The 288,358-nt window shown below is 42.1% G+C and overlaps 3 protein-coding genes across 7 annotated transcripts; 2 read left to right on the top strand and 1 right to left on the bottom strand.

Moving 5' to 3' along the window:
* The first annotated feature begins 7,269 nt into the window (after positions 1-7,269).
* get4 (guided entry of tail-anchored proteins factor 4) lies at positions 7,270-60,304 on the top strand. Of its 2 annotated transcripts, XM_043711334.2 has the most exons (9): positions 7,271-7,423; positions 33,009-33,087; positions 34,281-34,362; positions 45,113-45,262; positions 46,921-47,059; positions 50,047-50,187; positions 50,280-50,355; positions 53,802-53,874; positions 59,589-60,304. In XM_043711334.2, the coding sequence occupies exons 1-9, from the start codon at positions 7,290-7,292 to the stop codon at positions 59,678-59,680; spliced, it is 966 nt and encodes a 321-aa protein (XP_043567269.2). In that variant the 5' UTR covers positions 7,271-7,289; the 3' UTR covers positions 59,681-60,304. The 2 variants fall into 2 exon arrangements, with proteins under 2 accessions (XP_087854042.1, XP_043567269.2); XM_087997916.1 differs by lacking the exons at positions 53,802-53,874; positions 59,589-60,304 and adding an exon at positions 52,397-53,784 and having other exon boundaries at positions 7,270-7,423.
* On the bottom strand, positions 47,457-198,460 carry LOC122560572 (arf-GAP with dual PH domain-containing protein 1-like). 4 transcript variants are annotated; one of them, XM_087997912.1, is made up of 12 exons: positions 198,112-198,460; positions 152,512-152,642; positions 149,236-149,327; positions 141,756-141,838; positions 90,192-90,304; positions 86,452-86,598; positions 84,902-84,985; positions 82,109-82,171; positions 75,376-75,447; positions 72,453-72,681; positions 49,200-49,360; positions 47,457-47,714 (listed from the first exon to the last, which is right to left on the bottom strand). In XM_087997912.1, exons 1-11 carry the CDS (start codon positions 198,194-198,196, stop codon positions 49,203-49,205), a joined length of 1,257 nt encoding a protein of 418 aa, XP_087854038.1. In that variant the 5' UTR covers positions 198,197-198,460; the 3' UTR covers positions 47,457-47,714; positions 49,200-49,202. The 4 variants fall into 4 exon arrangements, with proteins under 4 accessions (XP_087854038.1, XP_043567268.1, XP_087854039.1 ...); XM_043711333.2 differs by lacking the exons at positions 47,457-47,714; positions 49,200-49,360 and adding an exon at positions 68,361-70,708 and having other exon boundaries at positions 198,112-198,456; XM_087997913.1 differs by lacking the exons at positions 47,457-47,714; positions 49,200-49,360 and adding an exon at positions 70,771-71,402 and having other exon boundaries at positions 198,112-198,458.
* A 54,625-nt stretch (positions 198,461-253,085) lies between these two features.
* On the top strand, positions 253,086-259,306 carry cox19 (cytochrome c oxidase assembly factor COX19). The gene is made up of 3 exons (XM_043711024.2): positions 253,086-253,205; positions 257,913-258,024; positions 259,085-259,306. Exons 1-3 carry the CDS (start codon positions 253,124-253,126, stop codon positions 259,176-259,178), a joined length of 288 nt encoding a protein of 95 aa, XP_043566959.2. The 5' UTR covers positions 253,086-253,123; the 3' UTR covers positions 259,179-259,306.
* The last annotated feature ends 29,052 nt before the right edge of the window (positions 259,307-288,358 follow it).

Here is a 288,358-nt window from a genome sequence, read left to right on the forward strand (position 1 = left end):
CTGGAGTGTAATATATACTGCCATCTACTGGAGTGGGAGCATATCTCCCTCAGTGATGAGCAACTTAAAATACCTTGTAAATTTCAACTTGCTCCTTTACAAACTGTGCAGGAGGTGAAGAATTGCAGAAAAATAGCTACTATTCATGGATTAGCCTTTGGTCAAGCTAAATTGCAGTGCATTATGTTGATATATAACCATCAAACTGCAAAATCAAACCTATAAGCTACAATCTACTTTGCATCACCAGTTATGTTTCTGTTATGTGATGTTTTCTATTTTCTAAAGAAAATAAAGAGCAGCTTTAACAGCAAATATTCCTATTTTTTTCGATCATAGTCATTTTTTGAAGGTTTCTCTGATCAGTCTGTTATGTCTGCAAGTGGGATCTTTGAAGAAGCTGGTTTTGTTAAATCTAACAGCTTGAGCCAGCTAGTTTTTATGCAGTTCAGATTACACTAATTAAAAAATTAATTTTGGTTTACCTTGGTTCAGAGTTGAGACGTAACCTGGTGTTTGTGGTCAGCAACGAAACAATGGCATTTTCCATAACTGACCATGAAGTCAACATCCCAGACTTGGCAATCTCTTTAACGGTAATCTGGTCTTTATTACCATCCAATGGTAATATGACAACAGTCTTTTCTTTGGGGCGGGGGGGGGGCTCCTCAATAGGCAGCTGGCTTGATCTTTTCAGTCTATTAGGGGTTTCTCTTGCAGTTTAACAAGAACCAAAGTAAAATAATTTTAACATTTATTTTAGAAGGTACTTGAGTAAGAGTGAAGGTAGGATATAAAGATGGACTTTTTCTCCTGAAATGAATTTAAATCTAAATTTAACAGTACTTCACAATCGCTTTCCATGGCTAGTTTTATTCCTCAAACTTCAGTTGTTTAAAACCCATTTACATCTGGTTGATTGAACAAAGGGTAAGAGCAGGCAAGCTGTGGTTCTTGAAGAGTCTCTGACCTTAATATTTTCCTCCTCTCAGATGCTGCCAGATCTGCTGAGTTTCTCCCGCACTACTGTTTGTTGAAGCTGTAATTCTTGCTGATTTTATTAGTTTGGAATGCAGGGCTTACAGACTTGCATATGTTACAACCTTATGTGACCGGGTGAGAGATAATGATTGCTTTTCCTTCAGTCCAACAAAATCTGGGCCCATGTGCAGAAAGCAGTCTTGTTGCTTGAATTTGCACACTCATCTGAAAGCAATTTTCCAGAGAAATGCTGGTACAGTTCTCATGTCACTGGACTCACTGCACAGGGGATCAAGCCGTAGCTAGTGAAATTTAAAATCAGTTAAAATCTGAAATTGAAAGCTAGTCTTAGTTTCACAGATGATAGGGGTAGTCATGGGCACATGTATGGGTCCCATCTTTGCCTGTCTCTTTGTCGGCTAAGTAGAAAGCAGATATGGGCGGCACGGTGGCACAGTGGTTAGCACTGCTGCCTCACAGCGTCAGAGACCCGGGTTCAATTCCCGCCTCAGGCGACTGACTGTGTGGAGTTTGCACATTCTCCCCGTGTCTGCGTGGGTTTCCTCCGGGTGCTCTGGTTTCCTCCCACAATCCAAAAGATGTGCAGGTCAGGTGAATTGGCCATGCTAAATTGCCCATAATGTTAGGTAAGGGGTAAATGTAGGGGTAGGGGTATGGGTGGGTTGCGCTTCGGTGGGGCGGTGTGGACTTGTTGGGCCGAAAGGCCTGTTTCCACACTGTAAGTAATCTAAACAGTCCATCTTCCGCAGCTACACCGGCACCACTCTTTTTCCCCCCCCCGCCTTTTCCTCCGCTACATTGACTGCATCAGCGCCACCTTGTGCTCCCACAAGGAGGTTGAGCAGTTCATCAATTTCACCAACACTTTCCACCTCGACTTTAAATTCACATAGACCATCTCAGACACCCCTCTCCCCTTCCTGGACCTCTCCATCTCCATCAATGACGACTGACTCAACACTGACATTTTTTACAAACTCACCTACTCCCACAGCTACCTGGATTACATCACCTCCCATAAAAATGCTATTCCAAATTTCTCTGTCTCCACCGCATCTGCTCCCAGGAGGACCAGTTCCACCACAGAACACATCAGATGGCCTCTTTCTTTAAAGTCTGTAATTTCCCCTCCCATGTGGTTGAAGATGCCATCTGATGCATCTCATCCGCATCCTGCCCTCAACCCCCACCTCTCTAAATGCAACAAGGGCAGAACCCCCCCCCCCGGTCCTCACTTTCCATCCTACCAACCTCCACATCATCCGACATTTCTGTCACCTACTAACGGGCCCCACCACCAGGGATGTATTTCCTTCTCCACCCCTATCTGCTTTCTGCAAAGACCGTTCCCTCTGTGACTACCTGGTCAGGCCCCCCCCCCCCAAAAACCTACCCTCTCCTGGCACCTTCCCCTGCCACCCCAGGAGTTGTAGAACTTGTGCCCACATCTCCCCCTTTACCTCCATCCAAGGCCCCAAAGGAGCCTTCCACATCCATCAAAGTTTCACCTGCACTTCCACAAATGCCATTTATTGCATCCGTTGCTCCCAGTGCAGTCTCTTTTACATTTGGGAGACTGGACGCCTTCTCAGTGCTTCAGGGAACATCTTCGGGACACCAACACGAATCAACCCATAGCCAAACATTTCGACTCCCCCTCCCACTCAGCCGAAGACATGCAGGTCCTGGGCCGCCATCACCACCACTCCCTCACCACCGATGTCTGGAGGAAGAAAGCCTCCTCTTCCGCCTTGGAACCCTTCAACTCCAGGGCATCAATGTGGACTTCACTCGTTTCCTCATTTCCCCTCCCCCGACCTTTTAATCCAGTTCCAAACTTTCAGCTCAGGACAGGTCATAAGGATGGTGCTAACTATCTTCCTTTCTTCCTATCCGCTCCACCCTCCCCTCGCTGGCCTATCACCTTTACCCGTTCCTCCATCCACCTATTGCACACTCAGCTACCTTCTCCCCTCCCCTCCCTCCCTCCCTCCCATTCATCTCTCCACCCCCAAGGCTTCCAGCCTCATTCCTGATGAAGGGCTCTTGACTGAAATGTCAATTTTCCTGTTCCTTGGATGCTGCCTGACCTGCTGTGCTTTTTTAGCAACACTAATCTTGCCTTTGATGATCATGAACCTGTTATCAATTGTCTCAATTTCCTCTTTTGTTAGGGATCTGGAGATACATGGAAGCTAATGTGATTGAATCCTAACTTTCCCTGAGAGCCCAGCAAACCATTCTATTCAAGGACAACTGGAGAAGGGAAACAAATGCTGGCCTCATCAGCAATAATATCGTCCCACAGAAGAATAAAACGAAAGGCAGTCAGGGAGGAAAGTAAAATTTATGGCAATATCAGACATTGTTGAAATGCTAACTCCTATTTCTTATTGTAGTATAACCTGGTACTACTTCGACAGGAACCTAAACAAGAATAGTAATTAGTTGAATTTTGGTCATGGAAAGGACATGACCCAGTCTTTCACTGTTTAGAATCTATCTTGCAACTTCAATGAATTTTTAAAATTTCGTCAGGGGATGTTGACATTATTGGCTGGGCCAGCTTTTATTGACCATTTCTAGTCTCTGGAGGACAAACCTGTATATGGTAATATATCTGCTGCTCCTGACTTTCTGGAAAGCAGCGGTCATGGATTTGGAAGGTATTGTGTAAAGTTCTCAGGTGAATTTCTACGTTGCAACTTGTAGATAGTATTGAAGATCAGTGATGAAGGAACTAAATATTTGTGATTGTGGTGGTTAACAGGCTTCTTAGCCCTAGATGGTGTCCTTCATTGTTGTTGTAGCTGCAGTTATCCAGGCAAGTCAAGAACATTCCATCACGTTCCTGTCTTGTAGCTGGATGGGCTTTGGGGAGTTGGGTGGTGAATTACTTATTACAGGATTCCTAGCCTCTGTCCTGCTATTATTGCTACTACATTTATGATTTCCAGTTCAGTTTCTGACCCATGGTAGTGCCATGAATGTTGATAGTGGGCAATTCAGTGATTGTAACATAATTATTTAATGTCAAAAGATGATTGGCCATCTCCAAACAGAATCTAATGTACGTCATTTGTTGGATGCAATTTTTTTTGTGCCACAAATGTCCTGGTCTTGTTGCATTTGGATATGGAATGTTTCATTATTCAGCACTATTTGCAACTCCAAATAATGTACAATCATCAGTGAATGTCCCTGCTTCTGAACTTATGATGGAGGGTATGTCACTGAAGCAGCTGAAGACCATTGGGTCTCCACTGTTACCTTGAGGCACTCTGGGCTCTTACGTGCAGCAATGCTGCCCTTACCTCTGGAGCATGTAGGACTTAAACCTGGCCCTCCTGCCTCAGAAGTGTGTAATCATGGAATTATAGAATTCCTACAGTGTGGAAACAGGCCATTTGGCCCAAGGAATCCACACTGACTCTGCAGAGTAAACCATCCAGACACATTCCCCAACAACTTTACATTTTCCCTGAATAATACCTCTAACCCACACATCCCTGAACACTATGGGCAATTTTGTAAGACTAATTCATTTAACCTGCACATCTTAGGACTGTGCGAGGAAACACCCACAGACATGAGGAGAATGTGCAAACTCCACACAGACAGTCACCAGAGGCTGGAATCAAACCTGGGTCTGTGAGGCAGCAGTGCTAACCACTGAACCATCATGTTGACCTTTGATTAGAGATAATATTCAATGACTTAGGTAGACTTAATGAATTCCTGAAGCATAATAGCAACTGCTTCAATATTACTGAGAACACTTGTTCTAATTAATGTCTAGAATGCTCTGTCAGCTACATACAGATCACTATAAACAATTCTAAAAGAGCAAAATATTGAAGATCCCTACTGCCTTTTCTATATAAGAACACTAATTGAGGAAGATAACTGGCAGGGATATCCTTGAGCTGAGGCAATTGTCCTCCAACAGCCACAACCACAGTGATAGGATTTCTTCTTTTGGAGAGTCTTCATTTCTTAAACCACCAAATGCAATTTTCTGCTGTGGACAAAGTTTGATTTTTCATTATTCACTACAACTCAACTTCCCTTATCTTTACACGATTTCATTATTCCAGTATTTCAAGTCTAATCTCTTATCTGTATGTAGACAATTTTAGCGATAGCATAAATTGTCCTGGAGATAAACCAAATAGATATTGGATTAAATTTTCACTTTTCTTCCCACATAAACTTGGGTTATTCCCCTTTCAAGATAGTACAATTCCCTGCAGCTGCAATATCACCCTACTCAATTGAACCTTGGCAGTGAATGTTAGACTGCATGGGTGGCAAATCTGCATTGGAGCTGAATCGAACTACCTCATCTGCTGTCCATACATATTTGTATATTGTGAGCTTTGCTGGCTTGGCATCTGTGTGTACTAACCTTATCAAGGCAAAACATAACTAACTATGGTGCAGACCTTATTTAAGTGGGTGCCTATACTGCTAGAGTCACCTCATGCTACAATCAACCCCTCTATTCTGACACTCAAATCTCTTGACCTGCACTCTGTTTGAAAGCTACGATCTGGTTGGCTTGCATCAAAGACCGTTCTAGCTTCAAGAATTAAGATGGATTCCTAAAACTTTTACTTGTCAGCTTGGTATAGATTCCCTCGTGCCACCCACTCCCAAAAAAAGAAAACCGTGAGGTTAAGAAAGGGACTGATCAGTAAGCGATTAGAAACCTTCCTCGAGTAGTGTTCTTTTGATGCTGAGAAGGTAGCACGGCTCTGCAATATCTTGCTGTTTTTGATTGTTTGTAGAGATCACTATGCAGCTAATAGAGCATTGTTTTCATTAATTGGAACCACAGTGTTTTCAGTAATACTGAAGCAGTCCATTTCATGCTACAAGAATTAAGTCTGTTAAGCCATTGAGTAATATTCTTCCCCCCCCAACCAACCAACCAACCAACCAGCTTCTTCTCCAACCTTCTCAGCATCAGGACTTGGAAATTATCACCATTGGTTCACCTGCTGGGTCAATATCCTGAAATTCCTTCTCTAATGGCATTGTGGGTGAACCCACAGCAGGTGAACAATAATGGTTCAAGAAGGCATCTGGGGATGGACAATAAATGCTGGCCAACCCGTGATACCCACATTCCACAATAAGTAAACATTTTAAAGGAGAATAAATGGGTCACGTTTCAGATAAACTCTTAAATCCTAGCTTTTCATCAATTTGTGTTTCCATTTTATTATTGAGAACATAATGTGAAATGAAACCAGATCTTTCAAACTTTATCTCAAAGAGCCTGCTCCTATTCTGCCTCCTCCATTGGTCTTGCTGTTTGTTTCTCAAAAGAATCTTGCTGGCAATCTTTTCAGCAGGTTAGGTGAAAAGGAAATAGTGTGTTATGGTTGTAAGTCAACCTACTCCTGCTCATTGTAGACAAAGATTTTGAGAAACACTTTTTCCTGGCTATAGAATCTCCTCTTCTGGTAGAAGAGGGGAAAACCTGAACTGGACAAATAAAAAATTAGAGTTGTTCAGCCCCTTAAATCGAGTTTGGAAAATGTGCCTTTGTAAAAACTAGACTTAGCTTAACCCACTACTGTTAAGAACACAGGTGCTGACAAGACCAGGTACCTCCACAGTACTAGAGAAGGAAGAAATCCAGGTTAAAGTGAATTTGGAGTTTTATGTAACCCCTGCTCCTCAAACTTGTTTCTGTCTTGCTCTGCTTGCTGGATCACCATTAATAGTTCCACAAGGCAACTTCAAGAAGGCAGCTCACTGCCACCAATTTGGGGAATTTGCTGAGGGAGGGGGTAATCATGAAGCTTTGGGCCTCTCTTCCCCGAAAGGTATCATCCTTTTTTTTTGACAAAGAGGTGGATCGATTCCTGACAGGATTAATTTTCGTAGAATCCCTGCAGCGTAGAAACAGGCCCTTCGGCCCAGCAAGTCCACACTGACCCTCCGCAGACCCACTCCCCTTCCCTATTACTCTACATTTACCCTGAAGACTGTAGGCAATTGAACATGGGTAAGCCAGAAATGTGGAGTTGAGGTCAGGTATAATCTTATTGAATGGCAGAGCTGGGCTCCAGGTGGCGGAGTGAGAAGGGGGAAAGCTTCCCTCCGTTACTCCCTGATTCTACATGTGCCAGATATCCAGCAGCTGCAGCACCTCGGTGTGATTTTGAAAATGGCTGGGCCCCGGGCTTTTTTGGGGCGGCCAGGGACGCCGTAGCTGTGACGTCGGCGCGCCGCGCATAAGGCGCTGGCCCTTTGACCTTTGGCTGCGAGCAGCAATGGCGGACGGCGAGGTGCCCAAGTGCTGCAGAAACCGGGGCGGAGTCCAGCGGGTCGAGAGCAAGCTCCGGGCAAGCGTCGAGAAGGGCGATTACTATGAGGCGCACCAGATGTACCGGACGCTTTTCTTCCGGTGAGTTTGACTGTGTAGAGAGTGGGAGGAACGTGTCCGGGTTAGGGAGAGACAGGCGGGGAGCGCGGCTCTGCCGGGTGAATCCGCCGTTCTCCTCCTCCTGCCGGATCCGTCTCCTCGAGCCTCGGCACCTTCCAGATCCTTCTCTCTCCGCGGACCCCGCACAACCGAACCTGTCGACCCACCCATTCCCCGGCCTCTGCCCCCGTTGATTGGTCGTTGCCGCAGATCGGCCATTGTGATGTGAGCTGCCTGATTGGTCAGCTCTCCTGTCAATCAAGGGATTGACAGCATGCTGAGTTGATGCGCAGACTTGGGAGGAATTTGTGGATTTGGGATGGGGTAGGTAACACTACAATCAGAAGAGGTTAACTAGCAATATAGTGCAATGCAAAAACAGCTCATAATAGGACGAATAACGGAACAAAAGATTAGTCGAGAAGATGTATTAGTGGAAAAACCAATCATCACACACAACTAGAATATGCTGTGAATTCTGGAAATAAAAAGAGAAAATGCTGCAAATACTCCTATCAGGTCCATCCAAGGAGATAAAAAGTAAACTTTGACAACCTTGCATTAGAACAGTAAAAGTTTAGAAATATTATGTGTTTTAGCTAAGCACAGCAAGAGTGATAAAGTAATAAAAGGATGCAGATGGAATGACTAAAGGCAGAAAATCTAGTTCAGTGGAGGTGTAAATTGGCATGGCAACTTAATCACCAGTAACTATACAAAAGCAAAGTAATATCGATTCTGAAAACTCAAAATGAGAACAGGAAATTTTGCAAATACTGAACTGGTCATGCAGCACTCATAGAAAAGAGAAGGATGTTAGTATACTTGTTGACCTTTTACCAGAACATTGTTCATTCGGAATAGTTCACAGGCCTGTATTGTTAATTCCATTCCTCTCTCCACTCATATTGTCTGACCTGTTGAATATTTCCAGCATTTGTTTTACTGATGTCACCATCACCATTATCCAAAATCAAAATGGAGTCTGAGTTTGTGATGTGAAATTATTAAACTTGGTGTTGACTCCAAAGAGTTACAAATAAAGTGTCAAATTGGAAGGTGAGCTGTCATTCTCAAGCTTGAGTTGACTTCTATTGGAAAAATATCAGAGGCCAAGGACACATCTGTCAGAGTGTAAGTGGCTGAAGAACTAACAACATGACTGGAAGCTTGGTGATCACATTTGTGAACTGAATGATGATGTTCTGCAAAGTGGTCCCACCCAATGTAGAGGGAACTACATTATGTGCAGCTAATATATATTAAATTGAAGGAAATAAGAAAATTGCTATTTTAACAGGTGTTGGAATCTAGACAATGAGAAGGTAAAAGGAAAGTTTTTGTTTTTCCTTTCCTCATATGAGTATGTGCTGTTGGAAGGAGAGGGTGTGATTCAAAAGTGGACCGGGTTGTGGTGTAGGAAGCATGCAGAAAGGTGGGTGGGCACAATGTGTGTTTGATGGTGATATCATGCTTGAGCTAGTGAAATGGAGGATGATACATTTTAATTTGAAAACTTGTGAGAAAAATTAGGTTGAGAATTCTCATGTGGTTCTGGGAGATCAAATGAGAACAGAAGTTTGAGAAACTTAAAGAGTTACAGTTGAGAAACCTGCCAAACTAATTGGAGAGGAATCCTCTGGTAAAGGGCCATAAATTATCAATGGCAATACTGAGCGAATTTAATGAAGAATTCGAGAGAATGGAATAAAGACTTCGATGGGAAGAGACTGGACAATGGATGGAAAAATAAAGTTGCATTCGGAAGAGATCAGTTCCACAAAGCAAAGAGAGGTGGGAAGAATGGATCTACCAAAACAGTTGTGTTTGTGAATGAGGAATGAAGGTAGATATGGCAATTTGGTTTGGAGATTCAAGATGGCAGCAGTCTGAACAGTCTGCTGTGTTGGGCTCTGTGCCAGGTAAGGTGGGCTTCTACTCCCCACCCAATTAGTCAGCCCTGAGAAAAGTTTGCAGCATAAAGCAGGTAGAGCACCTAGAGCCCCTTTAGATTAGGACTTGGAAGATCTGGAGCTGATACGAAGACATCTAAGGAAAAGGCAGCAGAAAGGACACTCCCCATCTATGTCAGGCATACCTGCAGCTGTTACCTCAACTCCCATGGCGGCGCCCTTGAGTTCAGTGGAGCAATAGAATTTACTAATGGAGTTTGCAAAACTCCGTGAAAAAAATCAAGGGAGCACTGGAACCAATTACTGTCATGCTGACAAAGCACGAGCAGGAGATCCGGGCCTTGGATCAACGTGTGGAGGCGGTGGAACAAAGGACGGCAGCCTCTGAGGCTGTAACGAAGAGTTCTGAAGGGTGGGTTCGAACCTTGGAAGGTCATGTTCCTAGAGGGCCCAAACAAGTAGACGACCTCAAAAATAGAGGTCGGAGAAAAAGAACTACAGATCTTGGGCTTACATGAGCATGAAGGCCTCCCTGATTTCCTTGAGAGGTGGCTTCCAGAGTTGCTGGGCCTGGAGATTGAGGTGGGTCGGGTGAGTATGGAGCGGGCCGGCTCAGTGCCCCTGCCTGGTTCTAGTACAACTCCAGCATTACAAGGAAAAGCATTTAATAATAGAAACAGCCAGAAGACTGGGGAAGAGATCCACAGGCTTTGGCTTATAAAGGTTTGAAAATAAGTGATGTTTTTTCATGACTTTTCTGTGGTCATAGTTAAGACACCTTTGATGATGTAAAGAAAGAAAATTGAGATTTAAACATTCAATACTCTCTGAGGTACCCGCCAGTGCTACCTTTCAATTATGAGGTTACTGTCTACAACTTCAACTCGGCAGAAAAAGTAAAAGAATTTTTGAACTCGCTGAAATGGTAAACTTCAGTCAAGGAGGAAAAGAGGCGTACAGACAATGGTGTAATATAACTTTCTTTGTATCTTCTCTCTTTGTTGTTCCCCCTTTTGAGGCTCGGGCTTTATAGGCTTAGTATTGCTTTGCGGTAAAATCCAGTATGTTTTATATTATATCTGTTTGGAGGTTATTAGTTATGCTATTGTTCTGTTTTAGAGTCATAAAGATGTACGGTATGGAAACAGACTTTTTGGTCCAATCTGTCCATGCCGACCACATATCCCAACCCAATCTAGTCCCCCATGCCAGCACCCGGTCCGTATCCCTCCAAACCTTTCCTATTCATATATACCCATCCAAATGCCTCTTAAATGTTGCAATTGTACCTGCCTCCACCACTTCCTCTGGCAGCTCATTCCATACACGTACCACCCTCTGCATGAAAAAGTTACCCCGTAAGTCTCTTTTATATCTTTCTCCTCTCACCGTAAACCTATGCCCTCTAGTTCTGGACTCCCCGACCCCAGGGAAATGACTTTGCCTATTTACCCGATCCATGCCTCTCATAATTTTGTAAATCTCTGTAAGGTCACCCCTCAGCCACCGACGCTCCAGGGAAAACAGTCCCAACCTGTTCAGCCTCTCCCTATAGCTCAAATCCTCCGACCCTGGCAACTTCCTTGTAAATCTTTTCTGAACCCTTTCAAGTTTCACAACATCTTTCCGATAGGAAGGAGACCAGAAATGCATGCGATATTCCAACAGTGGCCTAACCAATGTCCTGTACAGCCGCAATGTGATCTCCCAACTCCTGTACTCCATATTCTGGCCAATAAAGGAAAACATACCAAACGCCGCCTTCACTATCCTATCTAACTGCGACTCCACTTTGAAGGAGCTATGAACCTGCACTCCAAGGTCTCTTTGTTCAGCAACACTCCCTCGGACCTTACCATTAAGTGTATAAGTCCTGCTAAGATTTGCTTTCCCAAAATGCAGCACCTCGCGTTTATCTGAATTAAATTCCATCTGCCACTTCTCAGCCATTTGGCCCATCTGGTCAAGATCCTGTTGTAATCTGAGGTATCCCTCTTTGCTGTCCACTACACCTCCAATTTTGGTGTCATCTGCAAACTTACAAACTGTACCTCTTATGCTCGCATCCAAATCATTTATGTAAATGACAAGAAAATAGAGGACCCAGCACCAATCCTTGTGGCACTCCACTGGTCACAGGCCTCCAGTCTGAAAAACAGACTCCACCACCACCACCACCACCCTCTGCCAGTTCTGTATCCAAATGGTTAGCTCTCCCTGTATTCCATGAGATCTAACTTTGTTGGGTGAGGGGTGGTTACTTCTTTGATGTAAAGATGTGTGGGACTGAGATTGGGAAGTGGACATCCATTGATAATTTGTAGGAGTGTAAATACAGAGGAACAAGATGGGTGGGCACAAATTCGTTTGGATAATTGATTATTTGGTTAATTGATTTCCTCTGGGGCGCGGTGTTTTCTGTGAAGTCTGCTCCACGTTCAGGAGACTACGCAGCAGCACGCCGCGCATTGGCCCCTGTCCAACCCCCAACTGCCCCCAACCCTGTCTGCTCCCATCCCGTTTGCCCCCACCCTGACCAAACTCCCCCCCCCCCCCCCACCAAAGCCGCCAGGGCAGCCAGACTGTTCACCAACAGTAAGCCTGCATCTGCCTTTTTGGGGTAAGTCTCCAAATAGCACACACACATGCTCACAAGTTTTTACTGCAACTTTTTGACAGGTTCCACCTCTGCCCTGTGCAGGACAATGTTGGAGAGATTATCTGGGGAAGGAGGGGTGAACCCTAAACCTCATGTAGAACTCCATGGAAAGTGTAGGGCGAGAGAGAGAGAGAGGGCAGGGGATCAGTGTATTGGAGATGATGACTGGACTGTCCAGGACTCATTTCAGTGAGTTGAGTTAGTATTTAATCATAGTACGTGTAAACAAAACACCAGCTTTTTGACGTACTGTTTCTATCGGGACTTTGAGATCCCATTCGGATAATTGATATTCGAGGTTCCTCTGAAATATGTTTTTTTTTCCCTTGGGTTTGGGGCGTGGCCTTAACTGGAAGGTGTTAGGATGGTTGTGAGGTTAGGAGTGAATGGGCAAGGACCGGGGAATCTCTGGGAATTTGTAGTTTTTGTGTTTATTTGTTTAAGTTAGGAGTAGAGTTTTTTTTTAGTTTTAGTAGTTTTGGTAGTGTTGGTAGGAATAGTCTTTAGATTTGATAAAGTCTGTTTTTTTCTCCACTCGTTGCACACTGAATGGCTTCTTCCTCTCGGGACCGTGGGCTGTCATGTGCAGTCATGGCTAGCGATCTGTTCGGGTGGTGCGCCTAGAATATGAAGAGGAGTCATTCCCCCCATTAAAAGGAAAAAGGTGCTCTCAAATCTTAGGAAAGAAAAGGTTGACATAGCTCTGTTGCAAAAGACACATTTGACAGATGGGGAACATCTGAAGTTACAGCAGAGGGGATACGATAGCATATTCTTTTTCTCCTTTAACTCCAAAAGCAGAGGAGTGGCCATGCTGGTACGACAGAACCTCCCAGTTCAGGTGTCAGATCAAATCGGAGAATGGATGGTTCATCATTCTCAAGGCGCCGATACACGGAGAAGAATACGGCATCCTGAATGTTTACTTTCCCCGGCGCACTGTGTCAAGTTTTTAGTTGAAGCAGTCTCTAAATTAATGGCTCTTGGGGTGTGCCGTACGATTATAAGAGGGGACCTTTAATTCTCTCATGGACCCTGGGCTTGACAGGATGCCGAGAGGACTGTTGGGTACATCTCGGCAGTATAGACAGTTAGTGGACTTGTGTGAGGTGTCAGGGCTCGTGGATGTGTGGTGATGCCTGCACCCAAATGGGAGAGACTTTACCTTATACCCCAACCCGCACAAGTGCCACACAAGATTTGATATGTTCATTGCTCCGTCAGTTTGTTTGGACTTGTTGTTACCTCCAGAATTGGAAGCATAACTATTTCAGACCATGTGGCAGTATATTTGATGATTAAGACCAAAGGTAGTGGAGTAGGCACCTGGCACTGGCGCATGGATCTGTTTCTGTTGAAGGATGACAACTTTGTACAGTATGTTATAAGGGAGTTTAGGGCTTTTTGGGACATCAATCGGGGTATGGCCAGTAATGCATCAGTGCTCTGCGAGACCACCAAAGCATTCTTAAGGGGTATGATTATTTCATACTCGGCAATGAGGAGGAGATGGTGGGGGGAGCAGCAGCGGATGCTTGAGGCCTGGCTGATGGCAGCTGAATCGGCATGTTACACCAGACCATCTGTGGTCAAATTGCAACAGGTCACACCTCTCCAGGCTGCTCTGGATTCAGTGCTCATGCAAGAGGAATGGGGAGGGCCTCCTTTGCAAAGCAAAGTCTGTTTGAATGTGGGGATAAGCTGAGTAGCCTCGGCTTACCTGGCTAGGAAGAAAAGTGCTCTACAGTCAGGGAGAGAACCAGCTGAGTCACTCGTGAACTGAGGAAGATCAGTGCCAGATTCTGAGAGTTCTATGCAGAGGGTTGTGTGGATGGAGATGTGAAAATGGAATCCTTCTTTAAAAACTTGGAGCTCCCCGGTTTAAATGCAGATCAGGCCTCCCTTTTAAATGCACCTCTGATAGTACAGGAGGTGGTAAAGCAGCTCCAAGGTGGTAAGGCACTGAGTGAATTTTACAAGGAGTCCATGCACATGTTAATTGAACCGCTGCTGGAGATGTTTCATCATTCATATAGCCAGAACTTCTTCCGTCCTCTCTCAAGCAGGCTAATATCTCCCTTATCTTTGGGAAAGACCAGAGGACTGCACATCGTATAGACCCATCTCATTGTTGAATGTGGATTTAAAAATTCTATCAAAGATGCTTCCTCTGGGATTGGAGAAGGTGCTGCCTGTTGTTATAAAAGAGGACCAGACAGGTTTTGTCAAGGACCGCAGCTCCTCCAATAATATCAAGTGGTTGTTGAATATAGTACAAATATGTCAGCAGAGAACGATTTCTGGTTTGGTGGTCTCTCTGGAGAAAAGGCTTTTGATCGGATGGAATGGTCATATCTCTTTGCTGTTCCAGATTGTTTTGACCTGGGAGGGACCTTGGCCAGATGGGTGGCAAGAAGACCCCAAGGCAGCGGTTATCACCAATGGGATTAAATTGAGCAATTTTAGTGTGGGGAGGGCAGCCGACAAGGATGTCCCCTGTCGCTGCTTCTGTTTACCTTAGTACTTGAACCACTGGTGGAGGCTATCTGAAAAGACCCTGAAATAATGGCGCTGAAGGTGAGAGTTGGGGAACACAAAATCACGCTTTATGTGGACAATGTCCTTTCGTTTTTGGTTAACCTCAAAAAGCCCATACCCTGGCTAATACAAAATATTAAATTATTTAATACAAAATATTAAATAAATTATTTTGGGATACAAGATAAATTTCACAATTTGAAGTTATGCCTGTGAAGTGGGGGGGGTGTTTGGTCGGGGTACTGAAACTGGAGGATAGAATAGATTTTCCTTTTTAGATGGTCATAGAAAGGTATTCTCTATCTGGGAATTTTTATTACCCCTCACTTCTGGCATCTGTACGGAGCTCCCAGATTTGAGGAGATATCAAATAGGCACCCTGTTGTCATGTGCAAGGGAATGGGTGCGTATGACTCAAAGTTGATATGGCTAAATGTGGAGGCCTCGCAGGTGAAGTGTCCTCACATAAACTTGCTGTTCATGGATAAGATGAGGTTGATAGCTGAGTATTGTGAAAGTCCGATTATCATAAATATGGTAAAAGCATGGAGGATAATGTAACAGGGTGAGGGCAATTTGCTTAAGACTTCGCCATTCACCCCATTAGTGTGAGCCCCAGGTTTTAGACCAGAGTTAATAGATGTCAGCTTTAGAGGTCAGAGGGTAAAGGAATCTCCTGTCTGGGAGATCTGTTTGAGGGAGAGGTCTTGATGTCTTTTAGCCAATTAGGACAGAAATACAGAATCCCTAATAGGGATCTTTTCCGATATTTCTAGGTTAGGGATTACATACAGAAGACCACACTCTTGACCCAGCCCGACAAGTCGGATACAGAACATAGAGTGCTCCAATGCGGGGGCGCTCTCTCAATTAGTACCATATATCATCTGCAGAGAAGGAATGCCCTGGGGAATATGGAGAGACTCCATGAAATTTGAAATCAGGAGTTAGGGGAAGAAATCTCACTGGAAACATGGGAGGATAAAGGAGGGAATGTAAAGAAGATTTCAATATGCAATAAGGCACAAGTGATGCAATTGAAGATCTTCCACAGGGCCCATATGGTGCCAGAGCAAAATTTAAGAAAGGATCTTCCCCGGAATGCCCCAAATTTAAAAACAGTATTGGCACCTTACACATTGCTTTTGGTCCTGTTACAAGATTCGTGGATATTGGGGGGGCCATAGTAAATGAGCTGGAGAGGACCCTGGGCATGGAAGTTAGGGAGGATCTGGTGTCCCTCCTTGTGGGGCTACCGAATCTTCCCTCTCTGGGTGAGCACGGAAAGAGGTTAGTCAACATTCTAACGCACTGAGAGGAAGAACATTCTACTGAATTGGATAGCAGAAAAGCCTCCAGGTCTTGCAGGGTGGCACAGACTTGTGATGGAGCACGTCCCTCCGGATTACCTGACAAGTGTGGTGCACCACAGGACAGAGCAATTTTATACGACCTGACAGCCCTTTCTAAATTATATAGACATTAATCTATCGGTGGTATTTATTAGGGCCTTTATATAGTCACAAGGGCCGTATATGGTGGAATGGGGTGGAGGTGAGGCTGGCTAAATACGGGTATGAGCACTGTTGCTCCCGTGGACAGGAGCCTTGATGGAGGTGCAACAAATGGAGTAATGTAATATAGTACAATGTGTTGTAATTTGATTTAATGTTGTTTTATTTAATTTGAGTTCATGCTAATTTGGTTTAAATAAATATGAATCAACTGTATCTTAATAGTGGATAATTTATTGTTAATGTTACTGTAATAGAACATTTTAGTATGATATTCTATTTTTCTGTACTTTTGTACTTTTATAACTTTTATTTGGTTTCTGTTTTTGTAAAAAAGTGAATTTTTTATACATTAAAAAGAAGAAATGGCTATATGGGTTTGGGGAGCTATGAGATTGGAAATTTTCCTCCGCTGCTTCTATAAGAGATGGGGTCAGTAATTGTTTGATAATGGGATGATGCCCAGCACAGCAGGATTAAATATCAGAGAGCTGACATTAACCCATTGTGAGCTAGTGTCCAGGTCACAAGATGACAACTTACTAGTTGGACCAAGCCTTCTCCTGTGTTGTTTAATTCTAGGAACAACAGGCCACTCCACTGGCTACTTCTTTAATGACAACACAAAAGGAATTTAATCTCTTAAAAAGTTTAGTATTAGTTTAAGACAGAAAAGTAATTGACAATATTTCAGTCTAATGTTTGACTTATCTGTTTCAAGCTGATATTTCAAAGAAAAAAGCTGAAGTTAAGTATCCTCTGTGCTTTGAATTGAAGCTGTGGTACAATAGCAAGGGAGTTTGGTGAACCTTTGCAAAACACTGGTCTGGCTTAGACTGGAGAATTTTGTCCAGTTCGAAGTGTCATGTTTTTAAGAAACATTTGAAGACATTAGAGGGGGTACAGAAAAGATTTTCAAGACTGCTTCCAGGGCTTCAGTTACTTGCGTAGACTAGAGAAGGTCAGACAAGGTTGAGAGTTATGATCAGTTCAAGGCCATGAGGAGTCTTGGACAGATTAGATAGAAACTGTACCTGTTAGCTGAAGTGTCAATATCCAGAAGCAATCAGTAGGATTGCTTCCCCAGTGACAAAAGAAGCAAAGCAACATGAGGATTAGCTGTTTTATGCAGATCTGGAATGCACTGTCTGAGAACACGATATCAACAGATTCTATTCCGGCTTTTAAAGGAGACTTAGAATCATATCATTTTCTTTTCTGTTTAGAACATTTGTCTGTATTATAATTATGCTTTGATGTGCCTCCCACCCCGGATCTTCGGACCTCATCAATGCATCCTTTTATAGAAGTGACCTAAATTGGAGGGAACTAATATACTGGCAGGGAAATTTGCTGGAACTGCTTGGGAGGATTTAAACTAGTATGGTGAGGGGGTGGGACCCAGGGAGATAGTGAGGAAAGAGATCAATCTGAGACTGGTACAGTTGAGAACAGAAGCGAGTCAAACAGTCAGGGCAGGCAGGGACAAGGTAGGACTAATAAATTAAACTGCATTTATTTCAATGCAAGGGGCCTAATGGGGAAGGCAGATGAACTCAGGGCATGGTTAGGAACATGAGACTGGGATACCATAGCAATTATGGAAACATGGCTCATGGATGGGCAGGACTGGCAGCTTAATGTTCCAGGATACAAATGCTACAGGAAGGATAGAAAGGGCGGCAAGAGTGGGGGGGGGGGGGGGGGAAGGGGTGCAAAACTTGACCTACTCTTGGGAAATAAGGCAGGGCAGGTGACTGGGGTGTCAGTGGGGAGCACTTTGGGGTCAGCGACCTTAATTCCATTAGATTTAAAATAGAGTCATAGCGATGTACAGCATGGAAACAGACCCTTCGGTCCATCCTGTCCATGCTGACCAGATATCCCAACCCAATCTAGTCCCACATGCCAACACCCGGCCCATACCCCTCCAAACCCTTTCTATTCATATACCCATTCAAATGCCTCTTAAATGTTGCAATTGTACCAGTCTCCACCACATCCTCTGCCAGCTCATTCCACACACGTACCACCCTCTGTGTGAAAACGTTGCCCCTTAGGTCTCTTTTATATCTTTCCCCTCTCAACCTAAACCTATGCCCTCCAGTTCTGGACTCCCCGACCCCAGGGAAAAGACTTTGTCTATTTACCCTATCTATGCCCCTCATAATTTTGTAAACCTCTATAAGGTCACCCCTCAGCCTCTGACGCTCCAGGGAAAACAGCCCCAGCCTGTTCAGCCTCTCCCTATAGCTCCAATTCTACAACCCTGGCAACATCCTTGTAAATCTTTTCTGAACCCTTTCAAGTTTCACAACATCTTTCCAATAGGAAGGAGACCAGAATTGCACACAATATTCCAACAGTGGCCTAACCAATGTCCTATACAGCTGCAACATGACCTCCCAACTCCTGTACTCAATACTCTGACCAATAAAGGAAAGCAAACCAAACACCACCTTCACTATCCTATCTACCTGCGACTTCACTTTGAAGGAGCTATGAACCTGCATTCCAAAGTTTCTTTGTTCAGCAACACTCCCGAGGACCTTACCATTAAGTGTATAAGTCCTGCTAAGATTTGCTTTCCCAAAATGCAGCACCTCGCATTTATCTGAATTAAATTCCATCTGCCACCTCTCAGCCCATTCACCCATCTGGTTCAGATCCTGTTGTAATCTGAGGTAACCCTCTTCGCTGTCCACTACACCTTCAATTTTGGTGTCATCTGCAAACTTATTAACTGTACCTCTTATGCTCGCATCCAAATCATTTATGTAAATGACAAAAGGTAGAGGACCCAGCACTGATCCTTGTGGCACTCCACTAGTCACAGACCTCCAGTCTGAAAAACAACCCTCCACCACCACCACCCTCTGCCAGTTCTGTATCCAAATGGCTAGTTCTCCCTGTATTCCGTGAGATCTAACCTTGCTAATCAGTCTCCCATGGGGAACCTTGTCGAACGTCTTTCTGAAGTCCATATAGATCACATCTACCGCTCTGCCCTCATCAATCTTCTTTGTTAGTTCCTCAAAAAACTCAATCAAGTTTGTGAGACATGATTTCCCACGCACAAAACCATGTTGACTGTCCCTAATCAGTCCTTGCCTTTCCAAATACATGTACATCCTATCACTCAGATTTCCTCCCAACAACTTGCCCACCACCGACGTCAGGCTCACTGGTCTATAGTTCCCTGGCTTGTCCTTACCACCCTTCTTAAACAGTGGCACCACGTTAGCCAACCTCCAGTCTTCCGGCACCTTCCCTGTTACTATCGATGATACAAACATCTCAGCAAGAGGCCCAGCAATCACTTCTCGAGCTCTAGGGTACACCTGATCAGGCCTTGGGGATTTATCCACCTTTGCGTGCTTCAAGACATCCAGCACTTCCTCCTCTGTAATACGGACATTTTGCAAGATGTCACCATTTATTTCCTTACATTCTTTCCCTACATTCCCTATCTTCCATATCCTTTTCCACAGTACACACTGATGCAAAATACTCGTTTAGTATCTCCCCCATCTCCTGCGGCTCCACACAAAGGCCGCCTTGCTGATCTTTGAGGGGCCCTATTCTCTCTCTAGTTACCCTTTTGTCCTTAATGTATTTGTAAAATCCCTTTGGATTCTTCTTAATTCTATTTGCCAAAGCTATCTCATGTCCCCTTTTTTCTCTCCTGATTTCCCTCTTAAGTATACTCCTACTTTCTTTATACTCTAAGGATTCACTCGATCTATCCTGTCTGTACCTTACATATGCTTCCTTCTTTTTCTTAACCAAACCCTCAATTTCTTTAGTCATCCAGCATTCCCTATACCTACCAGCCTTTCCTTTCCCCCTAACAGGAATATACTTTCTCTGGATTCTCGTTATCCCATTTCTGAAGGTTTCCCATTTTCCAGCCGTCCCTTTTCCTGCGAACATCTGCCCCCGATCAGCTTTTGAAAGTTCTTGCCTAATATCGTCAAAATTGGCCTTTTTCCAGTTTAGAACTTCAACTTTTAGATTTGATCTAAAGATTTTTAAGGATGTTGCCAGGTATGGAGGATTTGAGCTATAGGGAGAGGCTGAACAGGCTGGGGCTGTTTTCCCTGGAGCGTCAGAGGCTGAGGGGTGACCTTATAGAGGTTTACAAAATTGAGGGGCATGGATAGGGTAAATAGGCAAAATCTTTCCCCTGGGGTCAGGGAGTCCAGAACTAGAGGGCATAGGCTTAGGGTGAGAGGGGAAAGATATAAAAGACACCTAAGGGACAACTTTCTCACACAGAGGGTGGTACGTGTGTGGAATGAGCTGGCAGAGGAAGTGGTGGAGGCTGGTACAATTGCAACATTTAAAAGGCATTTGGATGGGTATATGAATAGGAAGGGTTTGGAGGGATATGGGCCGGGTGCTGGCAGGTGGGGCTAGATTGGGTTGGGATATCTGGTCGGCATGGATGGATTGGACCGAAGGGTCTGTTTCCATGCTGTACATCTCTATGACTGTATTCCTTTCCCCTTCCCCATTTCATCTATACTATTCAGATGACCTACTGTATATGGTAGTGAATGCCATAATATTGTTCTTTAATAAATTTATTTTTGAGTTTTGTATTACATTTATTATTATTCCTATTTACGGAGCTCAGTTTTGGCCTTTACTCAGAAATGGAAGCATTATTCTCTCCGTGTACCCTATAAAATAATCTCCAAATGATAAAAATCTCAATTAGGATAAACATAACACACACTCCTATCTCTCACTTCCTCCCCACACCCACCCACACTTTGAGGGAAATAATGTAGAGAATGTACAGCTAAGCACTGCAGTTCCATTAAAATTTCACCTGTCTGAGGAAAGCTTGACATATAATGTGAAGGAATAGGAACAAATGCACCAACACAATCATGGTTCAGCTTAAGTATTTAACATGTAGCAAGTAGGTAAGTAGGTGAATGGATTTAATTGATTGATTAATTAATTGACAGGGCAACTGTAAAGACAGAATAGATAGCCCAGTGGACAGCTCTCTATGTGGGAGTCCTCCCCCTTTCTCTCGGGGATCTGGGGTGGATGGTGCTGCACGCAGCAGTCCCCTGCAGCCGCAGATTGCGGTGGTTCACGGACTCCCAGCCCAACTGCTTGTTCTGTGGTGCTGTGGAGTCCGTGGACCACGTATATATTGGGTGTGGGCGTTTGCGCTCCCTTTTTGATTTTCTTAAAAACCTTCTCTGTTTTTGGCTGCACTTCAGTCCCACGCTCCTGACCTTTGGGCACCCGGTACGAAGGAAGGAGGGCAGGTCTGAAGACCTCCTCGTGGGTCTGCTCCTGGGCCTGGCCAAACTGGCCATCAACAGGTCCAGGCAGCGGGCCGTGGAGGGGGTCGTTAGGGCCGACTGCCTGCCCCTCTTCCGCGGTTACCTTAGAGCCCGGGTGTCCTTGGAGAAGGAGCACGTGGTGTCGACCAACACCCTGGAGTTGTTCAGGGAGAGGTGGGCGCCGCAGGGAGTGGAGTGCATCATTTCTCCCTCCAACTCTATTTTGATTTAGACCCTACCCTCCCCTTCACTGTTTTTGATCACACAGCACTGCCCTTTGATGTGAAGGGCAGTGTTTGTCACTGGCCACTCGGGTGTTTTCCTATCTTCCTGGTGGTGGAATTTGAATAAAGATTCGTGCACTTTGTGTCTTTCACTGTGTCTCACACGTATACACACACCATGGGTGCTGGGGAAAACATAAGCACTACCGCACTTAGGTGGTAGTGTGGGGGTTAAATTATTTTTAAAAAAATTAAAAAAATAAACAGGAGTATCCCCTCCCCTTCACTGTTTTGATCACACAGCATTGCCCTTTGATGTGAAGGGCAGTGTTTTTCACTGGCCACCCGGGTGTTTCCTTATCTTGAGTGTGAGTGTACATGCAAGGACTCTCCTTGAAGGGTCCTGGACTTGCTGCCCTACAGAAAGAAGGAAGGAAGAAGAGACCAAAAAAAAAATAGATAGCAGTTGTACTGGAAGGAACTGAAAAACTCTTAAGTTGTTGGGGCTCGTGTGGCTCAGTGGTAGAGTCTCTACAGTGTTATGTAAGACTGTAACAGAGGCAGGTATAATTGCAACAGTTAAGAGGCATTTGGATGGGTATATGAATAGGAAGGGTTTGGAGGGATATGGGCCGGGTGCTGGCAGGTGGGACATCTGGTCGGCATGGACGGGTTGGACTGCAGTGTCTGTTTCCATGCTGTACATCTCTATGACTCGAAGTAACATTTTGGAGGGCAGATTGAATTTCCACTTGTAATGATTTCCAAACACCACTTAAGTAACTGAATTGCACTACTATTTGACATTGAGCCGTTTATTGCTTACCACAAAAATATTTGTGTTCCTTCAATTTTGAGACCCAACACAATTTCGAGCCCTGCTCATATACTGCATGAACTGTTTACAAAGTCATTAAACACAATTACTGCATAATTTAATGACACAAGTCTTTCAAGTCAAATATGCGATCATACATGGACAAATCATCTAGATTAAAAAGTCAACAAGTGACATTCAAATTGAGATCTACTTAACTTATGCAAATGGGCACAACTGCAACCATAAAAACATAAGAAGCTAAGAACTAGGAGCAGGAGTAAGCCACCTGGCCCTTCCAGCCTGCTCCACCGTTCAATAAGATTATGGATGATCATTTTGTGGCCTCAGTTCCACTTAGGCACCCTCTCATCATAACCCTTAATTCCTTTACTGTTAAAAAAAAACTATCTTACCTTTGAAAACATTTAGTGAAGTAGCATCAACTACTTCACTGGGAAGGGAGTTCCACAGATTCACAACCCTTTGGGTAAAGAAGTACCTCCTCAATTCAGTCCTAAATCTGCTCCCCCTAATTTTGACGCTATACCCTCTTGTCAGAGTTTCACCTGCCAGTAGAAACATTCTCTGTACATCTATCTTATCTATTCCCTTCATAATTTTATATGCTTCTATAAGATCCCCCCCACATTCTTTTAAATTACAATGAATATAATCCCAGTCTACTCAGTAGCTCCTCAACTCCGGAATCAATCTAGTGAACCTCCTCTGTACTCCCTTTATGCCAGTACATCCTTTTCCAAGTAAGGAGACCAAAACTACACACAATACTCCAAGTGTGACCTCACCAGTACCCCATACAACTGCAACATAACCTCCCTGCTTTTAAACTCAGTACCTTTAGCAATGAAGGACAAAATTCCATTTGCCTTCTAAATTACCTGATGTACTGCAGACTGACCATTTATGATTCATGCACAAAGACACCCAGGTACCTCCGCATAGCAGCATGCTGCAATTTTTTTCCATTCAAGTAATAGTCCTTTTTATTGTTACTCCTACCAAAATGAATTACTTCACATTTATTTACAGTATATTCCATCTGCCAGACCTTTGTCCTCTCACTTAAAGTATCGATGTTCCTCTGCAAAGTTACCAGATATGATAATTTGCATTTCTCCCCTCATTATAAAAGGTGAAGTTGTCATTGTCTTACTGGACCACTCTCTTTCATTTGAGAGACGACTGGTTGTGGTTTAACCAGAGAGTCAGCAAGCCTCGGGCAAAGGGAAAGGTTGAGATGGCAAGTCTTTCACAGTAACCTCAGCTGATGCAGCATTACCCTGCAGTTCACACTAGCATCTCACATTCTATCACATGCTCCACTCCACAAAACGGAGTATCCTCCTGTGCAGCTATACCACAACAGATTCTGAAGTTTCATCACTATGGTAACAACTATCATTATTTGGACAGAATATTATACTTTTAAAATCCCACCACTAGTCACACTGAAACAGTAATACACATCCAAAACAATACTAACCACGAGGCTAAATTTCTGATAAACACCAAATTAATTAATACAGCCAAGATTTCCACTTGTCAAATAAATCTGATGATTTTTTAAGGATTCACATATTTCAGTGATCCTTTTCTTATCTGAATTACATGCATTTGGGTTTGTACTGCTCTAAACCAAAGGATGTTGCAGAAATATTGATAAAGGGATCCCCAATTTATGAATGTCCAACTTACAGGGGATCCCCAATTTATGAATGTCCAACTTACAAATGCTCATACTTATGGATGAGAATTCATATTAGGGTGCAATTTTAATAATCCAAGGTATGAACATTTCCTGTATTTAGAAACAGCTACTTTTATACTGTCCTGCATTGTGTTCCAACTTGTATACTAATTGACTTTCGAGTGGACTCCAGAAAGAAACCTGTTCACAACCCCTGGACTGCTGTACTCAAAGTGATGAACAAAGTCACATTCAGTCCCTTAAGCAATTACCTTTAAAGCAGGAAACACATATAATTAATATGCAACAATGAGGCAATTCTGATCAATCTGTACATTTTTATCAATTATTGATTGTTGAATTTTAACTGATTTGATAGGCAATAGCTGGTTTGGTTATTCACATAATTTAGAACTATCACAGAGTACCTTTTAAAACAGATGTAATGATTTGCTGTTGAGTAAGGAGTTTATTTCCCCAGGGAGGTGGTTTTTAAATAATAAAAAAAACTTTCTTCACAGCATTGTCACTTCAGATCCCATAATTTAATCATTACAGCAATGTAGTTCAGCAGAACTATTTTACACAGGAAACAATTAGTGAAATACTTCTAAGGCAAAGTTTATGTTTAAGTAATGGAAAAGAAAATGTTTACATAAAGACATAGTGCAACGCTTGAGATCAAGCTAGTTGCTTGTTATTTTTAGTTCCGAAATTCTGCCATTTAACATCAACCCAATGGTCATAATTTGTATACTTTAAGATTATTTTAAATAATGTTAACAAATAAAATGTGTATAGGCTTTTAATTCAAGATCAGTCTTCATTGAATAACACACATTGCAATGCTCCTTATTGAGTTGTTGTCTTCTGGGGTAAACAGCCTTGGTTTGCATCTCTGTGTCATTTTTGTCATACTCAGTCAGCCCTTAATCTGCTACAATCTGGTCCTCACAAGTGTCTGACATGTGTGTTAAATGCAGAGCGCCTCACCACTTTCTTCAGATTCTGTAATTGTTTGTCATCACTGCCTGCTAACCTTGAGGAATGCAACCAATAGTTCCGATGTCGTGCTGAAAAGTTAGTTTTTCCATCACTACCTACAACCCACCTAGACCTTTCCACTCTTTCTGCACTTTTCTGTAATACATTCAACTTGTGGGTAAGAATTTATTTCTGATGGACTACGATGCCCAAACACTTGCCAAATTGTCCCTGACAGCTCAACCTTCATGAATTCCCTTTTCCTTGCAACTCAGCTTATTCAAGTTTTCCGTAAAAGTGGAGGTAGTAGTTGTCCCTCTCTGCCTAGCAGATGATAGCTTATGACGAAAGGCGTTTTTGGATTTTTTCCAAACAAATTGTTGAGAGTTGCAGTGAATTCTTCACATGGACTGCCCTTGCAGGGCAGCTGTTAATGTAGAACTTGATTGTATTACTGCATGATTAATTTCTCAAATTCCTGTCCTTATCCATTTCTCTATTATTTGACCACTATTATGGTCAGCTCAGCTGCCTAGACAACTGATTTGCAACGCAGAGGCACACCAACAGATCTTACTGCTGTACCAGTTAAGGTTACCATGAAGGTCCCACTTTCTCAACCTCGCCTCACAACTGAGATGTGGTGAACCTCAGGTTAAGTCACCACCGGACATGTCTCTGTAAACAGAGGGCAATCTATGATCCATTAGGACTATGGTGACTTTACCTTATTACGATTGTCTCTTTATTATATATGATTGTAGACTGATTAAATCTATTTATCATGCCTATCAAGTAGAAAATGAATCTTATTTTCCCTTATTACATACCTTTAAATGCTTTTCTCAGCTTTGTTAAAGTGCCTTGTTAATGGGAGACTCATGATAAGGACATCCTCGTCGCACTGTTTTTACATAGATCATTTTGTTAATTTCTTCTATTGGATTAATGCATTTATCTTCCCTTCTGTATCATTTAGGAACACCACCACCACCATCTGTATGTTAACCTCGAAGGCACTCACCATGGTGTCTTAGAAATATATAATAATCAGCAGTTCATGAGTCAGTCAATTACCAATCTCTCAAGGGCAACATGGAGCAGGCAATAAATGCTGTTCCAGCCAGCGACGCCCACATGCCGTGAATAATTTTTTTTAGTTACCTGGAACGGCAAATTGCCAATGTAGTTAAGATAATTAATCATTTTCTCCCCCATTAAACTTCTATCTCAATGCCAGTAATACCTGCTTAATTTTTTTATTAGAGACGCTAAGCTTTATTAAAGCAATACAATAATACCCAGTTTGTGTAAATTGTAAATCTACTGACTTCACATAAATAACTGCCATGCTATGTTCCATTTCCAGTTTCATTTGAACCTTTTTTAATGGCTTCCTTGACATTAAGTGTATTTCATTTGATACTACATCTATGCTGATAAAGTGGTTTACCTCAACTATATTACAGGGAATCATTACTCTCTTTTCAGCACATTGTCATCCCCAAAGGTGAAGCAAACAGAGCTTTCAAATGCCTTAATTATACTTCAGTCTTTATTATTTAACTGATCTGCTTCACATACTCTGGACATACACCGCTAACACAGAGCAATTGAATGAGTTTGCAGCTAAAAGCTTCATTACTCAGGTGAAACCTCATATCTCGTAAAATTTACTCTGCCTGATCAATATCATTCTCTTTCTCCAAATCTTCTGTCATGTAGTTTTGAAAACTATCCATTCAGGATAATGCACTGCAGAATGGCTTCTCAAGTTTTATGTAAAACAGCTATCAATCATATCCCAGGTATTCCTCGGGTTCACTGTTTGGTGACAGTTCCCTAACTTGTGTTCTTAACCATTGCCAGAGATAGCACTACCTTGAATTCTTTTAATTGTAATTCTCCTTTCGTATGGACGTTTCAGCCTGTATTTGGGCAGTCTGGCTTCACCACTAATAGGAAGAATCTCCATTCTTCCTGTTGCTGCTAAATGTCCTATATTTGAACTAATGAAGAGCGCTGAGAACAAATACTTTTCAGAACTTTTGTTTTTAAGGCCTCTGAGATCTATTCATGACGCATGCATCCTTCTGAAACTCTAACTCCAGTAAACTGTTTGACACCTTAGCATTGCCAAACAATTTAAAGGCAACTACCGAATTAGGAATGTCAAAGTAGGATTTTTGCAGGCTTGCATAAGCTGTTAAATTCATTTCCATATTCTTCTAAAGAATATAACATCCTGCTTTCTAAATTTATTAAAGTTCAATCATGCCTCATGCATTTTATAGGTCTTAACATATTATTCATAAATTTTAATAGAATTTCTGAATCTTTCTCAGTGCCCATCTATTGAGCTCTGAGAATTAGTACCTATTCTTGCCACGGTGCAGAGGCCATTCTTGCCTCTTTTCGGGTAAAGACATAAACCATGTCCATATAAAAACCAAAAGAACTGCAGATGTAAATCATAAACAAAATATTTTGAGAAAGAGTCACCGGACCTGAAATGTTAACTTTGATTTCTCTTCACACCTGCTGCTAGACCTGCTGAGCTTTTCCAGCAACATCTGTATTTGTTACCCATGCCCATATTTTCAGTTTTCATTGATTATGAGGTTCAGCTCCTCAACATTTGTGGGCAGTAACATCCTGACACTTTGCAACTGACAGCAGCCATCCATCTCCAAGATAATTCCATTTAAAATAATCTATCTGGAAAGAACTCTTAGTTTCCAATCTTCACCTTAACACAATTAGGTGGGACTTGAAAAATGGTGCCTCCTGGCTCAGAGGTAGGGTCAATACTACAACAGTCACCTTAACTTAGTCATTTTTTAATTATTTTCTAATAACTGTGCTCTGAGAGATTATCATGCACTTCAAGAGAAGTTGGAATTTGAACCCATGCTTCCAGGCTCAGAGATAGGGACTTAATATTACATATTTTCCTATAAACGTATTCAGGAATGTTATAACACACATGTGGAGCAGGTGGGACATGGTTTATAAGAAAATGTACATTTTCTAGAGTCCCTTATAGTCTTACATAACACTGTCCAACTGAGCCACACGAGCCCCAACAACTTAAGAGTTTTTCAGTTCCTTCCAGCACAACTGCTATCTATTCTGTCTTTACAGTTGCCCTGTCAATTAATTAATCAATCAATTAAATCCATTCACCTGCTTACCTACTTGCTACATGTTAAATACTTAAGCTGAACCATGATTGTGTTGGTGCATTTGTTTCTATTCCTTCACATTATATGTCAAGCTTTCCTCAGACAGGTGAAATTTTAATGGAACTGCAGTGCTTAGCTGTACATTCTCTACATTATTTCCCTCAAAGTGTGGGTGGGTGTGGGGAGGAAGTGAGAGATAGGAGTGTGTGTTATGTTTATCCTAATTGAGATTTTTATCATTTGGAGATTATTTTATAGGGTACACGGAGAGAATAATGCTTCCATTTCTGAGTAAAGGCCAAAACTGAGCTCCGTAAATAGGAATAATAATAAATGTAATACAAAACTCAAAAATAAATTTATTAAAGAACAATATTATGGCATTCACTACCATATACAGTAGGTCATCTGAATAGTATAGATGAAATGGGGAAGGGGAAAGGAATACAGTCATAGAGATGTACAGCATGGAAACAGACCCTTCGGTCCAATCCATCCATGCCGACCAGATATCCCAACCCAATCTAGCCCCACCTGCCAGCACCCGGCCCATATCCCTCCAAACCCTTCCTATTCATATACCCATCCAAATGCCTTTTAAATGTTGCAATTGTACCAGCCTCCACCACTTCCTCTGCCAGCTCATTCCACACACGTACCACCCTCTGTGTGAGAAAGTTGTCCCTTAGGTGTCTTTTATATCTTTCCCCTCTCACCCTAAGCCTATGCCCTCTAGTTCTGGACTCCCTGACCCCAGGGGAAAGACTTTGCCTATTTACCCTATCCATGCCCCTCATAATTTTGTAAACTTCTATAAGGTCACCCCTCAGCCTCCGACGCTCCAGGGAAAGTAGCCCCAGCCTGTTCAGCCTCTCTCTGTAGTTCAAATCCTCCAACCCTGGCAACATCCTTGTAAATCTTTTCTGAACCCTTTCAAGTTTCACAACATCTTTCCGATAGGAAGGAGACCAGAATTGCACGCAATATTCCAACAGTGGCCTAACCAATGTCCTGTACAGCCGCAATATGACCTCCCAACTCCTGTACTCAATACTCTGACCAATAAAGGAAAGCATACCATACTTGATTAGGAGCAGCATTGTATTTTCTTCATTGCAGCAAGGCTGGGTTGCTCTGGCCGCTGATTTATTATGTTCTAAGTGCCGTAAACTTTAAAGAATCTTATTGAATAATGTGCGTAATTGCTGAGTAGCATTCAGAGTTTTCTGTTTTGCCACATTGTGGTCTGCAGTGCTTGCCTTGCTTTGCAGTTGATAATAGCTGTAAAAAACCTTACAGAATTATGTGACTGGGTCCAGGAGTATTTGTGACCGCTAACAGGAAAATCATTTTACTAAAATGTTTGAAGTTGGGTTACAAATACATCAACAATAATGCTTTTATGATTTCAGTTCTTATAATTACAAATAATTGTATATTCTTAATCTATAGAAAACTTAGTTAAAATCTGTGATTCAAATAGTACAAATGTAATTTAAACTTATTTTAGTGACCTTTTTAGGGGATCAGTTATTTCCTTAATTTTAATTCTTTCCAGATCTTAAGTCCCCTGTTTTGATCTATTTTGAACCGATGCATTTAACCATTTTTATCAATTTCCACTGAGTTAAGAGAAATAATATCTAATTTTGTTTATTTTAACTTTTTTTGAGTTTGATTTTAACATGACTATATCGCATCTGAGCTTGGATTTCTTCAAATAAATTTGAAAAAAAAGATTTTAACAAAATAAAATATAATAGGATTAAGGAGTTTATTCAAAGCTTTAGCAGTCTTGGATTTCTGTTATACTCCACTTTGCTCAAATAGATGATTCTATCTATGGACAGAATCCCTACAGTGTGGAAACAGGCCCTTCGGCCCAACAAGTCCACACTGACCCTTCAAACAGTATCCCATCCAGACCAATGCCCCTATTACTCTACATTTACACCTGATTAATGCACCAAATCCACATATTCTTGAACACTATGGACAATTTAGCATAGCCAGTTGAGCTAACCTGCACATCTTTGGACTGTGGGAGGAAACTGGCGTACCCGGAGGAAACCCATGCAGACACAGGGAGAATGTGCAAACTCTACACAGACAGTTGTCCGAGGCTGGGTCTCTCTCTGCCTGTCTCTCTCTCCCTGTCTCTCTCTCTGTCTCTCTCTCTGTCTCTCTCTCTCTCTCTGTCTCTCTCTCTCTGTGTGTCTCTCTCTCTGTGTGTCTCTCTCTCTGTGTGTCTCTCTCTCTGTGTGTCTCTCTCTCTCTCTCTGTGTCTCTCTCTCTCTCTCTGTCTCTCTCTCTCTCTCTCTGTCTCTCTCTCTCTCTCTCTGTCTCTCTCTCTGTGTCTCTCTGTCTCTGTGTCTCTCTGTCTCTGTGTCTCTCCTTCCTCTCTGTCTGTCTCTCCTTCCTCTCTCTCTCTCCTTCCTCTCTCTCTCTCCTTCCTCTCTCCCTCTCCCTCCCTCCCTCTGGCAGACATGATTATTCATAGTCACTGTGTCTATCCTAAAAATGATCCTGCTCTCTTTCTTGTGAGTTTTTGCGTTAGTTATCTGCAGCTCTATCTCAATCTTCCATTGGTTATCCGTATGAAAGATATCAATTAAACTCAAATTTTCAGGTGCAGCTTCTGTGGAGAAAAGCCACTTTATTATTTAAGGCATTATCTTCTTCAGAATAAGGAAGTCATGCAGATGAGCAGCTTTTAAGAAAGTTACTCAATGAAAAAAATGTTATGAAGTAGTGCATGGACAACAGAAGATGGTGAACTTGCCCACCTGAATTGTGTGAGATGAAAGGAGGCATGAAGAGACAAATTGGCAAAATAAAAGATGTAAATGTGATCTGGTGGAAGAAAATGACAAATCATTCCCAGGAGCCGAGGCCACCTGCTATCAATTTATCAATTGGCAGTCCTCCTTTTGGTTCACGTTACAGATGCTGTGCCTGGCATTTTAAGTGTTTCCAGCATTTTTCTGTTACAGATGTTTTGCACCTTTAACAGCTGTCAGTGTCAGGGAAGAATCAATACATGTATTTTTTGCATCCACCTATAAACTTTACACATATAATCATGCAGGTTAGAGCTCCCTTTTCAATACCATACTCTTGGTTCTTATCTTCACTTTGCAGTACCAGCTGTATAACTTTCCCATTCCAGGCATCAAAATCTTAAATTTTGCACATGAAGGAATGATATTTTCATCCATAGTTTCAACTAACTCCTCTAATGTGCAATTTATAATTTCTATACATGTAAAATAATATGGCCCCTTCTTGTGAAATAAAAAAAACATGTAAGTTCAAACTTTCTGATTTTTATTTTAGATCTCTCCTGTGTAACAAAATTGTAGAACACTTAAAGTCAGCAAAGAATGCGATCATATTCTCCTGATTTGTATTGTTCAAGATAAGCCAAATTAAATATGAACAGTGTTATAGTTTGGTTTCAGTCTAGGGACCCGGGGCTCAATGTAATAGGCCATTATAATTCAGTAATTATGAATTGTGCTATCACACAACAGAGACCATCAGTAAAACTATTCATATTTACTTTTATCAACTTGAAGAATTCACATTAATACAGTCAACCACGCAGCCCATCAATATTGTTGTTAAGGCGAATCATGAAGAATAATATGTATAAACGAGCGTGTGTGTGTATTGTGCTAGTATGAAGTGAGTATTACTTTGAATAATTGGTGTAGGATAGCACAATGCGGACACCTAGTGACCACAAGTGAAAAAGTGCTGTGGACCTTACTGTTGATTTGAGATGTTCGCCCAATGTAATATGTCAAATGTGATGCACCTACTTTAACAAATGGATGTGTGATTCAAGTTACAGTGCCTTTAAGAATGCATTAAAAAGCTCAGAAATTTATTATTTTTGACAACAGTGCTGCATATCTGGATGTAGGTTTGCTCGCTGAGCTGGAAGGTTCATTTCCACACATTTCGTTACCCAATAGGTAGCATCTTTAGTGGACCTCAGGCGAAGCACTGTACATGATTCCTGCTTTCATATTGCTGCATATCATATGTAATTGGAAGACAAATTTGAGCAGCTATTTAATATTAATTCCCTGCTTGGATAAAAATTTTCAGTGACATTCACATTGAAAAGAAATACTGCATGAAAGATAGTTTCACATTGTGATCTCTGAAGGATATTTCCTTCTAATGTATTACATTTCCAGATATCAGTAATAAGTTCCCATCCCATTTTGTTTGTGAGAAGATTTAGGAGGATCCTTGCTTTAAAATTCCTTATTGTGGAGGTTAGATTTCCAAAAGATCTTTACTTACTTTTATCTTGTAAACTCACTGCAGTCTTGTGAAGCATTTTTGATGAGGTTTTTCGCAGAACGTTTACTCAAACTCAGTGACTTGCTTCATTGTGCTACATAATGAACATTGATCTTTGATCTTTAAAATACATGTTTCTGCAGTGATTACATTTCAGATAATCCAGTAAGTTTTGCAATCTGATTTAGAGAATAAGGACTGTAATATTAAACATATTTTACATTGTTAAATGTTTGCAAAAACTCTGTAAATAGTTAGTATGCCAGTATTGTTGGTGGTGATCTAAGAAAATGTAAGTGGGGTCTTATAACTGTCTCTGCTCTTGCTTCTAGAATTTAAGTAGCATGGTAATTTTTAGAAGACACAGAGTAGACATTATGCTTATATTTCTTCCAGGTATATGTCACAAAGTAAACATGCCGAAGCTAGAGAACTTGTGTATTCTGGGGCGTTGCTGTTCTTCAGTTACAGTCAGGTAATATCTTATATAATTTGCAATCTCGCTTGTTTCGACAGCTTATAAAATATTATGCTGATAATTATCTGTGCTTTTGGTTGAAAATTATTAGTTCTATCTGAGATGCTTTATAAATGTAAGTACTTTATTTGTTCTTCATTTTGTCCCATGCTTTGTTTTAAACTTTGCAAAAGACCAAAAGTATTGAATTATACTGAGTCACTTTAATGAATCGAATATTTAGTAAGTTGCCCAGGAGATTGCTTTACCTGTAATTTATAATCTTTTATTCATTCTTGAACTTGGATGTTATTGGCAATGTCTGCATTTGTTACCCATTTCTAATTATTCTTGAACAGTTTTTGTGAGTATTGCCTTGAATGGCTGCTGTTCATGAGCTTTTAGGTAGGGAGTTCCCGGATGTTGATTTGTCGATGGTGAAAGAATGGCAACACATTTTCAAGTCAGTGATAAGTAATTTGACAGAATCTATGCTGATAGTGGTACTCTCATCTGTCTACTGCCTTTGACCTTCAAGTTGATGGAACCTGTTGGTTTAGAAGGTACTGTTAGAGAAATCTTGGTGGGTTGCTGCACCTTGTAGATGGTATTACACTGTTGCCGCTGTGTTCTGGTGGTAGAGTTGGTGGATGGTGTGTCAATCAAGAAGGCTTGTCTTGGGTGGTGTTGAACTTCTTGATTGTTACTGCAGATGAATGCAACCGGGCAAGTGGAGAATATTCCATCACAACCCTGACATGTCTTGTAGCTGATGAACTGGCTTGGGAGAGTCAGGAGGTGGGATGCTTGCTGCAGAATTCTCAATCTCTGACCTGCTTTTGTGGCCACAGTTTTTGTGTGCCTGCTCCAGTTAAATTTCTGGTCAATGGTAACTCGCCAGGATGTGGAATATCAAGGGAAGATGATTAGATTCTCTTTTGTTGGTAATGGTCATTGCCTGACAGTTGTGTACCCTGAATATCTCTTGCCGTTTAGCAGCTAAATTTGGATGTTGTCCATGTTTTGCTGCATGTAGTTTCAACTACATGCCTTGGTATCTGACAGTTAAAAATGACACTGAACACTATGAACATTGTCAGTGAACGTTCCTGTAGATACGAGATGCTTGTTCTGTTGTCCATTGGTGTTTACTTTCTGATTATGAAAGTTTTCTCTCCAGCTATTAATTTGCTCTTGTTTTCTTGAAACAGCTAAACAGTGCTGCTGATTTATCTATGCTAGTTTTAGAGTCCTTGGAAAAGTCCGAAGCAAAGGTTGCAGATGAACTCTTAGGTATGTAAATTGTTGACATTCTCCCTTTTCTGCACTTCCAACATTTGTGCAAATATTCTGATTAAAATAAGATTATTATTAGATCCATAGCAGAAATTGAAGAAAATAAATGTGGTATGAAATCTTTACAGTGAATTATTTATTTTCGGTTTTCAACTTTGGGACAGTTGCTTAGCAGTTTAGGTGAGGAAATGAGCATTATTCTAGGAGGAGAGACTGATATATCACAAGAAATAATTGAGATGCAGATAGATATTATTATATAATGTAAATATCTTGCTAGTTGCTCATGATGTGTGTTGTTGAAGTATATAGATCAAGAAGGTTCAAGGTTGTTATTGACCTAAACTAAACTTGTTTACAGGCACGATTTTAGTCAGAGACTAAATCAGTCTGAGACTTGCTGGTGGATAGTTGGTTTCAGTTGGAGCAAGATTGGGAAGAGCTGATTCGATTTCACCTCCGGTTATACAAATTTTCTGTGAAAAATTGGAGACCAAGATTTTGACATTTTTTGTTTGTTGTTCAGAAAGTACCAGGAAAACCTCTAAAGCAGATAGTAGGAAAGTTCAGATTCAGATAAATGGCTGAAAAAAAGAGTGGTGGGGAAGGGTTGCTTTTCAGTCTGGAAGCCTATCACTAGCAGTGTGCAACAAGGGTCGGTTCTGGATCCTCTTTTGTTTGTCATATGTAAATGATTTGGATAGAATATAGAAAGCATGGTTACTAAGTTTGTGGACGACACCAAAATTGGTGGCATAGTCGACAGTGAAGCCAGATTTCTAAGATTACAAAGGGATCTTGGTCAAATGGGTCAGTGGGCTGAAAAATGACCGATGGAGTTCAATTTGGATAAATGCAAGGTATTGCATTTTGGTACAACAAACAGGGACAGAGCTTGTACAATTAAAGGTAGAGCCTTGGATAGTACAGTGGGACCTTGAGGTTCAAATACATAAGTCTTTAAAGCTTGTGTCACATATAGACAAGGTGGTTAAAAAGCATTTAGCATGCTTGCTTTCATTGCTCAGTCCTTTTAGTTTAGGAATTGGGAAGTCATGTTGAAGTTGTACAGGACTTTAGTTGGGCCTCTTCTGGAGTTCTGCTTCCAGTTTTGGTCACCCAGTTATAGGAAGGATATTATTAAGCTTGAGAGGATTCAGAAAGATTTACTAAGATGTTGCCTGGTGTGGGAGGTTTGAGTTATAAAGAAAGGCTGGATAGATTGGGACTGTTTTCACTGGAGTGCAGGAAGTGAGAGGTGACCTTTGTTGAGGTTTGTAAAATCATGAGGGGTATAAATAGGGTTAATGCTGCTGTCTTTTCCCTTGAATGGGGGATTTCAAATGGGCATGTTTTTATGGTGAGAGGAGAAAGATTTTTAAAAATGATATGGGGCAATTTTGGGCAATTCTTTTATACAGAAGGAAGTTCACGTGTGGAATGCACTTCCTGAGGAAGTGGTGGATGTGGGCACAGTTACAATGTTTAAAAGACACTAGATAGCTACATGAATAGGGAAGGTTTGGTGAGATATGGGCCAGGAGCAGGCAGGTGGGACTAGTTTAGTTTGGGGTTATGTTCAGCATGGACTAGTTGGACTGAAGAGTCTGTTTCTATTCTGTCTGGTTCAATGATTCTGTGACTTACTGGGTGTTGATTAGGTATAATTATTTTATGTTTCTTTATATTTTTACCACAAGCTTATTTATTTTAAGAGAAATCTGAATGTATATGATAAACATGAAAATGTTGCTGTTATGGATTGTAGCTGTGTGTCATGTTTCTGCCCTTGTACTGGGTATTTATGCTGTGCTCCAGTTTTGGTGTCTGCAGCTGTTCATGATTTTTACAGGAGACTGACCATTTCTGATTGCACTTTAACTAATTGTCTTTGTCTTTGTTCTGTTTCAAAATAAGGTGCATTGTTTTAATAGAAAATCAAACTGTGCAATACCTGTTGTATTTTTGTGCCTGATTGTGTTTACAAAATACATAAATCAGTTTGCAGTTTATTGGTATCTGGAAAGAATCATGCCTGTAGTGTGTTGATTCTGGTGGATTTGTTTTCACAGTTACCTAATATAGACGGTTTGATGACTTGTAGCAATTTTTCTTATAGTTTATTGGGTTTGTTAAGTTTCAAAGTGATATATCAGCTAATGAGGCAAAGAAAGTATACCTTCCTATGGCTTCCATAGATTTGCGATGTAAACTTAACTTGTGTTTGAAAACATTTTGGTGCTTATAATTCATCTTTGAGGCAAGTGTTCTTGGACAAAAGTAGCTGGTATGTTCAGACTCCATTATTCAAACAATACTTTGATGTACTAACAAGTGACAACAACCCGTTGATTCTTCATACACTTCAGCTTTTAATACTGTTGCCTTTAATAAGGCTCTATTCTGCTACTTAAATTTTTTTAATTAAATTACTCTGTACAGAGGAACATCGATTATCCAAACTAGGTGGACAGGCACTATTTTGTTTGGATAATTGATTATTCGGTTAACTAATTCCCTCTGGGGCTTAGTGTTTTCTGAGAAGTCTGCTCCCTGTTCAGGAGACTAGGCAAAAACACACTGCATGCAGGGGGACGAACCTGTGTAAAACACCATTGAAAGTGTAGGGTGAGAGAGAGAGGGCAGGAGGTCAGTCATTTAGAGACGGTGCCTGGACTGTTCTTGGCAGCATTTCAGTGAGTAGAGTTAGTTTTTAATCATTGTACCTGTAAACAAAAGACGCGATCAGGGTTGAAACAGCTCTTTGACATAATGTTTCTATCCGCATGTTGAGATCCCCTTCGGATAATCCGATATTCGGATAATTGATGTTTCTCTGTATAGTGAACAGTTTCAGAACTCTTTTTTTATTTCAGAACTTTGTGGTAGGATTTCATGAAATAGTAATGATATTCTGAAGGAACTGTTTACCAGTCCTACGGTGGCTAATTACTACTAAAATACTAGTGACCCCCTACTATTTTAAACCAATCTCAAGTTAAGCATTTAAAACAATCCTTCAGATAGACCATTCCATATCTTTTATTACATCCCAAACAACATTTGTTACTAATTCTACTCCAATGATTGACATACAAAGGACTGCTTTTGACTCACAGATTCACATTGACATTCACAGCGCAGAAGGAGCCTGTTTGGCCTTTCCTAGGAACTCAGAGTGGAAGTACACCATTCAGGCTCTCGGGCCTGACCATACTTCAATATGATTACTGCTGATCCTCCATCTCCATTCAGTATTCCTACTCTCAGTCCATATCCCTTGAACACTTTAATGTCTAAGAGTTTATCAGTCTATTTCTTGAATAAACTCAATGACTGTACTTCCACAACCTTCTATGGTAGCAAATTCCACAGGTTGACCACCCTCATTGAAGAAACAATTCCACAACTCAATCAATCAAAATTGCCTACTCTGTGAGCTAAGATTGTGACTCTTGTTTGTAGACTCCTCAATATGGGAAACCTCCTTCTTGAATCCTTGTCTAGGCCTGTTAGAATTTTGTATTTCGATCAAATCCTCTCTCGTTCTGCTAAATTCTAGAGAATACAGGCCCAATTGAATCAATTTCTCCTCATACAACTGTTTTGCCATCCCCAGTGTCAGCCAAGTGAACCTCTGCGGGATTCTCTCCCAGACCATCCAGAACCTCATCACCTCAGGGGATCTCCCATCCACCGCCTCCAACCTCATAGTCCCACAACCCCGCACCACCCGTTTCTACCTCCTGCCCAAAATCCACAAACCTGACTGCCCTGGCCGACCCATTGTGTCAGTCTGGTCCTGCCCCACCGAACTCATCTCTGCATACCTCGACACGGTCCTGTCCCCCTTAGTCCAAGAACTCCCCACCTACGTTCGGGACACCACCCACGCCCTCCACCTCCTCCATGATTTTCGCTTCCCCGGTCCCCAACGCCTTATCTTCACCATGGACATCCAGTCCCTGTACACCTCCATCCCCCATCACGAAGATCTTAAAGCCCTCCGCTTCTTCCTTTCCCGCCGTACCAACCAGTACCCTTCTACTGACACCCTCCTTCGACTGACTGAACTGGTCCTCACCCTGAACAACTTCTCTTTCCAATCCTCCCACTTCCTCCAAACCAAAGAAGTAGCCGTGGGCACCCGCATGGGCCCCAGCTATGCCTGCCTCTTCGTAGGATATGTGGAACAATCCATCTTCCGCAGCTACACTGGCACCACCCCCTACCTTTTCCTCTGCTACATCGATGACTGTATCGGTGTTGCCTTGTGCTCCCACGAGGAGGTTGAACAGTTCATCCACTTTACTAACACCTTCCACCCCGACCTCAAATTCACCTGGACCGTCTCAGACTCCTCCCTCCCCTTCCTAGACCTTTCCATTTCTATCTCGGGTGACCGAATCGACACGGACATTACTATAAACCGACCGACTCCCACAGCTACCTAGACTACACCTTCTCCCACCCTGCCCCCTGTAAAAACGCCATCCCATATTCTCAATTCCTTCGTCTCCGCTGCATCTGCTCCCAGGGGGACCACTTCCAAAACCGTACAACCCAGATGGCCTCTTTCTTCAAGGACCGCAATTTCCCGCCAGACGTAGTCGACGATGCCTCCACCGCATCTCTTCCACTTCCCGCTCCTCCGCCCTTGAGCCCCGCCCCTCCAACCGCCACCAGGACAGAACCCCACTGGTCCTCACCTACCACCCCCCATGTACAACGTATCATCCGCCGTCATTTCCGCCACCTCCAAACGGATCCCACCACCAGGGATATATTTCCCTCCCCTCCGCTATCAATGTTCCGAAAAGACCACTCCCTCCGTGACTCCCTCGTCAGGTCCACACCCCCCACCAACCCAACCTCCACTCCCGGCACCTTCCCCTGCAACCGCAAGAAATGCAAAACTTGTGCCCACACCTTCCCCCCTTACTTCCCTCCAAGGCCCCAAGGGACACTTCCATATCTGCCACAAATTCACCTGCACCTCCACACACATCATCTATTGCATCCGCTGCACCCGATGTGGCCTCCTCTATATTGGGGAGACAGGCCGCCTACTTGCGGAACGTTTCAGAGAACACCTCTAGGACACCCGGACCAACCAACCCAACCACCCCGTAGTCCAACACTTTAACTCCCCCTCCCACTGCACCAAGGACATGCAGGTCCTTGGACTCCTCCATCGCCAGACCATGGCAACACGACGGTTGGAGGAAGAGCGCCTCATCTTCTGCCTGGGAACCCTCCAACCACAAGGGATGAACTCAGATTTCTCCAGTTTCCTCATTTCCCCTCCCCCCACCTTGTCTCAGTCAAATCCCTCGAACTCAGCACTGCCTTCCTAACCTGCAATCGTCTTCCTGACCTCTCCGCCCCCACCCCACTCCGGCCTATCACCCTCACCTTGACCTCCCTCCACCTATCGCATTTCCAATGCCCCTCCCCCAAGTCCCTCCTCCCTACCTTTTTATCTTAGCCTGCTGGACACACTTTCCTCATTCCTAAGAAGGGCTATGCCTGAAACATCGATTCTCCTGTTCCTTGGATGCTGCCTGACCTGCTGCGCTTTTCCAGCAACACATTTTCAGCTCTGATCTCCAGCATCTGCAGCCCTCACTTTCTCCTCGGGGATTCTCTTTATGAAAAGTATGTCCTGCCTGAGGGAGACCAAAACTGCTCACGATACTTAAGGTCTGAACTCACCAAGACCCTGCATAACTGCAACAGGAACATCCCTACTTCTGTACTGTCATCCTCTTGCAATGAAGGCCAATATACTATTTGCCTTCCTAGTTGATAGCTGTGTCTGCTAGTTTATTTTCATTAACTGGTGTACAAGGACACCCAGATCCCTTTGTACATTTCTTTGTCTGTCACTATTTAAATGTTACTCTGCTTTCTGTTTTGACACTAAAGTATATAACCTCATTTATCCACATTATACTACATCTGCCATGTGGTTTATCCAAACACTGAACTTATCTAGGTCACCATGAAGACTGCCTGAATTCTCCTCACAACTCAATCCCACCATCAGCAAACTTGAAGACATTGTTTCTGGTTCCCTTGTCAATGTCATGAATAGCTGGGGTCCAAATTCTGATTCCTGCAGTATGTCACCGGTCACCCATTGTCACCCAGAAAAGGACTTCCTTGTTCCCACTCAGTTTCAAGTCTGTCAACCAGTTCTTGATCTATGCCAGTATATAATTCTCAGTCAAGTGTGTTTTAACTTTGTCCATTGGCTTCTTCTATCGAAACTTCAAGAGCCTTGATATCAAAATGCACCATGTCCTCTGGTTCTCCTTTGTCTGTTGTACCGGGAACACCTTTGAAAAAGCTCCAATTGATTTGTTAGGCCTTCTTTGTTATTAATCACTCTTGGGCCATGAACATTGCTGGCTGGCCAACATTTATTGTTCGTCCCTTTTTGTAAACCCATGCTGATTTTGTCTAATCTTGTTATGCTTCCAAATGTTGTGTTATTGCATCTTTTATAATAGACTCCAGCATTTTCCCCACTATTAGTGTTAGGCTAACTGATCTGTATTTCTGATATTTCTCTCTCCTATTTTAAATAATGGGGTTACATTTTCTATCCTCCAATCTGTAGGAATTGCCCTAATATCTTCAGAATTTATCAAGATGACACAAATGCCTCTAATAATTCCAAACCACTTCCTTTTAGTTTTCTGGGTGTCAGAAATTTTGTCAGTCTTTAAATCCATTAATTTCTCTTGCATTTTTTTTTGCTAATACAGATTATCTTCAATTCCAATCACTAAACTGTTGAATCCCAAACATTTCTGGCAAATTATTTATCCTGCTTTGTGAAGACAGAACCACAATATGAGTTCAATTCTACTGCCACTTCTTTGTTCTCCTTTAAAATTTCCCCCATTTCTGACTGAAAACCCTACATTTGTTTTTACTCCTTTTTTTTCTCTTCACATGTTTATAGAAGTTTTTGTTAATTGCAAGTTTACTGTCCTAGTCTATTTTCTCTTTGATCATTTTTGTCCTTTTTTGCTGAGTTGTAAACTGTCACAGCCCTCATGTTTGTCGCTGTTTCTGGCAATCTTCAGATCTAATACTATCCCTAATTTCTTTTGTAAGCCATGGCTTAGCCACCTTTGTTTTATTTGTACATCAAATCGGAATGAATAATTGCTATAATTTATGCATATTGTGTCAACAAAGGTCTGACCACACTAAATCCATTTTGCCACTTTTGACCCATTGTACTGGAGGCTGTGGCAATGCAGTGAATATCTAACTACTACTAAATATTATGAAAGTTTCGGACTCAACCATTCTTTCAGGCAGTGACTTTTAGTCTCCCACCATTTGTTAGTGAAATAATGTCTTCTCAACTCTCTTCATAGCCTTATATCTCTTACCTTAAATCTACTAACACCCTTGCTTATTGACTCTTGTACTAATAGAAAAAGTACCATCTCACCTACGCTATCTGTGCCCCTCCTCTTTCGCTGCTCCAAAGAAGAAAAACAATATCTAAGTTTTCCTCATAGCTCAATATCCTAGTACATCTCCTCTACATCTCTCTTGTACAATCACATCCTTCCTGTAATATGAAGACCAGAGTTTTTGATTGGATTAGATTAGACTCCCTACAGTGTGGAAACAGGCCTTTCGGCCCAACAAGTCCACACCGACCCTCCGAAGAGTAACCCACCCTCCTCTGACTAATGCACCTAACAACTTTAAACAATTTAGCATGGCCAATTCACCTAACCTGCACATCTTTGGAATGTGGGAGGAAACCAGAGTACCCAGAGGAAACCCATGCAGACACTGGGAGAATGTGCAAACTCCACACAGACAGTCGCCCAAGGCTGGAATCGAACCTGGGATCCTGGCGCTGTGAGGCAGTAGTGCTAACCACTGAGCCACCGGGGTATTCTAGTTTTATACAGTTCCAGAAAAATCTCCTTTGTCTTGACTAATAAAGATAACTATCCCATATGCCTTCTTAAACATTTTAGCTTGGACCTTTTTTACTGTAGCATAGGTTGAGGGATGACCTTACAGAGATTTATAAAATCATGAGGGTTATAGATGGGGCAAATGGCAGGTGTTTTTTCCCTATGGTGGAAGATTTTAAGACGGGGCATATTTTTAAGGTGAGAGGAGAACGATTTAGAAAAGACGTGAGGGGCAATTATGGGCCAAAGCAGAGGCAGGTAGGACTAGTTGAGTTTGGGATTTTGGTCAGCATGGACTGGTTGGACTGAAGGGTCTGTTTCTGTGCCATCTGTCCTGCTATCTTCAGAGCTCTATGTATATGCACACCTAGTACCTCTGATCTTTCCAGTGTCTTACTACAGGTCGCTCTGCTGTGACGCGTGTTTCATCAGCACAAATTGGCTATAATACAATCGACGAATTGAGAACGTTGTTTAGATAACGCAAGCTTTCTACTGAATGGGTATAGCGATTCTCTATTAGTGATCTCCTACAGTGCAGCTTTCTATTGTGGTTTTCCATGGTGTGATTTTCTATAGCGCGTGGTTGCAGAAAAATAAATCTGTCGCGTTATAGCAGAACAACCTATACTCATTGTACAATCCCTTGCTTTGTCAGCTTCCCAAGTGAATTACCTCACTTTTTTCGGTTGAATTCCATTTGCCGCTGCTGTGCCCAGTTGGCTATTCATTGATATCTTTCTGCATTTTATGCCTATCTTCACTACATGCCATCTTACTAATTTTCACATCATCGGCAAACTTCTTGATCATACATCCTACTTTTAAGTCCAGATCATTAATATACATGACAAACAAGAAGAACCCAGCACTGAGCTCTCTGGAATCCCAGTGAAAACAGACATTCAGTCATAGAAATATCCCTCTGCCATTATCCTCTGCTTCCTGCCTTTCAGCTAATTTTGGATCTAATGTGCTACTTTGCCTTGGATGCCATGCATTTTTACTTTCTTAACCAATCAACCATGAGGAACCTTATAAAAACCTTGCTGAAGTTCAGGTATAACCTATCAAATAGATTACTCTCACCTGTTTACTTCCTCAAATAATTTAATCAAATTTGTCAAACACCTCGATGATTTAATCCCTGTCTCTAAGTGCAAAGATATTCTGTCCTTCACAATTCTTTCTAATAACTTCATTACTACCAAGGTTGGATTGACTGGCCTGTAATTTCTTAGTTGTCCCTTCCTCTATTTTCTAATAATGGGGCAATCTCCCAGTCCTCTGGTGCCACTCTTGAGGACACAGAAACTATTTGAAAATTACTGCCAGAGCCCCGATATCTTTTTCCTTCCTCCCTCAACAGCCTGGGATACATCTGATCCAAGCCTGCAAATGTATCAACTTTTAAGGCTGATATGTCCTCTTGTACCTACACACACACACACACACATACAATTTCTTTGAATATTTCACAGTCCTCCAACCTGATGTTTATATCTGCATCAGTCCATTTTACTGTTGAGATTCTGATGCAAAGTATTAATTGAGAATTGTGCATGTTTCAGGGCCCTACTCTCTCTTCATTTATTCTCATGCTCTTTATATATTTCTAAAGGCCCTTTGGATTTTCCTTCATTCTACCCTCCAATGCTTTCTCATGAACTCTGTTTTCTTTTCTGCTTTCTTTTTAAGTAACCCTTTGCACTTTTTATACTTCTCCACAGCCTGCGACCTATTGAGCCTTTGATATCTGCTGTAAGATTCTCTTTAAATCCTAATCTTTATATTTCGTGATACCCAGGTTTCTGGTTTTAGTCCCACCGTTTGTCTTTATGGGAGCATATTTGCCCTGTAATCTCATATAGTCTTGCTTGAATCCTTTCCACTGCTTTGACACAGTTTTATCTGGAGGTATCTACTCCCAGTCTACTTGCAACAAATTATACCTTATTTTAGTAAAATTGGTATTTCTCCAGTTTAGAATTTTTATTCTCAGTCCACCCTTATTCTTTTCTATCACTATCCTATATCTAACTGATTTATGGTCACTATCTCCAAAATATTTCCTGATAGATGCGCTTTCTAACTGCTCAGGCTGATTTCCAAATGTTAGCTCCAAAACTGCTGTGTCTCATTTTTGGCTTTCCAGGCACATGTTCTCCTGAATGCACTTTTAAGTATTATGTTTCCTCTTTACCTAGCACACTAAAACTATGCCCATTAATGTTTAGGTAGTTAAAGTCCCCTCCTGTTATTGCTTGTGCTCTTCAGATTCTAGCAGAGCCAATGCCCTAGAGTGCCCACTCCATTTACATGTTAAAAATCTCTAGATAGTTATCCTATTTTTATATCAGTTATAATATAAACAATGTTTTTTAAAAAATCATAGCTTTTGTTACTTTCTCCAAATGAATAGCTGGATTGGTATAATACAAATTAATTTGGCTGTAGAAGCACTTCACCGTGCCATTTTCCAAAGTCTTTGAAGTTGTTTATTCCCATATTTTACATGGATAATAAATGTGTTGCCAAGCCTCTGTTGAAGTTGGAAATATATCTTTTTTCTTCATTTCCACAAAGCAACCTAATTAGTTTTTGAATGGCTTTAAATTCTCCCATTTTCAATCACATGCATAACCACCTTTCCTCCTTTGAAGGTTGATGATTTATTTGTTCAGGTGTTATTTATCTTAAGCACTAATTTTGACATGCTGCAATTCCAGATACCCTGCAGAATTTTGTAAAATGGTTACAAAATGGGGTCAACATTTCATGTTTTTCAGAAAGTCTTGGTAAACTTTTCAGTCTAATGGATCCAAACTCACCTGAAAGAGCAGCATTTGTATCCAGAGCACTGAAGTGGTCTAGTGGAGGTTCAGCAAAACTCGGACACCCAAAGTTACATCAACTGTTGGCAGTCACGCTATGGAAAGGTAAGGACCATGATAGCCAAAGCCACTATACAAGTTGCAGTTATGCCACCTTTACAATGATCTGCAGTTGTTTAAGGTGACTGTGTGACTTGAGCCACGTTATCATCTGATGTCCAAACACTGACAGCTTGAACACATCTGTCACATACTGCTTACATTTCGTAGCAAAGGCAAACACCTCCAAACCAATGGGAAGCTAGCTTTGAAAATTATAACCTGATTGGCCTGAAGCACTCTGATAAATTCAATCTTTAGTCATTTTACTGTTTTAAGAAGGTGCATGCTGCATGCACCACCCTTCACAAAAAGTAATAGTAGTATTGTTAGAACCCTTGTTGATATTTTATTATTTTTATTTTATGAATTTTAGTTTGAAGCTGTGAACTGGGAACAGTGAGCTAAATATAACTTTTGGACTGTGGGTAACACTTTATATTAAATCGAAAGCAGAGCACTTTTTTATTTATTTGAGTCCAGGTGTGGAAGTTAATTGAAGGTAGATTCCTGGTCAAAGTATTCTTGTAACACTTCATCACTGAGCAAGAGCATTATGTTTAACCAGATTGTAAAAGTTGGCTGTTAATGAGGTCAGTACCAGGGAATTAGTTCTAGAAACTCTGGAAAAGAACTTATACTCAAGCAGATAGCAAATGTTAAATGGTAACTGGGACCTTGTGGAGGAAATGGAGATAGACAGTCTGTCAGAAAGTGGTCAGGGTTTGACTTGGTTTCGGACTATGTTTTCTAGAAAAAAGGAATCTGGTTGTTGTTGCTACAGCGTGAAGATTTGAAAGCTCCCTCCCCTAAACTCTCTTATCAGCTCTTGGAAGCTCAGAGAATAAAACACTTGAGTTATAAGTATTACTGGCTTTATCTCTGTGAACTGTAAAAGTGACCATGATCAGCAAGTTCAGAAAATCAACCAAGAAACCCATAATATATGCCCTGGAACAGTGCATAATGAAAACCACATAAGTAAACTGGCCAGTTTTTCTTTTAGTAATCCCTTAACGCTTTTTGTTTGTCTGTCTATGTGAAAGGGACTGAGAGCAAAGACCAATTAGATTACTTTGTTGTTGAATTTACTGTGCTAAAGTTGTTATATTGTTAATAAATTTCTAAGTTTTTTGATTTAAGGTACAAACCAATGTCTGGAATTGAGTATTCGTAGTCAGTAGGATTGGTTATTCGAAAATCTGGTTAGGAAACATTGGGGTTAATTTTAAGGGACTCTGCAGGTTGTAATTTTACTGTTATGAATACAAGTCTGATTTGGTTTGGCTGTCTCCTTTTTGTAACAATATATATTTCAGTTTTGCTTCCAGACCTGGTCATTGTACATTGAAAAGAGAAACAATAGTTAAGAATTTTGAAGTTCCTAGAACTTTTTCTATTAAATTCAATTTAAGAGTATATGTTTGCTACCAAAGTAAAGTTAAAATTGTCTGCCATCCCTTTTATTGGCAAAATATAGTTCTGGTTGAGTTGATGTGTTTAATGATTTGACCAGATTCCTAATTCATAATGTGCTTAGAGAGTCAGTCAAACATCTTTCAGATAGATACATAGAAAATTGATGACACAGAAGGAGGTCATTCAGTTCATCTTATCAGTACTGGTAAATTGCTTACATACAATGATTTTGCATCTCTTTCCAGAACAAAACTATAGTGAATCTCGGTATCACTTCCTTCATTCAGCAGATGGGGAGGGTTGTGCAAATATGTTAGTAGAATATTCTGCATCAAAAGGTTACCGGAATGAAGTGGACATGTTTGTGGCTCAGGCAGTCTTACAGTAAGTATTTTGTAAACAAGATACAAATGTGTTCAGTCGATAGGCTGTTCTCCTTGTACTATCATAATACTTCCAGATAGTTAGATTTAAATTATTAAATAATATAAGCTTAATCTGATGTATCTAGGTTTCTGTTGAGAGTTGACTATTTTCAAGGCCTTTTGTAGTTGTATGCCAAGCTAAAAATACTAGCCAATTGCCAGCTTTAAGTTTGAACCAGATGCACAAGAGAGATTGAAACAACAAGTAGTTACTGTACTCCATAATTGGACTAACTTCTTTAGTTTTTTACTTGGCATTTGGAAGCAGGGAAGCAGCAAAACAAAATACATTATGTAATCAATGACCTTCGTACACTTTAGAAATTGAGTGTTTTGGAGTTTTAAAAAGGCATTCACCAAATATATTAATTCAATAAAACGCTTTTAGACTCAGAAGTTCAGAAAAGAATTTAAGCAAAAGCATGGATGATAGTTGTTCTGTGGTGACGTCTCCAAAGTAGCACCTTGACCAATCAGTCCACTTGTCAACCAAACAGAGCCCTTTTTCTCATACGATATAAATTATTTCTTTTGAAGATTGATGTCTTAGTGCAAGATGAAAAGTTTCATGTGCATGTTGTCTTCAGCAAAACTAAAGACTTTTAATGATTTTTCTAGAAATATAGCAAGAAACAAATATATAATTCATTTGAAATTCTTTGCTCAAGTGGCCTGGTTTTAATTAAAACTTACAGTTTGGAAAGAAATATGTGGAAAAGTAAACATGCTGCAACTGTTTGTACTTTTACTTGGGCTTTTGCCTGTACAGTTTATAAAACAGCAAAACAATAAAGAGTTCTTCTACAAAAATTTAATAAAAAAAGTAATAAAAAAAGATTCCATTTTAGTTGGTGTCATTGAGCAATACCCATGTGATAATTGACATATTCCAGAGAGGACCAGGGAAAATGGGGACAAGCTTTTCAATGTTGTTTTCAAGTGCATGTAGTTAATAATGCTCTATTATTTATTTCGAGTGTCACATTGAAAAAAAATCAATAATAATATAATAGAACTATGAATGCACATCTCCTTCCTACAGACTCGCTGCCACAGCCACATCTCCTTCCTACAGACTCGCTGCCACAGCCACATCTCCTTCCTACACACTCGCTACCACAGCCACATCTCCTTCCTCAGCACCTGCCTACGCATCTGCTCCCAGGAGGACCAGTTCCAAATCCGTACAACCCAGATGGCCTCCTTCTTCAAGGACCGCAATTTCCTCCCAGACGTGGTCGACGATGCTCTCCACCGCATCTCTTCCATTTCCCGCCCCTCTGCCCTTGAGCCCCGCCCCTCCAACTGCCACCAGGACAGAACCTCACTGGTCCTCACCTACCACCCCACCAACCTCCATGTACAGCGTATCATCCGCCGTCATTTCCGCCACCTCCAAACGGACCCCACCACCAGGGATATATTTCCCTCCCCTCCCCTATCAGCGTTCCGAAAAGACCACTCCCTCCGTGACTCCCTCGTCAGGTCCACACCCCCCACCAACCCAACCTCCACTCCCGGCATCTTCCCCTGCAACCGCAAGAAATGCAAAACTTGCGCCCACACCTCCCCCCTTACTTCCCTCCAAGGCCCCAAGGGATACTTCCAAGGGATTCGCCACAAATTCACCTGCACCTCCACACACATCATCTACTGCATCCGCTGCACCCGATGTGGCCTCCTCTATATTGGGGAGACAGGCCGCCTACTTGCGGAACGTTTCAGAGAGCACCTCTGGGACACCCAGACCAACCAACCCAACCACCCCTTGGCTCAACACTTCAACTCCCCCTCCCACTCCACCAAGGACTCCTCCATCGCCAGACCATAGCAACATGATGGTTGGAGGAAGAGCGCCTCATTTTCCGCCTAGAAACCCTCCAACCACAAGGGGTGAACTCCGATTTCTCCAGTTTCCTCATTTCCCCTCCCCCCCACCTTGTCTCAGTCAAATCCCTCGAACTCAGCACCGCCTTCCTAACCTGCAATCTTCTTCCGGACCTCTCCATCCCAACCCCACTCCAGCCTATCACCCTCACCTTGACCTCCTTCCACCTATCGCATTTCCAATGCCCCTGCCCCAAGTCCCTCCTCCCTACCTTTTATCTTAGCCTGCTGGACACACTTTCCTCATTCCTGAAGAAGGGCTTATGCCCGAAACGTCGATTCTCCTGTTCCTTGGATGCTGCCTGACCTGCTGCGCTTTTCCAGCAACACATTTTCAGCTCTGATCTCCAGCATCTGCAGTCCTCACTTTCTCCTATGAATGCAGAGAGACTATTTAACCTCATTGTCTGAAATTTTGAAGAGAAAGTTATTCCATTGATCTTTTCTCACAAAGTTAGGTCACAAAATTGTATTCTAAACAGTTTTGACAAATGTGTGCTTTGTGATTTATGCATTCCCAATGTATTTTCATTTGTTCTGAGATAGAGATGCCCTCCATGCTGCACATTAAATCATGGCTGCTGAAAGTAGCTGGTTGCCTTTTCTTTTGCCCTGTTTGCCTGTAAACAGGATATCTCAGAAAGCAAGTGAATGAGTTTGAATGAAATTTGTTTCATGTTTAGGGTATGGCATTAGGAATAGGCCATGTTTTTGAGAGGTATTGACCTGAATGCTGGGGGTTAACCACCTGCTTTTCTTAATAATGGCATGGGATTTTTGAGTCCACCTGAGGAGTTGTAAGGGGCTATGTTTTAGCATCTTATTTGAAAGATGGTACTTTCAACATTGAAGCTTTCCTTCAGTATGTCTCTGGAGTATCTGTCTTGATGTTTGTGCTTGGTTACTGACCACCAACTGAATACTGACACTGCATGAAATGATATGCTGTCTGAGTCTATGTGTTAGTTTCCAGTTCTTTTTCAGTTTTCTTTACGTTTGTTATAAAGTTATTACAGATGTGTAAAAATGTCATTTGAGTATTCTTAATTTTTTTTTCAGATTTCTTTGCTTAAAAAATAAAAACACTGCATCACTGGTCTTCACAACTTACACAGAAAAGCATCCCTCTATAGAAAAGGGGCCTCCATTTTTACAGCCCTTGTTAAACTTTATTTGGTTCTTATTACTTGCTGTTGAAGGGTAAGTTTTGTTTTACTATAAAAATGATTGTTTTCTTAAAATGCTAAAACTTATCCAATGCCTGAATTGTTGTGTGTTTTTTTTTGCTGAAGGGGGAAACTAACTGTTTTTACAGTGTTATGTGAACAGTATCAGCCATCTTTGAAAAGAGATCCAATGTACATTGAGGTGAGTTACTGTTCAGCTGCATTTGTTTCTGTGGGTTGGATCCAAGATTCACATTCAAAATTGTTCTCTATGAAGTATCTGAATGTAAATATAGAGGAAAATGTGCAACCAATCCGAGCTTTCCACAACTTTAAGAACACTTGCATTTCCAATCTTCTAAGCCATACTACAAAGAGTCACTTCAGAAAGTGCTTTGAGAGAAGAACAGTGAAAGAATACTTCTGTACATCATCATATAAATGATCAGTTTCAGGGATTTAAAAAAAAATCACATTCTCGCTGTGTCTGCGTGGGTTTCCTCTGGGTGCTCCGGTTTCTTCCTACAATCCAAAGATGTGCAGGTCAGGTGAATTGACCATACTAAATTGCCCATCGTGTTAGGTGCATTAGTTGGGGTAAATATCGGGTCAGGGAATATGTCTGGGTGGGTTACTCTTCAGAGGTTCGGTGTGGACTTGTTGGGCCAAAGGGCCTGTTTCTATACTGTAGGAATCTAATCTACTTCTCTCCACAACCCACCACTGTCAATTTAATGTCATTTGTGACACCAAAGTGGAAGAATTCACCAATTTGTTCGCCATCATGAAGACTATGGTGTGATTGCTGAGTTCAGCAACAAATCCAAAGGCAGTTTTTGGACAGTTTGTTTGCTTGCTTGCTTGCATGTGTACTTTCGGGATGATGTTCTTATCTCCTACTCAGGACTTATCCCCTCACAAATGGAAGTTTGCCTCCTATGGTATGCCTGAAGAGAAAAGAGAAAATCAGGCATCCCTGATCCTCCTTATACTGTTAGTTTTTCCATGCTTTAGTGAAATTATTACTTGCGTAATGTAATTTTCTTTGAGCCATGCAGCATTTTATTTTGTTACACAAGTTTGCTTCAAAGAAGAACCCAAGAATTTATAATGATAAGCTTGACCTCTTTATCAGAAAAACTGTACCTTACTCAACTACAATATCTAAGGATACCACTCCATCCTTTGTGTCCAGAAATGCACCATTGTTTTAGAATTTCCAAACTAAGACAGTGCAGTACGGAGCAAGGGGGTCTTTCTAAAACACTGCGTAATGGACATCATGACATTAAATTTCTATTTTTAAAATCTCAAGGTCAGTTACATTTACAAATCCTTTTTATTTCTCATCGCTTGCACTAAATTTTCATTAAATTAATGCCATTCTCAAAATGTATTAGTCATAACATGCAAGCAATTAATTGAGGGATACATGGGTCCACCTTTCCTAAGTTTATGGCTATTTATGGCCATAATGCAAAGGTCAAAATTGAAGGGATGCGATGGACACCCTTTTGCATTACTCTAGTATTTCCAAATGAGGTGGCAAAGATGTGTGGGCAGAACAAAATTGAACTGTACTGTAGCAGGAATAGATATAAGCTTTAAAGGACAGCTGTACTTTTGAGCTATAGGGCAAGAAAATGATCCCATTTAAATCTATCAGCTACTGAATTTCATAAAGCAAAGGAGAAGATCAAGGAACAGATTGCTTTTGTGATTTGGTTTTTTTTAATTACAGGCCAGTACTTATCCACATGCAGGAGCTTATTTGTTTCTGGTTTTACCTCATTTCACCATCCTGTTTTGTGGAGGATCTACTTTCAGTATGAATTTATGTATTTATGTTTGGTGAGCAGAGAAACGATTGAAGAAAATTGTTAGCTTACCCCGTGATATATAGGTCTTGCAAACGTTTTTACACAGCAAATCATGATCTGGAATGTGCTGTCTGAAAGGATAGTGGCAGTAGATTCATCAGTAACTTTCAAATGGAATTGGACACACACCTGATAAGGAAACGTTTGTAGCACTGAGGATATAGCAGGCGAGTGGAAATGGATAGCATTGTTGAAGAGCTGGCATAGGTATGACAGGCTGAAATCCACCTGCCATTGCAAGTTACCTGAAGTCCCAGAACTGATAAAATTGAAAGTTGGACCACAATATCAATGTGGTGAAAGGCACAATGAAGAGGATTAGGAAGGCCTTATTTCCTCTTTCTCCCATTTCACACATTTCAGGCAGCAAAGGGAAGCAAATACCCATTTGCGTATGGAGGAGTCACTCTATTTGAATGAGGACTGTAAGGTGGTAAGTAAGTTTTAATACAACTAGTGATAATTGATACATGGGAATTTTCAGAAAATATCTCATAGAAGCTCCTTCTAGACTGAAATTATTGTCCAAGCGTTGTTATTTTGCTAATTCAGTATTGTGGCCAAGACTAACTTTAAGAACGCCATTGGGAAGATTTCTGTACGTTGTGTTTAAATTTTTCTCATGCAGTGGTCAAGGAGGAATCTTTCCTTCTAATTGAGCAATTGTTTGATAAAAGTCAGTAATGAGTTAACTATACTAAATTTATTTTATTGATTTGCTACAACTTGAGATTACGCTAATAAAACATTTTCCTGAAGTGATTCATTTCTCTATTATTTGTCTTAATGGTTTAAACATCTGTACATATAAGTTGATAAACTGACAGTGTAATTTTTTCATAATGTTATTTGAGTAAATAAATCATTTTGGATTGTACAAGACAAATTTACATCACTTCACCTTTATTTTATTACAGGTAAAAAAGGTAACTTTAGAATGATTTTGCCATACTCAACGATTCAGTTATGTGGAATTGTAGACATAATTTATTCTCGTGGCTTCATTTATGTTGAGTTTTCCAGTGAGTTATGGAAACTACGTTGGGGAGCACACAGAGAGAGAGAGAGAGAGAGAGACAGTGGTGAATTAACTCAAGTTTAAAAACAACTCAGCAGAAATTAAAAATGTCATTAAGACTGAGTGGATGTGAAAAGCTTTAAATGTAGTTGCGCATTAAGTTTGACATAATTATAGATGAGAGGTATGACATTCAGGGAGTCCTACGGATGGATTAATTTCATGATAATAAAAAAGATTTTACTACCCCAAAAAAACCTGAAGTATGGCTTTCATTGTATTGTTGCAGCAATACATTATGCAACTTTCTTTAGATTCATGCAACATATAAATTACGAATAGCTGCAAGTGAACATGGTCTAAATGATAATGTTGTAAGTTTAGGTTATCAAAAACATTTTGTGTTAAACATTATTTCCAGAAGACCAATGCATAGCACTTTTAAAATGCATTGTCCTTGTTTTCCTAATCTAATTCAATTATTTTTATTGTCCAAAGTTCCATACAGTGATGTTTGGGAAATCCTTGACACCGAATCAAAATGCGTATGTGAAAATTATGTTTATGTTAATAAGAATGTTACTTTAACCATTAAGAGAGCATTACCATAATAGACTTGAGAGTGGGTTCATTTCAGAGAAACCCATCTGTCTGAAAAGTTCTTGATTGCTTCATGGTTTTTGTTTTCTTTCCTTGTTGTCCATCAGATTATGGCTTAAATTTTTAATTTTGTAATGTTTTTCATCTTAGTATCTCGATCGAATAGGTCAGATCTTCTTTGGAGTTGCACCAAGGCAGACATCTTCATATGGGGGATTATTAGGTAAGCTAAGCATGGAACCATTTATAAACTATGTGATTCATTCCTTAAGTGGTGTTTACCCCAATTATTTCTAATATTTGTATGGACAGCTACTACTTTAGTAACTAAAATGTAGACCGAGAAGTTTAGGAAACAAAGCTTATCTGCAGGTCTGTCAATAGGAATACTCTGCTCAAAAATTAACCAGTTCAGAAGATATAATTTCTGATTTTCGTGCTCATTAAGGACTTAGGCGATTATTATCTATTTGCATTTCAGGGATACGTTTAGCATTGAACACCAACAGGTTAGATGCAATTGAACATTCATCTGTTCCCAGCAGTTTAATCTCAGTACTGCATCAGTGTGATTTATTTTTCTTTTTGTGTCAGTCATTGTGTAGCACTGTTTCCTGAGGATTATAAAGGGTTTGAGTTATCAATTCTGTCCAATTAGGTTTTATTCCTTTGAATTTAAAAGTTCAAAGCATGATCTACTCACTATTTTTAAAATGATTAAAAGAATTTGATAGAGTAGACATAATGAATTTTTTTCTGGTTGGCCAGTCCAAGCAACAAAATACAATGCTAAAGTTAGAACTGGATCATTTATACTTTAAATTAGGAAGCATTTTCATTCCATACATGTTTGAAAATCTCTGTTTTAGCTGTGGATGTTGAGTTAGTTGAAATTTTTTAGACTAACATAAATAGATTTTTGTTAACAAAGGTAAATGACAGGCAAATGAGGTTCAGGGTAAAGATCAGCCAAGATCTCATTGAATACTGGAACAGGTTTAAAGGGCTGAAAGGACACCAGTTGTTCTTGTTGTTGAGATTGAAGAGCCTACAAATCCCCCAATCTAGAGTAGACTTAAACAATTTTGATCCGCTGTAACTTCTTGTAGTCTCAATAATTTTTAAAATGATCTCTTTGTTCTTAGAAATGATGAAGCAGAATGTTTTCAGCTAGAGGGTAGTGAATCTGTGGAATTCATTGCCATAGAGGGTTGTGGAGACCAAGTTATTGAGTATTTAAGACAGAGATAAATAGGTTCTTGATTAGTACAGGAATCAAGAATTAGGGGGAGAAGGCAGGATACTGGGGTTGAGAAACATATATCAGCCATTATCGAATGGTGAAGCAGACTTGATGGGCTGGATGGCCTAATACTGCTCCTACATCTTATGGTCTTGTGATTCTTCAGATGTAAGTGATACTGTAAAGTCCATATTTATTCCCCATCCTAGTTACACTGAGCAACTGATAATAGGCTGTTTCTTGAACTGCTGCAGCCTTGTGATGATAGTGTTTCTACAAACATGTTAGCTCAGGAATATTAATGCAGCAAAGGTGAAGGAACAGTGCTAGTTCAAATTCAAATCAAGATTGTGAATAGTTTTGGGAGAAACATGGAGTAGGTGACCGTGTATCGAAAAATATTTCTGAATAGTCGAGATCTCTACAAAGAGAAATACTCTTGATGTAAGATTGGTGACATGCAACATTGCAACCTACACATAGTATACGCTGCTGGCACTGTGATAGAGGAATTGAACCATTGAATCCATGGCAATAGCACTAATGAAGAAAATGCCTGACTTACCTTCTCCCATCTAAAATGTTTATCTCGAATTGATCAGGTTTAACTAACTATAACTTAAAAACATTAAATGACGGAGTTGTATTTTCATTGAACTGTCATTTGTCAAGAATAAATAATTTTATCAACTTATCCACAGTGCAATAAGTCAGGCTTTTGTTTTTATGTTTTGTTGTCCGCATTATTCCTATGCTAGAATTTCGTTGATGTAGTACAGAGATCGGAGAGTGAATACCAGAACTAGATAGCTGAAGACATGGCACCAAAAGAAAATCGCATTAATTTTTGGGATGCGTAAGAGGCCAGAAATGGAGATTTTAAGAGAATTATAAGGCTGGAGCCAATTTAACAGAAGCACAGAGGTGTATGTTGAGTGCAAGGTAGGATAGGGATGTCAGAGCTTTGGATGAGCTCAAGTTTACGAAGGGTGGAGCTTGAGAGACCAGCCAGCCAAGCATTGGAATTGTAAAGTATGGAGGTGACAAATGCTTGGAAAATAATTTTATTAATAGTTTGAAACACAATTTGTGATTAGTGATTTCACTATGGTGGAAGTCAGCAACCTTGTCATGGGAGTGAAGTTGCAAAGCACATGATTCAGCCAGAGATAGAATTGGTAGTGAGGTGAAAAGTTAACCAAAAACTTGAATTAAAAGCTTACCTAATAGTGACCTCTATCCATTGTCAATTGTGAAAATCCATCTGGTTCACTAATATCTTTTAAGGAAAGATATCTGCTCTCTTTATCTGATTTGGCCTAAATCCCCGATCCCTCCAGACCCACAGCAGTGTGACTTTTGACTGCCCTCAGAAATGGCCGATCAAACTACACAGTTCCAGGGCAGTTAGGGATGGATACTAAAGGCCGGGCAGCCAGCTGTGCTCACATCCCATATACAAATTTTTAAAAAGCATCTATGGGTTTTACCACTATGATATATCAGGCCTCTTTGGCTGTCAAGTGTAACTCAGCATCTGTCATGTGTTTGTGCTTCAAAAAAATATACTAGTTTATACTTCGTTCTTTACGTTCTGCTGGTATCCTTATAGCTGTCTCACACTGCACAGAGTTGACTGTTGTTTTGGTGGGAGGATGATGAGAGAAGTGGATAAGGAATGGGTCTGGTCAGGGCATTATGACAATACTTGAACGACTATTAGACGTAAGAATTATGCATGTTTTATCGTTCAACTATAATGAACCGGCTGTGGAAAAAATTACACTCAGTCGAAATGTTCAGAAACATGGAGAGGAGAATCTCTGCTAAATTTAGGTTAGTTGGACTGAAAGAGATCTTGGAGGACCAGCTAACTGTGGATCATTTGGTAAATCAGCTTTGAGCTGAAAATGTGTTGCTGGAAAAGCGCAGCAGGTCAGGCAGCATCCAAGGAACAGGAGAATTGACGTTTCGGGCAAAAGCCCTTCATCAGGAATAAAGGCAGAGCCTGAAAAGTGGAGAGACAAGCTAGAGGAGGGTGGGGGTGGGGGGAAAGTAGCATGGAGTACAATAGGTGAGTGGGGGTCAGGGAGGAGGGTGGAGTGGATAGGTGGAAAAGAAGTTGGGCAGATAGGACAAGTCATGGGGACAGTGCTGAGCTGAAAGTTTGGAACTAGGGTGAGGTGGGGGAAGGGGAAATGAAGAAACTGTTGAAGTCCACATTGATGCCCTGGGGTTGAAGTGTTCCGAGGCGGAAGATGAGGCGTTCTTCCTCCAGGCGTCTGGTGGTGAGAGAGCGGCAGTGAAGGAGGCCCAGGACCTCCATGTCCTCGGCAGAATGGGAGGGGGAGTTTAAATGTTGGGCCACGGGGCGGTGTGGTTGATTGGTGCGGGTGTCCCGGAGATGTTCCCTAAAACGATCTGCTAGGAGGCGTCCAGTCTCCCCAATGTAGAGGAGACCGCATCGGGAGCAACGGATGCAATCAGCTTTGACACAGCTTTCAGTTTATACATGGTACAGCATTAAACAAGACTGAGGTACGACCAGCTCTATCAAAAAAGCTTTGCTCTTCCTTCAAGAGTTGGTTGGCAAATGAATGTCATTGCACAGCTCAAGTTTCTTCCCATCAATACTGAATTGGAAATGTATACACACACTTTGGAGAGTTTGAAGAACTAATTACCAACAATAGTTAAAGCATTCCAAAGCTGAAAAATGGTAATATTTGTTTAATATAAATTAAATACATCAGAATTTTTGATATCATTTTGTCCCTATAGAGTGGAAAGAGGCCATGCTGCCCATTGAATCTGCACTGACCATCAGAACAGCATTCCACTCAAACCCAACCCTGCATTTACCATGGTTAATTCACCTAGCCTGCACATCTTTAGGGCTGTGTGAGGGAACTGGAGCATCTGGCAGAAACCCACACAGACACTGGAAGGATGTGCAGATAGTCATCCAAGGCTGGAATCGAACCCGGGTCCCTAACACTGTGAGGCATCACTGGTAACCACTGTGTCACCATGCCATCAGAAACCTAGATCATATTTAATTAGATGGCCAGTAATTGCATTATGACCCTTTAAATAGCATTCGATGGAACAATAAAAGCCTTACATTTCAAAAAGCTTTAAAGTATCAGGTACCAGTAGCCAGTTAAAATTCTGCTGAAGGGGGGTGAGGACTTATTCTGGCATTCTTAAGTATTATTAATCAACCTATTTAATAACATTGTTAAGCACATCTGCAGTAGGTGTGACTTGAGAGGTGGGAAACATTGCCCTGCACCACAATAGTCCTCCATCGTGTTTTTTTTTAAATCAGTCTTGTTCTGATATGTTATGACAGATCTCTGGGAGATGTGGGACTTGAATCTGGATTTTCTGGCTCAAGGATAAGAATGCTACCACTGCAGTCTCTTACAAAGTCTCTGAGAGTCCAGCACTCCCTCAGAGGCCTTTTGTCAACAGGTCCTTGTATTAGACTAGAACACACAACTTTGGATTCATTGGCAAGGGTGTCTCCATGATTTTAAAAATATTTTCTAATTAACTCTGTTCAAGAGTTGTTATGACACACCTATGGAACAGGTGGGACTTGAATCTCTGTCTCCTGGCCCAGAGGTGGGAACACTGACTATACTACAAAAGCCTCGGTTGAATAATCAGTGATTTTTATATATATGCATTTACCCAGAGCCTCAGAGATGTATTAAAGCTTTAATTAGAAAGCAAAACTTTCACAATAATCCTGGAAGTTAAAGTGGAGGGTGTGGTCATCACTGATATAGATAGTATTGCCATTATAGATTGTACATGTTCTCCAAGATGAATTTAAGCATGTTGACTAGGCTTCCAACTATTCTATTGACCCAGGAAAGGTGATGATAGTGCAACCTCTATTGAACTGATTAAATATGGTTTGTGTTTCTACCAGAAAGTGTATTTTTAACACTCTAGAAAAGGAATCCCCTCCCATCACAAAGCTTCTGCATCCCTTCTCAATCAGTCTGACTGAGATTGCAAAAGCTTTCTCTTTGAGAACACACAGGTATGGGCTGGATTTTGTCGAGGCAGCAGTGGCTCTATTGAAGAACTGTAAAACTGGGGGCAATCTTACCTTGGTCATTTGGGGTAACCCTGACCACAGTGTGTGTCAGTCAGGCAGCTGATAAGCTGTTGTTGGGGTTCTTAACCTTTTCAAGGGACAAAGCCAACCTACAAGAAGTAGGAACATCATTACTACAGTCTCACCCAGCTCAAAGAAGCAGCACGGATTGTGGCCTTTGGAAGATTATATTGTCAAGATACCTTGGCCCTATAATATTCAGTCTTTCAGTCTTTGGCATCCAGAAGAGTTGTGACTGCAAGGCAAATTGTTACAATGCCATGATTGGTGGGGTGGGCATGATTACTACATGACAAATTCCTATAGGCAGTTCCTATAATAATTTTGGAGACCAACATTTATAGTGAAAAATATTGAAACCGGAAATGCAGATGTATGATTTGAGACAAATTTAATAATATAAGCATCTGAATTTTATGCAGTTTTATACAGTTTTGACCTTTATCCAAAGGGAAATGATTGTTCGCAAAGTTGAGATGAAAGCATTAAAAACAAGATGAAGTACATTTTGTCTGCAAAGTACTGAATTTTTTTTATAGTCTTCAAATTCCCTTGGCAGGTAACCTTTTGAACAGTCTGATGGGTACAGGAGACGAAGATGAATTGGATGGAGAAGGACCGGAAGATATCAATCCCATTGATCTCGACTAAGAAGAAAATTAACCTTCTGATCTAAAGGTCTAGAGACAATATTCCACTGAGGTGTCTAATGATTGATCTGCTTACACAAGAAGTATAAACAGCTATACCATGGGACGTTTTATATGACAGTTTCATAGCTGAATGTCTGCAAAAGGGCTCTCTTTCCCTTTCTACTGAAGGAGGTGCAACAAGTAATTTCCTATTACTGTCTATTGGAAATGCTGTATTATTTATGTTCAGTAGATATTTCATGATTTAAAGAACTGGTTCCAATTGGCTGTGTGTTGACTGATGTAAAGTTTTGTCTTTCTAGATTATTTTACATAAGATTTAAATACTTTACAGCTTTGTACTAGGATACTGTACATTGGCACTACACGTGGGTAGTCTCAGCTATGATGTAAAACCACTAAGGAAATTCTGCCAAGAAGAGGTGAGACATCTCCAATTGCTAAAATTAGCTCTTGTATAACACATCACAGTGGTTGTCAATAGGAACAAAAGAAAAGCTGTAGGGATCAGCAGCACTTGATTTAACCTACACAATTGGTGTAGCTTTTGCGCACAGATTACAAAGGATCATGCACAAAAATGGGCTTAATTATTTCTGAACCAATAAACTTCATTAAAGGAGATTGTTGTCACCTTGACTTTATTTGAGGTGGTAAATTATATTCTAAGTAATACAGCTGCTACAAAATATTGTAAATACGTCTGGGCAGGTTCTGCATGTTTCAAGTTTGCATGCAAGAAACTTTAAGCATTGACAGTTCAAGTGCCACAATGTGTTTAAGAAATTTTGCACGATGTACACCTAAATCAGGAACTAGATTATTTGTCTTGTGAAATGCAGAGACCTAATTAGATTGGAACCAGTAACATACAAAATTTTAAAATAATTATACATTATGCTTTATAGATCTGATAACCATATCCAGCTATTTTTCACCAAGCACTATCTGTAATTCATGTATGTGAAATGTTCGGAAAGGTTAAATCCTAAAGGGATTAACTGGCAGCAATTTAAACAGCAGAATTGAATTTGATTCTTTAGTGATATTTTTGTGCAGAAGGATTGCACTGTTGCTCTTTTAATACTTGTATTTATCATTAAAGAAAAGTAATTAGTTTCTTTGTTTGATACAAAGTTGGAACTGCCTCATGGAATGTTTACTTTTGTTTAAACTTGAGAAAACTCAACTGCAGTTAAGTATTCACATAGGATATTAGTGTTCAAATCATAGGGCACTCCGTAGTAGTCTTGTACATAAAATGAGAATGTATAATATTTTCAAGATTGTTGCACTTTGTTTTTATTTAAATTAGCCATCTCACAAATCATATTTTTCAAAATGCCTAAAGAAAAGGGCTTTGTTAAATGTATGATCAGCGTAGAATTAACATGTTAGAGGCGTACAGGTTCAGTCTAGCTAGCTTCCACAGAAGCAGTTTCTGTCTGATGCTTCTATTGTGTTCTTATTAAAAGGCTGTTCTTTGCTAGCACAGTTGTCACACCTAGATTTGTTCTGCAAAGATTAATTGGGGAAATTAGCATTTGTTTTTAATGTACCATATATACTCATGTAAAAGTCAAATTTTTGAGACCACATTTTTAGGCCAAAAGTCATGGGGCTGACAGATTACGTATTTGAGGCATTGAAGCAAAATCCAAAATAGACCGCAGCAATGGAATAAAGCAAAAGCCAACAACACTAAAGAATTTATATTAATTGCCTAATAATCTGATCACTTTAATTTAAATAAATAAAAACCTTACTTAAACTATAAATGTTTTAAGCATTTATTTGACAGTACATTTTCATTATATTTGAATGTTTGCAATTAAGTAGGATCGTTAACATTACTTTACTTTGATTCTGAAATGTTTGGGCTTTGGTCACCGAAAAGCCAGGATCAATATATTTTTGTTCGCACAAAGTGTGTGAAAAATGACTTTTTTTAAGGCCATACATTATGGGGTCAACTTTTACAAGATTGACTTTTATAGGGCTATATGTGGATGATACACCTTTGCACACACCTTCAAAATACAGAAATTATTTTAACATGATTTTTCAACTGAACCTGCATGATTTTGCAATTGTATAGATTTGTTTTTTGCATATAATTTGAATACAGAACTGGCTCAAAAGTAGAAGACAGATGGTGGTGGAGGGTTGTGACCAGTGGTATGCCATAAGGATCAGTGCTGGGTCCATTGCTTTTTGTCATTTATGTAAATGATTTGAACACAGCAGGTATGGTTAGTAAGTTTGCAGATGACACCAAAATTGGTGATTTAATAGACAGCAAAGAAAGTTACCTCAGAGTACAGTGGGGCCTTGATCAGATGGGCCAAGGAGTAACAGATGGAGTTTAATTTAGATAAATTGGAAGTGTTGCATTTTGGCAAGGCAAATTGGGGCAGGACGTTAATGGTAATGCCCTGGGGAGTGTTGCTGAACAAAGAGACCTTAGTGCAGGTTCAGAGTTCCTTCAAAGTGGAGTCGCAAATAGATAGGATAGTGAAGAAGGCGTTTGGTATGCTTTCCTTTATTGGTCAGCGCATTGAGTATAGGAGTTGGGAGGTCATGTTGTGTCTGTACAGGGTATTGGTTAGGCTACGTTTGGAATATTGCATTCAGTTTTGTTCTTACTATAAGAAGGGTGTTGTGAAACTTTTAAAGGCTTCAGAAAAAATTTGTAAGGTGGTTGCCAAGATTGGAGGATTTGAGCTATAGGGAGAACCTGATAAGACTGGGGCTGTTTTACCTAGACCATCGGAAGCTGAGGAGTGACCTTGTACAGCCATGAGGGGCATGGATAGGGCGATTAGACAAGGTCTTTTCCCCAGGGTTGGGGATTTCAGATCTAGTGGCATAGGTTTAAGGTCAAAGGGTAAAGATTTAAAAGGGACCTAGGGGGCAACCTTTTCACACTGAGGGTGTTGTGTGCATAGAATGAGCTGCCAGAGGATGTGGTGGAGGCTGGTACAGTTACATGATTTAAAAGGCATCTGGATGGTATATGAATAGGAAGGGTTTAGAGGGATATGGGCCAAATGCTGGCAAATGGGACTAGATTAATTTAGAATATCTAGTTGGCATGGATGAGTTAGACTGAATAGTCTGTTTCTGTCTGTATAGCTTTATGACTCTTATCTGTTTAATAAATCACAGACAGGCCTTGATATTGCTATCAAACCCAGATCAGTTTTAAACTGGAAGATGCAGGAGTCTTTGGGCTACAGACTGACCACCTGCTGTACCATCTCGATACACCTCCAATCACAAGCAGCTGCACCAACAAATATCACCAGCAACATCCTCTCAGGTTAAGTCGAGGGCTTGTAGTTCAACTAGTCCCTAACTTCATTATTTCTGTGCGGTTTTGAATATGTTCTTTCTTGAAGTTAACTGCTGGCTAGATAGATACTGGGTCCACCCCTTAGAATTTGCAACTTGGGAACTGCTGTTTGGTGCTAACAAATCACGCTTTTCATTGTGCTGAGCCCTCAAATTTTTACAATTGGTATCAAAGATTTAGATGAGGTGAACAAGGAATGGTGGTTCAAGTTGAATCAGACAAATATAGGGAGGAAAGTATGTCTTAAGAGGGCATCATCTTCGTATGCGTCCTTATTAAGTGAATGGGCAAAAATCTGACGGATGGAGTATGCGAAAATGTGAAGTTTGTCAATTTGGTAGAAAGAATTAATTTAATGGTGAACGACTGAAGAATTCCGAGATGTAGAAGGATCTAGGTGTTTCCATGCATGAGTTACTTAAGGTTAGTACACATTCAAGTTGGTTAGCATTAAAAAGACTAAAGGGGTACTGAATAAAAAAGTAGGGAGGTTATGCTTCAATTATACAGGACATTGTGAGACCACGTTTTGAATACTGTGCCCTGTTTTGATCTCCTTAATTAGGGATGGATGTAAATGCTTTGAAGCTGTTTCAGTGGAAGAATTGATATTTGGAATGAGTGAGTTAACTCATGAGGAACGGTTGGACAGGCTGGGCTTGTTTTATTTGGAGTTTAAATGTGTGAGGAGTGATTTGATTGAAGTTTATTGGTGGATGCTGAAATTATGTTTCATCTTGTTGGTAAGTTCAGAGTGGGGGTCACTCTTTTAGAAGAGAAATGAGGAATTATTTTTCTCTCCGAGGTTGTGTGACTTCAGAACTGTCTGCCTCGGAGGCAGAGTCATTGAATACTTTTAAAGCAGAGGTAGAAAGATTCCTGTTGGACAGGGGAAATCAGAGATTAGCAGGAGTGGAATTCAGAATCCAAATAGATCAGTCATGCTCTTATTGGCAGGGAAAGCTCAAAAGACTAAATGGTTTACTTCTCCTAATTCATATGTTTTACTGTTTCTTCATTCCACTCAAACCAATTCCATATCGTCAACTTTAGAACAAAGGTCCTCTCTTCCTATTGTACCAATGCTTTCTTTAATTAACAGCTACACCACACTTTTCTCCCACCTTCTGTCCATCTTGAACGCAGGGTACCTTTAGAGATTCAAATCCCCAGATTTGGTTTTCTTGTAGCCACATTTCTGTAATGGATATAAGGTCTCAAATTTGAACATATTTGAGCTGATAATTGATCTGTTTTATTATGAATGTTTCTGACATTCATATACAGAGTCCTTAATTCTCCCTTTTTTTAAAAACAGGCCACAGTTTACAAAAACTATCTGCTGGCCCACTCTTACATTTACACGATTTCCTCCAGCAATAGTCTGAGTATCATTACCATTATTGCTATCTTGATCTATTACCCTGCCATTTCCCTCAAGGGATAAGATAAAGATGCATGGTGTTATGGGCAATGTATTCGCATGGATGGAGCATTGGTTAACTGACAGGAAGCAAAAAGTGGGGATAAATGAGTGCTTTTCTGGTTGGCAATCAGTGACTAGTGGTGTGCCTCAGGGATCAGTGTTGGGACTACAATTATTCACAATTTGCGTAGATGATTTGGAGTTGGGGACTACGTGTAGTGTGTCAAAGTTTGCAGATGACACTAGGTTGAGTGGTAGAGCAAAGTGTGCAGAGGACTGCGAAACTTTGCCCATTCACTTAAACTATCTATGTCCCTTTGCAATGACCTGGCAGATGGAGTACAATGTTAATAAATGTGAAGTCATCCATTTTGGTCAGAATAATGGATGACTTCCATTATTCCAAAGGACTATTACTTGAATGGTAAGTAATTGCAGCATGCTGCTGTACAGAGGGATCTGGGTATCCTTGTGCATGAATCACAGAAGGCTGGTCTGCATGTGCAACAGGTCATTAAGAAGGCAAATGGAATTTTGTCCTTCATTGCTCAAGGGATTGAGTTTAAAAGCAGGGAGGTTATGTTGCAGCTGTATAGGGTGCTGGTAAGGCCATGCCTGGAGTACTGCATGCAGTTTTGGTCTCCTTATTGGAGAAAGGATGTACTGGCACTGAAGGGAGTGCAGAGGAGGTTCACTAGGTTGATTCTGGAGGTGGGGAAGTTGGCTTATGAAGAGAGACTGAGTAGACTAGGATTATATTCATTAGAGTTCAGAAGAAAAGGGAATAGATACGATAAAAATAGAGAGGGTGTTTCCACTGGCAAATGTAACTAGGACAAGAGGGCATAGCCTCAAAATTAGGGGGAGCAGATTTAGGACTGAATTGAGAAGGAACTTCTTCACCCAGAGGATTCTGAATCGATGAAATTCCCTGTCCAGTGGAGTAGTTGAGGCTTCCTCCGCAAATGTTTTCAAAGCTATGATAACTTTTTCAACAGTAAAGGAATTAAGGGTTACAGTGAGAGGGTGGGTAAGTGGAGCTGAGGCCACGAAAAGATCAGCCATGATCTTATTGAATGGTGGAGCAGGCTCAAAGGGCCAGATGGCCTACTCCTGCTCCCAAGTTCTTATGTTCTTAATCATCGTAACACAACCTTACCCCATGGCCTTAATTAAAACAATCCCCCATTTCCACTTAGATTTTCACAGCTTTCCACATGGGAGTGTGGTTCTTGACTTGGTGTGGGAAATAGGGAGTGGATTAGAAATCACATCCATGAAAGGGAGGAGATGTTGTGGATGGAGCTGCTTGAGGAATGCAGACAGGGGTTTAATTTACAATACAATTTACACAAATGTATTCACATATGTGACAGCAAATTGCACTAAATAGCATTACAAAAAATGCATTTAATTTTCAGATGTAACTTACAAACTGTGAATAAGTTCAATTATTGAGAAAATTGCATGCAGCTCATTTAATGAAAATGTTTGCCAGTTTATGACAGGATTCTGACTGCATGGTATGCAAATTGTTAAATATTTGCCTGAACAGGAAACAGTTGACACAATGAAGGGCAAAACTTCAGAAGACTTCATTACTTTTTATTGAGAGGTGCCTTAGTTTCTAATTAATTTCATGCTGACAATTTGCACTTCAACATTACTTTCCCTTTTATTATTTCATGATTTGTGTGTTGCTGGTAAAGCTAGTAATTGTTACCCATCCCTAATTGCCCTCATGAACAGTTAATAATCAATTACATTGTTTTGGCCTGGAATCTAATGTAGACCAAATTAGATTTGGTCGTAGCTTTGCTTCCCTAAAGTACGTCAGTGGACCAGGTGAGTTTGTCCAATAATTGATTGAACTAAGAATCAGAAAGGGTTCGTGCATGGGAGGGAGGAGTTCTGGAATCCTGGCTGGAGATAACAATGGCGATCTTAAAAAGAGAAGCAGTTTATAGTTCACTGTCTTGCTCATTGCTTTGTTACTTGAATACTGTGGCTTGATTTGTCTATGCAGTTGGAACACGTTCTCGTCCAGTTATTTGGGGCCCCAAGTTAACTGGTTAACCTTTGTACATCATTTTAGAAATAATATTTTTGTAAGGGCACATGTTCTATACCTGCTAAAGATGAATGAATAACCAAACAGTAGTATCTTGTTCCCCACTAATACCCCTGCAGACTACCACCAATGTTGCCTCAAGGAGCAAAGTGAAAACACTACTCTCAAAGTCCCATTATTTCAATTTAAATGGAGTCATGTAGCCATTAAGTATTTATAGAATCAATGAAGATTTGTATTTTATCCTAGCTGGTCAATTCAAACACACTGGATTACATTTCAGTAAATGACAAGTGGGCAAGTTCAGCAGTCAGGTGCAGAGCATAACTCTAGATGAACAATGATGTGTTTTTTTCATACTTCATTTGATGTGGGTATCATAAGGCCATAAAACAACAATTTCTTACTTGGAAGAAACTGAAATAGTGACAGGATTGGACACATCGTGTTTTTCACCACTCAGTACCTGCATTTGAAACCACATCATTTCAGACTACACAGGAATTACTGGATGAAAGAAGACCAATGACCCCCCCGCCACCCCCATCTTAGTTTACTTTCTTTCATCATGCTCATCATATGATATATGATAACAAAGTTGCTGACCAATTGACTAGCCTTCAAATTCAGAATTAGACTACAGCAGACTGCTCCAAAACAAAACATGGAAGATTCTAGAAAGGTGAAAATCATTTGTCCATCCAAATGTGCTGAACTTGCCAATGGTCATGTCCCAAATTACTCAGATATATGAGGCGTTTGGACAATCTTTAAATAGCTTTTAGGGAGTGTTAGCCCTTAGTTTGTAATAGTTTCATTTAGAAAGCTAGTGAGACAACTGGATCCTGAAAACTGCTGGTAATTATTTCATTTGTAGTTGCATATTTTGAGACAGACAAAAAGATTTTGGTCAGATTTTTTAGTTTGTGCTGACTGGTTGCTTGATGCGTACTCAGTGATTGAAAAGACATAGATTATTTTACATCCCCATTTCAACAAGGACAAAGACAATCACTGATAATCTGCAAAAAAACTTCATTAGTATAAGTAAGGATGAAATAATGCCCCTGTATTAAATGGTTTAAAAAATGTAAATAATCAGGATTTTAAAAACAAAAATCACTTTAGATTACTTACAGATTAGATTAGATTAGATTACTTAGTGTGGAAGCAGGCTCTTCGGCTCAACAAGTCCACACTGACCCTCCTAAGAGCAACCCACCCAGACCCATTCCCCTACATTTACCCCTTCACCTAACACTGTGGGCAATTTAGCATGGTCAATTCACTTAACCTGCACATTTTTGGACTGTGGGAGGAAAGCGGAGCACCCAAAGGACACGGGGAGAATGTGCAAACTCCACACAGACAGTTGCCTGAGGCAGGAATTGAACCTGGGTCTCTGGCACTGTGCCACCGTGCTGCCCACTTGTGTGATTTCAGAGTGGCTGCCAAAGCCAGCATTTATTTTTCATTTATTGTTGTTGCCCTGAGAAGGTAGTGGTCACCTGTATCTTTGAATTTCTGTAGTCTGTTTGGTTAATGTGCTCTCACTAGTTAGACAATTCCAAGATTTTAATCCAGTGATCTGAAATGAAGGAATGACCGTCATATAACTCACCAAGATGGTGCATGACTTGCAGGTGATGGTGTTCCACTTGATTAACCAATACACTACTCAAAAGAAATATTTTGGTGACTGTGAAAACAGAATAAATGTCTTTGGAATCCACACTTCTGTTTTTACTACAGCGTCCTTACACTTAAAGACTCTGCACCAAAAGGAGATGATAAAACGTTCTGAAAGAACAGCAGACAATTACCACAAATCAACTTGTCTCATTTGTGCAACACAATCAAGACCTTTTAATTGAAAGTAATCAAAATACAAAGTCTGATCTGGGACACCATGATAACTTTAAGTATTTCATTTCAGCACCATATTCTCCACTGTACATAATGCATAATTTCCATAATCAAATGCACACCATATTAAAATAACAAATGGAATGGACATGAGAACATGTATGCTTTAATTAATCCTATGCTTCATTTTACTCTTCCTTGTAACCATTGGTATCTTAATTTTTGGTTATCCACTTTTTTTTTGATACCTTAAAACTTACTAAGTAAATTAATTCTATTATTCTTTAGCTACCAGTGCGTACTTCATTTTAATTGTTAGCAGCATAACACTTTACATTTCCCAAAACCATATGTAAGTGACCATCTGGACCAATTACAAAAATCCCAATAACTACGAGAGAAGGAAGGAACGAAATGCAGGTGTTGTGTTACTTCCAATGCATGATTCTTCAGCTACAATCTCTTGATATTACTGGCTGTGAATTCATTGAACTATACAGGGAGGTACAAGTGACCAAAAATGAGGAGGCTGAAACAGTGCAAATTGCACATAGCAATATATTAGATTCTGAAAACTTCATTCTGTATTTGGAATAAAGAATATAATGTAGATTACTATTTTTCCTTCACCTAATTTACTTCTTGCCTTAACACATCTGCTGAGGTTCATCTCAAATCTGCTCTCCTGATGTGCTGGTTTCCTGAAGTATATAGTTACCTAGTGTGCTTTCAGTGACACCCAGGGATACAGTTTCATTCTATGTCAGTTGACATAATCCACTTTTCCACATTATCAAATTGTTATAGTGGAATTTTCATATCAATACTCTTTCCCTTTGAAGATTGGAACAACCATATCATAAGAGCATATTTCCACTGACATTTTGTAAAAAAAGTCCATCACACAACTATGTTTACTTAATAAATTCTGTAACAAGCTTGCTGTACATTATTAGAAATGCTATATTTTGGATGTTATTATTTGAGGTACCTTAGGGATGCTTAATGGTTGGGTTGAGATTAGATCTCAGAAAAGATTATTGGTCCCATTTTTGAGGTACACCTTTAAAGAATGCATTTAGTGTAATATATTAATGTTACTGTAATCAAGTTACTGCACACTGGTAAAAGAAAATTGATTGATATGGTTGGTAGTTTAATTGGAAGAATTAATTCACAACTTTGCAAAATAAATTTCAGATCTTTTTATGTCAGTTTAAAAAATATGCATATTAAAAAGCTGCAGATTAAATTTAGGAAGAATTGTTGCAAAGTGAAGGCTTTTTACATTGTTTACCATGGTAATTATATATTACACTATTATCTGGCACAAACATCACGGAACACAACATATCACAAAAATTTAACTTTAAGCTGAGCAGTACAGAAAAAGCTAATTATTATTTCCTTTAAATGGAGAACAAATCTCTGAGAACACACTCCTCGATAACACCTAGATACACAATTTAATTCAAGCTGTACATTTTGTACAGAAGAAAGCAGTACACTGAGAGACTAGGTACTGGCTGTATTTTCAGCTTCACTGACACCTGTATTTGCATTTTTTGTTTGACAATCCACAGAAAATATACACACAAGAAATAAAAAAAATTTCAAGTTTTCTAGGTGAGTCAGTTGTCACAATTGCAACTAAAACAAAAAGTCTTTACGGACATTTGAGAAAGTTTATCATGTAGAATCACTGCTCATTAAAGTCTGTACAGCTAAATTTAATTTTTACTTTTTATACTTAAGTACAGTTGCTTGAAGACTGCAAGAACAAAGTGGATGAACAGAGAATTGGCATATGACCAGCAATGGACAATTACACGTGGGTACATGAGATTGAATTTTTAAAAATCTTAAGCTTTTCATGTCACTGTATTTATAGTGTCCTACTGCAGTGGAAACAATGTGGTTAAATATTAACAAATAGAAATACTCATGCAGTGTTGTACTGTGAACTGAACCATGTTTTGACAGTCATCCCAAATGCTGAAGTGAAATTCATGCTCCTGATTTTACAATTTAGCGACATGCACATCACTTTCAACTTCACTTTCTTGCTACAGTTTAATTTTCTTCAAGTGCTTATACCCCACTTTCCCATCCCTACCAATGGTAGTTGTTGAGAGGAGGGAGTGAGTTTTGGGGGGCACAGGGATGGAGGAGAGGGAAACAGACTGCTGCACAAACACTGAACAATCCATATTTGAAAAAGAACAGTGACGAGCAGATGAAGTCCTAATGTGCCCACAGCCTCAGAAAGCAAGGATCTTCTACGGCTTGTGTTTAAAATGTGCTTCCACTGGAAAATAAGACAAAAGGAAGGATGTCATTGTTGTTGAAAATACATTTTTGACAACAAAGAAACTTAGTATTTCAAAGAATATTATATATAATGTCCTGTCCTAAAAGCAGAAAATGGTGGTGTCTATGGAGAGGGATTCAGTTGATGCTTCAGTTGCGTAACTTTTCGTCAGTACTGTATGATGTTAGATTGAACAGGTAAAAAACAGGTAAAAAACAACAAGGACATCAAGAAAGGGGAAAGAGTGATGGATTGGGGGGTGGGGGGGACAGGTGATTAATTGACAAAATGATGAAGGCACAATTAAGCTGTCATGGGTGATTTTTGCAACAGGCTGATGATGAATTAATTGGACTGTTCTCTTTGCCTCAATCTGTCTGTTTAAGTTCATTGCTCAATAGAGATTATGTATGCAGTTTAATTAGTCAACAGTTAAGTTTCATTCCTTGCAAATTGATTGAGCCATATTGTTGTTTGAAATCATATATTAAAGATTTATTAAGGGGTAATTAGTGTTTTGATGAATGAGATGTCTCATTTCTTCCCCTATATATATCAGCTTGAAGTTTTAGAGAAAATATTTCAAACAATTGCAGGAAATGTGAAAAGGGAGATGAGCCAAGATATTCCACTTAGGGGTTTAATGATCGCAATCTCCAACAGGAACTTATCAAATTTTGCTGACCTGTTACTGGAGAACACACACATTAAAAGAGATTAAATTCCAGAACAGCAAAATGTTTCAGATTCTTAAAAAAAAGAAACAAAATAAACATATTAATGGCTTCAAGATAGATGCAAGCAGGAGGCTGGAAGAACACAGCAGGCCATGCAGCATCAGGAGGTGGAGAAGTTTCAGGTGTAACCCTTCTTCAAGACAGATGCAGTCATGGTTTGCATGAGTTTTAACCATTCTTCAAAGAAATAGATTTTATGGCAAATTTTCATTTCAATGCATGAAGCATCTTTATCAAAGAATAGGACACTGACTGATGCTCAAGTAATTGAATGAATTATTCCAAAGCAGATTTTCTACACATAGAAAAATGCATCATGACTGATAATCAGCATTGTCTTATTATTTGTCTTTATGATGGCCCTTTTTAAATGATATTGAGGTTCCAGAGCTACACAGAGGGATGGCAGACAGATTGATCCTAATTACACAAAATCATGTGCATTGAAAGATAGTCTTAGTGTTGGTACCAAGCATTGACAGCATTCAGAATTTTGAGCATATTTCACCCTTTACCTTTTGTGTTTGCTGGCTCCTGATCAAGCAATGCCTCCAATTTTAAAAATTCTCAGCTTTATTTTCAAATCTCTCCATGGCTTTTCCCCTCTCTATCGCTGTGACCGTCTTCCATCTGACAAGCCTCTGAGATGTCTGCTGTGCTCAGATTTTGAAAACATATGCATCCCCAACTTTAATTGATTTGCCACTAGTGATTGTATCTTCAGCTGCCTGGGGCCTACACTCTGGAGTTCATTCCCTAAACCTCGACAACTTTCCTTTGACAGTCTACTTAAAACCTACATCTTTGACCAGATTTCAGATCCTCCTAACATCTCCTCATATAACTCCATGCCAAATATTATTTGGTAACATCCCTGTGAAGTGCATTGAGACTTTATATTATGATAAATTTGCTATATAGACACAGGTTGTTATTGATTACACTATAGACTCTCTTTGTCTACATGAGGAAGATGACTTTGCGCAAAGACATTTGTTCCTTACCTGCGTACTCTTGGGGCAACATTGCCCTGTCAATAACCTTCTGAAAGGCTTCCATCCAAATGCGACGTTCACTCTCCGTTTCACATGCAAACAAGAACTTCCTGTCAGGGGTTACTATGGTAATTCCATATTGCCAATGATTCCCTTGGGTTGATGGAGGAAGACCGTCTAAAACACTATAGCTATTTTCCTTACTCCCGATGAATACTTCACCCCGAGCAAAGGCATCCTGCAATGAGAGAATGGGGATGGTTTATCTTCTCTCATTAACATTGTTCTGCGTCACTGTCTAAAAGGAAAGAGGCCAGAGAAGGTGATCTATTTTGAAAGAGTGGGCCATTCTTGCTAGGGTACAATCCTACAGTTATGGTCAGTTATACCCGAGGTGTAGTGGATAGCGCACACACCTCTAAGTATAGGTGCCCCTCCAGGACCTTAAACACAAAGATCTGAGTTGTTGTGTGCAGGGGGTTACTAAATGAGAACTACACTCTTAGAGGTTCTATCTATCAAATAAGACATTAAATCAAAGAGTTATCCCCAGCGTTATGACTGATTTGTATCCCTCAAGAAACATCATTGGAAAAGATTATCTGGTACTGTCATGGTTGTGGGATCCTTCTATACACAAATTAACCATTGCATTTCATCTATTCTTTGTGTCACTGGTTGTGATGTGCTTTGGGACATCCTTCAGGATGCAAAAGCTGTATTAAAAATGCAAATTTTTCTTTCTCATCATAGTCAGTGAGAATTTTATCTAGGGCCAGAAGGTGGGGAGCATTAACAACGTAGCTGACCCTGATCCTTTCCAAAGCTGTTCCCAGAATCAATTGGGAATCCTTCCTCCCTCCATTCAAAATTAGAGCCAGGCTATTCATCAGTGAAATCAGGGAGTTCTGTATCATTTCTAGTAAAAAGCTGTGAATGCTGCAGTTCAAGAGAAATGTCAGAGACCAATTTAGATTAGATTACAGTGTGGAAACAGGCCCTTCGGCCCAATAAGTCCACACCGACCCGCCGAAGCGAAACCCACCCATACCCCTACATTTACCCCTTACCTAACACTACAGGCAATTTAGTATGGCCAATTCACCTGACCCTGCACATCTTTGGATGGTGGGAGGAAACCGGAGCACCCGGAGGAAACCCACACAGACACGGGGAGAACGTGCAATATTGATAGATTTTTATTTTGATAAGAACATGAAGAGACATGGATCATAAACTCTAATCATGAATCATCTAACGCTTAAGTCTGTCTCCCTCCCCCAACACCACCTCCAGTCCTCTGCCTTTCTTTCACAATTTCATCTCCTAGTCTCCATTATTAACAATGGTGTCGTCAGCCTCATGTGTGGCAAGCTCCTGAATTTGCTTCTCTCTCACATCTTGTCATTCTGAGTACCACAACCACACCATCCATTTCCTCCCACCCCCACCCCTGCCATATTTACACAATTACCAACAGATTCAAAACAGCTTCTTACCCTCTGTTATAAAATTTCTGAATGGACCTCTCAACTTTTAAATTTAATGTTGATCTTGCTCTATATGCACCTTTACTACAGATGACATTGTATTTTCAAATCTGCCTATTAACCTAATGTACTTTGTAAAGTCTGCCTGTACCGGATGCAAACAAAACTTTTCACTGTATTTAGGTACATGTGACAATAATAAATCAAAACAAAAATGTCCCCCAATCCCCAAACATCTGTCCTCCTCTGGCTTGATACCCTGATATTTTTGTCCACAATCACCTGATGAAGAAGCGGCACTCCAAAAACTAGTGCTTCCAATTAAACCTGTTGCACTATAACCTGGTGTGATTTTTAACTTTGTGCACCCCAGTCCAACACTGGCATCTCCAAATCATGACTGATATTTTTAGTTACGGTAAATGCTTTGCGATGTTTCTCTACATTGAAGATGCTGACTAGGTGCCAGTTGTTGTAGTTCTATGGAAAGGGACAGCAAAGGGAAAGAGGAATCCTTCACTATTGCACATTAAAACAAATTAACTTTTCCCTGAATTTTAAAGTAGATGGTCAGTTTTTTTTTACCATGGTGGTACACTGCAACAATTTAACTATTTAATTACTAAAAGGTTCCTTCAATGGCATTTGTTACCTTTAACAAACAGTTCTACAGTTACACGTTCAGACCATGGAAGTAATGTCATACAATCGAATACCAATCATTTTGTTATCTGCAAGTGGCCGCAATCAAAATGCAACAACATAGACTCTTTCACATTTAGAGACCATCCTCTGTGTTTAATCTCATATCTGAAAGGATATTCTGAGGCCATTTTCCCTGATGCTGCCTTTTTGAGTTTAACTACAAAAATACACATTGACCAAACTGCTACTTATAGATATGGCAATGAAATTCATTCAGCTGGATTTGTTAGCAAGCTGGGTCAGAATAAACAACGGGTTGGGGGAGAAGTGGATCTCATGGTGTACTGGCAGCATATTGTACATTGTATCTACTTTCCCAGACAGAAAAAGAATGTTCAGTGCCAAGGAATCATTACTGCTGGTGAAGACCAATTTCTTCCCATGGATTTCCCATTATGTACTTAACAATCGACTGGAGGTTATTGGCCCTCAAAGACTAAGTGTGCTAGGTACTTGTGTACATATAAATTGTTTTGATTTTAAATGTAATTTACTTAGACTTATCCCCCTTTTCAGTCAGTTTGCACTTGAAATGGATAAAATTGTCACTTTTTTTAACAACATGGTAGAACATTCATATTTGTTTCATGAATTAAAAAATGACATTTGCTAGCAATGGAATTGGAGGAATCCAGTTCCAGGGTTGGCCAATAAGAGATTATGCTTTGAGCTTTTAAGAAAAAGAAACATGTCAATTTCCCGAAAGTAAGAAACGAATACATGTGTTCTGTGCCTACCAGTGGGTCTTTGAAATACATCAGCCTCCTGTCATCTAACGTGAACCATCGTTTCTTAAACCCCTCAGTTTGCTGAGGAAACACAGAACAAGATTAGGAGCACAGATGCAAAAAAAAGGATGAAAGCTAGTTCTGTAAGATAAATGTATAGTCATTTTTCAATCACAACAAGTCATTTAACACTTAACAGCACGTCCGCAGGAAGTTTTGAAGCAGAAAAAGGAATGACTGAAAAGCTTTCAAGCAGAACAAACTGGCATGAAAAATAATCAGGGCAATTTACTTTACAAATATGCAAATTCAAACTGATCATTACCTGTGATCTTGTTTATGTCAAGGATCCATACACTGTTTAATGAGATTCTTCTTGCATTTGATTTCAAAGTTCATTCTTGACATTCATTGCCAATCCCTAACTGCTTTAAGAAAGTCGTGGTGGTTAGTCACTTTCTTGAATGGCTGCAGTCCATGTGGTGCATGGACATCACAGCACTGATAGAAAGGGAGTTCCAGTATTTTGACCCAGCAACAGAGAAAGAAGGAACAAGAGATATAAAATATATAACTTGGAGAGGAAAGAGACAGCTGCAAGTGTTATCTGCTGATTTTGTCCATCTAGGTGGCTTTGGACATACTGCTGAAGCACTGTAAGCAATTTTCTGCAATGCATCTTTAAGGAAATCTGCCGTTTTTACCTGGTGTGGCCTACATGCGATTCCAGACCCACAGCAATGTGGTTGACTCTTAACTGCCCTCTGAAATAGCTCTAGCAAATCACTCCATTCAAGGGAAATGAGGAGTGGGCAACAAATTGCCAGCCATGCCCACATCCCATGAAAGAATAAAGAAAAAATAATTTGGTACACTCTGCAGCCACTGTACCGGTGGAGGGAATCAGTAATTAAGGTGGTGAATAATACTGTGCATAGGTCCTTAGGGTAAAAACCTCCTGACTGCTCCATCCCAAAATTTGCAGACTCCTTCTACTCATTTTTATCTAGTGGGCATTCTTCTCTCTCTATATTCACTTACCCTCCTTTTGGGGGCAAGTACTAATTTGCCTGAGACAAGGAAAATGTGGTTCTAGGAAATCATAGAATTTCAGGTTAATGTTCAAAATTATTAAATTTTATTCAGGACTTTCAAATCAGTAGATTGAGACAACCCAAACAATCTTAATAAAACCAATGCACCTCAAATCAGATTGCTGAGCAAAAGAGACTCCACTAAAATAACGCTGAAAATATTGTGCTATGTCTATCAGCAGCCTTGTTTAAGAGCTACTGCCATCCATTGAACAATAATGATTTTTTTTTGTAGCACATGTTTTGATCACTAAATGAAGATTGTGTCCAGCTAAGAAAGTTTTGTGGAAGATTTTTCCCTGATAAGGAGTGGCTTATAGAAACCGGTCAGGTGATATGCCTATCCTGGTCTCTCCTATTTTGCTTCTATCCGTACTGTTTGGAGATGTTAGCAGGAGAGTTGGAGAATATTCACCATTGGAAGGACTACCAACAGAACAGTAAGAACCTGACAGTGAAGGAAGCAGACAGACAATATTAATGAATGTTTAACCACAATGCAGCAACAGTGTTGCTATGGTGGGAAGCTGTCTACAGATATGTCACTCAACAAAGACTGTGGTTTCAGAATGCAAAGTGAAAATAACCGGGACTTGCTGAATAGCATTGGGTTAAAAGTTGGGAGTCCAAAATTTTGGGATTATCCGATAAACGTGGAATTGGCTTTCAGAAACTGGGTTCAGGTCTGACTGCAATCATGAAACTGCTGTTGAATTTGGGTGCTTCAACCACACCTGCCAGCAGGGGGAGATAGCAGACTGGAAGAGATGTTGGCTGAGCTTGATGATTTGTTGATTCAGTTACAGAGGCTGAGAGTTCAACTTCTCATCAAGTGGTTGTCTGAAGGGTTGCCAAATCATTCTGAGTAACCTTGTAAAGATATGATTTGGAGATGCCGGTGTTGGACTGGGGTGTACAAAGTTAAATATCACACAATAGACAATCAAGGTATTTTTCAATGTATAATTTCAGTTACATCACACTGTAAACTTTTGCTAGTGGTTAGCACTGCTACCTCACAGCGCCAGAGACCCGGGTTCAATTCCCACCTCAGGCGACTGACTGTGTGGAGTTTGCACATTCTCCCCGTGTCTGCGTGGGTTTCCTCCGGGTGCTCCGGTTTCCTCCCACAGTCCAAAGATGTGCAGGTCAGGTGAATTGGCCATGTTAAATTGCCCATAGTGTTAGGTAAAGGGGTAAATGTAGGGGAATGGGTGGGTTGCGCTTCGGCGGGTCGGTGTGGACTTGTTGGGCCGAAGGGCCTGTTTCCACACTGTAAGTAATCTAATCTAATAAATTCTGTGCTTTACAATTGCGTCCTCCACAACCACCTGATGAAGGAGCGGCACTCTGAAAGCTAGTGCTTCCAATTAAACCTGTTGGACTATAACCTGGTGTTGTGTGATTTTTAACCTCGTAAAGATAATTAGTGAAAAAAAGAAATGAGGAATTCTTTTGAAACAAAAATACTGATTCCATGCCTGTGAAGAAATGCTTTCCTTCCTCACAAAATAATGACTTTGTCATAGGATATCACAACTGTGAGCCTTGTACATATACAATGGGTGGTGTAGTAATGATGGACCTAATACCTCTATGTGGCTCAGTATAAAGTTCAGTCTGATAATGGTCTCAGAAATCAGCTTGTGACATTTCACAACATTTTTAAAAATTCAGTCATGAGATATGGGCATCACTAGATTTTTGTCTACTCCTAGCTGCCCGACAGAAGGTGGTGGTGAGCTGCCTTCCTGCACTGCTGCAGTTCTTGGGTGTAGGTCGGCCCACAATGTCCTTAGGAAAGGAGTTCCAGTGTTTTGACCCAGCGATACTGAAGAAACCAGCAATATATTTCCAAGGAAGGTAGGGCTTGGAGGAGAACTTTCTTCCCTGCATCTGCCGCCCTTGTCCTTCTGGCTGGTAGAGGTCACAGGTTTGAGGATGCTTTCAAAGGAAGTTTGGTGAGTTTTCACAGCACATCTTGTAGATGATACACACTGCGTCAGTGGTAAAAGGAGTAAATGTTGATGGTGGTGCCAGTCAAATGAACTGCTTTGTCCTGAATGGTGTCATGTTTCTTGAGCATTGGTAGAGCTGCACCCATCTGGAGTATTCCATCACATTCCTGACCTGTGCCTTGGACAGACTTTGGGGAGTCAAGGGGTGAGTTACTTGCCACAGTATTCCTAGCCTCTGACCTGCTCTTGTAAGCACTGTATTTATGTGGAAAGTCCAGTTGAGTTTCTGGTCAATGTAACCACAGGGAGGTTTATAATGGCAGATTGAGCGTGATGCTAAATAACTGCAAGTTGTCCTTGTGAAGTAGAAAGGATTTTTGCCATGTTTTAATTGATTTAGCATTTCACCAAAATCACTGAGACAACACCAACTTTTACTCATGTAGCATCTTTAAAGGGAAATAGATTGCTTCATGATACAAGGCTCTGGTCAGACTACAACCAGAAAACTATGTTTATGATACAAAGCAGTGAACACTCATAACATGAAGCTGGTCTCGAGGTCAAAGCAATCATTAAAACCTAAATAGAGACGCTGGAGTTTTTTTAGTAGGAAGGAAGGCAGCTGAGGGACAAGATTTCCAATGAAAGCTGGGTGTGTTCATGAAAGTTTTATCATTTAACCAACTCCTCTAACCACCTGTATCCCGGGCACTCCAATCAAATAAGACCCTGTAATTAATTAATCCAGAAAACACCAGGTGAGCGGATCAGGACTAAGGACAAGGGAGGTACACTTCATGCTAAACATCAGGACCCTTCCTCAGCCCACAACTCTGGGGCTCCTCCAATCCATCTGTTGTGCTCCTCCAATCAGAAAGCCCATGTCTCTGCTGTTCCTCCAATCACAAGCTGGTTCTCACTTGCATTTGCTGTTACTGGGCTCAGTTCTGAGGAAGAGTCAGATCTAACCAAAACATTAACTCTGATTTCTCCCCACAGATGTTACCGGACTTGCTGAGCTTTTCCAGCAACTTCTATTTTTATCTCTGGGCTCACTTGTGATTGGAGGAGCAGGTGGAAAGGTAAATGGCTGCATTGACTAAGTTGCCATTGGTGGAGTCAGCCCCTGGGATGGGGGGTGGCGCAATAATGACCTTGGAAACAGGAGAATCAACAAGGTTCATGCTTTCTCTCCCTGGCCCGCAAGAGGTAATCTTGTACAAATATACCATTTGACTGTGTCACACTTTGAGCATTTTCAATTCAAACTGAGGATTCAAACACTGAGTGGCCTGGGAAGAGGTTAACCTTAAACAGGACTTCACATCTGTAGACTGCCTGGAAGAAGTGCGAGAATTTAAAGCCGGTAAAAGAAATATTTGGAAAAGATGGAAGGGAGACATCCTCATAAAGAGCTGTCGACCCTCAGCACTGTCTTTCTAGGAAATCAATGGAGGAGAACCTTAGATGAGATCAGATGTGATTTTCCGGATGGATGAAGTCAGATTGACTAACTTGGGATCTACACAAGAGATCCATATTTAAAAGGGTAACTAGGGAGCGGATAGGGCCCTTTAAAGACCAGCAAGGCAGCCTTTGTGTGGAGCTGCAGGAGAGGGGAGATACTAAATAAGTATTTTGCATCAGTGTTTACTGTGGAGAAGGACATGGAAGATATAGAATGTGGGGAAATAGATGGTGACATCTTGAAAAACGTCCATATTACAGAGGAGGAAGTGCTGGATATCTTGAAACGCATAAAGATGGATAAATCCCCAGGACCTAATGAGGTGCGCCCTAGAACTCTGGGAAGCGAGGGAAGTGATTGCTGGGCCCTTGCTGAGATATTTGTATCATCGATAGTCACAGGTGAGGTGCCAGTAGACTTAAGGCTGGTTAAATTGGTACCAATATGGAGATGGTAATGGGTAGCTCAGTGGACAGGAAAGGTACAGAAGAGGAAGAGCATTATCAAGAATCGCGGATAGATAGGATAGTGAAGAAGGTGCTTGGTATGCTTTCCTTTATTGGTCAGAGTATTGAGTACAGGAGTTGGGAGGTCATGTTGTGGCTGTACAGGACATTGGTTAGGACACTTTTGGAATATTGCATGCAATTCTGGTCTCCTTCCTATTGGAAGGATATTGTGAAACTTGAAAGGGTTCAGAAAAGATTTACAAGGATGTTGCCAGAGTTGGAGGATTTGAGCTATAGGGAGAGGTTGAATAGGCTGGGGTTGTTTTCCCTAGAGCATCGAAGGCTGAGAGGTGACCTCATAGCGGTTTATGAAATCATGAAGGGCATGGATAGGATAAATCAACAATGTCTTTTCCCTGGGGTGGGGGAGTCCAGAACTAGAGTGCATAGGTCTAGGGTGAGAGGGGAAAGATATAAAAGGGACCTAAGGGGCAACTTTTTCACGCAAGGATGGTGTGTGTATGGAAAGAGCTGCCAGAGGAAGTGATGGAGGCTGGTACAAATGCAACATTTAAAAGACATCTGGATGTGTATGAATACCAAGGGTTTGGAGGGATATGGGCTAAGTGCTGGCAAATGGGACTAGATTAGGTTAGGATATCTGATCGGCATGAACAGGTTGGACTGAAAGATCCGTTTCTGTGTTGTACATCTCTATGCCTGTGGTTCTATGACTTCATGAAGTGATGAAGGTTCATTCTATATTGATATTAACTGGAAACAGTTCAAATATAGAGAGAATCATGTATTGCTATAAGTTTGATAGGTATTTCTATATTGTATGCATTAAGAAAGACAACGTTTAGTTTTATTTTTGAGTTCCAGATGGCAAAGGGTTATCCAGAAATGTGTTTAACTGAGACCCTCTAAACAGAAAACCTCAAGGTGAACAGTGCTTTAGAAAAAAGCATAAAAGACAATTTAAAAATATTGGGCTGTTGTAGAGACAAAAACTAATTTCCTTTTTCTCAAGGGAGAACCATCCAGAAGGATAGAGAGAGCAGGTCTGTGGCAGCAAAAGGTGCTGTTACCTTAGCCACCTCCAAAAGCAGTTTAGCGAAAACTTGTGGTTTAAAAGTCATTAGGAGAAAAACTCTAGAAAGTGAAGGCTTTGGAAGAGTAGATTAATGAAACCATGTTAAGAAATATGAATTGTGCTAGAATCCTGTTTAAGGATTTCAGGAAGTGACACTAACTAAATAAGTAGCAGCTAATGAATTGCTACAGTTCCTGAGAAGGAGTGGATGGAGCTGTGCAAACTGAACAAGGAACTTTAAAAGTTGAAATTAGGTACCTTTCACTGAGGTCCAGGTGTTAGTGAAGTTATTATTGAGGGTGAAAGTGTTTAATCTTTATTTCTGGAATTTGACTAATTGTTGTAATTGTAATACAATTCTTTTTCTTTTTTTGTGTAATGAACTTTTACAATCTTGTGTTCAAAGTACATTGCCAGTCTCTTTGTGAATATGTACAGTGACTGACCAGCACAGTAACAAGCTGCAAAATAAAACTTACAATCTATCAAGCCAGGTCTTAATTTGGGATCTGACTAGTCCACTACTGGCATCAGCTGGGATCATAACAATGGAGAGATGATAACTGAAGCATTTAATATGTAAATATTATGAAGCTTGTTTACAAACAGTAAAGATTTCTTAGATAAATAAATTATTGAAAAAATATTGAAAAATATGCAAAAGTCTTACTGACCTTTGGACCAGTCTTCTCCATATATCCCTCTTTACCGTAATTTCTCGTTAGTTTTGGTACCAGCTGAGATACAAAGGAAAAAGTGTTGCTGTTAATATTTTCTCAGGACACACGGCAGAATTACATCCCCAGTTCAAACCAAGGGCTGGAATTAAAGCTGGGTGACATAGCTAGATCCAATTGAGAAGCTGTTGACCCCTATCCGATAGTGTTAGTAACTGGAGACAGGAAAGGTACAGAAGAGGAAGAGCATTATCAAGATTTTGTGTTGTGGAGCAAAGTTCCAATCAAATAACAGCTCTGGGAATACTGATAATCTGCCTTCAGCAGATGATGTCAAGGCTATCAATCAACTCAACTGAAAAATGGCAGATAACATATGTGCCGTACAGTGCCAGGTAATAACAAGAGAGAATCTAATCACCATCCATCAGCATCAGTGGTATTACTATCACCGAATCGTCCCACTACCAAAATTCTCAGGTTACCAGTGACCAGAAACTGAGCTGGACTCACCATATAAATACTATGGCTACAAGAACAGGTCACAGGCTGTATTCTTTAACTCACCTCCTGACTTTCCAAAACCTGTCAACCACCTTCAAGTCACATGTCAGGAGCGTGAAGGAGTGCTCCCCATTTGTCTGAATAGATACAGCTCCAACAACATTCAAGCTTGACACCATTCAGAACGAAGCAGCGCACTTGATTGGCATCACTTCCAAAAACATTCACTCCCTCAATGCTCATCTATCTACAAGATACACTGCAGAAACACACCTGAGACCCTTCGACAGAATATTCCAAACCCATAACCACTCCATCGAGGACAAGGTCAAGGACAGCAAATATATGGGGCACACCACGTGTCGCTGCCCTTCCAAGCCACTCAGCATCCTGACTTGGGAATATATCGCTATTTCTTCTGTGTCATTGGGTCAAAATACTGGAACTCCCTCTCCAACAGTACTGTGAGTCTATCTAGGAATTGTGGGATTCAAGAAGGCAGCTCAGTAACACCTACACAAAAGCAATGAGGGACAGGCAATAAATGCTGGCACAGCCAGCAACACCCACATTTCATGAGTAAATAAGAGAAAACTGATCCCTGTACCATTCTGTGAGGTAGATGCTAGGAGACTATTTCCCCTGTCTGTAGTGTTTTGAATTGGTGATCAATATTTCAGCCTAAGCAGGTCAGGCACTTAAAGCTAAGGTGAAAAGAAATGCCTTCACTCACAGGTTTGTGAATCTTTAAAATTCTGTATTGCAGGGGACAATGAATACTCGATCGCCGGATTCATTCACTACTGAGATTGTGGTGAGATACAGCAGAAAGTGAAGCTGAGATTGAAGATCTTACTGAATAGCAATGCAGGGGCAAGAGACTGGCTCTTATTACTCACATTCTTATTCAATTTATCATAAGGTTATTTACATGGGTCAAGTTGCCCAAGCTGCACAATACTTCCAGCTGTCTCCAAGTCTCCCTGTTCGTTGTCAAGAAAAAGCAGCAAGGAATTCAGCAACTTGGTGGATCCATGTAACCTTTCAGTGTTGCATCTCAGTCTCAACTGCCTGCAGCTAAACCTAACGAACTCCCTCATCAGCCAAAACTCTGGCTAACTGTAGCCTGATTGGGCAGTTAAATGGCTCAGAATATATGACCTCTTACTCCCATCAATAATTTACACCACTGCACTGAAGCCTTCATATTGAAGCAGCAGAAAACCTGTTTTTAATTCATTCCAAGTTGTTGGTATCTATTGCCCAACCCTACTTACCTTTAACAAGGTGATGATCTGCAATCTTGAACCCTGTGCTGTTGGTACCCCGATACCGATTGTTGGATAGGGCGTTCCAGGACTTTGACCCAGTGGCAATGAAGGAATGGATGATATATTTCAAAGTCAGGATGGTATGGGACTAGGAGGAGAGCTTGCAGGTTAACTGACTTCTGTGAAACCTGGATCACCCTTGATTTTCAGTGAGCATAGTGACATCATCAAGTAACTCTCAAAGTTGCTGATGTCTCTGGAGATTGAGACAAATTGCTGTACAAAATCACTGCACCTGCACTATCAGTTTATTCCATTTTAGACCCTGTAAGTAAATTGGTGATGAAGGAAATGGCTTTAACAGCAAACTGTAAAGCAGGAAAATAATCCAACTTTTGCAAGTTAAATTAATTGAAAATGACATCGGATTTACAGCATAGAAATAGGTCATTCAGCCCAAGTTGATGCTTTTTGAATAGGAAATATTTTTGACAAATCTGTTAAAGTTGATGGAGGTTATAATAGCCAGTGTAGATAAAAAGGAACCAGTAGATACATTGCATTTAATTTCCAAACACTGTACATTCATTAAGAGGCCTGATTAAAGTTACTGATATGGCCATAGGGATCACGTGTATTGTAGTTAAACGTACGGTCAATGTAAAAGAGAGATGGAAAAACATGTAGCCAGGAAGACACAGAGTATATTAGTAGGTTGAATGAATGGATAAAATCTGGCAGTTGGAGTACAATGTGTGGAAAATGCAAGGTTATCCATTTGATAGGAAAAATAGAAAAGCAATACATTATTTCAATGGGGAGAGAGAGAGGGAGAAACTACAGATGCCTCCTCTCACACCATTTAATCAAACCCCATCTTCCAACTTCTTTCTCTTTCATGTGTTTATTCCACTTCCCCTTAAAGGAATCTAAGCTATTCATCTCAATCTCTGGCAACAATTTCCACATACTAACCATTCTCTGGGTAAGAATTTAAATATATAATTGGACTCACATCAGCATCACTAGCTCCAGGGAATGCCACTTGTAAGTAATGGAAACGTGCTGCTCGGATTGCATTGAACCAGTCAACTATTTCCTGTTTATAAATGAGAAAGAATTAGTAAAAATCCTTTTAAAAATAACCACTGATGGTCAGGCAAATGACCAACACTAAATTTGTTTAAGCAAATAACCAATTCCACATATCTGCTGGCCAACAAATTGACTGATGCTATACATTTGATAGCTTATGTTTAAACTATTACTGTAGTTTTAAATAAATACAGGCATTGTGTTTTGAATTTGATGCATTTTGCATTTGTTACTGAATTAGAAGTAGGTTAATGTCTTGAAGGTGTTGGGTGCATTGTCATTTTATCAGGTGCATGTATGAGGGAGACATGGAACAAAGAGTTCTGAACATTTAGCCCATAACAAAATGTAATGTGGACTTTGAATTGTGTAAAACCTACACAGTTCAGCAATTTGTAGCTCATTAGGTATGAGCCATGGCTCAGTAACTCACAACCAAGGTCATTTTCGAAAGGTCCCATGCCAGGGCTTGAGAAAAAGTCTATGCTGACACTCCCAGTGCAGAACTGAGGGATTGCACTGCCAGAAATTCCAATCTGTGCAGTAAGATCATAGAATCCCAACATAGAATCCCTATAGTGTGGAAACAGGCCCTTCAGCCCAATGCGTCTGACCCTCCAATGAGTAACCTACCCAGACCTATTCCCATACCTATCACTCTATACTTACCCCTGACTAATGCACCTAATCTACACATCCCTGAACACGATGGGCAATTTAGCATGGCCAATTCACCTAACCTGGACTGTGGGAGGAAACCAGAGTACCCAGAGGAAACCCACGCAGACATGGGAAGAATGTGCAAACTCCACTCAGACAGTCGCCCGAGGCTGGAATCAAACCTGGGTCCCTGGTGCTGTGAGGCTGCAGTGCTAACCATTGAGCCACCAAGTATGATATTAAAAAGAGATATTAAACCTCTGTGGATGTGAAAGATCCCATAATATTTTAAAGAAAAGCAGGGATGGTTAGGTTGCACGTAGCACAGATCCTACACTGATATTTCAACGGAGTACAGAGGCAGTACTGCATATTTAAAATGGCAGCACCGGTATTACAACTTGGTGAAGTGATCAATGCCATTTTCAAAATGGCTATGACGCCATCAATATTAATCCATTAAAAGTCAGCCTGCTTTAAATGTCCTGGCTGCCAACGATGGAAAATCGCACGTATGTTTTGCCATGTCTTGAAACCAGCAATTAAAACAGCAGCAACTCCATGAAAAAAAGAAGCAGTTCAAGAACACCAACTCGTGCGTCACTGAACTGAGACATAAAACATAATTAAAGACCACAGACCACCAACGGCCAGACTGAGTGCTGTCTGTATCTATTTGTTTTAAAAATAAGGACCACAGTTTAAATAAAATGCACACTATCTTGTTTCCCCTTGCTTTGAAAATAAAACAACCCTCAGTAACACGCTACATCCATTTTGAAATAGTTACTTCAGTTTGCATAATCTCACCTTTCCATCTTCGTGATAGACGAATATATTCCTGGTACTGTTGTCTTTTAAGTAAGTAATTTGTAATCCATTTGGATTCCCAATTTTTGTCGGTTGAAAAGTGGCATTGATTTGTTCCAGCCTCAGAACAGCTTTTGGATCTTTCGCCTGGGAAATAGAGAAAGCAAAAGGTGAGCCAAATTGAAGGGTGGAGAGTTGCCAACTCCTGGTTGCATCTACACCTGGCAATATCATCAAAACATCCTCCTTCCACTTCAGCACAGACAAACAGCTCTTCTCTTCAGATCACCAATATCTTTACTACTAATAAACAAACGTGTTCAAAAGAAAATGATCAATGTACATCCATATCCCGGACTCTGAAGGCCAGTCAGGGAGGGTTGCTAGCCACATAACGAGAACTTTTTGATTTTTGTTTCAAACTGTTTACTATCCCAATTTTTCCTACAGTGTTGCAACTTGACATTAATCTCCAGGAGTATTTCTGTTCTCTATTGACAGCATATCGGACTGTAGTTTCTGCTTTTCCTGGTCAAGCAATATCTGGATTTTAAAATCCTCCTCCTTGATCTCACCCCAGCCCACCTCTGGAATATCTCCCCACCTTGACATTTTGAAGAGGAGCAGGTGAGTTCTCCTCTGTGCCCAGATCTAAAACGTATCCCTTAATCAACATCATAAAGTCATGATCACATTGTAACATCTTGCTGTGTGCAGGCTGATGATGATGTGAATTTCTACATTACAACAATGACAATTCTTCAAAGGCACCTCATCACCTGAAAAGCACTTTAGGATGTCATGAGGTTAGGAAAGGATCTTTGTTTTGTTTTCGGAAATGCTGTCTTACTTGATCCTCTGCCTTGCCAGGTTGGGTGAAACACTATGTGTTGGGGGCAGGGAGAGCAGAGAGGCAAAACCAACCAAATCATATTGAGGGTCCATGCCCATCATACATCAATGCTTTCAGTGATTTTTCACTGTTGACAACTGGAGGGTGGCAATGGATGGTAGTGAGTGGCTATAACTCATCAAATGTTGTTTTCTTTCACTGGTCCTGGGTGCTTCAGATTCTGATGGCTTCCAAAGTCTCAAAGGGTTATTTTAGGGTTGCTTTCCAAATAAGTTGCTACAACAGGTTGTGAGGGACAGTACAAAACAGACTATTTATTGTCATAGCTTGTGGTTTTCATCTCTCTTAGCTTAAAACAATCAACTATTTTAAGAATGGCACCTGCAACTGTCTTCTTGCAAATTGCCCCTGTATGAAATTATCAGAAGAAAGTCACTACTCTATGTCAAGATCTGTTGATAAATCAGTGCATTTATGTGCTAAAACCAAATCATCTCTCTAATAAGGTTATCCCAACATTGACAATGGCTAATCTTTTGCTCTTGATTAGTTAGATTCAGTTACAGAATCATTTTGCCAATCAATGGAAAGAGTAGATTCTCCTTGGCTTTTGAACCTTGATGAATCTCATGAGGATGCTGAGCTTAGTATTCTAGTTGTAAAATAATGTCAAACCCTCAGTTTCTAAGACCATGCCAATGACAATATTTTGAAATGACATGTGGATTTCCTGGTCTAGTCTGTACAGTTTGAGTTAAATAAAATATTGTCTGATGAATTTTCTCATGTACAGAAACCAGGATGATGAAGATAACCTTCAGATATCACATTACGGCATTGAGGGGTGAGCAGAAAGAATTGCTAGTTGTGACTTTATGTGGGCTGTAGGTGTGGCTGCAAAAGTGCAAGTTGATATGCCCAAGGCTACACTATTGTCATCCTCGATCAATGTTGGGAATGATTTGGACTCGAGAAAATGAGTTATTTTAGATTACTCTTGCAGGTCTCTTACCAGCTAGTCGTACAATAGGATCCGCATGAACCTTTTAGCAATGAAATTGTGCATCTCATGTTAGGGAGCATGGCAGCAGGGACTAAAACAACACGACATAAGGAGAAAACAGACTGCAACCTCTTACCTCCTCCAGTACTTGCCCCAGTTCCTGCTGTACCCTTCCCAGCACAAATCCAATTGCTCCTTTCTGACAGTATTGTCATTACCGAGAGCAGCATAGTAATTATTTCAGTGGCATAGCAATCCAGAGGTCATAGAGTCATAGAGACGTACGCATGGAAACAGACCCTTCGGTCCATGCCAACCAGATATCTCAACCCAATCTAGTCCCACCTGCCAGCCCCCTTTCCTCTCGGAAGGATGTTGTGAAACTTGAAAGGGTTCAGAAAAGATTTACAAGGATGTTGCCAGGGTTGGAGGATTTAAGCTATAGGGAGAGGTTGAATAGGCTTGGGCTGTTTTCCCTGGAGCGTCGGAGGCTGAGGGGTGACGTTATAGAGCCTTTTAAAAATAATGAAGGGCATGGATAGGATAAATAGACAAAGTCTTTTCCCTGGGGTGGGGGAGTCCAGAACTAGAGGGCATAGGTTTAGGGTGAGAGGGGAAAGTCATAAAAGAAACCTAAGGGGCAACGTTTCATGCAGAGGATAGTACGTGTATGGAATGAACTGCCAGAGGAAGTGGTGGAGGCTGGTACAACTGCAATATTTAAAAGGCATTTGGATGGGTATATGAATAGGAAGGGTTTGGAGGGATAGGTATGGACTAATAATCTGGAAGTATGAGTTGAAATCCCAGTATAACAGCTAGGGGATTTTGTTTTGGAAAATTAAGTCAATCTGGAATTAAATTGCTTGCAATGGTGATGGTGATATGTAACTAATGGATTGATGCAAAGAACCATTGGGTTTACCAACGTTCTGCAGCAAAGGAAATCAAGCAACTTTGCTCAATATGTGACTCCAGATACACAGCAATGCAGTCGACTCTTTATGGCCCATTGAAATGTCCTAGCAAGTCCATCAGTTTCATTGAAACTGTGACTGAAAATGATAATACAGTTGGACCACAGTTACTGAAAAAGCTGTACACCCCACGGCCTTCTCATGTTGTATGTATGTAAGGTGCTAGCTATGAAGAAAGGTTGAGTAGGTTAGGTTTGTTTTCATTAGAAAAAAGGAGATGAGGGGGAACCTGATTGAGGTTTACAAAATCATGAAGGGTATAGACAAGGTGGATAGAGACAAGCTTTTTCCCAGGGTGAAGGATTCAATAACGAGAATCAAGGTGAGAGGTGAAACGTTTAAGGGGATACACGTGGCAAGTACGCCACACAGAGGGTGTTGGGTGTCTGGAACACGTCGCCAGCAGAGGTGGTAGAGGCAGGCATGGTAGATTCATTTAAGATGCATCTGGACAGATGCATGAGTAGGTGGGGAGCAGAGGGATACAGATGCTTAGGAATTGGGCGTCAGGTTTAGACAGTAGATTTGGATCGGCTCAGGCTTGGAAGGCCGAAGGGCCTGTTCCTGGGCTGTAAATTTACTTTGTTCTTTTGTTCTAAGAGCAAGTGGAGACTTTCGCTTACCATGAATGTATAAAAAGATACTTGGGTCTACTTGAGAGAATGAGTCTGTGCTCAGAGCAGATGTGAGCCTGAAATAGATGCATGGCATGGTAATAATGTTCGTCGATTCTGAAAGTTACTGGAGGGATTCCTGCTGCCAATTGCGCACTGAACCTTTTCAGAGCTGCTATTTTTAAACTTACAAACTGTGATTTAAATCAGACTGTTTTATGCATGTTTCAGGTTTTGCCATATCCGTGAGCAGACAAGGAACTTTAGTACAGGTGAGGGGCTTGTGTACTTACATCATGTTTGTTGAAATATTTCAGCACGCCTTCTCGTTCTGATAATATGAACTTCCTGCTCAAGAACTGACCATTGTCACGCCCCCGTTTCCAAAGAAAGCCTTCTCTGTAACCTGGAAGAAAATGCAACAGAAGGCTGAAGCACCAATTAATCATCTCCACTGGGAAAACAGCTCCCACCAGGGTTAGCAATTAAATTACTCCAGAGAAAACATTTGTTCGTCCCTTGTGAAACTTGTTCCTGCACAGACTAGTGGAAGTGGGTGGCACAGATGTATTTAAGGAGAATCTAGTTAGTGCGAAGGAGAAAGGAATAAAAGGATCTGTTGATAGGAAAAGATCTAGTAAGGCAACAGTAGACTCTTATGAAACATTAAACACCAACGTGGGCTGTTGCTGCGATCTAAAATTTTAACTGTATTGGAGACACGTTGTTTTTCAAATTATATTAAATGATATTATTTTTCCCGACGCTTAATAATTGGGAAGTGAGTATTGTTGACTTATAGAGGTAGCAACATTGGAAGACATGCTAATACACCCTCAATCCCATACCACTTTCAGGCACCATTATTTCAGTGTCACAAATACTATTGAACACAACCACTTACGAGTTAAACATCAGGAAATGGATTGGGATAAAGAAGATCTGTAGCCCATTTGATGCTGTTAATCTGGAAGAGTCATCTCCTCCCCTGCAGCTGTTGATGCCCCATCTAGCCATGCACACAGTTTAACATCTCATTTGAATTTTCCTGCGCCTTCTTTCTAATTCATTTTGTCCAGTTGGAATCTGCCAGGAACCCCTGGATGTATGTTCCCATGGTACGGCTCCCTTGGTGCAACCAGTTTAAAAGGTATTTGAGCAAAGTCCTGTTTACAGAAGAACCTCGATTATCCGAACAAGATGGGCGGACAGCATTTATTTGGAATATTGATTATTCAGTTAATTTATGCACTGCCTCTTCTCTAGGGCTCAGAGTTTTCCGAAGTTTCCTTTTTCCTCGCTCTGCCTGCCTTGCTCCCTCTCTCTGTCTCAGGGTTTATTTCTGAGCAGACACACTTGTGTGTAAGGGACCTGCAGCATTGCTGAAGTCTCCCGCCTCCACCTCACCACAATCAGTTCAATGGATTGTCACAGCGAACACTTGCTAAGTCCACTCCCCGTTCAGGAGACTAGGCAGCAGCATACTGCGCACAGGACAACCACCTGATGAAGGAGCAGCGCTCCGAAAGCTAGTGCTTCCAATTAAACCTGTTGGACTATAACCTGGTGTTGTGGAATTCACAGTGGTTTGGTAAATTAGATCTAAAATTGGCTTGGTCATTAAAGACAGTGGGTAGTTGTGGAGGGGTGTCTTTCTGACTGGAGGTCTGTGACTAATGGTATTCCACAAGGATTAGGAATGGGATTTCTGTTGTGGGTTTTATGTAGGTAAATGATTTGTATGGTTTGATTAGTAAATTTGCAGATGACATGAAAATTGGAGGAGTTGTGGATAGTGAGAAAGTTTGTCAAATGATACAGCAGGATATAAATCAGTTGGGAAGTTGGGTGGAGAAATAAGAGATGACATTTAATCCAGATAAGTGTGAGGTGATGTATTTTTGGAGGTCAAATGCAAAAGCAAAGTATACAGTAAATAGCACCTTAAGAAGCATTGCTATACAGAGAGATCTTGGGGTCCATATCCATAGCTCCCCGAAAATGGTAACACAAGTGGATAAAGTGGTTAAGAAGGCATACGGCATGTTTGCCTTCATTAGTCAGAGCACTGAGTATAAAAGTTGACAAGTCATGTTACAACTGTATAAGACTTTAGTTTAGGTTACATTTAGAAAAGTGTGTGCAATTCTGGTCACCACAATATAGGAAGGATGTGGAAACTTTGAAAAGGGTGAAAAAGGATGTTGCCTGGATTGGAGTGTATCAGAAATTGGACAAACTTGGATTGTTTTCACTCGAGTGTTAGAAGCTCAGGGGCAACCTGATGGAAGTATGTATATTGATAGGAGACATGGATAAGGTGGATGGTTGGATCTCTTTTCCCAGGATGGAAATGTTAAATACCAGGATCGTAGGCTTCATGTGAGAAGGGCAAAGTTTAAAGGAGATGCGCAAAGCAAGTTTTTTTTTTAGAACACAGAGGGTGTATGTGCCTAGAATACTGCTGGCGAAAGTGGTGAAAACAGATGTGATAAAAACAGACGTGATACAATATTTAAGAGGCATTTAGATAAATGAACAGGAAGAGATTAGAGAGATATGGACCATGTAGGCAAATGGGATTAGCTTAGAATGGCATCATGGTCAAAATGGGCTGAAGGGCCTATTCCTGGGCAATAAATGTCCAGTGTTGCTCCATTGTATCTGGGACTATGTTTCAAAACTATTTATTTCATTGCAAAGCATTTTGGGATGTCCCAGAGTTATGGAATATATTTTATAAATGTAAGTCCTTCCTTTAGCTTAGTTGTACATGTAGTTGGGTCAGCAAGTGCACAAAATTTCATCCAATGAATAATTTATATCAGATAGAGAACACCCCTCCTAATATTACTAACCAAACAGTAACATGTCCACTTTAAACTTTCCTTCAAATCAATCCACGGTCTCACTCTTCCTTCTGTAGTCTCTCCAAGCCTACAACTCCCTGAAATATGTACTCTCTTCCATTTCCACCATTTTGAGTTTCCACTTTTCTTTGGCTTCAGCTGACACTCCCTTCTTTAAACATCTCCTCCTCTCTATTGCTGTTTTCTCCTTTAAATACACCCCTTAAAATATCAGCCATGAGACCTTAGGTTTACATTATTTAGTGTTAAACAAAGAATCTTTTGTGCAGCATCTTGAAATATCTGACTGTTAAATGTAAGTGGTTGTTGAGATGTCCTTGCTACAGTCAAATAGCCTGTCAATGATTGTCTAGACTTGAGGGTTAGTCCCTCAGATGAAGTTGTAGAAGACAGAGTGTGGAAATGCACTGCAGCATGAATCACATCTGCTGGAGATAGGAGGGGAAACAGGTAGCAGGAACAGTGACATAGTCCTTTTGCCTCTTTCATAGTGATAGACTCGCATGTGTAGAACTCATGAAGATTTCCAATTATCTTTTGATGCTGTCAAGGCAAGTTTTAAATAAAAGACTGCTGCAACACAGGCCTTGAACCATGTTATCTGAGTTAGTTCTTGGCTATGGAGTAACCCTTTCTTTGTACACTGAAAACATATCCATCACAAAGGCAATGTATTTACCTTCCATTCCAGCAGTTCAGGAAAACTCAAAGTCATATCCTTTTATCTGAGTTTATCAATTCTGAATTGCTTCCCAATCTGGTGATCTTTACCACACTTTCGGTCATCTATTTCAATATCTCCTTATGTGGCCAATGTCCAATATTGTTTGATGATATCTCCTGTGATCTACATTCTTGTGATTATTTCCTTACAAGTGCTACGTAAATAAGTGTGTGTTGTTGTTACCACATGATATAATCTCTAGCAAACCACTGCTTGCATTACCAGTTTTATTACACACATTGGACTCGAGCTGATCATTATTTCCAATTATTACTCCTGACTGACAGAAGCCACTACATACAAATGAGCTCTGAACTAAGAGGAAACACAGTAATATTGAGCTGCAAAACCCATACTACAACATTAATGCTCTAGCCTTTGAGTCAAAATTGTGGGAATACGTCCCACTTCATGAGTTTGTAATCTATGCTTGTAATCTAGGTCGACACAGCCTAAAGTGCAGCATTGTTGGAAGTGCCGTCCTTCAAATGAAATGTTAAATGGAAATCCTTTCTGCCCTCTTCGATGGTACTATTCTGAAGAGCAGGGATTTTCCCCTCTAACATGCAATATTTATCTCTCAAACAACATGGTCGAAATAATTAATGTGGTCATTATCATATTGCTATTTGTGGGAGCTTACTCTAGATAAATTGTTATGGTACCTTCATTGCAACACTTCAAACATACTTAATTAACTGTTCAGTGCTTTGAGACATCTTGAAGCATAAAGGTGCTATAGAAATGAAGTTATTTTCTTCTTCCTAAACCCACAGGTCACTATTATAACAATGTGCTCAATGTTTGCAAAAATTGCTGCTCCCTTTACATTTATAATCTATTAATAAATCAGTCATTTCATACAATTTAAAAAACTTTTCAGTTATTAGAATGGAACAAAATAAATAAAAAGAACAAATGTATAGCTTTTTAAAAAAAATCATCTGATAATTTGAAATGAGTGGCTTTGAGAAAAAAATGTACTGTCTTCAAAACAAAAGATGTTTAAAATTAACCAAATGCATTCAACTGCAATCTATTTTCAGTACGTCAAACCAACTTTTCTTCCACTTAACCCTCGATCATGTCGGCTGCACACACTAACTGGTTAATATTTTAGTCAGTCACAGTTTACAGTTATTTAATTGGAGATATTCATTCAATGTGTTCCTGATCCTGCTGGAATGGAGGTTTTAGGAAAAACTGACGGTACTTGATGTAACGTGATGATTTCCCGTCCAAGCTCAAGTTCTGTTGTCAGATAATTCTGGGATATTTCAATCTCCGATCATGCCTCAAATTCCTGTGGCCAGCAGAGTTCTCCCTGGGGATTTCCCCCAGGCTTCTCAAAGTTCAAACTTGTCCTATGTGACAACTGAGTTCGTTCTTAAATGATAGTCAAAGGAGCTGCTTGAACAGCCAACATCAAAGTTCTTTCATTTTTCGATTTGATAGCAGATTGTTGGAAGATGCCAGTTTGTGTAGCTTTATTCACTAGCAGTTAAGTGGCTGACTGACTGCATAACATATTTAAATAGAGATTAAGGAGATGCATGGCTTGGGGTTACACCATTCTAAAAAGGCTAGGAAGTCTAATCTTTATCAACCGGAAATGCACAATAACTGATTTGGCTGATGCCAAAATATGTATTAAATATACATGCTTCACAAGAGAGATGACCCACTCCAAAGAAAAATGGATCATAATCGGACCACAGTCTTGTATCTTGACACAACTGTTGCATCACTCTTCCCTCCAATGCTAACAAACAATGAAAGCATTTATAAAGCTTTTAACATAGTAGGCTTTAAGAAATGTCTGAAAGGATGAAAGCAAGGTCCACTGGCAGAAACCTTCAGGGAAGGAAATCCAGAACTTCAGGTCTAGTCACCTGATTAAACAGTCACCAAGTGGTGGCGCTATTACAACACTCCAAACAAGTGGGATGCTCTACTGTTGAATGGATTGTTATCCAGAATGTGATACTACACAGAATTTAATTGAACTGTAAGAGGTCGCTATTGGTTATGATTAATATGGCAACAATCCAAATTATTACAGTTAATAAGCAGATTCATTGAAATCTTAATTGGAAGAGGATTTCCTGAAAATATACTGTAATTTCATCCTCTAAATGATTAAAAGAACCATTTGGGAACACAGGCTTCTCTGTAAAGTTGCTGATGGACCTACTCAGCATTTTTAGTTATTTTCCTCGTAGGTCTCCTTTTTTTTAAAGGCATCTTTCTTTCCCATTTTCAATACATTTTGGTCCCACTTCTTCCTTTTTGCCACCATCTGAACATGGGTGCTTACATTGCAACTGTATCTAAGCTTAAAAGTTTGCCCTATCAGGTGAAAAAAAGTTCTGAGCATTGTACTGAGATCATGAAAAACACAACAGAAACACAAGTCTTTCTTCCTCTTGTGAGAATTGACGTTGTCAACATCAGCAATCAATAGGTGAATGGAAGGCAATAAATTCTTTGAATTGATCCTTTTCCTGGACAGCTCCCAGTGAAAATGAGCTGGGCACTTTTTTCAATAGTAATGAAACGTGTGTTGATGATGTTGTTACACTTTAACTAATCTTGTAACTGAAGAATTGTTTTTAAGAATTAGCACCCCTACAGTGTGGAAACAGGCCCTTCAGCTCAACAGGTCCACACCAATCCTCTGAAGAGCAACTCACCAAGACCCATTCCCCTACCATATATTTATTCCTAACTAATGCACCTAACCTGTCTATCTTTAGATCGTGGGAGGAAACCGGAGCACCCAGAGGAGGACCACAAAGACACAGGGAGAATGTGCAAACTCCACTCAGATAGTTGCCCGAGGCTGGAATGGAACCTTGGTCCCTGGTGCTGTGAGGCAGCAGTGCTAGCCACTGAGCCACCGTGCCGCCCCTATCTATATTTAGGTATCTTTGCACTTAAGGTGGCACTGTAAGTAGCAACTTATAAACTTTTCACTGTATTCATTTGAGTACATGTGACAATAAAGCTAATGCAATTCAAGCAAACACATATATTCGTAACACTTGAAGTGGTCACAAACAGATAGCTGACCTAGTGTAGTGAGTAAAGCCTGGTTTTTAGCAGGTTATCTGTAATGATTTACCATTACTGAGGAGACAACATAAAATGCACTAACAACATTTGCATTCATGCAGTGCTGTTAACAAAATAAAATATCTCAAGGAGCTTTAACAAATATGACTTGACAGAAACCACATAAAGAGATATTGTATTGGTGACTAAAACTTTCTGAAAGAGACAGGGTGGTAGAAAGGTGGAGATGTTTTGGGGAGAGAAGTTCAGAGGCTAGGGCCCAGGCAACAAAGGTCAAGCCACCAATAATGGAGTGACAAAACCTGGGACTGCTCCACAGACAAGAATTGGAGGTGTGCAGATATCTTAGGGAATTGTGTGACTGGAGGAGCTTACAAAGAGAGAAAGGGACAGAGCCATGGAGAGATTTGAAAACTCAGAAAAGAGTTTTAAATGAGGACCAGGAGCCACCATAGATCAATGAGAACAGCAGTGGTGGGTATATAGGACTTGGGGAAAGTTAAGATATGGGCAGAATTTTAGATAAGCTCAAGTTCACTTGAAGGTGCAAGATGAGGGGCTGTGCAGGACAACGTTAGAGTACCAAAAGTATTTTGCAAAGGGGCAGCTACCTGTATATAGAAAGGAACTCTTTGCATAGATTGGCAATTGGAAAATACCAATGTCCTAATTAAATGGCAGACTAATTGAATGAGCTCACTGAAAGAACTGTGGATGCTGGAAATATGAAACAGAAACAGAAATTCTGAGAAAATCTCAGCAGATCTGGCAGCATTTGTGGAGAGCAATCAGAGATAACGTTTTGAGTCCAGTGAACATTTCACATATGCGTTCAGAGAAAACGTCACTGGACCTAAATGTTAATTCTGATTTCTCTCCACAGATGCCGCCAGACCTGCTGAGCTTTCCCAGCAATTTGTGTTTTTGGTTGGAATTGAATTAGCTGCTAATTCTTTAGCAGCACACAATAGCTCTTGCCTTTTTGTCCAGATGCAGTGTTCAAATGGTGTCTCAGTTTAATCAATGCCTGTGAACTGATGTCTGATAGAATATTTAATACTGTTTAAGACTAGTGAGCATTATCCAGTTGACTATCAGTGCCTGTATGTTAAGTCTCTTGTAGTGCAGTGGTAGTGTCCCTACCTCCCAGCCAGAAGGTTCAAGTCTTACCTGCTCCAGAGGTGTCCAAAAACATCTCTGGGTTGGTTGGTTGGAAATGATCTCAGTCCCTGTTAGCGCAAGATAGGGCTTCTTGATGCAGCCTACACTAAAGGTTAGAAATGCTGACACTATGACAGGCAGCAAGGCAACAGGTTCAAGAAATATTTCCAAATTTGGGCCAACAGTTAAACTAGGATCTCTCAAAAAGTGTAACTCGCTCCCATTGCCACCTACTTCAACCTGTTCAGCTGGTATTAGTTGCTTAAATCGCGTTGCTCTTGGAGTGAATTCTGCTGCAATATTAAACCCATTCTTTTCTTCACTGGATGTTGCCAGAGTTGTTATTTCTAGCATTTCCTCTTTTTATTTGCTCCAAAGGCAAGAGCTCGTGTTTAACTGGCATTTTTCATGAGGTAGAAGTAACCCAAGCATTCGGAGTATTTTCAGATAAAGTTGGCAACAACTCTACATACGGAGATATAAGGCCCAGGTGAAATCCTTTTTATGAAGCAGCATCTTAAATGAGGCAAGAGGTCTGAGGAGGAAATTCTCGAGTTGCAACACAAAATGCTTTCCTAGGACACTTCAGAAGAGAATTAAGAGTCAATTGAGTTCTTGCTACTCCTTCATTCAGACAGACAATACTCAGGCAAAACCAAATACACTGCACTTCCATTGTGCACTCCTGAGGGCAACTTTCCAATATTAGCAGAGCTGCCGTCCACTTGAGGATAAGTTCATAAAGTGTATTTAGGCCAGTTTCTTTGAACATGACATTGTGGAACCAAACCAGGGACATGGTAGTGTGTAAGCATTCAGGATTAATTGATGATCTCCTAGTAAACAAGCCTCTCGGCAAGACAGCTAATAATATGATGGAGTTTCACATTCAACTTGAGAGTGAGAAAAGTGGGTCTGAAACCAAAATGTCTTAAAACTTTAAATAAAGATCATTACAAAGGTGTGAAAACACTGCTGATTGCAGTGGACTAAGAAAAGAGATTAAAAGGTAAAACAATAGATATAAATATGATTAAGTGTCTGTAGCAGAATAATTCTCAAAAGATAGACTTTCTGGATGGATGGATGGAACATATGAAAAGAATGCAGCATGGCCATCTCAGGAAATTAACCATGGCATCAAATTCAAATAAAAAGGCATACAGTGTTTTAAGATTAGTGATAGGCTGAATATACAAAAAAAAAAGCAAAAAGTGCAAAACAAATAAAGGGGAGAAATTTAAATAAGAATGATCTAGAAAGAAATAAAACATACAGTAAGAGCTTCAACAGGGTATACACAAAGCTTTACCCAGGATAGATGAGACTGGATAACTAAATAATGGGCAACAGGGAAATGGCAGAGACTTGAATAACTATTTAGTGTTTTTCTTCATGGTACAACATGATCAAAGAACATTTTAAGAATAGTAGAAAAGAAAGGGACATCCGGAAGGAGGAACCTAAAATTATCACTACCACAAAAGAGAAAAACATACTAGGAAATCCAATTTGACATATTTGTTGGATTAGATTAGATTCCCTACAATATGGAAACAGGCCCTTTGGCCCAACCAGTCCACACCAACTCTCTGAAGAGTAATTCACCCAGACCCATTTCCCTCTAACTAATGCACCTAACTCTACGGGCAATTTAGCATGGCCAATTCGCCTAACCTGCACATCTTTGGACTGTGGAAGGAAATCCATGCAGACACGTGAAGAATGTGCAAACTCCACATGGACAGTCGCCCAAGGCTGGAATCGAACCTGGGACCCTGGTGATGCGACGCAGCAGTGCTAACCACTGAGCCGTCATGCCGCCCTGGACCTATGAACTGTACCAAAGGATCTTAAAAGAAATGGCTCAAGATAGTAGTAGATCTACAATTTTTCAACTCTGGACAAGTGCTGATGGAGTGAAAAACTGCAGATGTCGCACCTGTATTCAAGAAATAGGGCAGTAAAAAGCAAGAAACTATAGGCCACCAAATCCACAACTACAATTGAGGAAGTGCTGGGATCCATTATTAAGGAAGGAGTAGCAGGGCAGTTGGGAAATTGTAATACAACCAGACAGAGTCACCATGGTTTTATGAAAGGGAAATAGTTTTTAACAAATTTATTGGAACCCTTTGAGGATATACCAAGCAAGGGAGTTGGAGTGTGAAAGTAGGAAAGTCTTGCTACAACCATACAAAGCATTAATGAGATCATAGGCAAAATACTGTATGGAGGGATGCGGTTTTATGGGAAAAGGTTCAGCAGGTTGGGCCTTTACTCATTTGAATTTAGAAGAATGGGAAGTGACCTTATTGAAACATATAACATTGAGAAGGAGGTGGTAGGTGCTCAGAGGATATTTCCCCTTATGGGATCTTTAGAACTAGGGGGCACAGTTTCACAATGAGGAGTTTTCCATTTAAGCTAGAGCCGATGGGAAATTTCTTCCCTGAGCAATGTGTCAATCCTTGGAATTCTCTTCCCCAAACAGCTGTGAGCAGTAGAGACAGAGTCATTCAACACATTAAAAGCGGGTTATTCAAATTTTTGATCTTCAAATAAGTGAGGTTATTAGAGTTGGAGGGGAGGTTACACTGTGGGGTGGAATTAACATGATCAGATTGAATCTTGACCTCATTAAAAGGCAGAGCAGCATTGAGGGGCAAAATAGCCTACTCTGGTTCTTGTTTCTTATGTTCTTATATTCACTTGCAGTTCAAGTCTGAATGTCATTGGAGGGCAGGATTTACACATTCAAAAGGCCTGCACTTCACCCGATATCAAGAGACTTGCCTTATAATCTTATTTAATTAAAACAGTCTGGCTGTCATCCAGGATACTTTTTTTTAATAAAAGCTAGTTAATTAAAATATTCCCCCACATTCATAAAATTTATTCATTAAGATGAATTAAAAGCACTTTGCAAAATCCAACCACTGGTTTAGTATTAAACAGAAATTATAATGGAGCTGTTGTAATCTACTACATGCAGATCTCCAATACTGGTGCAAGGTAAAGTATCACAAAGGATCATTTATATCAATCAGAAAGGGCAGATGGGGTTTCACTTTAATATCTCATTTAAAAGACACAACCTCTGATAAACTGAAGGACTCTGAGTCCGGGCTCTGGAGTGTAGCCTGAATTATGGGCTCAAGCTTTAATGAGAGTTCTGACCTATAAACCTCAGACTCATAGAATCACAGGGCCATAACGATGTACAGCAGAGAAACAGACCCTTCAGTCCAACTCATCCTAAATAAATCTAGTTCCATTTGCCAGCACCCGGCCCATATCCCTCCAAACCATTCCTATTCATATACCCATTCAGATGCCTTTTATATATTGTAATTTACCAGTTTCCATCACTTCCTCTGGCAGCTGCGTGAAGAAATTGCCCTTTAGCTCCCTTTTAAGTATTTCCCTTCTCTTCTTAAACCTATGCCCTCTAGTTCGGGACTCCCTCACCCCACAGAGAAGACCTTTTCTATTTACCCTATCCACATCCCTCATGATTTTATAAACTTCTATGAGGTCATCTCTCAGCCTCCGACACTCCAGGGAAAATAGCGCCTCTCCCTACAACTCAAACCCGCCAACCCTAGCAACATCCTTGTAAATCTTTACTGAACCCTTTCAAGTTTCACAAAATCCTTCTTATAGCAGGGAGACCAGAAATGCGCGTAGTATTCCAATGCTGGTCGAATCAATGTCCTGTACAAGTCCTTACACTGAACCACGTCTGAGACTGTGCTAGCTGTACAGATAAACAAGGTGCACTGAAGTGTGAATCCAACTCGATGACATAAACAGGGAGGAATAAGAATCTCCACATACAATAATTAGACCTGCGAGACAAATTAAATTGTAAATTTTGGATAAAAATGGGTGCTGAGATTGTGACATCATTAATCTTCAAGTGTTGAATAGACACCAAACAAACTTTGCGCTCACTTGAAGGATGGTGAAGCACAGTCTAGTGCGGAATAAGTTGCTCAGTGGCAGCTGTGAGTTCGTCAATTTTCCTGCTCCTTGGATGCTACCTGACCTGCTGCGCTTTTCCGGCACCACTCTAATCTTGACTAATCTCCAGCCTCTGCAGTACCCACTTCTGCCATGTGAGACCAGCCCCATTCACAGGCTGCCTGCACCTCTTAAAGGGCATACTGACGTAGAAGCTGGAATTTAGAGTGTAAAGATGGTGCAGCAATGAGACAGAGTGCCTTTTGAAGTGGTGCTATCATCAAACCTGCAGGGAAACAAGGTCAATGTATAATCCAATGTAGCCACAAGATCATCATTTAAATCTACAATGGCTCTGTCAGCAAAAACAACAACAATTTGTATTTATAATATCTATTTAACATATTAAAACATTCCAAATTCATGGAATTTCAGCACTTACTGCTAAAGGAATACAGTACAAGAGTAGGGAAGTGTTGCTGCATCTGTTTGATACATTAATGAGACTGCACCTAGATAACTGTGTACGATCTTGATCCCCCTACTTGAGGGGGGATATGGTTGTATTGAAAGCAGTTCAGAGGAGTTTCACTAAATTGATTCCAGAGATGACAGATTTGTCTGCTGAAGAAAGATTGAGCAGTTTAGGCTGTACATACCGGAGTTTAGAAGAATGAGAGAGCAACAAAGCTGCTCCTTTAACAAGGTTATGCTGTTCCTGGCTTTTTTTTTCCCAGAAGTTGTAAATGACACAGACTCCGAAAAGTCTGGACTGTAGGGTTTTAGGGCCAATTTGATAATAGCTAACGGATACTGCCTCAGACAGAGGCTTTCAAGTTTTAAAAAAGAACACTTGTACAATGAAAGGGGAGTGGGCAGTTCTCCCAGCTCAGCTTTTCTCTGGTTTGGTTTGGTTTTTAGCAGTAGTGGGGAAAAAGCTGATGGTCCCAAAGAAGCAGATCCAGGCTAGTACTCTCTCTCTGACCTCTCTCCTGTCAGACCCTGTGTTTGATTTTACCTTTTGTACAAAGGGGTGTTTGTGGGGATTGTTGCAAGTATTTGGAACAGCATCATTAAGTTGGGATGATCTGTTGGGTTTTCAGATTGGATAAGTTATTCAGTATTCTGTTTTCTGTTGTTTGTGTTTCATTCAGTAATCTTGTAAATTAACTCAGTTTTGTTTAAAACTAAGTGGTTTGACCAGCTGATTCTCTCCTACAATATCCAGCTTACAGCTGCTTAAAACAACTAGCAGAGTTAGGGTCTGGGCTACCTTCTTGAAATGTTTTGAGGGATCTGACCTCGTCCATAACAGAGAGGAAATCTAATTCTGGTGTAAAAGATGCTGAAGAGGATGGACAAAATAGATGTAGAGAGGATGTTTCCTCACGTAGGACAATCGTGAACAGATTTAAAGCAGAAGTGAGGAGAAATTACTTCTCTCAAAGGATTGAAAGTCTGTGGAATTCACTACCCCAGATGCTGGGACATAAAAATAAAATGAAGGAGGAGACAGACAAATTTTTAATTAGTGTTGGTTTGAAGGGTTATGGGAATCAGGCAGGAGTTGGTGCCAAGATGAGATCAGGTATGATTGCAATAAATGGTAGTGCAGGGTCAAGGGGCTGAATGGCCTACTCCTCCTCCTAGTCCTTATGTTCTTTAAAGAGTTTCACTGATTGCTGTGAAGCCAGGTAATCATTTAGACCCAGCTGGGACACAATGGGTTACAAACTCTGTTCGACTCGGCTTTCCCTGTATCAATTACAAAACCAGGGCTTGTGCCATCCCAGCCAGAATCGGTCCAACATTGTTCTTTGTGTGATAGGGTTAACATTTTCCACACGGGGGTTAATCTGTTGTCATTCCGCCAGCAGCTCGGTTAAATCGAAGGTAGACGTGGGCCATGTTCTCCCTGATTTTGTTTTCCAGCGCGTGGGCCTCTAATGTCCTTGAGCAGCACAGCTTCTGGAAGCAGATGTCAATCATCGATTGGTGTGCATGGAAACACTACAGCTGCACAGCCTGCTGGGAATGCTGGAGACAGGCAGGGCAGGGTGTTCTTTCACACGGCAGGGCAAGCAGCAGAATGGGACCATCATGAAGATGGCAGAGTGCAGGGGGGAGAATGGTGTTCAGGGCAGTACACCAGACTCCCTTCACGTTCCACAGAAACACGTTTGAAAAAACCTTTCTACATTTTGGTGGTTGTTGGATACTTGATTTGAGACAACTGCTTGGGAATCCCAAGACAAGCAGCCGCAATGCCTGCACAATTTGATCTGATAGGGTCAATCGGTAAGGAAAAAAGGGGAAGGGAGCCCCATTTCTCCAAAGGCCCGATATGTGCTGTAGTCAGCGAGCCTAACATCCGCAAAGGTAACTTCAACAACATGGCAGACACTAGGCTATCACCGAAATTGAGTCGGTCTTGTCGCCCTGGAAAACTGGTGGGAGGGCCAATTACAACAGCTAGTTCAGTATGGCAGCTACCTCCTGCCATATTTATATATGACGTGAAGCTGCCGGGGTTGGAGTGGGGTGGACAAGTCAGAGGTCACACGACAACGGTCTTTCCGCCGATAAATTCAGTGTCTGTGCACTTTCTTCCACTTCACCTGAGGAAAGAACAGTGCTCTGAAAGCTTGTGATTTCAAATTAACCCTTTGGACTATAACCTGGTGTCAGGTGACTCATATTTATATAGTTCCTGTTCACCAATATAAGCAACTTTGGTTAAATGTTTGTTTATATATTTGGTGGCAGACTGGTAAGTACCTGATCTTAACAGAGAACGTAAAAGGTATCAAACCACATCACACTTACTCTCTCAATCCCCATCCAAACATTGTCGATCCAACTCTTCTTTCATGGTGTAACAAAAAAAAAATCAAAATACAATGCTGTGTCATATCGCTCACATTGCTCAGAGAGCAATTATAGAGTCATACAACACAAAAACAGGCCCTTCGGTCCAACTAGTCCATGCTGACCACATTCCCAAACTAATCTAGTCCCACCTATCTGCATTTAGCCCATGTCCCTTCAAATGTCTTCTATTCATATACTTATTTGAACTTCTTTTAAACGTTGTAACTGTACCCGCATCCACTACTTCCTCTGGCAGTTCATCCTGGAAAAGAACCACTTAAAAAAAAAATTGCCCTTCATATTCTTTTTTAAATCTTTCTCCTCTCACCTTAAAATTATACCCTGGTTTTGAAGTGAAACAGTTCTGACTGAACAGTCACTTCATTTTAGAAACCAGAAAAGACAGTAGAAAGTAGCCATTCTGTCTCAGAAAAATAACTTTTGCTCTCCCAGAGATATCTATACTAAACGGAGCAATAGAGGAAATTAGACTTCATGTCAGAATCAAATGAAGGTATTGTAGAAGTACAATGGCATTGTTTAAATGTTTAAGAATAGGTGGAGGATCAAACAAACATTGGCAGTTAAAACCACAGAGCTTTACAACACACAAACAGGCCATTCATGAATTTATTTTTGATCAACTTCTTTGTAGAAGTCCATGCCTATTCTCCACAGCCCTGCACTACTCTCTTCTGAATCTTCCCATTGGTCCCTGCCATGGCATAGCATTACCTGGTTGAACAAGTCACTGCACAAAGAAAGATTTCCTTGTTCCTACGTTGTCACAGAATTAATGCATAAGACAGCACAGAATGTCGCCATTTAGTCCCCTGTGTTTGTGCCAAGCCTTTGGTATGGGCTAGCCAATTAATCCCATTCTCGTTTAAATGTTACCATTGAATGTGTTTGAGATCTCAACAACTGGGTCTACAAAACAAGGTTTCTTTACAACACCCATTAATTCTATGATCTCTGATCACTGACTCTTTTGGCACTGGAAACAGTTTGTCCAACTCACGAATGGCTACTCAGGAATCTTCTCACAGGAGTGAACATCAAAAACATTTCCCTTACTGCAAATTTTCCTCCTGCCTGATTTGTAGATTTTGTCACCTTGCAAGTTCTTCTTTACTTTTGTTTCTCTATCTTTGCACTAATCAATTAAGTTTATGTGGCAAAGATCGTAACCGAAGGGAAATACCAGTAGTGATGGACCAGTGAAAAACTATGGGAATTGAAACCAGTAGATAAAACTGGTCCTGAAACCAGTAGCACTGGTCATAGAATCAGCAAAACAGGTCCTGCCATCTGCAACAATGGTCTTCACAAACCAGTAATATTGTTCTTGGTGTCAGACAATACTGGTCAATGTGCCTGTAGCAGTGCAGTGCACTGGAAATGCACATTAAAAGCCAGTCTATATGCAGTAAATGTTCTTGTTTGTGGTGATATATGTAGATCCTGCCCAGACAGGCAGGAAGCAGGTAGTTTGACCAGAAAGTAAAACCTTGCCAACCAGGAAATGCATGTACAGGGTTGTTAATACATCACATGGACTTTCTACAAAGCACTTAATTGGGTTATTTTTGTCGTGTAATTCATTCCCAGCCCTGACTTCCACTTTCATAAAAGTTGGAGGTTAGACAGAAAGAAGTAATGACCAACAAGAATGAACCAAATTAATGCTTCTAAGATTCAGATTAATTTATATGTTTCTACACTGTACATACAGTTACAAAACAACACAAAAACAAAGGTTTCATATAAAAGCAAAATACTGGAGAGGCTGGAAATCTGAAGCAAAGACAGAGAATGCTGCAGAACTCAGCAGGTCTTGGAGCATCTGTACAGCGAGAAAGAATTAATACTTTGAGTCAAGTATGACTTTGCTTTGGAACTGTTCAAAAAAGTTCTCTTTTTCTCTCTTTCCAAGAACGTAGGGTAAAGATTTAATGAAGGTAATGGCCTTATCTCCTGGGTGAAAGGTCAGGGAATGCTTGCTTCTACTTGGGGTAGGGGCATTCAGAGTTAGATTTCTGACCCCAACGGGAAGAAAGTCCCACCTCCAACTAATGGACAGAAATTTTAAGTTCAATTCATAAATCTGGACTATGAAGCTAGCCTCAGTAACGGTGACTTGGTGCAACGTGTCGATACTAAATATATAAATAGTCAGAGTGCATCAATAATGTAAAAGATTACATGGCAGACTCAGGCAAGTGATGGCTGTGTGTCAAGCATTGTTTTAAATCTCATCCTGCATCTAAGTAGAAGAATGCTTAACAAAAAAAATGTAATATTGACCCATACCAAAAGTTTGGCATCTAACAGTCTCTGTTGATCTTAATAAGGGCATAGAATCTCCCTGTAAGACCCACTAAGACCCAGAGTGACCATGGCAACAATCATCAAAATCTACCTGGTTCAATAATGTCCTTCAGGGAATGAAATCTGCAATCCTTATCTAGTCTGGACCACGTGAGATTCCAGATCCATAGCAATGTAGCTGATTTATCTGCTCTCTGAAATAGCCTAGAAAGCCACTCAGTTTCAGGGTAATTAAGGATGAGCACCAAATGTTGGCCTCGTCTGTGATGTCACATTGATGTTTTTTTTAAAAAGCTAGCAAGATGGTGCATGCAGCGAGTGAAAAGGAAGAGTTCTAATTTCTGGGTAGCAGCTGTCACCATATCCATATCCAGAGCCACCCCCTGATTTGTCTTAAGCTGAGCAGATAAAGATAAAGATGCAACAGCCATATGGTACCTGGCTACAACTGAAACTGCTGAGTGCTAGATTGGTGCACTTTAAACCCATCCTTAAAAAGAATTGCTCCCAGGCAGAGTTCTAGTGAGACTGGCTGTGGAGGCTCAGATGTAGTGCTACAGCTAGAATAAAGAGGGAATTTTATTACAAAACATGCTTTACAACTTCTTTTAGATCAACAACCCCACTTAATGTAAGGTATTTGAACCAGAGCTGTATGGTCATCACTCTTGGTAGAAACGAGATAACAAAGTCTGACTTATACAAACATCCTGCAGTACAATACATGAGCAGGTGTATCCCAGAGCTCTGCTTGATAACAGCTTTACACTCAGAGCATTACCAGTACTGGCCTGTAAAGATAACTAAGACCTGCACTGCCTATGGGGCAATGCTTAAGTTTAATGAAGATAAATTGCACTTATGAAATTAAAAACTCAAAAAGTTCATTCACTACTCACTGTAAGTAAGGAATTTTGGAGTTGAAACAAGCTTTAATTGTAGAATCTTGTACAGTCTTACTTAAAATATTGTGGCAAGTAGAAAAATCCATAACTATTCTTTTCTAAAATGAATGAAATCCTGTATTAATATTTCCAGAAATTATAAATTAGAATTTTGGGAAGCAATGGAACTATAAGCAAATGATTGTGTTTACCCAATTATTATTTTCTATTTAAGATACTGTATTATCTTAGTTCTCAAGAAGAAAGCCTCACTTGCTCCAGTTAACAATTATGGTGCATTCCTGCCAAGTCTGTACAAATCTTCATGTTTGCTCCAACCCAGTTAGAAGCTGGAGAAATTACTGTGAAGCTATGACTTATCTTTGCAGTACATTGCAATGAAGCTAAAAATGAGATAACGTAGAGATCCCTCCTGAGCTCATCCACTGACTGCGACTCATCAATAATACATGATCAGTCAGACACAATCTGACTGCAGAGTGGGTAATATGCGTAAAACTAGAACTACATTTAATTCATCACTGCGCAGTGAAGGGTAAGCGTCATATTTCATCTTCAGTGGAACTATTAAGCAGACAGCTTACACTGAACAGGGTGAACTGACTGCCACATGGACTGGTTGATACAGGAAGCATTGATGCATTTAAGGAGAGGTTTGATGCTCACAGCAGGAAGCAGGGAACAGAGGGATATGGTGTTTGGGAGGGGCAGTGTAAAGTAGCAACTCCTCCAGCTTATAATCACCACACATACCAGTGAAGCTCCAATTCATAGATGACAACTAATTATGAAAATTGTTTTTTTCTTTAAATCATGTTAATTGCTCAGCTAAATAATGAGGCAAGAGTTTGTTTCAAGTGATGCGTTTTAATGGTTCCAACTCGTTGCACACAAAAAGCACTTCCAGTGGAGGTAAAGGTCATATGATTATGAAAGCCAGCTAGTACAGATGTACAATTTCATTTCTCCAAACATCCCCTCTCCATTAAAAACTAAAATAAAATTATATGCATTATCTTTTGCAGTGGAAGAAAGTGAGGACTGCAGACTGCAGTCGAAAAGTGTGGTGCTGGTAAAGCACAGCCGGTCAGGCAGCGTCTGAGGAGCAGGACAGTTGACGTTTTGGGTATAAGCTCTTCCTGATGAAGCGCTCGTCCTCGATTCGTCAACTCTCCTGCTCCTTGGATACTGCCTGAACAGCTGTGCTTTTCCAGCATCATACTTTGACTATCTTTTGCAGTGACAAGTTAAGTTACTCAATTATAATAAGTTACACAATATGCATGGTCTCAAAGAAAATGAATCAATCATTCATTAGCACAACAGCACACCAAGTATCACTGTATATTCATCTTTTTCATGGGAGTTGTGCGACCAACAGCATGTGAGCAATCTACATCTGTTTCCCCTGTTTGTATGCCATGGCCAGTTGTGATCTCATGGACAATGTAATATTTAGTGCAGCACAGTGGCTCAGCAGTTAACACTACTGCCTCAGTGCCAGGGACCCAAGTTCAATTCCAACATCCGGCAACTGTCTGTGTGGAGTTTGTACATTCTCCATTTGTCTGTGTGGGTTTCCTCCTACGATCGCAAAGATGTACAGGTTAGGTGGACTGGCCGTGCTAAATTACTCAGTGTACAGGCTAGATGGATTGACCATGGGAAATGGGAAATCAGCATGGATGCAATGGACTGAATGGCCTGATTCTATGATTCTTTGGAAATGCTTTGTAGCAGTTTGAGGAAGATGCCTTGAAATGGCTTGTGGTCAAACTCCACTGTCACTTTGTTTCCCCCAAACAGATACTGAGGAAAATACTCACAAGCAAAGACAAAGGCTAGGAATGCTCTAAATCAGTCATATTCTTCAGTTTGTATTTGCAACTCAGATGCAATGCAATTGGTTGTTCTCCTTCTGCTACAAGTCCTGTCTGGCTGGCTTCACACTGCAGGGCAACTTTATTATTTACAGCAGAGGTATTCTGGCACTAGCACGGTCATCACTGGCCTTCACGGTTCCAGTGAAAGCTGCTTCTTATCCTGTGCCCCACTATCGGAGCACGTCCTTAGCAGTGAGCTTGTATGGTGACTCACACTCTGTATTACAGTAGGCAAGAAGCTTGCTTATTAGTTCACAAATCCAATAAATCAATGCAATGCTTTCACATCTGTTGGTCATCTCATCAGAATTCAGTCTTTTTGCACTCAATACATCACCTATGAAATTGTTGAGAGTCTCCAATTGAATCATTTTATCATCTTCTGGCAACCTCTGTCTACTAGTCACACCAAATTCGGAACAGATGTGTAATGGGTTTTTTTTTCCATTGTGTCTCCACATCTATGGTCTAGCAGATCATCCAGAAGAGCTTTCTGAAGATTATGGACTATCCTGTGGTCTGAGCTGATACTCTTCTGGGAGTAATGTAAGTTCTAGCTGGCATTCTCAACCATCTATACCTCCTGAATGGGGTCCAGTTTGTAGTTAGAAAACTCTTGCTTTTATTGAATTGCTTTGCAAAGGCTTTGGCAAGTTGTGGCAAAAATTCAACAGTGGGCAGGGGGATAGTGAAATCTCAAAGCTTTGAGATCCTTTGGATTTATGCATACTCTTAGTTTTACAGCTTTTTCTTTCCTCCATTTTTAACTTGCTGCTAATCCAGCTTGTAGGAAGTGTCACTGTCTTGATTATCTTTTCTTTTCTAGCTCTTGTCTTGCAGGCTGGGTTTGAAGGCGACTGGAATTCTGAGACAGCAGTCAAATCGGGCTCATACTTTCACCTAACTAAAGACGATATTCAGCAGGGAGATATTTTGACCTAGAAAGGCACCTTTGTAATCTTTTAGGATCTATTCAGCTGTAAATGGCTGAGTGATCTAGAAAATGCTGAAAATCTCTTCTGGCACATTAAGGGTCCAAGCTTCAGTTGACCAAAGTGGATTTCTTTTTAAATGTTTACTATCTAGAACTCCACATCTTCATTCTTCCCATTGCAATGGGCTCTAATTTAACGTGTCCTCTTGGTAGGAGTATAATTTTGTCATGTAGGCGGATTCTTAATTTGCAAGAACTTTGCTTTTGGGTTACCACCTCAAAACATTTTGCACAGATCTGCACCTATGTCTGTCTGACACCTATTGAAGGAGGTTTGGTGATTTGGCAGAATGGATGGCTGACACCATTTCAGAAACCATCTGTATGGACTTGAACTGCTTCTTTCCAGCTAAGCACCAACAGACAGAGAGATGCAGCATCTTGCAGTTCAAGTACTGCTATCCCAAGTTGCATTTGCTTCCTTGACTTTTATACGCTGCCTTCCCACAATATTTACATCCTGCCTTCATCTTCTTGATAGCTTTTTTAGCATTGAGTAGAGGAGGTGCAGCTGTACAGGACATTGGTTAGGCCACCTTTGGAGTATTGTGTGCAATTCTGAGCAAGACTGGAAAGGGTTCAGAAAAGATTTACAAGGATGTTACCAGCATTGGAGGGATTGAGCAATAGGGAGATGCTAAATAGGCTGGGGCTGTTTTCCCTGGAGTATTGAAGCTGGGGGATGACCTTACATAGGTTTATAAAACCTTGAGGGGCATGGATAGGGTGACTAAACAAGGTCTTTTCCTCGGGGCGGGGGGGGGGGGTTGGTTGGGTGGGGAGGAGTCCAAACTAAAGGCCATAGGTTTAAGGAAAGATTTGAAAGGGACCTAAGGGGCAACTTTTTCATTCATAGGGTGGTGTGTGTATGGAATGAACTGACAGAGGAAATGGGGGAGGCTGGTACAATTTCAACACTTAAAATACATTTGGAAGGGTAAATGAATAGGAAGGGTTTAGAGGGATGCTGGCAAATGGGACTAGAATTATTTAGGATATCAGGTTGGCATCAAAGGTGTTGGATCGAAGGTTCAGTTCCCACGCTGTAAATCTCTAGGACATTAATATTGCTTCCCTTTTCCTAGATTGTTGTTCTCCTTTGGTCTGGAATGTCTTCAGTATTATGCAAAGCCCTGTCTATTCTCCCATTAATACACACTAGCTAATGATCAGCAATCTGAGCTTCTAAATATCGATAGTTTTCTTGAGAGCATGTCCCTCCTCCTTCAGTAGGCATGCTTTCATAGCAGGATCTCCCATGCCCAATACAATCCTATCTCTATCTCTGAGATCATCATTCAAACTCTCAGGATTCAAATAACTATAATCACTGAGGGTACATACAGAATAATAGCATCCCTCTCCTTGGGTTGAGTAAATATCATCCATAAGTAACTTTAAAAATACAATCAAAGTCAGTCTTCAGAGCTTGCAAAATCTGTCCCATTGGACAGATCTAAATGTAATATAGTTCATAATATTCTTTCTCCAGCAGTTGATACCAGAGCTCCTACTCTTATTTGCTCAGGTTTATAAAAGTTATTTCATAGTTTTGCCACCACCAACTGTGGTAAAAAAGTCAATTTCTATCCCATGTTTCCTTTCATTTCCATAAAAATAGAGACTGGAAAATTTGTAGTCATTTAGTAGCCGGCTCTCTTAAGCTCTAAAAAACCCACACATTTTTCACCTCATCATTTCTGACAGTATGCCTTTTGTTGGCTGTCACAGACACATAATTGCGGCAATCCAGCCAGCACATCAAGTAGAGCTACACATCGCCAAATGGGTTGGTACACGTCAAAGCACAAGTCAGAACTGTCTTTTACATGCTCTCTGTGCATCCCTTTCACTTCTTACATCACTTCAAAGCTTCTTGTGCTTTACGCAGTTGCACTGCCCGTAAATTGGTTTAACAGAGCTTCCGAAATAACGAGTCTGTTGGCTGACCTATCGCTGTTCTGGATCTTCCAACACTGTGGATAATAATTTATTGTCACTTGTACTCTCCAATGAATAGCACCGTGAAATAGCGAAAAGCTTCAACTGTCACCACAATCCAGCGTCTTTTGGAATAGTTCAAAAGATATAGCTTACGTTCAGGCCACCACCCACGCCCTCCACCTCCTCCAAGACTTCCGTTTCCCCTGCCCCCAATGCCTCATCTTCACCATGGACATCCAGTCCCTCTACACCTCCTTCTGCCATGAGCAGGGCCTCCAAGCCCTCCATTTCTTCCTCTATCAACATCCCCACCAGTACCCTTCCACTGACACTCTTATTCGTTTGGCTGAACTGGTCTTCACCCTCAAAATATTTCTCCTTCAAATACTCTCACTTCCTCCAGAGAAAAGGGGTAGCTATGGGCACCCGCATGGGCCCCAGCTATGCTTGTCTCTTTGTCGGCTACGTAGAACAGTCCATCTTCCGTAATTACACCGGCACCACTCCCCACCTCTTCCTCCGCTACATCGATGACTGCATCGGCAGCACCTTGTCCTCCCACGAGGAAGTTGAACAGTTCATAGACTTCACCAATACATTCCACCGACCTTAAGTTCACCTGGACAATCTCTGACACCTCCCTCCCCTTCCTAGGCCTCTCCATCTCCATCAACAACAACCGACTCAACATTGACTTTTTTTTTAAAAACAAACCCACTAACTCCCACAGCTACCTGGATTACACCTCTTCTCACCCTACCTCCTGCAAAAATGCCATTCTGTAATCCCAATTCCTCCGCCTCCGCTCCCAGAAGGACCAGTTCTACCACAGAACACACCAGGTGGCCTCCTCCTTTAAATACTGCAATTTCCCCTCCCACGTGGTTGATGATGCCCTCCAGCACATCTCATCCACTTCCCGCAACTCCGCCTTGAACCCCACCCCTCTAACCACAACAAGGACAGAACACCCCCCCCCCCCCGTCCTCATCTTCCACCCCACCAACCTCCGTATACATCACATCATCCTCCGCCATTTCCACCACCTACAAACAGACCCCACCACCAGAGATATATTCCCTCCCCTCCCCTATCCGCTTTCCATAAAGACCATTCCCTCCACGATTACCTAGTCAGTCCACGCCCTCCAATAATCCACCTTCCCCTCCCAGCATATTTTTCTGCCAGTGCAGGAATTGCAAAACTTGCGCCCACACCTCCCCTCTCACCACCGTCCAAGGCACCAAAGGAGCCTTCCACATCCAAAGTTTCATCTGCACTTCCACAAACGTCATTTACTGTATCGGTTACATTGGGGAGGCAGGACGCCTACTCACACAGTGCTTCAGAGAACATCTCCGGGATGCCTGCACCAATCAACCCCATCGCCCTGTGGCCGAACACTTCAAATCCCCCTCCCACTCTGCCAAGCACATGCAGGTTCTGGGCCTCCTCCATCGCCGTTCCCTAACCTGGAAGAAGAATACCTCATCTTCCACCTCGGGACCTTCCAACCCCATGGGATCAATGTGGATTCACCAGTTTCATCATTTCCCCTCCCCCCACCTTACCCCAGTTCCAACCTTCCAACTCAGCACTGTCCTCATGACCTGTCCGACCTGTCCATCCTCCTTCCCACCTCCCATCCGACCTACCACCTTTGCCCCCACCTCCATCCACCTAGCACACTCAGCGACCTCCCCCCCCCCCCCCCTCCCCCCCCACCCCCCCCACCAGCCCCACCCTCCTCACATTTAACTCTCCAGCCCCCGAGGCTCCCAGCCTCATTCCTGATGAAGGGCTTTTGCCTGAAATGTTGATTTTCCTACTTCTCTGATGCTGCCTGACCTGCTGTGCTTTTCTAGTACCACACTCTTGACTCTGATAGTTGAAAGAAAGAGAGTCCATCTTCATTCCTCTGCCTCCACCACAAATCCTGAGCTGGCTGACCATCAACACCTGCACCAACAGCCTTCAAACTTTTGCGCTGGACCAGCCAACATTGAAGTTGCCACTCTTCAGGTGCCAGCTCTTCATCGCTGGGCCCACCTTGTTGACAGGGTTGCCAATGCCAGGTCCTGTACTTGCCGAGTGACCAGGCGCCCCCAGACCTATTGCCATTGGTAGCTCACTGATAACCAGGAGTCCCCACTCCAGGCCTGCCACAACCAGGAGCTGCCACCTCACCAATAACCCACTCTGGGTCTGCAGCCACCAGGAGTCTCGGTCTCCACTGCCAAGCCAGACACCTCCAATTTAATATTCCAATCAATTCATTTCATGGCCTTTCCTTGTCCTGGGCATATGGACAGGTTATGGAAAGGTCCACAGCGAGAACTTTACCTATAATGCTGTGTTTCAAGAGGAAGAAGGCAGGTATTGAAGGATCCCCCTCACCAGATTCTTCACATGCATTTTACACAGATTCCATAGCTGTTTCTTCATCCACAATAGGCAGCCTAACATTTAATCATTTGGGCTTCATACTCTAGACTTCCCACCCCGAAATCCTCTCCTTCCTATAATTCACAGCTTTGATTAAGCTTTTACTCGCCCCAGTTCTGAAGTAGTCACAGGACATGAAATGTTAACTGTTTTCTCTCTGCAGATGCCACCAGGCTTGCTGAAACGTTCCCAGCAATTTCTGTTGGTTTCTAGTCATCCCTCTTTGGTTTGGTATCCATTCTTCTGCTTATCCCTTCCTAGTCAATTGTTAGTTATTTAATCCATGTAAATGCAAATCATTTAAGTGGTTGTTAATGGTAATGATTTGGCTCTCGATATCATCTTCTTGCATTTAATTAGGGATTAACTGGCTTGTTTCCTGACTGCATTAACAGCATTGCAAAATAAATATATTGTTTGATCATATATATTGACCTAAAATTCTATCATTTAGCCCCTAGATTCTGAGATGTCTCTTTTCCATTGCCAAATTTTGTTTGAAAATGTTCTAGCAACATGTCTTGGGACACATTATTGTGTTAAGGTCGCCTTAGGAATGGAGTTATGTATATTAGTGTTGTAGACAGCATTTAGAAAATAATGCCAAAAAGAAATTGGTTTCAAGTTACAAGGGGAGGTATGGAGATTTAAGAGTTCTTTCAAATAAATATTGTTTGAAGCAAATGATAGGTCTCAGAAAAAGAGGACCTGCCAGGCTCTAGAAGAGACTTATTCAGGTTAAATTTACCACTTGCTAATGGAGATATGATGGACTTTAGGTTTTGAAAAAAAAAATTATACAAATGGTAAAGGCTCTGCGAGTGGACAACGTCCATGTCATTTTTGGAATATCTACCTTGATAAGGCTTGCTGATCAAGAAGGCTGCTAACTGTATTGTATTCTTCTGTTTGTCACAAATGTGCCAATCACACGACAAGGATTGGTAAAACAAAAACGTGGGATCTCCTTTTGAGGGCAATAGCATATACCAATAATGCGAAGAAATGTCTAACCTGCTGTCTGCTGTTGTATTCTGGTTACAGAATCATGGGATCATAAATCACAGCCAGTCCTGTAGTGGAAAGTGACGTTGAGCAGCTTTAGAAATAGCCTCTTAAAAAGGTACATTGCTTCACATCCCAACACTCGGAAAGAAATGGAACTCTGGACTTTTCTTTGTCCTCACCTATTCTCAGCAACTTTGATCCCACACTGTCGCACTGCAGGTATTAAGAGAATACGTTGACAGCTGAAACTTTTATTTTGGGGTCCATACCCCACACAGCATGACTTCTCTGGAAATGCCAATACAAATAGTGGGCCAATAGGAGATCCTGCACCAGAGGAGACTGGCGATGTTGGCGAGAGAGCCCCTCATGATGTAATTCTAGTTGGGTATGGGCAGAGGAGGAGAACAGAGGGCTTGACATTACTTCAGTGATGAAATGGAGTGCGTGACCTCTTGCCTCACCAGATTGGCTGTTGGGACACCATCTCCTAGAGCCATGTTTCAGCTTTGGGGAGGCAACACGCTTCAGAGAGGGACTATAAAGCAGGTTACGGTGGCTCACCATTTGTGGGCAGTTGGCCTTCTCACCACTAATATGCCTTTAGGAAACTGGACTGGATGCAGCCCCATGGTAGTAGACAGGCAAGCCAGTTTGGGACTGGAATTTCCTGCCGCTATCGTCTCAGGAGTATCTAAATGTTCAGTGCATCATTTCCACGTTGCCGAATCCATTTGATTTTGAATTTAATTTGCCCAGTTCAATCTGTGCTAGTGAACCAATCGGAATGCAAAAGGGATCCACAAAAGCAAATCAGAGGAAAACAGACAGTGTACAAATAGATTTGCATACAATGTAAAGGAGTAACACAAAAGTCACCTACATACATATCAACAGTAAAAGCATAGTTGCAGGAAGTTGGGAGCATCAGAAGGAAAGAATCATTGCCATGGCTTCAAGCCCAATGATTCCGCATTGAACCTGCTCTCCCTTTGACTCACAGAAACCCCCTTCCCTTTCCTCAGCCCCACTTGCTAGTATATTAATGACCCAAAACTCAGATAATAGTCTTAATCTGAAACAAAAACAAATTACTAAGAATACTCAGCAGATCTGGCAGCACCGGTAGAGAGAAAACAGAGCTAACATTTTGGGTTCAGTGACCCTTCTTCAGAACAGGTCTTAATCTCATGCTGTCTCAATACGGTGATGAACACAATTGGTTACTTGACCAAATCTCAGCTCTAAATTGCAAAATGTACGGAGTCAGAACAGAGAGATGTGCCAAATTCAGTCACATATCAATGACGGTTGCAGGACTAGCTAATAAAGATATTTTTATAAAATATATAGAATACTGGAGTTCATAAGAGTACAAAAGCAAAGTAGTTATGTTAAATCTTTATAAAATGCTGGTTAGGCTATAGCTAGGTTATTATCTCACTGAGCAGTTAACCTTTGGAGTGCATTGCCTGGAAGAGTGATGGAAGCAAGACCAAAAACAGTGTGCATTTATGCAGCGCCCTTTTATTGTCTCAGAAGTCTCAAGAGCTTTCCAGCCAACAAAGTGTAGTCACAAACAAGAAAATCTGCTACAAACGGTGACAATGTGACAGCGAACGTAATACAGATTCTAAGGGATAAGTATTCACAGTGACAATGGGGATAATTCCAACACTCCTCTTCTATAGAATAGCATGGGATCTTTTACATCCTCCCCAAAACAAACAGGGCCACAGTTTAACATCTCACCTCCACAATAACATCACAGCAGCATAGCACTCAAACCACATCAGAATATAAACCTGGATTTTTGTACTCAAATCCTGGAGTCAGGTATTAACCCCCAACCTTATGTCTCAGAGGCAAGAAAGGTAACTTTCCAAAGATAAAAAAAACAATTCCAGGCCTATGGAGAGAGAGCAGAGAGGAGCTGAACTAATTGGATACCCAGAGCTGGCCTAGGAGTGATGGGCTGAATGGCCACCTATGTTCTGACTCTGTGTGCATTGACAGTGCTGTAATTTGAATTTTCAGAACTAGCAGAATTGAAGTTTGGGTCACAATTTCAAAGATGGGAGGAAAGTATAAAGAGGAGGGTTGGGAAGTGTTTATTCCATCTTCCGCCCATTTCACATACACGTTACAAAGGGAAAACAAATGAATCTGTTCTATAATTCTGTGACATTAATTGGGAAAGACCATGATGCTCACATAGAGAAACAGATGGGTTTTCAGTGGCAGATCAATTTGTCTTGATACTCAAAGCTTTTAATTTTATGTTAATACAAGACTGGGACAAGGAGTACACCATAAGGACGACCCTCCCTGGAGGGATTAGTAACTCCACTGAATAGGGCATTGTGGATTAAAGTAAATCAGGTACACGCCCTTAGCATACATTTGATGAAGCAGAGTCAGTCCGCAGGCTAACCGGTATTTTGCACATTAATAATACTTTCAGCAATTTCCCCATATGCTGCCCCAACCTGTGGGCAACAGCACAATAACTAAATGGGGAAAACAGTTAATCCAACCATCTGCTCTTCCTAGAGTCCTGTTCCTATGTACCTCCAGCTTTCTACTGCTGGGGGTTAAGATAAAATGTCATTTCTGTTGCACAGTGCTCAAAAGTGCTTTAATGTCAGTGAAGGACCTATCAGAGTGCAATGATAACATTCATTTTGTGTACAACAAATGTCCACAAATAGCAATATGATTGTGACTGGATTTTTGGTGTTGGGATAAACACTGACCAGGAAACCCTGGACACCAGAGACAGCAGTGGTTAGCACTGCTGCCTCACAGAGCCAGAGGCCTGGGTTCAATTCTGCTCTTTGGCGATGTTGTGGAGTTTGTACATTCTCCCTGTGTCTGCATGGGTTTGTTCTTCGTAAGGTCAGTGTGGACTCGATGGGCCAAATGGCCGGTCTCCACTCTGTAGGGATTTTATGGTTCTGTGAAACAGACAACTATTCCTCTGCTCTTCTTTGAGATACTGCCTGGGATTGCATCTGTTTGAGAGATGTGGCATCTGTGATGGTACAGCATGCCCACAGTACTGGCATTCGGAGCACCAGCTAAGACTTGTTTGTGTCTGTCTCTGCAGTGGGGACTTGAACCGATGAGAGAGAGAGGCCACAGTACAGCTCACTGAGTCATGGCTGACATTGCTAATGATAACCTTGCTCACAGCTACACACCCAGGCTACAGTACACAGTATGTAATATTCTTGGAATGCTTAGCCAGTGCTGGGTTTAAATCTGAGAAACAGGCCTTTGCCTTTGTCTCAGCTGACACAGCTGGGTGACCAAACAAAGTTCCTTTCGAACCAGTTCTCTGAATTTTCAACTAAAGACTTCTGTTTTTGTGTTGATGGAAAATTGAATAACAGTTTTGTGTTCAACAAAGGTGTGGAGCCCCACACCAGTGTAGGCACTTGCACCCATGACTCCCAGCAATACAGCAGCTTTATTGTGTACAGCTTTTCGCATGATGCTCAGGCCCTCTATCCATTAAGAAACAGTGGCCTTATTGATACCAGCATTGTAACTCACAACAGTGACGAGATGCTCCTCAGATTGGTCTAGTGAGGTGCTGCACTGGGACAAAAACACCCAGTAAATCATTGACGGCAGAGTGGAAAACCAACAAGGAACAGACTTGAGCAAACAATTTTCAATTCAGCCTACAGCGTTAAGTCATAAACAAATCCAAATTAAAACCAGTTGACACTGGAACTGCCAATAAAATGGTCGGTTGTAATGCTCATTCAGCAATCTCAGTCCACGGTAATTGTATAATTTCTTGTGACATGTGTAGTTATTCTGAAGGCCTGGAGTCAGAACGGAGTCCAAATCCCACCCAGAGAGGCTAGTGAGTGGGGGGGGGGGGGGGGGGGGGGCACAAATGTGCAGGAAAACAAAAATCGAGAAAAAGGAAAGCAATAACATAAGTAACAGCAAGTAAAAACTGAAAGAACTGCCGATGCGGGAAAATCAGAAACATATACAGAAATTGCTGGAAAAGCTCAGCAGGTCTGGCAGCATCTGTGGAGAGAGATACGAGTTAGCATTTCAGGTCCAGTGACCCTTCCTCAGAACTCAGTAGTAACAGCAACTGCAAAACTACTGGAATCTTGCAAAATCCCATCTGGTTCACTTGTGCCCTTTAGGGAAGGAAATGTGGCTTACACATGACTCTCCAGACCCACAACAATATGGTTGACTCTTAATTGAGATAGCCTAGCAAGACACTGTGTTATACTCAATAAAATGACATTACCAATTCGACTCACATCACAGACTTGCTGAAATCAGTCTGTTTAGTTGCTATTGATTTTAGGAGAATGGAGTTGAAATTTTACACTTTATTTTGGAACCAACAGTGACACTAACACTTGCCAAAATCTTAATTCATTCAACTCAGTAGAAACAGATATTTTTCCCCAACAGAGATTGAAAAACCCATCAATACTAATATTAATATCACTAACTCATGTACAAAAATCTGTACTACAGAGAAGATATGTCTTACTCATTGGGTAGCAACCTCACTATTTGAAAACGTTCAAGAGTCAGATTTGAATATAGTACAGGCTGAAATGCATAGTGAGAAGGTGCTGCACCACCAACAGTGCAACAATCTCTCAGTAATCAGCATCAGAGCATCATCTGCAAACCGTACTAGAATGAAGGGAAAATGACTTGAGCCCACAAGCTCAGGTGAGAGTTTTACCCACTGAGCGCAAAATCAATTCCAACTGCAGATTCTGAAATGTTGACACCAGCCCAGAAGGAAAATATTCACAATGGGAAAGCTTGGTAAGTAAGCAAGAATAAGGAGTAATTTTCTACTTAAATTGAGAAGTTATAGATTTTGTTGTCCTCTCTCCTAATCCTTGCAGCCCAGGTCTAAAATTAGTTCCAGTAGCCCTTTTCAGCTGAACAAAGGAGGTTCACTTAACTTTGGTCAGGATAGCAGCAGGTATTGGTTATTTCTAGGTGCTGACATAGATTTATTCATGTTTTATGGAGAAGGGTGTCTGGTTTGTTTTTGATAGATGCAGACTATTGTATTGGTTCTACAATAAGAACAAAAAGTGCCAGGGAAACTCAGCAGGTCTGGCAGCATCTGTGGAGAGATAAACAGAATCAACGTTGAGACCAGTAGGACTCGAGTTCAGAAGAAAAGTTAACTCTATTTCTCCCTCTCTCTCCAGAGATGCTTCCAGACCTCCTGAGTTTCTCCAGCACTTTGTTTTTAGTTCAGATTTCCAGCTTCCACTGTGCTTTGCTTCTATTACCATGGTGCTCTCTTTACAAAATGGTCAGCTTGTAGGAAAACAACTGAGAAATCCCCAAAGAGAAGGAGGCACTGCGAATCCTGGCGATCCAGAAGTCTGGGATGTTAATCCCACTACTGACACAGTGCCCTCAGTTACTGATCAAATCAGATCTTCCAAATCCTGAAGCCCGGGTACGAAACAGTGTAATGTACCTACCAACTGAGCCATGCAAATCCCTTTATGTTCACCCTCAACCACCTCTTCCAGCTATCATAACTGTACTCCTTCAATTCTGGCCTTGAAGATCCCCAGTTATAAGTGCTCCAACCCATGCCTTCAGTTTCCCACTTTTGCATTTTTTGTCTCCTCCTTTCAGCCATTTCTTTGAACCAATATTTTTGACCAGTTTTTGGCTACCTGCCTTAATATATCCTTCTGTGATGCAGTGTTAAATTCTATTTGATAATCGTATCTGCCTTAGGGTATGTAACAACATTAAAACAGGTGCTTATATACAGACAAGTTGTTGTTGATCATCAGCACAAGGGCTGCACATGGAAAACTAATCATCAGTTTATTAATGGATGATGTATTCAGAATTCCCCAGGTTGCCATTGGTAACAGTTCATTCTGTAAGCCATTATTAATGATCTATTCTCTAAGGATGTCATATTACATCCTAACCAGTCTGCTCAGTAATAAAGCAGGGGTTGCATGCATCATGGTGAGCTAGAAATGACCTTGGACTGTTTAAAAGAAGTGATTTGAGTGATATATTTACAATCGCCTGTATCGAGCTAATTGGAAGTGTCAGGGAAGATCTATCAATCTCATCCCCAGTTCTTGGCACTAACCAACAAAGGGTAACAGCTTCATCTCAGAATGAGACTACCCCTCCCTGTCTGCCCAAGCAGAGAACAAAACCTACGCAAAAACAAACAACCTTCCTGCCATTTCCTGGACACTGGGGCTATTTCCGTGACTGGCTTTAAAGATGAGCTGAATACCAGAGAACCAGATAATGAAAACTGACCTGCTATTAATAAAGAACACGAGTTGATCATCACAAGGACAGTCTTGGCATTCCACTGAAGCTGGTGCGATTTCCACAAAATAAAATGGTGACAATCTCAACTTCACTCGAAATTGCAGTCAAAGGACACATAACGTAATTATTCATAAAATGCTTTGTTGAATTAATTTCACTCATCTCCAGCAGTAGGTTAAATTAACACTATAAAAGGTTTTATGATCCTAAGTCACTGTTTATTTACACAAGGACCTTCATCCTCACTACCAGCATAATAATTCACTCAATAAGTTATCAATACAGACTTAGAGTGGAATCTTCACAGCACCTGAATTGGGAGCATTGGCGAGAAATTTAGGAAAAATCATGTGAGATGGCCAGCGAGGAGCTTCAAGCATTGAGAATTGAGAATTTTCCACCAGATGCAACCATGGCACAGAAAAATGGAGGAGAAGCAGGTACACTAGCAAATCCAGGACCAGCACTACTGAACAGCTTCCACATGCAGCACTGCAGCTGATGTTCTCTTTGGAACTCACAGTGGAGTACAGTAAGACCAGAAGCTAGTGTCCTTGATGCCATTTCCCCCCCCCCCCCCAGAGTGATGTGCAGTTCCACTACTGTCTGAGGATATCCTAGGACATTGTCAGAGAACGGTCAACTGCTGGAACATTACTTACAGTATGAAGGAATGGGTAATCATCCTATCCCTATGGCTATCAGGGAGACACTGGGGACCAGTGTAGGAACTTTCCATCCTTCACTGAAATGTATCAAGCTTGTTACTGGTGCAATTTGTGCCAGATCACACCAAAGAAGCTGCCATGATGCTTATATCCTAGAGCATGCTCATGTTCCTGCTGTACACTCCAAACTGTGTGTCTGTGCGCACTCAGATGTTGCACTCTGCAAAACTGGAGGAGACAGAGGGGGGGTTGATGAGCTGGGAGAGCAGGAGCCGCTTTGCAAGGAGATTGGAGACACTTAGCAGGATGAAAAGCTTCTGCACGATTAGATTACTTAGTGTGGAAACAGGCCCTTCGGCCCAACAAGTCCACACCGACCCGCCGAAGCGCAACCCACCCATTCCCCTACATTTACCCCTTTTTTACCTAACACTACGGGCAATTTAGCATGGCCAATTCACCTGACCTCCAGTTCCAGTTGACAACAACTGGCTGTAGTGGTCATTCACCGATTACAAATTTGCCGGTTCGCAAAAGGCAAACAATACTTTCTGATCGGAGAGGCAAATACAGCTTTTTGTTTTGTTGTTTTCTTTTGCTGTTTCTGAATAAAAGGTGAATACTTCAAAGTGTTTCAAGGCTTTCCTGTACATGATCATCCCGCATTGAACAGTGACAAGATACTGGGCTACACAGTGCACTGGGGAAAGAACAGCACTGATTTGGAGAGGGTTAAGAGATGGCATGGTGACTCAGGGTAAGTAAGGTCGTGGTCCGGTGCTTAAACAATGATAGGTATCGCCCTTGCACTAGATGTATAACCTACGTGCCCTGAGAAGTATTAGTTTGTGATTACTCTCCACTATTTGCACAATAAAGTCAACTCTAGGCTACCAACACTGACTGGGTACAGGCTGGCACCAGGGTTCCCATCAATGGTGATAACGTTTGCCAATGGCAATTAGGAGCACACAAGTGGGGCAGCAGAAGGACATGGTGAATCAGTGACGAGGTAAGGTTGAGAAGATAATGTGGTCACCAAGCCTCTCGGAAAGCCAGCCTCCACAAAACCTGTCAAAAATTACACTTGGCTGATTTCTGATAAGATTCAGATCGCAAAAAAAGGTTACGCAATTTTTTCACAATTATTTTACTGATAGCTTCCTCAGCCAATGTGCCAAACCCTGGAATTGCGAGAAAAGCTCATTTCAAAAGAATGTAAAAGAGTGTAAGAAATAGGACAGAAGGGGCTTAATAATGACTGAATGCTGACAAAATTAGCATAGAACATTGAACAGTACAGGCCCTTTGGCCCTCAGTGTTGTGCCAACCTTTCAACCTATTCTAAGATCAAACTAACCTACATACCCTACATTTTACTATCCTCCATGTGCCTATCCAAGAGTCACTTAAATGTCCCTAATGTATTTGACTCTACTAGCACTACTGGCAGTGCACTCCATGCACCCACCACTCTGTGTGAAGTACCTACCTCTGACGTCTCCCCTAAACCTTCTCCAATCACCTTAAAATTATGCTGCCTTGTGATAGCCATTTTAGCCCTGGGAAAAAGTCTCTGGATATCCACTCTGTCTATCCCTCTCATTATTTAAATCTTTCACCTCTATCAAGTTACTTCGCAGCCTTCTTCACTCCTGTGAGAAAAGCCCTAACTCCCTCAATTTTTCTTCATAAGACATGCCCTCCAGTCCAGGCAGCATCCTGGTAAATCTCCTCTGCACCTTCTCTAAAGCTTCCACATCCTTCCTACAATGAGGCGATCAGAACTGAACACAGTATTCTAAGTGTGGTCTAACCACATAACCTCGCGGGTCTTGAACTCAATCCCCCTGCTAATGAAAGCCAACATACCATACATTTTCTTAACAACCCAATCAACCTGGGAGGCAACTTTGAGGGATCTCTGGATGTGGACCCCAAGATCCCTCTATTCCTCCACACGGCCAAGAATCCTGCCTTTAGCCCGATAATCTGCATTCAAATTCCACCTTCCAAAATGAATCACTTCACACTTATCCAGGTTGAATTCCATCTGCCACTTCTCAGCCCAGCTCTGCATCCGGTCAATGACCCGTTACAACCTTCAACAGCTCTTCACAACTCCACCAACCTTCATATCATTGGCAAACTTACTAACCCACCCTTCCACTTCCTCATCCAAGTCACTTATAAAAGTCACACAGAATAGAGGTCCCAGAACAGATCCCTGTGGAACACCACTGTTCACCAAGCTCCAGGCTGATTACTTTTCATCTATTACCACCCTCTATCTTCTATGGGCCAGCTAATTCTGAATCCATTCCCAGTATCCCATGCCTCCTTATTTTCTGAATGAGCCTAATGTGGGGAACATTATCAAATGCCTTACTAAAATCCATATAGACCACATCCACTGCTCTACCCTCAATGTGATTTATCACATTCTCAAATAATTCAATAAGACTTGTGAGGCATGATCTGCCCCTCACAAAGCCATGCTGACTATCTCTAATCAAACTATGCTTTTCCAAATAATCAAACCTGCCTCTCAGAACCCTCTCCAAAAATTTTGCCCACCACCAACGTAAGACTGACTGGTCTGTAATTCCCAGAGTTATCCCTATTCTCTTTCTTTAAGAAGGGAATAAAATTTGCCACCCTCCAATTATCTGGTACAAATCCAGTGGATAGTGAGATCATTGCCAAAGGTGCAGCAATCTCTTCCCTCATCTCCCTTTGGTATAACCCATCTGGCCCAGGGGACCTATCCATCCTCAAGTTTTTCAAAGTTTCCAGCACACCCTCCTTCTATTCTAGCATATCAGACCGTTTCACGCTGTCCTCACAAACGACAAGGTCCCACTCATTAGTGAATACTGAAGCAAAATATTCATTAAGGACCTCCCCTATCTCTTCTGACTCCAGGCACAAGTTCCCTCCACTATCCCTCAATGAGCCTACCCTCACTCTGGCCAAGCTGTTGTTCCTCACATAAGTGTAGAACACCTTGGTGTCTTCCTTAGTCCTACCCGTCAAGGCCAGGCCTACCCACCTGAGCATCCTCCAACTGGTGCACTACGTTGGGTCCGAACACAGCCATTTTAAGGCAGTGGCCACGAACCGGACATCTACCACTGCCCTGCTCGCTATGTCCTGCGGCAGCGTCCAGCCCAGGCCCCCGGCACCCAGCACGTCCCCAACTCTGGTTATCCTCGCCGCCATAGCCCTGCCCTCTGATAGCCACTCGAACCCGCGAGTACGGAGGTGCAGATTCCTGAGCAACGGCTCCCTGACGACAGCTGCTACTCCTGCCGGAGGGTAGGCATGACCTAATTCGACCATGTTCCAGACAGTGATCAGGTCCTGGTAAAAGACAGGCAGCATCCGGAGGGTGACCTCCAGATCGTCACGGTCAATAAACAGGTGCTACGTGTCACAGTTGAGGTTACACACCTGGTGGAAAAAATGCATCACCAGGATGCACCACCTAGGAGGCGACTCAGCATAAAAGTATCGCTGCAAGGTCTGAAGGCAGAAAGTCCTACTGGGTGCGAACGCACACCAGCAACTGACCGCCCTCCTCAGTAGGGAGACTCAGGACCTGCGCAACGACCCAGTGTCTTTTTGTCCCAGAAGTGAACCAGTGTTCTCTGTACGTCAGCAATAAAACCAGGAGGAGGGACCAAAGTGACCAGCCGGCACCACAGCATGGCAGTCACCAGCTGGTTTATGACCAGCACTCGACTCCTGTAAGATAGCACTCGGAGCAGTCCTGTCCAGCGGCCTAGGCAAGCCGAGACTTTGGCCTCCAGCTCCTGCCAGTTCGCCAGCCAGGATTCCTCAGCCAGGCTGAGGAATGAGAAGATGTTCTTGCCTTTTAAAGAAAACATAGTTTACTGCTATCAGGTACAAGTTACTTAGACATTGTTACTCAGACTATTAGGAGACCAATGAATAAACAAGTCTTCATTAAACACAGCCTGATGATGCTCAGTCTTTCCCCACCCAAGTCCTTACCACATTAGGTTGTCGGAGAAATTCTACCCATTTACCCTTTCAGAACCATTACCTTATACAACAATGGACATGATCTTTGAGGGCAGACCGTCTGACAGATCAGAAAAGTAGAGGAGTTACAGAAGGTTCTGGTGGCTGAGAAGATGACCTAGAATACCCAGAGGCCAGTGAACCTTGCATATTCTCAGCCCACTGTCTTCATGTGCAGCAGAAGCTAGCAAGTCAGATAGGGAGGCTCCTGATTGACATAGTATTGGCCAATGAGGCACAAACCATTACATTAGGAGACAAAGACCCACTAAGCAAGAGGAATAGGCGACCATATGGACCCTTGTTCTGCTGTTCAGCAAGATCAATATATGTAGGGATAAATGTAGGGGAATGGGTCCGGGTGGGTTGCGCTTCGGTGGGTCGGTGTGGACTTTTTGGGCTGAAGGGCCTGTTTCCACATTGTAAGTAATCGAATCTAATCATGGCTGATCGGATTTTGGTGCTAACTCCACATTCCTCTTTTGTTACCCATAACCTTCAACTCTCGTAGTTCTTGAGGTCCATCTCTCAGGCCCTAATATATTCAATGACTTTACCACCACAACGTTCAGGAATGAGAATTCCAAAGATTCACCACTTGCTGCAAGAATAAATTCCCCATTTCCAAGTTCAAAGGAGGACCCCTGCTTCTGAAACTGTGCTTCCTTGTTCTGGTCCTATTAAAATGAACTAATTAAATTCACTTTTAGGCCATCCTTCCAGTCGCATGGAATTCAGTCCAAGCGGATCCTTTCTTTGCAAAAGATAGAAACAGAATGAGATCAGCCCAAGTCTAAAATAATTCCTCATGCTTTAAACTTCAGGACTGAAGTGTCATCTTCTCATATGAAGCACTGCCTTGGATTTTAGAACTGGAGGATGGAAGTGAAGAGTAAGCCTCTCAAGGAAGTAGTGAAAGGGGAATGAATTTTCTGGCGGAGTTGTGGACATGTAACATACAATGTTAGTCAAAGCTTGAGATTGTATATTGTTGCCAATTATTAAAGCAAACTTTCCCAATTTTCAAGTAAAATTAGATGAGAGTTCTAGATTTTTTCTCTGCCTTTCAGGAATAGACAGCAATTTTCATTAGAGCTTACAGCAGAGTAGGAGGTCATATTCACCCCAATTCATTCCCCCTGCTCTTTTCTCTGCAGCCATGTCCATGTCTCCTTTATTTATCCAATTCCCCTTTGAAAAGTTATTAGCAGATCTCTTCTTTCAGGCATATATTTCAGATTAGTGCAAAAGTACAAGGGGAGAGAGCTCAAAATGTTGAGTCACCTTTTGTCACCAGTTTTTTCAAATTCCATACAGTGTGGAAACAGGCCCTTCGGCCCAATAAGTCCACACCAACCCTCCGAAGAGAAACCCACCCAGACTCATTTCCCTCTCACTAATGCACCTAACACCAAGGGCAATTTAGCATGTCCAATTCACCTGACCTGCATATCTTTGGACTGTGGGAGGAAACGGGAGCACCCAGAGGAAACCCACACAGACATGGAGAGAATGTGCAAACTCCACACAGACAGTCGCCCAAGGCTGGAATTGAACCTGGGACCCTGGTGCTATGAGGCTGCAGTGCTAACCACTGAGCCACCAGTTTGCATGCCAGAGACTCTGTACATGTCTGTTTAAACCCGATGAGAGTTTCACAGCATCTAATAGGTGGTACGGCACTTCAACAAACTCATCTAGATTCCTCCAACAGTACCCTCTACAATCTCAGTCACTTTCGGCCCATTGTAACAGAAAGGCAAAGGCAGGAGAGAGTATCACTGTCCGCAAGTTACCTTTCAAGTCATACACCACCTCGATTTGGGAACATATACATAATCGTTGCTTCCTTTCCCCGAGCTTAAAAACTTATAATCCACACCCAGCCCCCTGTCATATCAACAGCACCGGGGATGTACTGCAGCACCTGAGAAAATGGCTCGCCACCTGTATTTGGATGGGAAGAAAATGCTGATCTTGTTAACAGTAGCAACAACCCACCCACAAACATGAGACAAATATTTTATCCAACCTCTAGCTTCCTGTAACTTTGTTACGCTGCATTTCAGCAATTTGAGAGTGTCTTTTCATTCTGCACTTATCGGTCTCTGATTTTTCAAGCAAACAGGTTTGGGAGTGGGCTAACATCACCCTTTGCCACAGCCTCACCGACAATACAGGAGAGAAAAGTTTTTTAAAAAAATGATCATTCCCTGCTTTATAGTGTGCTACAGGTATGGGAAGTTTAACAAGGAAAGAACTCAAGTAGAAAAAAGTGCAGATGTAATTAGACTTAATGGCAGGCTGACTGTAATTATCACAGAGGCAGTGCAAGGTATAATTTGGCTTTGCTAGTTTACAGAGAGCTGGAATCCTTGGCCTCTGTTATAAAAGCACCGGCTGACTGATAGAAGTGTTCTTTGCCCCAGTTTGTATTGCAGGTGAATTGTCAAATTCTCAGTTTCAAAGAAAAACAGATATTGTGCAGTTAGCAAATCTTTGAGCACTGGAGTTGCAGAACATTTAGTTTTGTTGCTGTTTGAATTTGTCCCCTATCTATTAGCCCTTCTTCACATCCACTCGATGCTAAAGGCGAGCTTGTATGAACAGCTGTTCTTGACCCAAACCCATATACATTCGCACACACAGACACACAATAGGAAGCTTGAACACCTACAAAGACATTTTCAGCTGCTTGTGCAAAACACATGCACATGTCACTGACCCACGCTGCACCTCAAGGCCCAGTCATCAGACAAGTTTAAATTTAATCTCACGGGGATCTAGTTTGAGCAAACATCAGATGGGAATATCTGGACCCAGAGGAAAACTCAAAAACAAGTTCAACATGAGGTCTGCATTCATCTGCAAAACACAGATGTGCAGTAACTGTTAGATAAATTTTGCTGCAATATCGGAAAAGGGATTTTACTTTGAGTGGATAGAATGCAGAATCTGGTATCACCAGGAAGGGTTAAGTTGAGTTGTATAAAAGGGCTAAATGACTATCACTGGTGACTACATTTTCAGATTACTAATCCTTAAACGCATGAGTTTCCTCTCTGGACTCCCTTGCATCTCCTTCCTCCTCTAAGATGCTTGGACCATCTGTATTAGTACTGTGGCTACAAGAAAAGGTTGGAGGCTAGGAATCCCGCACTTAACTCACCTACTGACTCTCCAAAGCCTATCCATCATCTGCAAGGCACAAATTAGGCGTGTGATAGAATACTCCTCACTTGCCTGCATGGGTGCAGCTTCAATAACATTCAAGTTTGACACTATCCAGGACAAAGCAACCTGCTTGATTGTTTCGGGATATGGTGCCATTCACCTGCTTCATCATCAACAACACTCAGTAGCAGCAGTGGGTACTAATTACAAAATGCCCTACAGAAATTTTCCAATCATCCTTAGACAGTACTTTCCAAACCCACAACCAGTTCTATCTAGGAGGCCAAGGGCAGCAGATAAAAGGGAACACCACCACCCACAAGTTCCCCTCCAAACTATTTACCATCCTGACTTGGAAATACATTGCTGTTCCTTCACTGTCGCTGGGTAAAAATCCTGGAACTCCCTCCCCAACAGCATTGTGGGCTATATACATCAAAACTATAGCGGTTCAAGAAGGCAGCTCACCACCAACTTCAAGGGCAACTAGAGACGGGCATCCATATCCCAGTTCAGTTGCTTAGATATCTCTAACAGTGCTACTGCATACTGCAAATTGAATGCAAGAAAAAGATCTTTGTTTAGAGTCTTGCACAAACTCCTAACACTCCAAAATGCTTCAGAGACATTTAAACACTTTTGAATTGGGAAACTGAAGATGATAATTTAATTGTGGCCAATAATGGAATGCTGGGTATGCCTGCAGTGCTGGTTACACACAGGCTGTGTAACTCCTGCCTTCACATAAAATGAATCTACATTCAGATGCTTAACGAGGCTCAGCATTTATTTTAGTGGTAAGTTGGAGAAGGGTAGGGGCTGGAGGAGGTTCTTTTGACTTGAAACATTTGTTGGTTTTATGAGTTGGTACATATGACCAACATAGATTGGATGTGAACAAGTCATTTAAGTTTTGAGGAACACCGAAGCCAAGCCTGATCCTGATTTTACTCAAATATACAACTCCACTTCAAAGCGAAACTCACCAGGTTTCACACTGGAGGGGAGTCTGAACTGGTTTTCCATCCTTACTACAATGTCAAGACCAATTATAGCTTTTTCCACACCCCTTTGGCTGTAATCAAAAAGTCAGTGTAGCCTGGCATTGTCAAATTCCAAGACCTAATGCAGTGCTTTTGCCCAGCTCACATGACACTGACATCTCTTTATAAAGATCAGCAAGTAATCTAATCCTCTTTGTTGTGCTCTTTGATGTTGCCTGCTTTCGGGTGGATCAACACTCCCCTCACTATAAATGGAAGTTTTAACCAGTCCAGTTATGGAGCATTGTAGAGAAGTCTCCAGCATGCTACTGAATTTCATATGACTAGGAAAGGGAGTTGTATTTCCAAATGAAAAATATATCTACGCCAACGAGGAAGGTTATTCACTGACTCAGTCTATCCTTTGCGCGGCCTCAGGAAAGTGACCAAAATAATCAAAGACCCCTCCCACCCCAGTTATACTCTGCTCCACCGCCTTCCAGCAGGCAGAAAATATTAAAGTTTGAATACACGTCCAAGTAGATTCAAGAACAGCTTCTTCCACTCTTTTATCAAACTTTTGAATGGACCTCTCAAATATCAATTCTGGTCTCTCTCTCTCTCTCTCTCTCTCTGCAGCTGTAACTCTGTATTCTGCACTCTGTTCTACCACTCTGATGCACTTTGTATGGTACAATCTGTCCATACAGCATGCAAAACAACAGTTTTCACTGTATCATAGCAGTACCTATACACTTAATGGTAAGGTCCTGGGAGTGTTGCTGAACAAAGAGACCTTGGAGTGCAGGTTCATAGCTCCTTGAAAGTGGAGTCGCAGGTAGCTAGAATAGTGAAGGCGGTGTTTGGTATGCGTTCCTTTATTGGTCAGAGAATTGAGTACAGGGGTTGGGAGGACAACGTGAGGCTGTACAGGACATTGGTTAGGTCACTGTTGGAGTATTGCGTGAAATTCTGGTCTCCTTCCGATCAGAAAGATGCTCTGAAACTTGAAAGGGTTCAGAAAAGATTTACAAGGATGTTGCTAGGGTTGGAGGATTTGAGCTATAGGGAGAGGCTGAACAGGCTGGGACTGTTTTCCCTGGCGTGTCGGAGGCTGAGGGGTGACCTTATAGGAGGTTTACAAAATCATGAGGGGCATGGATAGGATAAATAGACAAAGTCTTTTCCCTGGGGTGGTGGAGTCCAGAACTAGTGGGCATAGCTTTAGGGTGAGAGGGGAAAGATATAAAAAAGACCTAAGGGGCAACTCTTTCACACAGAGGGTGGTACGTGTATGGAATGAGCTGCCAGAGGAAATGGTGGAGATTAGTACAATTGCAACATTTAAGAGACATCTGGATGGTATATGAATAGGAAGCGTTTGGAGGGATATGGGCTAGGTGCTGGCAGGTGGGACTAGATTGGGTTGGGATATCTGGTCAGCATGGACAGGCTGCACTGAAGGGTCTGTTTCCATGCTGTACATCTCTATGACTCTACGTGACTACAATAAAACAAATTTATCAAACAAAGTTAAAACTCAAGATAGGGGGAGGTGCAGGGAAATGTCTGGATGCTTGCATGAAAAGCCATTACGTTTGCAAATGCAGCAATCCATCTCAGCATCCACAGGTTAGGACACTTATCAACACAAGCTAAACCCAGGGGCTGACTGGGTACAATTGTGGCAGCTTTACCTGACCTCTGGGAACTTGTGAGCAAAGATGTTCATGAAAGGTATTCACTGAAATTAGACAAGGCACTTGATGAATATACAGGAGGCAGGAGAAAAAAAAACTTTAACAAGGAATTACAATGGGTAAAAGGGGCCATAAAATATCCTTGGCAAATAGGTGAAGGAGAATCCCAAGACATTTTATGCATATATTAGGAGCAAGAGGGTAGATGGAGAAAAAAGATAGGTCTTACTCAAGGAAGAAGGACAGAGTTTATCCGTGGAGCCAGAGAAAGTGGACGCGGTCATTGATGAGTGCTTCACATTGGTATTTGCCAAAGAGAAGGATATGGATTAGGAAGGGGCATGTTGACATTCTAGGGCATTCCAATATTAAGAACTATATATTGGGTGTCTTCAAAATCATTGAGGTAGATAAGTCCCCAGGGCTTGATGGGATCTACCCCAGCATACCAAGGGAGGAGATTGTTGGGGCCTTGACAGAGATCTTTGTATCCTCTTTAGCCACAGGCAAAGTTCCAGAAGATTGGAGAATAGCCAAGGAGGGAAACATGGATAATCCAGAAAGTTATAGGCCGGTGAGCTTTATATCAGTAGTAGGGAAATTATCAGAGAAGATTCCTAGGGACAGTCTTTACTTGCATTTGGAAAATAATAGCCTTAGTTGGGATAGCCAACATGGTTTTGTGCAGGGAAGGTCTGTCAAATTTGATTGAGTTTTGTTTTGAGGACGAAATGAATGAGGGCAGTGGACATTATCTATATGGATTTTACTAAAGCATTTGGCAATGTCCCACATGGCAGGCTGGTCCAGAAGATTCATTCATATGGGATCCAAGGTGAGTTGGTAGGTTGGATAAAGATTTAGAGTCAAGAGAGAGTGTGGTGAGTTCAACAGTTTGCTCATTTCCCCTCCCCCCACATTATCCCAGTCCCAAGCCTCCAACTCGGCACTGCCCTCTTGACCTGTCCATCATCTTTCCCATATATCCACTCCACCCTAACACCTTCTCCCCCCCACCTTCATCCACCTATCGCATTCTCAGCTACCTTCCCCCAACCCCACCCCTTTTTCATTTATCCCTCAGCCCCCCAGCCTCATTCCTGATGAAGGGATTATGCCTGAATCGTTGATTCTCCTGCACCTCGGATGCTGCCTGACCTGCTGTGCTTTTCTAGCACCACACTCTCGACTCTGATCTCCAGCATCTGCAATCCTCACTTTCTCCCTCCTGGATAAAACTTTACCTTGGTTGTAGAAGACAGAGGGTGAGTGATGGAGGGCTGTTTTTCTACTGGAGATCTGTGACACATGGTGTTCCGCAAGGAAAAATGAAATTAGTAAATTTACAGATGACATTAAAAACTACAGGAGTTGTGGACATGTTGCCAAACAGTACAGCAGGACATAGATCAGCTAGAAGCTTGGTGGAGAAATATGGAGTTGAATCTGAACAAGTATGAGGTGATGAATTTTGGAAGGCAAATGCAAGAGCAAACTATGTAGTAAGTGACAGGACCCTTAGGTGTGTTGGTATACAGAAGGATCATGGGTGGAAGTCAATAGCTCGCTGAATGTGGCAACACAAATGGATAAGGTGGTAAAGGCAGCATGCTTACCTTCATTAATCATGGCACCAAGTGTAAACATTGGCAAGTCTAGTTGATGCTGTACAAGACTTTAGTTAGGCCACATTTGGAGTACTGTATGCAGTCCTGATTGCCACACTATGGGAAGGGTGTGGAAGCTTTGAACAGATGCAAAAAGAATGTTGCCTGGATGGGAGTGTACTAGCATGAAAGAAAGAATGGACAAACTTGGATTGTTTTCGCTTGAGCAATGGCAGCTGAAGGGTGACCTGTTAGAAGTGCCTAATATTATGAGGCATGGATCGGGTGAATAGATGAAACCTTTTTGGTAGGGTGGAAATGCCAAATACTACAGGGCATAGGTTTCAGGTAAGAGGGGGAAAGTTCAAAAGACATGTGCAAGGCAAGTTTTTTTTAAAAAGCACAAACCATGTCAGGTTGCTGGAATGCGCTGCCAGGTGAGGTGATCGCAACAGATATGTTAGCAACATTTTAAGTGGCATTTGAATAGACACATGAACAAGCAGAGAATAGAGGGATACAGACTACATGTAGGCAGGTAGAAATGGGTAGAAAATGGTGTTATGTTTGGCATAGATACGATGGGCCGAAGTGTTTGTTGCTATGCTACTGTTCTTCATTCCAAGAAGGTTTGTAGTGTTGAAACAATAACAATGAATAAATTGGTCAATCAAAATGAAAACACCTTGCATAATAATCAACAGTTAGGCAGCTGCGCCTAGACCAATCTTCGCACTAGTAAATCAGTCACAGATTATGAACCCCTGTCAAACTATTCAAAAGGCACACTGATATTTGAAATTGCAAAGAAAGACACTAGGAACTCATTTACTAAGTAGGCCAACACTCTCACACAACCCTGCACTGCCCAAACAATATTTAGAATAAGACTGCTAGCATTTTGTTCATTTCAATAGCCTGCTCTCTGTCCTGTTGATGTATTGCTCCTCAACTGACTGACAGCCTCTCTGGTCTGTCTCTTGCTCTGTGCATGGGTCAAGTCTGATGCAGCAGCATGAAACGGTACCAAGACTATTATAGATGCACAGAGAGAAAAGTTAGAAGGAGAAAAACAAACAAGGAGCTGGATTGATTGCATGCATTTCTGGGCTTAGGACACTGTGTTTTGGATGACAGATGAACAAGAGAATAAGACACCTGTATCGAGATAAAAGTACAATTAGAGGTTTATGGGTATGACCTTCTCGGCATTATCGAGACACCGTTACAAGGAGGTCAAAGCTGGGAACTACACAATTCCAGGGAATGTGACTTTTCAAAAGCACAAGCAGGAACTAAAACACTGGGATATTTTTGTTAGTACAAGTTAGAATAAGTACGAATCAGCAAGAAAATGGGAAACTGGGGTTAGCAAGGTTAGATCTCATGGAATATAGGAACTATTAACCATTGGGATATAGAATTTGCTCAAAAGGTAGAACAGAGGGTGGTAGTGGAGGGTTACTTTTCAGACTGGAGGCCGGTGACCAGTGGAGTGACACAAGGATCGGTGCTAAGTCCGCTACCTTACTTCATTTATATAAGTGATTTGAATGGGAGCATAAGAGGAATAGTTAGTAAGTTTGCAGATGACACCAAAATTGGAGATATAATGGACAGCAAAGAAGGTTACCTCCGATTACAACAGGATCTGGATCAGATGGGCCAATGGGCTGAGAAGTGGCAGATGGAGTTTAATTCAGAGAAATGCGAGGTGCTGCATTTTTGGGAAAGTAAATCTTAGCAGGACTTATACATTTAATGGTAAGGTCCTAGGGAGTGTTGCTGAACAAAGAGACCCTGGAGTGCAGGTAGGATCTTGAAGGTGGCATTTGGTATGCTTTCCTTTATTGGTCAGAGCATTGAGTACTGGAGCTGGGAGGTCATGTTGCAGCTGTACAGGACATTGGTTAGGCCACTGTTGGAATATTGCATGCAATTCTGGTCCCCCTTCCTATTGGAGGGATATTGTGAAACTTGAAAGGGTTCAGAAAAGATTTACAAGGATGTTGCCAGGGTTGGAGGATTTGAGCTATGGAGAGAGGTAGAATAGGCTAGGGCCATTTTCCCTGGAGCATTGGAGGCTGAGGGGTGACTTCAGAGGTTTATAACATCATGAAGGGCATGGCTAGGATAAATAGACCAAAGAGGCAACATTTTCACACAGAGGGCAGTGTATGTGTGGAATGGGCTGCCAGAGGGAGTGGTGGAGGTTGGTACAATTGCAACATTTAAAAGGCATTTGGATGGGTATATGAATAGGAAGGGTTTGGAGGGATATGGGCCAGGTGCTGGCAGGTGGGACTAGATTGGGTTGGGATATCTGGTCGGCATGGACAAATTGGACTGAAGGGTCTGTTTCTGTGCTGTACATCTCTATGACGTTAAACAATCTTGGATTGGAAGATGCAGAATCCATTTGGGCTGGGGGGGGGGGGGGGGGGAAGGAGGTAGGAAATAAAATGGCGACACTGGTAGGAGGTGTCAATAGGCCACCTAATAATAGCAATGCTGTAGGACACAGAATAAATCGGGAGATAATGAAGGCATGTAAAATAAGGGAGTACCATGAGGGACTTCAATCTTCACGTAGATTGGGAAAAGCAAAACTGACAGAGGTAGTCATGAGGAAGAACTGAATGTGTATTTGGGAGAGTTTCCTAGAACAATGTGTTACAAATTCAGAGATTAGGCTATTTTTGATCTTTTAACATGACTAGTTTAATATAGGAGCTCAGTAAAATATCACCCAGGGAACAGTGACCATAACATGGTCAAATTTAGCATTCAATTTGAGTGAATGAAACTTAGGTTGGAAACACCTGTTTTAAAATTAAATAAGGGTAAAAGAAAGGAATGAGAGCGGAGTGGTCTGGGAAAGAAGTTTTGCAGAAAAGATGTTTGATGAACAGTGGCAAGTGTTGAAGAAAATGGATATATCTTTTATTATTAATTGTGATCTAAGTGAGAAAGTAGGATTCTAGGAAGATGAATAAATGTGATTCTCCTTAATTTCCTCAAATAACAACAAATTGAAAGAAAAATAAAACACAATGTGACAAACATTAGTAGTATGCCAGAGGATTGGGGAAGTATTTAAACAGAAAAACAAAATCTGACCAAAAAAAGGGAGAGAAAAACAATGAGGGCAAACTAGCAAGTAATATAAAAATGAACATAAAAGCTATAATAAATACTTCAAGATAGATGCCAAAGTCAACACAATTTGAAGGTGCTGGTGTTGGACTAGGGTGTACAAAGTTAAGAATCACAACACCAGGTTATAGTCCAACAGGTTTATTTGGAAGCACTAGCTTTCGGAGTGCGGCTCCTTCATCAGGTGGTTGTGGAGTGTGGGTTGTGGTGGTTGTCCACCTGATGAAGGAGCAGCACTCCATAAGCTAGTGCTTCCAAATAAACCTGTTGGACTATAACCCGGAGTTGTGGGACTTTTAAAAGTGAACACAGGCCTCTGAGAAAATATTAATGAGAACCAGGAAGTGGCAGAAAAGTTAAATAAATACGTTGCATCAGTCTCCAACAGCATTCCAAAAATACCAAATATTCAAGGGACAAAAGCGGGAATGGGGAATTGGTGAGGGCGAGGCTGGGGGGGGGGGGGGGGGGGGGAAAGGAGGAATCAGTACAATAACAATGAGAGAAAAAGTAAAGTACTCAGGAAACATGAACCCTGATGGTCAACTAATCGAAGATAGAGATGGGATAAGGGGATTCATTTTCAGGAATGTCAACCTGTAATTAATGGAGTTCCACAGGGATCAGTGTCAAGGCTACAATTATTTATAAATATATAAATGATGTGGATGAGGGAAGGGAATATACTGTAGACAAGTTTACAGATTAGTAAAATAAGTGGGAGGGCAAATGGTGAAGATGGAAAGACCGGGACTTCTTCCACTGGAGCGTAGGAGGTTGAGGGGTGACCTTATTGAGGTTTATAAAATCATGAGGGGCATAGATGGGGTGAATGACAAGGGTCTTTCTCATAGGGTGGGAGAGTTAAAAACTGCAGGACATTTTTAAATGAGAATAGAGGAGAAAGATTTAAAGTGGACATGTGGGGCAACTTTTTTTCTTAAAGTGGGTGGTCAATATCTGGAATGAACTGCCAGAGAAAGTGGTGGATGCAGATACAGTTACAATGTTTAAAACTCATCTCGATGAGTTCATGAGTAGGAAAGGTTTGAAGGGTTATGCAGAAAGCGAGGACTGTAGATCAGAGTCGAGAGTGTGGTGATGGAAAAGAACATCAGGCAGCATCAGAGGAGCAGAAGAATAGACACTTCGGGCATAAGCCCTTCATCAAGAATGAGGCTTGTGGATTGGGGGCTGAGAGATAAATTGGAGGGGGGTTTCACACACTACCACCCTTGAACTCCAATGCAACAAGGACAGAATTCCCCCTCCACCCCGGTTCTCACCTTCCACCCCACCAACTTCCACAACGTTGCATCATCCTCTGCCATTTCTGCCACCTCGAAAAGACACCCACCACCATGGATATATTTCCCTCCTCACATCTATCAGCATTCCGAAAAGACCATTCCCTCAGTGACTCCCTCGTCAGGCCCACACCTCACTCCTGGCACCTTTCCCTGCCACTGCAGCAAGTGCAAAATCTCTACCCACACCACTCCCCTCCCCAAGGGATCCTTCCACATTCCTCAAATTTACCTGTACTTCTACCAATATCAAGTGGCTGAACACTTCAACTCCCCCTCCCACTCAGTCAAGGACATGCAGGTCCGGGGCTGCCTCCACTGCCAAACTTTTATCACCAGATGCCTGGAGGAGGAACACCTCATATTCCGCTTTGAGACTCTGCAACCACACGGGATAAATGTGGATTTCAACAGCTTCCTCATTTCCCCTCCCACCTACATTATCCCAGTCCCAAGCCTTCAACTCGGCAACGCCCCCCAGATCTGTCCATCACTGCCCCCTCTGACCTTCTCCCTCACCTTCATCCACCTATCGTTTTCTCAGCTACCTTTCACCCCCGCAACCCCACCACTCTCCCATTTATCTCTCAGCCCCAACCCACAAGCCTCATTCCTGATGAGGGGCTTATGCCCAAAACGTCGATTCTCCTGGCTCCTCGAATGCTGCCTGACATGCTGTGCTTTTCCAGAATAATAAGTTAACTTCAGGATTCTTAGGGGACTTGACAGAGTATATGCGGAAAGGTTGTTTCCCCTTCCGGGAGAGCCTAAGACCAGAGGACATAATCTCAGAGTGAGGGATCACCCACGTAATACAGAAGTGAGGAGGAATCTCATCTCTGAGAGAGCGTCAGTAACCTGTTGAATTCTTTTCCACAGATGGCTGTCGAGGCTGAGTCTTTAAGTATATTCCAAGCTAAGATGGACAGATTTTTCATCAGTAAGGGTTAATCAAGGGTCCTGGGGAAAAGGCATAAAAGTAGAGTTGAGGATTATCCAGTCAGGCATGATCACATTGAATGGCAGACCAGGCTCTATGGGCTGAATGGCCTACCTCTGCTCCTATGTCTTGGTCTTATAGCTGTTGAGATGTTTTTAAAAAAAAAATTAAGTAGATGCAGAGAGGAAGAAAACAAGACGACAAGCACTAGAGAAGGAAATAAAGAGGCAGTCGGGGGGTGGGGGGGAGGGGAGGGAGGAGAGAAGAGAGTAGGGAAGAGAACATTCATGGGTCAAAGAGAACAAAAGATGAAGAAAGTGAAGGACAAAAAAGGAAAAACAAGTGAGGGCGAAGAAATGTCAGAAGGATGAGAGAAAAAGGGAAGGTGGACAATACAGAACAAAGCTGGAGATTGGGCTGAACACGAGCAGAAAAAGCAAATGAGAGAATTTCTGAAACGAGGGAGTGAGAAAGATAGATACCTTTATTTTTTAAGGATGGGGGCCAGCCCAAAACGAGGACCATTGAATTAAATAATTTTCCCAAATTTATCCTCAAATATATATATATTGGACTGAAGTGGACCTGACTTGACACCTTGAAAGGGTTCTGGTATTCTAACAACATGTCAATGGAGGGATTACAATGATTTCCCTAAATATTGTGGTGATTAGTTGTGCTTTCGTCTGGTAATATCAATACAGCCGTGTTACAATTCACCTTACAATTTGGTTTGGTAGTTGCTCAACATTTCTTTATCAAATGGTTTAGAGGAGGGCAGGTTAACTTAGCTCCTGGTCTCCATCTCTGGACTTAGCAACAGGATTCAGAAAATGATTCAATAGTATCCCTCAAACAAGAACTGGGTATACATTTAAAAGAAAAATATTTGAATGGTCATGGGAAAAGAGCAGGAGACTGAAAGAGCAATAAAATTTGAATCAAAAAGAGCTGGCACAGAAATGAAGAGTTGAATGGCCTCCCAATGAGCTCAAAGATTACATAATTCCATGTAATTATTTCCCCAACATATTCATAGTTTTTTTAAATGCAAGTGACAAGTTAATGGAATCAGAAGGGAGAGATAATGAGGGGAGATAAAATTGGGATATTTAAGATGATAAAAAGGTATGGATATTGTAGATGTGGAGCAGATACTTCCTCTTATGGGGTATTCTAGGGTGACAGATCATAATCTTAGTATAAGTGGTAGCAAATTTAAAACAGAACGGAGGAGAAACTACTCCTCCCAAAGGGTTGAGAATCTTGGAATTTGCTACTCCAAGGTGCAGTGCATGCTGGGACAGATTGTAAATTTAAGGAGAAGTTGGACAGATTTTTAATTGGTAATGGGTTGAAGGGTTAGGGGAGAAGGCCGAAAAATAAGAGTGAGGAGCATATCTGTCATGATCGAATAGCAGAGCAGACTTGATGGGCCAAATGGCCTAATTCTTATGAACTAATAATTCATTGGAATTTATTAAATATGTATTTGTAATCATGCTTAACTCTTTTACACTCTTGTAGGTGAAGACCATTTCTGAATATATGCTGGAATGAGACACCCATTTTCAGAAGTATTTATACATAAAACTAGAGATGGGTTTGCAGAGGGACTATCTGTACCCTGACACATCAGGAACTGTGTGCGTTCTCTCAAAGGTGAAATACCCATAGACCCAATACCCATTCAAAAGCAGCAGAATTAACTTTGGTGTTTAATGTATCCTATTACTTTGAGAGATAAAAAGGACTTTCCTACCTGCAGAGTAAGGCTCCTGTTTTTCGATGCAGATAAATTCCTTTCTTTCATACTTGGCACGGATCCACTGTTCCCGAAGTACCCTGAAAAGCAAGGAACCAGGTGTCTGATAAGTGAAAAAGGAGCTTGCTGAGGGCTTCATTGTTCAGTATAATTGGTAAATAAGATAATTGCACCAACATATTGAGTTTCTACTTGCAGCAGGTTGTTTGTGCTGTTTGTAACCATCTCTCTAATCTGTGTGCATTTCTGTCCAACTTTTGACTGTCAAGATTTGCTTTAATGTATTTTTTTAAATTTGTTAATGAGTTGTGAGTCTAGCTGGATGGCCTGCATTTATTAGTCATCCAGATTGCCTTTGCCTTTGGGAAGCTGCAGTCCTTGGGGTACAGGGACACCCACAGAGCTGTGAGGAAGGGAATTCCAGGATTTGAACCCAGTAAGTGTGAAGTAATAATTATATAGTTCCAAATCAGGATAGCCTGTGGTTTGCAGAGGAATTTGCAGGTGATGGGTGTTCCCATGCATCTCCTGCCCTTGCCCTTCTAAGTGATGGAGATAACAGACCCCTGGTGAGCTACCACACTGCATGTTGCACAGTGTTACCACTACGCATTGGCACTGGAGAGAATGAATGTTGAATTTGGTGGATGGGATGCTAATCAAGTGGACTGCTTTGTCTCAGGCTACACTCATCCAGGTAAGTGGGCAGTATTCTATTATATTTCAGACTTGCGTCTGTTAGATGGTGGACACATTGTGTGGAGGCAGGAGACGAGTTATTCACCGTGGAATACCTGCCTTTGACCTGCTCTTGCAGCCAACGGCTTGTCCAGTTTAATTATGCCCTGCCATTCACTCAACCTGAACTTTCCAGTCTTTGAAAATTGTAAAGGAACTCGGGATTCAAGGTGGGTGTGGGAGGGGGATTATTATTTAAGCCTCTGCATTAATTGAAAAAGTGTCACTCACCTAAAGCTATAGCAAGGGAGGCACTTAACAGAGCCCTTACATCAAACCCACAACATGAGTGTTTCCACCCACATATTGTGTGATGATTGTTAAAATCTCAGGGATTCTGTAACATTACACCAACAGAACACTTTGGCAGCTCAGGTTGGAAGGGAAGTGGAATTGGAAACAAATCATTAAAACCTTTATTAAATGAGAGTACATTTAACACCAGCTCAGATATCACATACCAGAAATTTATATCTCCAATTTTTTCAGATATTGGCAAATAGTCGCAATGAAAAGTGCATGTGTTAAACAGTCAAAGAGAAACTCGTCTGCAGTAGTTCAACTTGGGTTGGGAGTGAACTAAACAATAGGGTTAGGCTGACAAAAAAAGCTGAACAAAGGTTAGCTGCACGCTATTAATGATGCTGACAGGAAATTATAATTAGAAATGACATTGGTACTGTCTGACCCATGAATGTTTCCAATTCCTCAGCGGATGTTTTTATTTGAAAAATTGAGCTTTGGTCCAAATTTCCTTTCAGCGAGGCTGTAATGAGCAATTTCAACAGAGTGCAGGAGTTGATATGTTTGCGCTCCTTGTTTGGTGTCTTAGAATTCACTTACCACCTCAAATTTACTAACTCCGGTTCATTTGAAGTTTTTTCCTTCGCTGTCATTTGTTTAAAACGGTTAGGTAATTTGGAAAGTAATTTTATAGAAAACAACTACATTCTTCTTCTAAGATCACATTCTTAAATTTGTAGAAATTCCTGCAAGTCATTAAATTAAACTATGAATATTGTCACTGACTGAAACATTCTTCAACTAGTTTTGGCATATAGGAGGGAGAGAGTGAGGAATGTCCTGTCAAGGGAAATCAACATCTACAGGACTCCCACTCCTCCACTAAAACATTCTAAGTCTATTGCTTTGATAAAGCTGCTAGTCATTTGTCTGAATATGATTAGATTAGATTCCCTACAGTGTGGAAACAGGCTCTTCGGCCCAACAAGTCGACAATGACCCTCTAAAGAGTAACCCACCCAGACCCATTCCCCTATATTTACCCCTGACTAATACATCTAACACTATGGGCAATTTGGCATAACCAATTCACCTAACCTGCACATCTTTGGATTGAGGGAGCACCCGGAGGAAACCCACACAGAAACAGGGAAAATGTGAAGCTTCCACACAGACATTCACCAGAGGCAGGAATTAAACCCAGGTCCCTGGTGCTGTGAGGCAACAGTGCTAACCATTGAGCCACCATGCCACCCTTACATGACAGTATCATAATTTAGTTTACAGTGCACTCATGAAGCATCTTTGAACCTTTTTATTATAGTGAAAAGATGCTATCGATTTTGTATAACCTTGATCACCTTCTGTGCCACACATTTTAATTTCACACAGTTTGACTGCATCCCAAAAGCAAATCCATATAACCATCATTTTTGTAAACTGCACAGCAAATTAAGTTCTCAATCCAGTGAGATTCTGTCCAGTGGAAAGCCTCTTCACATCACAAGTCCCTGTGAAAGTTTTCTTGCACACTCAAAAGCACACTATTCAATATCTCACGATAGCTTTGCAAAAGGAAAGGTTGAAAAGCATGGAGCTTTGGAGACTACAAGAGGTTCAATTAAATTTGTCTTTTTCTTACAAATGCTTCAAAACTTTTATTGACCTGATACACCCAGGCTATTTTTTTTTTAAAAAAAGCTGGTGTAGGAAATGGTCTGGTGTCAGCTAAATGCCAAAAGGTCCAAGTAATGAGAGTTAGACTATGTCACCTAACCACACGGAAATCATCAAAGGATAAAATCTCTGACTAGAGAAAACAAAAGCAGCATTCTGTGCATTATCTTGCCACCCAGGTTGTGTTCTCCTTTCCAATGAGCACTGGAGAATGTAGTTAAAATTGACAAGCTTGGCTATGCTGAACCTGGAACAGCATCTCGTACAATAAGTCTGGAGCATTACTTGGCTTCACATCAATAATGAAACTGTGACTGTTTCCTCAGGCAGAACAATGCATAATAAACAATTCTCTACCACTTCCTCTTTCAACACCCATGTCACATAAACAGAGTCTCATGGCAGTATTTCATTCCATATTGAAACCCAGCACAATGCTAATCAGAGGCAGATGCTGTTGGTGCAAAGCACTCACATTAGGCCTCGTGCAACTTACCAGCCATCACCCAGAACAATTCTCATCAGAAAATGAATTAATATGGTGTAAAACATTTACTTGGAACATGGGAGTCTCCATGTGAATCGAATAAAAATGACATAACTGAAATACATTTCAGCCCCAACATCAATTCCCAGGTTGGACATGTGTCATTGCCAAGGTGATGCTATCAGAGACAATAAAACTGCAGATGCTGGAATCCAAGGTAGACAAGCAGGAGGGTGGAAGAACACAGCAATCCAGGCAGCATCAGGAGGTGGAGAAGTCAACGATTCGAGTGTAACCCTTCTTCAGGACTGGGGGTGTGTGTAAGGGGAGCTGCAGATAAAGGGGGTGGGGGGGGGAAGGAAGATAGGATTGTGGTAAGGTTGGGATAGAGGAAGACAGGTAGAGGGTACGACCTGATTGGTCAATGGGAGGAATGAATCTGGTTGGAAGGAAGGGTCGATCAGAGGAGTGGAAGGGAGGGGCAGGGGCTGGGAAGGGAGGTTATTTGAGATAGAGTTCTCCAATGTTGAATACTCCAGGCTGCCCAGGCGGAAGATGAGGTGGTGTTCCTCCAATTTGTGGTCTGATTCGCTGTGGCAATGGAGGAAGGCAAGGATGGTCATGTTGGAAAGGGACTGGGAAGGGGCATTAAAATGGGTGGTGACACGGCTGAGATGCTTGATGAAACATTCCTTTAGTTTAAGTTTCATCTCCCACTGATATAGAGAAGGCCCTATCAGAAGCACCTGATGCAGTAAATTAGGTTGGAGGAGAGGCAGGTGAACCTGTGTCACCTGGAAGGATTATGTGAGGCCTCGGATGGGGGTGAGGGGTGTCTTGTGCCAGCAGGGTATGCGTCCTCTCCGGCTGGTGTGTGTGCGTGTGTGCGTGTGCGTGCGCGTGACAAACCACAGACTGGCGAAGGGAATGATCCCTGCGGACGACAGAGAGGAGTGGGGAGGGAAAGAGGTTCGTGATGGTGGGGTCTAAGTTGGAGTTGGCAGAAATATTTAAAGGATAATGTATTGATGTTGAGACTAGTGGGGTGGCAGGTGAGGACAAGAGACACCCTGTCTTTATTGCGTTTAGAGAGGTGGGAGCAAAGTGAAAGAGGGAAGGAAGGCAGTGCAGTGTAGCTGTCTGGATGGCAGAGTGGGGAGAAGCATGTTGTTCGAAATAGGTGGACATCTGGGATTCCTGGGAGTGGAATATCTCCTCATCCAAGCAGATGTGGTAGAGGTGGAGGGATTGCGAGAATGGGATGGAGTTCTTGCAGGATGCTGTGTGGGAGGAGATGTAATTAAGAGAGTCTGTGCGTTTATAGTAAACGTCCATCTGGAGACTGTCATCTGAGATGGAGATGGTGAGGTCCAGCAAGGGGAGGGAGGTATCCGAGATGGACCAAGTGAATTTGAGGGTGGGATGGAAGTGGCGAGTGAAGTCGATGAACTGCTCCAGTTCAGCCTGGGTGCAGGACGCTGCACCAATGCAGTCATCGATGTAACGGCGGAAGAGTTGGGGCACAGTGCCTGTGTAGGGGCTGAAGAGGAAGTGTTCAACATAGCCGACAAAGAGGCAGGTGTAGCTGGGGCCCATCAGAGTGACCACAGCCATTCTCTGCATTTGGAGGAAATGGGAGGACTGAAAGGGTAAGTTATCAAGGGTGAAGACTAGATCGGTGAGGAACATGCAAGAGAAAGGACAACCATCAAAACAAAAAAATCATTGTCAGAATTGTGGCAGTCAATATCTATAGAGCATTCTTCCACAAATGGAAATCAGATAAATGACGTGATAATCTGTCACGTTAATAATGTCAACGCTGATTTGTACCCCATGGAAAACTCCCTTGTACTTCCTCCAAATACCATGGAATCTTTTGCACCTGGCTGTCAGGGCATCAAGTCTTAATAATCCAAAGAGCAGGATCTCAGTGCAGCACCTACAGCATCAAATTCTGGATTCCCCAGTTTTCAACACTTCAAACTGACAAAAACAGACCATTAGTAGTCGACAGTGGATTGTTCCCATTAGCAGCTATTGATTCTCTCAGGTGGACTATTACCTATTCTTTTGTCTCCCTTGCTGTTCCCTTTCTCTGGGCTTCATCTATAGTTTATTCCTCCCCTCTTCAGCATATATACACCAACATTTTCCTAGCTATAATCAGTTCTGAAGAAGGGTTACCAGACCAAAAATATTAACCTTTCTTTCACTCCACAAATGCAGTCAGACCTGTTGTGTTTTTCCAGCAAATTTTCTTTTTGTTGCATATCACTTGAATAAACCATGGCAATTATAGCTACTGACAAGTTCATCTTATGTAAGAGTTGCTGAACTTGTTTCACTGATGTCTCTGTTTTTAAACTGAATAACCCAGATCACTCTAGAGACAGATGCTGTCAACTTAACATTCAGGGACAAGGGGGACATTATAAAAAAGGGATTTTATATTTTCATACTGTTAACTGAAATCTAGAGATTCTTTCAGTGAAAGTGTGTGCACACTGGAATAATTAAGTCGAAGAGATTCCTTTTATATTCTTCTGTCTAGAATTTGAAATAAAAGCAGCGATTTCACCAATGTAGCAAGTCACGTGTTCTTACGGACCAACAGCCTGAACGAGAGAGAATAGCACCTGTGTGAATGAAAGAAATAGGTACAACTCTAAAATGAATATTGTGAACACACACCCAAAGTTCAGGCCAAGAAACACACAAATATAGTAAATCTGTTTTAACAACAGTTTGTATTTAAATCACAATTTAGTGTAGGAAAATGTCACAAGACATTTCAAAGGGACATTATCAAGCAAATATTGACACCAAGCCACACAAGGAGATGTTAGAACACAAGACCAAAAAAGGTTGGTTAAAGACATTGGACTTCAGGAGTGTCTTTGAAAAAAACAGGGAGGCAGAGAGGGTTGGAGAGGAAATTCCAGAGCTCAGGGCCCAGGCAGCTGATGATACAGAGTTGAAAAATGTGGTGCTGGAAACTCTGGTCTCCAGCATCTGCAGTCCTCACCTTTCTCCTAGCTGATGGCACAGTCACTACTAATAAAGCAACTAAACCCAGAGATGTTCCAGAGCCCAGAATTAGATAAACCTTGATTGAGAGGATGAAGGAGATCACAGAGATAGGAAAAGGCAAGAGATTTCAAAACAAGGATGCATGTGTTAAAAATCAAGATGTTATTAATGTAGATGAGTGAGTACAAGGAAGCTGGGTGAATGGGGCTCAGTGGGAGTTAGGATTGTGCAGAGTTTTAGATGAGTACACACCCACTTAGTGAAAAACATGACCCTAATGCCCATTATGGTGAGAGAAACAGATTCTTCCACAATTTCCCCACCATGTAGTTTCAGTGATTGGGAACACAGGCATCCTATTCACCACTGTTGTGATCAGCTGGCACATCACAGTCCAGGGACGGAGTTTGGCAACTTTCTGTTCTGTACAGTTCCAGACTAGTCAGTACCTTTAATTGGTGAGGCAGGGAGCTGTGTAAATGAAAAATTTAACTGATAACCTTTTGAAGCAATCCTTGCACAGCATTACACTTAAATTAAGATGATTTTCTGAGTAAAAATAAGGTTGGGAACATACTTTTCAAAGCCAGAGGGTAAAGGAATGTTGCAAGTCTGATGACAACTCAATGTACTAAGTCTTTGTGTTTGTAGCAAAGCAATGTTACACGTCCAACAATCAATAGGCAGCTCTTTAATGTAAAGAGATCTTTACTTTACCAAGAGATCTTGATAAGCTGAACATGCTCTTTATCAATCCACTCTTGGTACTTTGGGGAATTTACAAAGAAAGTGCTTATATTGATATAGTGCCTTTCATGACCTTAAGACATTCTCAAGTGCTTTAAAGCCAAATCAAGAAACATCATGTCCAGTCACTCCTGGAATATATTCCGTGTCTTACAATTACGCACTCCATAACCACCTGATGAAGGAGCAGCGCTGAGAAAGCTAGTGCTTCCAATTAAACTTGTTGGACTATAACCTGGTGTTGTGTAATTTTTAACTCTAATGGAAAAGTATGCCAGTTTATACACAAGGTCCCAGAAACAGTAGGATAGAATCAACAAGTAATCTGTTTTTCCTGATGATGACGAAGAGATAAATTTTGTACAGGACACTTGTTTCAAAAGAACAGGGGAGTTCTACCATGTCCATGGGATCTTTTCAGTCCAACTGATGAGGCAGATAGGGCATTATCCAAAAGACATAACAAATCACGGATGAAATGCTGCCTTTTGCTGATACTATGCAACCTGAACAGTCAAGAGATACACTTTACTTATTGACTGCATTACTTACTGACAATCTGTAAACGTTGGTCTATAATAAAATGCCGGCAACTTCGACTCATATTTTGCTTTGGTTGCAGTGTTCCCATTAGAGGCCATAAACTACAAAAAGAGAAAACATCAGAGTTTTGAATCAATTGATTTTCATTTGGGTTCTGAAGGTCTAATGACTTATTGATTCCACACCCACCCTCCCCCATTTGCCCACGTTACAATTAAATGTCACACAGCCAGGAAAACAGATGAGCAAATTATACTTTTTATTCATTCATGGGATGGTAATTTATTGCCCTGTTCCTAATTTCCTCGAGATGTTTGTGGTGAACTGCCTTCTTGAACATAACCTGACCTAGATCAGAGGACAATTAAAGGACCCAAATCACATTATCGTGGACCTGGAGTCACATACACAGTTAAAGACAGTAAATTTTCATTTCTAAAAAGGGACTACAGTTATGATGATAATTTCAGGAGCTTTATGATAGTTTTCTAGCTTTTTATTTCCGAATTAATTAATTGAATTAAAATTACCAAGCCAGTTTAGTGGGATTTGGTCATGCCCCTGGATTACTGGTGCTGTAACAAACCATTGTACAATTGTATTCGCCATGCCCAGCTATGGAAAAATGCTCTTTGAGCAGGTCAGTAAGAGAAATACATTTTCTTTGCATTCATTCACAGGATGTGGGCATCACTGACCAGGCCAGGCCAGCATTTTTATTGCCTACCAATCATGAGTCAACCACATTGCTGTGGATCCGGAGTCATATGTTGGCCTGACCAGATAGGGACATCGGCTTCCTTCCTTAAAGGGCATTAGTAAACCAGATGGATCTTTTTTGGCCATCAACTGGAGTTTTAAGATCTTGATTAGACACTTTATTCCATACTCCCATTAAATTCAAATTCCACTATCTGCCATGACAAGATTTGAACCTGGGTCTCCAGAACTTTACTTGGGTCTCTAGATTAATAGTCTAGCGATAAGCTGAAGGGAAGGTGATGGTCTAGTGGTATTAAGGTTGTCAATTCTGGATGGGTGTATTCCCAGAGGTGCCGTCACGTGACTTCTGGCCTCCAAACACCCAAATCCCACACTCCTGCCATTAGTCATCATCCTGTCCATCCTTCCAGTACGCTGCCTTCACATGACCAATTAGAAAGTGAACAGCTGCTTCATGACCCAACAGGTCCATTCCTCGCAGTTAGCAAAAAGCCTTTTCTTCAATCATTTGTCATAATTAAATGTTGCGATCGCAGTGGATGTTTTTGCCAGACAAGTCCGATCCCAGAATGAAATCTGGCTTGATAGACCACATTTTGTTTTGCTTTGATTTTAATGAGGTGGTATCTCATTGAAACGTGAGCATGCAAAGTTGTAGATTTAATTTTAACAATCAAAAATTTATTTAGTAAAAGGCATAAAAATGAAATAGATAAACCAGACTAATTACTCATAAGACAAACTTAAAATGTTTTGAAACACAGTGAAATATAATCCTAATAATCCCAAAAACTCCTTTACAGATCCTAAAACTCCCCTGCACAGCACCCAATGCATCTCTTGTGTGGTACTCAAATTAGAAAATCCCTTTCCCTCACACCTCAAATGGGTTGAATTGGACTTCACATCCCCATCTGGAAAATCTGATTACTCCATATGAAGCATAGATGTTCCAAGCTTTAAATAATCACTTTAGGGTTTTAACAAACACTTCCAGTCTGCACTATCACCAACACCTTACTCCAAGGTTAACTCTAAGTTACTGCAAGGTCTAGTGTTAACAAATCCAACTTGCTTCTCCCTTTCTCAGAGGCAACCTTATACATTAAAGGTTCTACAGAATTGTTCAAAACTGAAAATCAGAGTTCTAAGCTTGGGTGAGCACAAATAGCTTAAAAACAAGAAACTTGAGAAATTTCTAACAGAAACCTTGAGGTACAATTATTTATCTTGCTCGGTCAAACTTTCCTGAGGTAAGTGAAAAACCCATTATTGATGAAAACTAGCTCTCAAATTATTATTTTTTTTTTAAAATCAGCATGGCTACAGAAACTCAAGTTAATTATTAATTTGTTCAGACATAGAAAAGAACATGTTACTATTTCAAAATCCGAAGATCCAAACTTAACACAAATGATTTTAAAAACATAAATCATAAACTTTCATCAAATAAACAAGAGCCAACATAGACTCACTAGTGTGGAAGCAGGGCATATGGCTCATCAAATCCATACTGACCCTCCAAAGAATATCCCACCCAAACCCATCCCCATAACTTTGCATTTCCCTGGACTCTATAGACAATTTAGCATGGCCAATCCACCTAACCTGCACACCTTTGGACTGCAGGAAGAAATTGGAGCACCCAGAGGAAACCTATGCAGACATGGAGAGAATGTGCAAACTCCACACACAGTCGTTTGAGGGTGGAATCAAACCTATGCCCCTGGCGTTGTGAGGCAGCAGTGCTAACCACTGAGCCATTGTGCCACCCCATTCAGATTTTTAAAAAAATACTTGATTGCCTCAATGATGTTTCCCCTAGTTTGCTTGCAGCTGTTCCCTGGGTGATTGGTCTTTAATTGCTGTAGATTCCCTGGAAATCCTGAAGGGTTGCCAACCCTTGATCTGGAGAGATGTCAGGCTCTCTGTTGAGGGTGTGACATCCAGATAGACACACGTGATCAACCCTGGTTTGAAATCCATACATTCAATCCTTATTGTTTACATAAAGCCAGAATGAATAGAAGGTCTTTGAAAATAAATACATTATAAATAGGAATGGGGGAGGTCATTCGATCTTTTGACCTTATTCTGCCATTCAGTAAGATCATGGTTGATCTTATTTAAATTCACCTTCCTGCGCTGTCCCTATATCCCTTAATAAATTTAGTACTCAAAACTCTATCAAGCTCTCGGTCTTGAATTTGCTCAAGAATTGAGCAACCACATTTGATCAACATTCACACTTAATTTCCCACTTATATTTTGTGCATTTTCTGCAGGCTGAACTGTTAGAAACATAGCTGATTTATTCCTAAACCATTACTCTGCTGCCATAGGCAGCCTTAAAATAGTATGGGATAAATTTGGGTCATACATGGATAGGTAAAATTTGTTTGTATCATTTGCTCACTAAAACTAGAATTCAGATCACAATTCATGTGACGTTGATAAGTTGTAACAAATGTTGTGCTGAAAGCTCGATAAGTTTATTTCAAGAAGCTGAACTCCAAATCTGTCAGATAAAATCTGTGCAAACATTTCAACTCAAACACCTACCTTAACTTCATCATCCTCCCAGGCATCTAACCGAACAGATTTCACTTTGCTAACTTGAGGGATGTTTCGATGAATTCCTGAGCAATTTAAACAGATAAAAATTCCAAGAGTATAAGACGCCCAGTCACGATCTGAAAAATAGATTAAAGGTTCCATGAAGTTGCCACTAATTTATTAGTGAGAGCCACAATATATTATTATACTTAGTCTTTTCTTCTAAATCAATATTCCCTCCATTTCCATGTGACACTGGGATTTAAGAAGTATATTCTCAAGTAATAGCTTAAGAATTTAGGAGCATAGTGACAAGAAGCTACTCATCTCAGGCTTATTCTGCTTTTAAATTAGATAATAGCTGACCCAAACTCCATTTACCCACCTTCGATTCTTATTCTTTAATGCAAAGATCTTCCAATGTCAGTTCTGAAAAAGGTGGTCAATTGACTTGAACAGCTTTTTAAATAAAGAGGTGTCAATATTTCCATCACGCTTTGTGCTAAGATGCCATTCTTTGAAATATTCTAACAGGTATCAGAAGACTATCAGTGTGACAACATCAAAGATATCTTTAAATATTTTGCTGGTCCAACATTTACAGAAGTTCAAATCTGTTTTTGCAGTTTGACTGAATAGGTGTCAATCCTCTATCACAAATACGCATGGCTTGCCAACAGCATAGTATGTGAACTGCAGATTTAATAACTCTTTTAACCCCCACCCATTTTACGTTGAATGTTGCAATTTAACAACTAACGAGTCAAGCCTTAGTTTTAAACTAGAATCAAATGGTTAATTTATTTATAAGTTGGTTAACTCAGCTGTCTGTTTCATCAAGATTCTAATCCTCATCCTAACCAGCTTCAACTGCATCAGCCTTCCATCATGAGGTCAGAGGTGGGGTGTTTGTGGATGAATGCACTACGTTCAGCACATTTGTATTGCCTTAGATACTGTGTCCATCTGTAACAAGACCCAGAAAATAGTTTGGGCTTGGAGCAATAATGACAAATAACATTCGCATCACCAAATAGAAAGAATCTAACCATCTCCCATTGACATTCAATTGCATCACCATAACCGAATCCCCATTTTAACATCTTAGTGGGGAAAGCAGGGCTATGTGAGACAGAGAAAGTGTATTTAAATGTCATAAGCAAGGGAGAAAAGGGATTATGGAGGGTGATAGCAGCAAGTTGGAAAAGGACTGAAGATATTGCTCTGAAATGAACTGGTGAGCAGTCAGCAGTCCAACCTGTCCAATTCACAAGACAGTTGTTCAACAATAAGTATTTGCCTTTTTAATCGGAGATCTTCCCTCCTCTGTCAATAGCCAACTCCCCAACTGTGTTGTTATTTCAGTCTGTCATACAGCTTGCTGCCCAATGAATGATCTCAGTCACCATCCCAAAACATACATAAGAATACAAGATCTATAGGGCAGATTTGGTTACGGGCACGTAATCCTCATCACACAATATTTCTCCATAGACATTTTCAATCAACCTGCTCTGATATGCAGAGATACCTATGGACAGATGGGACTGAACTTGGACCTCCGGGCACAGAGGTAGGGATACTGCAATGATCCCACAAGAGCCCTACTTTCCTTCCATACACTGGTCCTAAAGCAAATAGCTTTATGCCAACTGCACTTAATCATACAGTCATAGAGATGTACAGCATGGAAACAAACTCTTCGGCCCAACTTATCCATGCTGACCAGTTATCCAAACCTAATCTAATCCCATATACCAGCTCTTGGCCCATATCCCTCTAATATCATGCTGCAACTATACAAAATGCCAGCCAGTGTGGTTACACTTGGAATATTGTGTGCAGTTCTGGTCTCCATATTTTGGGAAGGATGTGGAAGCATTGAAAAAGGTGAAGAGATTTACCAGGATGTTGCCTGGTCTGAAGGGAAGGTCTTATGAGGAAAGGCTGAGACAATTGGGTCTGTTCTCGCTGGAAAGACGACAGCTAAGAGAGATTTGATAGAGACATACAAGATGATCAGAGGATTAGATAGGGTAGACAGTGAAAGTCTTTTTCCAAGGATGATGACGACGACATCAGCTTTTATGAGGGGGCAATACGACAAATTGAGGAGTGATAGATTTAAGAGACATCAGAGGCAGGTTCCTTAAGCAGAGAGTGGTAAGGGCATGGAATGCCCTGCTTATGTAGTCAACTCAGCCACATTAGGGAGATTTAAACAATCCTTAGGTAAACACATGGACAATGAAGGGATAGTGTAGGGGGAACGAGCTGAGAATAGTTCACAGGCCGGCGCAAGATTGAGGGCCGAAGGGCCTGTTCTGCGCTGTATTGTTCTATGTTCTAACAGCCTTCCGATTGGAAGGAGACCAGAATAAGACACAACATTCCAAAAGTGGCCTAACCAATGTCCTGTACAGCCACAACATGACCTCCCAACTCCTGTACTCAATGCACTGACCAATAAAGGAAAGCATACCAAACACCTTCTTCACTATCCTATCTATCTGCGATTCTACTTTCAAGGAATTATGAACCTGCACTCCAAAGTCTCTTTCTTCAGCAACACTTCCCAGACCTTATCATTAAGTGTATAAGTCCTGCGCTGATTTGCTTTCCCAAAATGTGACACCTTACATTTATCTAAATTAAACTCCATCTGCCACTCCTCAGCCCTTTGGCCCATCTGATCAAGATCCTATTGTACTTGGAGGTAACCTCCTTTGCTGTCCACTACACCTCCAATTTTGGTGTCATCTGCAAATTTACTAACCATACCTCCAATGTTCACATCCAAATCATTTTGTATAAATAATGAATAGTAGTAGACCCAGCACCTTGTGGCACTCCACTGGTTACAGGCCTCCAGTCTGAAAAGCATCCCTCCACCAGCACCCTCTGTCTTCTACCTTCAAGCCAGTTCTGTATCCAATGGCTTGCTGAATTCCATGAGATCTAATCTTGCTAACCAGTCTCCCATGGGGGACACTGTCGAACGCCTTACTGGAGTCCATATAAATCAATGGGATTGATGTATTATATCGCTGAAAGTTATATATTTACAGAAACATTCACCTCTAACTTAAAGCAGAGTGACTTTTTTCAAACATTGCCCAGAGTTTGTTTCTAAAACATAAATGGATTCAGTGTTAAGCCTTTGTAAGGCTGAGCCTGAACTTGATCTAATGTGTTGCACTCTGAACTATTACAAAACCAAAATCTCCTCCAGTCTAAAGCTGTCATTTTCATCCCATCTTCAAAAGTGCTTCCTAGCTACAGTCTCCATCTCCCTCCCTGACAACAATCTGTCATCATATGATGAACTTCCAACCTTATAGTTGCAAAAATCAGTAAGATTGTCAACTTTCACCTCTGCATCAATCGCCTGATTTCACTCATCTTAGTTCATCAGTTGCTGAAACCCTCATTCATATCTTAGCTACCTGCAGCCTTGACTGTTTCAACCTATTCCTAACTGGTCTCACACATTCTACCCTGTGTAAGCTTAGGATCATCTAAACCCCTTCTGCCAGTGTCTTAACTCACATCAGACCCTGTTCTCCTTTCACCTCTGTGCTTGCAGACCTACAGTTAGCTCCCAGTCAAACAATGACTTAGCTTTAGAATGCTCACCTTCATTTTCAAATTCCTACAAGGTGTTGCACCTTCTTACCACTGTGGTCTCATCCACCCTTTCAGATTTCTGTGCTTCTTTAATTCTGGTCTCTTAAGCATCCCCAATTTTAATTACTCCACCAATAGTGGCTATGCCTTCAGCTTCCAAAAGCTCAAAGCTCCCTTAACTTCAGCTCACGGTCATTTTCCTCTTTAAACAGTAGTGTTTAAAACATGCCTTTTTGAACAGATTTTGGACATTTGACCCATATGCCCTGGTGTCAAATTTTGTTTTCATAAATGTTCCTATGAAGGATCTTGGGATGCTTTACTTTATTGAAAAAGTAGTCACATAAATGGAGATTATAGTTTTTCTGCTGGTTGGAAGTGTCCTGACCAGTACTAAAGGTATTTCAATACAATTGCCACAAAGCACTTAGAACAAGATAGCTCTTAATTAATGGATTGTCATCCATCAAGGTTGACAAATGAGAAGGAGATAATGTTCATATATTGTCGTCACAGCAGTTTATCAGCAGATAGGCTCATGAAGTCTTGAAATAGCAATCCAAAGTATAAACACTCATATCTAATGAACGTGCCTAAAAGTTCCCTCTTTGTTTTATCAGAGGCATTGGCCAGCATATAGTGAACTAATATTGATGTTTGTTCTGGTAATCTATAGAGTTATAGAGATGTCCAGCATGGAAACAGACCCTTCGGTCCAACCCGTCCATGCCGACCAGATATCCCAACCCATTCTAGTTCCACCTGCCAGCACCCAGACCATATCCCTCCAAACCCTTCCTATTCATATACCCATCCAAATGCCTCTTAAATGTTGCAATTGTACCAGCCTCCACCACTTCCTCTGGAAGCTCATTCCATACACGTACCATCCTCTCTGTGAAAACGTTGCCCCTTAGGTCTCTTGTAGATCTTTCCTCTCTTACCCTAAACCTATGCCCTCTAGTTCTGGACTCCCTGACCCCAGGGAAAAGATTTTGCCTATTTATCCTATCCATCAAGACTATGAAGACAACAACTATTGCAAATGGGGAAATGAAGGTGAGTGATGCCAACTCTAACCCCACTGCCTAATTTATATATGCCTTACCACGTGCACACAGGCATATATAATTCAAGACCGTTCATTTCTTTAAGAAAATCCATAATTTTATTTCTATCTAGATTTTAGATGTTATTCAATAAATTAAAACATCTGGAAAAGTACAGTGCAGCTGTGAGTTAACATTATTGTGCATTTGCCAAAAACATAGAATGAGATCATATCCTTTAATTCAACTGTTATAAATTATCAAGTCACAAAATTAATGGACTGAATAATTCATAGTTATATCTCAATCAAAACCACATTTGAAATGTTTTAGATTTCAAGTTAACTTGTGATTTTGTGAAGTAAGGGAGCCTTTGGTTTCATTTTAGTTTCACTGCCTACCAGCTGCTGAATAAAATGAACTTGTACTGCACCATAATCTCTAATAAGGCGTTAGCATAGGGCCAGTGGATAGATATTGAATAACTTTGTATTTGACCATTTGTTCACACTGTTGTGACGTCAGATAGCTCAGTGGATACTAAGTTTGTGAGAAGATTTGTAGCTCGGGTGCTCGTTGTTGTGAATTTGACGGGACAACACTACCAGTATAGGGCAAGCGAAACAAAGAACAGCCAGGAAATTCCTAGAAGCATGGCACTCATCCACAAACTCCATCAACAAACACATCGACCTGGACCCAATATACCGGCCACTACAGTGGACAGCTGAAACTGACAACCGGAAGTGGCAGGGACAGGCCACTATAAATGCCGAAGGAAACACCACAGAAGCGCTTCACAGGAAGCTCCCAAGCACTGAGGATGTCACCTAGACAGGGGACGAAACATTTGCAACAAAAACTTCCAGCTCGGCGAACAGAACCACATCAGTGGATACTACTTTTGCCTCTAAATCAAATTAGGAGTTCAAGCATCCTTCAGAGACTCCAGTACAAAAATCTAGGTTAATGTTCCTAAAGCACTCAGAGATCATGTTACATTGTCAGACGTGCCACATTTCCAAAGAGATGTTAAACCGAAGCCCTTTCAAAATTCAAAAAGGTCCAATGGCACTATCCCAAAGATAGCTGTGTTTTTGGGAATCTAATCTGTGGACTTTGTAGAAATGAAAACTGGAGGATATCAATAAAGCTGTATTCTTGAACTCGATGCATGTCAAAACCCAGGGAAGGGCGCTTGGACAGTGACAATACGATGAACAGTTGGAAAACGGTACAGCATCAGGAAGCAAGTACAAAAGATGCAGCCTTCAGTCTCACTCCTTACTGAACTTAGGTACCCATTTTTATTTAAAAAAAGTTCCACCCCTCAATATTAGGACAAGCTTTGCCAACCCTTCAAGAACTTAATTGCAACTGCTAATAAAAAAACCTAGGTCTAACTGGATTTCCAGCCAAATTAAAAGATGACAAGAAAAAAAAACTCATCATTCCATGGATGTCAGTGAGTGAGCTTGGTCAACAAGACTCAGCGTTTGGGAAGACTCATCAAACTTGATCCTTGTTGAACAGACCACTGGACAGTAAGGGTTTTCTTTACTTTTGTTTTCATTCTAAGATACCATCTCTGGAGAGTTTCATTGGACACAAGTGAATAACGATATGTTTGTCTGGGGTAAAGGAGGATATAGTTCAAATGCCAGATTATGGCTTAGTTATTAACCAGTTTTCTCCCCCAATTGTTTGAGGAAAAATACTTTTTATTATAAATGGGTTACTTTTGGAATTCATTCAAGAGGCTTAGAGAAAGTGCATTCTAATCTGAGTAGCGGCAAACAAGGGAAGCGATTGACCATTTTAACGATTACACTGCCACATTTAAAGCAATGGGTTTGCTTACCATTACGTTCCTCCTGTTACAGTCATATCCCCGTGTCCTGGCTAATAGTCATCCCTCAGCCAAGAAGCTATAAATCAGATCACGTGGCTGATATCATATTACTATTTGTAGACTTGCGTACAAGTTGGCTGTCTCACTTCTTACGTTTCAACAAAAATGTACTTCATTGACCATAAATTAGGCTTAAGATATTCGATGTGGAATTGTTTGCAATTGAAAGTTTGATGGTATGGGAACAGGATTTACTCAGGAAATTGGTGGCGTCCCTATTCTCCTGCCTGAGTGTAGAAGAGTGAGATGGTGGGAGGGAAATCTCAGCAACCTATAAAATTCTAACAGGACTATAGCAGGTGATGGCAGGAAGGCTGTACACTGTATCCAAATGGTGGGGGGGTCCAGAACCATGGATCATAATTTAAAAGGGTATGGGGTAAGCTTTTTAGACTCAGAGGACAAGAAATTTTTTTACCCAGAGAGTAGGAAGCCTATGGAATTCGCTACCACAGAATGAGATTGAAGCCAAAACATCAAGTGTTTTCAAGGAAATAATTATAGCTCTGGTGGCTCAAAGGATCAAGGGATATGGGGTGGAGGGGTGAGGTATTAAGCTCGTTGATCAGCCATGATCAGGTTCAATGGCAGAGCAGGCTCGTGGGGTTGAATGGTCTACTCCTTCTCCCATCTTCGATGTTTCCATTGTTAAGCAAGTGGCAAGAAGCCCCACACACAATTGTCTAACTTCACTGCTAATTGAGGCCCCTTAAGTAAGCAACTGATACCCATTTAAGAGCCTCATCCGAACACTCTTCAAATTAATCCAGGAGAGACAGGGGTTTGCCAAGTGATGAATAGAGCAAGCACATGATTGTGTTTATATGCACATGTGTGGGTAGATATAGGGACAGGAGACCCTGGTCGAAAGGCCCATCGAGGGATGCAGTTTCAGGATGGGAGTGGGCTGCTGATCCAGTCTCCCCTCTGACTCCCTCATTTGCGTGCAACTGAGCTATCATGCAGTTTCTGATAACAAGGCATCACAAGTGAAGCCTGTTACGTGCCTGGTTGGTACAAGATGAGGTGGGCCTTCCCAAAAAAAAAGTGTGACGGGATGGTGTTCAATTCTCGTCAGCTCTCTAGCGGAGAACAGAAAACCCTGCCATCTCGACTAGATTCTGCCTCTGTAGGTCACGAAAGATAGCATAGAAATGCAAGTCGTGCACTTAATTGTGGGAGAAGGTGGAGTAAAAAAAAACAACCAGCAAATGTACCATAGTGAGAAACACAAATCAGCACAGGACTCCAGTCTTCAAAAATAAAACTACCATAAATAAAAATAGATTTTGAAAGTCCTGACCACATTCCGAAGACACTTACTAAAACACAGAAATTGACAACATCCATCCTCTGTATAATTTATTAAAACGATGGCTGGGTTTGACTTAAATGGATTAAGTTCCTTTCTTGGCTCCAAGTTCTGTAACAGTTTTTATGAGCAAATTAAACTGCACTTAATGCAGACATAGTTTGAAAGGGATTTGTTTTTATAAATAGAAAAAATATACTCGAGGGAGATGAAACCCTCTTTAATGCATGTCCTCTGAAACCAATGGATTTTGAGAGATTGCCAAGCATCCTGACAAGTCCAATTTTTTTCCTGCTGAAGAAGGCAAATGTGTGCATCATCAAGTCTGTATTGGAATGAGCTGTTCAAAGCGTGGGACTTAAAGAGGAGCTGACAATGTCATCTGACCTTTGTTGATTAATAGGTACAAGCCAGAATTTGTAACAAGCCGGGATCGGTGACTGCTTTTTCACCCAGGAAAGCTGCACCAGAATAAAAACAAAAATTATTATTACCAGGGAGTAGGTGTCACTGGCTAGAGGCCAGTATTTATTGCCCATCAGATGCTCCAAGGATGTGATGGTGGGTCACCTTTTGTAACTACTGCCACCTACATCATGAGGATAGTGGTTTCTAAAACAAAAATCATGCAGTTCGATATTTGTCGGCTTGCCAGGCAGCAGAAAGTTAAGCGACACTCGCATCACTGTGGCACTGAAGTCATAGCTGGCCAAGGATGACAGGTTCCCTTTCTTAAAAAGGACATTAGCCATTTGTTTTTTTTAAAAAAAACTGAAAAAAGTCTTACTGATGCAGCAATTCCTCTTCGAAATGAAAATCTGGTTTTAAAAAAAACATTAAGATTCACAATCTTTCATGGTGAGGTTTGAAAACTCACTCAACATAACATCTATTTATGAAGCTGTGAGTGTACGGTACCTTTACGAAAGTTTAAAGAAACAGAACTACCTGACAGCACCAAGTGTTCGGAAAAGAAGAAAGAAAAAACATAACATAACATTTGGTGGAACAACTTGATTAGCTGGTTGCCTGGAAACAACAAAACGGATTCGAATTAGGCCAGTTTAAACTATACCCCAGAGAAATACCAAACTCCAATCCAGTTTGAATTTAATATAGTGACAATCTCAAAAGCCAATGACACAATTCAATGCTTTGGGGGTATAAGACCAGGGAAAATTGAACTGTTGAGATGAAAACTGCCAAGCCAATGACATCTGCACACTGCCCAGAAAATAACGCTCTTAAAAAAAAAGGTACCTTTATCCATCAGTAACCTCTGACGCAGCATCCCCAAGACGACAAAAAGACCGAAAAACAGGAGAATGAAAGCTGCTCAGTTTTGAGATGAGAAGTTTTGTTGTGTAAATCATAATCGGGCATTTTATTGGACTAGTGTTATAGAGGGGAAGGTAACAGACAGGTTAGTGTGAGGACTTGTAAATGGCTGTTAGTTAAATTATTTCTTAAATTATAACAGAGGTTACAGATGGATAAAGGTACCTTTTTAAAACAGAGCTATTTTCTGGGCAGTGCCGCAGATGTCATTGGCTTGGCAATTTCCTATCAATTTTCCCTGGTCTTATACCCCCAAAGCATCAGATTGGGTCACTGGCTTTTAAAATTGTCAATATATTAAATTCAAACTGGATTGGAGTTTGGTATTTTCCGGGGTATAGTTTAAACTGATTGGCCTAATTAGAATCTGTTTTGTTGTTTCCAGGCAACCAGCTAATCAAGTTATTCCACCAAATGTTACATTATTTTTCATTCAGAACACTTGATTCTGTCAGGTAGTTCTGTTTCTTTTAATGCTCTTAAAGGTACAGTACACCCACATCTTCACAACATAGAACACAAACATAATCACAACAAAACGTCAAATATGGGGATGGCACAGTGACTCAGTTGTCAGCACTACAGCCTCAGTGCCAGGGACCCAGGTTCAATTCACACGTCAGGCAACTGTGTGTGGAGTTTGCAAATTCTCTGAGACTGCATGGGTTTCCTCTGGATGCTCCGGTTTCCTCCCACAATCCAAAGATATGCAGGACAGGTGAACTGGCCATGCTAAATTGCTCAAAGCGTTATGTGCATTAGTCAGGATAGAGGTGTCGGTGGAGACTTGTAGGGCCAAAGGGCCTGTTTCCACACTATAGAGAATCTAATCTAAATAGCGGTCTCTAATATTTTGTTACAAGACAGACTGAAGTACTCAAAAGGACCTAGAGATTGGTACCATTTGGATTCCAATATTCTTTCTTGACTAAAAAGAATGGTAAATAGCAACAATATAAAACTAAGAACTGCAGGTGCAGAAAGTTAGTTTCTTAAAGAGTCACCAGATGCTGAATGTTAACTCTGCTTTCTCCCCACTGACCTGCTGAATTTTGCTGGCAATTTCTGATTTGTGGAAAAAAGCAGTGGTGCCTCTACAGAAGACTGCTGAACTACAAGACAGCAATAGCAGCATCACACAAGATGTAACCCACTGTATTTGGGTTCATTTCCATTATAAAATCATCTTGACAGCAGACAGCACCACAGTTGGGCAGCAGCTGGTATCTCCACCAATAGTCGCAACCCAAGAATTGGGCACAGCCAGCAATTTGAAACACACATGAGGAATAAAGCAAGGTTCACTGGAGGCATACAGTTTCTGTCCCAATTGTCAGAATAACTTAATCTCAAAGAGATGCATTTGTTGAGTCTCCAAACTTTCAATTGGTATAGGTCTGTGTTGTGTAGGGCTGTCTCTGTTGGAATACAAGTGGCTCTAATTCTTTGTGAGATGTCTGTGTGCACGTTGGCATCAAATGTAGACTTGGTGTATAGTTGCAGATTAATACAAGCACCAGTTTGACTTCAGCTTTCCCTAATTTTGGGATGTGATCAGATTGCCTCACCAGCTATACTTCAGAGACATTCATTGGATACTTTTGGCAAGTTTTGCAATCATAACATACTGTAACCATCAACACTTGGCGACCATTCCTGCATTTATTTCCAGCTTGAACCTATTCAGTCTCTGGACAAATTTATCTCTGCTAGAACTCGAATGAAACTAGAGTTCAGCTTCTTGGCAATTAATTCAATTTGAACTACATTTATTTTTCACACAGACGTGCACAAAAAAAAAATCTCATGTTGAATCATTGTTTTGAACTACTTGCACTGTTCCTCTCCCAACATCTAAAGCCTGCAAAATGATGTTGATTTGACTCTCAAAAGGACCATAATTGGGCCAAATTAAGAACAGGTTGGGAAGTTCCAAATCGGTTTGACTCAGCAGGAAGCTGGATTTCAGTAACTGCTATGGTAACACTGATCCAGCTCAGCACCAGGAGAGTGCTATTCTGTACAGGCACTATTTCTTCGAATGAGAAATTAAGCAGAGATCCTATTCCACTTCTGTTCTCAGACAGACAGAAACTCCATGGTATTATTTCAAAGAAGAACTGAAAAATCTTAATCTATTGGACCAAGTTTAAATTTGGATAAATGTGAGGTACTGCATTTTGGTAAAATGAAAAGAACAGAACTTATACAGTCAACCGGAGACAGGGGCTCAGAAACAATCGTTAGAAATTTGAGTCACACACAGACAGGCTGTGTTTAGCATGCTTGCCGTCATTGCACAGAGCATAAAAATTGGGATTGGGATGTCATGTGGCTGTACAGGATGTTGGTGAGGCCATTTCTGGAGTATGGTGTACAGTTTCGGTTGCCATGCTATAGGAAGGATATTATTAAATTGGAAAAAAGTGCAAAAAAAAAGGATTTACAAGGATGTTGCTGGGATTGAGGGTTTGAGTTATAAAGGAGACTGTGGGATCTTTTCCCCTGGAGGTTGAGAGATGACTTAGAGATGTTTACAAAATCATGAGGCACATATTTAAAGTGAATAGCAAAAGCTATTTTCCCTAGGGTAGGGGAGCTCAAAATTAGAGAGCATAAATTTTAAGATGAGAGATTGGAAAAATTAAAAAACGGACTGAGGAGCAGCATTTTCAGAGGGTGATTCATGTGTGGAATTAACTGACAGGAAGAGGTAAATGCAGATACAGTAACATTTAAACACATTTGGACAGGTACATGAACAGGAAAAATTTAGAGTGAAATGGGCCAAAAGCACACAAATGGGACTATATTAATTTGGGAAACCTGGTCAGCATGGATGAGTTGAAGCGAAGGGTCCATTTCTATTTTGTACGCCGCTAGTGTTTTGGCCAGCATTTATCACTAAAGCCACAGATTATTTGGCCTCTTCATTGGCTCATGAACATGGGCCACCAGCATCTGCAGTCATTGATTTTACCTCTGTGCTCATATACCTCCAAGTCCACCAACAATGACACTTCTAAAGTGCTTCATTGGCTGTGAAATGTTTTGGGAGCGGAGAGGTTGTGACAGGTGCCGTATAAATGTAAGCCTTCTTTTAAATCATTGGTCACTTTAGCGCATTCAGCAAAGCTGTGAAACAGCAGCATGAAAATACATGGAAAGATGAGCCTTCAGGAACTATAGCCACACCCAGTCCAGTTCCCTTTCAACAGCCCCATGCTGAATCAGCAATGCTAAGTTGATCTGCGTCTAGACTTTGTAGTTAAACTTTTTTTAACATTCTAAGGAAACAAAGTTTAAGTTTCCTTTGTAAGGAGGTGGTATTACTAACACATTTTCAGATTCACTTCTATTTTTCTTTTGCTGTTAGCTCTACAACACCCTACATGTTTGTTTTAAAAAAACCTTTGGGGCCATCACAAGATTGTGTGGTCTTCTAAACTTTTTGCAAAGTAATATATATATAAGAGTTGAGACTTGGAACAGAAACAGTGGGGCAAGTTTAATGCAATGACCAGAAACTGTAATAAACACTATAATCAAATAGTTGTAAAGGACTCCAATAAAGCACCATGATACAAACTACATGACACTTTCTCCAAATAATTGTTCAGCAATGTCTTTGCTGCTTATTTGCCCTCATGGTGTACAGTTTAACTTAAATTACAACGGTGACTACACTTAAAAATGTACCTTCCTCATGAAAGAATAGAGGCACGTGCTGAGGTCCTCTAAACTTCTTTATTAAAAAAATGCATCCAGAGATTTTATTTCAGACCTGAATTAAGCAGTGGTGCAACTTTTATATGGAGGTCTTTTGGAAATACGTGCACAATTTTGAGCTTCCCAACCTCCTTTTGTTGAGATTTCACTGGATTGGGGTGGGGTGAGGGCAGCAGGTCCAGGGTGACAGGAAACATTCTCAAATAATGTGCACATGACAAATATTTTACTGAACACACCAAATTCTCACTATGGGATCAGCCAAGGTTCAGTTGGCAATATGCACACCTCAGGGTCAGAATGGAGTGGGCTCATGCCAATTACTTCCACACTAGCTACTCTTTAACACTCAAGTGCCCATCTAATCATGGGCAATACTACAGCTGACTCATCAAGAACAACCTGTGTTAACAATCAAGTTATCACAATCTGCGTCAGTCCCAAAATATCTGAAATACAGAGTCACGATTTTAAATTTCCATTAAGTCTGGAATCATGACTCTGTCAGATTGTCATGGAGTCCTACAGCAGAGAGACAGGCCCTTCAGACAAAATTGACCCATGCCGACCAAAATGTCAATCCACACTAACCCGGTTTCCCTACACTTGGCCCAAATCCTTCTCTATCTATGCATTTGTCCAAATGCCTTTTCAATGTTGTTAATCTACCTGCCTCAACCACTTCCACAGGTGCAAAACCCTGTGTAAAAACATTGCCACTCAGGTTCCCATTTATTCTTTTCCCCTCTAACCTTAAATTGATGTCCTTTAGTCCTGGATTCCCTAATCTTAGGAAAAAGACTGAATGCATTCATCCTATCCACACCTAATGATCTTATACACTTCTATATTAAAAAAAATTCCCCTTCAGTCTCCTATGCTGTAAAAGAAAAAAGTCCTAGCTTGTCCAACCTCTCGATAGCTCAGACCATGGAGTCCAGGCAACATCTTTGTAACTTTCTTCTGCACTCTTTCCAGTTTAATAACATCCTTCCTATAATAAAGGTGATGAAAACTGAACATCCTGCATAACTGCAACATAAACTTCCCAACTTTTATACTCAATGCCCTGACTGATGAAGGCCAGTGTGCCAAGAGCCTTCTTCCCTGCCCTGTCTACCTGTGACTCTACCTTCAGAGAACTGTGCAACTGAACTCCAAGATCCCTCTGTTCCACTAGACTCCTTATGGCCCTACCATTCACTATGAAACCCCTATCTTTCCAAAATGCAAGACCTCAAACTTAGTCTACATTGAACTCCATTTGCCATTTCTCAGCCCACTTCCCCATCTGATCAAGTTCCTGCTGCAATTTCCGATAACCTTCCTCACCATCTATGATACCACCTATTTTAGTGTCATCAGACTTACTAATCATGCCTTGTACATTCTCATCCAAATCATTAATATAGAGTGTACTGACCCAGGGCACTCCACTAGTCATAGGCCTCCAGTCTGACAAGCATCCTTCCACTATTACCCTCTGTTTCCTACCATTAAGCCTATTTTATATCCAATTTGTCAGCTCGCCCTGGATTCCAGGCAATCTAACCTATGAGAGCAGCCTACCATGTGAAACTTTATCAAAAAGCCTTACTGAAATTAATTTAGACTACATATACCGCCCTACTCTTGCCAACCTTCTTGGTCATTTCAAAGAACACTAACAAATTATGAACATCTTTAAACATATTGCGAGTCCAGGATTATTTGTAAAATTTCTGAAAGATAGAAAGCCCCTATAATTCCCATCTCATGCAACAAAGGGAAGGTGGTGTGGAAGGAGATGGGAAATGGGTTGAAGAGTACAGTCACTGGATCTTGACCAAGCATATATAAAAAAAAAAACTAGATTAGGTGGAGCTGCTGGAGGCACTGACCTAGTGGTATTATCGCTAAACTATTGATCCAAGTAATGTTCTAGGAACCAGAGTTCAAAGTCTCACCATGGCAGATGGTGAAGTTTGAATTTAAAAAAAACAAAACATTAGGAGTCTAATGATGACCATGAATATTATTGAAAAACCCATCTGATTCACTAATCACCTTTCAGGAAGGAATCGGTCATCCTAACCCAGTCTGGCCTACATGTGACTCCAGACCTACTAGTAATGTAGTTAACTTTCAACTGCCCTTTAGGCATGGGCAATAAATGTTGGCCTAGCCAATGATGCCCACAACCCATAAAATAAATCATCAATTAGTCACCCATTTTGAAATCAAAATAGCTGCTATATTCACCTCTTCATTCCCATCAGTTTAACAGTAATGGGTGCAACTATAAAGCTGACCAAAAGCCTACTCCCTATTTTAATAGACACTGTCCATTTCTCGTCATTTCAGTAATCATAGAACTAGCACTGTCCAAACGGAGGCAGTAATGAAAATGTCATGCCATATATCTCAGCGATACTGAACTAAAATTATATCTCCACACAACAGGAAATTGGTGTTGTGATGTGGGAGGTGCTGAAAAGGTTAAATGTATGCAGTCAGTCAGTGACATTGAGATGTTCGGTCAACCATTCCACAGTATTTATTTAATTTATCAGAAGCATATTCTCATTTTTTGGCCATTGCCTGGCCCTTTAAGCTGATGCAGTGATTCATTCTTGTAGCATTAGTTACTTCTACACCCAATGATTAACTCTAACAGGAGGTAGGAATACCATCAGGAGACCATGCAAAAAGATTAAAATGATGTTAACACACGATTTGGAGTCAATGAGGCATTAGTTCCACTCAGCCACATTCCTGACAGTCTACACTCAGGAGATTAGAAAGGTTGCCCTTTGCTTCCATGGGATTTAGCCTACTTCATCCTCCACCAGTCAGCTGCGAAAAAAAAGTGTATTTTTTTAAATCTAGTGTCAGAGTGAAAAAGCAAAAACAAAAAGTTATTCATTTTTGGTACTTCCTCAGCTCATTAAAGATATTACTGTTGTCACTGAGTCAATATACTTTAGTGTGGTGAAAGTTGATTCTTGTGCAATACTCTTGATTCATCATCTAAAGTGCTCCCATTACAATCACCTGTTGTGACAGATCCATTGTCATCACACTGTCTGGGAGTCAATGTTACCAATGAAAAAGAAACACGACATTCTGCAGATGCTATAAATCTGACATAAGAACAGAATATAGGGGAAGCAGATCAGGCAACATATGCGACAGAGAGAAACAGAGTTAAGGCTGAAGGCAAAAGCTTTTAACTAGAACCTGCTGATTTGGAACATTAACGGTTTTTCTCCCCACGAATGCTTCAATATTTCTAGTGTTCGGTTTGTCTCGATCTCTCCCGCGCTCTGCTGCTACAATTGGAAGAGAAGGAAGAAAATTGGCTGCCCGCTTTTAAAACTCTGTTGTTCACATGAACTTGCATTAACATAGCACCTTTCACAACCACAGGATATCCCAAATTAGAATTTTTGCTTCTTTTTAAATCATACAGCCATCACATTTCAATTAAAGTACAATTTGCTAGAAAATGAGGGAGCTCATTACAAGCTTTTGCTGAATGTTAAAGGAAAGGAGGAATTTACACACACACATTTTTATTAAATAAAAGTACTGTGTCTAGTACATGGAAAATAAAGATTTACCCAGTTAAAAACAGTTCTTAGAGCCCTTAAAAAAGGTGTTGGATTCTTAACTTCAGGCGATAGTTATTAATGGTTGACTCAGATCTTCAGCAGGAGTAGAGTCTGCAGACCTTGGGACTTTCAGTAAGTGGTTGTTTGCCCAATTTGTTTTTTCCAAACCAAATGCTGTTTTCCAAGATGACAAGAGTAACAGACAGAGAAACAAATCCAGCTTTTATCGTCATAAATAAGTTTTTCCTTCCCAGCGGTCTGCTGCTGTAAAATACAAGTTCACTGCGTTGTGGTTTAGCTCCATTGTCTTTTCAAGTTGGCTAATTGGTGTGCAACCCTGTCATCTCCCGATATGTGAAATTACCACATACACGAATAAACAGAACATGCAAACTTCTTGATTCTGACTCAGTTGCCCGATTCTGTCCTTGGGGGTGGCACAGTGGTTAGCACTGCTGCCTCACAGCACCAGGGACTTGGGTTTGATTCCAGCTTTCTCATTTCCTCTTCCCCCCCCCTTTTCAGTCCCAACCCTCAGACTCAGCACCGCCTTCTTGACCTGTGGGGGGGGGGGGGGAGGGAGGAAGGTGGGGGGGGGGGGAAGGGAGGAAGGTGGGGGGGGGGGAGGGAGGAAGGTGGGAGGGGGGGGGGGAGGGAGGAAGGTGGGAGGGGGGGGAGGGAGGAAGGTGGGAGGGGGGGGAGGGGAGGGAGGAAGGTGGGAGGGGGGGGGGAGGGAGGAAGGTGGGAGGGGGGGGAGGGAGGAAGGTGGGAGGGGGGGGAGGGGAGGGAGGAAGGTGGGAGGGGGGGGAGGGAGGAAGGTGGGAGGGGGGGGGAGGGGAGGGAGGAAGGTGGGGGGGGAGGGAGGAAGGTGGGGGAGGGAGGGAGGAAGGTGGGGGAGGGAGGGAGGAAGGTGGGGGAGGGAGGGAGGAAGGTGGGGGAGGGAGGGGGGAGGGAGGAAGGTTGGGGGGGGGGGGGAGGAGGGAGGAAGGTTGGGGGGGGGGGGGAGGGAGGGAGGAAGGTGGGGGGGGGGGAGGGAGGAAGGTTGGGGGGGGGGGAGGGAGGAAGGTGGGGGGGGAGGGAGGAAGGTGGGGGGGGGGGAGGAGGGAGGAAGGTGGGGGGGGGGGAGGGAGGAAGGTGGGAGGGGGGGGGAGGGAGGAAGGTGGGAGGGGGGGGAGGGAGGAAGGTGGGAGGGGGGGGAGGGGAGGGAGGAAGGTGGGGGGGGGAGGGAGGAAGGTGGGGGGAGGGAGGGAGGAAGGTGGGGGGGGGGGGAGAGGGAGGAAGGTGGGGGGGGGGAGAGGGAGGAAGGTGGGGGGGGGGGAGAGGGAGGAAGGTGGGGGGGGGGGGGGGAAGAGGGAGGAAGGTGGGGGGGGGGGGGAGAGGGAGGGAGGAAAGGGGGGGGGGGGAGAGGGAGGAAAGGGGGGAGGGGAGGAAGCAGGGGGGGGGGGGGGGGGGGGGGGAGGAGGAATATTAGTTTCGTATCTGCCCATCTCTGCAGCTCCACACAGAGGCCACCTTGCTGATCTTTGAGGGGCCTTATTCTCTCCCTAGTTACCCTTTTGTCCTTAATATATTCATAACACCCTTTGGACTCTCCTTAACCCTATTTTGCCAAAAAGTTTGTTCATGTCCCCTTTTTGGCCTCCTGATTTCCCTCTTAAGTATACTCCTACTTCCTTTACACTCTAAGGATTCACTCGATCGATCCTATCTGTACCTTACATATGCTTCCTTCTTTTTCTGAACCAAACCCTCAATTTCTCCAGTCATCCAGCATTCCCTACTTCTACCAGCCTTTCCTTTTTCCCCCCTCACAGGAATATACTGTCTCTGGACTCTCGTTATCACATTTCTGAAGGCTATCCATTTTCCAGCCATCTCTGCGCCTAACTTTTGAAAGTTCTTGCCTAATACCATCAAAATTGTCTTCCTCCAATTTAGAACTTCAACTTTTAGATGCGGTCTATCCTTTTCCATCACTATTTTAAAACTAATAGAATTATGGTCACTGGCCTCAAAGTGCTCCCCACTGACACCTCAGTCACCTGCCCTGCCTTATTTCCCAAGAGTAGGTCAAGTTTGCACCTTTTCTAGTAGATACATCCACATATGGAATCAGAAAATTTTCATGTACATTCTTAACAAATTCCTCTCCATCTAAACCCTTAACACTATGGCAGTCCCAGTCTAGGTTTGGAAAGTTAAAATCCCCTACCACAACCACTATTATCCTTACAGATAAAAGATCTCTTGACAAATTTTTCCTCAATTTCCCTCCGACTATTAGAAGGTCTATAATACAATCCCAATAAGGTGATCATCCCTTTCTTATTTCTCAGTTCAACACAAATAACTACCCTGGATGCTTTCCAAGAATATCCTCCCTCAGTGTAGCTGTAATGCTATCTTTGATCAAAAACACCACTCCCCCTCTTCTCCTGCCTTTCTTGCGGTCCTTCCTGTAGCATTTGTATCCTGGAATGTTACTCTTGGACAAAAGTCGATAATGATCTGGCTGGGAGGGTGAATAGTGTTAATGGACACTGTTAATGGATAACAATGGGTCATGTGGCTCAGTGGTTAGCACTGCTTCCTCACAGCGCCAGGGACCCAGGTTCGATTCCAGCCCCGGGTGACTGTCCGTGTGGAGTTTGCACATTCCCCCAGTATCTGGATGGGTTTCCTCCAGGTACTCTGGTTTCCTCCCACAATCAAAAGATGTGCAGGTCAGGTGAATTGGCCATTCTAAATTGCCCATAGTGTTAGGTACTTTAGTCAGAGAGAAATGATTCCAGGTGGGTTTCTCTTCAGAGGGGCAGTGTGGACCTGTTGGGCCGAAGGGCCTGTTTCCATACTGTATGGAATCTAATCTTTAAAATGTGTAATGGCAGACTACATGATAACTATGTGAAGAGTCAGTGGACTTGAAACTTAACTTTGATTTCTCTTCAGATACATTAACAGCTATGTTTTAGATTAAATTACTTACGTGTGGAAACAGGCCCTTCGGCCCAACAAGTCCACTTCACCCGTCAAAGTGCAACCCACCTAGACCCATTCCCCTAACACTACGGGCGATTTAACTTGGCCAATTCACCTAACCTGCACATTTTTGGACTGTGGGAGAAAACCGGAGCACCCGGAGGAAACCAACGCAGACACGGGGAGAACGCACAAACTTCACACAGTCGCCTGAGGCGGGAATTGAACCCGGGTCTCTGGCACGGTGAGGCAGCAGTGCTAACCACTGTGCCACTGTGCTGCCCACTAATGCTATTGTGGTTTAAATAACCACTTGTACTTGGATCACTTACACTTTTCACTTCTTGAACTTTGCTCTCCCTTAGATATTAAACCGTTTTAATAATTAATTGTGTTTGCACAGCTTCTAAAAAAGGTACACCATGTTTAAACTTGAATCCACAGATGCAGTTCCAACTGTTAGCTAGATTTCCAAGAAAATCCAAAATTAGTTAAGCAAAAGAAAAACCAAAGATTTGGTTTTATACAGCACTTTTCATATTCACGGAATCCAACGAAGGACTTGTGAAGTAGTCACTGTCCGAACAGATACAATTTATGCCAAACTCCTACAGACAGTAATGTTATGATTAACCAGATAATCCAGTTTTCTGATGTTAATTGAGGGATAAATATTGACCAGAATACTAGTACTAATGCCCTTACCTACCTTCAAGTAGTGCTATGGGACCCTTTATGTCCACCACAGATAGGAGAAGAGGCCACAGCTTAACGTCCTATCTGAAAAGATGACACCTCGACAACGCAGCACTCAGGCAGTACAGCACTGGTGTGCCAGCCCAGATTTCTGAAGTTAAAAAAAAGTCACAACACCAGGTTATTGTCCAACAGGTTTAATTGGAAGCATTAGCTTTCAGAGCGCCGCTCCTTCATCAGGTGGTTGTGGAGGACAATTGTAAGACAATTTATAGTAAAATAAATTTGCTATAAATTCTGTGTCTTACAATTGTTGGACTATAACCTGGTGTGTGATTTTTAAACTTTGTACACCCCAGTCCAAACTGGCACCTCCAAATCAGATTCCTGAAGTTAGACTGGATTCTGGAACCTTGCCACTCAGGCCAGTGTGCTACCAATTGAGCCACAGTTGACTGCCAAGAACTCAGTGGTTATGCCTTAAAGAGACATGGCTGTGTTTTGTTTTGCACAATAAATGTTGGATAAATACGGGTGGCATGGTGGCTCAGTGGTCGACAATACTGCCTCACAGCGCCAGGGACTTGGGTTTGATTCCAGGTTCGGGCGACTGTCTTGAGTTTGCACATTCTCCGCTTGTCTGCGTGGGTTTCCTCCGGATGCTCCAGTTTCCTCTCAATCTAAAGATGTGCAGGTTAGGTGAATTGGCAGTGCTAAATTGCCCATAGCGTTCAGGGATATGCAGGTTAGGTGCATTAGTCAGGGGTAAATGCAGAGTAGAGTAATGGGGAATGGGTGGAAACTCTGAGGGTCGGTGTGGACTTGTTGGGCTGAAGGGCCTGTTTCCACACTGTAGGAATACTAAGATTCTAATAAGGACGTTCACTAACAGGATTGAATTCAAAAGTCTTGCACAACACTAACAAAGTTTAAAATAAAACATCAAAAAAAAAGGGTGAGCCACAGTGACAATGATTCCAATATCAGTGTTTATGCTTCATTAGGACTTCCTGCCATTATTCTTGATCAAATCCAAATCAACATATTCTCTATTACTCCCTCTCGTGCTTATCTAGTTTCCCTTGAAACTACCTACACTCTTCACCTCATACTAGATCAAAGCAATAATCAGCCAGTACATTGAAAGAGCAGTAGTCATCCCCAAACAATACCATACGATTTCTAAATTTATCAGAACACTAATCACACCTCACATTTTTGAAAAATTCATTTACAGGTGTCACTGGCTCGAGCATTTATTGCTCCATTATCAATTGCCCAAAAAAGTCAACCAGTTTGCTGTGCCTCTGGAATCTCATGTAGGCAAGGACAAACTTCCCTCTACGAAAAAGGATTTGTGTTTCAGATGAGTTTTAACCACAATCGACAATCATTGCCAGTAGTTCACCTTCTGACACAGTGCTATAGGAAGGATTAGATTTTATTATTTACAGTGCCGCCCCTAAAAAGTTTATTGCTGGCAGCAGTGGGATGTTGGGAAACTTGAAAGGGTTCAGAAAAGATTTACAAGGATGTTGCCAGGATTGGAGGGTTTGAGCTATAGGAAGAATAGAGTCAGATGTACAGCATGGAAACAGACCCTTCGGTCCAACCTGTCCATGCTGACCAGATATCCCAACCCAATCTAGTCCCACTTGCCAGCACCCGGCCCATATCCCTCCAAACCCTTCCTATTCATATACCCATCCAAATGCCTTTTAAATGTTGCAATTGTACCAGCCTCCACCACTTCCTCTGCCAGCTCATTCCATACACGTACCACCCTCTGCGTGAAAAAGGTCTCTTTTATATCTTTCCCCTCTCACCCTAAAGCTATGCCCTCTAGTTCTGGACTCCCCAACCCCTGGGAAAAGACTTTGCCTCTTTACCCTATCAATGCCCCTCAATTTTGTAAACCCCTATAAAGGTCACCCCTCAGCCTCTGCTGCTCCAGGGAAAACAGCCCCAGCCTGTTCAGCCTCTCCCTGTAGCTCAAATCCTCCAACACTGGCAACATCCTTGTAAATCTTTTCTGAACCCTTTCAAGTTTCACAACATCTTTCTGATAGAAAGGAGACCAGAATTACATGCAACATTCCAACAGTGGCCTAACTAGTGTCCTGTACAGCCCCAATGTGACCTCCCAACTCCTGTACTCAATACTCTGACCAATAAAGGAAAGCATACCAAACGCTTTCCTCACTATCTGCGACTCCATTTCCAAGGAGCTATGAACCTGCACTCCAAGGTCTTTTTGTTCAGCAGTACTCTCTAGAACCTTACCATTAAGTGTATAAGTCCTGCTAAGATTTGCTTTCCCAAAATGCAGCACCTCACATTTATCGGAATTAAACTCCATTTGCCCCTTCTCAGCCCATTGGCCCATCTGGTCAAGATCCTGTTGTAATCTGAGGTAACCCTCTTCGCTGCCCACTACACCTCTAATTTTGGTGTCATCTGCAAACTTACTAACTGTACCTCTTATGCTCACATCCAAATCATTTATGTAAATGACAAAAAGTAGAGGACCCAGCACCGATCCTTGTGGCACTCCACTGGTCACAGGCCTCCAGTCTGAAAAACAACCCTCCACCACCACCCTCTGTCTTCTACCTTTGAGCCAGTTGTATCCAAATGGCTCGTTCTCCCTGTATTCCATAAGATCTAACCTTGCTAATCAGTCTCCCATGGGGAACCTTGTCGAATGCCTTACTGAAGTCCATATTGATCACATTTACCGCTCTGCCCTCCTCAATCCTCTTTGTTACTTCCGCAAAAAAAAACTCAAATGAAGTTTGTGGGACAGGATTTCTCATGCACAAAGCCATGTTGACTATCCCAAATCAGTCCTTGCCTTTCCAAATACATGTACATCCTGTATCTAAGGATTCCCTCCAACAACTTGCCCATCACCGATGACAGGCTCACTGATCTATAGTACCCTGACTTGTCCTTACCACCCTTCTTAAACAGTAGCACCACGTTAGCCAATCTCCAGTCTTCTGGCACCTCACCTGTGACTATCTATGATACAAATATCTCAGCAAGAGGCCCAGCAATCACTTCTCTAGCTTCCCACAGAGTTCTAGGCTATACCTGATCAGGTCCTCTGGATTTATTCACCTTTACCAGTTTCAGGACATCCAGCATAGGCTGCGGCAGTTTTCCCTGGAGCAACGGAGGCAGAGGGGTGACCTTATAGAGGTTTATAACATCATAAGGGACATGGACACATAACATAGACAAGATCTTTTCCCTGGATTGGAGGAGCCCAGAAGTTGAGGGCAAAGGTTTAGGGTGAGAGGGGAAATATATAAAAAGGGACCTTAGGGTAACATTTTCACACAAAGGCTGGTGCATGTATGAAATGAGTTGCCAGAGGAAGAAGTGGTGGAGGCTGGCACAATTGCAACATTTAAGAGGCATTTGGATGGGTACATTAATAGGAAGGGTTTAGTGAGATGTGGACCAAGTGCTGACAAATGGGACTAAGTTAAAAATATAGGATATCTGGTCGGCAGAGTTGAACCGAAGGGTCTATTTCTGTGCTATACACAGAGTTAGAGATGTAATGCCTTCTGGTGAAGAATGTTTGCAAAAGAAAGAATTCAGCTGGATTGTAATATTTGGAGTGCAAGACTCTGCTGCCACACTCTTGACACCAAGGCCCATGTACCAGAACTTTCAGACAAGAGAGCGCAAGCGCCTTATAACCCAGTGCAAGCTACTGTATATTAATTGTGTTCAATTGTCTGCAGGTAGTTCATGTAAATTAAGTATTCATTTAAGCCCCAAAAATAGACACAGATAAACACTGGCTCCAGAGTTAGGAGCTTTATGATTGAAATGTGACATTATTTCAATACGGTTATCTTCTCTATTTACAACTTGCTTTGCGTCAACAAATCTCCTTACGTACCTTCTGTACTGCAACTTAAAATCAGATTACCTTAACACAATTTTCTTTAAAAAATTTCAACACAATCATGCTTTGTTTTCTGAAAGTTACAAGTTGCACATGATCAATATCAAAGTGTTGACCAAAAGCAGAAAGTAAAATTGATTATTTTTAACATATTGCCAATAAATATAAAACAGTGTAAAGATTGGCTTCAGTTGGTTCCATGGAATGTAAAAAGCAAGGTAGGCTGGGAAATGATGGTGTGCAATTTGAGAACTGGGTAAACCCATACAGTCAGAAGATTCCAGGACATATACAACTTCTTATCACTGAAGGATAACTATGCAAGTCAACTAATAACATTCCAAAACCCTTCAGTCCTTGATGGTGTATTGGGTAAAACTAGAGTATTGTTGATCACACACAGTATCTTATTTTTAAAAGATTTATCCAGAAATGTGAAAGGCACCAGCATTTACTGACCATTCCTAATTACCTTGAGAAGGTGGTGGTGAGCTACCTTTCTGAATTATTGATGTTCCTTTGTGCCTGCATGGTCGTTGGACTTTTTAAAGGTAACCTTTGTAGTACAACTTTGCAGACTAAAATAGCTGGATTGCTAACTTTGCGCGCTGCGAGGTGATATAGACTTTGCTATTTTGAGCAGGGTGGGGAACGGACAGTACTTTAATAGATTGTCTGAAACAAGAGCAATAAACTCTTATTTAGCCCAGCTGACATAGTATCAATATAGAAGCTACAATTTAAGCAGAGATTAAAAATTGATGGAGACAGCTGTAGTGACAAAAATATATAGAACAACAGATTTTCAAATGCTTCATGATGTGATGCTATTCTAAGTCAATAAATCAACTAGGAGAAAGGTGAGGACTGCAAATGTTGGAGATCAGAGTAGAGACTGTGGTGATGGAAAAGAACAGCAGGTCAGACAGCATCAGAGGAGCAGAAGAATCAACTGATTCAGGGCTGATGAAGGGCTTATGCCAGAAATGTCAAATCTCCTGCTCCTTAGTTGCTGCCTGATCTGCTGTGCTTTTTCAGCACCACACTCTCGACTAAGTCAGTAAATGAGTCATTCCCAAGGCTTTATATCCAGCTTCCTACTTGCTTCATCTGTCACTTTCATTCCAATCAGCCCCATTTCATACATTTTTCACAATGCTATTTTAACCAAGTTCTATTTACCCTATTGATATCATATTGTGGTGGGTATGTTACTGGATTAATTATTCAAGGAGTGAACTCAAACACCATTGGACTAACAATTTCATATTTATACAGTGAGTTTTAACACAATACATTTAAATGCGCTTACAAGAGTTCAGTGGGACAAACCTTTGTTGCCAAGTCACATCAAGATAGATTAGGCCAGGTGATTAAATGCTGGTCGGACATAAAGTTAGACTTTAAGAAACATCTTAGAAGGGGGAAGTGGAAGAAGAGGAGAAGTAGAGACACAGGGAATGAATTCCAGAGTTTCAGGTTTAGTAAGCTGAAAGTACAGGCCAAGTAGAGCGAATAAAAGTTGGAAATGCTCAACCTGTCACAATTACAGCAATGTAAAGATTTGGGGTCCTGAAGGATCTCACAGCAAGAGAGACAGGATGAGGCCAAGAAGAGATTAGGGAGAGAAATGAGAGGGAGGGGGGGAATTTTGCAAGTTGAGGCATTGCTGGATTGGAAGCAGATATTGAATCAGGAACATGGGAACAACGGATGAACGGAAATTAGTGCAAGATAGGAAACTGTCACAGAGACAGAGCTGCACATCATGGAAATAGATCCTTTGGTCCAAATCATTCATGCCAGTTAGTTATCCTAAATTAAATCAGTCCCATATCCCTCAAAACTCTCCCTATTCATAGTCCATTCCAAACACCTTTTAAATGTTGTAACTGTACCAGCCTCAACCACTTCCTTTGGTAGCTCATTCTGTACATGCACTACTGCCTGTGAGAAAATACTGATTATGAAATACTGTTTCGTATCTCACCATTTCCTGCAGTTCCACACAGACAGCTTTATTTGACCTTTAAGGGGCCCTATTCTCTCCCTAGTTACTCTTTTACTTTTCAATGCATTTGTAGAATCTCCTCCGCTAATAAGGCTAAGAATCCAAAGATATCTCATGTAGCCTTTTTGCCCTCTTGAGTTCCCTCTAGTGTACCCCTACTGCCCTTACACTCCAAAGGATTCATGCAATCCCAGCTGTGTTTACCAGCCATATTCCACCTTTTTCTTGACTAAAGCCTCAATTTCTCTGGCCATCCAACAGTCCCTCCACCTACCATCCTTGCCGTTCACACTAATAGAAACATACCACCTCTGGACTCTAGTTATTTCATTTGAAGGCCTCCCACTTTTAAACTACCCCTTTACTTGCAAGTAACCTGTAGCAGTGCTTTGAACAGTCACCTGATGAAGGAGCAGCACTCCGGAAGCTAGTGCTTCCAATTAAACCGGTTGGACTATAACCTGGTGTTGTTTGATTTGTAACTTTCTACACCTCAGTCCAACACCGGTATCTCCAAATCTTGAATAATCTCAGGTTTACAGAAAGGAGAAGGTAGAAGGCAAGGAATAGCCAAATTTAGTGATAACAAAGGGTTCAGATGAGGATTTTAGCTGAAGTAAAGTCAGGCAAGTTAAGAAGATAGGTGGAAATAGGTGGTCTTAGTGTTGCTGGTGTGTGGTGGAAATTTCCTGCTGGGGTCAAATATGACCCCAAAAAGACGCAAACAATCTGGTTTAGCCTCAGTCAGTTGCAAGGAAATGGAATGGAGTCAGTGACAAGGGAAGAGGCAATGCTTTCCTTGATTGAAAATGTTTTAAGCAGTAATTCCAACATTGTGAATCAGTAAAAGGTGATCATAAAGCTGATAGATTGTGAAAACCTAACAGATTACCCTTGAGAAAAGGAAAATTGCTGCTCTTACCCAATCTAAGCCATCTGTAACTTCATTCCCTCAACAATGCAGTTAACACTGAAATGGCCTAGCTAAGAAAATAAATGTTGGGTTTACCAGCTAGGCCTACATCCTAAGAATGAATAAGTGAACAATTAATTTTTGTCAACCATAGAGAGTGGCAAGGCTGATTTTAATTCTGTATTCTCTGGCAGTTGGGTGGTGGTGGGGAGGGGGGGAAAGAGACAGGGCTAGTGAGAAATTTTAAAATGGCATCCCCCGAGATTTTAACCAACTATTTTGAGCAGTCAAGGGGGAGTAAATAGAACTCATGTAACAGCACATATCATTGTAATTTTAACCAAAGGCCTTAAGAGTGCCAACTGTTCATTTACGTGCTCTGAAGAATCCTAGGATCGCTTCAGACCTGAATTTCGCTGCCTCTCCTGAGAGACGGGCCCTTCTACACTGCTTCTGGTGTTAGTCCAAGTTAAAACAAGAAGGGTCTTAAATTTGGTTAACCTCTTTATGCACACAGAGTCAGATGTGCAGCATGGAAACAGACCTTTTCAGTCCAACTTGCCCATGCCGACCAGATATCCCAACCCAATCTAGTCATGGTGGAAAATGTTTGAAATAATTTGGAAGCCAGGTTATTATGCCAGAAGAGACAGTCAAGATATAGTTGGATCCAATATGGGAAATTGAGTAATTAGAACTGGAAGGGACTTGCAGCCCCTTGAGAATATGTAAATATTCACAGTTGGTCTGAATCACGAACTATTTAGCTAGTTTTGTCCCATATTGTCTGATACCCTCACTAACAAGAAGCAGTTTGTCTGTTGATCTCCAGCAGCCACAGGCCTACCAGGGGAGAACAAGTTCCAAATTTTCCACTACCATGAGTGTGGAAGAAGCGGCAACTCCAACTGATGGTTGTTTGGCACCCCAAAGTCCAGTTTCCAATCTTGAATGTCGAGATATTAAAATATTACAAGACATAACAAACGATCAAGGGTGTGTATTTTTCCCCAAATGTAGATAGGAATTAAATTTAAACTTTGGGAAAAGAAAGCACCATATGATTTATTCTGTCTTCTGCTCTTGAAGACAGAGCTGCTGTTTAAACAACATCACATGTTACATTATAATGACAAATACAGAGGAACATGATAGGAAAACATCCCATACCCTAAAATGTATTGTCTAGTTTATAGTGCAAATTGTCTGAAAACAAAAACAGATTTTCCAATAACATTTACTTGTAGAACTCAATGCACCAATGCCTTATTGTTATTGATTTATTATACCCAATTCCACTGCCTACTCTTTTCTTCAGGATAAGGTACCACTGTTCCCTCAGGATTTAGATGGCCTCTTACCTGCACCTCTCTCCTCAATTCACTAGCACTTAAGTTTTAGTCCCAACCCCAGGAGAAGTTCCATTTTATTCAAATGCAGTGACCCGCCTCTTGGGTGTTTGCATGCCAGACTCCACTCAGCACTGATACCACCGGACAGCGTCTCCCTCCAAAACCCTCCCAACCTCCAGCTCCTGCCCAATGCTGCAACACCACTGTACCCCTCAATAATGCTGGTCAGTATCCTGAAACACCAGGATACAACTTTCACCTCCACAAAGTCATCATACTTCCAATAGTTATATTAGAAAAAGATTACAGCTTACTTATGCACCAGTTAAGCCCATAACCATCCAGTCTTTCCAAAATCCTTCTACTCATCCTCAAGCTCAAACGTGCTACTTACTTTCTTCTTCCCCTCTTTTCAAACATAGATACACTCTTGAAAGTTATTGAATTCTTTTAGGCAGGACATGTGTTTTTTTAAAATCCAAATTTTCTTACATCTGTCCTTTCATTGTTGAAATATCTGCCAATGGAAATAGTTTCCCCTCAACATCAAAATTTCTCAATTCTGTACAGCACTGAAGAGCAACTCAAGCTTATACAACAGGTGAAAAAAAAAATGAACACTGGCTCAGCTCATTCAAGCAACTGTCAATAAGTTGCATCAGATCATTTAATTCCAAGGAAGTTCTGACTTTGGTTAAATGCACCATCAGCAATAGAGCCACCAAGCAATTTTCAGTAATCCAAATCTGACTCAGCAGAACTTTCCCAATTGTGAAACCACTTCTTCAGAAGATCTGTACAGATCTTTATCTTTGAGAAACTGCTGATTATATATTTAAATGTTGAGAGACAAAGATTAGATTATTTAACAAAAAAAAATACAAATATCTGTGTATGGATGGGATCTGCATGCTGCACTTAAGTATAAATAGTGCTAGAGTTTCAGAAAGGGCTCCACTACAGAGCTAACTAATCAAACTGAATTCACTCCCTGTTTATGCTGGCTCAAAATTTTATACCAACCTGGTTCCAATACAATTTAGCAAAACAAAGGTAGAGAATAAAGCAATATATCATTCCCTCAGGGCTTACTGCATGTAACAACTGATTTGATTTGTTTTCAACTTCTTCAGTTACTTGCTCTTACCTTTAAACACTTCAACAGAAAGAAACCAAATTTAAAAAAAGGTCTAATAAGCCTCTTACTTTCAATCAAAGTGTAACATTTGAATGACAGGAACAAAATATGACAACATTTGATTAAAAAAATGATACAGCAACACATTTCAATCCAAACTCTGGATTTGAAAGCCATGGATTGTAGTCACTGTTTTACCATGTGATTTATGTCTAACTGGATTTAGTCTCCTAAAACAATGCTGGAGTCCACAGAATTTCCTGCAAGAACTACATATACACAAAAAAACTCCAGAGCTCCTGTTCCCTTTCAGATCTCTACTTAATCATGTGACTTATTATCACACTGCATTCTTCTGACGCTAATCCTTTTACTATACAGTCACTGTCGTGATGTCAGAAATTCCGCAATCTGTTTGCACATAGCAAAATCCAACAACTACCTGACAATGATTAATCACATCTCATTCTAAGAAATTTACCTCTGACTAAGTGGTGCTCTCTCAGTAGTTCATTTTGAGTGCCAGCATAAATTATGTATTCATGCCTTGGGAATGGAACTTGAACCCACACAGACTTGGTGGTAGTAATCCATTCCAACTCACAGGTGAATGTCTTATTTACTAATTAAAAGGAAGCTACATACAGTTTTAAACTCTGAAGTTTCTGCCAATAAAATATTCCAGTCCCAACATGAAACTCTGTTCCCAAGTGACAGACTCAATCCCACACCCTCTCCCTGGCAACAGCTCTTGGTGTCACATTGAATCTCCAAGATGAACATCCAACTTCATATTCATGCTATCACTAAGAACGCCAGCTTCCAATTCTAAAATCACCCAACGTCATTCTTAGTACAGGTCATACAATGTAGAACATTCATTCACATCTGTTACTTCCAATTAGGACTATTCTGGTATTTCCGATTGGCTTCCCCTTCCTACCTAACATCTGCAAACTGGAGTTCATCAAAAACTGTTGTCTGTGTCTTCACACTCTCCCATTCCTCCAGCATATTTGTCCTTGTTTATCTATTATTAGTTGCCACTCAAACAATGCCTTTAAAACTTCCCTATCTTGTTTTTAAATCCTTCATGGCTTCGTAGGTTTGGAACTTGCTCTAATCCCTCTAAAATTTAATTTGGTTCTGTGTGGACCTCAGATCCACAGATGGCAGTGACTTCAGGAACCAGAATAGAGTGCTGGGAACAGCAGTGGCTCACATGGACCTTCAAAATGGCTGTGCAGCCACATGGCTTCGAGGGAACATTGCTCACAAATTGGTGCTGCTCAAATTGTGGACTGAATCCATAATTATGGCTATATCGTCATTGGTGGCTATATCGTCATGCTGTCTCAGCCCTCCTTACCACACTTTAAATTTGTACATATTCCTTCAGTCCTCGACTAATCTTTTACTGATCTGGACCAATATCTTCTCTTGTTTCATACTTTATACTATTATACTTTGTTTCACAAGGCTCTTGCGAAGTGGGTTGGGATGGTTGATCAGGTTAGCAATTCCTAAGTACAAGTTCTTGTTACTTTTATTGTGTAGTTACAGAAATTAATCAGATCTCAACTAGGACTAGTCACTAATAGGAGAACACTTGTAGGTATGTATATTTTTAGCATGGTCACGAGATACATGTTGAGGTCAGGGCTTGTACAGAGTTTAGATTAGATTACTCAGTGTGGAAACAGGCCCTTCGGCCCAACAAGTCCACACCGACCCACCGAAGCGCAACCCACCCATACCCCCTACCTAACACTATGGGCAATTTAGCATGGCCAATTCACCTGACCTGTACATCTTGGGACTGTGGGAGGAAACCGGAGCACCCGGAGGAAACCCACGCAGACACGGGGAGAACGTGCAAACTCCACACAGTCAGTCGCCTGAGGCAGGAATTGAACCCGGGTCTCTGGCGCTGTGAGGCAGCAGTGCTAACCACTGTGCCACCGTGCCGCCCAGTTGGACTTAGTATTATGAGATTTGTGTAAATCATAATACAAGTGATTGATTGACTCTGGCGTCAGTAAGAGGAGACGGGTCTAGAATGAGAATAAGAAGCTAGAAGTCAGAGACATAAGAGAACTGTATGGAGAACCTGCAATATACAAATATCAACAAAGAAATGTGTACACACAGTATACCTGGAGTTGAACAGCCCCAGAGATAAAGATCAACCAGCCTCAAAGACAGTGTTTGTGCTAACACCCACAGCCTGAGATACAATAGACCAGAATCTCAATGTCAGCTAGTAGTATTGGTTTAAACCATCTAGAAAGATGAATTAGCTCTTAAAGCTCACTGCCTTCAGGAAGAAAATCTACTTAAAGACTTCAGAATGCCTTTGGAATCTTGGCTCAGCAAGGAGGAAATGAAAATAAATTAAATTACAAACTGCCTCAGTGTACATGGAGTACAAGATTCTTATACAGGGACATGCACTGCATTTAATAGAGTTTGGTAACAAAGAGCTAAAATAAAACTGAAGTCAATTGAAATCAGAGGGAAAGTTTTCTGCTGTATGAAGTGATGTGTAGCACAAAAATAGTTTTAGGTACTGGAAGCCAAGCTGCTCAGTCCCAGGTCACCACAGCAGAGGTTCCTCAGTGTACCAGAATAAGCTCCCTCCCTTCAAAGTCAGAAGTTGGATACTTGCTGATTATTTCAGTAGTCAATAGCATTTGAGTATGTACATACTAAAGCCATTTACACCATACACAGCAAGACCTGAACAATTAGATTTAAGCTGAAAATTGACAAGTAACATTTGTGCCATGCAAGTGCCAGGCAATGACCAACTCAAACAATTATTATTACTGAATCCCTAGCATAAATATCCTGGGGGTCATCACTGACAGGAGATATAGTTGGACAAACCCCATGAAAATATGGTTGCCAGAGCATATCAGAGGTAGATGTCCTGCAGCAAGTAACTCACTGCAAGACTCCACAAAGCCTGGCCTCCAGCTACAAAGCAAAGTTCAGGAAGGTGATGGGCATACTTCCCACTTGCCTGCAGGTGTGTGGCTCCAATAGCACACAGGAAGGCTGACACCAAAGACAAAGCAGCCCATTTGATTAGCACCCCATATAACGTTTTGAACATTTCACTCATATGCTCTGGTAACCATTACAAAAATCTGGCTGCAGGATGATAAGAATTTGGTTCCAAATATTGAGGGATATAAGACATTCAGAAGAATAGGAAGTTTGGTAAAGTTGGAAGGATCGCACTCCCAATCAAAGGTTGTATTGGTGCAATAGTTAAAAAGGATCTGGTCCAGACGGTCAGAATGTAGACTTGGTTTGAAGGAAAGGGTAAGGAATATTACAGAAAAGTAGTCACTTGTAGGAGTGATCTACAGGGCCCTTATCAATAACCACAATATAAGATGAAGAAAAATTAGGTATTCACGATAAAGGGACAGCAATGAATCTTGGGTGACTTTAATCTACATTCAAGCAGGGCAAAAAAAAAAAAATCAGACTGGTAATAGCCTTGATGAGACATTCAGAGAATACTTTCAAAATGGCTTCCTAGAACAGCATGTTCTGGAATTGTACAGAGACTAGGTTTTATGAGACATGTTACTGCATAATGCGACAAGATTAATTATTGAACGTAGTGTAAAGGGCCTCTAAGTAGCAGCCATCATAATAACAGAATCCTACATCTAATTTGAAACGGAGAAGAGGAGTGTGTCTAAGATTATTATTTTTAAAAACTTTAAGGGTAATGGCCTGGGCATGAAAGCCAAGCTCGCTGAAGTGAGCGATAATATCTCACTAGAAGTCAGATCATAAGAGAAGTAATGGTAGACAGTTAAAGGGCTATTTCAGAATACTTTTGGTACATTCCTACTATTCCTCAGAATTCCAAGGAGAGAATCCACTAACCCTGGTTAACTAAAGAAGTTAAAAGGAATGCATCAAACTTAAAAGAAAAAACTTCTAATTGTGCAAAGGTAAGTGGACAGTCAGCTGGCTGGTCATAGTCTAAAGGAAATCACTAATAGGATAAAAATTACAAATAAATTACTGCCCCCGAAGAAGCTAGTTAGATATGTAAAAACAGATAGCAACAGTTGCTTATGTTCCTCTTGCAACATGTTTGAGGTGAGGGATGCCATGGTCGTCCCTGCTGATTACACTTGCAGGAAGTGCACCCATCTCCAGCTCCTCCAAGACAGTGTTAGGGAATTGGAGCTGGAGTTGGATGAACTTAGGATCATTCGGGAGGCAGAGGAGGGGATAGATCAGAGCTTTAGGGAAGTAGTAACTCCAAAGATTGTTGTGGTTCTGTTCGCCGAGCTGGAAGTTTTTGTTGCAAACGTTTCATCCCCTCTTCTTCTTTTTGCAGTACTGGTGTACTGCAGTGTGTTGTGGCCCTTTTGAATAGTGTCCTGACGCAGTTTTGTTTGTGTGTGTTGGGGACACACCGGATCATCAACGCCACACTCACAGGAATCCGATTCACGAGAGAAGAAGAAAAGGATAGCCAACTCCCATTGCTAGACGTGATGGTACAGAGAACACCGAACGGAGAATTCACTACAAGGGTATACAGGAAAGCCACACACACAGACCAAGTCCTAAACCATGAAAGTAACCACCCCAACACACACAAACGAAACTGCATCAGGACACTATTCAAAAGGGTCACAACACACTGCAGTACACCAGAACTGCAAAAAGAAGAAGAGGAACACCTATACAAGGTATTCGCCAAAAACGGATACCCGCGCAACTTCATCAACAGATGCCTAAGAGAAAGACCACGGAACGAGGACATACCACAACCAAAAGGACTAGCCACACTACCATACATCAGGAGCATCTCGGAACTGGCAGCCAGACTACTGCGACCCCTAGGACTCATAACGGCACACAAACCAACAGCCACGCTCAGACAACAACTCACCAGAACGAAGGACCCGATACCCAACATGAGCAAAACTAATGTAGTGTACAAAATGCCATGCAAGGACTGCACAAAACACTATATAGGACAAACAGGAAGACAGCTAACAATCTGCATACATGAACATCAACTAGCCACGAAACGACATGACCAGCTATCCTTAGTAGCCACACGCAGACAACAAGCAACATGAATTCAACTGGGACAACACTACTATCATAGGGCAAGCCAGACAGAGAATAGCCAGGGAATTCCTAGAGGCATGGCATTCATCCACAAACTACATCAACAAACACATCGACCTGGACCCAGTATACCAACCACTACAGCGGACAGCTGAAACTGACAACCGGAAGCGGCAGGGACAGGCCACTATAAACACCGGAGGAAACATCAAAGAAGCACTTCGCAGGAAGCTCCCAAGCACTGATGATGTCGCCTAGCCAGGGGACGAAACGTTTGCAACAAAAACTTCCAGCTCGGCGAACAGAACCACAACAACGAGCACCCAAGCTGCAAATCTTCGCACAAACTTTGAACTCCAAAGATTGCAGACAAATGGGTGACAGTGAGGGAGACTGGGAGGAAGCAGCCAGTGCAGGGACCCCCTGCGGCCGTTCCCCTCAAAAACAAGTATACAGTTTTGGATACTTGTGCGGGGGGGGGGGGGGGGGGGGGGGGGGGGGGGGGGAGGGAGACGACTTACCAGGGGTAAGCAATGGGGTTCAGGCCTCTGGCACGGAGCCTGTCCCCGTTGCTCAGAAGGGAAGGGTGGAGAAGAGCAGAGCAATGGTTATTGGGGATTCGATAGTTCGGGTCACGGATAGGCAGTTCTGTAGGGGTGAAAGAGACTCACGTTTGGTATGTTGCCTCCCAGGTGCAAGGGTACGTGAAGTCTCTGATCATGTTTTCCGGGTCCTTAAGGGGGAGGGGGAGCAGCCTGAAGTCGTGGTCCACATTGGCACCAACGACATAGATAGGAGGGCTGAGGATGTTAGGCAGGCTTTCAGGGAGCTAGGTTGGAAGCTCAGAGTTAGAACAAACAGAGTTGTTGTCTCTGGTTTGTTACCGGTGCCACGTGATAGAGTCAAGGAATAGGGAGAGAGAACAGTTAAATGCGTGGCTACAGGGATGGTGCAGGAGGGAGAGATTCCGGTATCTGGATAACTGGGGTTCTTTCTGGGGAAGGTGGGACCTCTATATACAGGATCGTCTACACCTGAACCTGAGGGGCACCAGTATCCTTGGGGGGTTTGCTAGTGCTCTTGGGGGGGGTTTAAACTAACTCTGCAGGGGGCATGGGAACCTAGACTGTAGCTTTAGGGTGCAGGACCTGGAGTGTAGGGAGGTTAGGAACATTAATCTCAAAGGAGGGTGCCTGTAAACAGGAAAGTGGCTTGAAGTGTGTATACTTCAATGCAAGAAGTATACGAAATAAGGTAGGTGAACTTGCAGCGTGGGTTGGTACCTGGGATTTCGATGTTGTGGTTATTACGGAGACATGGGTAGAATAGGGACAGGATTGGCTGTTGCAGGTTCCAGGGTTTAAATGTTTTAGTAGGGTCAGAGGTGGGGGTAAAAGAGGGGGAGGTGTGGCATTGCTTGTCAAAGATAGTATTACAGCTGTGGAAAGGACGATGGATGAAGACTCGCCAGCTGAGGTAGTTTGGGCTGAGGTTAGGAATAGGAAAGGTGAGGTCACCCTGTTAGGAGTTTTCTACAGGCCTCCTAATAGTCCGAGAGATGTAGAAGAAAGGATTGCGAGGATGATTCAGGAGAAGAGTGAAAGTAATAGGGTGGTTATTATGGGGGACTTTAACTTTCCAGATATTGACTGGGAAAGCTATAGCTCGAGTTCGTTAGATGGGTCGGTGTTTGTCCAATGTGTGCAGGAGGGTTTCCTGACACAATATGTAGACAGGCCAACAAGAGGTGAGGCCATACTGGATTTGGTTCTGGGTAACGAACCAGGCCAGGTGTTAGAATTGGAGGTAGGTGAGCACTTTGGGGACAGTGACCACAATTCGGTGACTTTTACTCTAGTGATGGAGAGGGATAAGTGTGCACTGCAGGGCAAGAGTTATAGCTGGGGGCAGGGAAATTATGATGCGGTGAGGCACGACCTAGGATGCATGGCTTGGAAAAGTAGGCTTCAAGGCATGGGCACAATTGATATGTGGAGCTTGTTCAAGGAGCAACTATTGAGTATCCATGATAAGTATGTACCTGTTAGGCAGGGAGGAAAGGGTCGTGTGAGGGAGCCGTGGTTTATTAAGGAATTGGAATCCCTTGTTAAATGGAAGAGGGCGGCCTATGTAAAGATGAGGCGTGAAGGTTCAATTAGGGCGATTGAGAGTTATAAGGTAGCCAGGAAGGATCTGAAGAGAGAGCTAAGAGCAGCAAGGAGGGGACATGAAAAGTCCTTTGTTGGTAGGATTAGGGAAAACCCTAAGGCTTTCTATAGGTATATCAGGAATAAAAGAATGACTAGGGTAGGAATAGGTCCAGTCAAGGATAGTAGTGGGAAGTTGCGTGTGGAGGCTGAAGAGATTGGGGAGACGCTGAATGAATACTTTTCGTCAGTATTCACTCAGGAACAGGACATTGTTGTCGATGTGAATATTGAGTCACAATTAATTAGAATGGACGGCTTTGAGGTATGTAGGGAAGAGGTGTTGGAAATTCTGGAAAGGGTGAAAATAGATAAGTCCCCTGGGCCTGATGGCATTTATCCTAGGATTCTCTGGGAAGCAAAGGAGGAGATTGCAGAGCCATTAGCATTGATTTTTATATCCTCGTTGTCTACAGGAATAGTGCCAGTAGACTGGAGGATAGCAAATGTGGTTCCCTTGTTCAAGAAGGGGAGTAGGGATAAACCTAGTAACTATAGGCCGGCGAGTCTCACTTCTGTTGTGGGCAAAGTCTTAGAGAGAATTGTAAGGGATAGGATTTATGAACATCTGGATAGGAATAATGTGATCAAGGATAGTCAGCATGGTTTTGTGAAGGGCAGGTCGTGCCTCACAAACCTTATTGAATTCTTTGAGAAGGTGACTAAGGAGGTAGACGAGGGTACAGCAGTAGATGTGGTGTATATGGATTTTAGTAAGGCGTTTGATAAGGTTCCCCATGGTAGGCTACTGCAAAAAAATACGGAGGTATGGCATTGAGGGTGAGTTGGAGGTTTGGTTTAGGAATTGGCTGGCTGGAAGAAGACAGAGTGTAGTAGTTGATGGTAAAGGTTCATCTTGGAGTGCAGTTACTAGCGGTGTTCCGCAAGGATCTGTTTTCGGACCATTGCTGTTTGTCATTTTTATAAATGACCTGGAGGAGGGGCTAGAAGGTTGGGTGAGCAAGTTTGCGGATGATACGAAAGTCAGTGGAGTTGTTGACAGTGAGGAAGGATGTGTCAGGTTACAGCGGGATATAGATAAGCTGCAGAGCTGGGCAGAAAGGTGGCAAATGGAGTTCACTGTAGGTAAGTGCGAGGTGATTCACTTTGGTAAGAGTAACAAAAAGACTGGGTACTGGGCTAATGGTCGGATACTTGGTAGTGTGGATGAGCAGAGAGATCTTGGTGTCCATGTACACAGATCTCTGAAAGTTGCCACCCAGGTAAATAGTGCAGTGAAGAAGGCATATGGCTTACTGGCTTTTATTGGTAGAGGAATTGAGTTCCAGAGCCCTGAGGTCATGTTGCAGTTGTATAAGACTCTGGTGCGGCTGCATCTGGAGTATTGTGTGCAGTTTTGGTCGCCATACTATAGGAAGGATGTGGAGGCACTGGAACGGGTGCAGAGGAGGTTTACCAGGATGTTGCCTGGTATGGTAGGAAGATCGTATGAGGAAAGGCTGAGGTACTTGGGGCTGTTTTCATTGGAGAAAAGAAGGTTTGGGGTGACTTGATAGAGGTGTACAAGATGATTAGGGGTTTAGATAGGGTTGATCATGAGAACCTTTTTCCACGTATGGAGTCAACTATTACGAGGGGGCATAGCTTTAAATTAAGGGGTGGTAGGTATAGGACAGATGTTAGGGGTAGATTCTTTACTCAGCGATTCGAGAGTTCATGGAATGCCCTGCCAGTAGAAGTGGTGGACTCTCCCTCTTTATGGGCATTTAAACGGGCATTGGATAGGCATATGGAGGACAGTGGGCTAGTGTAGGTTAGGTGGGCTTGGATCGGCGCAACATCGAGGGCCAAAGGGCCTGTACTGCGCTGTATTTTTCTATGTTCTATGTTACCCCTTTCCTACTCATCACTTCAAAAAAAAAGTGTTGTTCCACAAAAGCAAATGAGGAAGTTAATAGTGGATTAGAAAGTAATGATGCAATGAATATATATTTTACTTCTGTTATCACTATAGGAGGATACAAAAACAAAATTTAAGTGTAGAAGTTGAAGGAAGAGAAATATTCCTGGTGAAAAGTAATTATTTCTAGAGAAGCGACACAGAGGAAACTTATGGAGCTGCACGTTGAGACCTGCCAGCTCCAAGTGGATGCCATCCTAAGGTTAGTGATTTTTGAGAAGATTTTTAGCTCAGGTTGATGATATGCATGTAGGTTAGCTCACTGAGCTGAAAGGTTTGTTTTCAGAGTTTCATTGCCATGACCAGGTAACATCAGTGAGAGCATCCAGTGAAGTGCTGGTAGTACGTCCCAGCTCTCTCTTTATAGGGTGGCTCGGTGGCATAGTGATTAACACTGCTGCCTCACAGTGCCAGAGACTGGGGTTCAATTCCTGTCTTTGTGCAAACTCCAAACAGACAGTTGCCTTTCTCCCAGTGTCTGCGTGGGTTTCCTCCAGGTGCTCCAGTTTCCTCCCAGTCCAAAAAATGTGCAGGTTAGGCGAATTGGCCATGGGAAATTGCCCATAGTGTTAGGTGAAGGGGTAAATGTAGGGGAATGGGCTTGGGTGGGTTGCTCTTCGGAGGGTCGGTGTGGACTTGTTGGGCCGAAGGGCCTGTTTCCACACTAAGTAATCTAATCGTGGCTTCTTAAGATGGGTATGTCATCATTTCCAGTCCCCCCCCCCCCCCCGGGGAAGGTAGATGGGGTCTAAAATCAATGTGACCTTAAAAAAAGGTGGCTACCAAGGTAGTAGATGCATTGGTGTTAACTCGAAGTGTTTTATCAGACTGAAAATAAATAAGACCCCTCGATTCAAGAAGGAAAATGTGGAAAATGGAAATATAGGCAGCTAGCTTAACAGCTATCAAGAATTGTTAGAATCAAATCATTAAGAACATCATAACTGGGCACTTGGAAAAACTCAAGGTAAGTGGGAAGAGTCAGCACAATTATGTTTAAGGGACATCATATTTAACCAATTTATTGGAATTGTTTGAAAGAGTAACATGAGCTGTGGGTAAAAGGAAGGCTGGAGATGTACTGCAACAAAAACAAATTGCTGGAGGAAATCAGCAGGTCTGGCAGCATCTGTAGCTATCAACAAACACATTGACTTGGATCCCATTTACCACCCTGAGAAAAAGAACCGGAAAGGACATCACCACCCCTAGAAAACAAACATATAAATAAAAAGCGGGCTACACCACCAGTGCTTCATTCAGAGACTCAATGTGATGTTACCTAGTATGGCGACGTAACATCCAAAAACAAGCCTTCCAGCTCAGCGAGCAAGCCTACATCTGAGCTACAAATCTTCAAAACTTGCTAGCAGTGCGGGTTATAATGGGCCGCTTCAGATCATAATTTGTAGTTTTTCCTTCATCCCTCCACAAGCAACATAATGGCAGCAATGTTTCACACAAACAGGATGCATTGCAGGAATGTGCCATGGCTCCTTTGACAGCATTTTCCCAACCCTTTACTCTCCTACCTAGGAGAACAAGGACAGCAGGCACTGGAGAATACCAGCACTGGTGGATGTATTCATTCCACACGGCCTGCAGCAGTTAAGGCAGCAGCTCACTACCACCTTTTCAAGAGCAGTTAGAGATGGACAATAAATGTTGGCCTTCCCAACAATGCCCTCATCCCACGATCAAACAGCTTTTCCAACAGGATGTGCAGCATTTGCACAAGTGGTGTAAACCATTTATACAGCTGCTGTACCAATTGCAAGCTCCATTTGCTGTTGTGCGAAGCTGCAACTCTTCAAAGTCAACACAGACTACACTTTGGAAAGTACTTCATTGGCTGCAAGACATGTCCTGAGTTTGTGAAAGGTGATATAGAAATGTAAAGTTCTTCAGTTTCACAGAACACACTAACATTTACATTCAGGTGCTGCCATGCATTCCTATACCATGAGCTGGCATTGGAATAGACAGTGGACCAACCAGGAGGGAAGGGGAGATCATCAAGCAGATAGCATTTACACTGTCTATATAGTGACTCCATTTTAATATGTTAACTAAGGCCCTGACCAAAGCTGAAAAAGATAGGAATGTCCCAACCTTTCCAGAGCACCTTGTCATTCATCTGGCCATGTTTTGGGCATCAGAGTGGATGATTTTTTTGGAGTCAATAATTCAATAAAGATCAGATATTGCATGCTCGAGACCTCCTATTTGAGCTACATGGTTATTACACACAACCCTGGACTTGACTGACTGCCCACCTGATGTTGTACAGCACTATTGGTGGAAATCAAACAAATTGGGCTTTCTTTAGCTGTAGCACTGACATCAACCACAACCACTGGCTTCTAAGCAGCCCTTTCAACGCAGTAAAGTGTCCTGAACCACTTAATGATGGTAATTAGAACAGACCAGTACAGCACAGGAACAGGCCCTTCAGCCCAGGATATTATGCCGAACATGACACCAAATTAAACTAATCCCTTCTGCCTACCCCTGGACCTTGCATAGTCGTATGTTTATGTAAGGTTTCCTTAAACACCCCTATTGTAGCTGCCTCCACCACCACCTCTGGCAGCACACTACAGACTCCTACCATTCTTAAAAAAAAATCTGCCCCTCATCTCCTTTGAGCCTTCATCCTCCTGCTTTAAATGCATACCCCATAGAGTAGGACATTTCAACTCTGGGAAAAAGATTCAACTATCAACCTTATCTGTGCATCTCAATTTTATAGACTATTTGGATACAGAACTGGCTCAAAGGTAGAAGACAGAGATTGGTAGTGGAGGGTTGCTTTTCAGACTGGAGGCCTGTGACCAGTGGAGTACCACAAGGATCGGTGCTGGGTCCACTGCTTTTCTTCATCATTTATAGAAATTATTTGAATGTGAACATAGGAGGTGTAGTTAGCAAGTTTGCAAATGACACCAAAATTGGAGGTGTAGTCGACAGAAATGAAGCTTACCTCAGATTACAACAGGATCTTGATCACATGGGCCAGGGCTGAAGAGTGTCAGATGGAGTTTAATTTAGATAAATGTGAGGTGCTGCATTTTGGGAAAGCAAATCTTAGCAGGACTTATACACTTGATGGTAAGGTCCTAGGGAGTGTTGCTGAACAAAGAGACCTTGGAGTGCAGGTTCATAGCTCCTTGAAAGTGGAGTCACAGTTAGATAGGATAGTGAAGAAGGCATTTGGTATGCTTTCCCTTATTGGTTAGAGTATTGAGTACAGGACGTGGGAGGTCATGTTGGGGCTGTACAGGACATTGGTTAGGCCACTGTTGAAATATTGCAGGCAATTCTGGTCTCCTTCCTATCGGAAAGATGTTGTGAAACTTGAAAGTGTTCAGAAAAGATTTACAAGGATGTTGCCAGGGTTGGAGGATTTGAGCTATAGGCAGAGGTTGAACAGGCTGGGGCTGTTTTCCCTGAAGCGTCAGAGGCTGAGGGGTGACCTTATAGAGGTTTACAAAATCATGAGGGGACGGATTAGGATCAATAGGCAAAAGTCTTTTCGTTGGGGTGGGGGAGTCCAGAACTAGAGGGCACAGGTTTAGGGTGAGAGGGGAAAGAAATAAAAAGGACCTAAGGGGCAACTTTTTCCATGCAGAGGGTGGTGCCTGTATGGATGAGCTGCCAGAGGAAGTGGTGGGCAATGGCACAATTGCAACATTTTAAAAGGCATCTGGATGGGTATGAGTAGGTAGGGTTTAAGGGATATAGGCCAAGTGCTGCCAAATGGGACTAGATTAGGTTGGGATATCTGGTCGGCATGGACAAGTTGAACCGAAGGGACTGTTTCCCTGCAGTACATCTGTATGACTCTGACTCTCAGTACACCCATCAGCCTCTGAGGGTCCAGAGAAAATAACCAGAGTTTTTCTAGCTTTACTTGTAGTTCTTACTCTAATTCAGGCAGCATCTGGCAAACCTCTTCTGCACCCTTTCCAAAGCCTCCACATCTTTCTTGCAGTGTGGCAATTAGAACTGAATGCTATACTCTAAGACTTTGGCTAGGCCACACTTAAAGCTGCAACATGACATCCTGAGTCTTACTCAATATCCCAACCAATAAAGGCGAACAGGCCATACATTTTTCTTTTAAAAAAACCACCCCATCTACTTGTGTGGCCACTTTTAGGGAGCTATGGACTTGAACCCCAAGATCCCATGATACATCAATACTGTTCAGAGTCCACCCCGATAATGAGTCACACAAGGAGGCATTAGGACAGGTGACCGAAAGCTTTGACGTTAAAGATGATTTCAAAGGGGCATCTTTAAAGGAGGAAAGCGAGACAGAGGTTGGAGGAGTTTGAAAACAAAAAAAAAGGCTTCCCTTTATGCTCACTATCAACAGCAAATCACTTTATGTTTGTAAATATCTGCAGAATAGATCCAGCATTTTACATTTTTATTTCATTCTCATGAATTATGGCTATCACTAGAAAGTTAAAGGATTGTTGCTGGTCACGTGAAGCCTGGAGAAGGTTATGTTGGGCCTTGTTAAACAAGGGTCCAAGAATATATTGTTGAGGTGGTGTCAGTCGGTTCGGAAGGGTAACTTTATCTGAAACATTAACCCTAATTTCTCTCCACAGATACTGCCAAACATCAATTTCTGTTTGTTTCCAATCTAATATGGAATTTTATTCAACTGAACTTGAAGTTGTGCCAATTCATTGCCTCCATGTAATTTTCCAGTCCACCAAATACTTTATGGTTGCATAAACTTACTGGTGTCATACTTAATGACCCTTGCCCCCATCCCAGAATTCACTTCAATAAGAACAGAAACATACAGGGTACAGAAGATACGGCTGAACATCTCAATCACAGAACTAGACAGGCAGATGGCTCTTCATTTGTCAAACAGTTCAATTTGTAGCTTGACTGGACAAACGGGACTCTGAGCAGCTCATCAAACACCATAACGCATTTGTCTAGTGACCGTGAAACAATTTGTAAATCAAGTACAGTATAGTTGACATATTTACTATGAATACATGGGAGATACAAGCCTTTGAAGCTCAGCAGCCTTATTTTTGCATGTCTAATTTGATGGCTGTCCTATCTGACTTTTATGGTCTTGGCGGTCTGAAAAAGCCTGCTTATCTGTGTCATGTGTGCACTGGAGTTACTCACTGAGAAGTTCACAATGATAAAGTGTTTGGATAGCTCTGTTTATACGGACAACTTTAAAAATCAGACAACTTTGTCCACCGCAGTCCAAAAGCCGCTCCTACAAAATCATGGACAATAAGCTACTACCACATATTGAAGGTACGCTGTCTCAGAACTTTCCCCAATAGGCTGAAGGAAATTTATCTCCCCGAAATTCAGTGACAGGTTTTTGAACTGCCTCCCCCAAGTCGGTGCGATTGCCTTTTTCTTTTTCAAAGCTATCCTCCCCACCCCACTCCACTTACTGCTGATTTTTTCATTCCCCCAGTGAATGCGCTGCCTGAAAGTAAGTGGATTCAAACGTAGTTTTCAGAAGGAACTGGATAAGTACTTGTTTAAAAAAAAACTTGCTGGGATATGAGCTCAGAGCAGGAGATTGGGAATAATCAGAAAGTGACTGTGAACAAGACAAGGTCATGGTTTAATTGAACATCCAGTTTTACAAGGATGCAGCCTGAAGCATCATAAAGCAGACAGGACCATGAGGTTATCCAATACTAAATTTAATTATTTTTGCAACACATGGGGTTGATATTTTTGAATTTATAGACACAATAAACCCTCAGGTTTTTTGTGCTCAGAATAATATTTGTGCCATCAACTTGCACAGCCTGACAGTTTGAAATTACAATTGTGTTTTTGGAATTAAGTCATTCAGTATTAAGTGATTCCACATTTTTTTTTCCAGTTAATTTGATACAGTTTTGATTTTAGTTGAATTACCTTGTGTCATGCTTTACAAAATCTATTTCAAAATTTCTCCAGGGATAAAGTCAATTTAAATAATTACATGCAAAATAACTAACACTCAATCTCCCTTGCCTTCCCTGCTGCCCCCCCCCCCAAAAAAAAACTCATGTATTCTTTGCCATGTCACTCTTTACTGTACTTTATCCTCTACCACGGTCACCAAATACAACAGACACCCCCAATAAAAAGGAATGTTTTCTAAATATTGATAGAAATATAATATTTCTAGGAGCTACCTCGCCCTCTTGCCAAATTGGGACTTGGTAATTAAATCTGACATCGCAGTCGGGACCAAAGTCCATATCCGCCCAGTGCCAGGTTTTACACAGTACAGTACAAAACCGTGTTGTCATTGGAGTCTGCCGCGAAGGGGCACCTGTAATAAGGTGCACGCCTTGTTGGCACTGTGGGGACCTTAAGCAAACAAAACCCCACCCTCAGCAAGAAAAGTGGAATATAATTATTGGGGGGGGGGGGGGGGGGAGAGAAAGAGAAAAATAAAGCAGAAGGCACGCCCCTGAATTGCTCTAAAAGGAACTAAGTGCAACCTTCATGCCCCAACTGTGTCCACCCTATCACCGGATATTGATACAGTAATTTTTGTCCCCTAGAAATGCCCCATTCTGCAGATGCTGGGCAACGCTGCCAAATTCTCGATGCTCATGACACTGCCCTTCCTGCTCACAGGTGTTTGACAAGGGAGGTATAGTGAGGAGGTGCCCTACAGGAGCACTGTCCCCCGTTTGATGTCCCCCACCCCCCGTCTTATTTGCATCTCTTGTTTAATAATCAAACGCAGCCTCTCTCGCCCCCGTCTCGGCTGCTACTTACCCGGGGCACCGCAATCCGCACACGCCTCGTTCCCTGGATTCTCCAACAGATCCTGCAAAAGTCTCCTGTTTCTCTCGACCGCCATGCTATCAAGACAGCTGGAATAGATTCTGTCCTTTCTTTTGAATAAAAACAAAATCAATATGCCTTGCAAGACTTCGCAGGCTGCAATTTCTTGTTTCCTTTTTAAATATTCTATTTCTTTTTTTAAAAAAAGTGGATTTGTCCAGAATCTCCTCCTGCTGCTATGGTTTCATCATAAGCCACTTTTTTCCTGGTTGCTGCATATCGGCTTAAAATTAGATGAAAGAGCAAAGTGGGGGGGGGGGGGGTCGAAGCCTTATCACTAAGCCAGCGACACACACACACATCAAACTTGCTCTCTGCCTCTCACTTGTACTTGTTCCGCATTCTTACGCCGGCGAGAAAAGTGACCATTCCCCCTCCCCCGTCAGAGATACGCCTTAAAAGCTCCAGACCGACCTCTAGTGGGAACCAATCAACTCGAATCTGCCGGCACATCCCAATTATTGGCTGGAATGAAGTCATCCTCATCCGCAATCTTTTGTGTGTGTGTGGGGGGAGGAGGCTGCTTTTCTTTCAGCCCACCCCCGGGCCAGGGTCTCCCCCAGACATCTTCACCGAAATCCAGAAATGATCACAGAGGATGCTGGAGAAACTCGGCAGGAGTAGGGGAGACTGAGTGCCTCTTTAGATGAAGCCATTTGGTCCCCTTATTTAAGAAATTATGTCATTTCATTGGAGGCAGTTCGGAGTCATAGAGTTATACAGCACCCGAAACAGACCCTCCAGTCCAACTTGTCTGTGCTGACCAGACATCCTAAACTGATCTAGTCTCATTTAATTAAAAATCGCACAACACCAGGTTATAGTCCAACAGGTTTATTTGGAAGCACTGGCTTTCAGAGCGCTGCTCCTTCATCAGGTGGTTGTGGAGCAGGACCATAAGACACAGAATTACAGCAAAAGCTGATAGTGTCATGCAACTGAAATGATATCTTGAACAATCCTAGATTGCTGTTAAGTTTTTTCATCTTTTAAAATGGTTGCCGGTTTTGGATCATTAATATGTAAATCACACAACTTCTTTTAAGTCACATTCTCAAAATTACTTAAGGTTTTATTTACAAAAAAGGTGACATCTCAGCTCAGACTACCTGATGAAGGAGCAGTGTTCCAAAAGCTAGTGCTTCCAAATAAACCTGTTGTTGTGTGATTTTCCATTTTGTCCACCCCAGTCCAACACCAGCTCCTCCACATCATAGCTAGTCTCATTTGCCAGCATTTGGCCCATATCCCTCTAAACCCATCCCATTCATGTACCTATCTAGATGCCTTTTAAATGTTTAAAAATGTATTGCTGGAAAAGCGCAGCAGGTCAGGCAGCATCAAAGGAGCAGGAGAATCAACGTTTCGGGCATAAGCCCTTCTTTAGGAATCATTCCTGAAGAAGGGTTATGCCCGAAACATCGATTCTCCTGCTCCTTTGATGCTGCTTGACTTGCTGCGCTTTTCCAGCAACACATTTTTAAGCTCTGATCTCCAGCATCTGCAGTCCTCACGTTCTCCTAGCCTTTTAAATGCTGTAATTGTAGCATCCTCCATCAGCTGCTCTGGCAGCTCATTCCATACACGCACCAACCTCTATATGAAAATGTTGCCCCTTTATGTCCCTTTTAAATCTTTCCCTTCTCACCTTAAACCTATGCCCATGAGTTTTGGACTCTGCTACCCTGGGAAAAAAAACCTTGGCAGAGAAGGTTATCTAGGATGATCTCTGGCATGGAGGGATTGTTTTATAACCAAAGACTAAATGGTTTGAGACTTTACTCATTTAGAAGAGAGGGAGGTGAACTCATTGAAACATATAGGATTCATAAGGAGCTTGAGAGTCAATGCTGAGAGGATATTTCCGCTCATGGGAATGTGTAGGTCAAAAGGGTACCGTCTCAGAATTAACGGGTGCAAATTTATGACAGATGAGGTGATATTTCTTCTCCCAGAGGAATGTGAGTCTTTGAAACTCCTTGTTATGGACAGCTGTGGGGGCAGAGTCTTTGAGTACATTTAATGCTGAGGTAGATTCTTGATCAGTCAGGGTATCAAGGGTGAAAGGGTGAAGGTAGGAAAGTGAACATGAGGAATGTCAGATCAGCCATGTTCCTACTGAATGTGGACCAAGTTTGAGATGCCAAATGGCCTACTCCTGTTCCTGATTTTTATGGTCTTACTGAACTTGAAAGTTTTCACTCCGTTTCTATCTCTACTGATGTTGCCAGACTTGCTGAGTCCCAGGGTTGTGGGCTACCTGAGAATTCCTATCCTCCTACAGTCTACACACTGTCAAATCCTAATCAGCTCAGTACCACCTCTTGATTCTCAGTGGCTGACACTCTAAGAGCATAAGTTCAAATCCCACTCCAGAGTTTGAGCGTATAATTTGAGATTGACTCTCCTAGTGTTGTACTGCAGGAAGTGTGCACAAGCAAAAGTGCTGCCTTTCAGTTGAGACTTTGAATTGAGATCTCAGGTATAAATGAAATATCCTATTCTCAAAGAAATGGGGGGAGGGGGAGGGTTTATCCCTGTTCATTATTTATCCTGATGGTCATTATCTCTTTACTGTTATTGAGATTTTGCTGTCTCCAAAGTGGCTGTCATACTTCCTGCTTTGCAATACTGAATACATTTCAAAAGGTACTTCATCAAAATAAGTACTTCATTCAGCTGCAAAGTGCATTGTGACTTCACTGTTTTTCTTCTGAAGCAAGATTCACTATTGTCAGTGGTTAGCAGTTTCTCAGTGGACAGTTAACATAGTGTAGCATTGAAGCTCTAACATGCACAGTTTTTTTTTAATATCGAATCCCTACAGTGTGGAAACAGGCCCTTCAGTCCAAGGCCAAACCGAACCTCCAAAGTGTATCCCACCCAGACCCATTCCCCTACTTTATTAGTCCACATTTACCCCTGATTAATCCACCTAACCTACACATCCCTGGACACTACAGACAATTTAGCACCCTTTGGATTGTGGGAGGGAACCCAAACAATCACAGGAAGAACATGCAAACTCCACACAGATAGTTGCCAGAGGCCGGAATTGAACCCAGGTCCCTGGTACTGTGAGGCAGCAGTGCTAACCACTGAGTCACCATGCTGCCCCAGTCACACCCCAGCCCCAAGCAATTATGCTTGATTTTCAATAAGACATCAATATGCAACTTTATTTTTACATATCCTGTTCATGATCACCTGCACAGCACTGCCCTTTCTCGCCTTTCCCTCAAGTCCCGCTGTCATTGAAATCCTTAGCAATGCTGAATTAAATTGAATTTATTGTCATGTTTACTGAGGCACAGTGAAAAGCTTTGACTTGCGATCAATACAGGCAGGTCACAGAGTTAAGTAGCATAGATAAGTAAATAATAGGTAACACCAGCAAAACAAAAACACAGGTACATGCGAATGTTAAGAGTTAGTGAGTCCATTCAGTATTCTAACAACAGTAGGGTAGAAACTGTTTCAAAACCAGATAGCGCACATGATAGGCTTCTGTACCTTCTCCCCAATGGTAGAGGTTGTAGAAAAACGTTGCCAGAGTGGGATGGATCTTTGAGAATGCTGGCAGCCTTTCCTTGACAGCGGGCCTGGTAGATGGATTCTATAGATGAGAGGTTGGCCTTTGTGATTGTCCAGGCCGAGTTCACCATTCTCTGTAATCAACTCTGATCTTGAATGGTACAATTGCCATACCAGGTAGTGATACTTTGCAAGGTATTCACCGTCATGCCAAATTTTCTCAGCTGCCTGAGGAAGAAAAGATGTTGTTGGCCTTTGTAACCAATATGTTCACATGAAGTGTCCAAGAAAGCTTGTTGTGGATGACCACCCCAGGAGCTTGACACTATCCACTCATTTCACCTCTGTACTGTTGATGTGTAGGGGGCATGAGTAACATCCAGCCGAAAGTCAATCATGAGTTCCTTGGTGTTGCCAGCATTGAAAGCTAGGTTGTTCTCAGTGCACCATTATTCCAGGTCTTCCACCTCCCATCTGTAGTCTGTTTCGTCACCATCTAAGATTAGACCGACTATGGTGGTATCATCAGTGAATTTGTAAATGGCATTAGTCTGTTATTTGGCGACACAGTCATGGGTATACAGTGAGTACAGTAGGGTGCTGAATACGCATCCCTGGGGGCTCAGTGTTGAGTGATAGTGACGATGAAATATTGTCCCCAAACTTCACTGAATGTGGCCTTTGGGTCAGGAAACTGAGGATCCGGTTGCAGAGAGTGGGGCTTAATCTGAGATCACTAAGTTTAGTCATCAGTCTCGAGGGGATAATAATGTTGAAGGCTGAACTGTAGTCAATGAGTAGGATTCTTATGTAGTTGTTCTTGGTGTCAAGATGTTCCAGGGAGGAGTGAAAGACAAGTGTTATGGTATCCGACGTGGATCTGTTGGCCCAGTAGGCAAATTGGAGTGGGTCAAGAGTAGTGGGGAGGCTGGAGTTGATTAATGTCATGAACAGCCTTTCAAAGCACCTCATGATCACCAAAGTTAGGTCGACTGGGCGGTAGTCATTGAGACATGCTGCATGAGCCTTCTTAGGCACAAGGATGATGTTGGCCCACTTGAAACAGGCAGGGACAGTGGCCTGCTGCAGGGAGGGATTGAAGATGTCTGAGAAGACCTCTGCCAGTTAATCTCTGCATGCTCGGAGTGCATGGCCTGGTAATCCACCTGGTCCCATTGGTTTCCTTGGATTCACACGAAGGAAAACTGATCTGACCTCTGGTGCAGTAACTGTTGGAATAGGTTCATCAGGACTTGTCCGAATAGATGTTACCTCTCCGCCGAAGTTCTGCTCAAAGTAAGCATAGAAGGCATTGTGACAACCTGGGAGGGATGTGTCATCGTCTGCTATCATGCAGTGTCTCTTTTTAGAACCTGTGATGTCATTCTTTTGTCATGTTTAGGTTCAGTGGGGTCCTTTTGAGAGCCAACGGGGCAGTGATGACCTCAAAGTGGAGTTGATTGCTTCACTGTTCCAGTAAAGCCTGAAATGTGACAATTTTGAAAGGGACTGACCAACGGATGCTTTATGTATTATTTTCTTTCAGGCAATAGGCCCCTTCTAATACAGAAATTGGATATTTATTTGCCATTTTAGATCAGCATTGATTGGAGCCGACATCTTTGCCCACTCTGACCAGATTAAAGGCCTCCAATCAAATATGCATATTGAATTACTTTGTGGGGTCTGAAGAATCAGAATTTCTTGGATCCCAGCCCACCCATGATCCCAAACCAAACCTCCGATAATTTAGCTTGTTAATGATTCTCTCACAGCTTGTTGTCAGACTTAAATGAGGGCTGGCAAGGTCCATTAAATGGCAGGTTGTCTCCTTTCTTCCAGAAGACGCATACCACCATTCTATCCACTGCAACTAAAATTTATACTGACACAAGTCACTCCAGACCTATCCTCCATTGGGACCATCACCACCACCTCACCAACGATTCCTGCGCCAAAAATATTGTACTTAACTCTTCATCTTCATTCACTGTCCCATCCTACTTCTGCTCCTCCAATTTTGCAAAGCTGACCTTGAGTGTCCTTGCTGTAAAAAAAAAGGTAGTGGTGCCTTCATTCTGTGATCTGGACATTTCATAATGGTAGGCTCGTTCAGAAGGTCAGGAGGAATGGGATATAGGGAAATTTAGCTGTCTGGATACAGAATTGGCGAGTGGTAGTGGAAGGAAAGTATTCTGCCTGGAAGTCAGTGGTGAGTGGTGTTCTACAGGGCTCTGTTCTTGGACCTCTACTCTTTGTAATTTTTATTAATGACTTGGATGAGGAGATTGAAGGATGGATTAGCAAGTTTGCAGATGACACAAAGATTGGAGGTGTCGACAGTATAGAGGACTGTTGTAGGCTGCAGCGTGACATTGATAGGATGCAGAGATGGGCTGAGAGGTAGCAGATGGAGTTCAACCTTGATAAATGAGAAGTGATGATTTTGGAAGGTCGAACTTGAAAGTTGAGTACAAGATTAAAGACAGGATGCTTGGCAGTGTGGAGGAACAGCGGGATCTTGGTGTGCAGGTACACAGATCCCTTAAAATTGCCACCCAGGTGGACAGGGTTATTAAGAAAGCATATGGTGTTTTGGCTTTCATTAACAGGGGGATTGAGTTTAAGAGCCGTGAGATCTTGTTGCAGCTCTATAAAACTTTGGTTAGACCGCACTTGGAATACTGTGTCCAGTTCTGGTCACCCTATTATAGGAAAGATGTGGATGTTTTGGAGAGGGTTCAGAGGAGGTTTACCAGAATGCTGCCTGGAATGGAAGGCTTATCTTACGAAGAGAGGTTGACTGAGCTCGGATGTTTTTCATTGGAAAAAAGAAGGAAGAGAGGGGACCTAATTGAGGTGTACAAGATAATGAGGGGCATAGATAGAGTTGATAGCCAGAAACTTTTTCCCAGGGCAGAAATAGTTAACATGAGGGGTCATAGTTTTAAGCTGTTTGGCAGAAAGTATAGAGGGGATGTCAGAGGCAGGTTCTTTACGCAGAGAGTTGTGAGAGCATGGAATGCGTTGCCAGCAGCAGTTGTGGAAGCAAGGTCATTGGGGATATTTAAGAGATTGCTGGACATGCATATGGTCACAGAAATTTGAGGGTTCGTACATTAGGTTTACCTTAAATGAGGATCAATGGTCGGCACAACATCGTGGGCTGAAGGGCCTATTCTATTCGATGTTCTATGTTCTATAACTCCTGTTCCTTTTAAATTTACTCCTTTGTTAAATGTCAGTTTTAGATTAGATTCCCTACAGTATGGAAACAGGCCCCTCAGCCCAACACGTCCACTCCGACCCTCCAAAGAGTAACCCACCCAAACACATTCCCTAACCCTATATAGTATTTACCCCTGACTAATGCACCTATGGGCAATTTAGCATGACCAATTCACCTGACCTGCACGTCTTTGGATTGTGGGAGGAAACCTGAGCACCTGGAGGAAACTCACACAGTCACCCACGGCAGGCATTGAGCCCAGGTCCCTGGCGCTGTGAGGCAGCAGTACTAACCACTGAGCCACTGTGGGGAAACCCTTACTTTTATGTCCCTTGGTAATCTTTCCACAACATCCCCATCCACTGCTCCCAATACTTGGCTCACATTTCCCTTTGTATTTCTATCTATGCAAGCTGTTGTCATCAGAATTTCTCTGGAGACTTGTTCTTGCAGTTTAAAAACCATTGACAGCACTGTAGTCATGCTGGGCTCTAAAACATGTGGTTTCCAAGAATGTAGTTTGTTTGAAGGTCATGGATGAGGAAAGAGAATGTAAATCCTCTCAACATTTTCTAAAAAAGAATTTACAACTTGTCTTGATCCTCTGATGCAAACAGGAAAAGAGTCTTGGGAGCAACATTGGTGTTTCCATATCTGATCAGCTGTTAGATAACTAACTCCTTTCTTGGAGAAAATAAACAAATATTTGCTCCCAGGTTATCTATGCTATTTCTTGCACTGGCAATCTTGATTATTTCATGGGATATGTGTGCCACTGGCAAGGCCAACATTTGTTGCCCATCCTTAATTGCCGTTGAGAAGCTGGTGGAGAGGGACATTTTGACCTAGCTACAGTGAAGGAACAGTGGTGTAGTCCAGAGCAGCATGGGGAGTGGATTTGGAGGGGAACTTGCAGGTGGTGTTATTCCCATGCATCCACTGCTCTCATCCTTCTAGATGGTAGTGGTTGAGGCACTAGGAAGTGTTACTGAGGAAACTTTGGTGATTTGTGGCAGCATATCTATAGTTACCACACACGCTGCCACTGTACATTGCTAAGGGAGAGAATTAATGTTTAAGCTAGTGAATGGTTACAAATCAAGCAAGCTGCTAATTGATGGGCTAAATAGCTGCTTCTGCTCGTGTTTTTTTGTTTCATCTAGGGTAGTGCCCAATATCATATCTGTTATAGGAGTTGTACCCATCCAGACAAGTGAAGAGTTTTTCATCAAACTTCTGACTTGTGCCTTGCAGATGGTGGACAGTGAAACTATAGAACATAGAGCAATACAACACAGGAACAGGCCTTTGACCCACCATGTCCATGTTGACCATGATGCCATTCTAAACTAATCCTATCTGACTCCACATGATCAGTATCCCTCTGTTCCCTGCCTGCTCATGTGCCTATCAAAATGCCTCTTAAACATTGCTACTGTAACTCCTCCCTAGCAATGAGTTCCAGGCACTTAACACCCTCTGCATAAAAAAAATTTCCTCACACATCTCCTTTAAACATTTCCATCTCACTTTAAACCTATGCCCCTGGTATTTGATGTTTCCATCACGGAAAAAAGATTTTGACTATCCACCCTATCCATGCCTCTCATAATTTATATAATATATACTTATATCAAGGTTGCCCTTCAGCCTCTGAAAATTTAGCAAAAACAATCCAAGTTTGTCCAAACTCTCCTTATAGCTAATACACTCCATTGCAGGCAACATTGTGGTAACCTCTTTTGCACCCTCTCCAAAGCCTCCATATCCTTCCTAAAGCGTGGTGACCAAAACTGCACACCATACTCCAAATGTTGGCTAACTGAAGTTTTATGCAGCTGCAACATGACTTGCCAGCTTTTACATTCAATGCCCCAACTGATGAAGGCAAGCTTGCCATAAGCAATCTCTACCATCTTATCCACTTGCATTCCCATTGTCAGGGCGCTCTGGACTTGCACCCCAAAATCTCTGTAATTCAATGTTCCTAAGGGTCCTGCCAGTTACTGTGTACTTTCCTCCTGCATTTAAACCCCAAAATACATCATCTGAGACTTGGCTGGGTTAAATTCCATCTGCTATTTCTCCATCCACCTTTCCAACTGATCTATATCATGCTGTATCCTTTGACAATCCTTTGACAACTCCAATAATTTTCATGACATCTGGAAAACTACTAATCAAACTACCAACGTTTTCATACATGTCATTTATATAAATCACAAACATCAGAACTCCTTGCAGACCATAACTGCTTACAGATTTCCAGTCATAAAAATACCCCTCCACAACTATCCTCTATTTTCTCTGACCAAGTCAATTATGTATCCAACTTATCAACTCACCGTGGATCCCATGTGACTCAATCTTTGGGACCAACCTACCATGAGGGGCATTGTCAAATGCTTTAGTAAAGTTCACGGAGGACAACATCCAATGCCCTACCCTCATCATTCATCTTGGTCACTTGCTCAAAAAACTCAAACAGGTTTGCGAGACAGAACTTCCCCATACAAAACCATGCTGACCATCCTTAATACATCCATTATTTTCCAAATGTGAATAAATCCCGTCTCTAAGAATCTTCTCCAACAATTTCCCTACCTCTGATGTAAGGCTCACTGGACTATAATTTCCTGGATTATCCATGTTGCCCTTCTTAAACAAGGGAACAGCATTAGCTATTCTCCAGTCTTCTGGTACCTTGCCCATGGCTAATGAGGATACCAAGATCTCTGTCAAGGCCCCAACAATCTCCTCGCTTGCCTCCCTCAGTATGCTGGGATAGATCCCATCAGGCTTGAGGACATAACAATGCCTACTTCTTAATATTGACATGCCTTAGAATATCAACATACTTCTCCCAAATCTTTCCATCATCCATGTCTTTCTCCTTGGTGAATGCCAATGTGAAGTCTTCATCAAGGACCTTACCCACTTTTTCCAGGTCCGTGCATAAATTCCCTCCTTTGCTCTTGAGGGGACCTACCCTTTCCCTAGCTACCCTCTTGCTCAAAATATTCACATAAAATGTAGTTACTCACCACAGGGTACCCAGCCTCTAAATACGGTTTTTCTGTGCTTTTCATATAATAATCTTCATCCTGCTCAATCAGAAAATGCACTCAACCAGATAAGAAGACTAAAGCATCTTGAAACAAAGGACTTTTTTTTGACATTGTTAGATAGTGTGAAATAGATAATAGAAAATAGGCTGTCAAGGTTATGTTAACATTAATGAAAATAAAATTCAGCAAAGTTATGTGTTATCACCTGTTGTATACTGTTGAATAAAGTCAAGGAAAGACTTGCATTTTTCATGATCTCAGGCAGTCTAAGAATACTTTATAGTCAATTGAGTATGCTTCAAGAAGTATTTAATGTTGGAATACATGAAACAGGGCAGCCAGTTTATGTATAACTGTTCACAATGAAATCTCCTCTACAATGGGGAGATGAAACACTGACTGGATGACTGCTTTGCAGAACCTACATTCTCCCTGTAAAAATGACCCCAAAATTCCAGTTGCCTGCCAGTACAGCTCAACACCATGCCCCTGACCAATATCTCTGTCTTGGGCCTGCTGCAGTTCTCCAGTGAGACATAGCACAAACTGGAGGAACAGCATCTCATTTCTGCCTGGGGTCCCTAGAACTTTCAGGACTCAATATCGATATCAATAACCTTAGAGTCTGATCACCTCCTTGTATGCCCTTTATTGAGCCCAACACTAGAGACTCTGTCATGACACAGCCTTCAGCACAGCCCCTATTTTCACCTACCTATTCTCCTTAATATCAGTTTTACTTTCTCCTGGCTTACTATCAACCAACTCTTTGTCAGCTTAATTTTCTTTCTCTCTCTCTCTGAGGTCTGATTGCATGTATTTGCTCACTCCTTCGTGCCCCACCAATGTCATTAGCACTAATACCACCTGTTCCTATCAACTATCAGTTCTAAAGAAGGGTCACTGGACTTGTGGGGTGGCATGGTGGCTCAGTGGTTAGCACTGCTACCTCACAGCACCAGGGATCTGGGTCCATTTCCAGCCTCCGGCCACTGTCTGTGTATGCGTTTGCACATTCTCCCCGTGTCTGTGTGGATTTTCTCTGGGTGCTCTGGTTTCTTCCCACAATCCAAAGATGTGCAGGTTAGGTAAATTGGCCATGCTAAATTGCCCATAGTGTTCAGGGGTGTGTAGTTTGGTGCATTAGTCAAGGGTAAATGTAGAATAATAGGGTAGGGAATGGGTTTGGATGGAATGATCAGTGTGGACTTGTTGGGCTGAAGGGCCTGTCCCCACACTGTGGGGATTCTATGACTCACATCATTAACTCTGCTTTCTCTCCACAGATGCTGCCAGACCTATTCATTTTCTCTGGCAATTTCTGTTTTTGATTCAGATCTTCAGCATCTACAGTTCTTTGTTTTATTCTGTACATAGCAAGATTCAGCAGCCAGTGTTAATGAGCAGATATCCATTGACTGTTGAGAGGTAAGTATTGTTTAGAATACGGGGTATAATGCCCTATTGTTACTTAATAATGCTCTTAATGAAAAATCCTATGGCAGTATTTTGAGGAAAAGCTGGGACTTTTTTCCAGTGTCCAATATTTATCATTCATTGAATAAAACTGATTATCTAACAAATATCTTACTGGTGTGAGATCTTGCTGAGCACAATTTGACAATCACATTTCCTGAATTTCAAGGTTACATCATTACCTGTAACACACTTTGGACCATCCTCAGGTGATAAATAAATGCCAGCTTTTCTTTCCTTTGAAATGATCTTGGCTTTTACCGTTTGTTATGCTTCATGCACTGAGCTGCTAAGCCATTGTTGGATTTGAGTTAATATGTTTAGGAGTTTTGAGTAAATTTATTGATCCCAGATCTAAACTTAATCAATATAGTTCCTTCAATTTTGGGAAATTTGCCAATAAACACATCAAAAGCATTCTCTTCACAGTAGTAATGACAGGACGATCTGGGAGAGCTCCACGTGGTCCTGATAAACAAATGAATGGCAGTGGCATAACCTACAGTTCTGACCTCATGTGCAGCGTATGCATGATCAGCTACTGGAAGTTGTTACTATTGATTGTGCACTGATTGGTGTAAACACACAGAAAGTGCAAGGCAGGATTTTATCATCCAATTTGTCCATCATCAGTTCCCCTTGTTAATAAAATTAAAATATCAGAGGCAACTGGTGACTTCTAAATCTGAAGACTTTGTAAGCAAAATGAATAGCCTGATGGTATTAGATTATAAAAGGCATTTATAGTAACAGTAAATAATTTCACAGAAACACCAATTTACATATGTGCCATACCTGTAATATAGTAAAATGCTCTCAAGTGCTTCAGAGGGAAATTATCAGACAAGGTTAACACTGAACCACGTAATAAGACATTAAGATGGGTAGCCAAGAGTTCATTTAATTAGAGATGCTCTAATGAACATGATAGAGTAAGAGAAAGTAACAGAAAGGTGCAGAGATGTAGGGAGAGAAATACTAAACTTAGAACCTATGAAGTGGAAAGCATGGCCATTAATGGTGGAGCAAAGGTCAAAAAGGATCCTTGCAAGGCTAGAAGAAAAGGTGTGCCAAGTCCAAAGATGTGCAAGTTAGATGGATTGGCCATGCTAAATTGTCCCAAAGTGTCAAGGGATGTGGATGGTAAATAGAATAGCCATGGGAAATGCAGGATTATGGGGATATGGTAGGGGGAGAGAGTCTGGGTGAGACATACTGATGCTTTGGAGGGTTGGTACAGACTTGAGGGGCTGAATGGCCTGCTTCCACATTGTAGAGATTCTATGATTCTGTGATGATGACTCTTGGAGGTATAGTAGAGTTGGAGGAGGTTATAGAAGTAAGGCGACCCAGTTGTAAACTATGTAGACAAGGACACTGTCGCAATCCAGTTTAAACTGCCTATAAAATGCTCATCTGTGAGACTACTTGCTAAATTTGCACTAATTGTATGTGAGTGTATGCAGGTGATGGATGTTAACTGATGAGTCACCCGTGTTTCTGCAAGTAGGAACAGGCTGAAACTGCAGTGGTTAGTTGGGAGGTACATATTGGTTCCAATTCTACACTTCCCCATTCTGCCTTTGCAGAGATCATGTACTGAGGAACGTAGAAACATAATAATAAAAAAGGAAGGATTGAGCCATTCAGCCCTTCGAACCGGTTCCACTATTCATATTATGTTTTGGCCTTCACAGCTTTCTGTAATTGCAAATTCAACAGGCTCACCACTCTGTGGATAAAGAAATTTCTCCTCATCTCAATCCTAAAGGGTCTGCCCCCTATCCTTACACTGTGACCCTGGTTCTGGCCACCCCAGTTAATGTCTATCCTGTCTGGTCCTGTTAGAACTTTAGGTTTCCATGAGATCCCCACCTCACACTTCTGAACTCCAGCAAATATAATCCCAACTGATTCAATCTATCCTCATATGTCAGTCCTGCCATCCTGGGAATCAGTTGAGTAAATCTTCCCTGTACTCTCTCTATAGCAAAAAATTCCTGCCTCAGATTAGGAGTTCAAAACTACACACAGTTTTCCAGGTGTGGTCTCAAGGTTCTGTAAAATTGCAGCAGGACATCACTGCTCCTGTATTTGAATCCTCTTGCTAGAAAGGCCAACATACCGTTTGCTTTCTTTACTGCTTGTTGCATCTATACGCCTACCTTCAGTGACTGGTGCACAAAAATATCCAAGTGTCTTATACCCCTTTCTCAAATTATAGCTATTCAAATAAAAGTCCACCTTTCTGTTTTTGCTAACAAAGTGGATAACCTCACACTTATCTACATTATTTTGCAACCGTTATGCATTTGCCCACTCACTCAGTTTGTCCAATTCACACTAAAACATCTCTGCATCCTTCTCCCAACTCACCCACCCATTTCCACATATAAAAATTAAATCAAAGTCCCCATTTGCTTTTATATTTCTTGCATTGCATAAATGGCTCCCTACAAGATAATGTTAAAGATGCAGTTTTGACATGGTTTGGAGAGCTGAATTGCTCTAACGTAGATGGTTGAAAATGAGCCATGAGCTTTCATTTGAACATCCTATTCGATTAGATAGTAGAAACATCACACACTGATAACTCAAGTTTGCTCACTACTTACCTTATGTTCTTGACCTTCTAACCATGCAACCACATCTGATGAAACATGTGATTTTCATAAATGGTCATTTCACTTGAACTCATTCTAACTCTGCAACCCTATATGTTTTAGATCAACTTATAAAAATATTTGTCGTGTCAACTGCTAAGATAAGTCTTTCCAGCTACATCTTTTGACACAATTCTGTTGATTGGGAATTTAATAGACATGTTACAACTTTCTGGATTCAACACTGCCCTGCCTTGTTTTTCTGCTTCAGTTTGAAACTCCATAAAACCTTTCTCTAACTCCAATCAGAAGAATGAAACCAAAGATCACAAGGATCATACGTTCTCTATAAAGACACAACTTTCTTGTCACTGTCTTGCTTACACCTCTTTCAATCTTTGCTGCTAAACTATGTTACATCTGTTTTGCTTTCAAGCTACAGCATTTCTGATTCAATTTCTCACCCCACATTCAAAAAGAAACATTTCATACATCTCTCAGATGCACACCAAATTCATATTGGAATCAAAAGGTTTGCTGCACAAGCTAAACAGCTACAGACTTTGACTACTTTAACTCCATTCAACATCAAAACAACAAATATTACAACCAAATATTAAGAGGAAGGTATAAAGGAGACGTCAGAGGTAGGTCTTTACGCAGAGAGTTGTGAATGCATGGAATGCGTTGCCAGCTGTGGTAGTGGAAGCAGAGTCATTAGGGACGGTTAAGCGACTGCTGGACATGCACATATGAGTTGAGGGGTCCGTAGGTTAAGTTACTATATTTGACATTAGGATTAAATCTCAGCACAACATCGTGGGCTGAAGGGCTTGTTCTGTGCTGTACATTTCTATGTTCTATGTTCTACACAAACAAAAACAAAATAGTCATGCATTCATAAAGCACTTTAAGACTTCAGGAAATGCCAAAGTGTGTTATGGGCAATGCATACTTTTATTTTAGAAATGTTGGCCACTGTCATAATGTAAGGTAGTGTAATTCAATAAATGTTTGTCCACAGTAAGGTACATTGTTTTGAGAATATTAACGGATGAACAGGAGTGTTTTACATGTGTCCTGGTAAATTTATCACTCAACCAATGTCACAAAGAAGTTAGCTACTTTGTCATCTCTCTCATTGTCATTTGTAGAAACTTACTTTTCACAAGTTGAAGGTCATGTTTCTAACTGTAGACAGTGGGTACACTTTCCAAAAGCCCTTCACTGGCTTTGAGGGCTTTGGTATATTTGCAGTAATTAAGAACACTATAGCTATGCAGGAAAACTCTTTCTTCATCGATGAAGCATATCCATGTGTTACTGATGCATATATGGTGTAACATTTAGCCTTGTCAGCTGAAAGACTTATAATACCTGCTCTGGATTAGTGATGCTGGAAGAGCACAGCAGTTCAGGCAGCATCCAAGGAGCTTCGAAATTGACGTTTCGGACAAAACCCTTCATCAAGAATAAAGGCAGTGAGCCTGAAGCGTGGAGAAAGACCCCACCACCAGGAATATATTTCCCTCCCCAACCCTTTCCACCTTCCGCAAAGACCATTCCCTCCGTGACTACCTGGTCAGGTCCACGCCCCCCTACAACCCACCCTCCCATCCTGGCACTTTCCCCTGCCACCGCAGGAACTGTAAAACCTGCGCCCACACTTCCTCCCTCACCTCTATCCAAGGCCCTAAAGGAGCCTTCCACATCCATCAAAGTTTTACTTGCACATCCACTAATATCATTTATTGTATCTGTTGCTCCCGATGCGGTCTCCTCTACATTGGGGAGACTGGGCGCCTCCTAGCAGAGCGCTTTAGGGAACATCTCCGGGACACCCGCAACAATCAACCACACCGCCCCGTGGCCCAACATTTCAACTCCCCCTCCCACTCTGCCGAGGACATGGAGGTCTTGGGCCTCCTTCACCGCCGCTCCCTCACCACCAGATGCCTGGAGGAAGAACACCTCATCTTCCTCCTCGGAACACTTCAACCCCAGGGCATCAATGTGGACTTCAACAGTTTCCTCATTTCCCCTTCCCCCACCTCACCCTAGTTCCAAACTTCCAGCTCAGCACTGTCCCCATGACTTGTCCGGACTTGTCCTAGCTGTCTATCTCCTTTTCCACCTGTCCACTCCACCCTCTCCTCCCTGACCTATCACCTTCATCCCCTCCCCCACTCACCCATTGTACTCTATGTTACTTTCTCCCCACCCCCACCCTCCTCTAGCTTATCTCTCCACGCTTCAGGCTCACTGCCTTTATTCCTGATGAAGGGCTTTTGCCCGAAACGTCGATTTCGAAGCTCCTCGGATGCTGCCTGAACTGCTGTGCTCTTCCAGTACCACTAATCCAGAATCTGGTTTCCAGCATCTGCAGTCATTGTTTTTACCACCTTTATAATACCTGCTGACATACCAGTAACGCACTTCATCATAATCTAAATTCACACCAATCAAACAGTTGTAAGACAGGTACAATAGGGTATTTTGTTTGATCTGTACAAGCTTATTGTAAGTTGTGTTAATATCATTTTTAATCCAGGGTTCGGCATGAATTTAATTGACTGTGTCGTCATGATTCTCGCTCTTTGTAGGCCCAAAGGAATTAATTTTATTTTTAATGAACAATCTCTTTTGAAGTTCTGTTCACAAACACAGCCAGTGACATTTCTGCAATTTCCAAACCATTCAAAGTGCTGGAAATTGTGGGCAGCTTTTTGAGATATTTGTTAGTGTGCTGGCTACATGAGAGATATATGAACCCAACAACTATTCTCACACGGAATTATATCACATGTACAGCACGATTTACTGCATGCTGTACTATGGCTGGAGAAGGGAGGAACAGTCAGTCCATAATGGTCATATTGTATCTACAAAGATACATCACAGATGTACTGGCCATCAGATCTTCAAAAGTGTTAACAATTCTATTTTGTAGGAACAGAATTTATTTTCGTCACATACAGAAACACATACCACTACTATGAGTGATGATTGCTTCAAGCTCAGTTTGTTCTACCCTGGTAAACTACAAGTTCTGCTTTTGAGGTTATGTTTTCCCACCTTAGATAGACAGCAAATGAGAAGCAGTGTAAGGGAAATGCCATGTTAAAGTACTACAGCTCCTTAAGAGCTGAGAGGCAGAGAAACTTCAGAGAATAAAGAGTGCAAAGCAAAACATCAACAGAACAAGCTGATTCATTGTAAAGCAATAGGTGGCACACGCAATGTCAAGTTGGCTTTTCATTATTTTTGGACAGTTATGTCTCAGTTCGTTCCTTGGCCTGAACTCCCTGTCGCCATGGTGATCCACATTTGAAGTGATTGAAGAAGGACTGTTCTGAAGGCGTTTGCTTGGCAACCACTTCTGTATGTTTGAAGTAATGTGGAGTCTGAAACAGTCAGAAAGTCAGAGAACTTTCTTTTTCTTAATTCATACTAATCAGTTAAATGAATACCGGTGACTAAAATGAAGGTAGAGTGGTTTTTAAGGTGAAAAAGGAGGATTTTGTTTTTATAACATTATGAGAGTCATAAGTACAGGAGGAGTAAGGGGAGGCAGTGAAGTAGAGGTAACTTCATTGGAGGAGTAAACCAGAACAGCAGGTTAATGCTCTGAATATTTAGGTTCAAATCCCACTAGAGCAGATGATGAAATTTGAATTCAGTATAATTCTTGAATTAAAAGCCTATTTAACCACAGTTGATTATTGTAAAGACCTACCTGGTTCACCAATCTCATTTTGAGAAGGAAATCTGCCATCCTTCCCTGGTCTGGCCCACATGTGATTCCACACCCTTATCAGGTTAACTGTCCTGTGAAATAGCCCAGTAGAGAGTGGGTTGCTGGAAATGCACAGTAGGTTAGGCAGCATCCGAGGAGCAGGAGAATCGACATTTTGGGTATAAGCCCTTCATCAGGACTCCAGATGAAGAGTATTTGCCCGAAACGTCGATTCGCCTGCTCCTCGGATGCTGCCGGACCTGATGTGTTTTTCCAGCAATAAACTCTCGACTTTGATCTCCAGCATCTGCAGTCCTCACTTTCCCCTCTGAAATAGCCCTAGCAAGCAATCAGATTTAGGGCATTAGGAGGTGGACAATAATTGCTCGCCCAACCAATTACGCCATGTTTCATGAATGAATTTTTAAAAGCTCAGTTCAATACCTTGATCTGTACTGTTATTCATATAAAACTGTACCCAGAGTCATATAGCTGTACAGCATTGAAACAGATTCTTCGGTCCAACTTGTCCATGCCAACCAGGCATCCTAAATTAATCTAGTCCCATTTGCCAGCATTTGGCCAATATCTGTCTAAAGATTTCCTATTCAAATACCCATCCAGATGCCTTTTAAATGTTGCAATTGTACCAGCCTCCACCACTCCTTCTGGTAGCTCATTCCATACCCAGTGTGTGAATAAGTTGTCCCTTAAGTCCCTTTTTAAATCTTTCCCCTCTCATCTTAAACCTATGCCCTCTGGCTCTGGACCCCCACTCCAGGGAAAAGACCTTGGCTATTCACCTTATCCGTGCCCCTCATGATTTTATAAACCTCTATAAGTCCACTCCACAGCCTCCAACGTTCCAGGCAAAACTGTCCCAGCCTATTCAGCCTCTCCCTGTAGCTCAAATCCTCCAACCCTGGCAACATCCTTGTAAATCTTTTCTGAACCCTGTCAAGTTTCACAACATCCCTCCTATAGCAGGAAGATCAGAATTGCATGCCATATTCCAATAGTGGCCTAACCAAAGTCCTGTACAGCCGCAACATGGCCTCCCAACTCCTATACTCAATGCACTGACCAATAAAGGAAAGCATACTAATTGTCTTCTTCACTATGCTGTCTACCTGCGACTCCACTTTCAAGGAACTATGATTCTGCACTCCAAGGTCTCTTTGTTCAGCAACACTTCCCAGGACCTTACTGTTAATTGTATAAGGAGAAAGTGAGGACTGCAGATGCTGGAGATCAGAGCTGAAAATGTGTTGCTGGAAAAGCGCAGCAGGTCAGCTCTAATCTACTGTGTGTGTAGATTTGGTCAAGAAAGGATGTACTTGTCTCAAGGGGGTAGAACAGGTTTAACAAAAGAAAAAAATGGGCGGCACGGTGGCACAGTGGTTAGCACTGCTGCCTCACAGCGCCAGAGACCCGGGTTCAATTCCCGCCTCAGGCGACTGACTGTGTGGAGTTTGCACATTTTCCCCGTGTCTGCGTGGGTTTCCTCCGGGTGCTCCGGTTTCCTCCCACAGTCCAAAGATGTGCAGGTCAGGTGAATTGGCCATGCTAAATTGCCCGTAGTGTTAGGTGATGGGGTAAATGTAGGGGTATGGGTGGGTTGCGCTTCGGCGGGTCGGTGTGGACTTGTTGGGCCAAAGTGCCTGTTTCCACACTGTAATGTAATCTAATCTAGTCAGACAGCATCCAAGGAGCAGGGGAATCGGCGTTTCGGGCATGAGCCCTTCTTCAGGAAAGGGCTGTTAATTGTATAAGTCCTGATTTGCCTTTTTAAAATGCAGCATCTCATATTTACCAAAATTAAACTCCATCTGCCACTCATACAGTTACAGATCATGGTTATACAATCATAGAGTCCTACCGCACGGAGACAGGCTCTTTGATCCAAACTGGTCTATGCCAACCACAATTTCCATCCACTTTAACTCCATTTCCCTGCACTTGGCCCATATCCTTCTAAACCTTTCCTATCCATGTATTTGTCCAAATGCCTTTTAAATGTTGCTAATGTATTCACCTCACCCACTTCCACTGGCAGCTCAATCCATATGTGTACCACCCTCTGTGTAAGAAAAGTTGCCTCTCAGGTTCCCTTTTATTCTTTCCCCTCTAAGCTTAAACTGATGCCCTCTAGTCTTTGATTCCCCAACCCTGAGAAAGACTGAGTTCATTCACCAAATTCATTCCTCTCATGATCTTATACACTTCTATAAGGTCCTCCCATAGACTCCTACACTCTAAAGAAATTGATTTGTACTTTAACTCCTATCTTTTGGATTTGGTTCTATAGCCCTTAATATCTTTGCTTAACAAGGATGTAACATTATCCGATTCCACCTCTGTCTCTGTCTTTCATCCTTGAATTCATTAATATGAGGCCTGACTACTCCACAACTCTAGATTAGAGTGGTGCTGGAAAAGCACAGCAGGTCAGGCAGCATCCGAGGAACAGAAAAATCGACGTTTCGGGCAAAGGCCCTTCATCAGGAATGAACTCCACCACTCTGCTGAATGACTTTTGTCTTACACTGTCTGTAAACCTAAGCTTGTCCAAAGTTTTTCTGCTTCCATCCCAAATCACACTGGGGACATTCCTCCTACTGCTCTAGTATTAGGGAAGAAGTAAATCTCAGTTTGAATGTGACATTATATTCATTAATATACTTTTTGTGTCAAATATCCTGCTTGTTCATTGACCTCTAACTATGTCGCATGAGAGTAAATATTAATCCATCTCTTAGGAGACAAAATCAATGTGGCTGGGACATGAACATGATCCTAGCAACCAGCACACACAATAAAGAATCAATTGTTATACCACAGCCCCTTCTCCAAGTCATGTTATAAAGTAACTAGATATTGTACGTTAAAGATATTCCAGACAATCAGTTATGTTGATGGGCATGAAATCTGTAACCACAGTAACAATAGTTTGAATTTATTTGGCACCTTTGAAGATACAAAGGTTCTTCACGGGACCAATTATAAAATATTTCATAAAATTATTAAAAATAAAATAACCGATCCTCTCTTCATCTTCTCTAAGATGTTCTTTGCTATAACTTGGTAAGTTTGAACTTCAGTAAAGTGGTATGCCCATTGGGTAGGAAATATGTCCCAATCTCAAAACTGCAGATGTAATGAAGAACATAGAACATAGAAGAATACAGCGCAGTACAGGCCCTTTGGCCCTCGATGTTGCGCCGATCCAAGCCCACCTAACCTATACTAACCCACTATCCTCCATATACTTATCCAATGCCCGCTTAAATGCCCATAAAGAGGAAGAGTCCACCACTGCTACTAGCAGGGCATTCCATGAACTTACGACTCGCTGAGTGAAGAACCTACCCCTAACTTCAGTCCTATATCTACCCCCCCTTAATTTAAAGCTATGCCCCCTTGTAATACCCGACTCCATACGCGGGAAAAGGTTCACACTGTCAACCCTATCTAACCCCCTAATCATCTTGTACACCTCAATCAAGTCACCCCCAAAACCTTCTTTTCTCTAATGAAAATAGCCCCAAGTGTCTCAGTCTTTCCTCATACGATCTTCCTTCCATACCAGGCAACATCCTGGTAAACCTCCTCTGCACCCGTTCCAGTGCCTCCACATCCTTCCTATAGTATGGCGACCAAAACTGCACACAATATTCCAGATGCGGCCGCACCAGAGTCTTATACAACTGCATCATGACCTCAGGACTCCGGAACTCAATTCCTCTACCAATAAAAGCCAGTACGCCATATGCCTTCCTCACCGCACTATTTACCTGGGTGGCAACTTTCAGAGATCTGTGTACATGGACACCAAGATCCCTCTGCTCATCCACACTACCAAGTATCCGACCATTAGCCCAGTACCCCATCTTTTTGTTATTCTTCCCAAAGTGAATCACCTCACACTTAGCTACATTGAATTCCATTTGCCACCTTTCTGCCCAGCTCTGCAGCTTCTCTATATCCTGCTGTAACCTGCCACATCCTTCCTCACTGTCAACAACTCCTCCGACTTTCGTATCATCCGCAAACTTGCTCACCCAACCTTCTAACCCCTCTTCCAGGTCATTTATAAAAATGACAAACAGCAATGGTCCCAAAACAGATCCTTGCAGAACACCGCTAGTGACGGCACTCCATGAAGAAACTTTGCCATCAACTACTACCCTCTGTCTTCTTCCATCCAGCCAATTCCTAATCCAAACCTCCAACTCACCCTCAATGCCATATCTCCGTATTTTCTGCAGTAGCCTACCATGGGGAACCTTATCAAATGCCTTACTAAAATCCATATATACCACATCTACCGCTTTCCCCTCATCAACCTCCTTCGTCACCTTTTCAAAGAATTCAATAAGGTTTGTGAGGCACGACCTGCCCTTCACAAAACCATGCTGACTATCCTTGATCACATTATTCCTATCCAGATGTGCATAAATCCTATCCCTTACAATTCTCTCTAAGACTTTGCCCACAACAGAAGTGAGACTCACCGGCCTATAGTTACTAGGGTTATCCCTACTCCCCTTTTTGAACAAGGGAACCACATTTGCTATCCTCCAGTCTTCTGGCACTACTTCTGTAGACAAAGAGGACATAAAAATCAAGGCCAATGGCTCTGCAATCTCCTCCCTTGCTTCCCAGAGAATCCTAGGATAAATGCCATCAGGCCCAGGGGACTTATCTATTTTCACCTTTTCCAGGATTTGCAACACCTCTTCTCTACATACCTCAAAGCCATCCATTCTACTTATTTGTGACTCAGTATTCACATCGACGACAATGCCCTGTTCCTGAGTAAATACTGAAGAAAAGTATTCATTCAGTGTCTCCCCAATCTCTTCCGCCTCCACACGCAACTTCCCACTACTATCCTTGACTGGACCTATTCCTACCCTAGTCATTCTTTTATTCCTAACATACCTATAGAAAGCCTTAGGGTTTTCCCTAATCCTACCGACTAAGGACCTTTCATGTTGGAATAGAAAGTTAAAACAGAATAAATTATGTCCAGCAGATAACATCTGAATTAGTTGTTTAATGCTGATTGTAATTGTAATGCTATGACCATGAGTCCATTGTCCAATGTCATAAAACCCTTCTAATTCACTAAAATTCTTTAGGGAAGGAAATCTCCCATCCTCGCCTGATCAGATCTACCTATAACTCCAGACCCACAACAATGCGGTTGACTCTTAGCTACCCAATTAAATGGCCCTAGCAAGTCACTCAGTTGGTAAAGCTGCTAAAAAGAAATCTCAAAAGAAAGAATAAAACTGCATGGACTACCTGTTAACAACCAGGGTACTGGAAATGACCCAATAAACTCAGTCCTATTGACATCTGTATTAATATTTGGGGGGTAGTGGCAAAATTGGGAGAGCCATCTCACAAGCTAGTCAAGAAACTGCCTGATGCTAGGCGAATATTATTGGGGTTTGAGTGATGTAGGCGATGACAAGATGTGAACCAGAATCATATGAGAAGTCCATTGAGGCCCATCTTAACATCAGGAACATCTTACACTATCTTCTCTGCTTTTCACTGGCAATGCAGCGAGCTTCTCACTAGCTGTCAGTAAATTGCCAATTAAGAGGGATTATTGCTTGTTAAATACCCCATTGATTGCCCAATGTTGACTGCATTAACATTCTCTTTTATCAAACTCGTCAAACAAACATGACTTTGAAAAAACTTCACAAAGAAGCCAGAGGTGGTGTCTGACAAAAAGTCAGCTCACCGTTGTCTCAAGTGGTCTCTATTTTGGACACAGGGCACAATCATCTCAGGCATGCTCCAGAGGCACCAGACAGACATACCCCACATCCAAGAACATTGGCATTCACCAGGTACCAGTCCTGAAGAACTCTCACTTACAGGATACTTCTGAACTTTATTACTGTGTTTAAGCATTGTAATGCTGCAGCAATGGCATTGTACACTCAAGGACACATGCATGGACCAGGCTCCATCTCTGAACCTACCTGGATGTTCAGAGCATTCCTGCCTTTCCCAGCCTTGTCTTGCCTTTTTGCAGATTGCCCCTTTGGCCAGAGATACCAGGCTCATATTCCTTCTGAAAACAAAAAAAAAGTGTTGGAGAAACACAAAAGGTCTAGTAGCATCTTTTGAGTGAAAAACAGAGTGAATTCTTTGCCTCCAGTGACCCTTCATCAGAACCGACAATAGCCTGGAAAGGGTGGTATTTACACTGATAATGGGGTGGAGGGGTTGCAAATAGAGGATTGTACTCAGAAGTGGTTTCCTGAGAGAGGGAGCAAAAAAAATGAGGATAGGCAAGCAAAGAGACAGCTGATGATAAACCAAGAGAGGGATAAATTCTAGGTTGAGTGCTCAAAAAAAGTGTGAATAGTTGAAAATGAGTTGGCTGTGCAGGGAGCAACTCAAAGGCAGGACCATGGGGAATGGGGAAGGAGAACTGACTTTTACTTCTGTCTTGCCTTGCAATTTGGTGCAGAACAAAAGAAGAAAATTTGTCCTGGTGACCTCCAATACCAGTCCAGGGCTTGGAAAGAGTCAGCGAGCAACTAGGGGCGATCAGAGAAAGGATGCTCTCCACGTAAGGGATGTGGTGCTGAATGTCAGGCAGCCTATCCTCCTACGTTCAGTGTTCTGTACTTTTGAAGACTGTTTTATTCCTGGAATGAGAGAGAGAGGTAGGTATTTAGGAAGATTAAAGTAGGTGGCGCGGCAGTTATTTTTGACGCGGGAGGGAGCTGTCCTCAGTGACTGAGTAATTATGAGAGAGACCATGCAGGGTTAGTGATGTCGGGAGTTGGGGTTAGTGAGGCAAGATGTGATAGGCAATCATGAGGATGGTAGAGCAAAAGGCTTGGTGGGAGATCATTGCATAGTGTTCAGCACCATTCACGGCTCCTCAAATCTGAAGCAGTCCATGTTCAAATGCACCAAAATCAATATCCAACCTTGGGTCAACAAGTAGCAAGTAACACTCATATCACCAGGCAATGGCCATCACCATCAAGAGAGCTTCTAACCATTTACCCCGCAGATATTCAAAGGTGTTAACATCACTGGATACACCTCCATAAACATCCTGAGAGTTACCCTTGACCAGAAAATGAATTGGAATGACATAAATACAGTGACTACAAGAGCAGATCAGTTATGAATCCAGTGGTGTGCTTCACCTCTTGATTCTCCAAAGTCTGTCCATGTCTACTCGGCACAGGTCAGGAGTGTGATGGAATACTCCCCACTGTCATGGATGAGTGCAGCTCCAACAACACTTAAGAAGCTTGACACTGTCCTGGACAAAGCTTGATTGGCACCACATCTACAAACATCCATTCCGTCACCACCGATGCTCTGTATACCATCTACAGATCGTTGGATAGCACCTTCCAAACCTACATCCGCTAACATCGAGAAGGACAAAGGTAGCAAGTATATGGGAACACAGCCACCAACAAGTTCCCTCTAAGCCACTCACCATCCTGACTCAGAATTATGTCATTGTTCCTTCAGTATTGTTGGGCCAAAATCCTGAAATTCTCTCCCTAGCAGCATTGTGGGTGCACCTACCGCAACTGGATTGCAATGTTTCAAGAAGACATCCCACCACCACCTTCTCAAGGGCAATTAAGGTTGTGCAATAAATGTTGGCCCAGCCAGTGTCACCCACATTCAATGAATGAACTTTGAAAAAAATGTCAAAGGCTGAAAAATCCTATGTGCAGATAGATAAGTTTCTTTGTAAAATCAAATAATGCTGGAAATATTGACAGGCTAGATAATATCTGTGGAGCAAGAGACAATACTGAATGTTTCAGATTCATGGCCCTTCAGTTAATTTGGATGGTAGAGCATGATGCACAATAACACCAATGGTAGATGTTCAAATCCCATCCTTACTGAAGTAATTCACAGATGCCTGTCTCATCACCTTTCCTCATCCTTGCAGAGTGGTTCCCCTTGTGAGATGTTGTGTTATAGGCTATCTTTATTAACTCACTCACCAGCTTGTTATATTCATTAATACTGGATTCCTGTTCGTTCATTCATTCATAACCCTTTACTAACCCATTATTTACTACAACACAGTTTCATTCATTCATTCATGAAACCATAGTTCTGTAGTATCCAAATTTAAAAACAACCCTTTCAAACCCATTACAGTACTGCATGTTCACACTTTATCATTGTTTACCTCTGAGTAAGTGTAGCATTCAGAACAATACTATCCCCATCAAGTCTCCACAAAACATTATAATATTAATCAGCTCTCACCAACCATCTCATAAACAATACCATCCCCATCAAGACTCCACAAAACATTATAACATCAATCAGCCCTTACCAACCATCTCCTGGACTTGAATAGATTAAGGGGCTAGATCAGAGTGGTGCTGGAAAAACACAACAGGTCAGGCAGCATCCAAGGAGCAGGAAAATTGATGTTTTGGGCAAAAGCCCTTTCCTGATGAAGGGCTTTTACCCGAAACGTCGATTTTCCTGCTCCTCGGATGCTGCCTGACCTACTGTGCTTTTCCCACACCACTCTAATCTAGACTCTGGTTTCCAGCATCTGTAGTCCTTGTTTTTACCTAGTTGAATAGATTAAGTACCTGTTAAATACCTTTTAACTGGGCCATTATCCCTTTAACTGACAAAACAGCGCTTCCATGAAATTGCATGAATGAATGAAACTCATATCGGCAAATAGTAAATAAACCTCACAACCCAACTGCAGTAATCAGTTTAATATCCTATATTCCTTTATTAAGAATAGGTACAATGTTTAACTATTTAGAGCATATAGGCTGAGCATTTTTACTAATATTGCTCGCAAGACAAAGCTTTTCACTGTGCCTCTGTACACGTGACAATAAATTCAACTTAATTCAATTTACTAACTTAAAAGACGAAAGGACCAGCACCTCCTAATTATCCAAGCAGACCGGACAAATGTCCCATCAGAAGCAGCAGCTAGCACTTAGAACATGCTTTAACCCATCTCCTGTCTCCCAGCACAGAAGCCCTTCAAACCTTTGTGTACTAGAGATAAAAAATGTAGCACCATAGAAATGGAATGTTAATATATGGAAGAACTGTATTACGGGATTCTCTTGCCACCTCAGACTTGTGCTGTGATTGCTGAATAAAAGAGGCGATGGAGGAGACCCAAGGCCTGCTTGACCTTGGGGGAGTGGGAAGGGGAGTTAAAGTGTTCGGCCAAGTGGCAGTATGGTTGCTCTGTGCATGTGTCCTGGAGACGTTCTCTGAAGCATTCCACAAGTAGGCGTCCTATCTCCGCAATATAGAGGGAACCACATCGGGAGCGACAGATACAGTAAATTACATATATGGAAGGGCCGGTAAATCTCTGACAAATGTGAAGGATTCTTTTGGGGCCTTAGACAGAGCTGAGGAGGGAGGTGTGGGTGCAAACTTTGCAATTCTTGTGATGGCAGGGGAAGGTGGGTTGGTGGGGAGCATGGACCTGACAAAAGAGTCACAGAGGGAATGGTCTTTATGGAACGGAGATAGGCATGGGGAGGGAATATATATCAATGGTAGTGGGGTTTGTTTGTCTGTGGAAATGGCGGAGTGTGATGCAATGTATCCGAAGGTTGGTGGGGTGGAAGGTGAGGATCGGGGGGGGTTCTGTCCTTGTTGTGGTTGGAGTTCAAAGGCAGAGGTGCAGGAAGTGGAACAGATGTGCTGGAGGGCATCATTGACCATGTGGGAGGGGCAATTGTAGTCTTTGAAGAAGGAGGCCATCTGGGATGTTCTATACTAGAATTTATTAGATTCCCTACGGTATGGAAACAGGCCCTTCAGCCCAACCAGTCCACACCGACCCTTCGAAGTGTAACCCACCCAGACCCATTCTGCTACCCTATATTTGCCCCTGACTAATGCACCAAATACAATGGGCAATTGAGCATGGCCAATTCACCTGACCTGCACACCTCTGGATTGTGAGAGGAAACCAGAGCACCCGGAGGAAACCCATGCAGACACAGGGAGAATGTGCAAACTCCACACAGTCACTGAGGGTGGAATCAAACTCGGGTCCCTGGTGCTTTGAGGCTGCAGTGCTAACCACTGAGCTACTGTGTCACCCATCTGATGTGTTCTGTGGTGGAACTGGTCCTCCTGGGAGCAGATGCAGCAGAAGCGGGGCATTTGGGAATACGGGAAAGCACTTTTACAGCAGGCAGGGTGGGAAGAGGTATAATCCAGGTAGCTATGGGAGTCAGTGGGTTTGTAGTGGATATCCATGTTGAGTCAGTCACCGTTGATGAAGATGGAAAGGTCCAGGAAGAGGGGGGAGGTGTTCCGAGATAGTCCAGATGAACTTAAGGTCAAGGTGGAACGTGTCAGTGAAGTTGACAAACTGGTCAACTTCCTTGTGGGAGCATGAGGTAGCACCGATACAATCATCAATGTAGCAGAGGAAAAGGTGAGGAATGGTGCTGGTGTAGCTGCAGAAGATGGACTGTTCTACGTATCTGACGAGGAGATAGGCATAGCTGGACCCATGCAAGTGCCCATGGCTACCCCTTTGGTCTGGAGGAAGTGGGAGGATTCAAAGGAGAAATTATTGCGGTAACGACCAGTTCAGCCAAATGAATGAGAGTGTCAGTGGAGGGGAGCTGATGGGGAAGATGGGAGAGGAGGAAATGGAGGGCTTGGGCGCCTTTGTCATGGTGGTTGGATGTGTATAGGGACTGGATGTCCATGGTGAAGATGAGGAATTGTGGTCCGGTGAAACGAAAGTCACGGGGGAATTGGCGGGCGTGGTGTTACAAACATAGTTCCTGGACTAGGAGAAAAGGACGATGTCAAGGTATGTGGAGATGAGTTTGGTGAGGTAGGACCAGACCGAGACAATAGGTTGGACGTGGCAGTCAGGTGTGTGGATTTTAGGTAGGAGGTACATTTTATTTAAGCAACTTCCTCAAATCTCTGTTCGTGGTGGCTGAATTGGTGACATTCTTGCCTGAGTTCAAAGGCTTACAATCAAAGCCTACTCCAACAACATGTTCCCAAAAATCATGACTACTCCTCCAATGCCATATTGAGGGAGTATTACACTGTTGGAGATGCTGTGGAAAGGCGAAAGGCTCGATCTGTCTTTGCAGGTGGGTGGTAAAGATTCCCATACATAATTTCAAACAGCCTGAGAGTTCTTGCTGGTGTACTGCCCAACCTTTATCCACTGTCACCAGCAGCAAAAACGGATTATCTGGTCTCTATCACATTGCTGTCTGTGGACACTTGCTGTGTGCAGATTGAGGACAGTGATATCACATCCATAGTATTTCATTGACTATAAAATACCTTGAGGCTGCTGATGGTTGTGAAAGATGCTATATCAAGGAAAGTCTTTTTTCTTTTCTCTCAGCCCAGCTTTCCTTGAATTGTTTAAGTTCTGTTTCCTGGCTCTCCGTCCTAAACAGGAAGCATCCACATAAACGTAAGGAAAAAGCAGTAGAGTGAAATAATTGGATTTTTCTGTCAAAGAGTTATCACCAATAAGATGGACTGAATGGTCTTCTTTTGACTGATTTACCCACTTCAAATTTCTGAATGAACTTGGCATTGTTCCACTGCTGTGTACTGGGAAGAAAATCCAATTTATCAGATGTTGAGTAGCGTGATATTGCAAAGGCCCCTTGTCCTAGGCCTACTGGAGGGCTATGGGCAGGAGGAAGGTGTAAAACAAATTGAGATGAGGGCCCCAAAGCCCAAATCTGGTGAAGAACTATTTACTTCAAAAAGGTCTGACCCCATTACGAAAGGGTTTCCTCCCTGAGTATTGGTTCCACTCTTCTACCATTGGGTCATGTGGCCTCCTCATTGCCCTAACTATTACAAGCTTAAAATAAAACAAAGGACTGCAGACGCTGGAGATCTATAACACACAAAAACAGAGATTGCTGGAGAAACTCAGCAGGTTTGGCAGCATTTGTGAAGAGAGAAAACAGAGTCATCGTTTTGAGTCCAGTGATTGTTCTTCAGAACTTTGGTTTTTCAGAAGGTTCACTGGACCTGAAACACTAACTCTACTTTTTCTTCACTGATGTTGCCAGACCTGCTGGCTGTCTCCAGCAATTTCTAGTTTAGTTTATACCAATAGTCTAATTTCATCTAACTTTGACCCCTGACCTTATCATTTCCATCAGACACATGCTCACAACTTGGCTGGACGTGAAAGAAAATGAATATAGTCAAAGGAACTTTGATCCATTTCAAGATCTTCCACTAATTTCCCAAAGCACTATACAAACAACAAAGTACTTTTAATGTGATGTCACTGTTCTAATGTGAGAAACACAGCAGTAATTTGCATACAGTGGCGTTCCATAAAAAGAAATGTGATAATTGTCCAGATAATCTGTTTTATAATGGCTGGAACCCTGGGAAATCGCTGCTGCTTTTCATATCGTATCATTTGAAGTGCTTGTAATGAGGTCAGTCACGTGGATGTCAGAGAGTATGAGTTCCCTGATTGGGGCTGTTACTCTGTTCCAATCAGGGACTCCTGGCTGACAGATATAAATGGGAGAGACAGAGCTTCTGTTCACTTGAGAACTGGCTCTGAGGAAGCTGGACCAATGTCAAGTATTATGTACGTGTAAATAAAGGGTGACTTGCTGACGGGATATCAAACTCTGTGGAGTTATTTCATCATTCAATCTTAAACATCCAGCTCAAGGGGCTGTGGGAGCCTCGGTTTAGAATCTCACCAAAAAGGTAACATAGCATTCCTTCAGTGCCATACTCGGGTATGTTCTCAAAGCATCTAGAGTAAAATTTGAACCTAAAACGTTCTGAGTCAAAAGCACACGTGTTCCCAATTGAGACCCAATGAGTAAATGACACCACCATTATCTATATCTGACTAAAACCATGTTCAATATAAATTAGATTCTAGGGCAACAGGACAAAATCTTTGCTGATTTTGTCATGATTTCATGACAGTCAAGACAGCATCTCTTTCTATCTCCCCCTTGTGCTCCCATGTATCTTCTCTAACCTGCTGGCCAATATGTTACTGCTTTCTGGTGGGTTAAATCAGCCTTTCAGTGTTACATCATTCTAATCTTCTGCTCTTTGATCTTTTCTGTGCCTCTCGATTAATCAGCTTTGTCCACCCGGAAAGCATTAACTCAGAGGCTTTGGAATATTTCTGCTCACTGATATGTGAAGAACTATCTCTGCGAGGAGCTATTCAGTTCTAGTCAGTTTGAAATAGCTGTTTGGTTAGTTTTTCAGTCAGTTCTATACTCTGCAGCCATGTAGCATGGACTCATCTAATCTCTAAGAAAGCAATGTCTCCACCTAGTATTAATATGGTTAACCAATCTTAAAATGAAAGAGCCACGAATGCTGGAAATCAGAAACAAAAATAGAAATTGAGCAAACAATTTTCAATTTAGCCTACACCAATGGTCAAACAAATCCACTACCATTCCTGATGAAGGGCTTTTGCCCGAAACGTCGATTTTCCTGCTCCTTAGATGCTGCCTGACCAGCTGTGCTTTTCCAGCACCACTTTAATCTAGACTCTGATTTCCAGCATCTGCAGTCCTCACTTTTGCCAAATCCAAACTAAAACCAGTTGACACTGAAACTGCCGGGAATATGATTCATTGTAATGCTCATTCAGCAATCACAGTCCATGGTAATTGTATGAACTCTTGCGATAATGTCTATTTACTCCAAAGGCCTGGATTCAAAGGAGATAATCTAAATCCCACCCATAGAGACTAGGGACTGGTGGGTGGGGGGTGGGGGAGGTTGCAGGATTAAATTTAGAAAAGGGGGAAAAAACATAATTAACAGCAAATAAAATTTGAAAGAACTGCAGATGCTGGAAATCAAAAACAAAAACAGGAATTGCTGGAAAAGCGCTGGCAGCAGCTGTGGGGAGAAATCAGAGTTAATGCTTCAGGTCCAGTGACCCTTTCTCAGAACTGATGGTAGCTAGGAAAAAGTTAGTTGTTATGCAGAAGACAGAATGGGGGTAGGGAGACAATAAGGAGTAAACGACAGGTAGGGATAGAGCCCAAAAAGACCGAAGAATAATTGGACAAAGAAAGGAATGGATAATGATGAGCCTGTGAGAATGAAGAGCTACTAATGGGGACAATTAGTGGCTAAGAATGGGTTGTGTGCAATAGCAGACCATGTGATAATAAGGCAGCATCCAACGAGCAGCGAAATCGACGTTTCTGGCAAAAGCCCTCCTGATGAAGGGCTTTTGCCTGAAACGTCGATTTCGCTGCTCGTTCGATGCTGCCTGAATTGCTGTGCTCTTCCAGCACCACTGATCCAGAATCTGGTTTCCAGCATCTGCAGTTATTGTTTTTACCATGTGATAATAAGGCCTGTTATGTGGGGGTTGGGTAAGGACATGGGAGAAGGTGCCTCAAACTTGAAAATTACTTGGAGATGCCAGTGTTGGACTCGAGTGGACAAAGTTAACAATCACACAACACCAGATCATAGTCCAAAGATTTATTTGGAAGCACTAGCTTTTGGAGCCCTGCTCCTTCATCAGGTGCTTGCCCGAAAGCTAGTGCTTCCAAATAAACCTGTTGGACTATAACCTGGTTTGTGTGATTTTTAACTCTAAAATTATTGAACTTGACATTGAGTCCAGAAGGCTGTAGAGTTGTCAAATTCCTTTAAACTAACATAACCTGTAATCTCACTGTTGTGTAAATACAACTATTTTCTTGTTACTCAAGTACGAGTCGCCTTATGCTGAAGAGTTATTTGGAGTTAATCCTTCACCAGTGAATATTAGGGAGCACCATAGACTAATTTTATCAGAAGGGTTGGTGGCACCAGATCTACACAGAGAAGACCACCAAGCTCTGGTGGCAAACCTGTCAGTTTGGCCTCTCAATTGTGTAGCTGCTCCGAGTCCGCACTGGTCCATTGGTGTGTGGATGGTTTGAACTTCCGATTCTGAAGTCAATGAGATACGCTGAGTGGCAGGGACATATACGAGGAACACAGTTTACAACATGATCCAAACAGTCTTTCGCCAGGCAATAATGTGCTCAAAGCATGAAATATTTTCCTCATCTCAGGCAACTAGTGACTAGATAATAATATTTACCAATAGGAAGCCCAGCCACAACAACGGCAGCACATGAAAAGAACGGAATTAAAAAAAAAACTTGCATTTATTATAGTGCTTTGCACAAGCACCAAAAATGGTTTACAGTCAATGAAGTTTAGTCACTATTGTAATGTAGGAAACACAGCAGCTAATTTATATACATCAAGTTCCCTCAAACAGCAACGTGTTAGTTAATGAGCAGGGGAAATGCTTTTGGAATATTGAGTGAGGAGTAAATATCAGACGGACACTGCAGAGAATACGGGCAGCATGGTAGCTTAATGGTTAGCACTGCTGCCTCACAGTGCCAGGAACCTGAGTTCAATTCTAGCCTCGGACAAACTCTGTGTGGAATTTGCATATTCTCCCCCTGTTTTCTCAAGGTGCTCAGGTTTCCTCCCACAATCCAAAGATTTGGATGTTTGGTGAATTGGCCATGCTGAATTGCATGTAGTGTTTGGGGATGAGTAGGGAGGGTGCATTAGTCATGGGTAAACATATTAGATAATAGGCAAAAGTGAGGACTGCAGATGCTGGAAACCAGAGTCTAGATTAAAGTGGTGCTGGAAATCCTATCTGCCTATCTCTCTTCTCACCTATCTGCTCCACCCTCCCCTCTGACCTATCACCTTCATCTCCACCTCCATCCAGCCATTGTATTCTTTGCTACCTTCCCCCACCCTCCCCTCTGATCTATCACCTTCATCTCCACCTCCATCCAGCCATTGTATTCTTTGCTACCTTCCCCCACCCTCCCCTCTGATCTATCACCTTCATCTCCACCTCCATCCAGCCATTGTATTCTTTGCTACCTTCTCCCCGCCCCCCCACCTCCATTTATCTCTCCACCCTGGAGGCTCCCTGCCTTCATTCCTGATGAAGGGCTTTTGCCCGAAACGTTGATTTTCCTGCTCCTCAGATGCTGCCTGACCTGCTGTGCTTTTCCAGCATCACTCTAATCCAGATATTGGACAATAGGGTCAGGGTGGGTTACTCTTTGGAGGGTTGGTGTGGACTTGTTGGGCCAAAGGGTTTAATTCCACACTGTAGGGATTCTATGAACTCTTCTTTGATGGGATCTTTTATGTCCAAACAAGTAGGCAGGTAGTTCTGACAAAGGTCAATGGATTCCAGACGTTAACTCTGTTTTTCTCTTCACAGATGCTGCCAGACCTGCTGGGTTTCTCTGTTTGTTTCAGATCTCAGTTGTAGACTCATAGAGTCATAGAGATGTACAGCATGAAAACAGATCCTTTGGTCCAACCTGTCCACGCTGATCAGATATCCCAACCCAATCTAGTCCCACCTGCCAGCACCCGGCTCATATCCCTCCAAACCCTTCCTATTCATATACCCATCCAAATGCCTTTTAAATGTTTTTATTGTACCTGCCTCCACCACTTCCTCTGGCAGCTCATTCCGTACATACACCACCCTCTGTGTGAAAATGTTGCCCCTTAGGTTAGAGACAAAAAAACTGCAGATGCTGGAATCCAAAGTATACAAGCAGGAGGCTGGAAGAACACAGCAATCCAGGCAGCATCGGAAGGTGGAGAAGTCAATGTTTTGGGTGTAACCCTCACCAGCAGCCAGTTCTTTGTTTTATTATAGACAGATAGAATCTTGCTTTCAAGTATCAGCTAGGAGTCCCAGCACCTCACTATTTCATACTTTTTTGTCTATTCAAGCCCAGGGGTGAACTTGGAACTAAAAAACCTCACAACTCAGAGAGGCAAGGCAGCTCCCAACTGAATCACAGCTGAGTGCAAGTATAAATTACATCCAGTCCACAGCACAGAGACAAACCTTGTGGACAACTGATCCTTATCATTGACAGGAGCCTCCTGTCTCTCACTTTGATTCACCCTGGCACCATATTCTTCAGTTCCTTTCATCCCCTAAGTGTATCCTTGGCAAGTGCGGTAACCAGCACATAATCAAAGACTCCTCCCAGCCCAGTTATATTCTCTCCCACTCTCTTCTGTCAGGCAGAAAATATACAGGTTTGTATACACATATGAACAGATTCAAGAACAGCTGTTATCAGACTTCTGAATGGACCCCTCAAATTTTAAATTTAATGTTGATCTCGCTCTTTGTGTACCTTCTCCATTGCCTTAACATTGTATTCTTCACTCTGTTCTAGTATCCTAATGCACTTTGTACAGTATGATCTGCCTGTACACAAACAAAACAAAACTTTTCACTGTCCCTAGGTATGTGTGACAATAATAAATCAAATTAAAGCGTTTTATGTGTAATTAATTTCACAATAACAGAAGGTTGGTACTAGAAACAATATATTTCTCTGGAATAATTTAATTCATAACACTCAGGAAAACTTTCATGTAATTATCCTCAAATTTTGACTTCAAATTCCTGAATTTATCTCCAAATTCCTTCATGGTTTTATTAGTGACAATCTTCAATTTACACCTTGGACTCTAGTCTCCGATCCCACAAACACATGGAAATATTTCTACACCTGCACAATCAAACTCTTTCATGGTTTCTCAATTTGGTCCCCTCTCACTTCACTATTCTTCAGAACTGCAATTCAGATTTTCCTGAACAGTAAACACTAAAGCAGACGCACAGTCTCCACCCCTAAACCAGACTCAGGCCCCCTTCTCTAAACTGTACTGACAGCCCCCTCTCCTGGCAAACAGGAGTACTGAGTTAGGATGACGTCCATCGGTTAACAGGCTGTACACTGTTCAGACACTGGCAGCACTTCAAATCTGCTATTTGTTTCCATTAAATACAACTAATAAGTCCCCTTTCATTTAATCCTTTTCCTTTTCATCACAATTGTGTTCTCTGATACCATTAGTCAGTGATGAGCTAATTAAAATGATTCTGCTTAAACAGAGCTGTCTAGAGTGATGTTATAATGCTGATTGAGGATTTGCTCCATCAGATGGTAGTTCTGATAAATCCCAGAACCCTCGGTTATTGTAATCAGGGTAATCCCTTTTCCAAGATCTGAAATGCTGTTATAATGTGCAAGGGATTATGTTAACATTGTAGTCATTGCAATGAGGTCATCAAGGTTGACCTCAGAAAATATGAGTTCTCCAATTGGGGCTGTTAAGCTGGTCCAATCAGGGAGCCTTGATTGACAGATAAGAACAGGAGAGTTCGGGCTGTGGAGGAGGCCGTTAGGGCCGACTGCCTGCCCCTCTTCCGCGGTTACGTTAGAGCCCAGGTGTCCTTGGAGAAGGAGCACACGGTGTCCACCAACACCCTGGCGTTGTTCAGGGAGAGGTGGGTGCCGCAGGGAGTGGAGTGCACTATTTCCCCCTCCAACTCTATTTTGATTTAGTCCCTACCCTCCCCCTCACTGTTTTGATCACACAGCACTGCCCTTTGATGTGAAAGGCACTGCTTGTCACTGGCCACTCGGGTGTTTTCCTATCTTCCTGGTGGTGGAAATTGAATAAAGATTCGTTCACTTTGCGTCTTTCACTGTGTCTCACACCTGCACACACACACCATGGGTGCTGGGGAAAAAATAAGCACTACCGCGGTTAGGCGGTAGTGTGGGGGTTTAATAAAAAGAGAAAGAAAAAAAAGATCAGGAGTGTTAGACATCCTGTTCACTCTGAGAGCTGGCTTTGAGGAAGCTGGATCAGTGTCAAGGACTCTCCACATGTAAATAAAGGGTGAAATGGTGACTTGGTGATGGGATACTGTCCTCTGTTGAGTTATTTTAGTGGCAATGAGAGAAAAGCACACTCCTGATAAAATTCGCTCACAACAGTCATCTTTGAGTTGGGTTAAGCATTTCTGGCATTGTGCTGTCATTTGGGAAGCTTGACTCATTTGATCCTGCTGTTGAAGACTCGGCCCAGGAAAGAATGTGTTATTTTTTCTGGGCAAGTGATATTGGGGCAGATGGAAAGCAATGAGTAATCCTTCTGACTGCTTGCAGACCCACAGCATTTTCAGTTGTTCGGAGCCTAACTTTCACTGAGGCACCAGATACTAAAACCTTTCAAGGGTTAATGTAGTGGACAGCGAAGAAGATTACCTCAGATTACAACAGGATCTTGACCAGATGTGGCAATGGGCTGAGAAGTGGCAGATGGAGTTTAATTCAGATAAATGCGAGGTGCTGCATTTTGGGAAAGCAAATCTTAGCAGGACTTATACACTTAATGGTAAGGACCTAGGGTGTGTTGCTGAACAAAGAGACCTTGGAGTGCAGGTTCATAGCTCCTTGAAAGTGGAGTCGCAGGTAGATAGGATAGTGAAGAAGGCGTTTGGTATGCTTTCTTTTATTGGTTGGAGTAATGAGTACAGGAGTTGGGAGGTCATGTTGCGGCTGTAGGAATAGGTTAGGCCACTGTTGGAATATTGTGTGCAATTCTGGTCTCCTTCCTATCGAAAAGATGTTGTGAAACATGGAAGGTTTCAGAAAAGATTTACAAGGATGTTGTCAGGGTTGGAGGATTTGAGCTAAAGGGAGAGGCTGAACAGGCTGGGGCTGTTTTCCCTGGAGCGTCGGGAGGTTGAGGGGTGACTTTGTCGAGGTTTACAAAATTATGAGGGGCATGGATAGGTTAAATAGACAAAGTCTCTTCCCTGGGGTCAGGGAGTCCAGAACAAAAGGGCATAGGTTTACGGTGAGAGGGGAAAGATATAAAAAAGACATACGGGGCAACTTTTTCACACAGGTACGTGTATGGAATGAGCTGCCAGAGGAAGCGATGGAGGCTAGTACAATTGCAACATTTAAAAGACATTTGGATGGGTATATGAATAGGAAGGGTTTGGAGGGATATGGGCCAGGTGCTGGCAGGTGGAACTAGATTGGGTTGGGATATCTGGTCGGCATGGACAGGTTGGACTTAAGGGTCTGTTTTCATGCTGTACATCTCTATGACTCTATGACTTAGTTCAGGAATATTATGATTCCAAGAGTCCTCTAATTCTGAGAAGTTATTGGGTTTACTCAGTAACTCAAGTACCAGTCTAGTTTGTGGAATGCGTAGCTCTGGTTGTACCGATTGTGAATACCTACGGGTCTGTTCACCTTTGTGGGAATTTTAAACAAACTTTTTTTGCAGCTGGATAAATACCCAATTCCTTGCATTGAGGATTTACAAACTAAGTTCAGAGGGGGCTGTCCTTCATGAAGCTGGACATTAGCCATGTGTACCTGCAATTGCCGTTAAATTTGGATTCCCAGAAGTATGCTACAATTATTACCCATAAGTGTTTGTACCAATGTACGAGCTTGTGTAATTTTTAAATGGACCATGGAGAACATTTTACAAAGTTTACCCCCAGGTTGCCATTTATCAAGATGATGTCCTAATAACACGGAAGATCAATAAGGAGCACTTAGAGAATTTGGATGTGGTACTTAGATGTTTCTCCCAGGTGGGCTTATGCCTTAGAAGGGAAATATGCATGTTCCACATGTCCCAAGTGACCTAGTTGGGCTACAGAGTCAACAAGACCAGGTTATACCCATTAAAAGTGAGGGCTATCAAAGGTGCCCCTGCTCCCATATCTGTACTGGAGTTTAGATCTTTCCTTGGGCTGGTGAATTATTATGTAAAGTTCATACATAACCTGGCCTCCATTCTGGTACCTTTGTATCAATTCTTTAAAAAGGCCAGCCTTAGAAATGATTGTGTAGCCAAACTACAGCTATCATCCACTGAGGTGTTGGCACAATATGATCCCATGCAAGGTCTAGCATTGACATGTGATGTCTCCCCGTTCAGCACTGGTGTAGTATTAGCTCATAGGTGGCACAATGGAGAGGAATGCCAAAAAGCGTATGCATCCAGGGCTTTAGATAGTGTTGAGTGTAAATGTCCCCAGATAGAAAAGGAAACATTGGCAGTCATATTTAGGAGTAAGGAAATCCTACCAATACCTTTATAAATGTAGATTTGTAATAATAGTAGACCACAAACCACTGCTGGGTGTACTTTAAGAGGACAAGGTGGTGTCATCCTGGTTGAATTCAGCAGTGGGCTCTAATATTAAGTGCGTTAAGTGACAAGTTGGAATAGCATGAGGCAGGCCAAGTAACAAACGTGAGTGTGTTGAGTTGCCTCTCGCTGGCAGATACACCACTGGAAGAGTCTGTAATTGTTTTAAATTTTCTGGACACATTTCCAGTCTCAGCTAACAATATCAGACTTTGGACCCAGCAAGATCCAGTCCTGGCAAAACTGAAACAGCTGGTGGTAATGGTGGAAACCAAAGAGCCATCTCAACCAGAACTGAAACCTTTTTGGACACAAAGAGACCAGATCACAGTAGTGGATGGCATACTATTATGAGGAGCAAGCGTGATTGTCCCAAGGAAAATTCGTTGCCAGATACTGGCTGAACTCCACCAGGGTCAGCCAGGGGTTTCCAAAATGAAGATGTTGATGACAATTTATATCTGGTGACTGGGATTGAATGCAGACATAGCTGTGTTGGTGGGGCAGTGCCCAGAGTGCCAACAAGGGCAAGGATTACTGCCAGCAGCTGCCCTGCTTGTGTGGGAATAGCTGGCTAAACCCTGGACTTGGTTACACATTTGCAGGTCCTTTCATCGACACAATGTTCTTAGTCATTGTGGACACACACTTGAAGTGGCTGAACATGCACAGAATTCATTCGTTAAACACGGGGACGACAGTAGAAAAACGCTGCGATAATCTTTTGCAATACATGGACTCCCAACTTGGCGGTCACAGGTAATGGGCCATTGTTTCTCAGGAGGAAATTTGAGTATTTCATAAAGTCAAATGGTATTCAACATACAGATCATTCTGGTATAATGCATGTGTGATTAACACAAATTGACTATAATGAGATTGACAAATTGTGGATGTTGCTTGGATAACGCAAACTTTATACTGAACAGATATAGCAATTTTCTATTAGCGATCTTGTACAGCGTGATTTTCTATAGCAGTTCCCATGTTACAGTTTTCTATAACACGAGGAATGCAACTGTTGTGTTATAGCAGAACGACCTGTATAAGGACAGCTCCATAATATCCATCATCCAATTGTCTGGCAGAAAGAGCAATCCAAACATTGAACGCAGGTTTAAAGAAATAGCTGACCGCTTCACTAGATACCACTCAAAAAACTGCAACAAATCCATCCAATTTTTAAAAGCAGCTGGAAGAAAACCAAACAAGTTACTCCCTTCCTATCTTCAAGCAGGATGGTCATTCTGCAAAAATCACAGAGTCTGTACAACAACAACTTGCACAGTTGCAATGCATTTAATGTAATAAAGGTGCTTTGTTAGCAAAATTAGTCACCAAGTTATATGAAGCGACATTAGGCAGGTAGTCAGAGATTCGGTAAAAGAGTGGAGTGTCTTAAAGCAATTAAGTGAAGTAGGGAGGTGGAGAAGCTTAGGGAGGGAATTCAAGAGTTTAGGGCTGAGGCAAAAAGAACAAGCGCTAATGGTGGAGTGATTAAAATTAGAAATGTTGGAGTGGCCAGAATTGGATAAGTGCAGATACCTCGATAGGTTATGGGGCTGAAGGATTTTACAGAAATAGTGAGTGATGAAGCCACAGAGAGATTTATAAACAAGGAAGAGAATTTTAAAAGTGACGTATTGCTTTCTCAAAAACCAACATAGATCGGTGAACACAGTTGGATTCAGAAAGGAAAGAAGCACCCCTTGACTTTAGGAGTACAACAAGTGTCTGTTGAATAGGAAATCCTGATATAGATTCTTGTGAATTGTATGCTTCCAGTGGCTGAGGAATTCCTGCCAGAGATATGGTGTGGGTTAAAACATCCAGAGGAACCTTGAATATGGTCTCTAAAGTTTAGCAAATCCAAGAAAAATAGTGAGAAAACACCTAGAATCTTCATTGTGTTCACTGACCTAACCAAAACATTTGACTCCGTAAACTGGGCGGCTCTGTGGATTGTGTTCCAGAGATACGTCATTACAATCGCGCAATTATTTCATGATGATATTGTCATTTGTATAAATGAATTGGATGTGAATATAGGAGGTATGGTCAGTAGGTTTGCAGATGACACCAAAATTGGTGGTATAGTGGTCAGTGAAAAAGGTTATCTCACATTACAACGTGATCTTGATCAGATGAGCCAGAGGGCCGAGGAGTGGCAGATGGAGTTTAATTTAGATAAATGTGAGGTGCTTCATTTTGGAAAGGCAAATCAACAGGACAGGACCTACACAATTAATGGTAGCACCCTGGGGAGTGTGGCCAAACAAAGGGACCTTGGGTGAAGGTCCACAGTTCCTTGAAAGTGGAGTCACAGATAGTTAGGATAGTGAAGAAGGCATTTGATATGCTTGCTTTTATCGGTCAGTGCATTGAGTACAAGAGTTGGGAAGTCACGTTGCAGCTGTACCGGACATTGGTTGGGCCGCGTTTGGAATATTGTGTGCAATTCTGGTCTCCCTGCTATAGGAAAGATGTTGTGAAACTTGAAAGGGTTCAGAAAAGATTTGCAAGAATGTTGCCAGGGTTGGAGGGTTTGAGCTATAGAGAGATGCTGAGGCTTTTTTCGGAGGCTGAGGGGTGAACTTATAGAGGTGTATTACATTATGAGAGGCATGGACAGGGTGAATATCAAGATCTTTTATCCATGGTAGGGTAGTCAAAACTAGAGGACATAGGTTTAAGGTGCGAGAGGAAAGATATGAAAGCGACCTAAGGGGCAACTTTTTCACGCAGAGGATGGTGTGTGTATGGAATGAGGAAGTGGTGGAGGCTGGTACAATGATAACATCTAAAAGGCATCTGGATGGGTATATGAAAAGGAGGGGTTTAGAGGGATATGGGCCAAAGTGCCGACAAATGGGACCAGATTAATTTAGGATATCTGGTTGGTGTGGACAATTGGACCAAAGGGTCTGTTTCCATGTTGTACAACTCCATGACTCTATGACTATAATTGTGTGGAGTGGGAGATGTGAAACAGCTGCTTTAAAAGTCCAGACCAGGATCAAACAAGGCTATGAGGTAGCACACATAGTTTTTATAATCAACCTGACAGTGGTTACTCACTTTATCAAAGTGATGTAATCTACCCTTTGCTGTCATTGTTAATAGCACTGAGATGGATAACTCTTTTCAAGTTCAGTCAGCTCTATGCCAGAACCAAATTGACCACTTTGGATGACCTAGTACATGTGAACGGAGGTAATGTCATTTCCCCCTGCAAACCTCTCTCGATCTCTGGAATTCTCCATATAAGAAACTCTGTCTGTCTGTGAATGTTGCCAAAACAAAATGTGAACATCAACCAGTCCCAGTCAGTCAAATATTGTACCTCCCACATGTTGAAACAGACACTCTGGAATATGTTGAGCTCTTCCAAAGTTGTGCAGCCACATTTCTCAAAAAGTCACCATTGATGAGGAGATCCAACAATGCATCAGCAGTGCCTGTTCAGCCATCTACAAATAACACAAACAACTATAAGGCAAAAAAGACCTTTGTAGGTCAACAAAAGTCCTAGTTTGCAGTGCAGTTGTTTTCATCATAGTCTTGCGCTGTGATGAGACTAGAACTGTGTATCAGTGAGACATGACAGCATGACAGAAATTGCACCAGCAATGCCTCCTCCAATAGGTGGGCCAGCAAACAAATGCAATGCCGTTTACGAGGCTTGCTCTGCAAGCATTCAGCCAATAATTCTGCAAAACCAAATCTAATGGACTAGACCATGTCTGGAAGGTTGAACAGTGTCTCTTTCCATTAGATTCTGTTTTCTCAACTGTCAAACAGCTAGTGTTCCAGGAACAACAGAGGAAATGTGACAGTCACCCTGAATATCTCTTTGAAGTGCAGCAGCATTGAGAATATGTGACTGGGAGGGACTTGTTATCAATCATTCAAATTGTTAATCATTTGTCCATCAAGGTACATCATGCTTCACGTCCAAACGATTTTATGATGAACCAAAGTTGCAGTAGATAAGAAAAAGAAACAAAGATAATCTTGAACTCTGGGTCACACTGTCTCATAGGGCATTCTTTCCCACTGGCCCAAACATCTACAGGCCAAGAATTGACCTATTTAATCATAACTGAGCTGAAAATGTGTTGCTGGAAAAGCGCAGCAGCAGGAGAATTCTCCTGTTCCCTGGATGCTGCCTGACCTGCTGCGCTTTTCCAGCAACACATTTTCAGCTCTGATCTCCAGCATCTGCAGACCTCACTTTCTCCTATTTAATCATAAGTAAATACTTGCAACTGCTCTGAGGTTCCACACACTGCAATTAGCATATGAACTGTGTTTGCAGCTTTGACTTGTATTTCCAGAAACTGCTGCCACACAGGGACCTTGGAGGTTCCGATAACTAAAGCTATGTGATCAGGACTTGGTGCAAGTTAAGACATAGTTAAAATTTCACATGATCTCAAGTTTACAGTTTTTTTTTAGATTAGATTCCCTACAGTGTGGAAACAGCCCTTCGGCCCAACAAGTCCACACCGACCCTCCGAAGAGCAATCCACTCAGACCCATTTACCCCTAACACTATGGGCAATTTAGCATGGCCAATTCACCTGACCTGCACATCTTTGGACTGTGGGAGGAAACCAGAGCAAACCCACGCAGACACAGAGAGAATGTGCAAACTCCACACAGACAGTCGCCCAAGGCTGGAATCAAACCTGGGTCCCTATGGCTATGAGGCAGCAATGCTAACCACTGAGAGTTGAAGGAACATCTTTAAGGAGGAAAGAGTAGTAGAAGTGGAGAGTCCAAGAACAGGAGAAAAATTAGATAGTTGGCATTTTGAATGCAGTTACTTGTTTTTATAGACTGAAAGAACTGCAGATGTTGTAAATTAGACACAAGAACATAACTTGCTGGAAAAGGGTCACTCAACCCAAAACATTAACACTGACTTCTCTCCACAGACACTGCCAGACTTGCTGAACTTTCCCAGGAATTTTGTTTTTGTACATGATTTTAACCCTTGTTTTAATTCTGATTCTAATTTAGTCTACATAATCTGCCAGATTTCTGATGTTTGCACATTTGTCGAGCTTGCAATCAATTGTGTGCTGTTAGCTTTTGAAGAATGGTTTATTTAGGAACATTCCTTTTATTCATTAAAAATGCCAGTCAGAATTGTTTGAAAATTCAAACACATATTTCTCCAAAGAATGCACTAGGAACGAGAATATAACATAGAAAATTTATCCACTCATCTTCAAGGGGAATTGCTTTAGCTGCACCAGATTATAGAATAATTCATTGCGGTGAGAGCATAATTTTCACCCCAAGTGAAAATGCCTGCATTCTTGTTGAATATGTTTCTAAAAATGCAGAATAAACATGTTTCAGAAATAGAGGTCAGAAAGAAATTGTGCTTGCATATAAACTGGGGTGTATGCCCAGCTATCTGTTAGACCAGCCAACAGATTCAAATCTGCTAATCTGATTACATCAATGCCACCAGATAAGTGTTGCAGCGGAAGTCTCTGAAAACTGTTTCCTCTAAATGTCATGCATAAGAAACACATTCAAAAGAATTAGTTTAGCTTCTTAAATACTTCTGTGGGATATAGGTGAATTAATGTTATTTCTGCAATTATAAATTCTGATACAGAGTAAATGAATTCACATTAGTTTGGGATTGTTTCGAACGAGAGCTGACTTAGAAAAAATGAGGAAACATATAATCCGTTAAAGAAAATGGTATGTTAGCATGAGACGTGATTACAGAACAATGGTGGATGTATGGGCAAACAGGATAAACATCTGTTTCCCACTTGTACAGAGACACAGGAACAAACCCCAATTAAAAGGGCTTAGTGATAAGATGCTGTGAGGGGCAGCGCAGATGGAGGGAGCAGATAATGGTAAGCAAAGGATGGGATGACATCAAACAACCTTATAGGAGGCAGGGATAGACATTTGTCACTGACAAGGCCGGATAAACAGAAGTTGTGGGATCAGTCTTAAGGAAATGAATGATGTAAGCGGAGGATGGGGGCAAACAATGGAAATAAGGAAAACATATGGGAAAAAAGCTGTATAAATTGCGAGAGTTTGTTGGGGTTTACTGTGCATTTGTCATTGCCTTACCTGGCAATTAGACATGGCACCCACTTGCAAGTGTACAAATAAACGACTCTGTTTCAGATTTTTGGTCTCGGACTGAAATTATTAAAGTGAGTGAGCTTTTGTTTCTCACAATTGGGGGCTCGTGTCCAGGATTTTCTTCCATCACCGGGGGGAGAGTGGCTGGCCTTGGACACTGGGAAGATGCGTCCCGTTCCCCATTGAGGAGCGGTCTCTTGTCCCGGTCTCGTGTCCCGGTTTGGTCTGCTCCCTTGGGTGACTGGTATGAATCCTACAAGAGAGACATCTGAATCAGATAGTGATAGGAGCTCGATAGACGATACAGCAGAAAGGGGCCAGGCAACTCTGTGCACAGACCAAGGTAAGAAAATTGACTTTTAAGTATTGCCTTGGTGACCGGGATTGAGTTTTAGTAGTTAATAAGGGACTAACGAAGGAACTCAAATGGATTGTGCTGTGGGTAAGGAAAAAGCCTCCGGGAAAACAAAAGAAGGAAAAGGCAATGGAAATGGAGGCGGGGTCCCTTACAACATACCTCCAGAAAGTCCTTTGGACAGGATGTTGTGGAATTGGCAAAATAATACTTGTACAAGGGAGAAAGATGATTAAATATTGTTGCTTTGTATGGACTAAGGAATCCATTCTTCGTCCCGCTGTCTTCTGGCCAAAGTACAGATCGGACAAAGGCTGGGTTTGTAAATATCTGAGTTTATATGTCAATGTGAGAGTGAGAGAGAGAGAATGAAAAGAGCTGTACAGCTGGTAGGATTTGGTTTGATTTGGTTTGAGTGAACATTTGTTTGTTGGTGATTGAATGTTTGTGTTTTATTCCCTGGAGCTTCTGTTCCAGGACTGTTTTGAATCTGATTTTTGTTATGGAAACTTAACATGATTTCTTTTAAGGTTAAGGATTCTATCGAGATTGTGAAGAAGAAAAAAAGAATGATAACTCCTGTTCTTTTTACAGATCATGGCTGCCTTACTATCAGTTTCTAACTAATCTCTTTTATCTTTACATAAAAGCGATTTATGGAGGACAGTTGAAGTTTCAGTTCAACATTACATTGTAGTAAAAGCAAAATTCTATGGTTAATATCTGTGACTTTGGATTCAGCCATTGTTCATGTATTAGAAGTTTTTTTAAAACTTGAGTAGACAAATTCTTTTAAGGCAGCTCTGATTATTTTACGACCTATAGTATTGTAATTGAGCAATGATTGGTCAGGACTATTTAAGAAAACTAATTTTGGATCTAAATTAAAGGACTAAAACTGGGTAATTACAGTGAATTGCAAAATTGGGAACTGTATGCATTTTGCATTTTAACTATTAAATACTGAAGAAATGAACGTAAATATATAAATATATTTATAATTTAGGAACAGGTTTTAAAGGTTAGTCAAGCATGAATTGATGAACTGGTGTTTGAAGTTACGGAGAGCTAGAAATATTGCAATATTTCTTTAAAGAAAGAAAAAGGGGAAGAATGTGACGACTTATCCCCTTCGGGAAGTACCCATAGGGGACAAAGAGATCGGGTTTGTAAGTGCCCCCCCTCACTAGTGGGGAGGTCAGAACATTTAAAAAGGAAATGAAGGTCCTGGTTGAGGATCCGGTGGGGTTGTCTGAACACATTGATCAATTTCTGGGGCCCAGTCTGTATACCTGAGCTGAATTAATGTCTATTTTGAATATACTATTTACTGGGGAGGAAAGAGGACTTATACGAGGAGCAGCTATTAAAATATGGGATAGGGAACACCTGATTGGAGATGGGGATGCTGGACAGGGAGAGGTGAAGTTTCCCCTCAAAGACCCCCAGTGGGAAAACTAAAACCCGGAGCATAGAGAAGAAATTAGGGAATTGAAAGACCTGATTCTAAAAGGAATAAGAGAGGCAGTTCCGAAGTCACAGAATTTGACTAAAGCCTTTGAAGTTAGACAGGAGAAAGATGAGACTCCCTCAGCTTTCTTGCAAAGATTAAGGGACTCAATGCGGAAATATTCTGGAATGAACTCTGAGGACCCAGTGGCACAGGGTCTGTTGAAAGTACATTTTGTGACAAAAGCATGGCCAGACATACAGAGAAAGATACAGAAGATAGAAGGATGGAGCGAAAAACCATTAGATGAACTGTTGAGAGAGGCACAGAAAGTGTTTGTAAAGAGGGAGGATGAGAGACAAAAACAGAAGGCGAAAATGATGGTAGCTACAGTAGATGAGGTAATTAAGGGGAGAATGGAACCAATAGTGAGCAACCGGAGTGACGGGTGGCAGCATGTCGGACAGAGAGGGAGAGGGAGAGGACAAGGGGGAGCATTTGATAGAGGGTTTGGGCGACAGGGGCAGAGATGGAAGTCTCCACAGGCAGGATGCTATGATTGCGGAAAGATAGGGCATTTTAAGCGGGAGTGTCCTGATCTACAAAGGGAAGAAAGGGCAATTCCGCTTATGAATTTTGATGAAGAATAGGGGTGTCAGGGGTTCCTGCCCTTGGGGGCCCACCAGGAACCCTTGATAAACTTGAAGGTGGGACTCTGTAGGGAAGAGGCAGTCTTCCTAGTAATTACGGGGGCAGCACAGTCATCGCTGAATTTTAAACCAAAGAGGGTAGAATTGTCAACACGGTCAATTACTGTTTCAGGGGTGAAAGGGGAAGGATTTACTCTTCCAGTATTTAAACCTATGATGATAGAAGGTCCTAAGGATAGGGTCACAGGGGAACTGCTGTACATCCCTGATATAGGAAGTTACTTACTAGGGAGAGACTTAATTATCCTCTTAGGACTGGAGATTGGAATTCAGGAAAAAGAATTAGTAGTACAACTGGCAATGTTGACAGAGGATGCAGAGAAAAGATAGACCCTATTGTATGGGCTAGAGAAGGGAATCGTGGAGAACTACAGATCCCTCCCCTTTTAATAAATTTAAAATGGAAAGGGGACGTTGTCTGTGAACGACAATACTCTATTTCCATAGAAGGTAAACGAGGACTGCAGCCAGTAATTGAGGGACTGATTAGAGATGGACTGTTGGAGCCATGTATGTCTCCTTATAATACCCCAATTCTACCAGTGTGGAAATCTGGTGGAACTTATCGATTGGTGCAGGATTTGAGAACATTGAATCGAATAGTACAGATCAGGCACCCAGTGGTGCCAAACCCCTACACGTTATTAAGTAAGATCCCTCATGACCACAGATGGTTTAGTGTGATAGATTTAAAAGATGCCTTTTGGGCTTGTCCCTTGGCGGAGGAAAGATTTGGGACTATCCCCCTATGAAATTTTATTTGGATTACCTTATCTGGGAACGAATGGAGAATTGCCAATTCCCGAAACTAAAGATTTGTTTTTAAAGAAGTATATACTGGGCTTGTCCTCCTCTTTGTCTTTCCTCAGGAAACAGGGCCTATTGGCACAGACTCCGCCCCTTGAATTCGCTGTTCACCCCATCCGGCCAGGAGATTGGGTCTTAGTAAAATCATGGACAGAGACTAAATTGCAGCCGGACTGGGAAGGGCCGTACCAGGCTCTTTTGACTACCGAAAAGGCAATAAGGACGGCGGAAAAAGGCTGGACTCATTACACTCGGATCAAAGGGCCTGTGGACCCTCCAGTTGAGGAAGAACTCTGGACAGCCGAATCAACGCAAGACCCGCTGAAACTCAGACTAAAGAGACTTTGAGTAACTGACTATACAGTGGCGGCGCGAGCGCGGGATTATTTCAGTAAGATTGTATATTAAGTCTTTTTGTGCTTCAGCATGATGTTTAGAATACTGGGAATGTTTAGAGTTATGATGCTAGCCCTCTTGGTATTGGGATATTGGGATATCATTTTCATATGTATTATTAACGATTCCTGAGTTTGATAATCCACAAGTAATAGACACTGATGCATGCAGCTTAGTAAATTGTGGGAATGTAGTTAATCAGAGACAGTACCGCAGCTCAGAGATACATCTTAAGTCCTATGGGGATGGCCTTGGGGATGGTGCTTGGTATAATGGTCTCGTCACAGTACACCGGGCCCCCTTCCGACCAGCTCGCGATTGTCTCAATAAGAAGTGTAACCCCATATACTTAACGATAAGGAAAACCACATGGCGCGAAGCAATTCTGGGGGGGGGGGGGAACTTATGAGATACAATTAAATGAAACATTTGGGATTGAAATGAAAACAAATGGGAAGGAGTTTGTGGGCTGTTGTTTTCGAATTAGTGTAGGACAGGGAAAACGGGTAGAATTACTGGATAATGAGATACAACATTTCACCCCTCCCGATGATCCTAAAGTAGTAAAAACTATAGAGGTAAAAGACTTGAAACAGACCATCGAGATAGAAACTGGGTACGGGGATGCAAATGCCTGGGTTGAATGGGTAAAGTATACTGTAAAAAATCTGAACAAAAGCAATTGCTATGCATGTGCCTCCGGTAGGCCAGTGGCCCAGGTGGTTCCCTTTCCGCTCGGGTGGAAGCAAGACAGGAAGGGCATGAAATGTATGATAGCCCTGTACCAGGATGAGACTGCATGGAATGATAGGAATTGTACCTCCCTATCTCTGATGTTCCCTCCCTTGGAGAAGAAAGATGTAAAAGCTCTCCCCCACATTTTCCGCTGCAGTTGGAAATCACACGTCGTGTGTGCGCAGGCGAGGTACAAGTCGGTCGAGAGATTTGGGGGAGCTGAAATTATGTACAGAGATTAAGAATGTTACCGAAACGGAGAAGGGAGGGAACTACTCAGCACTAAAGGTTCCCCGAGTGGATCTGTGGTGGTACTGTGGAGGCAAAATATTGAGGCCCACCCTACCTCCGGATTGGAGAGGGATATGTGCAATTGTACAATTGGCAATTCCAGTTACCTTGGCATTTGAGAAGGAATAGATCGTAGGGAAAATGGGAAGGGGTAAGAGATTACTGTTAGATACTTCTTTTGATGACAGGATTTATCTTGATTCGGTAGGAGTCCCTAGGGGAGTACCTGATGAATTCAAGGCTTGTAACCAGATTGCAGCAGGCTTTGTGTCAGCTCTCCTTTGGTGGGTAACAATTAATAAAAATGTAGATTGGATAAATTACATTTTTTATAATCAACAGCGATTTATAAATTATGCAAGAGAGGCGGTTAACGGAATATCAGAACAGCTTGATGCGACAAGTAGGATGGCATGGGAAAACAGAATAGCCCTTGATATGATTTTAACAGTAAAAGGGGGTGGTGGTTTCTATCCTTACTTCCCTGATAGTAGTAGTCGGGGTATTGGTGGCCATTGGCTGTTGTGTCATACCCTGTATACGAGGGCTCACCCAAAGACTGATGGAAACAGCCTTGATGAAACAAATGCCCCTAAGAGGGAATCAGACAGAGGAACTTTATCGGCTAAATAATGAGGAGATGAGTGAAACCAAAATGGATGAAATCTCTGAAATGATGCTTTCAAATTTTGGGAACGATGTTTAAAAAAAAAGAGACAAAAATGCAGAAGATAACAAATGGTAATCAAAAGAAAAAGGGGAAATTGTGGGATATAGGTGAATTAATGTTATTTCTGCAATTATAAGCTCTGATACAGAGTAAATGAATTCACATTAGTTTGGGATAATTTCGGACGAGAGCTGACTTAGAAAAAATGAGGAAACATATAATCCGTTAAAGAAAATGGTATGTTAGCATGAGACGTGATTACAGAACAATGGTGGATGTATGGGCAAACAGGATAAACATCTGTTTCCCACTTGTACAGAGACACAGGAACAAACCCCAATTAAAAGGGCTTAGTGATAAGATGCTGTGAGGGGCAGCACAGATGGAGGGAGCAGATAATGGTAAGCAAAGGATGGGATTGCGTCAAACAACCTTATAGGAGGCAGAGATAGACATTTGTCACTAACAAGGCCGGATAAACAGAAGTTGTGAGATCAGTCTTAAGGAAATGAATGACATAAGCGGAGGAGGGGGCAAACAATGGAATAAGGAAAACATATGGGAAAAAAACTGTATAAATTGCGAGAGTTTGTTGGGGTTTACTGTGCATTTGTCATTGCCTTAACTGGCAATTAGACAAGGCACCCACTTGCAAGTGTACAAATAAACGACTCTGTTTCAGATTTTTGGTCTCGGACTGAAATTATTAAAGTGAGTGAGCTTTTGTTTCTCACACTTCATTATTTACTCAGTAGTTGTATCATTTCATTTCATGCAATATTATCTTACTTGAAAATAAACCAGACTATAAAACAGGCATTAGATATTTCAACATTAAATGCCAAGAGAAAGAAAAGGTGGGTGAGGCATCTCATGGCTGGACAATGTGCTGCGCACCATGTGACTCCCATGTTAAATGTGCTTTTGCTTTCTATTAGTTTTCAATTAGTGCAATATTGCCATATTCTGCCTTTTCGCCCACACGATGTTTGTTGAACATATTACGCATAGCATGGTAGGAGACCATTCAGCCCATTGTGTCTGTGCTTGTTGTTATGGACCAGGCCACACCCCCTCAAAATACTTTCAGAAGGTACCCTGGATCCTACATTTTATTATTTTAAAGGCAGATGATCTGTAGTGGGTGTTCCAAGTATGATGCAACTGATGCAACAGAATTTATTTAAATACTGCAGTTTTTAAAAATTAGATTACTTACAGTGTGGAAACAGGCCCTTTAGCCCAACAAGTCCACACCGACCCTCTGAAGAGCAATCCACCCAGACCCATTCCACTACATTTACCCCTTCACCTAACACTACGGGCAATTTAGCATGGCCAATTCACCTAACCTGCACATCTTTAGACTGTGGGAGGAAACCGGAGTACCCGGAGGAAACCCACGCAGAATGGGGAGAATGTGCAAACTCCACACAGACAGTCTCTGGCGCTGTGAGGCAGCAGTGCTAACCAGTGTGCCACCGTGCCGCCCGAGTTGAAACATGAACAAACAAAAGCGGAATTTAGAATAACTTAACTATTGCAAAACCAACCGACCTGATGCAGTAACTATTATTAATTACAGAGGAATCTTGATTATTCAAACAAGATGTGCGGGCACTGTTTCATTTGGATAATTGATTATTTGGATAATCGATTTTAACTTAACCAAGGGAAGCCATCCTGATCTAACGTTGTGCTCTACTGGAGAATTTGTTTAAATCAATAATTTTAATGCATAGAGTGCAAGAGGGGACACAGATTGCACATGATGAACAAAATAAAGCAATGATAACACAAGAAAACTTTTGAAAAATGCAGCAGTAGTTAGCATTTGACGTGGAGTGGTGAAGACAGCATTAAGCAAGGTCCTGAACAACTTCTATGATCACAAGAGCATTTGTCAGTTTCTGGGAACTGAGTCTCATGATAGAAAGACAGAAGCACTCCCTCATGCATGCGCTTATGTTCTCAGCCATTTTTTTCATGAACGGCCCAGTAAAATGACAGGAATACTGTAAAATACTGACTTTTGCAAAGGGCTGTGTAATAACCCTTACCTTAAAAATATCCAGTCACTGATGCTTGAGCTGCTTGCATTTCTTTGTTTTTATCACCGTTTTCACATGTTCTTCAGTACTGGTAAATTGAATGCATTTACCTCTTTGATGTAACATTTTTGCAGGACCTTGGAATCTTCTTCAGATAATCCGATTTTCAGATGATCGATATTTGGACAATTAAGGTTTCTCTGTAACTTTTCCAATACAGTAATATCCTATAAACATACTCCTTGGCAAAAAGATAAAATCAAACACAGATTCTTAAAGGCAAGAAGGAACAAAATCCAGAGAGATTTTCAGAGAAAGTCACAGGAAAATCCTTTACTGAAGCTTGCAACTGTTCTGGACTCACACATCTTGCAGGACAACAACAAAACTAGAAAGCTGGAACTGAGAGAACTGTCCCCTCCCCTTCATCGTTAAACTGTTAAACATCCTAGACTCCTCGGCACTCCTTCCTTTACGATCTCTCGTCAAAAAAACCAGGACAAAATAACCTTTTAAAGTGACAGCATCGTCACATAGTTTGTTCAAAGAGCAATCCACCTGATTCTACTTTTTCTCTGTGAGAAACAAAACTTACATATTAATAAATTTCAGTCCGAGTCAAATTCTGAAGCAGCAAATTTTATTGATGCGTACTTGCAAGAACGGGTGCCTAACGAGTAAGCACCTTGATCTGAGGGTTACATTCTGATTTATGCAGTTCAGCTGCATCTCTCAGTCCTTCCCTTTCACCCCACTCGTTACTTTTGCTGTAGTGCGTAGCCTATCACAAGCTCTAGCTTCACTCCGCCTTTGTCTAGCTTCTCTCCGCCTCTGGTAACTTCTCCCATTACTCTAAGCCTGTCGCCCCTTACTCTTATTTATCTTATTCCTTATATGTGACTATCCTGGCTTAGTTTGCTGTCTTCGTGCGATCATCCAGCCAAACTAAATCCATCCGTTGGCCACATCCTTCCTGCGACTGGCACACTATTCTCCTGTTACTGGTACATCCCACTACACGGTCACTCTGTCCTATTAATCATAGATAATTCTACCTGTTTTCACTTCTTCTGTTTTCCTATGCCTGGTACATCCTGCTTCACAATTGCTTTGCCTTATTAGTCAAAGATAATTCTACCTGTTTTCACTTCCCACTGTTTAGTATTTGCATGCGCAGCCTAATTTTATAATGTAAGCTTTTGCAGAAGCAACACCTGTTCCCTTATTCTGTACAATTTTAACCCTATACCTTACATTCTCCATAATCGTGTAACTTCTCCCCTTTCAAGTATTTGTAGAATTTTTCTTTTGAAAACTACAGTCGATCCTGTATCTGCCACCTGATTAGATCTTAACCATCTCTTCAGCATTTGTTGCATAAAAACATTTTCCCCATGTTGCCTCTGAATTGTCTGTGAATCTCCCATGATCTACCATGCAAGCAAAAGATTAGGTCAGATGAACTCAAACCAATTTACAACATATTTAAGAATGTAGGTTTCAGTTCATGAGATTTAGACTGCCATCGGCATGCGCATTCAGTTGGCAGAAAGCCTGATTAACAAGTTTGAATTATTGATTGATCAACAGATGGATTCTAATGTGTTGAAGCAGACTGCTTGATTTAAAATATTGAAGAAAAACTGTGCTCACTGGGCAAAGGTAGCAAGGGCTATGGAACAAGGTGAGTAAATAAGAGTTGAGATGATCTAATTGAATGACGAAAAAGCTACAAGTGCTGACTGGCCCACACAAGCCCCATGATGAAATGGGACTGTTGGTCAAAGAATTTGGAAGAAGAAATCATTTTGACATTAGCATTGGGTGAAATGTAACCATGTCAACCAGTGAGACTAGACTGCAAATTGGATTGAAAATGTGTTGCTGGAAAAGCGCAGCAAGTCAGGCAGCATCCAAGGAACAGGAGAATCGACGTTTCGGGCACAAACCCTTCTTCAGGAATGAGGAAGGGCACACTTTCCTCATTCCTGAAGAAGGGCTTGTGCCCGAAACGTCGATTCTCCTGTTCCTTGGATGCTGCCTGACCTGCTGCGCTTTTCCAGCAACACATTTTCAGCTCTGATCTCCAGCATCTGCAGCCCTCACTTTCTCCTGCAAATTGGATTGGCCACCAAGCATTTTTGGAAGTAATCTCTGCACTATGCTAGTGATGAATTGGAGGTGCCAGTGTTGGACTGGGGTGGACAAAGTTAAAAATCACAAGACACCAGGTGACAGCCCAACAGATTTATTTGGAGGCAGTAGCTTTCCAAGCGCTGCTCCTTCAGAGCAGGTGAAGTAGCAGCATTCTGAAAGCTAGTGCCTCCAAATAAATCTATTGGACTATAACCTGGTGTCGTGTGATTTTTAATTCTGCACTATGCTGTTTCACTTGTTAAATGAAGTAAACAAATTAGTATTTATGCCCTTGCAGTGGATAAGTATTGATTTGGAAAAGTGATGGAGTGCTTATTGTAACACCCCAGGGTTGGAGCAGCAGGCTGCAGCCTGGATCGATGTCTCTGCGCGCGATTTTACTGAGCGATTCGCTCACGGATCGGCTCGCTCGGCCTGACGGGTGACGTCACTGGAAGCTGCGAGAAGATGTCGACGGCGATGAATTTTAGCTCCAAGAGCTTCAATCCCCGGTCCCCGGATAAGGGTTCCTTCCCCCTGGACCACCTAGGTGGGCCGAGCGGCCGCGGAGCGCCGGGATTTGATCGAGGCGGAGACCCCCCCTCCTCCCCCCGCCGCCAGACACTGACCCCTCACCCTAGACCCCCAACCCAGACACTGACCCCTCACCCTAGACCCAGCCGCCAAACACTGACCCCTCCCCCCGCCGCCAGACACTGACCCCTCACCCTAGACCCCGCCGCCAGACACTGACCCCTCACCCTAGACCCCGCCGCCAGATACTGACCCCTCACCCTAGACCCCGCCGCCAGACACTGACCCCTCACCCTAGACCCCGCCGCCAGATACTGACCCCTCACCCTAGACCCCGCCGCCAGACACTGACCGCTCACCCTAGACCCCGCCGCCAGACACTGACCCCTCACCCTAGACCCCGCCGCCAGACACTGACCCCTCACCCTAGACCCCCAACCCAGACACTGACCCCTCACCCTAGACCCCGCCGCCAAACACTGACCCCTCCCCCCGCCGCCAGACACTGACCCCTCCCCCCGCCGCCAGACACTGACCCCTCCCCCCGCTGCCAGACACTGACCCCTCCCCCTGCTGCCAGACACTGACCCCTCCCCCTGCCGCCAGACACTGACCCCTCACCCCCTCCACCTCCGCCAGACACTGACCCCGTAAGTGTTCAAAGTTTGTGCGAAGATTTGTAGCTCAGGTGCTCGTTGCTGTGGTTCTGTTCGCCGAGCTGGAAGTTTTTGTTGCAAACGAATTCGACTGGGACAACACTACTATCATAGGGCAAGCCAGACAGAGAACAGCCAGGGAATTCCTAGAGACATGGCATTCATCCACTAACTCCATCAACAAACACATCGACCTGGACCCAATATACCAACCACTACAGCGGACAGCTGAAACTGACAACCGGAAGCGGCAGGGACAGACCACTATAAACACCGGAGGAAACATCAAAGAAGCGCTTCGCAGGAGGCTCCCAAGCACTGATGATGTCGCCTAGCCAGGGGACGAAACGTTTGCAACAAAAACTTCCGGCTCGGCGAATAGAACCACAGCAACTCACCTCCCCCCCCAGACCCCCAACCCAGACACTGACCTCTCACCCTAGACTCCCTACCCCGACACCGACCCCTCACCATAGACCCCGGCCGCCAGACACTGACTCCTCACCCTAGACCCCCAACCCAGACACTGACCCCTCACCCTAAGTGACCCTGCCAGACACTCACCCCTCACCCTAGACCCCCAACCCAGACACTGACCCCTCATCCTATGCCCCTGCCGCCAGACACTGACCCCTCACCCTAGACCCCCAACACAGAAACTGACCCCTCACCCTAGACCCCGCCGCCAGACACTGACCCCTCACCCTAGACCCCGCCGCCAGACACTGACCCCTCACCCTAGACCCAGCCGCCAAACACTGACCCCTCCCCCCGCCGCCAGACACTGACCCCTCACCCCCTCCACCAGACACTGATCCCTCACCCTAGACCCCGCCGCCAGACACTGACCCCTCACCCTAGACCCCGCCGCCAGATACTGACCCCTCACCCTAGACCCCGCCGCCAGACACTGACCCCTCACCCTAGACCCCGCCGCCAGATACTGACCCCTCACCCTAGACCCCGCCGCCAGACACTGACCGCTCACCCTAGACCCCGCCGCCAGACACTGACCCCTCACCCTAGACCCCGCCGCCAGACACTGACCCCTCACCCTAGACCCCCAACCCAGACACTGACCCCTCACCCTAGACCCCGCCGCCAAACACTGACCCCTCCCCCCGCCGCCAGACACTGACCCCTCCCCCCGCTGCCAGATACTGACCCCTCCCCCTGCTGCCAGACACTGACCCCTCCCCCTGCCGCCAGACACTGACCCCTCACCCCCTCCACCTCCGCCAGACACTGACCCCGTAAGTGTTCAAAGTTTGTGCGAAGATTTGTAGCTCAGGTGCTCGTTGCTGTGGTTCTGTTCGCCGAGCTGGAAGTTTTTGTTGCAAACGAATTCGACTGGGACAACACTACTATCATAGGGCAAGCCAGACAGAGAACAGCCAGGGAATTCCTAGAGACATGGCATTCATCCACTAACTCCATCAACAAACACATCGACCTGGACCCAATATACCAACCACTACAGCGGACAGCTGAAACTGACAACCGGAAGCGGCAGGGACAGACCACTATAAACACCGGAGGAAACATCAAAGAAGCGCTTCGCAGGAGGCTCCCAAGCACTGATGATGTCGCCTAGCCAGGGGACGAAACGTTTGCAACAAAAACTTCCGGCTCGGCGAATAGAACCACAGCAACTCACCTCCCCCCCCAGACCCCCAACCCAGACACTGACCTCTCACCCTAGACTCCCTACCCCGACACCGACCCCTCACCATAGACCCCGGCCGCCAGACACTGACTCCTCACCCTAGACCCCCAACCCAGACACTGACCCCTCACCCTAAGTGACCCTGCCAGACACTCACCCCTCACCCTAGACCCCCAACCCAGACACTGACCCCTCATCCTATGCCCCTGCCGCCAGACACTGACCCCTCACCCTAGACCCCCAACACAGAAACTGACCCCTCACCCTAGACCCCGCCGCCAGACACTGACTCCTCACCCTAGACCCCCAACGCAGACACTCACCCCTCACCCTAGACCCCCAACCCAGACACTGACCCCTCATCCTAGACCCCGCCGCCAGACACTGACCCCTCACCCTCGACCCCCAACCCAGACACTGACCCCTCACCCTAGACCCCCCAACCCAGACACTGACCCCTCACCCTAGACCCCCGCCACCAGATACTGACCCCTCACCCTAGACCCCCAACCCGGACACTGACCCCTCACCCTAAGTGACCCTGCCAGACACTCACCCCTCACCCTAGACTCCCAACCCAGACACTGACCCCTCACCCTAGATCCCTGCCGCCAGACAATGACCCCTCTCCCTAGACCCCCAACCCAGACACTGACCCCTCACCCTAGACCCCGCCGCCAGACACTGACTCCTCACCCTAGACCCCCAACCCAGACACTGACCCCTCACCCTAGACCCCCAATCCAGACACTGACCCCTCACCCTAGACCCCGCCACCAGACACTGACCCCTCACCCTAGATCCCCAACCCAGACACTCACCCCTCACTCTAGACCCCCCACCCAGACACTCACCCTTCACCCTAGACCCCCAACCCAGACACTGACCCCTCACCCTAGACCCCCAACCCAGACACTGACCCCTCACCATAGACCCCCAACCCAGACACTGACCCCTCACGCTAGTGACCCTGCCAGACACTCACCCCTCACCCCAGACACTGACCTCTCACCCCAGAGACCCCCCCCAACCCAGACACTGACCCCTCACCCCAGGGACCTTCCCACCCAGACACTGACCCCTCACCCCAGAGACCCCCCCGCCCAGACACTGACCCCTCACCCTAGACCCCCAACCCAAATACTGACTTCTCACTCTAGATCCCCAACCCAGACACTGACCCCTCACCCTAGTCCCCCAATCCAGACACTGACACCTCACCCTAGTGACCCTGCCAGACACTCACCCCTCACCCCAATGACCCTGCCAGACACTCACCCCAATGACCCCACCAGACACTCACCCCAAACACTGATCCCTCACCCCAATGACCCTGCCAGACACTGACCCCTCACCCCATAGACCCCCCCCATGCCCAGACACTGACCCCTCACACTAGTGACCCTCCAGACGCTAACTCCTCCCCTAATGACCTCTGCCCCAGTGACCCCCTAAATACTGACCCCTCACCCCAGTAACCCTCCAGACACTGACCCTTCACCCCAGTGACCCTCTAGACACTAACTCCCCACACCAATGACCCCTGCCCCAGTGACCCCCCCAGACACTGACTCCTCACCACAGTGACCCCTCTGCTTCACCCTGTCACCCCCCTGACACTGACTCCCCAAGACTCCTCACCCCCTCCACCCAAGACTGTGACCCTCTTGCACCAGGTCGTAACTCACCGAAACACTAAATTCCCCCGACACTGAACCTGCCCCTCAGATACTGAACACCCCCCCAACTCAAACACTCAACTCAAACCCCCCACCTCCCAAGGCATTAACACCCCACACACTGTCCCTATCCCTCTGCAAGCACTTGATTCCCCACCGACCTTGTCCTCCCCAAACACTCTGCTCTGACACTGTCTTCCTCCCTCACTGTCACTGTCATCTGTCCCCCCCACCACCAAAAACAATTACCTCCCTTCTTATTCCTCATCCTCTCATCCCCATACCACCTCTAGTCACTGCATCATATTCACCACTGAGCTAAATTGTGTCATGCTCGCATTGCCTCAAATTTCACCCAATCCTAGAACTTGTACACATTCACTTACCCCTTTGCTTTCTGCCCTACTCCTCCACCACTCGCCGTACCCATAATTCCATCTGTAATTCTTTCAGGACTCTGCACTATCTCACGCATATCCCGCTGTGATCTATCTGGTTTTGGAACCTTTGCTCTGGAGTCCTGCTCCTCAGAGAAGTTGAACAAGATTCAGTGTGCAGTCTTAGATTAAAGGGTTTTGGAATGTGCAGTGTTGAGTCAAATCACTGATACAAGCAACCGCGAAGCGATTGGTTCTGCTGCTACTTGGTGTATTTAATTTGTGACAATGGAGAAATAGAAAAAGCCTTATTTTTAATGCAGTTGGTTTCTTATGATTTCTCAGGTGAATGTAAAGAATTTAAAGACAAATTTATGAATTGCCTTCGAGAGAGCAGGTTTGACAATTCTCTGTGCAGACAGCAATCGAAGGAATACTTGGAGTGTAGAATGGAAAGGTACAGCATTAAAAACATGAAAATTTAGTAACTATAAACCTAATCAATTTTATTTAATTAGTTGGAGCAAGTCTCCATTAAAAAGATTAATTGTCGTAACATCTCCTCCTGTAACCATTCCAGTTTGTTTTCCTCAGCTCTTGTGTCAACTTTTTAAATGTTGTTTTCCCTCAGTCTCTTGATCATTTGCGTTGAATTTGTTTTGGCATTTGAATACAGAACTGTAAAATATTTATTTACTGATTTTTATAGAATCCCTACAGTGGGAACAGGCCATTTGACCTAACAAGTCCACCAACCTTCCAGAGAGTAACCCACCCAGACCCATTCCCCCACACTATTATATTACTCTATATTTACCCCTGCCTAATGCACTTAGCCTACACATCCATGAGTACTATGGGCAATATAGCATGGTCAATTCGCCTAACCTGCATCCTTTTGGATTGTGAGAGGAAACCAGAGCACCCGGAATAAAGCCACAGACACTGGGAGAATGTGCAGATTCCACACAGTTACCTGAGGCTGGAATCGAACCTGGGAACCTTGCTCTGTGAGGCAGCAATGTTAAATGCTGAGCCACCATGTCATATTGATTCTCATCCTTGATACCCTTATCACTGCAACTTCCACCAATCCTACCACCATAATATTTATAATATTCTGTAAACTTTTGAAGGAGGAATATATGGCAGTATGTTATCCTGGACGTCATTCTGAATGAGTTAGTTGAATGGCTTCTTAAGCGTCAATCATTCAAAAGGTGACAACATAAAGATGTCAAACATAAAATGTTTAAGCGTTTGGAAGGATTTAAGCGTTTTTCCCCTGGTTAGGGAATTTAGAATTTCCCATTACTGCATTGATGTATTTGTTTGTTGTTGAAGTCTAGGGTGGGTTTGGATCCCACAACTTTTGATTGAGGCAAGAGTGCTATAACCAATACCCCAATCATTAAGGTTGCCTTTATGGTGTTTTCACCTGAGGGTTGCTAAATACGGACACATCTTGCAGCATTGTTCATACCATGCCGCACATGTTTAATTGTTTTGTTCTACAGGCAGCTGATGACAAAAGAACCACTGGAGAAGCTGGGATTTAAAGATCTCATCGACAGTAATGCATCAGAAAAACAGCGGCAGATGAAAACCTAACTGTAGAGGAGCACATTCCAACTACAAACTAAACAGGAGTCCATTGATTGACACATTTTCATATTGACTCTGTATATATTGGAAAAGAAGTTAAATTTCTGTATAATAAACGTGGAATAAATACTTAAGGTGAGTGATGCGTTTCATTTTCCCTCTCTGATTACATTTTTGTAATATCCTTGTCATACTTGTAATTTATATTACATTCAACAGAGAATGATTTATTAAGTGTCTTTCCTTTGCTCATGTTTTGTGAGTATAATGAATGGATGCTATTTTGGTGCAGTGCATGATCTTTTAGGTCAAGTGAAGCAGTAATAGTGTCCCTGCCTCTGGGTTCAAAGTTCCACTTTGAGTCTTGCACCATGACATCTTGGCTGTGGAAAGTGCACTGATAAATGGGAACAAAGTGGGTTAGTATCATCCCTTAAATCCTTCCAACATGTCTGATGGCAGGTGATAAGAGTGTGAGAATCTCCTGGTCAACCCGCTGAAGGCAGTACTTTGCCAAAAGAATGGATCAATCGAATAGAAGTCCATAGGCCAATCCTCATAAACAAGGATATGACATAGAATCCTACAGTGTGGAAGTAGGCCATTTGGCCATCGAATCCACATCAATCCTCTGAAGAACATCCCACTCAGACTTGTAACCCTGCATTTCCCGTGGCTCACCCACCTAGTCTGCACATCCCTGGACACTGTGGGCAATTTAGCATGGCCAATCCACCTAACTTGTAGATCTTTGAACTGTGAGAGAAAACTGGAGTATCCAGAGGAAACCCATGCAGGCATTGAGAGAACGTACACACTTCAGACAGTCACTCAAGGCTGGAATTGAACCTCAGTCCCTGCCATTATGAGATAGCAATGCTAACCACTGTGCCACCCTATAGAAACAAACCCAACAGCAATTCTGTGAGAGATATGACAGCACTTTCAGCTGCAGGTTAAGTATAACTGGTGAAAAAGATTTGAAATGCGTTAACGTTTTTAATTTTAACTTGTATGACTCTAAATAATACATTGGAACATTTAAATTGGGGAGAACAGTGTGGTTGTCAATTAAGGTTATCTGTGGGATTAGATACAAAAAAAAACATTGTTGCATTGCTGCAGTACCACTCAGTGTCCTTTGGCACAACTATATGTTAGTGGATCCTGCTGAAGGATATGTGGGCTGTATATGGGAAAGATACAAATTGTCACATTGAATGTGTGATACAAAGATCAAATACTTAATTCTTCCACATCTAAATAAAATGTGTTAACAACAATGTCTTTCACCATGATGTCCTGGATAACATTGCTACATAGCCATGCATTCAGCCTTCAGAAGTTTACAGAATTGTTAACAGCACAGAAGGAGACCATGCTACCCATTGGGTCCGTGCTATGTCTCTGAGCAATTCACCTAGACTGTCTGCACCACCACTTTCTGAAACCTTGCACATCCTTCTGTTTCAGATATTAATACAAGTTGTTCTTGAATGTCTGGATTGAACCTGGACCCCTCACCTCCACCATACCCTAGTTTAGTGCATTCAAAATCCTAAGCACGTGCCATAAGAATAATTTTCACCTTAGTCACTATTGCTTCTTCTGCCAGTTACCTTAAATCTACGCTCTCTGCTGATCCTTCAAACAATGCAAGAGTTATCTCCTTATTACATTGTTTAGACTACTCCTGATTTTGAATATCTCTAATCAAATGTCTTCTAAACATTGTCTTTCCCCAGGGATAGTATCCCAATATCTCAAATCCTTATACCTAACTGAACTCTTTGTCAAAGAGTGAATTTTATATCCATGTTGCTTCTGACCTTTTTATTCCATAAACTATAAATGTTCTCTCAAGACTTTTGAGTAGAGCTTAAACAGATGCTTTTTGGAAGTCAGGATACAAACTCTGTAGGAATCATCCTCTTTAATATGAATTTACTTACACATCTTGCTAAATGTCCCGCCATTTGGGGTCCCTTGTGGCAATTCATTCTCCCCCTTTGAGGCACGCAATTATAGAGAAAAATAACTTACAGTGTGTGAGGTAATTATCTCACAAGTAGTGCCAAAGTCCCTTGTGCAAAATCTGTCCTTTTGATGAGCGAGTTTGTAAATTCACCATTAGTTGGAAGATTTCGCAGTGCTGCATTACAACCAAGAAAGATACAATGTGCATGAAACCTTTGGAGAGTCAGACATTTTAGACAAAGGCCAATTGCGAATGTTCAATATCAAGAAGTTGCAACGTTATCTAAAAGGTTATAAAATAGCTCAGGAAAGCTTAGCACGTGCATTACAAAATGCATTGGATGCATTTATTGTGAATGGCAGTGAAGGACTGAAACTCTGCAAGTAAGTAATTGTCTTGTTTTACTAGTAAATAAGCAAATACTGAGTTGCTAAAAAGCCAAAGACAGCGATATTTCAAATGATATGGTGGTATTGGTGACATTGACCAGATATTTCAAAGAGTGGCAATCTCACGTGAGATTTGGATCGAGTGGGTTTTGGTTGTCAGGTTTGGTTTCACGAGGAAAGCAGGACAACAGGTCCAATGGGGATGGGGAAGTGCTGTTTGAAGTGGCTGAGGTATGTGTGAGGTTAGTTGAATTGTAACAATGTATCAAATAGACTAAGTTCCGAAGTAACTATAATACTTAATTTTATCAGAAGCCTCTGTAGTCTCTGATTTAAATGAAGACTTTCAGGGAGTTCCAGACGTAGAGGAATTGCCCAGCAGAAGGTTCAATTTCCCGGTTAATTTCTTTTGAAGTGTACTACAACAGGGATTTCAGAATGTTCCATTGCACAGTTTCTATCTATGATGGAATAACGGCTGTTAAGCCACTGTAAAATACCTTGTCTATAAGGTATAAAGTAGTGAAGGTGATTATGCCAGATTTGCTTGGCTATTGTATGACTGTGTGGGAAGGTGGAGAAGGAACAAAATTTTGTGTCTTGACTTCCTGTTGGTTTAAAGATGCCTCCCAATCATTGCACTAAATTACATAAGGTTTCAAGAAGGGAAAATTCCAATAATCCAAGAGCAATAGTCTAAAACCATGTTTATCAGTGAGAATTTATCCATTAAAGGCTTTTGTAGCTCTTCCAGGAGAGAATTTGAATTGCAACCCTTCCTGAAACTCGCATCACCAGTTTCGATCCCGGGATGTCGATTGCAAATGTTTTCCCTGTGTATGCCGTCACCCTGGTGTTACTGGGGGCCATTATTCCCCTGCTGCATTTCAACAGTAGCTTGAAAGATTCTGGAGACATTAACTTTTCCCGCGACCCCCTCCTCTCGCAGTGATCGGGAACCCGCACATGTTGGATCTGAAGAAGCTGAACAAATCTTTGATGAAGCTAAGAGGCAGTTAGACTCAGATAGTAAATCAGAGGCCTGGTTTGCTGTTTGCCATCTCTCTTCAGCTGTTGGGGGGTGTTGATTTATATCATGCCTTTAGTGCAGTCACGTAAGTTGTCCACAATGCAAACCAACCAGAATCCAGCAAATTTCACCCCAAAATTATTGCCATTTTGGGTGGGTAGAGGGACTAGGTGTAATGTGGCTCCACTTCAACAATATTTAACAGGCAGCTAAGTGTTCAGCCATATTTGGTTGTTGTGAAAAGTTCCAAAAGATTAGTCTTTTTATTTCCTGAGAGGAATGTCAACACTTCACAGCATAATGGGCCTGAGAGTATGAAAGGAGGAGGTGATTATGTATTCTCCCCTCCACACAATCAGAAAAGACCCCTGGTTTTCTATCAGTTGGTAATAGTGATTAGATTAGATTACCTACAGTATGGAAACAGGCCCTTCAGCCCAACAAGTCCACACCGAACCTCCAAAGAGCAACCCATCCAGACCCATTCCCCTACATTTACCTCTGACTAATGTACCTAATAATATGGGCAATTTAGCATGGCCAATTCACCTGGCCTGCACATCTTTGGATTGTGGGAGGAAACTGGAGCATGGGGAGAATGTGCAAACTCCACACAGACACTGCTAACCACTGAGCCATAGTGCCGCACCGAGTGCTACGTCATTGTCGAACTGAATGAACACCAACTGCCTAGGGTAGTTGTTTGGTCTTTGGCCAAGTCTCCATTTAAATAACATTCTACTGTCCTTTTTCACTGCCAATTTTCCTAAATTGTACTCAAACAGCTGTATTTTAACCATTCAATTAACCTGTTCCTATTACTTTGCAAGTGTTGCAACGTTGGACCAGGCCCTGGCCCAGAATCAGTGCCACTGGGGGCTCCTCTGATCTGTTTGGTCCTCTCCCCTCTGTACCCCAAAGCCAAAGGGATTGAAGTGTGACCCAAATGGAGGAACTGCCCCTTCAAGTTATAAAGCCTGTGAAGTGGATATCAACTGGTTAAATGAATGGTTGAAAATTTAGCAGTTTCAGTACAATGCAGGAAAATGTGCATGCAAAAGAGCAGAAATTTATTTAAGTGGGGAGAGTCTGCAGAATACTGCAATACAGAAGCATCTTGCAAATTAATCAGAAAATGTTGGCATGCAGGTCTAGCAAACAAAGATAGGAAAATGGATTGTTGGCCCAGATCGGAATTAAAGAGGTCTAAGTAATCCCACAGCCAAAGGTTCAGATCTAAGCTCTGCAGTCTTGCCACACTCAATGATGAACAGTGGTGGACAATTAACTAACAGGGATGGAGTTACCACAAATACCTCCATCCTCAATGATGGATAAGCCAAGTCAATGCAATAAACAAAGTTGAAATGTTCGCATCCATCTTCAGTCAGTTGTGTTAAATAGACGATACACCTCCACACCCTCCAATGGTTCCCTGCATCAAAGGTTTCAGATTCATTTCTTGTTATCAAGAAATGTTTGAAGACACTGTATACTGCAAAGACTACGGGCCCTGACAACATTCTGGCAATAGTACTGAAGACTTTTGTTCCAGACCTAGACATGCCTGTGTTGTAGTACAGCTATGACACTGTCAGCTACTTGACAATGTGGAAAATTGTTCAGGTTTGTCCTGTATATAAAATGCAGGACAAACCTAACTTGGCCAATTACTGGTCTGTCAGACTATTCCCAATTAGTAAGATGCCATCAACAGTGCTATGAAGAGGTACTTTCTTAGCAACAACTGGCTCACGGATGCTCAGTTTAGGTTTTGCTACCTCCTTGCAGCACTGCAGGGATCCTATGATCTTTTCCTCATTTAAAACTCTTATAATATATTTCTATTCTGTACAACTGTTTCAGATTTCAGAACATCCTGCTCACTCCTATAAATAAAATTAATTAATCAATTAATTGAATTCCAACCTCTCCTTTAAAAAATGTATTCGACAAATATTGGCAAGCTAGTTCAATATGTTTTCTTCTGAGCTAAAGAACAGTTTTTAAAACTTTTAGCATATTCTCTTTACAATTATTTCAAATTGTAATGGTCCCCCTCCCTGTCCCATAAAAAAATTTAATCTTTGTAAAAGTTAACTGAAGATCAACTCAACACAGGATTAAATATAATCACTTTAAACAAACCAAATTCCAAATTACACTGTCAAAGACTAGAACAACCATTTTAACATTTGTAAATTCAGGTTTGAATTAAAATACTCTCATGTTTATTAAAACTGATTCAAATTGAAGTCCTGACAAGGAACTCTCCATTATGAATCCATTTACTCCATTTAATTTGCTCTTCATTCCAGTCCACAACAGTGCCCCGCAAGGTTGTGTACTTAGCCCCTTGCTGTACTCCTTATACACTCATGACGGTGTGGCTAAATTCAGCTCAAACTCCATTTCCAAATTTGCAGATGACACCACCATAGTGGGTCAGATCTCAGACCATGATGAGTCAATTAGGAGGAAGTAAGGACTGTAGATGCTGGAGATCAGAGTTGAGAGTGTGGCACTGGAAAAGCACAGCAGGTCAGGCAGCATCAGAGGAGCAGGAGAATCAAAGTTTCGGGCATCGATGAAGGGCTTATGGCTTATGGCCGAAACATCGATTCTCCTGCAGCTTGGATGCTGTCTGACCTGCTGTGCTTTTCCAGCGCCACACTTTCGACAATGATGAGTCAATGACAGAAAGACATAGACAGCTTAGTGGCATGGTTTACAGACAACAATCCAGCAAAACAAAGGAGCTGGTCATTGACTTCAGGAAGTGGAGGACACACCCGTGTCTGTTCAGTGATGCTGAGATGGAGGTGGTCGAGAGCTTCAAATGGGGAGGAGTAAATATCACCAACAATCTATCCTGGCCATCCACATCAATGCTACACTCAAGAAAGCACACCAATGCCTCCACTTCCTTAGAAAGCTAAGGAAATCTGGCTTCTCCACAATGACTCTTACCAATTTTGATAGATGCAGCATAGAAAGCTTCTAATCCGATGCATCACAGCTTGGTATAGCAACTGCTCTGTCTGAGCCCCCAAGAAATTACAGAGAGTTGTGAATGCAGCTCGGTCCATCACAAAAATCAATCATTCTTCCATTGACTTTGTTTACACTTCCCACTGGCTCAGGAAAGCAAGCAGCATAATCAAGGACACCTCCCAGCAGGTGATACTCTCTTTCACCCGCTTCCATCAGGCAGAAGATGCAAAATTTTGAAAATGTATACCAATAGATCCAAGAGCAGCTTCTTCCCCACTGTTATCAGACTTACAAGTGGACTTCTCATATATTAAAACTGATCTTTCTCTCCACCTCTGCAACTGTGTGGTGTAAAATTATGTCCCAATACATGTGTGAATCATAATGTAACACATGTATTGGGCCAAGCAGTGGAATGTGGTGAAACGGTTAAAAATTATGTCCCAATACATGTGTGAATCTAACCGGAATGGAGGTGTTGCTTAGTCCCGTGTGAATCTTATTACACACCTCCCCGTGTGAATCTTCTTATCTGTATGTAACCAGAATGGAATGTGTTTTTTAGCCTTGCTCTGCTGTTCACATGAATGTTTATATCTGGAAAAGAGTATATCAGCTGGAAAAGTCTCCAGTTCGGAGAGTCTGCTCCGGGGTTGCGTTTAACCGCCGAGCGTGGGTTGTTGGCAACCGCTCTACGAGAACTGACGGCTCCCAGTTCCGGTAACATGTAGAGTGAGTATAAGCCAGACCCGGGAGTCTGCTCCGGGGTTACGTTTAACCGCCGAGCGTGGGTTGTTGGCAACCGCTCTACGAGAACTGACGGCTCCCAGTTCCGGTAACATGTAGAGTGAGTATAAGCCAGACCCGTTGTAAGTATGAGACCTGGTTGTGGCGACGCTGCGGGGAATAAAATGCTCATATTCTAGCAGACTCGCCTCTTGGTCGTTTGTTCTGTGTCAGACTACTCTCCTACGAACCTGACCTTGAGAATTTTTTAAAACATTTGGCGCTGCGAGCAGGGTCAATCGCAATTGAGGAGAGATTTTGATACAGAACAATGTTTTGGAAAAAGACTAAGAAACCAGAAGAACAAACTGTGGAGGTCCCGACCGTCCCGGGATGGCATGGATGTGGGCATGTACGTGGCAGTTTGTTTGAGAAATGGTGGGGGGCGACCGGAGGAACCCCAGGGTCGCTGCTGTCCACCCTTGAGAGGATCCCAGTCCTGCCGAAGAACCCCTTGCCTGGGGTACAGCGGAGGATGTGGGCATGTCCAAAAAGCTGAAGCGGAGTTAACAGAATTGAATGGGATTGAACTGAACTGAACTGAGTGGAACTGAAGTGAATCAAATTGAACGGAACAAAATGGAACTGAGCTAAATTGAATTGAAATGGACGGAACTGAATTGAACACAATTGAATTGAACTGAACAGACCTGAACTGAGCTGAATTGAACTACACTGAATTGACTGAACTGAAATTAACTGAAACGAATTGAACTGAATTAAGCATAATGTAACACATGTATTGGGCCAAGCAGTGGAATGTGGTGTAAAATTATGTCCCAATACATGTGTGAATCATAATGTAACACATGTATTGGGCCAAGCAGTGGAATGTGGTGAAACGGTTAAAAATTATGTCCCAATACATGTGTGAATCTAACCGGAATGGAGGTGTTGCTTAGTCCCGTGTGAATCTTATTACACACCTCCCCGTGTGAATCTTCTTATCTGTATGTAACCAGAATGGAATGTGTTTTTTAGCCTTGCTCTGCTGTTCACATGAATGTTTATATCTGGAAAAGAGTATATCAGCTGGAAAAGTCTCCAGTTCGGAGAGTCTGCTCCGGGGTTGCGTTTAACCGCCGAGCGTGGGTTGTTGGCAACCGCTCTACGAGAACTGACGGCTCCCAGTTCCGGTAACACGTAGAGTGAGTATAAACCAGACCCGTTGTAAGTACGAGACCTGGTTGTGGCGACGCTGCGGGGAATAAAACACTTATATTCTAGCAGACTCGCCTCTTGGCTGTTTGTTCTGTGTCAGACTACTTTCCTGCGAGCCTGGTCCTTGACCTTGAGAATTTTTTAAAACAAACTGTAACACTGTTTTCTGCATTCTGTTCTATTATCCTGATGTACTTATGTAGGCTTGATTTATCTGGTTAGCATGCAAAACAATACTTTCCACTGTATCTTGGTACATGTGACAATAATAACTCAAACTTTAAATTATGAGTTTTAATCAAGCGCTGAAAGTTATCATGATTAACCCATAATTTTCATGTACACAAAAAAATCAATTTATCCTGCACACCCAGAAGAAGACCTTCCAAAAACAAGTTGTATTACTTGTTTTCTTAAACTGCTAAAATGCCTCTAATTAAAACTCCAAACAGGTTTCATCACCAAGGGATAAACCAGACAGTGAATAAGGGTACTGCAGTGGAGGTTGTATATTAGAATTTTCAGAAAGCATTTGATATAGTACTACATAGTAGTTTTATTAGAAAATCCGAAATATTTTGCAGTATGGATTAAAAGTTGGCTAAAAGATAGGAAACAAAGGGTAGGTATAGATAGGCATTTCTCAGTTTGGAGATGAATTGAAAGTGGTGTTGGGACCCTAGCCTTTTCTGATCTGTATAAATGATTTGGAGAGGAGTGTTGAGGGCAAATTCTCTAAATTTGCAGATGATATTAAGCTAGGGAGAATAGTGGATTTTGAGGATGCTGCTGAGTGACTTCAGAGAGACATTGACAATTTGGCCAAATGGCAGACACCTGGCAGATGAAATTCAATGCAGAGAAATGTGACGTAATGCATGTTGATAGTAGAGACAGAGACAAACAATACAGGCTCAATTGTACACCATTGAGGGGAATACAGGAGGAGCGTGACCTCAGGGTTCACATGCATTATACCCTGAAGGTGGCCAGGCAAGTTGAAAAAGTTGTTAAGAAGACTTCTAGAGTCCTTGAGTTTATAAATAGAGGAATAGAGTATAAAAGCAAGGAAGCAATGCTATACCTCTACAAATCATGGATCAGACCACCTTTGGAGTGCTGTGTTCAGTTCTGGGAACCTTACTTAAGGAAGGAAGTTAAAGCCCTAGAGTGAATGCAAAGGAGATTTACTAGAATGATACCAGGAATGTGGGATTTTATATAAAAGAAAGATTAGAAAAGTTCAGCTTATTCTCCTTGGAACGGAGAAATTAAGAGGTGACCTTATTGAGTTGTTCAAAATTATGAAAAATTTTGAAAGGATTAAGGATATTCTTTTTCCACTAGTTGGTATGTCAGTAACTATGGGTCACAATTTCAAGATTGTCAGCAAGAGAGCTAGGAGTGAGATGAGACAAAGCATCTTTACTCAGAGAGTTGTCAGCATTTGGAACACTGCTTGGAAGAGTGGTGGAAGTGGATTCCATGGGAACTTTCAAAAGAGCGCTGGATTCATGTTTAGAAAAATTGAAATTAGAGGGTTATGCAGCTAGGACTGGAGAGTGGGACAGAGGATGGCCAGCAGGCTGGAGGCCAGAACAGAATGGGACGGGCAGCGTGCACAGTGTGAGAATGTTTAGTAGACTGGGGACTGATGCGGATGGTCAATGACTTGTGAGTCCAGTCAGACCATGTGTGGAAGCTGCCTGCACTGATTTACTGCAGGTCCTTGGTAAAAATAATGTAATGTTTATCTTTTTAACTTTATTTCTATTTTTCTAACATATTATGAATCACTGTATGGTAATGTAACTTCCTTTTTCTTTAGTTTCGATTTGTATCTAAGATTAGTTTTTTGTACTTAGGTACTTTCTACCTAAGGTGGCGCTGTGTGGGATGACATTGTAAATTTTTCACTGTAGTCCTGCACTTTGAATACACATGACAATAAACCTAATTCTAAATTCTCCCACATTCCCTACACTGCTCTAACAACAACACAAAACAAACTTTGGATAAAATTTGCCCTTGATATTGTAACCCGTTATTAATTTGCTAAACAACAGCATATCCTCACAAGAGTAGTTATTTAGTGAGATATACTTGACTATCGATGGATCACTTATCCAACAAATTCTCCAACTTACCTTTAACAACCATGGTTCCTGCTTGCAGCAGCGATGCTGTCAATGACTGTTGCTTTATAATCCTTTTTGAGTCTGGTCCCTTGACTTAAGGCAATGCCTTAAACAGATGTCTGATTGGGTTATCAATCCCAACCTCATTATGCAGGACCATCTATGACTTGATGTAGTCACGTCCTGCTTTTGGCAGAGGATCTCTGCAAACAGAGGCCAGCATTAGATGTGATTTCTGTGTCTTGGCAGGGCAGGAATAACCTATTCATACATGAGTGGCCACTGTCCAGGTGAGTAGCTGTAGATAAGGTGCCTGATAGTCATGGCCAGTACCTCAGTGACATACCCTAACTTGTCTGTGTGACCCTATTCTAGTTCAAAACTGTCGGTTTTTCAAGCCTTTGAGCAGGATTGTTTCCTTTTCCAGCTGCATTTTCCTGTCACACAGTTTCAACCTCAGTTTGTGCTTTACATCACAAGTGGTTACGTTTTCACAGAAAATAAATTAACAAAAAAAGTCAAAGGATTTCCTTACATTACAGCATGACAAAAAAAAATCAAAACCGCTGCATAAAAGGACTTACAACATGACAACAATACAAAATATCTCAACATCCCATGAAAGAATGAAAAGAAAATTCAGTAGTTTAATTGAATATTCTCAAATTGCTTGAATGGGTGCAGCTACAACACTCCAGAATAACAATCCCTCCAGAAGCTCAACACTCTTGAATTAAAGTAGCCAGTTTGATCTCCTACTCCCCCTGTATCCAGCACCTTAAAAAGCTTTCCTACCCACCTCCAATGTGTAGTGTTAGCAATGTGTACATCAAAACATACGACACCAACTCAAGACTTTCTCGACAGCACTTTCCAAAACAATGCCGTTGGCACTGACACGAACAGATGGGAATCCTACCAGTTGAGCATTCCCCTCCATGTCCAATATCATTCTGACAAGGATCTGACAAAGTTCTTTCATTATCACTGGGTCAAAGTGCTGGAGCTTCCTCCTGAATCACACTGTAGATGTACTTCAGCACATTAACTACAGTGATTGAAGAAAGTGGCTCACCACCTTCTCAAGGGTAATTAGGGATGGGCAATCAATGCTTCACTGGCCAGTGAGGGCTACATTACATGCATAATGATTTTTTTAAAAAATTCTAGACCTGCAACTACCTCCTTTGCCCAGAGCTGTTGATGCAACTTCCTAGAATATGAATTGATAGAAAGAAAATTATAATTGTTTGAAGTTGTTAAAGGCAATGTTGAAGCAAAATGTATTATGGAAAGATGAGACGATGTTCCTGGAGCTTTATGACTACAGTGTATGAAGCTGAGAACGTAGTGTAGGAGTGTGACAGCCACATAAAGCAACAAACTGGTCAGCTCTCTCTATAACTACACTGATTAATGCAGAGCTAGATTCAAACATGTCTATTTACATTGGACCATTTTCTTCACTCTGAAAACAAATGTTTTTCAAATGCTTCTGATGGTTTGTAAGGGGTACAGGTTGGCTGGTTCACTTATGAAATGTCTCTGACTTATTCAGTTCAAAGTCACAATCTGCAATACCCACTAAAGGAAAGATAAGCTGGTTTTCTAAAATATAAAGTGGCTTAGTGTGGAGAACTTAGAGAGATGTTTAGCTGCTGCAGAAGTGCTGGTTTCTCTTCTGCTTGGACTGAGTTTTTCTGACTTGTTCACAGCCCAAGCTATGCAGCTGCCTCACATGCAATCACAGAGCTGATGGCAGGCAGAGGATCTCTGTTATTATTAACTGATCCCTAGTTCACAAACCAGTCAGCTTCAGTTGTAAAATAGCCAGGACTCCAATTTGTGTGAAACTTTATTGCTGGAACAGCACAGCAGGTCAGGCAGCATCCAGGGAACAGGAGATTCGACGTTTCGGGCACAGGCCCTTCTTCAGGAATGAGCAGAGAGTGTTCAGCAGGAGAAGATAAAAGGTAGGGAGGAGGGACTTGGAGGAGGGGAGTTGGAAATGTGATAGGTGGAAAGAGGTCAAGGTGAGGGTGATAGGTCGGAGTAGGATGGAGGCGGAGAGGTCAAGAAGAAGACTGCAGGTCAGGAAGGCGGTGCCGGGCTGGAAGGATCCGGCTGAGACAAGGTGGGGGGAGGGGGGATGAAGAAACTGGTGAAGTCCAAGTTCATCCCCTGCGGTTGGAGGGTTCCCAGTCGGAAGATAAGACGCTCCTCCTCCGACCGTTGGGTTGTTGTGGTTTGGCGGTGGATGAGTCCAATGACCTGCATATCCTCGGTGGAGTGGGAGGGAGAGTTGAAATGCTGTGCCACAGGTTGGTTGGGTTGGTTCGTCCGGGTGGCCCAGAGGTGCTCTCTGAATCGCTCCGCAAGTAGGCGGCCTGTCTCCCCAATATAGAGGAGGCCACACCGGCTGCAGCGGATGCAGTAGATGATGTGGGTGGAGGTGCAGGTGAATCTGTGGCGGATATGGAAGTTTCCCTTGGGGCCTTGGAGAGAAGTGAGGGGGGAGGTGTGGGCGCACGTGTTGCACCTCCTGCGGTTGCAAGGGAAGGTGCCGGGAGTGGTGGTTGGGTCGGTGGGGGGTGTGGATCTGACAAGGGAGTCGCGGAGGGAGTGGTCTCTACGGAAAGCTGATAGGGGAGGGGAGGGAAATATATCCTTGGTGCTGGGGTCTGTTTGGAGGTGGCGGAAGTGACGGCGGATGATGCGCTGTACATGGAGATTGGTGGGGTGGTAGGTGAGGACCAGTGGGGTTCTGTCCTGGTGGCGGTTGGAGGGGCGGGGCTCAAGGGCGGAGGAGCGGGAAGTGGAGGAGATGCGGTGGAGGGCACCGTCGACCACGTCGGGGGGGAAATTGCGGTCCTTGAAGAAGGAGGCCATCTGTGTTGTACGTATTTTGAACTGGTCCTCCTGGGAGCAGATGCGGCGGAGACGAAGGAATTGGGAGAATGGGATGGCGTTTTTACAGGGGGCAGGATGGGAGGAGGTGTAGTCCAGGTAGCTGTGGGAGTCGGTAGGTTTGTAGTAGATGTCTGTGTTGATTCGGTCGCCTGAGATAGAAACAGAAAGGTCTAGGAAGGGGAGGGAGGAGTCCGAGACTGTCCAGGTGAATTTGAGGTCGGGGTGGAAGGTGTTAGTGTAGTGGATGAACTGTTCAACCTCCTCGTGGGAGCACGAGGTAGCGCCGATACAGTCATCAATGTAGCGAAGAAAAAGATGGGGGGTGGGGCCAGTGTAGTTGCGGAAGATGGATTGTGGAAGAGGACCCCACTGGTCCTCACCTACCACCCCACCAATCTCCATGTACAGCGCATCATCCGCCGTCACTTCCGCCACCTCCAAACAGACCCCAGCACCAAGGATATATTTCCCTCCCCTCCCCTATCAGCTTTCCGTAGAGACCACTCCCTCCGCGACTCCCTTGTCAGATCCACACCCCCCACCGACCCAACCACCACTCCCGGCACCTTCCCTTGCAACCGCAGGAGGTGCAACACGTGCGCCCACACCTCCCCCCTCACTTCTCTCCAAGGCCCCAAGGGAAACTTCCATATCCGCCACAGATTCACCTGCACCTCCACCCACATCATCTACTGCATCCGCTGCAGCCGGTGTGGCCTCCTCTATATTGGGGAGACAGGCCGCCTACTTGCGGAGCGATTCAGAGAGCACCTCTGGGCCACCCGGACGAACCAACCCAACCAACCTGTGGCACAGCATTTCAACTCCCCCTCCCACTCCACCGAGGATATGCAGGTCATTGGACTCATCCACCGCCAAACCACAACAACCCGACGGTTGGAGGAGGAGCGTCTTATCTTCCGACTGGGAACCCTCCAACCGCAGGGGATGAACTTGGACTTCACCAGTTTCTTCATCCCCCCTCCCCCCACCTTGTCTCAGCCGGATCCTTCCAGCCCGGCACCGCCTTCCTGACCTGCAGTCTTCTTCTTGACCTCTCCGCCTCCATCCTACTCCGACCTATCACCCTCACCTTGACCTCTTTCCACCTATCACATTTCCAACTCCCCTCCTCCAAGTCCCTCCTCCCTACCTTTTATCTTCTCCTGCTGAACACTCTCTGCTCATTCCTGAAGAAGGGCCTGTGCCCGAAACGTCGAATCTCCTGTTCCCTGGATGCTGCCTGACCTGCTGTGCTGTTCCAGCAATAAAGTTTCAACTTTGATCTCCAGCATCTGCAGACCTCACTTTCTCCTCCAATTTGTGTGACTGTGTCTGGAACCCACAGTCACACAACCAGGGTTTACAAAAAGTATCAAATCCCTTCTCTGAGGTAACACAACTTATTAATGTTTTAATTATCTGCCTATGGAATTTTCCCTCAGTGGCCATGAGAGCATAAAATATAGTAAATGCAACAGAAGGGAATTCCTTTCCATTGTCTTTGGGTTTTTTGCAGTGTGGTAAATTGTGGGGTTGCAAAGGGATAAACAATGGTCAAAACAGAATCCAATATCTGTGCACACAGCCTTTAACCAGGGAAGTAAGCAGACAGAATTGGGAATCCAGTTTCTTAAGAGTGTCAAAAATCTACTTAGGTTTGCAAAAGTGAGATGAGCTATCAAAACATAGACTTGGGAATTGATGGAAATTTAATTTATTAAAAATGCACCATCTTAATTTCAGGATATGGTGAAGTGCATCACACCAGTGTGTTTGGGTTTAGTAATGGCTTAAAAGTTGAGAAACATTGCAGGTTTAACATTATATCTGAAAGATAGCCACACTGGCATCCTCAGTACTGCATTGGGAACATCAGGATTATTAAATCTCTGGAGTGGTACTTTTGGGACCTTCTCTTGTTTTATTCAGAATCTGAGACTCTCAGAGAAACCAAAATGACAAATATATCAAGAAGTGGGATTTTATTGGGCACTCAGTTATAATCTTATAGAATGGTCGGGTAGGCTTGAGGGGCCGAGTTGTTCCCTCCTGCTCAGATTTCTTACGTTCTTATGTTGTTGTATCTAAGAATCGAACTGAACTACATTCATTCCAATATTAAATTTAGCCAAAACAGTCTTGATGAAATGCAGATTCCAAACGTTTGATCTGACCAGGATCATTTCTCTTGTTGGTTGCTGATGGCCTTCCCTTAGGTTTCTTCTTTCTCCAATACCTCTTTCTTGTGATTTGGAAGGGTTCCTTTCCGAACCCCTTCATCATGCATGCTCATCTAACCCCTGAACTGATTTCTCTCAGTCGTTGGTCAGTGTGGAACTGCTGCAGTGTCAGCAGAGGTCATACCCACAGATGGATCCTTTTTATTTTATTCATTCATTGAAACTGGGTGGACCAGTATTTATTGACCTTCCCTAGTTGCTGTTAAGATGGTGGTGGAGTATTGTGTTCTTAAACCACTGAAGTCTATTTGGTGTAGGTAGGCACAAAATGTTTTTAAGGAGTGAGACGCAGAATTTTGACCAACAACACTGAAGGGACAGCAATCACTTTCTACCCCAGGATGGTGAGGAACTTGGCAGGAAGTTGCAGGAGATGGTATTCCCATGAATCTACTGCCCTTGTTTTTGTAGGCTCTGATGGTTGTGGGTTTGTAAGATGCTGTCTAAGCCTTGGTGCATTTCTGCAGTGAATCTTATAGGTGGTACTTACAGTCAATTAGACTGCTGGATGGAGGGCTTTTGCCAGAAACATCAATTTTCCTCCTCCTCAGATGCTGCCTGACCTGCTGTAATTTTCCAGCACCATTTTAATCTTGACTCTGATCTCCAGCATCTTATCTCCTCACTTTCGCCTAGTTGATTTTAACCTGACTGCGAATCCTCTTGCAAGGATACCCACCTTGAAGAATTTCTCCCCCTCTCTCTGCTGGATGGTGTCAAGCTTCTTGAATGTTGTTGGAGCTGAACACATCCAGGTAGCTAGAGATATTCTTTCACACAAAAGAGAGAAAAACAGGGTTAACATTTTGAATCCAGCATGACTTGTTAAGAACTGAAAGGCAGAGCCTCATGGCAAGTTTGTTGTCAAACTATAATACCAGATTTCTGGAGATAATTCTGAAGAACTTTGACTTCAAAAATAACTGTTTATTTCAAGAACAGAAGTCATATGACACCAGGTTGTAGTCTAACAGGTTTATTTGAAATCACAAGCTTTACGAGCGCTGCTCCTTCGTCAGGTGAAGTGGAGGGAAGCACACAGGCACAGAATTTTTATGGAGACAAATGGTGTGAATGGAGTTTCGACAGGCTGAATAACAAGTCTTTGCAGGTGATCAAATTGGGTGAATAAAGTGTTGTCAACTGAATAGCAAGTGAAGGGATAACCTATGACCCAATTAATAATTACAAAAAATCAAAAATAGGATACTCTCACAGAGAAACCAAATGGCTGGAATAACATGATAAGTATAAGAGTCACCTGATGAAGGTCTAACCAAAGTAACAAGTAATCCAAAACAAACTGTCAAGGTGATGGTGTCAAAACAGAACAGTACGGAAGATTTTACACAGAGTAGTGTGGTGGGGTTATATGTAGCGTGACAAGAACCCAAGATCACGGTTGAGGCCGTCCTCGTGGGTACGGAACTTGGCTACCAGTCTCTGCTCAGCAATTCTGCGTTGTTGTGTATCTCAAAGGCTGCCTTGGAGGAAGAAAATTAGAGGCTTGATGTCCTTGACCACTGAAGTGTTGCCTGATTGGGAGAGAACACTCCTGCCTGACAGTGGTTATGCAATGTCCATTCATCGTTTGGTGTGGCGTCTGCATGTCCTCACTGATAAACCATGCCCCGGAACATCCTTTCCTGCAGAGAACACCAACCACAACACCACACAATCGTGCCATGGCAACCTCTGCAAGACAGGTCAGATCATTGACATGAATACAACCATCACATGAGGGTAAATTACCCATCACGTACATATTCATGTGACTTGGCCAATGTACTTTACCTCATGTGCTGCAGCATTGGATGCCCCAAGGAAAACCATTGTATTTAATTGGGATAAATTATTGCTGTCAATGTAATGTTTGCAGGTGAGAATTGTTACGGAGATTTATAATACATTATTATTTTACATTGGATTTTAGAGTAAAGGTAAATGGGTTTTTTGTTTTAGTTTTGTGAAGATGATTTGTTATATTTTAAAATGTCAGAAAGACATTTCTAACATTGAGTTTAAAACAGCATTTCCAAAGAAAAAGACACTTCAGCTAAATAAGCTACATTGTGAGACAATTGCTAAAATTGTTACTAAGTTGTGATTTTAAGATGTACGGAAAGAAAGGCTAGTACTTTAGTAGGTTCAGATCAGAAGAAGAAAAATATCTAACACCAGCAGAAGGGCAGTTTAGTTTTGGAGATTTCCAGTATATGAGATAGAATGAAATCTTCAGCTCTATTAAGCAATCCAAGTAGACACAGTTGGAAAAAATACCACTGAGCATTTCTTACAGCTCATTGAGGAAAAGTTAGTGAGTTAATCTGTCTTTGTGTCATTTGGAAAATTGGAAAGAATCTCATCTGGTCAATGTACATGAATTAATCAAAGAGATTAGCTTGTGACCTTGTTAGATGAGTCAGAAATTTTAAAGTGAAAATAGGAATGTGACTTTCATGGGATTGAATATCTGTAAAAGTTATTGCTGGTAAACAATTTTTATGACAAAATTACAGGGAATTAGTTACAATCTTATTCAATGGGTTTAAAAAATTCTTTTCTAAAGTTCTTTAAAACATAATGCTTTAAAACAATTAATCTTTGACAAACCCTGAAAATTCTTCATTATCTGAACAGGGACAGAATACAGCCTAATTTTAACTTATACATTTTATAACAGTGAAGCTAAAGATGCAAATCACCATGTCCTTTGAAAGCGGCTTCAAACATTGGGTGTGTGCTCTTTCTCCAAATTCATCTGCATTATTGACGAGAGCATCCTTCACTGCTTCATGGTCAGCACCACTGCAGTTGTGGGTCCCAGCTTGATGCTAAACACTTGCCATATTTCTCAGATAGCTTCAGACCAATTATTACAAGTTTTTGCATGGCACTTCCTTTTGCCATTCATTACACCAGTGACTTTTCAGACTGTTTCATGAGCCATACACCTATCTCTCACTCAGCAACACTCACTAGGCGTTTGATTCACTATCCAAGTCCAACTCCCTCTTAGCTTAATTAAAAAGATTTATTCAGCTTCTTCAGATCCAACATGTGCAGGTTCCCAATTACTGGGAGAGCAGAGGGTCCCAGGGGGAAGTTAATGACTCCAGGAGTTTTCAAGCTGCTGTTGAAATACAGCAGGAGGATAATGGTAGAGTCCCCAGCAAAACCAAGGGTGACGGCATTCACAGGGAAAACACTTGCAATCGACATATCGACATTTTAGTGTCTCTAAAATCATTATTGGCAAGTTTTGCTCTTGCATCAATTGGAAACATAGTGGCTGACCCCAGATTTGAGATCATGGTTTGTTAGTTGTCTTCTTTAACCATCAGCAGCAGTAAATAATGGCTGTTATCTTTTCAGATGTTTCCAACAATTCATTCCTGTCTGACATCCATCTCTTCTGTCTAAAAACACTCTTCTTGAAAGTGGAAGTTGTTTGTGTATTCCATCTACTGAAGATATACTTTACAAGTTTGATAATTATTTGCGGTTTTTCAACTCCAACATCTGAAGATCTCATAATGGTACAAATGAAATAGGAGATTAAGAAGTTCATGTCTCCCAGTGGGCCTGGCTGACTTGTTTCATTGTCCTTGGATAAAATGTTAATTTCAACTCAGACTATCTTTTGTTTAATCCATGTCAATTTAATGAAACATAGCCAACTTGTGTGGGTCGGGTGATTCCAGTGTCCTTTTTAAATCAGTGCTTTTGGTGTCTTTTTAAAACAATTTCAGTTCATGAAAGTTCCAGGAAATAGTAAGGTCCTATTAAATTAGCCAATGGAATTGAGACATCTATAGTCTATATTGTAATGACCCTACTTGATGGTAATATCAAAAACTCAGATCCCAGAATAAAATCTGCCTTGATAGACCATAAGTTTTATTTTTACAATTTGATTATTGTGAAGATATAATCACAAGGATGCCAGTACAAGTTTAAGTATTTGGAAGGCAAGGACTGATTAGGCATAGTCAACATGGCTTTGTGCATGGGAAATCATGTCTCACAAACTTGATTGAAGTTTTTTGAAGAAGTAACAAAGAGGATTGATGAGGGCAGAGTGGTGTACGTGATCTATATGGACTTCAGTAAGGAGTTCAGCAGGGTTCCCCATGGGAGACTGGTTAGCAAGGTTAGAACGCATGGAATACAGGGAGAACTAGCCACTTGGATGCAGAACTGGCTGAAAGGTAGAAGACAGAATGTGGTGGTAGAGGGTTGTTTTTCAGACTGGAAGCCTGTGACCAGTGGAGTGCCACAAGGATCGGTGCTGGATCCACTACTTTTCGTCATTTATATAAATGATTTGGATGTGAGCATCAGAGGTATAGTTAGTAAGTTTGCAGATGACACCAAAATTGGAGATGTAGTGGACAGCGAAGAAGGTTACCGCAGATTATAACAGGATCTTGATCAGATGGGCCAATGGGCTGAGAAGTGGCAGATGGAGTTTAATTTAGATAAATGCAAGATGCTGCATTTTGGGAAAGCAAATCTTAGCAGGACTTATATACTTAATGGTAAGGTCCTGAACAAAGAGACCTTGGAGTGCAGGTTCATAGCTCCTTGAAAGTGGAGTCGCAGGTAGATAGGATAGTGAAGAAGGCATTTAGTATGCTTTCCTTCCTTGGTCAGAATATTGAGTACAGGAGTTGGGACATGTTGCGACTGCACAGGACATTGGTTAGGCCACTGTTGGAATATTGCATGCATTCCTGGTCTCCTTCCTATCAGAAGGATGTTGTGAAACTTGAAAGGGTTCAGAAATGGTTTACAAGAATGTTGCCAGGGTTGGAGAACTTGAGTATTAGGGAGAGGCTGAATAGGCTAGGGCTGTTTTCCCTGGAGCATCGGAGGCTGAGGGGTGACCTTATAGAGGTTTATAAAATCATGAGGGGCATGGATAGGATAAATAGACAAAGGCTCTTCCCTGGGGTGGAGGAGTCCAGAACTAGAGGGCATAGGTTTACGGTGAGAGGGGAAAGATATAAAAGAGACCTAAGGGGCAACTTTTTCATGCAGGGGGTGGTACGTGTATGGAATGAACTGCCAGAGGAAGTGGTGGAGGCTAGTATAATTGCAACATTTAAAAGGCATCTGGATGGGTATATGAATAGGAAGAGTTTGGAGGGATATAGGCCGGGTGCTGGCAGGTGGGACTAGATTGGGTTGGGATATCTGTTTGGCATGGACGTGTTGGACTGAAGGGTCTGTTTCTGTGCTGTACAACACTATGAATCTATTAACAAAACAGGATTGTTTTATTATTTTAGTTTGTGTAGTAAACATTAGTGATAAGATCTTTCAAAATTATATTATTCATAAACAACAAAAATATTCAACACTTTTTACAAGCAATAATATTTATAGACAATCAATCCCAGGAAAGTAACAGTCCCATTTTCACATTAAAATTTCTAACTCATCTAACGAGATCAAAAGCGTTTGCTTTTACATTGACCAGAAGTGATTCTTTCCATTTCTCCAAGTGACACAAAGACAAGTTCACTCACTGACTTTTCCTCACCAATTTCTCAGAAAAGCTCAGGGCTTTTTTCCCAACCATTCTAAATATAACTTAGTAAAAACTCACTATTGCCCATTGATCCACCACAGCCACTCAGGTTCTGACCTCATTACAGCCTCGGTTCAAACATGGACAAAAGAACTGAATTCCAGAGGTAAGGTGAGAGTGACAGTCCCCAGACGTCAAGGAACCCCAGCAAAACTGGAATTAATGGGGATACTGGAATTGGAGGCACACCCTCTGCTGATTGGAGTCATACCTGATAGATTGGAAGATGGTTGTGGTTGTTGGAGGTCAGTCATCTCAGCTCCAGGACATTACTGCAAGAGTTCCTCAGCGTAGTGTCTGAGGCTGCTTCTTCAGCTGCTTCATCAATGATCTTCCCTCCACGCTAAGGCCCAAAGTAGAGATGTCTGCCAATGACTGCTCAATGTTCAGCACCATTTGGAGCTCCTTAGATCCTTAAGCAGTTCATTTTTTAAATGCAACAAGATCTGGACAATATCCACACTTGGGCTGACAAGTGGTAAGTAAAATTCATGCCACACAAATGCCAGCTATAACCATCAACACTAATAGACAGTTTAACCAGTGCCCCTTGATATTCAATGGTGTTACCATCACTGAATTCCCCACTATCAACATCCTGGGGATTACCATTGACCAAAAACTCAATTGGACTTGCCACATAAACTCAGTGGCTCTCAGAGCAAGTCAGAGGTTAGTAATACTGCAGCAAGTAATTTGCCAATACCTGTCCACATCTATAAAGTATATGTCAGCAGTGTGATGGAATACTCCCCACTTGCCTTGATGAGTGCAGCTCCAACAATACTCAAGAAGCTTGACACCATCCAGGACAAAGCAGCCTGCTTGTTTGGCATTGTACCCACAATATACGCTCCCTTAACCATGAATGCTCAGTAGCAGAAGTATGTACTATCTACAAGATGCAAGGAATTCAAAAATCTTCAGACAGTACCTTCCAAACTCAAAACCACTTCCATTAGAAGGACAAGGGCAACTGATACCTGGGAACACTACTACCTTCAAGTTCCTCTCCAAGCCACTCATCATCCTGACTTGGAAATATATCACTGTTCCTTCAGTGTTGCTGGATCAGAATCCTGGGATTCTCTCTCTAATGGCATTGTGGGTCAAACCACAGCAGATGGACTTTAGCTGTTCAAGAAGACAGCTCACCACCATCTTCTCGAGGGCAATAAATGCTGATCAGCCAGCAATGCCCACATTCCACAACTGAATAAGAAACCCCTCCCCAACTTTTTCAATACTTTTCCGTGCATCTGAACATCATCACCTCCCTCCCACCACTATTTAGTTTAAAGGCCTATCAACAGCCTTAATTGTGTGATTTCCAGGACTCTGGTCCCAGCATAACTCAGATGGAGCCTGTCCGCTTGGAACAAAACCCTCCTTCACCATAACTGGTGTCAATGCCCTCCGTGTCACATGAGAGACCCTGACCCCAGGCACCAGGCAAGCAACACATAGAGTCATACAGTCACAGAGTAGTACAGCACAGACCTGTCAGTCCAACTCAACTCTGATGACCTAGACATCCTAAACTGATCCAGTCCCATTTACCAGCATTTGGTCCATATCCCTCTCAACCCTTCTTATTTGTATATCCATTCAAGCACCTTTTAAATGTTATACCAGCCTCCACCACCACTACCTCTGGCAGCTCATTCCATACATGCACCAGTCACTGTGTGAAACTGTTATCCCATAGGTCCCTTTTAGATCTTTCGGCTCTCACCTTTAACCTATGCCCTCCAGCTTTGGACACCTCTACCCTGGGTAAAAGACTTTGGCTATTCACCCTATTCATGCCACTCGTGATTTTATAAATCTCTGTAACGTCTCCTCTCAGTCTCCAACACTCTAGGGAAAAAAAGCTCCAGCCTATTCAGCCTCTCAATCCCTCCAATCCTAGCAACATCCTTGTAAATCTTTTCTGAGCCCTTTCAAGCTTAGTAACATCTTTCCTATAGCAGGGAGACCAGAATTGAATGCACTATTCTAAAAGTGGTCTAAGTGATATCCTGTAAAGCCACAACATGACATTCCAATTTCAATACTCAATGCACTGACCAATGAAGGCAAGCATGCGAAAAGTCTTCTTCTCCACCTTGTCTACCTGTAACTCCATTTTCAATGAACTATATACCTGCACCCCTACGTCTTTTTGTTCGTCAACACTGTCCAGGACCTTACCATTAACTGTATAAATTCTGCCCTGATTTGCCTTACAAAATGCAACACCTCACATTTATCTCAATTAAACTTCATTAACCAAGTGTGAAACTTGGTAGAAATCAAATAAAATGTCATTGGTTTCTACAGTTTAAAGTAGAAAAACATCCTATAATTCAAGACTCTGGTTATTGGCCAGAGAAAACAGCGTCTATTCCTTGACTGTACTATCCTCAATTCCAACTACATTTCTCTTTTCTAACCCCCTCCTGAATGGCTCCCTGTACGATGATGCTATGGTCAGTTTGCTCATCCTCCCTTCAGATGACTCTCTCATTCAGTTAGGGAATAAGAATCTCAAACCTGTTAAACAAGCTGAAGGGCCGAGGCTCCTTTAGTGCAACCCCCTGGATCCCTCAACCTGCCTTGTTGATATGCTACAGTGTTCAAAGCCCAGATTCCAGATCACCAACTCTGAGCCAGAGTTCCTCATGCAACCAATACCTGTTCCAGATGTGGTTGCTATGAAATATAGTGGGGTCCACCAACTCCCAAATTGTGCAGGTACAACACATACCTGACCCTGCATGTCAATTTTGCTTACTTAACTTTTAATATGATTTCTAACAATTTTCTATGAAACTTTTAGTTTGCAATGTGTAAATATTTCCCAGATTTACCTTCAATATGAAAGTAACACAGAGTGGATAGTCAAATTGATTGCTTTCACCAACCAGTGAACTTACAATTTATCTGTCATGTCACTATTTTGTGTTGGGTCCTGATCGTGGGTTTTAAATTTATCCCCTTTAAAAAAACTTTATAAGCTGTGCGCCAAAAAAGTATAAGCGAAAAGCACCTGTATCCCTCTTTACTGAATTCCCATGCTGCCTCTAAATTCCCCAAACTGTACCCACGGCCTATGTCTTACTCCGAATGTCATCTCTCTTTCTTGACCATGCGAAGTTTACTGAATTTTAGTGATAATGACTGAAAATGAAGTGAACATTTGAGGAGCAGTCATGTGATAGTTTTAACTTTTACTTGGTTTCAGTTTGCGTCTCAAAATTTAATCTAAGATCTCTTGATTAAACTTTAATAACATAAAACAAAGGTACTAAGTTAGCCTGGGGCAGCATTTTTAGAGCAGTAAGATGGTGCTATTTTCTGGGTTGGAAGATTGTTAAGTTGCAAAGATGGCCTTTAGTAGAGTGACATGCTCTTCCTTTCGGATGTAGGAGATTAGGGAGAGTTTCCATGTTACTGATGATTATGTCTGCAGGAAGTGTGCTTGGTTACAAATCCTATTGGATCGCATGGATTGGTTGGAGTGCCATTTGGAGGCAATGAGAAATTTACAGGCGCTAGGGAGTGTGATGGATGGTAGTTGCAGGAAAGGAGATAAACTGCAGACACAGTCAGTTAGATGATGACCTCCAGGAACAGTAGGAGAGAGAGGCAGGTAGTACAGGAGCCTCCTGTGGCTATCCCCATTTCAAACAAGTGTGCTTTTTTGGAAAATGTAGGGGGTGAAGGACTCTTAGGGGAATGTAACACTGACAACCAGGTTTCTGGTACTGAGACTGGCTCTAATGTAATGAGGGGTACACCAGGTTCCAAGTGGTTGATTGTGATAAAGGACTCTCCAATCAGAGGCACAGACGGACGTTTCTTGCCGACAGCAAGACATCAAAATGGTGTGCTGCCTCCCTGTGCCAGGATCAAGGACATGCTCAGACGAATTTAAACTGGTGGCTAGGGAGGGGGTAGACAGTGAAGAAATAGAGCAGTCTGACACTGATACAGCTGGGGAAAAGGACTAAGTTGAAAAGTCAGGGAAGGCAGAAACAAAGCAGAGAACAAGGTAGGACTGATAAATTATTTCAAAGCAAGAGGCCTAATAGGTAAAAGGCAGGTGAACCCTACATATGCTTAGGAACATGGGACTGGGATATCATAGCAATGACAGAGGTGTAGCTCAGGGATGGACAGGACTAGCAGCTTAATGTTCCGGAGTATAGATGCAAGAAGAAGAATAGAAAGGGGAGCAAGACGGGATGGGGAGTGGCATTTTTGATTAAAGAAATTACTATTGCTGAACTTAGGGTGTATATTCCTCGGGATACATTCAGCGAAGTTATTTGAGTGGAACTGAGAAATTAGAAAGGGATGAACACCTCATTAGATCTCGCCATATTTTCCTGAGGGACAGGATTTACACATACTTGGAAAGGCAAGGATTGATTTGGGGTAGTCAACATGGTTTTGTGCGTGGGAAATTGTTTCTCACTAACTTAACTTTTGAGGAAATAACTAAAAGCTTTGATGAGGACAGAGTGGTGGGTGTAATCTGTACGGACTTCAGCAAGGCATTTGACAAGGTTCCTCTTGGTAGACTGGTTAGCAAGGTTACCTCACATGGAATACAGGGAGAACTAGCCATTTGGATGCAGAACTGGCTTGAAGGTAGAAGACAGAGGGTAGTGATAGAGGGTTCCTTTTCAGACTAGAGGCCTGTGACCAGTTTGTGCCACAAGGATCGGTGCTTTTCTTCATTTTTATAAATGGTTTGAATGTGAACATAAGAGGTATAATTAGTAAATTTGCAGATGACACTAACATTGGAGGTGTAGTGGTCAGCGAAGAAGGTTACCTCAGAGTACAAAAAGATCTTGATCAGATGGGCCAATGGGCTGAGGAGTGGCAGATGGAGTTTAAGTTAGATAAATCTGAGATGCTGTATTTTGGTAAGGCAAATTAGGGCAGGACTTATATAATTATTGGAAATGTCCTGGGGAGTTTTGCTGAACAAAGAGACCTTGGAGTGCTGGTCCATACTTCCTTGAAAGTGGAGTCGCAGGTAGATAGGACAGTGAAGAAGGCATTTAGTATGTTTGCCTTTATTGGTCAATGCATTGAGTATAGGAGTTGGGAAGTCATATTGCGGCTGTACAGAACATTGGTTCGGCCACTTTTGGAGTATTGCGTACAGTTCTGGTCTCCTTGCAAAAGGAAGATGTCATGAAACTTGAAAGGGTTCAGAAAGATTTATGAAGATGTTGTTAGGGTTGGAGGGTTTGAGCTAGGGCGAGAGGCTGAATATGCTGGAGCTATTTTACCTGAAGTGCGGAGGCTGAGGGGTGATCTTTTAAAGATTTATAAAACCATAAGGGGCATGGATAAGGTAAATAGGCAAGATCCTTTCCCTGAGGTGGGGGAATCCAAAACTAGAGCACATTGGTCTAAAGTGAGAGAGGTAAGATATAAAAGAGACCTAAGTGCCAATCCTTTTATGCAGAGGGTGGTGATTACAACATTTAAAAAGCGTCTGGATGTGTATAGGAATAGGAAGGGTTTAGAGGGATATGGGCCAAATGCTGGCAGAAAGGACTAGATTTATTGAGGATATCTGGTCAACATGGATGAGTTGGACAAAGGGACTGTTTGCGTGCTGTATATCTCGATGTCAATGACTGTGACTCCAGGTGCAAATCAGATTCACATACTGACTCACTGCAATTAACACCATCAGTGTATGTACAGGAATTACTCCCTCTGCTGCCGCTGAAATAAAAACAGTCTAGATGAAATGCTGCAGAAAATCTTAAGAGATCAACCAAGGTGCAAGTGGACAATTGCACTTTTAATTAGTGATGGTTTAAAGGCTATGGTGAGTAGGCAGGAAAGTGGAGTTGGAGCAGAGATGAGATCAGCTACAATCATATAGGATAACAGAGCAGCTTTGAGGGGCTATGTTTTTATTTCAGCGGCAGTAGACGGAGTAATTCCTGTACATACACTGATGGTGTTAATTGTAATGAGTCGGTATGTGAATCTGATTTGCACCTGGAGTCACAGACAATTGCACTGACAAGAACAGCTCATAAAAAAAATTCACTTCAAATATTTGGATCTAAGATTGCCTCTCAATTGTTTGTAGGAGGAATCCTAAATTTTATCAGAATGAGGAGTGGAAGTAGATAATTTAGCCCCTTAAATCTGCTCTGTTATTCTATACGATCATAGCTGATCTCATCTCTGCTTCAGCTCCACTTTGCTGCCTACTCACCATATCCTTTAAACCATTACTAATTAAAAATTTGTCTGTCTTCTATTACTTATTGTGTTAGGCGAGAGTTCCATTGCCTTGCAGGGAACTTGGATTAATTCCATTCCTTTCTGTACGTTTGATGTCAATACATAGAAACACCACCACCTGCAAGTTCCCCTCCTCTCCACTCAACATCCTGACTTGGAATTATATTACTATTCCTTCACTGTTGCTGGATCAAAATCCAGAAATTTCCTTCCAAATGGCATTGTGGGTCAACCTACAGTTTGTGAACCACAGTGGTTCAAGAAGGCAGCTCACCACCATTTTCTCAAGGGCAACAAGTGTTGGGCAATAAAATGCTGGCCAACCACCAATGCCTACATTACAAAACTGAATAAACAAACAATTGAATGCCTTATAAACCTGGAGAAATTATTTCAACTAGGATTGGATGTCAGAGAAAATTCAGAGAGCTCACGTATTATCCAGCACAGCCTGAGATAACCTTTCATTTCAGGATATGGCGTATATCTTATAGTTTGCTTAACATTGTTGTTGCATTCCCAAAACATAGAATTTTAATGAAGCGTTGAGCGACTCAGATTTTCTTATTACAACCAATGCAAATGTTTTAACCAGATTCAACAGTATTTCCTCTTCAAAAAAATTCAAATGTTATGCAATGGAACTTCCAGCAGCAGATACAACATATGAAATAGTCTCCTTCTGTACTGTAATTAAGTTAAAGCCATGTACAGCCATATTACTGAGTGTAGAACACATCTCAAGCGTCATCTTTTATTTCGAACTGTTAAATTTGTTAGGATCCAAGTTAATGGATCAGTCGAATCCCAGAGTGAAACTTTGCTTTAAGTGAATAATTTTTTTTCTTTACTATGCTGGTCAGACTCTGAACATATTGACGAGCAGCTGTTAATTTTTAACAAAAAACACCAATCATGTTACACCATACAAGAACTATTTAGAACTGTTCTATTACAACTATGGCAAAGAAAGTTTAAAACATTTTACGTGACATCAACCTCACAGACACACAAATCTCAGTGAAGGACCGCTCCTGTCCCCATGTTGAAGTTTCTCTGTTCAGCTGGTATGACTTTAATCACTTTCTTTTTGGCCAAGTTCTACATTCACATGATGTCATTTTTCTTTGGTCAGTGTTTCTTCCTCAAACAAACCCTTAAACAAGCTCACAACTCAGCTCACTTACAACCTGACATTGGTCCATGACACCCATGTCTCCAACAGCTTTGTGGAATGGCTTCCTCTCTGACATCTCCATAGTGTTCTGCTTCTGTTTTACTCTCAGCAACTCAGGAGACCTCCTTGGCCCTGCCCTGAGTGGTTTGGAGACTGACTCACAGTACATCTGCTGTTATGGACTTTTTCTATCTGAATGAATCTGCAAACTGCCTGACATCTGCTGAATTGTTCTGACTTTGTGTTACTGTACTCCTGTTGCCAGGCAGCAGCAGTTCTATACTCTCTTCTGCCTTATTTTCTAATGAACGGAACTGTTCACTCCAGTTGTTGAAGGGCTGCATTAATATGAACAAAAAGAATACAAATGTCAAGGGACTCCTGTGGTACTCAGAGGAAAAAAATACAAAATTAAATGAAAATCCATGTCTCATTCTTCTATAATGTAAAGCTACATATTGATCCTCCACACTTTGTAACCTAAATTCTGAAACATTTTTAAATATTCTGAACC

Source organism: Chiloscyllium plagiosum, unplaced genomic scaffold, assembly GCF_037043375.1.
Source record: "Chiloscyllium plagiosum isolate Xiang-an unplaced genomic scaffold, Cpla_swu_hap1 HiC_scaffold_20, whole genome shotgun sequence".
In the NCBI taxonomy this organism is placed as follows: Eukaryota; Metazoa; Chordata; class Chondrichthyes; order Orectolobiformes; family Hemiscylliidae; genus Chiloscyllium; species Chiloscyllium plagiosum.

What these genes read in the sequence shown, in the direction of transcription:
- LOC122560572 (XM_087997912.1), bottom strand. Translation starts at nt 198,196, where the DNA reads ATGGCGGTCGAGAGAAACAGGAGACTTTTGCAGGATCTGTTGGAGAAT. An exon ending in TGCGGATTGCGGTGCCCCGG is followed by an intron (nt 152,643 to 198,111) that starts GTAAGTAGCAGC and finishes TCTATTTTTCAG; the next exon opens with ATCGTGACTGGGCGTCTTAT. An exon ending in ACAGGAGCCTTACTCTGCAG is followed by an intron (nt 90,305 to 141,755) that starts GTAGGAAAGTCC and finishes ATTTTCTTCCAG; the next exon opens with GTTACAGAGAAGGCTTTCTT.
- cox19 (XM_043711024.2), top strand. Translation starts at nt 253,124, where the DNA reads ATGTCGACGGCGATGAATTTTAGCTCCAAGAGCTTCAATCCCCGGTCC. An exon ending in CTTCCCCCTGGACCACCTAG is followed by an intron (nt 253,206 to 257,912) that starts GTGGGCCGAGCG and finishes ATGATTTCTCAG; the next exon opens with GTGAATGTAAAGAATTTAAA. An exon ending in TTGGAGTGTAGAATGGAAAG is followed by an intron (nt 258,025 to 259,084) that starts GTACAGCATTAA and finishes TTTGTTCTACAG; the next exon opens with GCAGCTGATGACAAAAGAAC.
- get4 (XM_043711334.2), top strand. Translation starts at nt 7,290, where the DNA reads ATGGCGGACGGCGAGGTGCCCAAGTGCTGCAGAAACCGGGGCGGAGTC. An exon ending in GGTTGCAGATGAACTCTTAG is followed by an intron (nt 34,363 to 45,112) that starts GTATGTAAATTG and finishes CATGTTTTTCAG; the next exon opens with AAAGTCTTGGTAAACTTTTC. An exon ending in TTCATATGGGGGATTATTAG is followed by an intron (nt 53,875 to 59,588) that starts GTAAGCTAAGCA and finishes TTCCCTTGGCAG; the next exon opens with GTAACCTTTTGAACAGTCTG.